The sequence below is a fragment of the Heterodontus francisci genome, chromosome 26, assembly GCF_036365525.1.
Source record: "Heterodontus francisci isolate sHetFra1 chromosome 26, sHetFra1.hap1, whole genome shotgun sequence".
NCBI lineage: Eukaryota > Metazoa > Chordata > Chondrichthyes > Heterodontiformes > Heterodontidae > Heterodontus > Heterodontus francisci.
Window position 1 is genome coordinate 47604875 of NC_090396.1, and position 243793 is coordinate 47848667.

Below are 243793 nucleotides of genomic sequence, written 5' to 3' on the forward strand. Positions count from 1 at the left end.
TTGCATTTTTGATGAGGAGCAAATAATATGGGGCATATTGGGTCACTTAAGTAAATGTTTAATGGGTCTGGCAGAAAATTGGGCATTCAGCTGGAATATCTTACCCAGATGGTCACAGGCACATTCATGAGTGATACTGCTTCTGATTCATGTATGGTCTACTGTCGTGCGTGAGCGCATGTAGGGCTACCAAGATTGCAATCAATCATCTGTACTTTGAGAAATACTACAGCTCTCCCCTACTGTGGGATCTTGCCTGTAGGAGTATGATGTAAATGCCTGCATTACATTTCCAGTGTTCCATTTATGTCGGAAGTCCAGTATTTACAGTTTTTTTTTACCAGTATATCTGCTTAAGCGATCTTTAAAAATACATCAAGTTGCATACGGCATGCTTGCCTTCATTGGTCGGGGCATAGAGTATAAAAATTGGCAAGTCATGCTGCAGCTGTACAGAACTTTAGTTAGGCCACACTTAGAATATTGCGTGCAATTCTGGTCGCCACACTACCAGAAGGACGTGGAGGCTTTGGAGAGGGTACAGAAGAGGTTTACCAGGATGTTGCCTGGTCTGGAGAGCATTAGCTATGAGGAGAGGTTGGATAAACTCGGATTGTTTTCACTGGAATGACGGAGGTGGAGGGGCGACATGATAGAGGTTTACAAAGTTATGAGCGGCATGGACAGATTGGATTGTCAGAAGCTTTTTCCTAGGGTGGAAGAGTCAGTTACTAAGGGACATAGGTTTAAGGTGCGAGGGGCAAAGTTTAGAGGGGGTGTACGATACAAGTTCTTTACACAGAGGGTGGTGAGTGCCTGGAACTTGCTGCCGGGGGAGGTGGTGGAAGCAGGTACGATAGCGACGTTTAAGAGGCATCTTGACAAATACACGAATAGGATGGGAATAGAGGGATACGGTCCCCGGAAGTGCAGAAGGTTTTAGTTTAGGCAGGCATCAAGAACGGCGCAGGCTTGGCGGGCCGAATGGCCTGTTCCTGTGCTGTACTGTTCTTTGTTCTTTTGTTTTGCTTTTCATCTATGCAAGATACAAATTTCAAACTATTCTAGGATAAGCTGATGACAAATATAAAATTAATACTTGCAATTTTAAAAAAATTATATTTTTCTTTTGTTTCAATTTTATGGCCGAATGAATCAGTAAATTACTTGAAGCAATAAGGAGGTTTTAATCCAATCTGTGGAATTTCTGATCAAGGTTGAATGTGAGCAGGTTGGGGAGTATGTGTATTATATTCTGCATTACTGCTAACAGGAAATGAGATTTTAACACTTTATTTATGGTTGTGTTCAGTATTTGGCTGTGGAGATTTCAAACTTTAGATATTTGCAAATAGAAAGGATTGGTTTTAAGGTCTGGCTGGTAATGCAGCCTAGCAAGCGGCTCATCAATGAGTGGCAGTGGGGAGGCCGAGCCCGTTTTAATGTCTGGGCTCCACTAGCGTGCCGCTGACAGTTCAATTTACTGACCAAAACAGCGCTGAAGTCAGCTGACAAAAGGCTGACGCTAGGGAGCAGATGGAATGGTCCCTAGCACTAAGCTTAGTCTACAGGAGGGGAATCTAACAAGGATCTCAGTCAGGGGAGGGGAGGGGAAGCCTGTGCATAGAAGGCCCAAGGTTTCCTAGTGGCGTCCACAAAGGAAAATGAATGTAGGCTATTAGATTCTGACCAAATGTATCATCTCACCAACTGATATACGCTCATCTACCACCCATCAAACTGACTAGTACATACAAACCTCAGATTAGAGATCCAGAATACTCTGTTGCGAATAATGCAGTCTGGAGTTTGGAAAGTGACCTGTGTTGTTCTCCCACATTTATTCGTGGAAAGCGCAACTGGTCTTCCTGTAAACTGGCTGCACTGTGAGGTTCATTATTTCACCGATGCACAGACTGGTCATGATGGTTTTAGACCAGAGGTTCTCAACCTTCTTCTTCTGAGCCCCCCATCCCAACCCAGATTATAAAATTTCCACAGACCCCTTGCAACACAAGTATTTTTTCTGTATAAAAATGAATTATACAATTAAACTCTATTTATTATAAATCTTGTTTTACTTAATAGTGAAATTTGTTGGTGCTAGGCAACAAATTGATTCGCGGCTGAGGGGTGCAGTGACATGTTGCAACTCTGAACCTTCTTGCACCTGAGTGTGTGGCAAAGCTCATTTACTGGTCATTTGCTGAATCAAAGTCATGGCACTTGGGTATAGGTTTAAAATTCATTAGCGAGAGAGAGAGGCGTAGGCAGATTGCACAAGGCCTGCATTCTGCACATAACTTGTTTATTTTTGATGGACCTCTTGATACCATCTTGTGGACTCCCCCAGTTAAGAACCCTTACTTTGGACAATGCACGTGTGGCAAGTGCTGAGTTCATGACGTCACTTTCAGTAACTGTGCTACAGCTGGCAATATAATGCATTTACAGGAGGATCGGTGACCAGTAAAAATTGTGTATTCTAACCCTTAAAAAATCCAGTTAGTTTATCTTCATTTTGCTACTGGCTATATATGAGACCAGTCTCGATGGGAGTCAGCAGTTGGACAAGTTAAAAGCAGCCAGAGATTCGATGAGCCCTTCTTGCCTTCCCTCTATCCCTAGAGGGAAGAACTTTCTCTGCTTGCTGCCTTATCCTGACAACCATGGAAAATGATTGTATGTGGAATTGTGCAGTAATTACTGATGAAATCAGTAATGACAGTATTAATCATTTGTAATTGCACAGTGTTTCATGATAATCAAATATGTTAGCTTGTTATTATTTCATATAGAAAACAATCAGGTTAATGAAGTGTAATAAAATGTAGTATTGCAGATGTGTTGTTAAGAGGAGGAGCCAAATGGGCTTCCCTACAGAGGGTAGGTAAAATAGAGTGAGAACCAATTGGAGGTTGTCGGTATGTGCCTTGTGGCAGCTGGTTTGGAGAGGTACTGGAACAGGGCTGGGTGCAGGTCATCCATCTAACTTCTTGTTCAATGGTAGTACGTACGTTGTTTAGGGATACTAGGAAAGGTGCAGAAGGGGGAAATTGAATAACTTGATAGAGTCATAGAGTCATTTCCAGCACAGAAGGAGGCCATTCGACCCATCGAGTTCATGCTAGCTTATGATATCATCATAAGTTTTCTTTTGGGGACAACATTTATTGGTGCTATGTATTTGTACCACACAAAAAATGTGAACTGTAAGTAATTTATGAAATTATGGCCTCAGTAAAATTGAATGTCTTATCAAACTTCATTTCTAATATAAAAGCTGACAACTCACACACACCTTCAATGCATACTTTTCAATGATCAAATTACAGCTGATGAACTCATTAGCATTAAAATGAGTAATATCTCAAGTATTAGGAGAATGAGTGTCTATATATTGTAAACAGTATTCTAAACAAACTGTTGGATATCACAATCATTCCATGAGTAAAGAAGATGCATCACACCTGACAGTGGGACTGTTGATTTCTGTGGAATAAATATTACACTCAAGGGCCTTATATCCAATATTAGCTCCAACTAAATATTGGGAAGACCGAAGCCATATCGCTTGACTCTGCCTCGCCTCAGCTCATCGCCTGCTGAAACTCTCATTCATGTCTTTGTTAACTCCAGACTTGACTACTTCAACGCACCCTTAGCTGGTCTCCCACATTCTACCCTCTGTAAACTCAGGGTTGTCAAAACCCTGCTGCTGTGTCCTTATTTGTGCTAATCCCATTCACCCATCACCCCTGGGCTCGCTGACCTACACTGGCTCCCAGTTAAGCAATGCCACAATTTAAAAATTCTCATTATTATTTTCAAGTCATTTCATGGCCTCTCCCCTTCCCGTCTCTGTAACCTCCTTTCACCCCACAACCCTCCGAGATATCAGCACTCATCTAATTCTGGCCTCTGGAGCATCCCAGATTTTAATTGCTCCACCATTGATCATCATGCCTTCAGCTGCCTGGGCCCTAAGCTCTGGAATTCCCTAAACCTCTATGTCTCTCTACTTCTCTTTCCTCCTTTAAGATGGTCCTTTAAACCTAACTCTTTGACCAAGAGTTTGGCCAACTGCTGTATGATTGCCTCAGGTGGCTTGATATCAAATTTTGCTTTATAATGCTCCTATGAAGTGCCTTGGGATTTTAAAAAATTATATTAAAGGCACTTTATCAATACAAGTTGTTATTGTTGAAGTGGATTCATTTTATTTTATATTAATAAATATTCAATGTTAATAAACTGCAATAATAGTACTACATTAATGAGTTAAATTACAGGACTTTCCAAGGAATACCAAAGCAGGAGAAAATATAATACTGATATAGCTGTAATGGATGTTAATAAAACTTGACTTTTTTAATTGGATGCCTTTGCAGAGAACATCCATCCTGACAGCCATAATCCAAATGCTGACAAGAGCTTCGATTTCTCCAATTATTGCCATTTTTTAATGGAAGACAACATTAATGTAAAATTTATTGAGTAGAATGGAGCTGGTATATATCAATGGTAGTCTATAAGTACTATATTACTACAATGGTAGTCTATAAGTACAAATTTCCCACCAACAGGTTTCACCGCTGTGTTCCGCGTAGAGTCTTCTTTAGATGGAAGGGTAGGTGAGACAGAGACTTCTCCCAGTATCACTCTCTAATTAGTTATGAGGAGGAGGTATGATTGTGGCCAGCTAAGTCTTTTCCCTGAAGATGGTGTACTTTACTGATACCACTGCTTCTCCTACCCACATGGCTGAGAATTAATTAAACTTCATTTTGCCTGTGCCCAAAATTAAGAACACTTGGAGAATGAAATATGTGTTGTGGTGAACATTTTGCTACTTTAGAATCCAAAAATATGATTTCTAGGCAACCCTGATGGGCTCAGATCAGCGTATGCTCCCTTTCCTGTACTATACAGAATTGTTTTTGCGATAGGTTTAGGCTTAGATAAGTTAGACGAGGAAAAATTGTTCCCATTAACTAATGGTGCAAGGACTAGGGGACATAGATTGAAGGTTTTAGGCAAGAGATGCAGGAGGATATGAGGAAGATCTTTTTTATGCAATGGGTGGTAATGATTTGGAACTTACTGTCCACAAGGGTGGTGGAAGCAGAGAGAATCAATGACTTCAAAAGGAAGTTGTATGGCCACTCTAAGGAAATAGACTTGCAGGGCTATGGGGATTGAGTGGGGGAGTAAGACTGACTGGAAAGCTCCCTGGAGAGTGGGTGGATTCGATGGGCTGAATGGCCTCCTTCTGTGCCGTAAATTACTCTATGACTCAAAGTTTTACGCTGCAGTAAAATTTGGAGTATTGCAACTGATTAGCATCTGGTACTTGCAGGTCATTACCATTCGCTACATGAAAAAGTTCTTCCTCACACCCTCATGCATCGCTTGCCCAAAACTTTAAATCTGTGTCCCCTAATCATTGTACCATCAGATAATGAGAACAGCTTTTCTTTATCTACCTTATCTAAACCTATCATAATCTTGTCCACCTCTATCAAATCTCCTCCAATCTCCTTTGCTCCAAGAAGAACAATCCCAATTTAGCCAACCTAACCTTGTAGCTAAAATCCCTCATTCCTGGAACCATTCTGGTAAATCTTCTCTGCATCACCTAAAGGGCCCTCACATCCTTCCTAAAGCGTGGTGACCAGAACTGGATGTATTACTCTAGTGGTTGCTTAACCAGAGCTTTATACAGGTTCAGCATAACTTCCCTGCTTTTGTATTCAATACCTCTCTTTATGAAGCCCAAGATCCCATACACTTTGCTAACTACTCTCTCAATATGTCCTGCTACCTTTATAGATCTATGCACATGAACCCCAGGTCCCTCTGTCCCTGTACATCTTTAAAACTGTGCCATTTAATCTGTATTGCCCCTCCCTATCCCTTCTATCAAAATGCATCACCTCACACTTCTCTGTATTAAATTCTGTCTAAGTTTGAGGAGGTGGAGGCAATACGACAGCAGTCTGAGCATTCATGAGAGAGACAAAGATTGGCATTAGAGTTTCTATTATGAGGGAACTCCAATGTAGACGTCCCTAGAAATGATCTGCATTGCAAGGTGGACCACACAGTTTCGATCCCAATGCATCAGAATATCACACATGTGAATTGCGGAAACCTCCACACAATCTGCCATGTTATAAAAGCTGTAGGCATGTTCTCCAATGATTCCAAGAATTATGCTAAAAAAAACATACTTCTTTAAAAAACCAGACACCAGAAATCAGGCTCTGCTTCCTGTTCCTCCCAGGTTACCTTTATCTACTGCTGCTTACCTGTGCTCTGTGTCACCTTCTGTTCTCTAATCAAACACACTCCACTGTGCAGTTGCTTGCCAAGGTGAGTTTGAATGGCACAATGTACTGTAATGTACATTACTGCTCCTGGTCATCGGCCCTGCCTCATTTTCCTCTGTAATATCAATAGGAGAAAAAGTGTTGCCAATGTGTCCTGATTTGATAGCATGCAGCCTTTGTGTACAATGAATATGTGAGTGAAAAAGATTGTGACTAAGGAATAAGTGTGGTATTAAGCTGGAGCTGGGGCCAAAATACCAACTACCCCATCTCTGCTTCCATTTCAAAGTCCAGTCGATTTGTTTGGACAGTTGTCTCCGCAAGAGTGGACAGGGGATACAGTTTAGTCGCTTCTCCTGTTCTCATCCACTTCCTCTCAAAATCAGAGGCATACATGGAGTACTTGACATCAGCGGCACATGTTAAATGGTCCAGAAGCAATGAACTCCTGCCTCCTAAAAGGAGAGTGCCAAACAGGAAGCAGTCATCACACATGCCGTTCATCACGTCATGGCAACAACCTGAACTTGGAAAATGACCTGAAGTCAGGGATAGGCAAACTGCATATTTTCTAAGTTACACTGGGCCACAAGGAAAACAAGTCCAGGGTCTGGAAATTTTAAGACAAATGGCTTTGTGTAAGGCCTCACATAGAAGCTAAGACTGTAAGCAGTTTTTCATCTCATGTAGAATTCTAAATAACAAAACTTTTTTTCATGTTCTGTGGATTATAAATTCTCTCTGCAGGGAACAAATGAGGAGTGATTTGATTCCGACAAATGTTTGATTCCTGTATAATGGGCAGAAATGGAATGTAATTTGGAATTATACATAAATGGAACAAATGAAAGGTAAATTGCTTCACTTGATTTTGATACAAAGTGATAATATGATGTGATTTGCTCGACTGGAATTAGTATTCGAGAATAGGAAATTTCTCAATAATGAAATAAATTGGAATAATTCATTTCTCAAGATCACAAGGTATTAATGGATGAGGAAGACCATTCAGATCATCTTAATTCATTCACCCAAACCTTCCCTCCAACCCATTGTTACATCTTCCTTCTAGAATGGAAAATCTAATTCTCTCCATTCTTTCCTTAGAACCAGGAGGTCAGACTCACACAGAAACAGTTTTACACAGAGATATAAAGAGTTTCCAGTCTCTGATGTTTAAACTCCTGCTTTCTGTACACACTTTCCCTCTCTAAAACCTTATTCAGGGGCCATAGAAACTTTTTCTTGGCTTGTATTGACGCACCTATTTTATTGCCTTATTTACTAAGTCAGGGAGGCAGGTTTGTGTCTCTGCACAGTTTGTAGCATGCTACCCTGGTTGTTGTGATGCACTTGGTGAATCATGGGCACAATTAGTGGGGGCGTGCTCTCCTGTGATGTAATCAGTGTCATGGGGTCATAGATCACCCAAAATAGGCAGGGTGAAGATCCAGATAACATCCTTTAATTTTTATGTCTCTTCCTTTATTCTTTCTCTACACTCAGCACAGTGGCGCAGTGGTTAGCACCGCAGCCTCACAGCTCCAGCGACCCGGGTTCAATTCTGGGTACTGCCTGTGTGGAGTTTGCAAGTTCTCCCTGTGTCTGCGTGGGTTTCCTCCGGGTGCTCCGGTTTCCTCCCACATGCCAAAGACTTGCAGGTTGATAGGTTAATTGGCCATTATAAATTGCCCCTAGTATAGGTAGGTGATAGGGAAATATAGGGACAGGTGGGGATGTGGTAGGAATATGGAATTAGTGTAGGGTTAGTATAAATGGGTGGTTGATGGTCAGCACAGACTCGGTGGGCCGAAGGGCCTGTTTCAGTGCTGTATCTCTAAACTAATTGAGGGTGCTTTTTGTAACTTCCATCACAGCCTTTTTCTTTGCTAAGGGCTGGTATTAACTCCTGATTTTCCTCCTGTACAGTTTCCTTTGATTTATTACATTCTGCAATGGAATGCTACGCTCTTGGGTGCCAACTGTTTGAACATGCAATCACAAATAAATATATTCTCTATTTATTCCTTAATATCTGTAAGATTCTTGAAATGTTGAGGTCAAGCATTCATAGACTTGTTAAATACTGTTGCATGTACTATATACTTAAGAATATTGTTAAAATGGTATCTACAACCACATACCTGGCAACGTAAGTTGGGGGTACTTACAGTTCTGAATTCAGTATTCAAGATAATTGAACCCTTTGAATTCAAATTTGCGTTATAATTCCCCACTTTCATAGCTTTTTGAGCTACAAATTCCTTATCAAAATATCCATGTATGGCAGGCTATACATGACCTGATTATATCTTGTTCAGCATTCCCAGGAGCAAAACAGGCAAACTGCTTCTTCTAACTATATCAAATTCCCATTTTTTGGGCTGGACATTTGTTCTGAAAAAATAAATTTGCCATTTTGTAAGGTTTTCTTTGTTATTCAACTGGGATATATTAGGAGAAGGCTCCCTAAAACACTTTGTGAGCTTTTTCCTGTAGCACTGAGGTTTCTTTGAAACATTTTAAGCCAACATGTAATTATGAAAGTTTAAAGAAAGAAATATTTTCCTTCCATTTCAACAAGTATCTTAGTAGTAATCAGTTATACAGCCCACTATGTTTAATAGCTATATATAAAAGTTATGTCAGTTTTGACAACTCTTCCCTCATTAGTGCAAGCTAAATAAAGTAATCTGATAATCAAAGTTGGTAATATATTTCTACTGTATTTACAAAGCAAAAAACTACTAAAGATAATTATTCTACCCTTCCCCAGAGTTGGCAAAGCCAACTGAATGTCTGTTCATTCTTAGAAGAAATTTTGTGCACACAAAGCTAAAAGCTAATTCAGAACACAATCACTTTGAAGCATAATGAACTTATCACTGTTAAATTAGAAGAAAAGTCATTATCTGCGAAGAAAAGCAATTTACTGGTGATGAGAAAATGATATTTCTGCTGATGTTTAGAACAAACTCAGCAGGAGAAAGAGACATAAAAATCCCACATGTACACAGCCCCTATAAAGATTGAATTTATGTCAAATCCATACAATCCAAATTGAATATCATCTCCCAGAGTTTCCACTTATGACAGATTGAAATTTTAACTGAAGCTTGATGGAGGAAGCCATTGTAGTTTTCCTGCCTGGTGAAGATGGTGGAAAGAGGAACTAGGGCCTAAAGAGGTCCAAATGGATAAGTTTTGAAAAAATCCTTGTGGGTCCAGGAGGAACAGGAGTGCTCCTCTGGACCCCACAAGAAATTGTCATGCAGGCCCCCATCTGCCAAGAATGAGGCACATTAATTTCACCACAGACATTAAATTTCAAATTGTTGCTGGGAAGAAGAGAAGGCCTGCAACAAGGGGTTGCCAGACCCCTGGCTGGAAAGACATTTTTGCATATTAACAGACAGTGTTTGTAGACACAGTAAGACCAGGTGAAGGCTGAAAGGGAACCCTAGACCTCTTTCTCACCTGGTTGTGATGGAAATTTGAGCGCTGGTGTCCAGAATTGACCCACAGACAAATGAGAGAAATTGGAGGTGAGAAGCCAAATTGCTTCCAAGCAAAAAAGAGCAAAATTTCAATACAGATTTTCTTCTGGTTGTGTGTGCTTGAATACTAACATGTCTGCAACTGAAGCTTTTAGCTCCCCAAGCCAGGGTGAAGTAACTTGGGATAAGGTAAAAGCGCTGTCTATGGAGGAGTTGTGGAAAATGGCTGAGCAGTATGGGATCACTGTACGTGGCAAGGCTAGGAAGTCTGAACTCGTAAGGCTAGTGGCCAACCATTTTTCCCTTTAATCTGAAGAAGCCGAAACAGGGTTAGAAGCAGACTCCGACAGGTATTGTTAGCAAAGATACATTTGGAACAGAGGAAACTTGAATTTGAGGAAAGGGAGAGGGAGAGCGCCTTCCAGAAGGAACGTAAAGTTGAAGAAAGAGCCTTCCAGAAGGAACATGAAGAAAATAAGGGCAGGAGAGAGAGATGAGAGAGAGAGAGAGAGAGAGAGAGAGATGAGAGAGAGAGAGAGAGAGAGAGAGAGAGAGAGAGAGAGAGAGAGAGAGAGAGAGATGAGAGAGAGAGAGAGAGAGAGAGAGAGAGAGAGAGAGAGAGAGAGAGAGAGAGAGAGAGAGAGAGAGAGAGAGAGAGAGAGAGAGAATATTCCAGAAAGAATGAGAAGAAAGAAATTTGAAGCGGCTTGAGTTAACTCGGGGGTGACAGAGTAACCCCAGTGAAAGCATGACCAATATGGAGGAGCATAATTCAGGGCTGAATACAAAATTGCTAAAACTCGTTCAACTAATTCCAAAATTCAATGAGGAAGATGTGGAGGCATTTTTGTGTCCTTTGAGAAACTGGCAAGGCAGCTAAAATGGCCAGCTGAAACCTGGTCTCTTTTACTACAAAGCAAGCTAACTGGAAAAGCCCATGAGGTTTATTCCCTGTTGCCAGATGAGAGTTCATCAAATTATGAACTGACCAAAAATGCTATCCTTGGGCATATGAATTAGATCCCGAAGCCTATTGCCAAAAGTTTAGAACTCTCAAGAAGCAAGCTAATCAAACTTGTCTGGAGTCTGAGAGAAGTAAGCAGCTGGCTTTTGACCAGTGGTTGAGGACTCTTAAAGTCCAGCTCAGCTATGAGAATCTCATAGAAGTAATTCTGTTAGAAGAATTTAAACACTCTCTCCCACTCTCTATAAAGACCCAGGTAGAGGAGCAGCGGGCTCAGAGAGCCCGGCAAGCAGCCGTTCTGGCCGATGAGTTGGCTTTAATTTATAAGTTGGTTTCCCAGGGGAGAACCATTCCAGATCACCACCACAAATCTGAAAAGGACAAAGGGTAGGAAGGTGATCGAAGTCCAAGCAGTTTTGGGAGAGAAAGGAAAACAGGAGACACAGGGGCCACCTCCAGCCAAAAAGGAAGGTGCGCTGAGCAAGAGTGAGACCCGGACAAACTAAAGGGAAAACCGATGTGGTTAATCAGGACACGCCCACTCAGTGAAGAAAGAAACCGGATGGAAAGCAGAGCAGAACAAGCTGTGGCTTTGACTACAGTAAGAGTGAGAACCGACTGCAAGTGCAGGAAAATTTAATAGGATTACTGAAAGTTATTGGGGTTTTGTATCTGAAGAGAAAGTAACCCCATACCCCTTGAGTGGAGCAAGCAAGGCCATAGTAATTCTCAGGGACACAGGGGCCACTAGATCCCTTTTACTGGGAAAAGGCCTGAACTTTCCCCCAGAGAGTAGTGAACACCAGAATGGTGATGAATGGTATTGGAGGACAGTGTATGCCTGTACCTGTACATTGGGTGCACCTGGAGTGCACCCTAGCTTCGGGAGCAGTGACCGTAGGGATTGTCCCTAGTTTGCCTATGGACGGGGTTGACCTGCTCCTAGGTAATGATCTGGCGGGGGTGAAGGTGGTAGCCTCCCCCCAGTAGTGAAAGAAAGACCACAGGAGGTCAGAGAGACAAGGGAGTGGCAGGAGACGGTCCCCTGCAGTTTCCCTGAATGTGTAGTGGATCAGGCCATGATCAAACCAGCTGCCCCAGAGGAGACTGAATTGGCACTGCAGGCAGATGACTCTGTCCGAGACTTTCTTTGGAAAGTTAGGAGACCCAGGGAATGAATTAAATGGATTTTCCCTAGCTGAGGCTCAGTGAGCTGACCCAGTATTGTGAGAGTTAGCACAGGCTGCCCAGTCTGAAATTGAAGCAGGGGGAGTCCCTGATTGCTACTATTTAAAGAATAAGGTACTGATGAGGAAATGGAGTTCTCTTCACAGACCTGAGAACAAGGAGTGGACAGTAGTTCACCAGTTAGTGGTGCCACAGAGGTACCAGAGAGAAATATTAAGAAGGGCCCACGAGACTATAGTGGCTGTATATGCCGGTATACGGCAGTTTGACTGGCCAAAACTCCACAAAGATGTGATGGAGTACTGCAGGAGTTGCCACATGTTCCAGGTTGAGGGGAAACCCCAACCTACAGTAAAACCTGCACCCCAAGGTCCTGTGCTGGTGTTAGGAGGACCCTACAGCAGAGGGCTGGTGAACTGTAAGGGACCCCTGCCAACAACAAAAGGGGACAGGCAGGCACACACCTGGCAAAAGGTTAGACAGGGAAGGGGAAAAAGTGACCAACAGGGTAGGTTAAAGGAAGTCCGGGGGGAATCCCGGATGAAAACCCCCCTACTGTCCAGTCAGCCAACCCTGAAAAATTTGAAAAGTTAGACCCCACAGCCTCCAAAGTAAATGCAGACTCTAGAAGCACCCAACCAGAGTTGCTAATAGCATTTAGGGACTTGCATAGACAAAGGTAGACCTCTAGGGGGCAGTAAAACCATGAGGGTGATGCCTTACCTAGTCGAAGTGCTGCAGGGGAGTGCAGTAGAGTCTGCACACATACCTGCAGGCAGGAGTGTCCCAGAGAACAAAGGGGAGATTAACAAAGAATCCTCCCCCACAGTCAGAGGAAAAGGGTACCGCCCATCCCCTGAAGTCAAACGCCTTTGCATGACTCAGCAAAGCACTGAAAGAGAGTTCAGGATAGACCTGCCCACGACTGACTCTCTTCGACAAAACTCCAACTTAGGGCTAATTAAATGTAACACCCCCCCCCTCCCATCGCCCCTGCCCCACATTAATTTCACCACATGCACATCAAATTTCAAATTGTTTTTGGGAAGAAGAGAATGCCTGCGACAAGGGGTTGCCAGGCCCCTGGCTGGAAAGACATTTTTGCATATTAACAGACAGTGTTTGTAGACAAAGCAGCTATCCCCTGCTCCAATACAATCCACAAACAGACGTAGTCAAACCAGTTAGTCACATGACTAACCTGCTTGGCAGTCTGCTGAATTGTCGAGTTTGAATAAAGAGCCTAGCAGAAAGCTCTTGGCTCCTGGATTGAAAAGACCTGCTCTCCTGTGCTGTCTGCTCCCATCTCTTTCTCACAGAACTCTAAAAAATGACTGAAGACACATGAACCCCAAGAGAGAAAAGTCTTCTACAGTGAACAAAGTTTAAGAAGAATACTGGGCTCCAACGAAAAGCAAGATCTACCTACAAATCAAGGATTCTACAGTGAGCTTGAAGAAGCTTAACAACAACTCTTCAGATATTGCCTCAAATCTTTCCACTTTATTTTTTGTCTGCTCTTTTCTGTCTTTATTTGCATGTGTGTATCACACGTGCATGCTAGCGTGGGCGTGTCGTGTACCCGTAGGCATCAACCGAATTAGAGTTTAAGTTTAGTAAAAATTTCACCTATCTTCTTTAAATCTAAGAAAGCCTGTTTATGCTCGTTTCTTTACCTTAAAGTTGGAAAGCGGTGAACAAGGATTCACCAAGGGGGAAGTTAAAAACACAGTGTGTTTAAAAAAATAAAACCTTATTACAGTAAGACCAGGTGAAGCCTGAAAGGGAACCCTAGACCTCTTTCTGACCTGATCGTAACAGAATACTTAGGCCTTCCATACTGTAGACTCCAGCCACCTGCTTGCTGTCATAGAGTGTCCTTCGGGAGTTCTAATAGCCCAAGACTATGTTTCCAACACACACCTGGATTAGAAGTCCAGTAAATGAGCATCTCTGGTAACAACTGATAGAGGGGGAAGTTCACCAAATTATCTCTGGCTCTCTGTTAGGAATGATTCTGAGGTATACGATAATGTATAAAATTCTCTTTTGTTGGTATGCAATTGATCTTGTGTTTCTCATGACAATGGAAATTCTGTACAAGCCTTGTCCTCTGCCTGATGGGCTGGCACTGCCACATTGTGAGAGTACAAGGTGGTGGTGCCCATGGCTAGCTTGTACAGAGAGACCTTTGATCTACAAGTAATCCTTGGTGCAACAGATAATTTGAAATATCCTCAGACTCTTGCCAGGTACAGTATGCAATACCTCTATTCTGTGAGCAAGTATAACCACATTAGGTGTCTTGCTTCCTCTCAAACTCAAAGAAAGGTCTACAAATATTGATACTTTTTAATAATTCCCTCTCCCATTCAAATCTGCCATTATTACCCTCTCTTCAAAATTCACCCTTGACCTCTCTGCTGGCAACTACCACATCATCTCCAAACTCCCTTTCCTCTCCAAAGCTTTTGAATGTATTGTCACCTCCCAAAACTGTGCTCAACTTTCCCTCAACTCCATGTTTAAACCCTTGCAATAGCATTTAAATAACCCTTATCAACATCACAAATTACATCTTATGTGACTGCGACTGTAATAAACTATCCCTTTTCATTGTTCTCGATCTGTCTGCAGCCTTTGACACAGTTGACCACACCATCTTCCTCCAACACTTCTTTTCCATTGTTTGGTCCCATTCCAACAATACAATCATAGTCAGAGAATCACTTACAATGGTTTCTCTTCCTGCTTCTGCACTGTTACCTCCGTAGTTTTAAAAAAATTATTTCATGGGACGTAGGTATCGTTGGCAAGGCCAGCATTTGTTGCCCATCCTTAATTGCCCTTGACAACTGAGTGGCTTGCTAGGCCATTTCAGAGGGCAGGTATGAGTCAACTGCATTGCTGTGTGTGGGTCTAGATTTACATGTAGGCCAGACCAGGTAAGGATGGCAGATTTCCTTCCCTAAAGGACATTAGTGAACCAGATGGGATTTTACAACAATGGCACCATTACTAAGACTAGCTTTCATTTCCAGATTTTTATTAATGAGTTGAATTTAAATTCCACCAGCTGCCATGTATCGCACGGATCCATCCTTTGTCCCCTCCATGTTGTCATCCACATGCTGCTTCTTGTAACAACATCCTAAAACATATCAGGTTGCACATGTAAGCTGACAATGCCCAGCTCTACCTCACCATCACCTCTCTTGACCCTTCCACTACCTCGGATTTGTCCCGCTGCTTGACTGACATTCAGTCGTGGATGAGCAGGAATATCCTTCAATTAAACATCGGAAAATGGAAGTAATTTCTCCAGCTCCTGCCACAAATCCAATTTCCTAGCCACTGATTCCATCCCTCTCCCTAGCCACCATCTGAGGTTGAACCAGACAGTTTGCCTTGGTGTCCTATTTGAGCTGTGCTTCCAACTGCATAACACCATTACCAAGAATGCCTAATTCCACTTCCATAATATTGCCTGTCTCTGCCCCTGCCTCAGCTCATCTGCTGCCGAAACCCTCATCCATGCCTTTGTTCCCTCTAGATGCAACTATTCCAATGGTCATCTTGCATCCTCCATAAACTTAAGCTCATCCAATACTCTGTTGCCTGCATCCTAACTCACACCAAGTGCTGTTCATTCATCACACCTGTGCCCAATTACCTACATTGGCTCATGGTCAGACAATGCCTACATTTTAAAATTCTTATCTTTGTTGGTAAATCACTCTATGGTCCTGCCCCCTCCTTATCTCTGTAACCTTCTCCAGCCCAACAACTCTGAGAATTCTGCACTTCTCCAATTATGGCCTCTTTCATCGCTTCGCCATTGGCGGCTGTGCCTTCAGCTGCCTGGGCTTAAGCTCTGGAATTTCCTCCCTCAATTTCTCCACCTCTATGCCCTCCTTTAAGATTATTTTCCAAACTTAACCTTCTTACCCAAGCTTTTTGTCACCTCATCAAATTTTGCTAATGCTCCTGTGAAGTGCCTTGGGACATTTTACTACAATAAAGGTGCTATATAAATGCAAATTGTTGATGTTGATATTCAGCATACTTGAAGCTTCATTACTCCCTTAGATCTGGCTCTCATATTATCAGTTTGGACTGAAAGCTGTGTATCTAGACCACAAAACTCTTGCAGTTCAGGTCAAAGGGCACTGGGGAGGGGGGTGGTGGTGGAGGGGGGCAGTCCTATCCAGTGCAAAGTCCATCTTAACTCTGGATGAAAGGGACAAGTCTAATTTTTCTCAAGGCTTTCAGACATTCCGACGTCATGGATATTGACGTCACCTCTTTTGTATAGGTCATCTATTTTTGTAGGCATTTCCTAATCCTGCTTATGCATGTGTAGTGTCCTAGGTCCAACCACCTTGAACTGCTTCATCAATGACCTTCTCTCCAATATAAGGTCAGAAGTGGGGAATGTTCGCTGATGATTGCACAGCATTCAGTACCATTCACAACTCCTCAGATACTGCAGCAGTTTGTGCCCGCATGCAGCAAGACCTGGACAATGTTTTAGTTTGGACTGATAAGTAGCAAGTAGCATTCATGCTATACAAGTGCTAGGCAATAACCATCACTGAACCCCAACCATCAACTTCCTGGGGGTTATCATTGACCAGAAACTGAACTGGACCAGCCATATCAATACTGTGGCTACAAGAAAAGGTCAGGGGTTGGGAATTCTGCAGCAAGCAACTCGCCTCCTGACTCGCCAAAAATCAGTCCACTAGGTACAAGACACAATTCAGGAGTGTGTTGGAATCCTCTTCACTTGCAGCTCCAATAACAGTCAAGAAACTCAACAGCATCCAACACAAAGCAGCCTGCTTGATCAGCACCCCACCTTAAACATTCACTCCCTCCACCACTGGCACACAGTAGCAGCAGTAGGTACCATCTACAAGATGCACTGCAGCAACTCACCAAGGTTCCTTCAAAAGCACCTTCCAAACCCGCAACCTCTACCATTTAGAAGAACAAGGGCAGCAGACACATGGGAACGCCACCACCTGCAAGTTCCCCAAGTCACACACAATCCTGACTTGAAATTATATCACTGTTCCTTCACTGTCACTGGGTCAAAATCCTGGCACTCCCTCCCTCACAGCACTGTGGGTGTACCTACACTACTTGGACTGCAACAGCTCACCCCTACCTTCTCAAGGCCAGTTAGGGATGGGCAATAAATGCTGGCCTTGCCAGCAATGCTTGCATCCAAGAATGAATAAAAAAGTGGTGTTCGTATCACAAAGTCAGATTTACATTTATATGTTTCTGACTGTGGGTGTTAAGTTCTTATGCAGTGTTCAGAATTCTATTACTAGGGCATCAGAGTCATTTGGGGTTGTTTTCTGTTTATAGTTTGTTTCTTTCATTGTTTTGTGTGGCTGCATGGGCTGTTTGGAGATTGGAAAGTGCCACATGTATGGGTTACTTCCAAATCTGAAGAATGAAAGTTCTGAAGCTTGATATTGCAGTTAAATTTGTTTGTTACTAATTTCCCCTCAGACAAACTGGCTGTTACCCTTATCTTTTGCTTTCTGCCCTCCCATCATCCTCTATGCCCCTTTAATTCCATCAGGCATGACCTTTGCTGTAAGTTTCTTATGCAGTACTTTATCCAATGTGTTTTTAAAGATCCATATCCATTGTTCACACATCCATTGTTGTTCTTCTATTTATCCCCTCTGCTATTCCTTCAAAGAATTCAGTAAAGCTTGTTACAGCATCATAAGGCAGGAGTTGAAAATTTAAGAATTAGTTAGTCTAGGAATTCCTCTGGAACTGCTAGCAATCTAAAAGTTACACAGAAACTATTGCTAGCATACATTTTCCTACTTTACTCAATCTTATGTATGTTATTCAAAACGAGTTACTCCAAAAAATATGCTTTAATTTCCTGCAGTACAATTACTCTAAAGGACCATGACAGGATATGCCCCAAAAAAGCCAATAATAAATATAAAATTTGTTTTTGAGGTGTTGGCCATAGTTAAGGTTGAATTAAATCAAGAAATGGTAGATTATTTCTCCTTTATAGATCTATATAGGTCAGAAATATTTAAATTGCCTCACAGTCTTCCCCACCAAATAGGGATGAAATCATTACTGCTCCTCGGCCAACTTTGAGATTTCATGTGCTGATTTTATTCCATTCATTCACCCTAAGCCCAGCAGGTTGGAAGGAGAATATAAAGCTTACAGAATGAAAATAGGAAGGGAAATAAGAGTGCAACTGATTGAATGCCACAAAATTAACCTGGAAGATAAAATCAAATTCAAGCTACTTGCTTGGGTTGTACAATTCAATTCAATTCCAATTTCAGGCTTCAGAGATGCCAAAAGTTGGTATTTGTAAAAATAAGCCCTAAATAGAGAATGCAACAAATGAACTATCTGAGCCTGGCAGGAAAAGTGGCGCCTCCCACTATATTGTTAGAGTTGGGTATATGCCCGCTAGACCTGAAAAGGTAGGAATATTACATGATCACAACACCCAAAGAATTGCTTGGAAATTTTTATTTTGGGAATTCTTTTACAAAATATAAACTTTTTATTAATAAAAACTTAATTTATTGGACAGCTGTCAACTTTTGAGCAGATAGAAAGTTAATTTAGCTCAGCTATCAAAAACACCAAAGGAAAAACATATACAATAAAATAAAAACAAAACATTGCTGGAAACAGTCAGCAGGTCTGGCAGCATCTGTGGAGAGAGAAGCAGAATTAATGTTTCAGGTCAGTGACCCTTCATCAGAACTGATGAAAGGTCACTGACCTGAAACATTAATTCTGTTTCTCTCTCCATAGATGCTGCCAGACCTGCTGAGTATTTCCAGCAATTTTTGTTTTTATTTCAAATTTCCAGCATCTGCAGCATTTTGCTTTTATTTGAAAAGAAAAACATATATTGAAGCAGGTGGCTTAAAGTTATAACAACAAGAAGAAAAACAGATGAACCACCCTTTTCCTTTTCAGTTATCATCAGTCACAGAATTAGATTATAAAATTCAATCTCAGGCAAAAACACTAGCAGAGTCTCTGATATCTTTCTGGAAAACTAAGTGGCTGCTAGTTAATTTGTGCTTAACCTCATAGCAAGCAGGGTATCTTTGGAGCTGGCACTATTAAAATCAAAAATGTTACATACTGGACACAGAAATATCACCCCTAATTTAGCCAAGATACCAGCAGCCTATATAATAGGAATGGAAATCATCTCGGACAGTATTGGGAAACAGCATATTTTCATCTTTTCTTAATTGAAAATCTCTGAATTTAGAATTCATGAATGTTTTAAAATGTGAAGAATATGCAAATTTCTGAACTAACAAGCTTGATAGTCCTCCTTTCAACACATTCATTATGTGCAGGTATTGTTATTCGTACAGTGGCAGACAGACGAACATTTACATTTGACATTGTTCAATGTCAGTTGCATGAAGATATATTATTAATCCACAAAATGTTTAATAGGTACTTCCAGCCAATAGAGTGCCCAAATGAAACAAGCTCATGTGAAATTGTGGAACATTTTGTGATGTGGAATTATGCCCACAGAGGAGTGACAGTATTTAACATAATCCTCAATCAACCTTTAAAGAGAAGAGACCGTCTCTCCCATCTGTCTGTACTGGATTGAACCTTGGTCCCAAAGGCAAAAGATGACTTCCAGCTAAATGTAAACCATTGGATCTACAAAGATGATAAATTGAAACCATCTGGCACATAAACTATATGTTTTCATGGGGTGAGTGTTTGCACGGGGTATGTCTAATTACTTCATAATTGAAATTGAAGGATACACAAAAACGTTGCTACACAATCCCAAGTGTTGTAACAGGATTCGAGGAGGCAACAATGAAGTTTCAGCACTTCTGAATCGCCTCTTGTTACTTTCAAACTGCTAAATAGAAGCAGCTTGCAAGCAATCATTTTGTCAACAGTTCCCTCACTAACTGCATTATGAAATTCTTGGCACATTAATTGCGCTATTTAAAGGCTCCTATCCCCACTCTCAGTGTCTCCAGGGAACAGCTTTGTAGTCTTATCGAACAGAGGTATATATGATATAGTACACGTAATATATATATATATATATATATATATATATATATAATTATCCATTATAGATAATTTTTTCAATTAAGTCAGTATGTTCATTAATTTATCAAATCAAATTCTGAGGAAATGTTGTACTTTGGACACCCGGCATCACCATCAAGTATATCAGCTTAACAAAACCAGATGCAAAGTAAAGTTCTCCCTACTGCACCAGACCAGGATGCCTCAATTCAGCCTCAAAAAAACTCTCTTATAGCTAGTGAGATTTTGTTTTCCCATCTGCAATCCAGCCATCCTCGCAGATTTTTCAATTCAGATTGTTGATCTTTGTGTTGTAGCCTCACGTTTATCAAAAACTGGACTGACACTGTGCAACTCAATGAATAACAAACCCTTGCCACCAACGGAGAGGGAACCCTTCAATCTGGGATGGATTTAAGGCTAGGCTCTGTGCCAATTATGCCATTTGAAGCCAGGATACAAAGACATCTTAAAACATGAGTGATACAAGCTTTGATGTCTCCTTTACCAGCACTATGCTACTATGTTTTCCCAAATGTAATTGTTTTTTGCAGCAGCATGTCAGTCAATAGCCTGGCACTATTTCTATAGGGACTATTTATAAGCAAGAGGAAAAGTTCAGCAAAATGCTTTTGAAAAGAAATCTCACATTGTATTGGCTAAATTGCTTAGCATCCGCAAACCAAAGACTATGCATTTTAGAATCAAGCATAAAACATCTTTCAGGAAACACATTCTGAATTCTCTTCTAACAGATGATAATATGAACATATGAATTAGGAGCAGGAGTAGGCCACTTAGCCCTGCGAGCCTGCTCCGCCATTCAATAAGTTCATGGCTGAACTGATTACTACACATTTCCACCTACCCTTCCACCCCTTTGCTCATCAAGAATCTGTTTACCTCTGCCTTAAAAACATTCAAAGACTCTGCTTCCACCCACCTTTTGAAGAAGAGAATTCCAAAGACTCGCGACCCTCAAAGAAAAAATTTCTCCTCATCTCGGTCTTAAATGGGTAACCCCTTATTTTTAAGCAGTGACCCCCTAGTTCTATATTTTCTCAATTTTTGGTGGTACATTTTTCACCACAGTCGGTAATTAGCACACTAGTGCATTCAAGTGACCAAGCCAGAAATATAATCAGCATCAATGAATAGGGCAGCATTGCAAATTTCTTTGTTGTATCTTCTCTGCCTACCATATGAATACATGGCCAGCGTTCTGCCTTACTGTTGTTACAAGTGTATTGTTTTTGACTTGAAAGCTTAGAGTTCTGTGTGTTTTTATAAACTGAGGAAAGGATTTTTCTCTGTGGACATTGCTGAAACTTGGTGGGTTTGAACTGAGTGAATTACACAGACTGCAAGGCATCTGTTTCCAAACAGCTTAGCAGGGAATGACAGGTCAAAACTTATGATTGTCATGGGACTTGATTGTTGAAGTTAGCTTCACTTTAGGATTGTGAAAAAGACCAGTGAGTTAGACAAGGAGCAGGCAGGTTGAAATCTGGCTGTGACCTGCCTGGAGACTGGAGAAACAGACCTCTCTCTGTAAACGAAGACTTGTATCGCTTGAAAAGAAATCCTGCATTTGAAATGCGACTGTGTTGTGCCTGGAGAGAGAAAAAAGACCCAGGGGGGAAAAAAAGTTACTTCGCACTGTAGAGGAAGACTGCTTTTCGGAGAAGAAACCCCTGTATGTCAGAGATAGCAGATTCCTATTGCCTCCAGTCTTTGAAGAACTCCTGCCTCAAGAGTAGTTCCTGTTGCCTCCTGTGTTTTGGGAGATCCTGAAATCTTAAGAAAGCTTCTACTGCTCGACTGCTGCTTTTTAAAACCCAAGCTGACCTGTTACTACACCCTTTGCTGAAAGACCTGCATGACACCTGCTGCAGACAAATTGCCTTGTATGCCTACCATCACAGACTGTTCAGCAACCTTGCCTGGAGAAACTTAGAGTGGCATCCAACTATTCGACTCTGGGACACCTCACTGTACTGAAAACATCCTACCAGAATGTGATAAACTCAATCATTTTATTTTTTCCTTTTTATTCCTAAGAAACAGCTGTAAACCAAAAAAATCCTTTTCCCCAGTTAACTTTTTTTTTAATGTATGTGTTTGTGCATGAGGGCTAAGGAACTAAGGAGCTTTTTGTATATATAGATTTATCTCATTAGTAGTTAAGACCTATTATTTCTTGTCTAATATATAGTCAATGCTGTTGTAGTTTAAAGAAACCTGGTTTGGCATGCTTTATTCTGGGGGACAAATAGTGTCTAATTTGGCTATGCTTTGGTAGGTGGAAAACGTTCTTGATATGCTGTGACCTGTGGAGTAGTGGGACTGAATTAACAGTGCAATACTCCTGCCTTGGTCCTAACACTGTGGACAATATTCCAGCTGTGAAAAGATGAGGTAGCCATTTTAAAAGGTGAGTAATAGTTTTTATCATCAGTGAAAAGGTAAGACCAATCTCTAATTGTTTCATTTGTGTTACCATTTAAAAATAGAAAATTGAAAAATGGCTAGTAATGGTGCCAACTAACTCCCAGTTGCACTATACAATAGCAACTAAACTATCTGTGGTACTCTTAGCAGTGAACAAAGTAGCTGCACTTAAGGGGAAAAAAACTCAAAAATTGAATAGCAAACCTAGGACAGTATCACAAATGAATAAAAATCAAAAATGGCAACAAATCACCTTCTTGAAATCAAATCAGATTCCAGTTTTCAGAGAAAAAATTCTCAATAACTGAGTCAAGAATGAACTTTGATTACTAACGTAATGCAGAAATGCCAGCCCTCAGACAGCCAGGCAACCTGCATAAACATTAACCTATATGGCTTTCATCGTGAGCATTAACAAGCCACTCATTCTACTGTTACATCTGCAATAGATATGTAAATATTTTAAACTTCTGCAAAGCAAATATTTTTCCACTATGACTCCTCACCCAAGCGCACATTCTTCTTGTGCGAGTCAAGAGAGTGTGATGGCAGGCTATTTGGCTGTGGAGGGCATCACACTGCAGCATACTTTTCAGCAGAAGGAAATGGAACAGCAGCCAGGTCCAGGAGCAGGAACACTGACTGATTTTTCTTTTCCATTTTCTAGATGCAATTCCCAATTCCTACGTCAGGTAAGATTAGCTAACATAGCATATATGAGGAATTGAACCTGGGATCTTATGGGTTGTTTGGTATTAGTACCAAACCAGCCACAGCAGGGGTGCTACATATAATATTTATATGATCCTCTATTTTGACAAAGGCTTGAGAAAACAGTTTTGCAAGGCTACCAGTTTATATTGTAAGGTTCCGTTATTTGAAAGCTGTATTTCATGACTATTATCCAGTGAATGGGAAGATACATACACGCCATTGAACAAGAAGCTGGTTTTATTGATCTGTGCATGGGTTGACCAATGATTGCACCTGTGAACAGAAAAAGACATGTTCTTGCCTTCCAGTAGCAGCATTTATATTTTCTGCCAAGGATGCTGCTACTGCCACAAGCCATCTCTTTACGACCGTCTCAGATAGGGTTGCCAACTCTAGTTGTATATATTCCTGGAGGTTTCATCACATGATCTGCCTCCAACCATCCCATCCCCACACTCTCGCCATTGGTCACCCAACATGTCCATACTTATGGTGCACCACCTTCCCATCCCAATCCAAAAATGAATAGATTCTTAACTTCCTGATTATTGACAGTCAGCCAATCATCCAAATAGTCTTTTCTCCCCAAATCTAATATTTTTACAAATCACAAAAAAAGAATTACAAAAAATTATTGCCCCTATGATTTTTTTTCTTGGGTTTGCTCACAGTCGTATTGTGGAGATTAGTCTTTAATTCCTGGAGTGTTGGCAACCCTAGTTTCAGAGCCTCTGTGGCCAACTCATTACAACAGTTCTTCCTGAAGTATGAAAGGCTCTCAACTTGCCAGTTTAAGAATACCTACAAATCATAATTTATGATGAGATAGTTAATATGTTCCATGGTTACATCACACATTAATTCTAGCCATAATTTGGTGCCTTGGGCACCTGTGCTCTCTGATGCAGAAAGGACACATTCATTTCCACAGCCATCAAATGATCAGATCCTCAAGTGTGACAGCAGGGAGAGAGAGACATACTTGCGAAGAATGCATAGAGAATGATAAACATACAGGAGAGAGAGAGAAGGTGTTACGAGCAAGGCTGGAAAAATGCACTGTTAATTCAGTCCCACTACTCCACAGGTCACAGCATATCAATAAATATTCCCAACCTACTGAAGGATAGCCAAATTAGGCACTCTTATTTGTCCCCCAGAATAAAGCACACCCAACCAGGTTTTTTTAAACATTAACTATTTATTAGAAAAGAAATAATAATTCTTAGCTACTGAGATAGATCTATATATATGAAAAGTTCCTTAACCCTCATGCACACATACACATGTTCAAAAAACAAGTTAACTGGGAGAAAAGGATTTTTTGGTTTACAGCTGTTTCTTAGGAATAGAAGGAATAATAAAAATAAATCAGTTCATCACGTTCTGGTAGGATGCTTTCGGTATGGTGAGGTGTCCCAGAGTCGAATAGTCGGATACCACTCGAAGTCTCTCCAGGCAAGGTTGATCAACAGTCTTTGATGGGTAGATGTTCAAGGAAATTTGACTACGGCAGGCATTACACAGGTCTTTAAGCAGGGATGCAACATCCGGTCTGTTCAGGACTCACAGCAGCAACACAGCAGCAGCTTTGTTCAGGTCCCAGGATTTTTCAAAACACAGGAGATAACAGGAACCACACTGGATACAAGAATTCTTCAGAAACAGGAGGCAATAGGAATGCAGGATTTCTTTGCAAGAGATGCAAATCTCCTTTACAGAGCGAGGTCTTTTCTCTAGTCTCCAGGCAGGTCAGATCTGAGTTTGAAATGCCTCCTCTTTGTCCAACTCACTGATTTTTAAAAGTCCAAAGTGAAATCAAAAAGCCTTCCTGAACTCGTCACGTGACCAGACACAGTGTCTCCTCTGTCATTCAAAGTGTTGCTTTGAGGAGGTCAAACACCTGTCTGGCTTCCTTGAATCTATTATTGTATACAAAGTCAACATCCAAAAATTCCAACTATTTGTAGGTGACCAAGTCCACTGAAAATCCTTTTTTTCCCCCAGTTTTTAAAACACACAGAATTCTAAGATTTTAGTACAAAAATAAAACATTCTGTAACAAAAGAAAAACATATTGAAAGAGGGAGAGGGAAAACTTGAGACAGAGACAAGAATAATTGAGAACCATAATACAGAGAGAGGAAGACAAATAGAAAGACACAGAAGGGAAAACAGAAACAATGAGAGTGGAAGAGAGGCAGAGGAAGAGAATTCTTTTTATCCATGAATTACACCACAAAAGATCAATTAATATATAGGATTCTGAATTTCTAAATTCAGTCCCGTTCTAGATTTATCCTCTCAGCTATCACTTATTTGGTATAGACTCTGTTCCAGCTTTGTACTCAATTCATAGTGCACCGCTCTTTCTTCCTTATTAGTATAAAACCTGAAGACATGATGGGTCGGCAAGTCTTCTAAAAGCAACCTGCTCATACAATAAATCCTGCAATGGTTGAGCATCTCTGTTACCATGGAAATGTGTTGCAGCATTTGTGAAATGAAATTCTTTCATAGATAGCAATCTGAAAAGCATATTTCTCTAATGCAAAGATGAATGAGAGAAGCGGGTCAAGGAGAACAAACACATATTGAAACCCAGGACTGACGGTCACTCAAACTCATTTGGGTCAGCTAGAAAAACATAGTTTTCTGCTAAATTGCAAATGGAACAAAGCATGGAAGTGAAAAATTACATTTCAGGTTGGTGGTCAGACAAAAAGGAAAAACTGTTAGGCCCACCCTGCTGTGTGTATTTCTCTCCCAAAACTCCATTTGCTTTCTGGTCTACTCACAGCATCAATGCCACCATGGCTGAAATCACAAATGATATGCTCTATGACTGAAATTGCAATGCACTCTCTCTCTTCATCCTCAACTTCACTACAGTGTATGATAATGATGCCATTCTCCTCCATCACTTCTCAGTTGGCCAGCTCTGTGTCACTGGCCTTGCATGGATCCACTCCTACCTGAGCCAGTACAGTTTCATCTCCCCAAATAACCTCCAGAATTCAGCAAGGATCCATATTTAGCCTCAGCCTCTTCCTCATATGCATAATACTACTCAGTGACAACATATTTATGCTCACAATACATTTCCCTTGACTACTTCTGTAACATCAGATTGTGTGGCCAATACTAAGTCACAGAAGAGTCAACATTGGCTTCAAATGAAGATCGGGAAGAACAAAACTGTTATTTTTAGCCCCTTCTACAAACTCTGCTCCTCATACCATTCCCCTCCTCAACCACTTGCGTAGGTTGAATTGGCCATGCAAATCCTAAGTAACCTGCTCTACCTGGAGTTAGGTTTTAAATCCCACATCCTATCCATCACCAAGACTGCTTACTTCCACCTTTGCCAGTATCTTACCCTAACTGTCACTAACTTTTTACCCACACTTTAGTTAGCTCAAGGAGAGCCTCCCATGCTTCTCAATATAGCAACACTGAAGCACATTCTTCCATGTTGGAGGATTTCATTGGGGTAAGTATCGAGATCTAATCTAGGAATTTCCCAGAGTTAATTCTAGCTTCAGGTTATCTAAGAGTATCCTAGCTGAAAGACTTCACGGAATTCAAGTTTTCAGAATCACTCATAACCTTTATTATTTCTGGTCATAACATAGGCATCTACAAATACCTCAAGGAACTTTTAGCAAAATGAAAGCCAATGGGAGAACCATAGATCTGCAGAACTTGCATCAGCAATCGTGACCGACCCAGGTACTAGTTGGAAGAACTTTGGAAGTATTGCTCTCCTGGATGACTCACAGGCAGCTGTGTCAACAGCACATTGCAATTTTGGCACTGCCAACCTTTTAGGGCACCTGACAGAGAAACACTGCCATATTGTGGAAGGGCCTAATAGCGTCACCCCAGTCATAAGATGATACTGTGCTCGTGTCTAATAAAATGGATTGGTCCTACCATAGTGCACATCTTCTTGCGCTAAACAATTTTCTCTTTCAACTGAAGTAACTGCTTTCTTTTTTAATTCGGATTGCAAGCCCAAAATTGATGACTGTCAAAATCATCTGACCAAAGCATTACCAAGAAAGAATTGGAAAAAATATAAATAGGTGGATGTCAGCTGTGCTACAGTGTTTTCAGTAGTAACAATAAACCATTCCAGTAAGAAAATAATGACACTAATGCCAAAACTTTGATGGGAGTCCAACTGAGGATGATATTACACTTCACCTTTTCTAGAACGCTTACTGGGAGATCACAGCTACAACGAAGAGGTTTAAAAAACCCTAAAGATTGAAATGTGGCACGCTAGCAGGAAGGAATCAGATGATCATGTGGCATCCTACTTTATAAAATCCTGAAGAATGCTATTCTGGCTATTTTCTCATCTGGAGGCATGCGGAGAATTAATGAGGAACAATGATAATTTCATTCAACTCCTAAAAACAGCATAAACAGTAACCACTATGAAGCCTGCTTTGAAACTTCCAATCTCCCTCCACCACTGATAAAAAATTTTTATTTCTGTCTCTCCCCTACCCCACATCTCCCAAAACAGACACACAAACTGATAAAAATCCATTTTAAAGGCAGAAAGATAAGACAGAACAAAAAAAGGTTTCACACTTTAAAAACACAAAGCTAAGTGGGTAGCAGTGTACTTCATCGCACAAAGGTATGTTTATGATTTCACCCTAATGAGACACAGCTGCATCAAATCCAACTATGGGCGGCACAGTGGCGCAGCGGTTAGCACCGCAGCCTCACAGCACCAGGGACCCGGGTTCAATTCTGGGTACTGCCTGTGCGGAGTTTGCAAATTCTCCCTGTGACCGCGTGGGTTTTCGCCGGGTGTTCCGGTTTCCTCCCACCGCCACAAAGACTTGCAGGTGATAGGTAAATTGGCCATTGTAAATTGCCCCTAGTGTAGGTAGGTGGTAGGGAATATGGGATTACTGTTAGTAATGGGGTTAGTATAAATGGGTGGTTCTTGGTCGGCACAGATTTGGTGGGCCGAAGGGCCTGTTTCAGTGCTGTGTCTATAAATAAATATTCAGTCTTATTTGACTTGTAAACATTTAGAATTACCAAATCGAGAAATGTATTCCTTTTGAAGGATTGGTTGTTAGTGAGATGAGAACACTTTTCGAAAAAAGCTGGACCAATTAGTTCCCAGCCATATTTATTTGGTCAGTCTGTTAAATATCCATTTGCCACATTTTTATTCACATATCCATATCGATCAGGAAATTCAGTCAAATATTAGGAAGATTTTCCATGCACAATTTTTTGCACACTAAAATTTAATTAAAGATAAACCTCAACTTTCTGCAATAGTCATGGAACACAAAGACTCCCAATATCTAAAAGTTGAGTTGGTAAGTTGAACTTACAGGTTTAAACTAATAAATTAACAGGAATATAATTACTAGAAAGAAAATGATTTTGGATTTACTAATTGTGTATTTATTCAATCATAGCCAATTGTCCTATAGAAGGAAATCTATTCTTGTGAGTCCTGTTTTTTCTATGCGAATGGTTCACTGAAATTTACACTGTGTTCACATGTACAATGTGTGCCCCAGCAGATTCCATGCAGGGAAGACCAAGTCTGAGACTGGAAAACCTTTACACTGTAGCACAGGGTGAAAAACTGGGACAAAGGATGAACACGTGATAATGAGGTAAATTTGGCATTATATTTGATCCTTTTTAAAACAAAATTGAAACACTCATACTTTTTAAATATTATGCACTAATGTATAAGAAAATATAACCAAAACCGTACCAAATACTGGAGGATCTCAAGTTTCAATAAGAGAAAGGCCAATTTTAGTAGCTATGAAAGAAGCCTCAAGTAACATCGTTTTTATCTCCAGATTAGTTGCCAATTAGCAGATGTTTCTGTGCTGGCAACAGAAACTAACATTTGTCAAATGCAAAGCTTTGAAAAGAAACAATCCTATTTTAGCAATGCAATTCTGCTCATCTTTTCAAACCATTTTCTGGCTTTTCAACACAACATCTGAAAGTATACGAAATATTTATCCAAGATTCTACATAGCAACTAATTTGATCTCTGTGCAGTGAAGAGCCCATCAAATCAAGGCAGACCTTAAAATTTGAGCTGCATGGGTCAGATTTCTATCTTTGCTGATTTATTCCATGCTATTTACATTACACAGCGCCATACACCTGGACATACCTGCAATTTTGGCTGGAAGAAAAAAAGAGACTATTATTTCTGTCTGAGATGGGGCCAAAGTCAGGTCCAAGAAGTAGAATAGCACTGTTGCATCTAAAACTACTTATCCCTCCCATGCAATTGATAAGGATTTCATCATCTATGTCCCAGCACTGATGGAGGAAAGCAAAACAGTACACAGACTGCCACTCAGTCCCTTTAATTGTAAATGCAACTGGATAGCTGGATAGACATCAAGATAATACTTAAAGGGTGGTCATTAACTGTGCTTTTTCCAGTTTTAAAGGGCACATTTCAGACAACTGCCTCAGTCGCTTAAAATGGTAGCTCGGCCTCCATAACTATTTAATGTTTTTCATATAATTACAAAATTTGACTCTAAATTGGTGTGGAAAACATTGTATTGTTGATGTGTAATGTATTACAGCTATAACAAGAAATACCATTTCTTTTATTCTGACATGACAAATAAGTCAGTCCTTATCACACAGTTTGTACAATTAAAAAGGAACATACAGGAACAAAAAAAAGTGAAACTAGTTACTGTATTGCCCATAAACAGAACAGTTAAAAGATCAAGGGACAAAGCTTTCCTCTTTGCTGGTGATGTGTTTATTCTGTGGGTGTGTTCCAAAGGTAATTTACAGAGGTCAAAACTGAAAACAATAATCTGCAAATGTAGTGCTTCAGGAGCAGTTTGAAAGTTTGAAATTCCACAAGGCAATGAACACCCAAAGAAGAAACCAAATCTCACCAATAACAGTGAGTTCCAAGGGTTCACTTGTGTTAAAGAAGTAACTCAAGTCCTACCAGCACTCCAATGTTACTACCTGTAACACTTGTAAAAAAACAACCTGCAAGTCACTGATAATAGTAAGACATTCTCTCTATATATTCTCTATATTTTTACTTTTGTATTTTACTACTACTGCAAATTTGTAATTAAATTTCCTTTTATTAAATAAAATAAACCATACTTTCATTTTGAATGTTGCTTGGGAGTGATGCCAGAATTGAAGAACTTGTATTATACATAGAGTATTAAAGTATAAACTGAGAATTCATACTCATCTTGTAATTTTTTTTTTTAATACTCATGAGATTCAACCAGCAATTACTGTAGCAATCGAACAACCAATTACTGATCATCAACTATGACATCATACATTTTCATGGGAAAATTAGAGACACCAGTCAATAACATTTAGAATAATGATGAAAGGGAATATTTCTTTCCATGGGCATTGTTGAAAAGTATTGTAAACTGATAACTAGTAAAATTCAAATGGATAGTTCAGGATGGCCCTGATGTTTTAGCAGTTGATTACTGCAATACCAGATGGTTGTCTATTTGAATTCCAACCTTGACTGACATTTAAACTTTGTATCCTTTATTAAAGAGTTATGTCAATTCTAACTGGGTTACGATACACTACCAGGCAACGAATAAAAGAGGAAACATGCTTCCAGGTTGATCCATAGAAGTGCATTTCAATTACAAAGCAGCACTGAAAGCAGCCATGCAGGAACTTATGACACAGCCATCCCACCCTCTTGGCTGAAGGAAAATATGTGGCAGTGGAAAAGAAGAATTTTAAAATAGTGAAAAAAAAACTTAATAAAATTCAGCATAATGATTACTTTACACCATGGTGACAAGTCTTTAAAAGTACTTTTCAACAATGCCTCTGGAATGAATAGAATATCGCACCAATGATAGTCACTGTTTTTACTTTACTTGTGCGAGACTCCCCATAACCCATTCATATTCGCTCCATTCCATAGTCATGGGCCTTTACCACTCATGAACTAACAGTAAAGCATTCACTGGTACAATATCCTCCATTTATTATTCCAACACACTTTTCACAGTTTTGTAGAAACTAAAACCTTGCCACTCGATTGCTCAGAGCTCTCTCCCTCAGATCAAAATTAGGATCCGGCAAATAATTAAAAAAATGTTTTTTAAGTAAAGAATTGGATCCTGTGGCACACAGTTCATCTTCCTCTTTAATCCAAAGGATTTTTGTTCAACTTAAACAACAAAACTTTCTTCGTGCCCCCAAAAACAGCAGGATAGAGGTTCACTTCTACAATTGTTTGAATTTCTTTAAAGCCAAAAAGCAGTTTTTTGTTGACAGAACTGTGGAAGGCGAAGCACACAGCGCTGGTTCTTCTTTAACAGGGTCTTTATTACTTTACATATTGGTGCTCATTCGAGTTTGACTGTTTGCAGAATTAAGTTCACCTTGGCTTCCTTCTCGTGGAGGGGACTGTAGAGAAATAAAAATCATCAATTAACACTGGACAGCCATGGTTTTAGTACCAGGGACACTTGCTTATCCTGTATCCAAAACAAGTTGGAACACACCTATAATAAATAACAGTAAATAAATTACAAGGCCATAATTCAATGTATGGGATCACATGATCAGATACGATAGTAAAATTGTGCTTTAACAAAATAAGTTAATCGTACAACCTTTCAAACTTATACGCATCAGGTCAGAAACTGCCAGACCAAAACAATAGTGCTTTCTGAGCATTATCTGAGCTTAGAATCTTGATTTATAACCTTTACCTCCAGAAAATTTATATTAACTGAATTCATTTTGTGAATATTAGTTTTGTTAACATTAAGTTTTGGTTACAAAGTAAATGTGGCATGAGATAGGAGAATAAGGTATTATAGCTGATTGTGAAGTTCAATTTCAAGGACAACAGCATCACATAATAACTACAGTGGTGTCACAAGATCCCCTCCTACAAAGATGGATTATTTACTACTAGAACACAAAATACAGTGCATCAACCCAGGTGCGTTCATACATAGTATTTTAAACATGAATGCAAATATATACTTTCATCTACCACTTAAAGGCATTCCAGCTGAAAGCATCGTATTTCAGGGTGTTAGTCAGGCATGGGACAAAATTGATTGCCTGAAATTAGGCCTTACCTATTAAGACACCAAATATTTGATTGATTAAATGCAAACACATCAAAAGAAATTTGATTCAATGACTAACAAAAAGAAAGCAGTAGATAACTGTGCAAATCAAAAATCACCCAAATTTGTTTTCATATTTTAATCTACAACTGTAAAGCAGCAGAAATCCATCAGCCCAATGTCTCTGAACGTTGATTTAAATAGCCAAAGTATCTTTGCCAAGCTGAAAGTCTGCTAAAGTAACATTTATAACATAAAACCCTAAAAATGAAGCAATTCTGAATAAAATGCTCATTCCCAGAGTTTTCTGTATGACTTGTAAATAGGAGTACTGCAGACTACTACTGATGAGAGGTGAACACACTGATTATGGGCATTGCTGGGTTATAGTGAAAGGAGATCACTTTTGGCCACCAGGCTAAAATAGAAAAGGGAGTACTGTGGGAAGACTGGACAGTCACACAGTCTGAAGAGAAGATTCACTGGATCTTAGGTGGTGGAGTCAGAAAATTGCATTGGTAGGCTGGGTGCAATTCGGGTAACCCTGTCGATCAAGCGAGCAGGTGAGGGAATTTTTTTTTGGTCATTGTTGGAAAGCAGAAAAGTCATGAGGCAGGGTTTGGGTGTCAGGAGAGTTGTAGAGGGTTAATGGATTTTAAAAAAAACACCTTTATCAACATGGCTGCCAGCTGAGAGGATGGGACTTGAGAAATAGGCTCCACCACAGTGATACTTGGTGGTCAGACCCTGCAACATATTTTCATATTAACTGTCAGCTATTGTTTTGGCAGTTAACTATGTGTGATACTTGGACACTTGACGTTGAAAACCTTGAGTACTGTGCCACCTACAGGCACAACTGGCATTGCATCCAAATGTTGACTATTATATTTGACACAGCAGTTTGCCACACATTTTGAAATGGAATGTTGTGACTCACTCAGCGCTTTTAATATACAATAGATGCTAAAAACCTTATTACCTCCTCAGCTTAGCAAGGTGGAAGCTGAAAGGATTACCAAAACATATTTGGAACAATTTGATTGGATTTGTTTTCTCGTTTTTGTTTTAAAATCAGTTGATGTTGTTGACTGCCCATTTTTGAACTTCATATTTTAGTTTCTTTCCTCTTTATTACTTGCTGATTGGCATAGCCACTAGCTGTTCTTTTGTGATGTCACTCTTAAGAATACAAATTCTGAGTCAACAAAGTTCAGAAATTTGCATAGATACATGTAACTACCTCCTCCTTACGGCATGTGCTCTGCTGATTGATTAAATTGTCAAAGCTTTAATTTTAAAAAGTTCTGGTGAGCTGCATGCTAGCCAGCCGTAACAATAGACAGCTGGAAACCTATTTCAATGCTCGGTGGGCTGAAATATTTGCATCTTAAGATATGCCGATTAAAATTTGATTTATCCAAGACTCCTCATGCAGATGCTGTTTCCCCTTGATTCTGTCTTCCCTCTTCTGTACAACAACTTGCATTGATATAATGTCTTTAATATGGTACAATGGCCCAAGTCACTTCACAGAAGTATAATCAGACAAAATAACTGACCCCGGATCAAAGAAGGTATTTTCAATATTACAACAGTGTCTACACATCTAAATTATTTCAACGGCTGTAATGCACTTTGGGACATCTTAAGATAGTGAAAAGATGCTATAGAAATGCAAGTTCGTTCTTTCCTTCTATTGGGGCAGGTGACCAAAAGCTTGATCAAAGAGGTAGATTTTATGTATCGTCTTAAATGAGGTGGAGAGGCAAGAGGTTTAGGTAGGGAGCTCCGAAGCTTAGGTCTGAGACAGCTGAAGGTAGGGTGAGGCAAAAGGAAGCGGGATGCACAACAGGTCAGAATTGGAAGTACAAAGAGGGTTGTATGGCTGGAGGAGGTTACAGAGATAGGGAGGGGTGAAGCAATGGAGGGATTCGAACAGGGGGATCAGAATTTTAAAGTTTAATATTGATGAACTGGGAGCCAATGTAGGTCAATAAGCACAGGTGTGACAGGTGAACGGGACTTGGGTTCGAGTTAGGATACAGCCAGCAGAGATTTGGATCAGCTGAAGCTTTTGGAGAATGCAGAACATGACGCCAGCCAGGAGAGTATTGGAATAGTCGTTTGGAGTAACAAAAGCATGGGTGAGGATTTCAGCATCGGATGGGCTGGGGCAGGGGTGGAGACAGGCCTTAATGCAGATGTGGAAGTAGTTGGTCTTGGTGAAGAGGATGCGGTGTTGGAAGCTCAGTTCAGTGTCAAACTGACAGAGGTTGCAAACATTCTGGTTCAGCCACAGACAGTGACTAAGCAGGGGAAAGGAAATGGTGGCTAGGGTTTTTGGTGAGGCCAAAAACCATGGCTTTGGTCTTAAAATATTTAAATCAGAGGAAATTTTGCATCATCCAGTACTTGATGTCGAACAAGCAGTGTGACAACACAGAGGCAGTGGAGGGGTCGAGGGAGGTGGAAGTGAGATAGATCTGGGAATAGTCAGCATATATGTGGAACCTGATGTGTTTTGGATAATGCCACCATGGGGCAGCATGTAAATGAGAAATATGAGGGGGAAAAGGATAGATCCTTGGGGGAATTCAAGAGGCAAGGGTGGAGGACTGGGAGGAGAATCCATAGCCGGAGTTTCACTGGTTACGGCCGGCAGAGAAAAATGGTACTAGCCAAGGGCAGTCCCACTCAACTGGGCAATGGAGGAGGGGTGCTGGAGAAGAATGGTGTGATTAACCGTGTCAAAGGCTACAGACAGGTGGAGAAGGATGGCATTATTTTTGGTTTGATTAGGGCCGTTTCAGTGCTGTGATGGGGCAGATTGGAATGGTTCAAACATGGAGTTGCGGGGAAGTGCTGCAAGGTGACTACAGGTTCAGAAACTTTACAGAGAAAGGCGAGGTTGGTAACGGGGCGCTAGTTAGCAAGGACAGGCAGATCTAGGGTGGGACTTCTGAGGAGGGGGTGGTGATGGCTCATTTGAAAGGGGTGGGGGGGGGGGGGGGGGGAGAAATAGTACCAGACAGTACACAATATCAGCTAACATGGGGGCCAGGAAAAGAAGTTGGGTCGTCAGCAGTTTAGTGGGAAAAGGGTCGAGTAAACAGTAAGTAGATTTCATCGACAAGATGAGCTCAGAGGTGGTTTGAGGGGAGCTAGTAGAGAAACCAGAGCAAAATGAGAGTTCAATTCTCGGGCAAGGGGAAACCCAATGGGAAGTTTGGTTTTGCACTTCTCAAGATTTATATTTCTTTCTGTATTCCTGTCCTTTCCCACAACGACCCCCCCCCCCCACCATTGTGTCTGGAGCTCTGCATGCCTATTTTCTCTGTATATACGAACATACGAATTAGGAGCAGGAATAGGCCACTCGGCCTTTTGAGCCTGCTCGGCCATTCAATAATTTCATGGCTGAACTGATTACTGCACATTTCCACCTACCCCCAATAACCTTCCACCCCCGGCTCATCAAGAATCTATCTACTCTGCCTTAAAACTATTCAAAGACTCTGCTTACATCGCCTTTTGAGGAAGAGAAGACTCACAACCCTCAGAGAAAAAATTTCTCATCTCTGTCTTAAATGGGCAACCCCTTATTTTTAAACTGTAACCCCCTAGTTCTAGATTCTTGCACAAGGAGAAACATCCTTTCCACATCCACCCTGTCAAGACCCCTCAGGATCTTATATGTTTCAATCAAGTCGCCTCTTACTCTTCTAAATTCCAGCGGATACAAGCCTACCCTGTCCAATCTTTCTTCGTAAGACAGCCCGCCCATTCCTCGTATTAGTCCGGTAAGCCTCCTCTGTACTGCCTCCAATGCATTTACATCCTTCCTTAAATAAGGAGACTAGTACTGTACACACTACTCCAGATGTGGTCTCACCAATGCCCTGTATAGCTGAAGCATAACCTCCCTACTTTTTTATTCAATTCCCCTCGCAATAAACGATAATATTGTATTAGCTTTCCTAATTAAGTGCTGTACCTGCATACTAACCTTTTGCGATTCGTGCACTAGGACACCCAGATCCCGCTATCTCAGAGCTCTGCAATCTCTCACCATTTAGATAATATGCTTCTTTTTTATTCTTCCTGCCAAAATGGACAATTAACACTTTCCCACATTATACTCCTTTTGCCAGATCTTTGCCCACTCACAACCTGTAGGCGAGACTGGCATAGGGAACTATGGGATACTTGGCCTAACTTAGGTCCCTGTAACTTGAGAAAGCCTGCCTGCTGGACACATGAATTATGTGAATACCTAATCAGAAGATAACGAGCTTAGGAGGGAGACACCCGAATCCTATGAATAGCCTAAGAATCCTATTAATAGGGTAATCAAGAGGTTGACAAGGTGAATAATATAACCAAGGCAGGATGAGATCAGGGAGGCAATAGATGGGAGATGACGTAATTAAGAAACAGTTTACCAAGTAAACCTCCTGTAAAAATGTATAAAATGACTACTGGAACAATGTATTAGCAGAACCCCTACCATCATTCATGAGAGTAGGGCTTCTCCTTGCATGCGCGTAAATAAAGATCGCTCGTTTGTACTCTCGAGGCGTTTTTGGGTACTGGGGCAAGCCCTCACCCTTACAAACCTATCTATATCCCTTTGTAGCCCCCTTATGTCCTCTTCACAAGTTATTTTCCTACCTATCTTTGTGTCATCAGCAAATTTAGCACCCATACCATCGGTCCCTTCATCGAAGTCATTTATATAAATTGTAAAAAGTTGAGGCCCCAGTACTGATCCCTGTGGCACACCACTCGTTACACCTTGCCAACCAGAAAATGACACAGTTATGCCTACTCTCAGCTTCCTGTTAGCTAGACAATCTTCTATCCATGTCAATGTTACCCCCTACACCATGAGATTTTATTTTCTGCAATAACCTTTGATGTGGCACCTTATCAAAAGCCTTCTGGAAATCTAAGCACAATACATCCACTGGTTCCCTTTTATCCACAGCACATGTAATTCCTTCAAAGAACTCCAATAAATTGGTTAAACATGATTTCCCTTTCACAAAACTATGTTGACTCTGCCTGATTACCTTGAATTTTTCTAAATGCCCTGCTATAATGTATTTAATAGCTTCTAACATTTTCCCTAAGACAGATGCTAAGCTAACTGACCCCTATCTGTCTCCCTAACTTACACACCATCTCTCTCGAATCGTTCACACACTATGGGTGAAATTTTGCGCTGATGGTGGGGTTTCAATGTCATGAGAAACAGCGACGAGATCTCCATGTCGGCTCTTGTACAGAAGGCCCGCTACATTTAATGTCAGTTAGGCACTTACCTGGACAGCGGCGGGCCTTCCGTGCAATTTAGGATCCTGCTGCTAGTATCCTGGCCTTGTACAGCTGCCGGCCAATCAAAGGTCAGCAGCTGCAGCGCGACTGTGGAGACGGTGGAACAGCGCTAGAACCAGGTTCAAGGTAGGTGAGGGTGGGAGGGGGTCTCGCAGGGGAGGGGGTTGGCAGCAAGAGCAGGGGCGTGGCCCTCAGCGGACCCCCCTTCCTGATGCTAGATCCCTTGTTCAAGCACTAAGTGCATGTGAACGAGGGGATCGCCCCTTCCCCAACCCCAGAAGCAGCCCGCATGGATTTTCGTGCCGTGCTTCCCGTGCAGCGACGGGGCCACCTACTGCACAGGTAATTGCGGCTGCTGTGGGAAGAGGCCCTTAATTAGGGGTTAATTACCCAGTTAAGGGCCTCAATTGGTGGCAGGCGGGAACAGGCCTTCCCACCCTGGACTAAATTTTGGCAGAGGCGGGATGGTGGGCGGGGTCATCCCCCCACCACTATCCCACCCGGTTTTATGTTCTCCCCGCCTCCAAACCCGCCGCTGGGGACGGCATAAAATTCCACCCTATGTGTTTCTTACACAGTCATGCACTATGTCTGCCTCCCTCTCTCCCACCTTCCCTTGCACACTATCTGATTTTCTCAATCCCCCTCTCCGTTGCACAGCCTATAAAAACAACCAGTTGAAAATAGTGTTTGCATCAAAACGTACCTTCAAAAAGTTCTAAAGTTCACAAGAAGGTTTTCAACTTTTGAATCTTCAGAAAAAACTAAAAACTCAATTATTGTCATAGCTTGAAGAATGCCAGGCTTTGAATAGATGTGCAAAATGATTGCAGAGAATCATACTGATGCATGTAAGGAATTTTCTCCACAGTGTTTGCAAATTCAGATTGCAGCATGCAGGGAGTTGTTGCTACCCCTTCAGTTGACAAAGTATTCGCTCCGGGAACTAAGAACTCCAGGTTCTTTAGAGGTGCAGAGTCCTCCAATAGTATCCTTTGACAGACACAATTCAAGCACAAATCACTATTGTGCTGTTAAGTTTAGCCATTTCCTTTAATTTTTTTTGTCTTTATTACGTTGCTCATCTTATTTCCAGTATTAGGTTTCTGAATTTAAGATTTTCAAAAACAATTGAGTAATTTGATCAACTCATTTAAAAAACATGACACCTTTTGTTTCTTGAACTTCATGATACGTGTTTTTTAATTTCTGCATACTACTTGCTTATTGGTATGTTGCTTACCCATTCAGTTGAGTGTTAATCCTATTACAAAATTTAAATTGAGGCAAATTATGCATGACAGTAATTTCCATATACAGTGACCTCGTCATTGCGAAAGACAAGATGCCAGAAGATGTACAAGTTTAATATAAACACTATCAAATCTCCTGTGGCAGGTTCACAATAAGTCATGGGCATACCGTTTTATAAGGAAAAAAGAGTCGCATCATGTAAAACATGCTAAGTGCTGCTATGAGTTCATTGAGGCTACAAAATTTAATTGATGCTAAGTAAACACTAAGTGAATTAATCAAAAGGCCAATCGCTATTCAGGTAGGTGGTTAGAATCCTGGAATAAAAACAGAAAATACTGGAAATACTCAGCAGGTCAGGCAGCATCTGTAGAGAGAGAAAGAGAATTAACATTTCAGGCCAGTGACCTTTCATCAGAACTGGGAAAAGCAGAAATGTAATAGATTTTAAGTAAGTGAAGTGTGGGGAAAACAAAAGGGAAGGTCTGTGATAGGGTGGAAGATAGAAGAAATTAAATGACAAAAGAGTTGGTGTAAGGCCAAAGGGAGTGGTAATGGGACAAGCAAAGAAACAAAGGTTGTATCTACAGGAGATATAAACGGCAGAATAATGAACAGCTGCTGTCCAAAAGCAAAAATAAGAGAATACAAGAGTAAAACCAAAATCTGCAAATAAAAAGGAAATAAAATGGGGGCAGAGGTTACAGTCTGAAATTGTTGAACTCTTGAGTGTGGAAGTGCCTAATCGAAAGATACGGTGCTGTTCTTCAAGCTGAAGTCGAGCTTCATTGGAACACTGCAGAAGGGCAAGGCCAGAGAGGTCAGTGTGAGAGTATGGCAGAGAATTAAAATGGCAAGTGAGCAGAAGCTTGGGTCATGCTTGACACCGAACAGAGATGTAGATTCCTGAAGGTGTGGAATAGGTGCAGGTTAGAATCCTGGCTTTGTTTGTGGGAGGGTTAAACGAAAGCCTGCAAACATTGTGGCTCTTCTGTTTTAGATTTCTTAGCATTTTTCCTGTACATTGCAATGATTGCTTTTGTTTCTTTATACTTTTTAAAAACAAAATTGTGGCACAGAAATTTTAATAGAATAGTGTGTAAAGTCTTAAATGTGAAAGGATGCTCATGCATATATGAAGTTTTTATATTATGACTGTTTTCCAGGGTATTGCTCATAGCAAGTCTTTCTCAGTTTGTAAAGTGTTATTTTGTGCATGCCAAATGGTTAACTATATAGTAAGCAATACTTGCTTCTTGTCACATCAGACTCAGTGAACAAGGTGTTGCAAAAGATATCACAATTGCACACCGGTTTTGAACAAAGGCTTAAAAAGCAGTTTTTCCCCACTGAATATTAAGACAGGGAGTCTGAGAGTTATTCAAAATTATGGCAGGTTTCAAGAGGGCAAATAGTGAAATAGTGTTACCTTTAGTTGGCGAATAAGTAAAAAGGAGGCTCAGCTAGATCACAGGAAGAACGAAGCGGAAAGATAGAACAACATAGAATGCTTTACCATAAATGCTTACTGAGGCAGAGTCAACTTCATTAAAAGAGAATTGGATAAACCCTTGGACAAACAAAAATAAAAAACCGGCAAGTCAAAATGAGAGAAATGGTACCAGAAGTTCAGCTGAAAAGGTAGAACTAGAACAGGCACAGTGAGTCAGATGGTCATCTCCTGTGCTATAAAGGATGAACGTTTTGATTGTTTTTCTGAAGTATGGTTTTTGAAGTTTGCTACTCTGGAGGCTGGCATTTTAAAAACTAATTCACATTGGAATGAGCTGCCTGAGGAGGTGGTGGAGGCAGGAACAGTAGCGACATTTAAGAGGCATCTGGACAGGTACTTGAATGAGCAAGGCACAGAGGGATATGGAATTAATGCAGGCAGGTGGGATTGGTATAGTTAGGCATTATGGTCGGCATGGACACAGCGGGCCGAAGGGCCTCTTTCTATGCTGTACGACTCTACGACTCTATTGTGATAATGGAAGAAGTTTCATTCAGTGAGATGTTAATTTTCACTTATCTAGAAATATTTTGTAAAATGTTACAGAACATACGCCCATTAATAGTTGGAAAAATATGCAGTACTAAGTAACCGCCAAACATTATAGGGTATAAAAAGCAAATTATTTAAAAGTTTTAGGTACTGGGCCTTACAGTCTTTGAAACCGGAGCATGGAACATATTTTGGCGGGCATAAAAAAAAAATCAGTGTATTCTTTCAGCAAGGTTTATTGAAATGGCATAAAAAACAAATATACTTGGAAATGTTTGTTCTCTTTTTATTTGCTTATTCCACAATACTTTAAGAATATTACTAGCAGTCATTAAAAGTGAATATTGTTTAATTCTAGCAAAAGATGAGTAAATTTAATTCCAACATTTAAAATGGACTAGACTGCATCATAATATCAAGTTGTAACTTCCATGGGAAAAAATTGTATACTTTTCTTTTTAAATGCAACAATTTTTTTTTACAAAAGTTAAATATTGACTGTTTCAGAAGTACTCATTGAATAAATGTTACAAGCTTTAAATTATTGGAAACACAGAATGGACAATGTGACTACCTGTACTTTTATCAGGCAATTAATATTTACAGCTAATGTCTGCATTTAGTTTGCATTATAGCACGAATAATTAGGCCAACACTGAAAACTGTATAGTACCTCGATATAGTTATCACTTAATGCCCAAGTACCTTAACGTGGATTTGATTGCGCAGAATAGCAGCTCGGAGTATCATGGCTTTTGCTCTTCTTTGGAATTCTTTGCCCATCTGCAAGGACTTTTCAAATGTTGTGCTACGTTGATCTACATCTCTGGCATAGAGAATCTGTGACCAACAAAAAATAAATCAGTTTAAATATCCTCTTGCCTCCAATTTTGCTTCTGAACTAAGACTACTATTCCAAATGACCTGTCATCATCTTTGGCCTCCTTGTCTCGAGGGACAATGGGTAAGCGCCTGGAGGTGGTCAGTGGACCACCACTGGACCTGTGCACAGTGGACCTGTACATCATCAATATTGTACGGGTTGACAAAGTTTGTAGATTAACTAACATCAGTATTGCACCGTGGTTAATTGCTCAACTCCCAGGCAGGATAGGTTACATCCTTGGTCATTTTGCATTTAAAAAAAAAATACAACTTTGTTGCTTGAAATGACATCACTCGGCATAAGACGACCAATCACTATTCATTTCTTCTTCAGGAGATGTCTGAAACCAGTAAGTAATCTCATTGAGCACATTATTTAAAAACAATAAAATGTAGGAATAAAAAAAATGACATTCAACCCATACAGCTCACATGAAGGTTAAATCTAAATCAATAATTTTTTGGTGTTAGACTTGTATTAGTAGTTTAATGCCAAAATAATTATTTTAAGATTCACCTGGCAGAGGCAATTCTAATTGTTTTTCCTAAAGTTGTAAAATTTAATGCTATCCGTCTATGCCAATTTAGCAAATGAGTCGACTATGTTACATCATCAAACTGTTTTAGAAAGCATTGATTCTAAAAAGATGAATGCTGATATTTGTAATCACAGCTTGGGAAACACTTCTCCAGGTCGCAGAAGAATATCAAATATTTGGATGTTCTTATTCATGACAATGTGTGTTACCAAAAAAAAAGTTTAGGCTTCTAGGACCTTTCAGCAGCTGCTTTTGGAAAAAAGCTGTAATTTGCATTCCAGCTCTCCCAAGTAAAATGAGATATATTCACTAATCTACTTGAAACTGAAATGCTGCAGCAAGCCTCTAAAAATCTGCACATCTTTTCACAAAATTTGGCAAATGTTAGAGTGTATGATTAACTTAGGCAAGCTGAGTGCAATACCCATGAACATGATCATAACAGCAGAGAACTGCCCTATACCTAGCTCCCACCCTTCATCTAGAATGGCCTCTGAATTACCAGCAATTATTGAAGAGGTTTGGGTGTGAAGGAAATTCATTAACACCTAGCACAAATAATAGAATCCTTTCAGAATCAGCCAGAGTAGTTTTAAAGTAAGGGACTATCCGGAGATTCACCGGAGTAGAGTGTTGATGTATAAAAGTACAGCTCCATGGAACCTATAACCTTATGTGGCAAGAACTCTATCTGGCCATTTGTGGAACTTCTGGCAGTTGGTTCAGAATGATACTGGCAGAGGCTCACTAATATTTGCAAGTATTTGGTGAGGAAAAGTGAATAAGGAGTTGACGTAGGACCACTTCAGAGGATAATTACAGATTAGAAAGGTCATGTGGGCAATTGGAACACATTCACCCAGAAGTACAATAAATTGCTCTCTTTGCAGCAGCTAATTGTTTTTTGAACAATTATGAGTTTTTGCTTCCATTACTTTATTCAGGAGTTCATTTCATATATTGATCACTCTGAAAAGTTGTCTGATATCAGCCCAAAATGTACATTTTGAACCCATGCCACTTTGTCCAACACTTGTAATTTAATTTAAAGTAATATTTGGATTTATCTTTTCCATACCATTAACTATCTTATTTAGCCCTCTAAGGTCACCTCTCAACTTCTTTAGGTAGAAAACGGAGTGTGGAGATACCTGTTTGGTGAGTGCGGAGTTCGGTGAAGGGGGGAGGAGGTGCTCCTTTTTTACCCTCCGGTATTCGGTTCTTACGTTGGTGCAGTGGAAGGAGCTGGTTGCTGAGTAACTGGTAAGCTATTCTACATATAATAAATAGTCTGTAAAGTTAAGGTATGGCAGGGCAGCTTGGCCCAGTGGAATGTACAGCCTGTGGTATGTGGAAGTCGTGGACGCACCACATGTCCTAGACAAACACATCTGTAGGAAGTGTCACCGGCTGCACAAGCTTGAGATCCGGGTTTTGGAACTCGAGCGGTGGCTGGAGTCACTGTGGTGCATCGCGAGGCAGAGAACTACGAGGATAGTACATTTAGGGAGGTGGTCACACCATAGGTTAGGAGCATTGAGGCAGGTAGGGAATGTGTGACCTCCAGGCAGTCTACGAGAACCAGTCAGGTAGTGCAGAAATCCCCTGAGACAATCTCGCTCATTAATCAGTTTTCTATTTTCAATACTGGTGAGAGTGTTGGTTCCTCAGAGGAGTGCAGTCAGAGCCAAGTTTGTGGCACCACAGGTGGCTCAGCTGCACAGGAAGGAAGGAAGGGTGGAAAAGCAGTAGCAATAGGTGATTCATTAGTTAGAGGAACAGATAGGTGTTTCTGCGGCCACAGATGTGACTCCAGGATGGTGTGTTGCCTCCCTGGTGCCAGGGTCAAGGACATAACGGAGTGACTACAGGACATTCTTCTGGGGGAGGGTGACCAGCCAAAGGTCGTGGTCCATTTGGCACCAATGACATTGGTAAGAAGGGGGAATGAGGGCCTGAAAGCAGATTTTAGGGAGCTAGGAAGATGATTAAAAATCAGCACCTCAAAAGCAGTAATCTCAGGATTACTCCCAGTCCCACATGCAAGTGAGCAGAGGAATAGGAGAATTAAGCGATTGAACACGTTGCTGGAGGACTGGTGTAGGAGGGAGGGCATCAGATTGCTGATGCATTGGGACCAGTTCTGGGGCAGGTGGGACCTGTACAAGATGGACGGGTTGCCTCTTAGCAGGACTGGGACGAATATCCTTGCAGGGAGATTTGCTAATGCTGTTGAGGAGGGTTTAAACTAGATTGGCAGGGAGATGGAACCTGTAAGGGAGCTCAGGTTGGAGGGAAGCAAAACTGGTATTTTGTCAGGAGTGTGGAAATCAGGAGCAAATATCAAAGAGGAATACCAAGGTGCAAAGAGTAGGGACAAAGTACTAAAGTCTAAATCAGGGTTACTGTGCATGTATGTGAATGCATGAAGTACAGTTAATAAGATACAGTCACAGATTGCCATATGGAAATATGATGCTGTGGCTATAACAGAGACCTGGTTCAAAGAAGGGCAGGACTGGATGTTAAACATTCCTGCATACAAGGTGCTCAGGAAAGACGGAAAAGGGGAAAAAGGGGGAGGAGTGGCAGTACTGATTAAGGAGAGCACTGCAGTGATGGAGAAAAAGAGGGGTCGAGGACAGAAATAAATTGGCAAGAGCTAAGGAACAAAAAAGGTGCAGTTACATTGCTCGGTGCTGTCTATAGGCCACCAGCTAGTGGGAACGACATGGAGGAACAAACTTGCAAGGAAATTACAGAGAGGTGCAAAAATTATAGGGTAGTTATAATGGGGGACTTTAATTATCCAAACATAAACTGGGATAGTGGTAGTGTAAAGGGCAGTGAGGGGCAAGAGTTCCTAGAGTGTGTTCAGGAAAATTTTCTACAACAGTATGTTGCTAGTCCAATAAGAAAGGAGGCACTGCTAGACCTGGTTCTTGGGAATGAGGTGGGCCAAGTCGATCAAGTATCAGTAGGAGAGCATTTAGGGTATGGTGATCATTGTATCATAAGGTTTTATCTGACTGTGGTAAAGGACAAAGAGCAATCCAGAGTAAAAATATTTAACTCGGGGAAAGCCAACTTCAATGGGGTAAGAATGGAGCTAGGGTGAATAAATTGGGGTCAAAGATTGACAGGAAAAACAGTAGCTGAACAATGGGCGACCTTCAAAGAGGAGATAGTTCGGGCACAGTCAAGGTATGTTCTCTTGAAGGGGAAAGGTAGGGCAAACAAATCCAGAGTTTCCTGGATGACAAAAGAGGTAGAGATTAAGAAGAAAAAGTGTGCTTACGACAGATGCCAGGTAGAAAATACTATTGAGAACCAGACTGAACATAGAAAGTCCAGAGGGGAAGTGAAAAAGCAAATAAGAGAAGCAAAGAAAGAGACTGGTAGCTAACATTAAAGGGAATCCCAAAGTTTTTTTTTTGTAGACATACAAATAGTAAAAGGGTGGTAAAAGGAGGAGTGGGGCTGATTAGGGACCAGAAAGGGGATTTACACATGGAGGCAGAGGGCATAGCAGAGGTATTAAATGAATACTTTGCATCTGTCTTTACCAAGGAAGAAGATGCAATCCACAATGGTGAAAGAGGAGGTTATTCAGACACTAGAAGGGTTTAAAATTGATAAAGAGGACGTATCAGATAGGCTGTCTGTACTTAAAGTGGATAAAGCACCAAGACCAGATGAGGTGCATCCAAGGATACGGAGGGGAGGGTGGAAATCACAGAGGTACTGGCCATAATTTTTCAGACTTCCTTAGACTCGTGAGTGGTGCCAGAGGACTGGAGAATTGCAAACATTACCCCCTTGTTTAAAAAAAGGGTGTAAAGATAAGCCCGGCAACTACAGGCCAGTCAGTTTAACTTCAGTGGCAGGGAAACTTCTAGAAAAAATAATTCGGGACAAAATTAATAATCACATGGACAAATGCAGGTTAATTAAGGAAAGCCAGCATGGATTTCTTAAGGGAAAATCATGTTTAACTAACTTGCTGGAGTTTATTGACGAGGTGACAGAGAAAGTTGATGAGGGCAATGCTGTTGATGTGGTGTAAATGGACTTTCACAAGGCGTCTGATACAGTGCCACACAACAGATTTGTGAGCAAGGTTATAGCTCATGGAATAAAAGGGACGGTAGCAACATAGATACGAAATTGGCTGAGTGACAGAAAACAAGGTAGTGGTTAATAGATGTTTCTCGGGCTGGAGGAAGGTTTGTGGAGGAGTTCCCCGGAGGTCAGTGTTGGGACCCTTGCTTTTCCTGATATATATTAATAACCTAGGCCTTGGTGTACAGGGCATAATTTCAAAGTTTGCAGATGATATGAAACTTGGAAGCATTGTGAACTGTGAGGAGGATAGTATAGAATTCCAAAAATGTGTGAAAAGACCAACCGTTGTCAGTTATTCCTCATGACTCAGACTATTAACATATCTTAATTACCCTAAATGACATTTCTTTGCTCTGCTTCCAGCTTGAGTATCTCCCTTATTTGAGGACCAGAACTAGTCACATGACTCAAGGCACAGCTTGATCAGAGTACTGGACAGTTTGATCATAATTTCATCTTTTGATGTTATTTTTAGTCTTCTAGTTAAATATTTTATTGGCTTTGCACTGCTTGGACATGTACAGCATTGAGTATACCAAGACCTCCAAGTCTCCTTCAACTTCATCTGTAACAACGTCAACACCATTATGACTTGCTGAGAAAGTGTGTCACCTACTTTTCCTTCCTAGAACCATAGAAAAAGTACAGCACAGAAGGAGACTATTCAGCCCATCACGTCTGCGCCGGCCGAATAAACTATGCACCCGAACTAATCCCACCTTCCAGGACCTGGTCCACAGCCCCACAGGTTACAGCACCTCAGGTACGTGTCCAGATACCTTTTCAAAGAATTGAGGGTCTCTGCCTCGACCACCATTCCTGGTAGTGAAATCCAGACACCCATCACCCTCTGGGTGAAAATGTTTTTCCTCATTTCCGCTCTAATCCTTCGACCAATCACCTTAAATCGGTGCCCCCTGGTAACTGACCTCCCCGCCAGGGGAAACAGGTCCTTCCTGTCCACTCCATCTAGGCCCCTCATAATTTTGTACACCTCAATCAAGTCACCCCTCAGCCTCCTCAGTTCCAGGCAAAACAACCCTAGCCTATCCGATCTTTCCTCATAGCTACAACCTTCAAGCCCTGGCAACATTGTTGTAACTCTCCTCTGTACTCTCTCCAGAGCAATTATGTCCTTTCTGTAATGTGACGACCAGATCTGCACACAATATTCCAGCTGTGGCCTAACCAACGTTCTATACAGTTCCAGCATCACATCCCTGCTTTTGTACTCTATACCTCGGCCAATAAAGGAAGGCAATCCATATGCCTTCTTCACCATTCTATCCACCTCTCCTGCCACCTTCAGGAACCTGTGGACATGCACTCCAAGGTATCTCATTTCTTCTACCCCTCTCAATATCCTCCTGTTTACTGTATATTCCCTCACTTTATTTACCCTCCCCAAATGCAATACCTCATTCTTCTCTGGATTGAATTCCATTTGCCAATTTTCCGCTCACTCAACCAAAACATTGATATCATTCTGGAGTCCATGGCTTTCCTCCTCACTATTAACTACACGGCCAATTTTGTGTCATCAGCAAATTTCCCAACCATGCCACCCTCATGTAAGTCCACATCATTAATATATACCACAAACAGCAAGGGACCCAACACTGGACCCTGTGGAACACCACTGGGAACCGCTTTCCATTCACAAAAACATCCATCGACTACTACCCTTTGTTTCCTGTCACTGAGCCAAATCCGGAAACAACCTGCCACCTTCCCCTGTATCCCATGGGCTTTCATTTTACTGACCAGTCTGCTATGAAGGATCTTGTCAAATGCCTTACTAAAATCCATATAAACCACATCGACTGCACTAACCTCATCAATCCTCCTTGTCACTTCCTCAAAAAACTCAATCAAGTTAGTAAGACATAACTTTCCCCCAATAAATCCATGCTGACTATCCCTGATTAATCCATGTCTTTCTAAGTGACAGTTTATCCTGTCCCTCAGAATTGATTCTAACAATTTACCCACCACCAAGGTCAGACTGACTGGCCTGTAATTACCTGGATTATCCCTCGCACCCTTTTTGAACAATGGAACAATGTTTGCACACCTCCAATCATCTGGTACCTTGCCTGTATCTAGTCAGGGTTTGAAGATGATCCTCAGCGCATCTGCTATTTCCTCCCTGGCTTCCTTCAACAACCTGGGATGAAATCCATCCGGTCCTGGTGATTTATCCACTTTCAGGGATGTCAGACCTTTAAGCACTTCCTCTTTCAATATGCTTATTGTTTCTAATATTTCACACTCCTCCTCTTTAACAACAATGTTTGCATCAACCCTCCCTTTGCTTTTCTAATTTCCTTTTTTACTTCACCCCTGCACTTTCTATACTCCTCTTGGCTTTCTAAAGTATTAAGATATTTGTGATAGTCATAAGCTTTCTTTTTTTGCTTTAACTTACCCTGCAATCTTTTAGATAACCAGGGGGCTCTAGATTTGACAGTACCACCCTTAATCTTTGTGGGGACATGCCTACACTGTGCCTGTAGTATCTCACTCTTCAATGCCTCCCACTGGTTTGCCACTGATTTTCCTTCAAGTAGCTGTATCCAGTCGACTTTCGCCAAGTCACCTCTCAGTTTCATAAAATTTGCCTTCCCCCAATTTAGAACCTTTGCTACTGTTTTATCTTTGTCCTTTTCCATGATTATGCTAAAACTAACTGTATTATGGTCACTATCTCCAAAATGGTCACCCACTGTTACTTCATCCACTTGCCCAGCTCCATTACCGAAGACTAAATCTAGAATTGCGCCCCCTCTCATTAGGCTTGTTATGTGCTGGCTAAAAAAGTTCTCTAACACAGTTCAAGAATTTTGTCCCCTCTGTGCCCTTCACACTGTTTGTATCCCAGTTGATATTGAGGTAGTTGAAATCCAACTATTATTGCCCTAAAGTTTTTGCACTCAGAAATCTACCTACATATTTGTTCTTCAATCTCCCTCTCACTATTTCCTATGTGCAGATCTTCACACTTGCCTGCATTCAATTTCACCAAACATTTCTTTGCACACCTACACTTTATGTACAAAATGTTCTGCAATTTCAGAGTCCACTTCCTTTGATGCCAGTGCCCCAGCTAATTTGGCAACATCAACATTTTTTACTCCTTTGAATCTAAGTCACCGATTCAATTAGGAATCGTAGTGGTCTCAACACTAATCTACAGGATACCACAGTCAATGCTACTCCCCCCTACCCCGACACTCTGGCACCAAGAAAAACCTGATGCTTTCCATCCTTCAGCCAATTTCTTACTCATTTGCAAGATTTATTCTGGAAGGCCACAGCCTTGAGTCCAATTTGTGTGGAACTTTATCAAATGCCTTTTGAAAATTGAGATATACCAACTTGAGAAGATGCGAAGGGTATAAAAAGAAAATACTTCCTCACAGCTCAAGCAGCAACAGTTAATTTCTAGAAAACTACTAACACTACAGATAGTCAAGAAAATACCCTCACAAAAAACAGAACTTTATTTTTTTATTCGTTCCTGGAATATGGGTACCACTGGCTATGCCAGCATTTATTGCCCATCCCTAACTGCCCTTGAGAAGGTGATGGTGAGCTGCCTTCTTGAACAGCTGCAGTCCATGTGAGGTAGGTACACCCACAATACAGTCAGGAAAGGAGTTCCAGGATTTGCAGCCAGCGACAGTCAGGATAATGTGTGACTTGGAGGGGAATTTGCAGATGGTGGTGTTCCCATGCATCTGCTGCCCTTGTCCTTCTAGATGGTAGTGGTCGTGGGTTTGGAAGGTGCTGTCTGAGGTGCCTTGGTGCATTGCTAAAGTGCATCTTGTAGATGGTACACACTGTTGCCACTGTGCGTCGGTGGTGGAGGGAGTGAATGTTTGTGGGTGGGGTGCCAATCAAGCAGGCTGCTTTGTCCTGGGTGGTGTTGAACTTCTTGAGTGTTGTTGGAGTTGCACCAATCCAGGCAAGTGGAGCCTATTCCATCACACTCCTGACTTGTGCCTTGTAGATGGTGGACAGGCTTTGGGGAGTCAGGAGATGAGTTACTTACCACAGGATTCCTCGCCTCTGACCTGCTCTTGTAGCCACGGTATTTACGTGGCTACTCCAGTTCAGGTTCAGGTCAATGGTAACCCCCAGGATGTTGATAGTGGGGGATTCAGTGATGGTAATGCCATTGAATGTCAAAGGGAAATGGTTGGATTCTCTCTTGTTGCAGATGGTCCTTGCCTGGCACTTGAGTGGCGCGAAGGTTAATTGCCATTTTTCAGCCCAAGCCTGGATATTGTCCAGGTCTTGCCGCATTTCTACATAGACTGCTTCAGTATCTGAGGAGTCGCGAATGGTGCTGAACAGGGTGCAATCATCAGCGAACATCCCCACTTCTGACCTTTTGAGGAGGGAAGGTCATTGATGAAGCAGCTGAAGGTGGTTGTACCTAGGATACTACCTTGAGTAACTCCTGCAGTGATGTCTTGGAGATGAGATGATTTGCCTCCAACAACCACAACCATCTTCCTTTGCACTAGGTATGACTTCAACCAGTGGAGAATTTTCCCCAATTCCCATTGACTCCAGTTTTGCTAGGGCTCCTTGATGCCATACCTCAGTCAAATGCTGCCTTGCTGTCAAGGGCAGTAACTCTCACCTCACCTCTTGAGTTCAGCTCTTTTGTCCATGTTTGAACCAAGGCTGTAATGAGGCCTGGAGCTGACTGGCCCTGGCAGAACCCAAACCGAGTGTCAGTAGCAGGTTATTGCTAAGCAAGTGCGACTTGATAGCACTGTCGATGACACCTTCCATCACTTTACTGATGATTGAGCGTAGACTGAAGGGGCAGCAATTGGCCAGGTTGGATTTGTCCTGCTTTTTGTGTGCAGGACCTACCTGGGCAATTTTCCACATTGCCGGGTAGATGCCAGTGTTGTAACTGTACTGGAACAGCTTGGCTAGGGGTGTGGCTAGTTCTGGAGCACAGGTCTTCAGTACTATTGCCGGAATGTTGTCAGGGCCAACAGCCTTTGCAGTATCCAGTGCCTTCAGTCATTTCTTGATATCATGCAGAGTGAATCGAACTGGTTGAAGACTGGCATCTATGATGCTGGGGAATTCAGGAGGAGGCAGAGATGGATCATCAACTCAGCACTTCTGGCTGAAGTTGTTGCAAATGCTTCAAGCCTTATCTTTTGCACTGATGTGCTGGGCTCCCCCATCATTGAGGATGGGATATTTGTGGAGTTACCTCCTCCAGTTAGTTGTTTGATTGTCCACGACTGGATGTGGCAGGACTACAGAGCTTAGATCTGATCGGTAGGTTGTGGGATTGCTTAGCTCTCTATTGCATGCTGCTTACGCTGTTTGGCATGTAAGTTGTCCTGGGTTGTAGCTTCACCAGGTTGACACCTCATTTTGAGATATGCCTGGTGCTGCTCCTGGCATGCCCTCCTGCACTCTTCATTGAACTAGGGTTGGTCCCCTGGTTTCATGGTAATGGTAGAGTGGGGGATATGCCGGGGCATGAGGTTATAGATTGTGGTTGAGTACAATTCTGCTGCTGCTGATGGCCCACAGCGCCTCACGGATGCCCAGTTTTACATTGCTAGATCTGTTTGAAATCTATCCCATTTAGCAAGGTGGTACTGCCAAACACGATGGAGGGTAGCCTCAGTGTGAAGACGGGACTGTGTCTCCACAAGGACTGTGCAGTGGTCACTCCTACCAACACAGTCGTGGATGGATGCATCTGCGGCAGGCAGATTGATGAGGACGAGGTCAAGTATATTTTCCCCTCTTTTTGGTTCCCTCACTGCCTGCCGCAGACCCAGTCTAGCAGCTATGTCCTTTAGGACTCTGGCAGCTTGGTCAGTAGTAGTGCTAACGAGCCACTCTTGGTGATGAACATTGAAGTCCCCCACTCAGAGTACATTCTACGCCCTTGCCACCCTCAGTGCTTCCTCCAAGTGCTGTTCAACATGGAGAAGTATTGATTCATCTGCTTTGGGCGGGGAGGAGGGGGGGGGGCAGGGGGTGGTTGGCGGGGGCGGTAGGTGGTAATCAGCAGGAGGTTTCCTCGCCTATGTTTGACCTGATGCTATGAGACCTCAAGGGGTCTGGAGCCAATGTTGAGGACCCCCAGGGCAATTCCCTCCTAACTGTATACTGCTGTGCTGCCGTCTCTGCTGGGTCTGTCCTGCCGGTGTGATGGTGATGGCAGTGTCTGGGAATTTTCTGTAAGGTATGATTCTGTGAGTATGACTATATCAGGCTGTTGCTTGACTAGTCTGTGGGACAGCTCTCCCAACTTTGGCACAAGCCTGGAGATGTTAGTAAAGAGGACTTTGCAGGGTCGACAGGGCTGGGTTTGCCATTGTCGTTTCTGGTGCCTTGTTTGATGCCGGGTGGTCCGTCTGGTTTCATTTTTTATTGACTTTGTAGTGGTTAGGTACAACTGAGTGGCTTGCTAGGCCATTTCAGATGGCATTTAAGAATCAACCACATTGCTGTGTGTCTGGAGTCACATGTAGGCCAAACCAGGTAAGGACAACGGATTTCCTTCCCTGTAGGACATTAGGAACTAGATGGGGTTTTTACAACAATCAACAATGGTTTCATGGCCATCATTAGACTAGCTTTATAATTCCAGATTTTTATTAATTGAATTCCAATTCCACCTTCTGCCATGGTGGGATTCGAATCCATGTCCCCAGAGCAATACCCTGGGTCTCTGGGTTACTAGTCCAGTTACAATACCACTACATCACCAGCCTCTTTGGAACATAAAAATGGAAAAGTAAATTATAATGCTCATTCATAGAGTTAATCATAATTTAGCCTGTAATTATTCCAATTATCTAGCACTTTAGGATCCTCTAAAGATTTATTGAACAGTAAACAATTATTTCTAGCTTTGCTTATTAAGTTTTTGACACTCTGCAGCAAAGTTCAATTGTTCTCGGGTACTTTACTGTGCTTAGGTAGTCAGCCAGAATAGACATGAGAAATAGGAATAGATAAAAAGGTAGAGAAGTCTTGCCTTGTGTCATTTTGAATCCCCACAAAGCTAGTGACAGGGAACAAAAAGGTGATAAAAAGAAACTATTCATGATAATTCTTCCAAAGTAAAAGGTCAAGCAGCTGCTCTTCCACATTCTCAAAACAAATCAACAGAGAACAGGTGATATGGAAGGACGATCTATCTTAATTATTGCACGAATTATTACCATAGAGATCTCACATTGCTGTTAATGTACAAAATGAGTATTCAGCTTAGGAAGCCAGTTTTACAAGGATGTGATCTCTGAATACCACAGTATTTCCTGTGAATTTGTACCATTTAAGATTTAGATGCCAGCAAAGACTCACCTTACTATGTGAATCAATTCTACCATTGATTAATCCCTCCAGAATAAGGTGCGTCAACTCATCCTCCAGCGCACCCACTGTGGTGTTGAAAGAAATGGCCATCTTGTTCATGTCAGCAGAAACATAAGGGCTGAAATACTAAAAATACACAATGCCTTTTAGACATTTTGGCAAGACTGGCAAAACCAACATTCCAAGATCATAGATTTACTAAAAAGGTAATATTTGGACATTTTGGCATAATTTTGTGGTCAACAGCAAAGTGGCAGTATTCATTGCTGACCTCAAAGAAAGCAGTCTACAAAGATCTGGCAAGCTCTATGGCATGGACTTCCCCTTTCTCAAAGTCAGTTTGAACCTGGCACCAAGTCATGGGGATCTCCAGGCATCCAGCAATAGTGATGACATCAAGCAGGGTAAGCAGCCAATCACAACGAAGTATTCTCATGGACAACAAAACAGGAAGTAAAATGCACTGAATTTTTATTACTTTAAATTTTATAGACAGCAAAATAAGTGACTGTAACATATCCATGGGTTAAGGTAGAAGTCAAAATATCCGTTAAAAACTTGTAACGGAGAAATGTAGTATTCCACAAATATAAAATTAGTTTTTCAGGGCCAGTGAGGGTGTTCAGCACTAATTATGAACAAAGCATGCTGTTGAAAAACCCAATTATACCTCATTCAATAAGGTGTAACTTTTTCAAGGGTTTTTACAGTGAGACTAACAGCATAAAAGAGCAAGTTCTCACCATTCAGTGATTTCTACCTGATTGAAGTCTGGGAGGACTTCAACAGCGTACCCTATAGGGGAGCGTAGAATCACTGACAGGAACTTCTGATTTCTGCATTCAACTGCACATATGCCGACTCCGGAAGTTGTTGTCAGTTTCAAAGTAGTAATGATCGTGTGCCAGCAATTTTGTTTAAATCTCCATTGTCTAAATCTACCTATTACTTCTTCAGATTCAGCATGCCCCACAATTATTGAAAATGTAAACTGTGATTTCAGAATTATATTTTGAGCAATTTGGTAGCTTTGCAATTCACTCTTTAGTAGCACAAGAGGCTGCTCTGTCCTAGATGTTTCACCAATGCTATGATCTGCTCAATGAAAACAAACAGAATGGTGGCATCCTGGACTGCTCCCCATGCTGTTTGCTTCTCAGTTCACATTATTAGCAATGGGAGGGCTTTCATTCCATTTGTGAAACCTAGATGAAGATCCATGGTCTGTGATACAGGATGCCACCAAGGTTTAAAAGAAGAGAATGAGATAAACCAAGAAGTCATCAGAAGATGAGTATTTGAAAAGCCTGAACATTGCAGAAGGAAGGAAATTCTGCATTCAACGATCTAATTTGTGTTGCCTATACATTATAACTTAATGAAAGCAAACACAAGAATTTATTGCAATAAAATTTTGTAGAGATATTTTAAATTACATTTCACAATTAAACGTTTCCCAAAATTCTAATCAGGCTGGTGTGACCAAGAAGAAGTGGTACAATCAGAATACAAATAAATAGGACTCATTGAAAATAATTCGACAATTACAAAAAGTGATAATAAAAAGCAAAATATTTTATAACTGAGAAATAATTAAGAGATTTAATTACTAAGCGGCACGGTGGTATCTTCTCCACTTACCTGAATGAGGGCTCTGTTCCTGATTTGTGTGTAGAGTGTTTTGACATGGGGAGCTAGGTACATGTCCAATAGAAGGTTATCCTGTGAAGGGAGAGGGAGAGAAGGAGGGCACGAAAAAGAAAAGAAAAAACATGTGCAATGAATGAGCAAGTAAGCCACTATTAATGCATGAAACAATTAAAACCTTTTCCTGATCACATGGAAACCAGAGGAATCACTGGGAAAATCTGTTCCTTCAAGACATTTTCATTTCGACCCACGACTGTCATTTCCTGGCCCCTTCATACAACAACTTGCATTTATATAACACCTTTAACGTTATAAAATATCCCAAGGCGCTTCACAAGAGCATATAAAGCAAAATCTGATACAGAGCCACACAAGGCGATATTAGGGCAGAAGACCAAAAGCTTGGTCGAAGAGATAGGTTTTAAGGAGTACTTTAAAAGGAGATAGAATTAGAGAGGTGGAGAGGTTTAGGGAGGGAATTCCAGAGCTTAGGGATTTGGCAGCTGAAGGCATGGCCACCAACGGTGAAGCAATTAAAATCAAGAATGCTCAAGAGGCCAGAATAAGATGAGCACAGATTGAAGGGTTGTGGGGCTGGAGGAAATTACAGAGATAGGAAGGGGCAGGAAACACACAAGGTGGACTGTAAAAGCTTCTTTAGGTATGTAACAAGGAAAAGATTAGCAAGGACAAATGTGGGTCCATTACAGGCAGAGACAGGAGAATTTATATTGGAGAATAGGGAAATAACAGAGAAACTAAACAATTACTTTGTGTCTATCTTTACGGAGGAAGATACAGAAAATCTCCCAGAAATACTAGGGAACCAAGCAACTTGAGAAAATGAGGAACTGAAAGAAATTAGTATTAAGAGGTAGAACTCAAAAAATTAACTGGATTGAAGGTTGATAAAAACCTTGGACCAGATGAGCAAATGTAACCCTATTATTTAAGAAAGAAGGGAGAGAGAAAAAGAGGGGAACTACAGACCTGTTAGTTTGACGTCAGTAGTAGGGAAAATGTTAGAACCTGTTATAAAGGATGCGACACTTAGAAAATAATGATGTGATTGGGCAGAGTCAACATGGATTTATGAAAGGGAAATCATGTTTGACAAACCTGTTGGGAGTCTTTTTTGAGGATGTTACTTGTAGCGTAGATAAAGGCGTGGATGTGGTGTATTTGGATTTTCAGAAGGCTTTTGATAAGGACCCACACAGGAGGTTAGTAAACAAAATTAGAGCACATGGGATTGGGGGCAATTGGTTACGGATTGAGAATTGGTTAACAGACTGAAAACAGAACGTAGGAATAAACAGGTCATTCGTAGGATGGCAAGCTGTTATTAGTGGGGTACCGCAAGGGTCATTGCTGGGGCCACAGCTGTTCACAATCTACATAAATGATTTGGATGTGGGGACCAAATAAAATATTTCCAAATTTTCTGATGATATAAAATTAGGTGGGAATATAAGTTGTGAGGAGGATGCAAGGAGGCTTCAAGGGGACTTGGACAGGCTAAGTGAATGGGCAAGATCATAGCAGATGGAATATAATGTGAATAAGTGTGAAATTATCTAAACACTTTGGTAGAAAAAACAGAAAGGCAGAGCATTTTTAAATTGAGAGCGGTGGGAAGTGTTGATGTCCAAAGGTACCTGGGTGTCCTTGTTCATGTGTCACTAAAAGCTAGCACGCAGGTGCATCAAGCAATTAGGAAGGCAAATCCTATGTTACCCTTTATCACAAGGGGATTTGAGTACAGGAGTAAAAATGTCTTGCTGCAATTCCATAGAGCCTGGGTAGACCGCACCTGGAGTATTGTGTACAGTTTTGGTCTTATCTAAGGAAGGATATACTTGCCATAGAGGGAATGCAACGGAGGTTCACCAGACTAATCCCTGGGATAGCGGGATTGTCTTATGAGCAGAGATTGAGGAAACTGGGCCTATATTCTCTAGAATTTCGAAGAGAGGTGATTTCATTGAAGCATACAAAATTCTTAGGGCAGGACAGAGTGGATGTAGATGGGATGTTTCCCCTGGCTAGTGAGTCTAGAACCAGGGGACATTGTCTCAGAATAAGAGGTAAGCCATTTAAAATGGAGATGAGGAGGAATTCTTTACTCAGAGGGTGGTGAATCTTTGGAATTCTCTACCTTAGAGGGCTGTGGAAGCTCAATCATTCAGCATGTTCAAGACAGAAATCAATAGATTATCTGGATACTAATGACATCAAGGAATATGGGGGTAGCACAGGAAAGTGGCCTTGAGGTAGATGATCAGCCATGATCTAATTGAATCCTACTCCTGCTCCTATGTTCCTATAATGGGACTGTATGAGTATTTAGTATGGACTTTCCTGATGGAAATGGACTCAAGAAGTCAAGTGCTACATCCTCCCATGGTCTGACTGGTAATAGTGTACTGTGTACTGGTTCTGGTGGATTGGGTCTACTGACTAGTTGACATGCATGACATATTTTGACAAACTGCTCCACATCCTTCTCCATCCCTGGCCACCATACTTTGGTTCGTAAGTTTTGCTCATGTCAGGCAAGCTCCCCCACCTGCCAAGACTGAGGCACACATTATTTCACTATATGAACAGTAAAACTTAAAATTGCAAGCCCCTGACTGGAAAAACATTTGCATAGTAACCGACAGTGTTGGAACAATGGCGACCCAGTCGTTGCTTTCCCAATACACAGAACAAGTGCTCATACCAGTTTTAGTCACATGAGGGGCCTGGACAGAGTAGATAGAGAGAAACTGTTCCCAGTCGTGAAAGGATCGCAAATGAGAGGGCACAGATTTCAAGTATTTGGTAAGAGAAGCAAAAGTGACATGAAAAACCTTTTCACACAGTGAGTGGCTAAGGTCTGGAATGCGCTGCCTGAGAATGTGGTGGAGGCAGGTTCAAATGAAGCATTCAAAAGGGAATTAGAGAGTTATATGAGAAGGAAGAATGTGCAGGGTTACGAGGAGAAGGCAGGGGAATGGAACTGAGGGAACTGCTCTTTCAGAGAGCCAGTGTAGGCGGCACAGCGGTGCAGTGGTCAGCACCACAGCCTCACAACTCCAGCGACCCGGGTTCGGTTCTGGGTACTGCCTGTGCGTATTTTCCAAGTTCTCCCTGTGACCGCGTGGGTTTCCGCCGGGTGCTCCGGTTTCCTCCCACAGCCAAAGACTTGCAGGTTGATAGGTAAATTGGCCATTGTAAATTGCCCCTAGTGTAGGTAGGTGGTATGAGAATGGTGGGGATGTGGTAGGGAATATGGGATTAATGTAGGATTAGTATAAATGGGTTGGCACAGACTCGGTGGGCCGAATGGCCTGTTTCAGTGCTGTATCTCTTTATGACTCTATGATGGGCCTAATGGCCTCCTTCTGCACGAACGATTGTGATTCTGTATATAACATGTACATTAATGTGTACACATGCATCTATAAGAAAATATGCAAACTATTCATATGTGCATACATGGGCCTGTTGATTCATGGATAAGAAAGAAACTTTGTGCATGTATTCACGTGTGAATGGGGAGAACTTGCATGATCGAACAACATAACGCACCCAGTCTTGGATCATCCTGTTTTTGCAAAAGAATAAAATTTTCTGATTTACTCAAGAGATTCCTACTTACCTTCATTTCATCTAACATTTTCAAACAGGACGCATATTTTGACTCATAAAACTTGAAGATGATGTCTCGAACTTGCGGCTCCAATTCAAGGAATAATTTAAAAGAGCTTGCAGTGGAGAAAAATAAATGTTAAAATCAGAGGTTGCTCTAAAGATTCATCAGTTTACTAACAACTCAATATCCGATGCAAAATTTAATTTTTCATTTACAATAACAATGATACAGAATAGTGGTCTTTCCCTGAAGATGTCCATTTCATTTATTTACTCCAGTTGGGTACAGATAAATTAGATCAGCTGCATCACAATTTACCCTCTTCCATCCCCCCCCCCCCTTTTCGGCTGCTTTGCGTATACACCATTTGAGATACAGGGGACTGATACCACTCCTGAGCCAACAGCAAGGAGATGTGCAAATGCCAGACTGACTTTATTGCACACATAAATTTAACCCCTATGTTATAATAAATAAGGAGACGCAGAAGTTCAGGAGTTTGCTACTCTTGAATTACATTTTGGAATGTTTTAGAATTTTTCAGCAGAAATGATGTAAACGTACTTTGCTTTAAAAACCTAATATTTAAATATTATATTTTTCTTTTTACAAAAGTACATTTACACATCAAGAAAAGTACCTTCATGAAAAAGTGGTTAAAAGGCATTGAAATTGTTTCCCCAAAAACTATATGAAGGAAAGTTTTGCTAATTGAATCAAGTCAGATCATAACTGTTGCTCTAGATCTTCATTTGCAATCTGAAATAATGGAATTTAATGATAACTTCTGGGCTTGTCTTCCCAAGTGTTATTGCAGGGATATGAGAACGGTTTGTGCAGGCACATGAAAAAAATAGGAATAGCTGACGTGTGTCAAGGGGTATGCATGGTTATACTCCCTGGGTTAGACTACTGTATAAGTAGGTATCAGGTAGCCCAGGCACACCTTTAATGCAGGGCCCTCAGACTGCTTAGAGGAGTAACCAGCACTAACTGTACTGAGAGAATATCTAACGCAAGACCCAGAACAAATAATACTCTGATGTCGTAGTGCAGGAGCCAGTTCCAGTGAGAATGCAGGTGACGACAGTTGGCATATCATTTGCAATGGGACATATGAATTTAAGGAAATATAGCATACATTAGGCGTCAAATTGTCTAGCAAAATTGAGAGAAAATACCAACTTTTGCTCATTAAAGCTTTGTTAAAGGCCATTAATGATGAGCTTGTGCTGTGCTCCACACTGCACAAAGTAAAAGTAAGTATTTTATTTCAGGTCACAACTCACAACCCTCTAACTAATTGGTGGTACCACTAAATGGTATGAAAAGTGCATGAGGTGGCTCAGACTCAGCAAAGAAACCATGATGAAGTTGTGGCAACTCACACCACTAAGACCTGGAGGGACAGTCAACCATTGCTGTGCTCAACTTTAGTCAGGCATCTGACAAGTCAGCCATTTTGCTTGCCTTTGGGCAAGGGACATTTTCTGTGCTGAAAGAATCAGTCTGCAGGATGTAGTACAAGTGAATTAATTTTATTCAGTTGTACAATGGTAGTGGTGCAAGTGTTTAATGTGTTTTGCTGGTGTACTTGCTTCCTGTGTTTTGTGATGGAAGTTTGTGTGCCTCCACGTTTGTCTACAAAACACAATTTCAATATGTCATGATGCGTGAAGCATTTAGGAACGTTTCGGAGAGACGATAAGGCTCTATATAAAACTATCCTTGCATACTCCCCTAGTTAAAAGGAACTTTAGCAAGGAACATGCACAAAAAGCCCTGATGTTGAGGGAAATCCACAACCAGTCCCTACAATTAACCCTACATGTTGGCAGAAGTACTAGAGATTTCCGTTGCTGCTATCACTTTCAGAAGTGGCAGTAACCATCATTTCTGCTGGTTTGCATAGTGGCACAGAGCTCCCACTAACATGAATGCCAACTGGCTGTTCACGTTCTACTCCAAGCATGCCAACGCCGAAGCGTTCAGTCTGAGAGTACAGAATAGTGAGCATCAATAAAGGTTCAAAAATCATTTCGGTCACGGTATCCTGTAACAGCTTTCTAAGCGAGTTAAGTCAGCCATAACTCCATCTTGGAGTTTGGTTTCTAAAGCCTCCATATCAGAAACGGAGGCTCTCATGAGAGGTGCTTATAAGGCTCCTGTAACTGAGGTCACCACTGCAGAAGCCACTGGTGTTCTGCGTTCAATATCAGATGGCAGTGCAGATAACCACAACTTCATCACATTACTTCTGTAGGAAATGCTGAGTACTAAACACCCTACAGAGGCTCCCTTTCATTGTTATGTGCAAGGTTCCACATATATAAAAAAAAACTTAGGAGAGACTCAAAGCTCGCTTGACCTCTACACCATACCAAGAGGCCCCATATCTAACATTGCCATTGTTGCCTCTTTCCCACCAATGCATGGTCACTCACTTGGTAAGTCTTCCTAAACATCATTAACTATTTCTCCTGCAGCATGTTTATTTGTGTTGCTGACTAATGCAAATGGAGTGATACATGTTGGTGTTTTATTGAGCTGTGCTCTTTAGGTTTAGCTGGACATCAAGGGATTCTCCTTGTTCTGTCAAGATAGAAGATGGTACAATATCAGTAAATAAGCAGATGTCTATCCATTTGGCTGTTCATGTTCTATTTCAAGCATGCCAATGCCAAGGTTGTTCAGTCTGACAGAACACAGAGTAGTGAACATCAATATGGTCTAAAAATCATTTGGTTATGGTGTCCTGTAACAGCTTTCTAAGTGAGTTAAGTCAGCCATGACTCCAGCTTGGAGTTTGGTTCCTAAAGCCTCCACATCAAAATGGAAACTCTCATGAAACGGTGCTTTTAAGGCTCCTGATGATGCAACCTTCCACAGCAGCACTTCTGATATGTCTTCCTTTTTCATCAACCAAGGATTTCCCCCCACTGTGTTTGATAGTAAAAGCCTCCAACCCGACCCAAACCCGATGACATATGTCGGGTTCGCGTTGGGTCGAGTTGCACTTCTGGGTTGGGCCGGGTCGGACACGCTCTGCCACAGGTAAGTGGCCGCACTGTTAATTTAATTTTTGGACAAGAAAGGTGGTTTTGTTACAGTAATTTTAAGCTTGTGCAGATCAGCAAGAAAGTGAAAAACGGAAGGTAAGTTAACTGATGGTCGGGTCGGGCATGGGAAAAAATGGAAGGACTCGGGCTGAGTCGGATGTGGTTCTGTCGGGCTCGGGTCAGGTTTTTTGTTGCAGACCCGAGCAGGCCTTTACTTGATTGAGGGCCCTCAACAGTGTCCAACCCATTTCCCACACTTCTGCCCTCACCCCTTCCCCTCCCTCCCAGAACTGCAACAGGGTTCCCCTTGTCCTCACTTTCCACCCCACCAGCCTTCACACCCAAAGGATCATCCTCCGCCATTTCTGCCCTCTCCAGCATGATACCACCGCGATATGCATCTTCCCCTCCCATCAGAATTCTGAAGGGATCATTCCCTCCGCTACACCCTGGTCCACTCCTCCATTAACCCCGACACCTCATCCCCTTCCCATGGCACCTTCCCATGCAATCACAGCAGCTTTAATACCTGCCCTTTTACCTCCTCTCTCTTCACCATCCAAGGGCCCAAACACTCCTTTCAGGTGAAGCAGTGATTTACTTGTACTTCTTTCAATTTAGTATACTGTATTCGCTGCTCACAATGCAGTTGCCCCTACACTGGGGAGACCAAACGCAGATTGGATGACCGCTTTGTGGAACACCTGCGCTCAGTCCGCAAGCATGACTCTGAGCTTCCGGTTGCTTGCCATTTCAATTCACCACCCTGCTCTGATGCCCACATTTCTGTCCTTGGCCTGCTGCAATGTTTCAGTGAACATCAACGCAAGCTCGAGGAATAGCACCTCATTTTCCAAATAGGCACTCTACAGCCTTCCGGACTGAACATTGAGTTCAATAACTTCAGAGCATGACTAGCCCTTTTTTTATTTTATCATTTTTTTTTTTAACCAAGTTCCTGCCTTAAACTTGGTTTTTCATGTTTGTACTTTGGGACAGAGCTGTTCATTATTCTGTCATTATCATTCTCTCTGCACTAATGCTTTGTCTTTCACCACACCATTAGCACACTCCCTTTGCCCCATGAACTCCTTGTCAGTTAATCTCTCTGCCCTCTGCCCCATCGCACATCTTCCCTTTTGTTCTCTTTCTCCCCCCCCCCACCCCACCACCACCACTGCTTCACTTGCTTAAAACCTATTACATTTCTAACCTTTGCCAGTTCTGATGAAAGGTCACAGACCTGAAATGTTAACTCTGCTTCTCTCTCCACAGATGCTGCCAGACTTGCTGAGTATTTCCAGCACTTTGTTTTTATTTCTATCCATTTGGGCTCTCTAATATCTTTGCATGCACAATTATGTATGACAATACATTTGCAAATAAGATGCTAGGGTGACGTCATGCAAAGCACTGATCTCAAAGCAATGACACATACCAAAAGTGCTGCCCTCTCTCTTCCAGTCTCTGGAGATTTCACACATTCAAGCTCTTTCTCACAAGAAATTCAAATATTCTTTTCACATATGCTGTATATGTGATCAATATCTATTCCATGTTATGCCCTCCAGTTATGGGTCAGTTTTGCCTTTAAATGTACGAGCAATGATGACTGGGAAAGATACATGTGGTACATTCATGCAGTAGATTCACTTAATTATGGCATATAGTGTAATTTACATATATTGTATATAGGCTCCACGAACATTCCCATCCTCAACGCACAACACATCAGTGCAAATGACAAGGCTGAAGTGTTTCCAATCAGCTTTAGTCAGAGGTGCTGGGTGGATTACAGAATCACTGATATATCTTTGCCTCCTCATGAGGTCTCCACCATCACAGAAGCCAGCTTTCAACCAATTTCACTCCACGTGATATCAAGAAACGGCTGACATCACTGGATACAGAAAGGTTGTGGGCCCTGACAACATCACGGTTGTAGTGTTAAAGACTTGTGCTCTTAAACTAGCCAAGCTGTTCCAGTACAACTACAACAATGGCATCTACCCAACAAAGTGGAAAACTGTCCAGATATGGCCATTCCACAAAAAGCAGGACAAATCCAATCCTGCCAATTGCCACCCCATCAGCCAACTCTCAATCATCAAAGTGATGGAAGGTGTCGTCGACAGTGCTATCAAGTGGCACGTACTCAGCAATAACTTGCTCACCGATGCTCAGTTTGGGCTCAACCAGGACCACTCGGCTCCAGACCTTGTTACAGTTTTTATCTAAACATGAACAAGAGCTGAATTCCAGAGGTGAGGTGAGAATGACTGCCCTTGACATCAAGGCAGCATCTGACCAGGTGCAGCATCAAGGAGACTAGATAAATTGAAGTCAATGGGAATCCAGGGGAAAACTCTCCACTGGCTGGAGTCATCCCCAAAGGAATACAGCTGTGGTTGTTAGAAGCCAATCATCTCAGCCGAGAATTTGCTGCAGGAGCTTCTAAGGGCAGTGCCCTAAGCCCAACCATCTTCAGGTGCTTCATCAATGATATTCCCTCTCTCATAAGGTTAAAAGAGGGGATGTTCGCTGATGATTGTACAGCATTCAGTTCAATTTGCAACTCCTCAGATAATTAAGCAGTCCATGCCTGCACGCAGCAAGCCGTGGTCAACAGTCAGCCTTGAGTTGATATGTGATCCGAATGTTACTTGCCAATTAAGTGCCAGCCAACGACCATCTCCAACAAGAGTGTCTAACCACCTCCTCTTGACATTGAATGGCATTGCCATCGCCGAATTCCCCCACCATCAACATTCTGGAAGTTTCCATTGACCATAAACTTAACTAGATCAGCCACATAAATAATGTAGCTACAAAAGCAGGTCAAAGGTTGGGTATTCTGCAGCCCTTCCACCATCTACAAGGCACAAGTCAGGAATGTGATGGAATATTTTTGACTTGCCTGGATGAATGCAGCTCCAACAACACTCAAGAAGCTTGACACCATCCAGGACAAAGCAGCCGGCTTTATTGGGACACTGCCCACCACCTTAAACGTGCACTCCCTCCACCACTGTTGCACCGTGGCTGCAGTGTGTACCATCTACAGCATACGCTACAGGATTCTCCAACAGCACCTCCCAAACCCAATCTCTACCACCTAGGACAGGTGGTTCAGAAGAGGTTTACTAGATTGATAGCTGGTATGAGCGGGTTGTCTTATGAGGAAAGGTTGGACAGACTCGGCTTGTTTCACTGGAGTTTAGAAGAGTGAGGGGAGATTTGACTGAAGTAAATAAGATCCTGAATGGTCTTGACAAGGTGGATGTGGAAAGAATGTTTCCTCTTGTGGGTGAGTTCATAACTAGGGGGCATTGTTTAAAATTAGGGGTCACCCTTTTAGGACAGAGATGAGAAGAAATTTTTTTCTCTGAGGGCTGTGCAACTTTGGAACTCTCTGCCTCAGAAGGTGGTGGAGATGCGGTCATTGAATATTTTTAAGGCGGAGGTAGTGTTACGACTGACCGCTTAAGTCAAAGTCCCCAATCAAAATATACGATTCTGATTGTGGTGGGAGAAACGCACTGTTGATTCAGTCCCGTCCCTCCACAGATTGCATAACGTATCATTTTTAAACTTTCCAAATTAAAGAAAGACCCAGCCAAACTGTACCATCTATTAACCCCCGAATGAGGCTAACCAAACCAGGTGTCTTTAGATCAACAAATCAACTGTTTAATTCGAAAAACTAAATTCTTAAACACTAAGATATAAACAACATTTAAAATAGAAAAAAGTGTCCTTGCATATTTATGCTCCTGCCGAAGTGAAATCTTCCAATGTGGAACAGTCCAAGGTTGCGTGAAGTCCTCACAGCCGTCCATTTGGAGGGGGGGGGGGGGGGGGGGGGGGGGGGTGAAGGTTCAACAGTAGAACAGTCCATAGTCTAGTTCAGCAGTTGAACTAATGCTCTTCTTTTCCAGCGATGAATTTCAGCAATAATAGTTTAGCAGTTAAAGGAATTTGGTTATTTTCTTTTAAGAAATTAATCTGACTTGACATCAGAATTCTGAGAGTATAATAAATATGGTTTAAATAAACCGAGAGAGCGCTCTCATTTCCTTCAGTATATGCGGGTCCAGCTGTCTGCGTCTCTCTGTTTACTATGTCTCAAAAGCCAGTTTTTCAGCTAGTTTCAAACATCAATCAACAACAATGTATCTCGTGTCCTTGGTTCTGCATGGCTGTATCCTATGGCAACGAGAATGCATATTTGAAGTTGGCTGTATCCTATGGCAACGAGAATGCATCTGTTGATTCAGTCTCTGGAGCTCGTTGTCTTAAAGCAGTACTGCTCCTTTTACAGCCTTAAAAGCACACCGCACACCTCCCAGAAAAAAAAATTAACAGTACACAGATTCTTGCTGGGCAAGGGAATCAAAGGTTATCAGGGATAGATGGGAGTGTGGAATTCGAGACACAAACAGATCAGCCATAATCTTATTGAATGGTGGAGCAGGCTTGAGGGGCCGAATGGCCTACCTCTGCTCCTAATTCGAATGTTCGTATGACAAGGGCAGCAGGTTCCCCTCCAGTCACACACCATCCTGCCTTTGAAATATAATCGCTGTTACATCATTGTCATTGGGTCAAAATTCTAGAACTCCCTACCCAACAGCATTTTGAGGGTACATTTCAAGGTGGTGGCTTCTCAATGGCAATTAGGAATGGGCAAAAAATGTTGGCCTTCCCAACAACGTCCACATCCTGGAAATGAATTTTAAAAATGCCTATTTTAGCTAACACCACCTTTCTTGCTACATACTTACATTTCTCTGCATTAACCCAATGGCATAAATCACCTGATACTTCCCTTTGTGTACATATATATTTTGTGCTGCGACTTTACAATAGTATTTATTTTTTATACTTTAATGCTCTTTTTAAAGCCATCCCAGCTTAATCTGGACCTCCTGCCAGGTTGTCCAATTTGTCAAGACCATATTTACTTGTTATCTATGGAGATAAACTGCCAGACTTGTTGCCTCTTTTGCCCAGTTGGGGGCTGTCCATCCCCACCAAGATGTTCTCATGTTTCTCCATTACAACAGTTACCAATGCCTCGAGGGCCTGTTTTGAAAGACCAGACTTTTCAAACCAGCATCAAGTCATTCTACACAAAAACTGTTGCCCACTCCACAACTAAGCAAATAAATTTTGATATTTATACCAGTTAAATGGCTCATTAGCTACCTGAGACATATTGAGCATTATTACAGGCACATAGCGATTGGCTGCTTTCTCTATTTTCTTAAACCATCAGCCATTACATCATTCCAAACTGCTTGCTCCAATAACCTTTTTTTTTTAAAAAAGCGGCTCATAAATTACAAAGAAATCCAGGCAGCTGTCCCATTTTTCCAGACAGGGAAAAATATAATCAAAGGTGATCAAGCCACTTCTCTTAAATAAATGTATCTCCCTAATAATTTCCTTCTTATAAAATGAAGTGGGGCCCACACCCTTGGAGCATTTGCCAAAACAAACCAATATTATCTTCACCTGCTGGAGATGACATTCCTTTGCAGTTCCTGTCTATCAAAAGTGGCCAGTGCACAAAGTCCTCCATAAACTGCTACATTGCTGGGAGACAGCAGCTGAAAGAAAACAAAAACGCAGGTCAGGTTGAACTTATGTCCAGGTGGATGTATTTCAAACCTGAATACAGTTTTGTTTCACTATTTTAAAGTTATCAATTCAACTAATTCTAAATCTTGGAAAACTAAAAATTTAAAGAGTAATTTAAATTTAAAATTTTGATAGAAGCAATTAAAGCACAAAGTACATTTCTCCTCCTACCCTTAAAAAAATTGAAACTCTTCTGACAGTTAAGAGAAATATTACTCACAAGGATGTCTTTGATTCACCCTATTTCAGCATCAAGCTTGCATGGTGGGCAAATGGCTCGGGCCCTGTTTACGAGGTTGGTGACAGGGCGAATCAAAGACATCCTGCGTGACAATGGCGCCCATGATCAGATCATTTCTCACTGTATATCGTGCAAACTTATGAATGGGCCTAAGGCCGTCATTTTTGGCCATGAAAAGTGCCCAGTCTACCTCAAATTACCCTGGAAGGGTAATGTATCCCAAAAATTTGAGCAACAGGTAAAGCTAGCTGATTCACGCTGCTACTATGCAGTAGCAACAAGTGCGGTGTTCACCACTAACAGGATGTTGCCGTCAAGCCAAAAAGATGCCCATCACAAAAATGAGTAATGTGATATATGAATTTCAATGCCAGTGTGATGCCAGGTATATAGGCCGTACATCCCAAAGACTGGCGGATTGTATCAAACAACATGTCCCTTCCAACGGACAAGGTATAGGCCGTACCCAACCAGCCCGTGCTCGCAAAACTCAAAACAGTGTTCAACATTAGATGTGATTCCGCAATTGGACACCATTTGCTAAATAATCCTCAGTGTGCTAAGAATTACGCTGACAACCAATTTAAGATAGTCAGTAGGGCTTGCAGTGTGGCGCATTTGCGCGTACTGGAAGCTACAGATATTAATACACAGGACCCTGTTCTTTGCAGACAGAAAGAACATGTACAAACATTGCGCCTGTTTCAGCTAAACAAAGCAAGTGACAGCCATTTTCTGGGTCATTCCTCAGGGAAATGCCTTGACCAGAGTCAAGCTGCCTGGTTTAAATTTCAAACAAAGCGTGGCAATTATTTGTCAGTCACTGTAAACTGCTGCACTCTCCATGACAACGCCTCTAACCAATTCGAGTTCACTTGCCAACCAATCAGCACTCTTCTCATACAGTATAAAACTGTAGTTTTCCCTCACATTGGTATTCTTGTGGATTGTCCTGATGAGTGCAAGACGAAAAGCTTCGAAAACATGCCTTTATTTTCAGCAATGCTAATATTGGACACTTACTGCAAGCAGACATAGGAGTGTGCGATCCCATTAGTCTAGGCTTCAGAGGCAAACGATCAGTGCTATACCACTGCACCACCCAATTACCTCTTTTACCATTTATACTATACTTATGACACCAATTTCCCCACCCCACCAACCCTTGTGCTGTATTTGTAAATGTCTATTCTGAGTTTCATCCACCGCTGATTTGCAGATTTTACAGAATTCCTTGGAGGCTTTCACCAACCCAACTGTTTTTCCCATCCCTCAATTCCTAATTTAGTATCATCTACATATTTTATATTCAGCTTCTGAATTGAAGTGAATAATGAAGATTTTTAAAAATTCATTCATGGGATGTGGGCATCATGGGCAAGAGCATTTTTATTGCCTATCCCGAATTGCCCTCGAGGTGGCGATGGTGAGCAGCCTTCTTGAACCACTGCAGTGCTCATGATAAAGGTACACCCACAATGTTGACAGTTAGGGAGTTCCAGAACTTTAACCCAGCGAAGGAGGAACAGCGATTTATTTCCAAGTCAGGACAGTGCGCGACTTGGAGGGGAACTTGCAGATAGTGGTGTTCCCACACACCTGCTGGCCTTGCCCTTCTGGGTTTGGGAAGTGGTGTCAAAGAAGTCTTGGCGAGTTGTTACTGTGCATCTTAAAGATGGTACACACTGCAGGCATGGTGCGCTGGTGGTGGATAGAGTGCCAGTCAAGCAACCTGCTTTGTCCTGGATGGTGTGAAGCTTCCTGAGTTTTTTGGAGCTGCACTCATACAGGCAAGTGGAGAGTATTCCATCACACTCCTGACTTGTGCCTTGTACATGGTGGAAAGGCTTTGGGGGGTAAAGTGGTGAGTCACTCGCCATGGATTACCTACCCTCTAACCTCTCCTTGTAGCCACAGTATTTATGTGCCTGGTCCAGTTACATTTCTGGTCAATGGTGATCCCTAAGATGTTATTCGGGGATTTGATGATGCCATTGAATGTCATGGGGAAGTGGTTAGGTACTCTTTTGTTGGAGATAGTCATTGCTTGGCATGTGCGTGGTGCAAACGTTACCTGCCATATATCAGCCCAAGGCTGAAAGTTATTCAGGTATTACAGAGTACGGAATTGTGAATGGAACGGAACACTGTGCAATCATCAACAAACATCCTTACTTCTGACCTTATGATGGAGGGAAGGTCATTAATGAAGCAGCTGAAGATGGTTGGGCCTGGGACACTGTCCTGATGAACTCCTGCAGTGATGTCCTAGAGCTGAGATGATTGACTTCCAACAATCACAACAATCTTCTCCTGTGCTAGGGATATGACTCCAGCCAATGGAGAGCTTTCCTCCAAATTCCCAGTGACTCCAATTTTACTCAGGCTTCTTGATGTCACACTCAGTCAAATACTCCCTTGATGTCAAGGGTAGTCACTCTCAGCTCACCTCTGGAATTCAGCTCTTTTGTCCAAGTTTGGACCAAGGCTGTATTAAGATCCGGAACCAAGTAGACCTTGCGGAACCAAACTGAGCAGTGAGCATGTTATTGGTGAGTAATTGTCACTTGAAATCACTGTCAACGATATCTTCCATCACTTTTCAGATGGCTAATAGGCCGATGGCGTGGTAATTGGCCAGATTGGATTTATCCTGCTTTTGTGGACAGGGCATACCTGAGCAATTTTTCACTTGTCATGTAGATGTCAGTGTTGTAGCTGTACTTGAACAGCTTGGCTAGAGGTGCAGCTGGCTCAAGAGAACAAATCTTCAACATCACAGCCAGGATGTTGTCAGGGCTCATAGCCTTTGCTTTATCCAGCCATTTCTTGTTATCACATGGTTTTCACTGTCTGTTTAGAATATCATTTACCCTTATAAAGCTGTATCAGTTGCAATGTAATAAAGTCTCTCAAGATAGTCCTCAAGTTTGGTCCTGGTAACCAACTGTTATACCAGATATCGCTACAAGAGTTGCCTGGCGTAAACTTGTCCCCTTTCTTAAATATACTGTGTTAGATTTCTGTTCCATTAGGACTCCCACAGCATACAGTAACTCCCTCCTGATGACAATCAGCACTTCACAAATTTCCTCCCTAGTCTCTCTTAACATTCTTGGACAGATTTGCAGGTTGGTAGGTAAACTGGCCATTATAAATTGCCACTAGGTGGTAGGGAAATATAGGGATAGGTGGAGATGTGGTACGAATATGGGATTAGTGTAGGATTAGTATAAAAAAAATGGGTGGTTGATGGTCAGCACAGACTCGGTGGGCCGAAGGGCCTGTTTCAGTGCTGTATCTCTAAAAAAAAAAGATACCATCTGTTGCTAAAGGTATGTTTGTTTTAAGCACTTGAAGCCTGCCCAGAACCTCCATTTTGTGGATGCTAAGTTTCACAGGTCGGAATGGATTATCGCATTTAATGGAAGGCATGTTACTACAACCTACTTTAATGAATACTTTAAGTAATATGTTATTGAGTATATTAATACTCTACCTAGTCTTAGTTTTATCCCCATTGGCAACTCTTCAGGTACCCACCTCTTTGCTGGCAGTCCTCTATACCAACATGCGGATAGTCAGCGAAGAATCATGTCTTTAACAACTTCAGTTATACTCACTTCTAGTTCCCTCTTTGTCTCTGATTACTCTTAACAGGTTTCCCCAAGTTTACAGTATTCTTCTAGTTGGACCCTCCACCAAACCCTTTTCTCTGCAGTCTTTTATGAGGAATCTTTTTTTCTCATTTCAATTTGGATTATCTCAATACATTTAGATCATATTTTGGAGTAACTCCCATACTAGTAACCAGCTGTAGAGGAAAATGAACAGTGAAAGACTCTCAGCTGGGAAATAGTGGTCTTAGAAAGGAAAGGATACAAAAGAGTAATCTCATTCAGTGGAATGAGGGGCAAGATATGTTCAAAAGAAAATCACCGATTATTCATTAAGGTTTCTATTAAAAAATGTGCATCCAGGTGGTGAATTTGAGGGAGATAAAACCTTCAAAAATATATTATGTGGATGTCCTAAAGCATGGAGTGGATTTTAATGCAAAAATAATGATTTTTTTTTTAGGGAATACATGTTGTAACAGGCAACAAAAACACACACAATGAAACGTTCCTTTATATGGGCTGATGAAGCATAAACCCAGTCATTTAAATATACGTCAACAGGTTACAGGCTAAAAGTTCAGGGAGAAGTTGACCTACCCAAGTTACCAAAACAAATAAAAACAATAAATTTAAACAGTAAGTTTGGGTAAATCAAACTTCCTTAATTTTTATTTTACAAATTCCCACAATGTCAAAATGTTTTTGCCTATTAATTGATCACTTAAAATTGAGGCTTCATAGTCAGCTGATTTGTGTATTTCAACCAGTCTATGCAATAGCCAAGTTAAAATTATAACTGCATTCAGTGAATTGGACCTTACCTCAGGAAAGTCACAGTGATCAAAAGAAGCCAACAAGAAACATTTGGCTGCTTGTTTGTATTTTCGAGTTGCTAATTCTGCGAGACCTATGGATATAGCATAATACACAATTCAAAACAAAGCATGAAGCATTGGTTACATATCTCAGCAGATTGCTATTGTGACAGTATATTCACTAACTTCCTTTTGAAAGACTCAATCAAAACCAAGACTGCCAACTAAGTTCAGTGGTAGTACTCTTGTCTTTTGAATCGGAGGGTATGAATTCAAGTCCCACTCAGATTTGAGCATGTAATCTAGTCTGACACTTCATTGTAACACTGAAGGAATGCTGCATTGTCAGAGGTTTCATCTTTCAGATGAGATATTAAAACTTCCTATTCAGATGTATATAAAAATCACATGCACTTGTTCAAAGAATAGAAAATTCTACTGGTCTCCTGGCTAACATTCATCCCTCAATCACCACAATAGTTTATCTGTTCATTTATCTCACTGATGTTTAGCAAAGTGACTACTATGATTGCCTACCAAACAACAGTGACTGCATTTCAAAAGTGCTTCATTGTCTGTGGGACTTCCTATGGAATAAATAAAAGTTTGTCTTTCTTTCCTTCCCTTCCTTATTTTGTTGAATTCAGCTCATGAATCATCCTAGAGCTGGTGGCTTGTGAGAGGAGCCCCAAGCCATAGGGAACAACACCCCCTCCAGGCTGTATTGAGAGTACCAATGACAGACTTTCTGGAATGAATAGTGAAAAACTGAGGTTTAAGGTCCATGCAAAACTCTATTGGAAACTGAAAGGTTGAACAAGAAATGTAATGCAATTCAGAGAAAACTTCCATACATTGATCATAAATTACATATAGAAAGAATGAACTTGCTTTTATATAGCACCTTCACAACCCCAGGATCACTTACAACACCATAACTTTAAAAAACAAAAGATCTAATGGGCACAGTACATTTGGGGGTATGGCAAAAAGTTAATTTGTATCCTAAGAGGGCGACATTTAAAAAATATATATTATACTGAAAGCTGCCTTCGCCCCCTCCATGGCTTTGCAGATTTATCCAATGATTAGCGAAGCCATATGGACTAAAGAGCGAAGTCCAAAGTACGGAAAGTCCTCATCAGGGAACTCCTCTTTGCTGACGATGCTGCTTTAACATCTCACACTGAAGAGTGCCTGCAGAGTTTCATCGACAGGTGTGCGGCTGCCTGCAATGAATTTGGCCTAACCATCAGCCTCAAGAAAACGAACATCATGGGACAGGACGTCAGAAATGCTCCATCCATCAATATTGGCGACCACGCTCTGGAAGTGGTTCAAGAGTTCACCTACCTAGGCTCAACTATCACCAGTAACCTGTCTCGAGATGCAGAAATCAACAAGCGCATGGGAAAGGCTTCCACTGCTATGTCCAGACTGGCCAAGAGAGTGTGGAAAAATGGCGCACTGACACGGAACACAAAAGTCTGAGTGTATCAAGCCTGTGTCCTCAGTACCTTGCTCTATGGCAGCGAGGCCTGGACAACGTATGTCAGCCAAGAGCGACGTCTCAATTCATTCCATCTTCGCTCCCTCCGGAAAATACTTGGCATCAGGTGGCAGGACCGTATCTCCAACACAGAAGTCCTCGAGGCGGCCAACATCCCCAGCTTATACACACTACTGAGTCAGCGGCGCTTGACATGTCTTGGCCATGTGAGCCGCATGGAAGATGGCAGGATCCCCAAAGACACATTGTACAGCGAGCTCGCCACTGGTATCAGACCCACCGGCCGTCCATGTCTCCGCTTTAAAGACATCTGAAAACGCGACATGAAGTCCTGTGACATTGATCACAAGTCGTGGGAGTCAGTTGCCAGCGTTTGCCAGAGCTGGCGGGCAGCCATAAAGACGGGGCTAAAGTGTGGCGAGTCGAAGAGACTTAGCAGTTGGCAGGAAAAAAGAGAGAGGCGCAAGGGGAGAGCCAACTGTATAACAGCCCCGACAAACAAATTTTTCTGCAACACCTGTGGAAGAGCCTGTCACTCTAGAATTGGCCTTTATAGCCACTCCCGGCGCTGCTCCACACACCACTGACCACCTCCAGGCGCTTACCCATTGTCTCTCGAGATAAGGAGGCCAAAGAATGGACTAAAGAAAAATCCCAGGTTTGATTCAAAGTCTGTACTGAGTTAGTTGGTCTAAGCCAAGTTATTGGCAGTGTTGCTACAATTGATCTCAGCACCCAAGCTTAAGGATGCATAAATTGATCAAAATCGCTATGTAGAAATCTCTCCTAGAAATGCACATGTGTGGATGTTGGGTAAAGAAAGGACTGTTTGTGGGTTTTCTGCCCCCTCACTCATTTTTGATCTGCATATATTATTAATGATCATTTGAGTGAGGCAGTGGACAGTAACTGCTGTCCACAAAGCTATATCTCAGCAAGGTCAATGCCTTCAAGATAGAAGTGGCAATGAAACTGGCGAAGAAAATATGTGGGGGGGAGGGGGGGGAACTGGGAGCAGCCACCAAACAAGAATACATCAGAAAAAATGTTGGTGCTGAAGAGACAAGAAATGAACGTGTAATATTTCAAGAAAAAGTGATGGGAAAAGCAGACTGTTTTGTCCTGGATAGTATCAAGCTTCTCGAGTGTTGATGGAGCTGGAGACATCCAGGGGAGTATTACAGCATGCTATTGACTTATGCCTCGTGGTGGTAGAGACACTTGCTGCAGAATACTTAGCCTCTGACCTGCTCCAGTAACCACGGCATTTATGTGGCTAGTCCAATGGTCATCTCCAGGATATTCATGGTGGGGGACACGATGATGGTAATGCTATTGATTGTCAAGAGGACATCAGTGGCAACACCCTTGAACCTCAGTTTTTAAAAAAAATCTACCAACTCCTCAGCCTGTACTGCAGAGAAACCTCTCTGCTCCAACCAACTATACTTTCTGTTTCCCAAATTCCACCAAGTTTTATGACTTGACTATAAATAATAATGTAGAATTGAAGTACCATGTACAAATAAGGACAGCTTTAAAACAGGGACTAAATTATTCCTTCATACCTTGGATCAATTATACCCACCAAACATTCTGTTTCACCTGAAGACCACAGTTGGTCTTGATTTTCCATGTGCAAAGGCACAGGAGAGCAACTGGTAAATTTATAGTTATATAATACAGACATTCAGATATGATCTTTTAACATACTTAATATAAACAGATGAAGGACAAAACTGATGCCTATTCCAAGTTTAACTACTGACCTCATCAAGCATACATTTTCCATAAATCACCATCCATTCATTATCGTGTAGAATAAATTAATCTATCCATAACCCTTATACATATCATCCTACCTAGTCTGACCATCTTTTACTTATTGTAAAACCATAACTGCTGGAAAAAATGTTTTGTTTACATGATTCAGTTGAATTCTATTGTAATATGAGTAGGCTGAAGTACAATTATAAAATGTAATTTGGTTTTACGAGAAATCTACAGTTAACCTGACACATTGACTTGTTGAGCAATTAGAATGTTTCTATTTTAGTAAATTCCAATATAGTGACTCCTATCCCCCAGTTCATACATGCATAAATACATACCAACAATTATTTAAAGGAGACCACACCCAAGTGAAAAGATACTTCATCGCTAAAGATGTTTACTTCTGAATAAAGTCAATGGCTACTGCTATCATGACCCTCAGGGTATGTCTGGGCACAAGCAGCAATCTAATTTGCTGAAGGAAATGAATTCCAAAACACCTATTTAGAGATTCAGATATCGATCAGGGGGACTGCTGGGTAAGTACAAACTATATATTTGGGTGGTTTAAAATCTCTTTCTTTTAGTTTTGGTGACTGCAGCTTTGACAGTAGCGGAGGTGCGGGAGCGAACTTACAGCTGGGAAGTCAATTTCAGTGTAAGTTTAAAAGTTAATTCCCTTTTGTTTTTGGAGGACCAGGGGACTGCTGGGTAAGTATAAACTATATATTTGGGTTCCTGTACCCGAGACACTACACGTGTAGTGTCTCCCACCCACTCTCCTCCTCTAACCAAAAAAAAGGACTCTGTTGTGTTGATAAGGTTACCTTTTTATTTATGAAGTTCTGTCCGTTGGATTGCTAACCTAACAAGTTTTGAATTTTTTTGGGGGTTTTTCAGTAGATTTGTTGGGAATTTAGAATAGAGGGAATGGAAGTTAAGGCAGTTGTACGTTCCTCCTGCAGAATGTGGGAGGTAGGGGTCGCCAAGAGTGTCCCTGCTGACTGCATCTGCGGGAAGTGCACCCAACTCCAGCTCCTCGAGAACCGCGTTAGGGAACTGGAGCTGGATGAACTTCGGATCATTCGGGAGGCGGAGGAGGTTATTGAGAGGAGTTATGGGGAGGTAGTCACACCTCAGGTAAAAGAAGTAGGTAGATGGGTTACCGTCAGGGGAAGGAGAGGGAACCAGCAGGCAGTGCAGGGATCCCCTGTGGCCGTTTCCCTCAACAACAGGTATACCATTTTGGATACTGTTGGGGGGGACAACTTACCAGGGGTAAGCAATGGGGTACAGGTCTCTGGCACAGAGTCTGTCCCTGATGCTCAGAAGGGAAGGGGGAAGAGGAGCAGAGCATTAGTCATTGGGGACTCCATAGTTAGGGGAACAGATAGGAGGTTCTGTGGGAACGAGAGAGACTCACGGTTGGTACGTTGCCTCCCAGGTGCCAGGGTTCGTGATGTCTCGGATCGTGTTTTTGGGATCCTTAAGGGGGAGGGGGAGCAGCCCCAAGTCGTGGTCCACATAGGCACCAACGACATAGGTAGGAAGAGAGATGGGGATTTAAGGCAGAAATTCAGGGAGCTAGGGTGGAAGCTTAGAGCGAGAACAAACAGAGTTGTTATCTCTGGGTTGTTGCCCGTGCCACGTGATAGCGAAGCGAGGAATAGGGAGAGACAGGAGTTGAACACGTGGCTGCAGAAATGGTGCAGGAGGGAGGGTTTTGGTTTCCTGGATAATTGGGGCTCTTTCTGGGGTAGGTGGGACTTCTGCAAACAGGATGGTCTTCACCTGAACCAGAGGGGTACCAATATCCTGGGGGGGGGGGGGGGGGGGAAAAGAGATTTGCTAGCGCTTTTCGGGGGGGGGGGGGGTTTAAACTAATTCAGCAGGGGAATGGGAACCTAAATTGTAGTGCCAGTGTACAGGATGTTGAGAGTAGTGAGGTCAGGGATAAGGTTACAAGGACGCAAGAGGGCACTGGCAAGCAAGAACCTGGTTTAAAGTGTGTCTATTTCAACGCCAGGAGCATCCGGAATAAGGTGGGTGAGCTTGCAGCATGGGTTGGTACCTGGGATCTCGATGTAGTGGCCATTTCGGAGACATGGGTAGAGCAGGGGCAGGAATGGATGTTGCAGGTTCTGGGATTTAGATGCTTCAGTAAGAACAGAGAAGATGGTAAAAGAGGGGGGGGGTGTGGCATTGTTAATCAAGGAGAGTATTACAGCGACAGAAAGGACGTTTGAGGACTCGTCTACTGAGGTAGTATGGGCCGAGGTTAGAAACAGGAGAGGTGAGGTCACCCTGTTGGGAGTCTTTTATAGACCTCCAAATAGTTCCAGAGATGTAGAGGAAAGGATAGCGAAGATGATTCTCGACAGGGGCGAGAGTAACAGGGTAGTTGTTATGGGGGACTTTAACTTTCCAAATATCGACTGGAAATACTATAGTTCGAGTACTTTAGATGGGTCAGTTTTTGCCCAGTGTGTGCAGGAGGGTTTTCTGACACAGTATGTAGACAGGCCAACCAGGGGTGATGCCACATTGGATTTGGTACTGGGTAATGAACCCAGCCAGGTGCTAGATTTAGATGTAGGTGAGCACTTTGGTGATAGTGATCACAATTCGGTTAGGTTTACCTTAGCGATGGGCAGGGACAGGTATATACCGCAGGGCAAAAATTATAGCTGGGGGAAAGGAAATTATGATGCAATTAGGCAAGATTTAGGATACGTAGGATGGGGAAGGAAACTGCAGGGGATGGGAACAATCGAAATGTGGAGCTTATTCAAGGAGCAGCTACTGCGTGTCCTTGATAAGTATGTACCTGTCAGGCAGGGAGGAAGTTGTCGAGCGAGGGAGCCGTGGTTTACTAAAGAAGTTGAAGCGCTTGTCAAGAGGAAGAAGAAGGCTTATGTTAGGATGAGACGTGAAGGCTCAGTTAGGGCACTTGAGAGTTACAAGCTAGCCAAGAAGGATCTAAAGGGAGAGCTAAGAAGAGCAAGGAGAGGACACGAGAGGTCATTGGCGGATAGGATCAGGGAAAACCCTAAGGCTTTCTATAGGTATATCAGGAATAAAAGAATGACTAGAGTTAGATTAGGGCCAATCAAGGATAGTAGTGGGAAGTTGTGTGTGGAATCAGGGGAGATAGGGGAAGTGTTAAATGAATATTTTGCGTCAGTATTTACAGTAGAGAAAGAAAATGTTGTCGAGGAGAATACCGAGATTCAGGCTACTAGGCTAGATGGGATTGAGGTTCGCAAGGAGGAGGTGTTATCTATTTTCACACTTTCCAAAATTGATAAGTCCCCTGGGCCAGATGGGATTTATCCTAGGATTCTCTGGGAAGCTAGGGAGGAGATTGCAGAGCCTTTGTCCTTGATCTTTATGTCGTCATTGTCGACAGGAATAGTGCCGGAAGACTGGAGGATAGCAAATGTTGTACCCTTGTTCAAGAAGGGGAGTAGAGTCAGCCCTGGTAATTATAGACCTGTGAGCCTTACTTCGGTTGTGGGTAAAATGTTGGAAAAGATTATGAGAGACAGGATTTATAATCATCTTGAAAAGAATAAGTTCATTAGCGATAGTCAACATGGTTTGGTGACGGGTAGGTCGTGCCTCACAAACCTTATTGAGTTTTTCGAGAAGGTGACCAAACAGGTGGATGAGGGTAAAGCTGTGGATGTGGTGTATATGGATTTCAGTAAGGCGTTTGATAAGGTTCCCCACGGTAGGCTATTGCAGAAAATACGGAAGTATGGGGTTGAAGGTGATTTAGAGCTTTGGATCAGAAATTGGCTAGCTGAAAGAAGACAGAGGGTGGTGGTTGATGGCAAATGTTCATCCTGGAGTTTACTTACTAGTGGTGTACCGCAAGGATCTGTTTTGGGGCCACTGCTGTTTGTCATTTTTATAAGTGACCTGGAAGAGGGTGTAGAAGGGTGGGTTAGTAAATTTGCGGATGACACTAAGGTCGGTGGAGTTGTGGATAGTGCCGAAGGATGTTGTAGGATACAGAGGGACATAGATAGGCTGCAGAGCTGGGCTGAGAGATGGCAAATGGAGTTTAATGCGGAAAAGTGCGAGGTGATTCACTTTGGAAGGAGTAACAGGAATGCAGAGTACTGGGCTAATGGGAAGATTCTTGGTAGTGTAGATGAACAGAGAGATCTTGGTGTCCAGGTGCATAAATTCCTGAAGGTTGCTACCCAGGTTAATAGGGCTGTTAAGAAGGCATATGGTGTGTTAGCTTTTATTAGTAGGGGGATCGAGTTTTGGAGCCAAGAGGTCATGCTGCAGCTGTACAAAACTCTGGTGAGACCGCACCTGGAGTATTGCGTGCAGTTCTGGTCACCGCATTATAGGAAGGATGTGGAAGCTATGGAAAGGGTGCAGAGGAGATTTACTAGGATGTTGCCTGGTATGGAGGGAAGGTTTTACGAGGAAAGGCTGAGGGACTTGAGGTTGTTTTCGTTGGAGAGAAGGAGGAGGAGAGGTGACTTAATAGAGACATATAAGATAATCAGAGGGTTAGATAGGGTGGATAGTGAGAGTCTTTTTCCTCGGATGGTGATGGCAAACACGAGGGGACATAGCTTTAAGTTGAGGGGTGATAGATATAGGACAGATGTCAGAGGTAGTTTCTTTACGTGGAACGCCCTGCCTGCAGCAGTAGTAGACTCGCCAACTTTAAGGGCATTTAAGTGGTCATTGGATAGACATATGGATGAAAATGGAATAGTGTAGGTCAGACGGTTTCACAGGTCGGCGCAACATCGAGGGCCGAAGGGCATGTACTGCGCTGTAATGTTCTAATAACATTTATCTATTTATAGCCATCATCTATTCCTCAAGGGAAAGGAGGATGGAAAATACCAAAATTTTCACTAACCTGCTGCACATTTCAGCTTAGTCAGCACGGCCTGGTTCTGACTGTCCCTCTCACCTCTTTGCTGTAAAGAGAATAGATTGTTTGAGCAAACAGAAAAATAAATAAGCACCATCACATCACATTAGTGCTAAAAAGGTTATATTGCCCAGACAATACAGGAAATGGCTACATCAAAGGACAAAATATGCCTAGACTTGTTGAGCTTATATAGAGTCCAAGTTTCTCAAACTGTAGTGTCCTAGCTATACACTGAGCTGTGATCAATGAGTCATAAATGGCAAATTATAGCCTTGAGGCTGCCTTCCATCAAAGAGCTGAGGTATGAGGAAAAATTGGAAAATCTTGGCTTTTCAGCCTTGAAAGAAGGTATACAAGATAGAAACAGGTATAGAAAAGGTAGATCTAGAACACTATTTCAAACTAAATAACGAGAGTAGGCCAGGGAAACAAAAGCCAAAGTTGAAATTAGGTAAAGGCAAACTTAGATGTCAGAAAGTTCTTCACACAAAGTAATCAACACAGTAACCGACTTCTGGGTAGAGAAGTGTTGATAAAAACCTGAACTCATTTTAGAAAATGTTGGATGCCATGATGGAGGTGCAGTTGGGGGGGTGCGTGATTGTAAGGACTCGCTGGACAAATGAGCTAGGATGGGTCAAATGATTACCTCACCTGTATCTAGCAAGAGAGGGGTAAAAAAAATCATGCTATAAAAACACATTAGTGGCTTCTAATTGTATAAATTGATTGAAATACAATATAGAAATTTATATTGATCTATATTGTATTAAAAATACTGCATCGGACACACATTTCCTGTCTAAATATTTTAGTGCTAGTCGTTAGAGTTTTTGGTTGCCCTTTTCAGCCAACATTTACCATTATAAATTGCTACATCAACATTTCTTTCAATTTTGCCACGTCATGAGTGACAATGTAGCTGAAGGCACAAGCAACCAGGTGGTTTTGTGGTGTACGTTTCTGAAGTCTTTATCCCAACACTACTGCTTTATTTATAAAAAAAAAAGCTTGTACTCATCAATCGATTCTGGACAGCAGCACAGGCAATTCACTAATAAATATCTATTATACCTTAAATTATGTACTCGGGATATGCGTTTTACCAAAAGCCTTTATAGCTGCAAACTGATTGTACTGCCTGTAGTCCCCTCTATTGTTGATGGCATGGTGATGAGCGTTTTCAATGCCAAGAATGCCACATCTTTCATGTAACATACACATGTAGTCTGGCATTCCGCACAGGATGTCAGTTTCTAAGTCTTATTTCTGCCTCTAATCAGCAAAGATTAACTCAAAAAGTGAACACCTAAGAGGCTTAGTGAAGTGCTCTCCACCTCCAGACAGTGGAATGCCTCTGAAAGCCCTTTTTCATCAAATAGTAAAATAAGCAACCTTTATAACCCAACTTAAGTTACAGTACCCAAGCCATCTGATCTCCAGAACTCAAAGTCATCCTAAAAGCAAATCCCTTTCTTTTTTAAAAATGATTTTCCAGCATATAAATCAAAGCTTGCTGCAGCCATTTAACGATCAACACATCACTGTGTCTATGATCACATCACATACGATTATGCTGACTCGTCCTTGTATCCCCTACTAAAATAATCACATGTCCCATGAGCTATTTTTGCTGACTGCGTTGGCTCATGGTCAGGTGATGGTCTGCCTCCTTTCTTCTCATCTTCAACTCAATGTAGACCAGCTACAATTTCCCAGCATGCCTCAAGGTAGATGCAATAAATCGAAGGAGAAAATGACTTTCATGAATCTAAAGACTCCCAAATGCTTTGTAGAAAGCATGAAGTAGAATGGATGTTTCCTGACTTCTTTGAGGAAGTGCCACCCCAAGGGAACTGTGGTAAGCCTCATAATATGTTGCACCTATACGTTTCAGATGGCATTTGAGAATCTTCCGCACAAAAGCTTAGCTTAAATCTGTTCTCATTCAGATAAACTTGGGATGCGGATAAGAAATTGGCTGAAGGGTAGAAAACAATAGATACTTTCCAGAGGAGTTGTCAGGTAGGGGGAAGCAGTACTGAGTGAAATGCCTCAGGGATCATGTTAGGCTTACTACATTTTCTAAATTACATCACTGTCTTCTAAACTACATTACTTCAAACCCAATGCAAAATTGCACATCACATCAAGACAAGGAGGGTCAGTGGAATTAAAGAATACAGTTCAGAAATTGCACAATGAGCTAATCAAAATGTGAGAACACTACACTGGCAAAAGCATTTTTAGGACAAACAGAATTTTAACTGTTCTTTGCAAATGTTGTGATGCATATTTTAATTTACAAAAGAGTAAGTCATCACTACGTTTTCATTTGTTTAGTGGGTTTCTAAAAATAACACTAACAATGACACTGATCATGCCAACATGTAATAAAAGTCTGAATCCAATTAAATAAAACATAGGAACAACACAATTTCTCGTAATTTTTTTTTTAAAGTGCTTTCTTGTAATCAAACAAATCTACAGGTTGGAAAGCCAAAAAGCTATGTATAGCAAAGTACAACTTTTACATATTTCTATTTTATTTTATCCTAGACCAACTTTAATACTATAATATCTGAAAACTCCAGAATAGTCCAAGAATTTCTATTTTTTTAATGACTCCAACAAATACCATGTACAGATTCCAACAAGTGGGAGCTGGTAAAGTTATGTACTCTGCTATCATAAGCTTTGCCAACATTTCATTGCAGAATCCAATTCTAGAACAGGTAAATATGAACATGGGCCTGGACACATTTACTGACCTCTGCAATCTCTGGCGTAGACTCTGCTTTGCTTACATAACTGAGGACATGGGACCAATTTTGGAGGTAGATACTGACCTGCCAACAAAGAATTATATGCAATTTAAAAATTCAACAGACTTCACTCTTCAGCTCAACAGCACTATCTACTGATCTTCCAAATTGGCAATGAACATTTGATAGAGAGCAATTTACTTATTGCTTTCATTGGAAACTCAGGCAGATGAAATCTCCCATAACCAAATTTTTTTTCAAACTACTGATATACCTGCTACAGCATTCCTTGTGAAAAAAGGATGAAACTCCAATTTTTTTCCAATGGTGCTGGCTTTAGTGATTTAGGTGGAGGATGCATGTCAGGGTTGAGGTTCAGACTGACATTACAGCCTAGATTAGAGTCTGTGTCTTTCTGCATGTAGGGAAGTGGTGGACCCAGGGTTGCTGGCTTTGTATCTGGGAGGCTCAGGATATGGATTCACATGGAGGCTCCAAGCTGAGGCTATGGCTCAGCGTGAGATTAAGCAACAGGTTGGCATGGGGGTGGAAAGCTAGGCAACATTTTGAGACCAAATGCTGTTTGGCGTGCAGAGGCAGCTTGAACTGTTCTAATGCTGGCTGTTTTGTGTTTGGAGGCACAGGGAGATTTGCTGCAGAGTGCAATGGAAGTTTTAAGCTGGCAAAGGCACAGGCTTACGCAGCAGCAGGATCAGCACATCAACTGATTTCTCACATGCTGATCCTGCTGCTACAAAAATCAAGATTCCTGTAATTGTTTATACAGAAAAGTGTAGATATATTAAATGCATTCTTGCTAATGAAATATAACAGGATAGTACATCTATTTAAAATGAATGTTAAACATGGCATACTAATCTTTAAATATTGTACTTAACATAGTTATACACAGCATCGTACTTACTATAAATAACTGTAACTGCCTTAAATTTAAGAACATGAGGACAAGGAGTAGATGGAGTTGTAGGTCTGCACATGCGGATTGCAGTCCTCTGCTGGAAATCCAACCCCCGAACCCCCAAGAGCACATTTCGGTTATTTCAATCATTGCTTTCTGTTCCCAGGAGGTCAAGAGGAAAATATTGTCAGGAAGCAGAGCGAGCTGGAAATGTTTTGAATTAATTTTAAAATGTATTAGTTTTATTTTATGTTTGGTAAGATGCTCGCTCTGAGACTGGGGAGAAAGGAATTGTACAAAAGAAAAGCAGGCGCAGGTTCATACTGTATCATGATAAAAATGAAAAAAATCTACATGACTGATCACATGGCTTGTGGAGCAATTAGATCACTAGAAAGGGACATGAACTAATCTGGTTTCTAGAAACAGACACTCATGAAGCAGACTAACTGCATTTGGAATAAAGTGCCAACAATTGTAATCCTACTCTCTGCAGTTAATGACATACCATAGTCCTATGATTTATCTATTTTCACCACAGTTGATTTTGAAACTGTACCCCAAACATGCTCCATCATTTAAGTTCAGTTATCTTCAGAATAATTTATTACCAGTGGATACACCAGTCACAGCAAGGTCAGAATTGTAATTTCAATAGTTTCATGGCACAGAGATGTAATAAGAGCTTTTATATTTATTGAAATTGTGATCAGAAAGTTTATTAAACAAAACTGACATCACCAAAAGCATTTAAAACGAAGGTAAGAAATATCAATGTAAGGACATTAAACAAACAGCAATATACCAAAAACAAAGTCATCCACTTCAGCTATCCAGGGATTAAATGTTTGCCTCCCAACCAGTTCCCATCTTTGAGTGTGATTGAGTGGTGGTTTCCACCACTGAGTGTGAAGGGAGTTTGGTAAGTGACGGCATTTTAAGGATTAATCTCGCTAGTCGTTTTTTGTTTAAGTTTTAAACAGGGATATACAGGCTATAGCTAGCTAATTAGGTAGCTAGCTTAAACTGGTTTTTGAGCTGTAGCAAAGCGGATTCATCATTGTTTCAAAAAATATATATAAATTCGGGGGTGCTGGGTGTGTGGTCTCAGTGCTACTTGAGTGCACAGTGTGAAGAATGGAGTTTGGTAAGGAGAGGAACTATAAATTAAGAAAAATCAATTTAAATTTAACTGAGAGCGAGCGAGCGAGAGAGAGAGAGAGAGAGAGAGAGAGAGAGAGAGAGAGATCACCAGGAAACAGAAAGAGAGGAGCAGGGTTAGTTGCCGCCATTCAGAAAGAAAAATCAAGGTGTGACATCACAGGGAAGTAGATGAATGACTGACTGCGTGAGACTTTGGTGCTACAAACAGAGCAAGAGGGGAGAGAGCGCAGCGAGGCACAGGGAACTAGTTGGTGCGTATCTGGTAGGTATTTTCTTACTTTCCTTTTTCTGCTGATTTTTAATTTTTTTCTCTAACGTTTAGGTCTATCTACTAAGTAGAAGCTAAATTACCAGTAGTCGGTAGGTGGTCACTCGTTTGTTCGTTCTATTTATAACCATTTTGTTTATTTCACTTTCAATTTTAGCACAGTAAATAAATAATTCGAGGCACGGCAGGGCTGCTCACACCCATCGAATGAACATCCTGTGCCATGTGGGGACTCCAGGATCCTACCCATGTCCTGGACAACTACATGTGCAGAAAGTGCCACCAAATGCAAAAACTCGAGCACCGAATCTTGGGCCTCGAGGAGCAGCTGGTGTCACTGAGGTGCATTCACGAGGATGAGAGATACGTGGATAGCACATTTCAGGAGGTGGTCACCCCGGAGCTGAAGAGAGCACAGGCAGAGAGGGACTGGGTGGCTGCCAGACAGATAAGAAGGACAAGGCAGGTAGTGCAGGAGCCCCCAGAGGGCAGCCCATTTTCTAACCAGTATTCAGTTCTGAGTACTGATGGGAGAGGGGATTCCTCTGGAGAGTGCAGAGAGAGTCATGACCAGAGCACCATGGGTGGCTCAGCTGTGCAGGGAGGGAGGAAAAAGGACAGCAGAGAAATAGTGGTAGGGGATTCTATAGTTAGGGGAACAGACAGGCGTTTTTGTGGTCGCAGATGTGATTCCAGGATGGTATGTTGCCTCCCTGCTGCAAGGGTCATGGATATTACCGAGCAGCTACAGAGCATTCTGGAGGGCAAAGGTGCACAGCCAGAGGTCGTGGTCCACATTGATACCAATGATAGAAGTAGAAAAATGGATGAGGTCTTGCAGGCTGAGCTTAGGGCGTTAGGAAAGAGATTAGCAAGCAGGACCTCAAATGGTAGTAATCTCCGGATCACTCCCAAGACCACATGCTACTAAGTATAGAAATAGGAAAATACACCAGATGAATGCATGGCTGGAGAGGTGGTGCAGGAGGGAGGGCTTCAGATTTCTGGGGCACTGGGACCAGTTCTGGGGAAGGTGGGGCCTTTACAAGCCAGATGGTCTACACCTGAATAGGAAGGGACGAATATCCTTGCAGGAAGATTTAAACTAGATTGGCAGGGGATGGGAACATGAGGGCAGTTTCAGATAGGACAAATTCAGAGCAGGGAATGGGAGGCAGAAAATTAGTGACTGATTCTAAAAAACAGAAGCAAAGGTTAAAAAAGTGTACAGCACAAGAATTTAGCAGAGTTAAAAAGGTATTTATTTAAATGCAAGGAGTAGAGCAAATAAAGTCAATAAGCTGAGGGCACAGACACATGGCAGCATAATATCATTGCAATAATGGAAACTTGGCTCAAAGAGGGGCAGCTCAGCATCCCTGGATATAGAGTTATCAGGCAGGATAGAGAGGGAATAAAAAAGGAGGCGGTGTAGCATTATTGGTTAAAGAATCAATAACAGCTGTGAGGAGGGATGATACACTAAATGAATCATCAAATGAGGCCATATGGGTTGAGCTCAGAAATAAAAAAGGGGCATGAAAGAGGGGACATGAAAAATATTAGCAGGTAAAATCAAGGAAACCCCAAAGCTATTTTATCAGTACATTAAGAGCAAGAGGATAACTAAGGAAACGGTAGGGCGCATCGAGATGTACAAGGTGACTTATGTGTGGATACAGAAGATGCGGGTAGGGTTCTTAATGAGTACTTTGTCTCTGTCTTCACAAAGGAGAGGGATGAGGCAGACTGTAGTTAAAAAGTAGTGCAAAATATTAGATATGATAAGCATAATAAAAGAGGAAGTACTAGAGGGTCTGACGTCCTTGAAAGTGGATAAATCACCAGGGCCAGATGGATTATATCCCAGGCTGCTAAAGGAAATCAAGGAGGAAATAGCGGATGCTCTGAGGATCATTTTCAAATCCTCACTAGATATAGGCGAGGTACCAGAGGATTGAAGGTCTGTGAATGTTGTACCATTATTTAAAAAGGGCGCGAGGGATAGGCCAAATAATTATAGGCCAGTCAGTCTGAGCTCGGTGGTGGGCAAATTATTAGAATCACTTCTGAGATAAAACAATCACTTAGAAAGGCACGCATCAGGGGCAGTCAGCATGGATTTGTTAAGGGAAGGTCATGTCATACTAACAAGTGAATTTTTTGAGCAAGTAACAAAGAGGATTGACGAGGGTAGTGCAGTGGATAAAAGCAAAATACTGCAGATGCTGGAAATCTGAAATAAAAAGAAGAAATGCTGGAAATGCTCAGCAGGTCTGGCAGCATCTGTAGAGAGAGAAGCAGAGTTAGGGTTTCAGGTCAGTGACCCTTCTTCAGATAAAGTTCTGATGAAGGGTCACTGACCTGAAACGTTAACTCTGCTTCTCTCTCCACAGATGTTGCCAGACCTGTAGTGCAGTGAATGTTGTCTACATGGATTTTAGTAAGGCATGTGACAAGGTTCCACATGGCAGACTGATCAGAAAAGTAAAAGCCCATGGGATACAGGGGAATGTGGCGAGTTGGATCCAAAATTGGCTCAGGGACAGTAAACAAAGGGTAATCGTCGACGGATGTTTTTGCGAATGGAAAGTGGTTTCCAGTGGCATTCCACAGGGCTCAGCGTTGGGTCCCTTGCTGTGTATATTAATGATTTGGACTTAAATGTGGGAGGCATGATTAGGAAATTTGCAGATGACACAAAAATTGGCCGTGTAGTTGATAGTGAAAAGGATAGCTGTAGACTCCAGAATGAGATCAATGGTTTGGTTGAGTGGGTTGAAAAGTGGCAAATGGAATTCTATCCAGAGAAGTGTGAGGTAATGCAATTGGGGAGGGCAAACAAAGCAAGGGAATACACAATAAACGGGAGGATATTGAGAGGGGTAGAGGAAGTGAGAGATCTTGGAGTGCATGTCCACAGGTACCTGAAGGTGGCAGGACAGGTAAAGTGGTGAAGAAGGCATATGGAATGTTTTCCTTTATTGGCTGAGGTATAGAATGCAAAAGCAGGGATGTAAAGCTGGAACTGTATAAAATGCTGGTTAGGCCACAGCTGGAGTACTGCATACAATTCTGGTCACATTACAGGAAAGACATAATTGCTCTGAAGAGAGTACAGAGGAGATTTACAAGAATGTTGCCAGGGCTTGAAAACTGCAGCTATGAGGAAAGATAGGATAGGCTAGGGTTGTTTTCCTTAGAACAGAGGAGGCTGAGAGGTGGTGACTTGATTGAGGTGTACAAAATTATGAGATCTAGATAGAGTTATTTTTTTAATTCATTCATGGGATGTGGGCTGGCTAGGCCAGCATTTATTGCCCATCCTTAAGAGGGCATTTAAGAGTCAACCACATTTCTGTGGGTCCAGAGTAACATGTAGGCCAGACCAGGTAAGGACAGCAGATTTCCTTTCCTAAAGGATATTAGTGAACCAGATGGGTTTTTACAACAATTGACAATGGTTTCATGGCCAACATTAGACTAGCTTTTAAGTCCAGATTTATTAATTGAATTCAGATTCCACCTTCTGCTGTGGTGGGATTCGAACCCATGCCCCCAGAGCAATACCCTGGATCTCTGGGTTACTAGTCCAGTGACAATACCACTACGCCACTGCCACCTACAGGAAGAACCTGTTTCCCCTGGTGGAGAAGTCAATTACCAGGGGTACAGTTTTCATGCGATTGGTAGAAGGATTAGAGGGGACATGAGGAAAAACTTTTTCACCCATAGGGTGGTGTGTATCTGGAATTTGCAGCCCAGATCAATGGTGGAGGCAGAAACCTTCAACTCATTTAAAAAGGTACCTAGACCTGCATCTGAAGTGCTGTAACCTGCAAGGCTATGGACCAGGTGCAGGAAGTTGGGATTTGAATGGGCAGCTAGTTTTTTCAGATGGCGCAGACACAATAGGCTGAAAGGCCTCTTTCTGTGCCGTAACTTTTCTATGGCTCAAATTACATAACCACCTGATGCTTGAAACGGACTTCAATTCAGGCATGAGGTTCTCAGTTCTTATCTTGCCCATTAGATGGAATGTCTTGCAGAAACAAGAACATTTCATACCAGTGCGGGGGTGGGGGAGGGGGGAAAGCAAATTGAGCTCAAGTTGCTTTGTTGAATGGTACACTGAGCAACAGTGAGTTTCTAAGTGAAGGTGTATTGCCTGAAATCTAACATATTGCCATTATTCTCAGTTCAAAATCAACCTTAATATCATTTGGAAATTTTAGCTAATCAAATCTATAGTATGATATAGCTAAAATTCAATATGATACTTGTTCTTTATTTTGTTGCAATTTAAAAATGATTAGTGGTCCGATATTTCCAGCTTTATTTACTATGGAGTGCCAACTACAGTCATAATACAACAACTATCATATAATTGGCCTTTGTTCACATACCTTGATGACATTTAGACACATGTTGATGACATGCTTTGCACTTGTGCAATAGTCTCTGGCTCGTGAGTAACATTTCAGTGCATTACTAAGATCCCCGCAGTCTAGGTAGTGATCGCCAAGGTCATCATGCCCTCTCCTAAGGACAAAATTTGAAAGACAAATGGTGCAATCACTTCATTGCTTTAACAGATAAAGCAATAAAACATTCGAACCACACCAAAAAGGAAATTTGTTTGCCACTGACCAACTACCTGTTAACTATATTGGTACATTTGACAAAAAGGTCAAAAACAGAGATGAAGAGTGAAGAAGATTGTCCAAAACATTTAATTCATGTGGCAAACCCTATTATTTTGTTCTTAACACACTATTACAATTTTAGTCTTCTAAAATCCAGAATTCTTAAATTCAACTACATCTTTTCATGTAATGCACAATACAACACACAGATGATGGTCGATGTAGAAACCTATAAGCTTAATTTTTGAGAACAAAAATCCTAGAAATTGCTCTTAGTGTATTATTCAGGGATTATTGTGGGTCACTGAAATACTACTCTTCATTGACTCCCATTAGCTGTGCCTGGGACAATAGAGCCAATGGCGAACATAGTCAGGGGTACGAACAATACAACTTCCATTGCACCTTACTGCTCTGTCAGCCTGTCCCTGCTCATCTACCTCAGTCAATTTGAGAGTTAGAAGAGAACTGAATGTAAACTCCATTGTGCTCTGCAAACAGAATGTTGTCACAAATCAGCAGTTTTCTGGGAAATCTCAGGAGTAAAATTAGTCTACAGCGGTACCGCGGGACAGGCTGTAACGAAAAGTCAGCCTGATTTACAACTACCTGAATTTCTTTTCCATGGACTTCAATGGCACACATGGTCATTTAACTCATCGCTGTATACCAGTTAATCTGTTTTGGTCAGGACACAGAACTCGCAGCTCTTTCCTGTATAATTCCATAGAACAAGTGATGAGGACCTCTCTTCTCTATTTAATGTCTGACCCAAAAAAACGTAGCTCTGGCAATGCAGAATCAACCTAGACTTTGTGTTCAAGTCCTGAAGTGCAGCTGAACTCGTGACCTTCTAACTCAAAAGGAGCTATCATGAACCAAGCCAGCACTTCTTGTTTTACTGCCACCATTACATCTAGTATAAGTCTTTAAGCCAATAGTAACTGCTAAGCTGAAATTCTGTACAAATATAGTGGAACCACCAAATACAAATCAAATCCTGATATTAGCACAGCAATAATTAATCATAAATGCATTTAAATGCCAAGTATTGAAAATGTATTCTCTTTAAACATATGGTAGCATTTGTCCTTTTAATTAGAATACAACACTAGCAACATAATTTGATACCACAACAGTGTCCCAAGTACCACTTTAATTTTTTTTAATGTTTTCAATTTTTGGGCAGCAGCAACACTGATTGCAGGGGAAAATTGATTCAGCTTGCAGTTCTAATCATGTTAGATTGTCACAATACCAATAATACATTTGACAGACAGTTGAAGAAACCTGAACCAAGTTGGGCTGATTACACAGAATTTCCAGCACAGAAAAAGGCCATTTGGTCCAACCAGCAATGAAATGTGCCACATACTGTGGGTTGGCAGCCTGGCCTGTTTCAGACATTGCTGATCTATATTCAAATTGATTTTCAAAATTTAGCATGCAAGATAAAATTCCATATCTTTTTTGAAGGTTTGTTACCTGATGCTCTCTTTAATAGAATTGCCCTTGTAGTTCTTTAGATCTGTATCTAATTTCTCCAGTTTCAGCAAAGCTTTCTTCCTTGTAGACTCTGCCCAAGCTGTGTCCAGTGTTGGGGGCTCCAGACCGGTCTCTGGCACTGCATCTGGTACACCCTGAGATTCCCTGCAGGAAGACATTTTTAAACTTTCAACAGTTAAATTTATAAAGTATATTAATCATGACTGGATTCTGAGTTGCAGAGCTTGAACTAAGCTTTAGATGATCAGTAAAATACTGTACTTTGAGTGTCAGTCATCGTAGCTTCACCGTATGAAAAGTAGGAAATAGAAAGATGTAAAGACAAAGAATTGCAATGTTGTGCATGATCTAATTTTTAATCTGTTAAGCTTCTGGAGGAAATTTCTGAAGGTAGAGGCCTGCTACCCAACCCGAACCAGACGGGACACGACGACAAGTGTCGGATTCGGGTTGGGCCTGGCCCATCTTCCAGGTACGTCTGTCGGGGTCGGGTCAGGTCAAGTCCAGATTGAGGAGAGGCGGGTCGGGCCGGGCCGGGCCGGACACACACGGTGAGTGCTCTGCCAGTAAGTATTGAAATTTTTTTTAAAAACCTATCGGAGCAGGGAGTCCAGGACGAAACTGAGTCTGCGCAGTGAGCGAGTGACGTCACTATGACGTCATCACGCATGCGCTGCAGCTTCTTGTAGGTTCGGTGTCAGGAAGGTAAGTAAACGGATGGTCGGGTCGGGCTCAGGGCAAAATCGGAGAGACTCGGGCCGGGCTCACTGTGGTTCAGTCGGGTTTATTTTTCCTGACCTAAGCAGGCCTCTATCTGGAGGGACCCATCAAAATTTCTCCATCCCAATCCCCTCCCTGATTGCATGCATCTGCCACTCATTCCCCATCATCTTTACTAGTAATCTATTCCTACCCTGTATTACCCAACCGAATTTGCTGCAATTATGGAGATTCAATGCTGTAGCTGCTCTATCTCCAGTGAAAAAAGGGGAATATTAAAAAAGCAATTTCTCAACTTTACACATTTGGCAAGGAAGCCTGTCTGTTGGCAAAGCATTTTGGAAATTTAGGTACATGCTACACATGATTTTAAATCATTTAGATTAACAGTGCACAGTGCACACCTGAATTTCCGCTTTATACTTCCGACAGATGAGGCTCCCTACCAAGAGCATGGGATCAGAAAACTATATTTTTAGGTGGACATTAGCTAGCCTCAGAGCATGATAAAAGGCCTCTAATAATGTAATAATGTTCACAGTCCACTGCAGTCAACAATAGCATTAACCTGCTTTTCTCTCTATAAAGGGAGGAGCACTGAACCCCAGCATCAGCAGCTGACAGCAGCCACCATGTTTCGATAAATATAGAAGCACAGAGGGCAAGCAAAAGAATGGAAGACACATGGTTAGAAGATGTGAAGCCTGCATGGGTCTGCAGAAACTGAAAAAAAAAGTAGATTCTTGTAAAGAATGGGAATACTTAATGGTTTAAACTTCTGTATCACAAGATAATCCATCCAACAACCCAACTAAGAATAAACACAAATCATAAATGACACTGGAGTACTAAAGCAATACAGAGTCAGAAACAAATCTTCAAGTGGTTTTAGTAAGACTAGACTGCTAGATAGCATCTCTCATTTATAGCTAACACCTTGTGGCCTCTGTCAGCTTGCGATGAATTTCCTCATACATATCTACATTAAATGTTCTCTGAACGAAGGACAGTGCCATCTTCAGGGCTTCGATGCGTAGTTGTGGACAGTGCTCTGCAATAAACAGAAGCCTCTCAATTCGCATTAAACCACTGTAACTGGCTGCATATTGTTCCAGATCCTGTAAAAGGCACAAAATAAACACATGACTAATGTATGTGCATGAAAGATATATTTAAAATTAAGTACAATGGTGTCAGCCTTAACATATTCTCATGTGCATTTAAAAAAATCATTAACACATTTATCATTCAACTTTAATCCAATAGGGGAACCTTACAGTCTCATAGTTAACACGATTCTTTAATATAAAGCACATCGAGTCCTAAAACCACAACTTAAAATGTTATCAAATGCTCCTGTTCTTTTCAAATCGTCATGTGCAGCACAAGGAACATAATGCGATGCAACCAAAAACACTATCATAGAATTCAGTGTCACACATACTATAAATGTTAAATTAAAATTGAATTAAACGTTTTGTGACCAGCAAGATGGGAACATGGGTCAGAGAAAAAAATAAATCACACTGTATCTGATTCACAAACTCTATGCCAGAAGTGCAGTCCTCATTGAATTTACCCTAGTACATTTAGCAAGGCAAAACACCCCAAAATATCCCTGCAGATGAGTGGGGGGCGGGGGAAGAGACAATCACCAAGCTTGAGCTAGACAAGCACAGTGCTGAAGATAAGATTGAAGCATGTAGACAAGAAATAGGGAGAGGGCCAAGCTGCAATCTTGGGGTACATTGAGGCAAACGTGCAGAAAGAGGAAAAGCGAAGGAGAAATTAAGAGGATTACTTTGCAGGACATATAAATGTAGCTTTGGAGGTTTATTTTTAAGCATAGCTACACCCTATTTTATAACTTATCAGAATTGCAGCCCCCTCAACATGTGAAAAATGTCTACGGGATACATACTGTGGCACTGAACAAGTCATTCTATATCTCTTAATCAAAAATTTTAGTACACAGAAGTACAAACTTAGTGACTCTCACTTGCTCCATCATAAATAAATAATTGTTTTTATACAGCCCCTTTTATTGCAAATTGTCTCAAAACACTTTTACACAATGAATTTTTTTTGAAATGCAATAATTGTTGTTATAGTGGCAAACACGACAACCATGCTTCAGTATCATTCCACAGACATGTGAAAAATGGCTAATATTTGTTTTTAAGATGGTATTGATCAAGATTGTAGTTTTAGCTGAGACACCATAAAAACACCTGCTCTTCTTTAGTGCCCTGGCAGTCAACATTCATAAGAATCACCAAAACTGGCAAAATCAACTTGGTTCAATATCGCCTTTGAAGGGTGGCACCTCCAATACCCAACAATCACTCAGTATTACAATGGAATGACACTCTAGATTATGGTCTCAAGCCCTTGTGTGGGGTTCGCAGCCACAATGATTCAGAAACAAGAGTGCTTCCAATTGAGCAAAAGCTGACAAAAAATGTTTTAAATGGACAACTGTGCATGTCTGTGTTTCTGTGCAAAGTGAAAAGGTCTTCAAACTCCAAAATCAATGATACATAATCACTGGTCTTCCAACCAGGATCCCAGCTTCACTGTTCTTAAAAAGCAAGTTATGCCAGTGTTGGTCATTATGTCGAGAAACTTGGGATGAGACAGCACTTTATCCAGAGTATAAACTAACAAGATCCCTCCCGCCTGGCAGAAATGTACCACATGATAACTACACCGATAGCAGCAATAGGTAGAGTCATGGAAATAGTTTAACTTAAATTATTCTGTATTGCTGACTGAAAGTGAAAGAATAAATAGAGGAGACTAGCCTGAAAGAAGGTGGAGGTGGTGGAAGGGAGGCACAAAGCGAAAAGATAACACTGCTTTTAAAAAAGGTAAAAATCATCTTTGAGATTCACTGATTTTTGTAAGAAAATATAAAGAGCGGGGATTTTGGTTTTTATAATATCTCACACTTGGGAGTGTCATAGGGAAAATGCTGGAATCTATTATTAATGAGGTTATAGCAGGTCATTTAGAAAATCTCAATGCAATCAGGCAGAGTCAGCACGGTTTTGTGAAAGGGAAAGCGTGTTTGACTAATTTATTAGCATTCTTTGAGGAAGTAACAAGTAATGTGGATAAAGGGGAACATGTGGATGTGGTGTCTTGGATTCCCAGAAGGCAAGATGCCACATCAAAGGTTACTAAACAAAATAAGAGCCCATGGTATAGGGGGAAACATATTAGTATGGATAGTGGATTGGTTAGCAAACAGGAAACAGAGAGTAGGCATAAATGGGTCATTTTCAGGTTGGCAAGCTGTAACTAGTGGAGTGCCACAAGGATCAGTGCTGGGGCTTCACCTATTTGTAATCTATATCAATAACTTGGATGAAGTGACAGAACACACGGTTGCTAAATTTGCTGATGATACAAAGATAGGTAGGAGAGTAAGTTGTGAAGAGAACATAAGGAGTCTGCGAAAGGAAATAGATAGGTTTAGTGAGTGGGCAAAGATTTGCAGTATAATATGGGAATGTGTGAACTTGTCCTACAAAATGGAAACATATTAATTTTGTCATATGTGACACTACTTGAACCTTTTTTACTGGACATTGCACATAATTTGTTCAAAAGAACAACAGAGCTGATCAGCTGAAAACATGGTTGCACATTTGCATTCTGAGAGACAGTTGAATAGAGAGACAATGGGAGTGCTCACTGATTCAATTAACAAGATTGGTTTGGGCAATAGTGATGATCCACATCCTGTCTGAGTAAGAGCCAGAACTGCACCCCCCCACCCCCCCACCGAGTGTGTGTGGAAGGCTTTGAAGTCCAGCAACCGCACCGCCACCACCCCCCCAAAGAAGCAAGCTGGAAATTGTGCACTGAGGCCCAGTGAGGACTCCCAAGATCTTAACTTCAACTAAGGACTTTACATCAAAGACACAAAAGACAGTACCGGTGTTCCATTTATTGCCAACTCTACAACACCCCCCCACCCCTCCCCCCCAATTCTTTCTCCCCCTTTGTAACTAGTTGTGTGTGTTTCTCTCGCATGTACACAAGCGTGGTTGCGTCGTGTATTTTAATAGTTTTAACAGAGTTAGAGTGATAAGGCTAATAAAGTTACATCTTTCTTGTTTAAACCTAAGAAAACCTGTCTGATTGGTTCATTTGCAATTACAATTAGAGAACAGTGAGCTCAGGGCTCACTGAGGGGCTAAGCTAAAATCACTGTTTTAAAAGATAAACACTGTTATGGCCAACTAGGAAAGGGGCAAGAGGGGAGCCTGAGATCCCTTCCTCACCTGTTCGTAACAAAAGCAACATATTATTTAAATGGAGAGAGATTGCAGAATTCTACAATGCAGAAGGATCTGGGTGTCCAAGCACACGAAACACAAAAAGTTAGTATGCAGGTACAGCTAATGATTAAGACGACAAATGCTACGTTGTCGTTTATTGCAAGAGGAATGGAATATAAAAGTAGAGATGTTTTGCTACAGTTGTACAAGGCATTGGTGAGACCACATCTAGAGTATAGTGCACAGTTTTGGCCTCCTTACATAAGAAAGGATATAAGTGCATTGGAAGCAATTCAGAGAAGGTACACGTGACTGATTCCTGGGATGAGAGGATTATCTTATGAGGTAAGCTTGGACAGGTTGGCTCTGTATTCATTGGAGTTTAGAAGGTGAGGGGCAATCTTATTGAAACATATAAGATCCTGAGGGGACTCGATAGGGTGGATGGTGAAAGGATGTTTCCTCTTGTGGGAAACACTAAAACTAGGAGGCACTGTTTAAAAATAAGGGGTCTTCCATTTAAGACAGAGATGAGAAGAAATGTTTTCTCTCAGAAGGTCATCACAGCCTGTGGAACAGAGAGCAGTGCAGACAGGGTCACTGAATATTAAGGCAGAGGTAGACAGATTCTTGACAGACAAGGGAGTCAAAGAATATTGGGGTAGGCACGAAATTGGAGATGAGTCTACAAACAGATCAGCTATGATCTTACAGAATGGCAAAGCAGGCTTTATTTATTTAGAGATACAGCACTGAAGCAGGCCCTTCGGCCCACCGAATCTGTGCCGACCAACAACAACCCATTTATACTAATCCTACATTAATCCCATATTCCCTACCACATCCCAACATTCTCCTACCACCTACCTACACTAGGGGCAATTTACAATGGCCAATTTACCTATCAACCTGCAAGGCTTTGGCCGTGGGAGAAAACCGGAGCACCAGGCGGAAACTCACGCGGTCACAGGGAGAACTTGCAAACTCCGCACAGGCAGTACCCAGAACTGAGCCCGGGTCGCTGGAGCTGTGAGGCTGCGGTGCTAACCACTGCGCCACTGTGCCGCCCACTTGAGGGGCCGAATAGCCTACTCCTGCTCCAAGCTCGTATGTATATTTAAGAAAATTACAAAGAATTTCTGTAGGTGATATCATGGCATCATACAGCAACAGAGGAAAGCAATTCGGCAAATCTTGCCTGTGCCAGCTTTTCAAAAGAGCTATTCAATTAGTTCCACTCTCCCGCTCTTTCCCCACTGCCCTGCAAATTTTTCCTTTTAAAGGATATGTCCAATTCTCTTTCGAAATCTATTAAATCTGCTTCCACCATCTTTACATTCCAGATCGTAACACTTGTCAGGTAAAAAAATTCTCATCTCTTCTCTAGTTCTTTTGCCAATTATCTTAAAAGCACAGACATACCAGTGTAGGATTCTCCACCACATAGTTTGTGTCAGGTGCATTCTGCTGATCATCCTGAGGGTCAGCATCTATTTGCATTGGTTCCACCGCTCCCTTGGAAAGAAGAGAAAAAGATAGAAAGAGATAACAAAGTTAGTTCAAAAGCTGATCTGGCAGGTTTTATAAAATCAGTTCTTGACTCCAATTGATACATTAAAGCAAATGACAAAATAGAAAATATAAACATAAAGCTACATTTTAATTATAAAATTAGTTGCCATGTGCATAGAAAATAGAAATTTAGACAACCATATTTTATCTTAATTAACAGTAATGCAAATCAACTTATTAAAATATTTTGGTAGAAATTGGGAATGCTTTCTTTTAATAAAAGCATGCTGAATTTCTCATTAACCTGGAGAATTGCACATTGGTAGTGAAATGTCTTCAGGACACACAAAATGCAGCATAACTGCTGAACCTGTTTTTCCAGTGCAGTACAATATTGACAGCTCAAAGGACAGTAACATTCAACTGGGAAGAAAATTCACTCTTTGGCATTTCAGTGAATGCACACTGAACAGAAAATGCAATTAGGTGCCTACCATCACTCACCAGATTCACCAAAAAATAAAAGAGAATAGCCTAAAGAGCTACTTTACTCAATCTTCATAGTCACCACCGATTGCTCAGTTCAATGTCCCAATGAAAACCTGCTTTAGCTCTGGAAGAGCAAATAAAGTGAGCTGGTTAAATGTAGCAACAGACTTTCAGTATTGCAACTCCACCCAAGTGGCTGGTTGCCAACAAAAGGATTAGGAATATTGCCAATTCAGATGCAACCTCAACACTCACCAGGTTTCTACTCTTCCCAAGACCAGTAAGCCAAAACTTGGATATGGTCTTCAAGATTTTATGTAGTCATATTATTGATGATGGTTCATGTTAAAGATGGAGGTCAAGCTGTTTCGGTACTAACAGCAGTGAGCTCCAAATCTGAGTAATGATGCGGTTTGCAGCCACTACGGTTGAGGGCAAAGACATCATAGAATCATAGAGAGATACAGCACTGAAACAGGCCCTTTGGCCCACCGAGTCTGTGCCGACCAATAACCACCCATTTATACTAATCCTACATTAATCCCATATTACCTACCACATCCCCACCATTCTCCTACCACCTACCTACACTAGGGGCAATTTATAATGGCCAATTTACCCATCAGCCTGCAAGCCTTTGGCTGTGGAAGGAAACCGGAGCACCCGGCGGAAACCCACGCGGTCACAGGGAGAACTTGCAAACTCCGCACAGGCAGTACCCAGAACTGAACCTGGCTCGCTGGAGCTGTGAGGCTGCGGTGCTAACCACTGTGCCACTGTGCCGTCCCATCAATGACAGTTTCAGCAGCAAGAACTGACCAAGGCCAAAAGCAAGTGATGTTACAGAAGTGGAAGTAGGCAATTTTTGTGATAGAGAGCATATGGGTCAGAAGCTCAGCTTGGGGTTAAGTAGGATTCAAAGGCTACTAAAAGTCTTAATCAACCTGAAAAGGCGGCTGGGCAGGTGAATGGAAGTGGCAAGGGTAAGGAGTCTGTGATGGTGGTGGGTGGAAAGGGGGAATGGGGCGGGGGGGGGGGGGAGAAAGGGTGACGACAATGGATTCAGTCTTCCTAATTTTCATTTGGAGGAAATTGCAGCTCATCCTAGGATACACACACTGGGAAGCAATCTGACTATACAGAGGCAGTGGAAGAGGGGGGGAAAGAGGAGTGATGGAGAGCTGGATGTTGTGGAAGCTAACTCTGTCTTCAGATGATGTTGCCATGGGGCAACATGTAGATGAGAATGAAGAGGGACAAAGGATATATCATTAGGAGTATAATGATAACGGTATGGGGAGGCGTAGTGGTAATGTCACTGCACTAGTAATCCAGAGGCCCAGGCTAATGTTCTGGGGCCATGGGTTTGAATTCTATTAATAAATCTGGAATTATAAGCTAGTCTAATAGTGACCATGAAACCACTGTCGTTTGTTGTTAAAAATAAACCCATCTGTTTAACTAATGTCCTTCAGGGAAGGAAATCTGCCGTCCCTACCTGTCTGGCCTACGTGCGATTCCAAACCCACAGCAAAGCGGTTGAATCTGAAAATGCCCTCTGAAATGGCCAAGCAAGCCACTCAGTTGTATCAAACCACTACGAAGTCTAAGAAAAGGAATGAAACCGGACAGACCACCTGGCATCAACCTAGGCACTGGAAACGACAACGGCAAACCCAGCCCTGTCAACCCTGCAAAGTCCTCCTTACCAATATTGTGCCAAAATTGGGAGAGCTGCCCCACTGACTAGTCAAGCAACAGCCTGACAGAGTCATACTCATGGAATCATACCTTACAGACAATGTCCCAGATGCCACCATTACCATCCCTGGGTATGTCCTGTCCCACCAGCAGGACAGAACCACCAGAGGTGGCAGCACAGTGGTATACAGTCAGGAGGGAGTTGCCCTGGGAGTCCTCAACATTGACACCTGACCCCACGAAGTCTCATGGCATCAGGTCAAACATGGACAAGGAAACCTCCCGATTACCAGCTATTATGCCCCCTTGGCTGATGAATCATTGTTTCTCCATGTTGAACAACAATTGGAAGAAGCACAGAGGTTAGCAAGGGCATAGAATGTGGGGGAACTTCAATGTCCATCACCAAGAGTGGCTCAGTAGCACCACTACTGACCAAGTCCTAAATGACATAGCTGCTAGACTGGGTCTGCAGCAGGTGATGAGGGAACCAACAAGAGGGAAAAACATACTTGGTCTCATCCTCACCAATCTACCTATCGCAGATGCATCTGTCCATGACAGTATTGGTAGGAGTGACCACCGCACTGTCCTTGTAGAGACGAAGTCCCATCTTCACATTGACGATACCCACCATCGTGTTGTGTGGCAGTACCACGGTGCTAAATGGGGTAGATTTCAAACAAACAGATTTGGTACCTCAAAATTGGACATCCATGATGTGCTGTGGGCCATCAGCAGCAACAGCATTGTATTCAACCACAACCTGTAACTTGTGGTCTGACATATCCCCCACTCTACCAATACCAGGAGATCAACCATGGTTCAATGAAGAGTGCAAGAGGGCATACCAGGAGCAGCACCAGGCATACCTAAAAATGAGGGGTCAGCCTGGTGAAGCTACAACACAGGACTGCCTGCGTGCCAAACAGAAGCAGCATGCGATAGACAGGGATAAGCAATCCCACAACCAAACGGATGAGATCTAGGCTCTGCAGTCCTGCCACATCCAGTCGTGAATGGTGATGGACAATTAAACAGCTAACAGCAGGGGGAGGTTCCACAAATATCCCCATCCTCAACGATGGGGGAGCACAGCACATCAGTTCAAAAGATAAGGCTGAAGCATTTGCATCCATCTTCAGCCAGTGCCAAGTGGCTGATGCATCTTGGCCTCCGTCTAAGGTCCCCAGCATCACAGATGACAATCTGATTCACTCACACGGTATCGAGAAACGGCTGAAGGCACTGGATACTGCAAAGGCTATGGGCCATGACAACATTCCGACAATAGTACTGAAGACCTGTGCTCCAGAATTAGCCCACCCCTAGCCAAGCTATTCCAGTACAGCTACAACACTGGCATCTACCCAGCAATGTGGAAAATTGCCCAAGTATGTCCTGTAGACAAAAAGCAGGATAAATTCAACTCGGTCAATTACCACCCTATCAGTCTACTCTCAACCATAGGCAAAATGACGGAAGGGGTCGCCACCAATGCTATCAAGCTGCACTTGTCCACCAATAATCTGCCCACTGACGCTCAGTTTGGGTTCCGCCAGGGCCACTCAGCTCCTGACCTCATTACATCCTTGGTCCAAACATGGACAAAACAGCTGAACTCCAGAGGTGAGAGCGACTGCCCTTGACATCAAGGAGCCTTAGCAAAACTGGAGTCAATGGGAATCAGGGGGAAAACTCTCTGCTGGTTGGAGTCATACTTAGTACAAAGGAAGATGGTTGTGGTTGTTGGAGGTCTATTATCTCAGTCCCAGGACATCGCTGCAGGAGTTCCTTCGGGTAGTGTCCTAGGCCCAACCATCTTAGCTGCTTCAATGACCTTCCCTCCACCATTAGGTCAGAAGTGAGGATGTTCACTGATGATTACATAATGTTCTGCATTATTCGCAACTCCTCAGATACCGAAGCAGAAAGACCTGGACAACATCCAGGCATGGGCTGAGAAGTGCCAGGCAGTATTCATGCCACACAAGTACCAGGCAAGGACCATCTCAAACATGAGAGAATTTAACCATCTGCCCTTGATGTTTAATGGCATTACTATTGCTGAATCCCCCCCACTATCAACATCCTGGGGTTTGCCATTGACCAGAAACTTAACTGGACCAGCCACATAAATGCTGTGGTTACAAGAGCAGGTCAGAGGATAGGAATTCTGTGGCAAGTAATTCACCTCCTGTCTCCCCACTGCCTGTTCACCATCGACAAGGCACAAGTCAGGTGTGTGATGGAATACGCTCCACTTGCCTGGATGAGTGCAGCTCCAACAACACAAGAAGCTCGACACCATCCAGGACAAACCAGCCCACTTGAATGGCACCCCATCCATCACCTTCAACATTCACTTCCTCCACTACTGACGCATTGTGACAGCAGTGTGTACCATCTACAGGTTGCGCTGTAGCAACTCACCAAGGCTCCATCGATAGCAACTTCCAAACTCACGACCTCTACCACCTAGAAGGACAAGAGCAGTAGATGTATGGGAACACCACCACCTACAAGATCCCCCCCAAGTCACACACCATCTTGACTTGGAACTATATCGCCGTTCCTTCACTGCCGCTGGGTCAAAATCCTGGAATTCCCTTCCCAACAGCACTGTTGGTGTACCTACATCCCAAGGACTGCAGCAGTTCAAGAAGGCAGCTCACCACCACCTTCTCAAGGACAATTAGGGATGGGCAATAAATGCTGGCCTAGCCAGTAACAACCACACCCCATGAACAAATAAAGAAAAGGTCAAAGCTATTTATGGAAATGATCTGGCTGTGATTAGGTAACTAAGAGTGAAAACAAATGAGGGCAGTCTCACTGAGCTGGACAACGAAAGAGAGACATTGGAGGAAGATGTATCAAAGGCTGCAGAGGTCAAGGATGGAAATGCATCATGGTCGGTCACAGAATATATTTTGCAACTTTGGTTAGGGCCGTTTCAGAGTTGTGGCAGAGGACATGGAGTTGCAGGGAAGATGGATTCATGAGGTGACAACATGTTAAAGGATTTGGAGAGGAAAGGGAGATTGACGATAGGGTGGCAATTTTCAAGGACAGAGTCGCGAGAATTTTTTTTAAAAAAGAAGACGGGGTATTAATAACAATTTTGGGAGAGGGGGGAACAGTACCTGAAGAGACAGAATACTAAAGAGAAAATATGTCATTGATAGCCTTTCATTAAAAAAATGAAATTTTAGAGTAAGTGATCAATAAAGTGCTGACAATTTAAATACACGAATAATAACTGCAGTTCAGAATCGCATCACTAAGCTGCTGATCTAAGCAGTGTTGCCAAAAGGCATGATTTTAACGATTTAATGATTTTACATTGTTTTAATGTACACTGTAAACAAAATTCCAAGAATTGTGCTCCATAAGCAACAGTGCAATGAATCATTAATAAAATTACAAATTATTTGCAGTGCTGTTTGAGGATTGCAGAATTCACAGCATATTACAGCTGTTCAATAATTTAAGCAACCAAAGTTTACCTACATACTCAAGGATGCAAACAATGTTTGCTTTATTCTACCCTTGGATGAAAAGCTTACATTTAAAAAAAGGAAAAAATATTTTCCACCCAATTTCGCAGACAACATCCTGCTCCTTGTGGTGTCAGCAAACAATATTCTATTTTGACATGATACCCCTCACTGAAGAACGTTGGTGCAATGCTGGCAATTAGCAAACAAGTACAGCTCTAAAGTCAATCACATTCAGCATTTTTGCAGGTCTGTGGCTTAGGCATCAAAACATTGATTATTAAATTTACCTGAGAAACTGGACTTAGTTGGATCAAAACCATCTGCTTTATCAAAAAAGCAACTGTTAAAGGAAAATGCTTTGATCTTTCTGTTAGCCTTGAATGTTTAATTACCTTTTTTTTTGAAAAAACTGGGTGATAGTGTGATCAGTCATTTTTGAAAGCTATATAGCACAATAGTTACTGTAGTGAGGTAACTCATGGCCTCAATTCTATCATTTTTCCAGTAAACTATGCGTGCCTGTGATATCAACACTCACAAAAGCAAACAATAACAGCAACAAAAATATATCCTACAAATGCACGTCACAGCGCAATGCTGCCTTCGCCACTTAGGTGGCTTTACAGCTTCTTCAGCCATTATGATAGCATTCATAATACAATCAAAATTCAAAAGCAGTATCGATGAGAATCAAATGTAATTTGGTATCTTGATGTAAAGACACCAAAACGGTTTAGCAACCCGAGTGGGAAAAGTATAAGCTGCTCAGAAAACGTTACTGGAAAAACAGGAAAATACTGTAACTGGCTCAACTATAGTATTGTAAAGACCTTTGTGATTTATTAACCCTCCTGGAACAGATCTACAGGAGGCACATCAATGGGTCATTGGTATGTATGTCAAGGGTGCACTCCAGTAAATGATCACTTCTTCAAGGCTCCTTCACATAGTCCATGTTCTATAGCGATTAAAGAATAAACCTATAAGCTGCACTGTATGATTCCAAGGTTTCCTCCAGGATACATATTTATCAGCATTGCTCCAAAAGCATTTTTATTTTTCTGGTTTTTAGGCAGTTCTCTGAATTTCTGCTTCCTCTGGCGAACAAATGTACTCTATCATATAAATTATAGGCATCTTTCATAATTTGATTCTTTCAATAAAATGCTGTTACCCAATTGGATAATTAAATGATTAAAAATAGATGTATAGTTGTGTTGCAGCTGCTACATAAAGCTTCTTCCCAGACATAAACAACCCCTTCGCTCAGGACATTCTCAGCTCCATTCCAATTAAATCACTAATTAAAGTCTAACAGTGTCACAGCAAACCCATCAGCACTTTGTTAATGCTTTACTAATAAATGGCAACGTCAAGAACAATTAATTGGATGGTGACATTTTAACCAGCATTCAATGGGTAAAATATTTAACAACCAGGGAAGCTCTAGGATATTCCACCTCTTATATCACTCGTGCTAGACTGAGATGAGGGATATCATTAGTATTTCTAATGTAATATTTAATCTTTCTGTCAGAGTTCATTTGGATCTCGAGTCCCAAGGTTTACAGCTTTTATTTGGCTCAACTTCAGTACTAGAACCTCGAGCTTCTTCTATGACTTTGTCTCACTTCCATAGCTCATGCTGAAAGGCAAACTGGTGGTAAAGTTCAGGAACTGCTGCCGTGTGAAAGGTCTTAGAAGGAGCTCAAAGCTTTATCAATCACCAAAGAGAAGTGTATGAATTGCTTCTGTGGCATTAACACAAGAATGATATAAACAACATTGACTCAAACATTTTCATATAAACAGTATGCTCTCCTATCTCAAACCAAAATGAAATCACGCTTGAGTTGTGTGTTTCCTTCATCAGCTTTTCTGGTGATCGAGGTACCTCATAGAGCAGAGTGCAGGCTGACAAGCTGGCGCTAAGGCTGAAATCTCCTGCCGTGCTATGTAGAAACAAGTCTGATCTACTGCTGTGAGGTGTCAGGTAAAGGTCTGAGAGCGAAGAGGTGGCTGAGCTGGGAGTGGAGCTATCTCGACACCCTTCCTGACTATCTGCATTCCCTGCCCCTGAAACCGTGCTTGCCTGGGAAAGAGGAATGAAATTCTCAGTTATTATAGTTCTACACTTTGCTTAGAATTAAAATATAATCCAGCTATACTAATTCAAATCATCGAACATTTTAGAAGCTACAATGTCCACAATTGTCACTATATTATTTACAACATATAGAAACCATTCTCTATTAATATTAACAATCTTGTATATAGCATGCACTTCATGCAAACATCATACTTCATTATTGTAACACTTTTCCCATCACATTTCTACGGTTACAAAATAGCAAATCCTCCAATTCACCATGAAATCTACTATTTGTTAAAAAATAAACCTTCCATCGTCTTCTAGATAATGTACAGCATCAGCAGAGAAGGTTATGATCAGAAGGGGGTGCTTGGTATATTAACATAACTAACCCCCAGTCAACATATTCAAGTTGTTGTCAATCATACTACCAGACTCAGGAAAAAGAAGAGGTCAGCAGCATGAATATGCAAATTGAAAGACTGCCTTCTGCTGCAGATATGTGCATTACTTGATTACAAAACATACTGTCAAAAGAAAATCAAGAAGTCTTTTGATTCTGTAAGTTTTGAAAACTAATTTTGCAAAACTTCTAAAGACTGTAGCTTTAAGTAGAAAAATATACAGCTATTAACTAAGTAATACAGGCACAGTATAGCATGTCACTCAGAAGTCAGGAGTGTGCCAGCGTCACCACAATAAATATAACACCAATATTGATAATTAGTATTTAATTTATTAGCTAATGTATTGTGGCTGAAAAAACTCAGACGTTTGTCCTTTACTTATATAGCAATACTGATTAAAATTGCATAAATCTATACTGTAACTGTTTGGAATAAAGCTAGCACAATTATTCGTCACTACATGAAAATATGCCCCAAAGCATGAAACCTTAATTTCTCAACCTGAAACGGGTAGGAATTAAAAAGAAGCCTGAAGAACCACTAGAAAACAAACAGATAGTTTGTGTAAATCACTATAACTGTTCGCTCTGCTAACATAATAAAACACCAGAAAAGTACTTGTTGTACCTTTTATACTAGGCAGCTCATTGGCGAGCATGGAGCTTTCAGTGGCACTCAAAGTTCACAGGTCTGCTGCTGAACAAATTTTTGATCTTGGTCGAATTGACTGGTGTTAATTTCAAACTCTGAACATTTACCAAATGTGTTGGTTATTGCTGGTTTCTGAAATTTATGCACTAACTACTGGACTTGTGTTCAAAGTGAACAACTCAAATCTGGCCACCACTAATCCAGACTCCTGTTAATTATGAGCATAGCCCTTGATCTGAATACTTGGCAGTAATCAAAATATTTAACCATAAAGATCAAGGCACAATCTCAAGGCACAGTGATAAGGAGGAATTATTTAAGAAAAGCATAAATTAATAGCCCTTTACTATATGGCTGTGCTATACAGAGATCAGCCAGCAAACAACCATGGAAACACAATATATTCCATAATTAAGTTAGAAGTGGGTTACATCTTCATTTATATCAAATATGTTATCTGTTTTGTTGTTTTGATGATCACTCTTTCCATGTCATATGAAGGTGTGAGAATTGTAATTTTTTTTTAAATTAACATTTTCTCCATTTAGTATCTGATAGCACTAGCTAGAGGGGCACACAATCAAAAAAATAATGAATTTTTGTCACTCTCACACAATATGCTGTGCTATTAAGTGTTTAGCAGCCAGACTGTGGAGATATTCACCGAAGTTGTTCAAGACCCACTTATGTATTACAAACCAAAAGAAAATCCAACATATTTACCAACGGTTTCCTCATTGATAGAAAGATACAATAAATTTCCTCTACAATGTCATTTTAATTATGAGGCATCTCAACAACCACAATATCAATTTAACATGAAAAAAAATCCCACGCTCTTCATAAATAGGTAAAATGAAAAAAGATACTGAGAGCGGAAAGAACAGATAGTATGGATGACCAAGGTTTGTCGAGAAGATGTTTTTTAAAAATGGAGAGAAGTGCAGAAACCAAGGTTTAGGGAAGGAGTTCCAAAGAGTAGAATCAAGATGGCTAACAGCTCTGTACTGATGGAGTTGAAGGTAGGGAAGATGTGAAGACTTAAATAAGAGGAAGCAACATTTGGGAAGAAATATAGTGTTGGAGGAGATACAGTGGGCCAAGGTCATGGGGGATTTAAGATGAAATCAATCATTTGAACTGTGATCTGTTGGGTTTCAGGAACCACTGTTTCACAGGGAAAATATAGTAGAGTTTCGGCGATGTTGGAAGTTATGGAGGGTGGAGGCCGGGAGACCAGTATTAAGAGTAGTCGAGTCTGGAAGTGCCAAAGGTATGTATGGAGTTTCAGCCGCATGAAGGCTGGTCTGTGATGGATGAAGGCAATGTTGCGGAGGAGAAAGTAAGGCGCCTTGGCGATAGATAAGACTTTGGTTTTAAAGCAAAGGTCAGGGTCAACCAAAGCGGCAGGTCTACTTCAGCCTGAGACAGTGGCCTTGGTAGGGGATGGAATCAAGGGAAAAGCAAGTAGAATTTGTGGTGGGGATCAAAGACGATGGCTTCAGTCTTCTCCAAGTTGAGGTAAAGGAAGTAATGACTCATCCGGGATGTCAAACAGCATGAAGGTAGTCGAGAGAAGTAATGTAGGAGTAGAGCTTGCTATCATCAACTTTTATGTGAAAGCTGGTGCTGTGCTACGGATGATGTTACCAAGGCCCAGCATTTAGATGAGGGAGAGGGAAGCAAGGGTGGATCCTTGGGATCCTCAGAGGTGATAATATGAGGGAGGGAAAGCAATTGCTAGAGATGCACTGACTGCAGTTGGATTGGTAGGAATGGAACCACACAAAGCCAGTTCTATGGTGCTGGATGATGGAAGGAATACATTAATGCTTGGCCCTAACCATACTAAATGCTGGAGAATAAGGTATCTCAGTCTCAGGGGATCTCATTCGTGACTTTGGCAAGAGCCAAGCTGAAAGGATTTGAATGGGGAGTTTTGGCAGAGATGGGCACAGAGCTGGGAGACAAAGACACATTGAAGCAGCAGACCTATTAGAAATGATGGGCAATAAAATAACTACCTATTGCTGCAAAAATACTTTAACACTGTCTTTTTTTTGACATATCACGATAGAGTTCTATTTAACAATACAACAAAGAATTACTTCCTTCAACGTTCAACCTGTGCAACAAAACAGTCAGGAGAAATAGTTACTTATCCAAAGAAAACTATATAGGCCAAGCAGTTTTCTCTTCACCAGCAGTACCTGATATTACCATCAAATTCCAAGCATAAAACCTGACTGAATATTTATATTCAAACTCCAGATAGACTTTAAGGGTGCTCCATTCTGAGTAGCAGGTCCCCCCCAATTATCTACTTGCTCTTTCATAAATTCAACACCAATGAAGTGCTGACACTTCTTGAAGCAAGAGAAGTTTGGTAAATAGATTATTTTAACACAAAAACATAGACATAAAAATGTTCACAGTTCAAACTGCAAAGACAAAAATAAAATTTTTGCATTCCACTTTGACCGCCATGTACATTGTTTACTTTACGAAAATGGATTTTTCCAAACTGCATTAAAACAACTCTCAGCATGGGCAAGGGCACCAAGCAAAGTGATACAAGTGGGCATATTCAGTTGCTGTTGTCTCAGGTAACTTTTTCAGAAAAATGTAATCACATTTAGCACATTCCTCAGTCCAATTATCCCCCATTCCAAAATATTTCATGGCAATTATACATTTTGCAGGGGACTTTCATAGTCTAAAATACCTTAAAATGAGTCATATTTAGTGTCATTCAAACAGAGAAAACAAAAAAAAAGCGTGATTAGAGCATTAAATTGAACACTAGCCATATAAAGCAGTGGACAAGAAATACTGTAGCTTTAAGATTCTATTCCAGAAGGCAGAAGCCCAGTCAGGAAGCCTGTACTTACAGGCCCATTCTCAGGCATCACTTTCTCCAGGCTCTATCCGATGAAGCAGGTTAACACAAACCAAAGCTTAATTCTGGGGTCTCAAACAGTCAATGTTCGGGACTCAGAGCAAAACCATGCGTATCCACAGCACGGAAACAGTAAAAGGTCCCTTAGTAACAGGTTCATTCTGGCTCTATCAGCCAGCAACCAACTGTCATGTTCCCCTCACTTCAGCATCATTCGCCACGGCTCAATCCCTCCAAATTACTCCACATGGAGACTCTCCTTTCTTTCCCCCGCCACCGCACGATAATCTATCCTTTGATCGGACAGCAACGAGTTTTTTTTACCTGAAAATTTAATACTTGAACGGGAAGTGGCATCTTCTCCCTCATTCAGCAACTCTCAGCAGCCACAGAGTAGCTCCACATCCGGGAACTCTCATCACTGGGGTGAAAGGTCAGAAGTGCGTCGTGACGTCATTCGTACCCGCAACGTGTACGTGGTTTTGGAAAGTTGAGGCATTCCCTGCCCCGCATAAATATGGGGGCACAGCCCATTTATCTTTGTATAGTCTTCCAGGTTGGTAAACCTATACTATTAATTTTGTGGTATCAGCGTTTTATACGTAAGATAGTTGTGATGAAATAAAAGAGGATTTAAAATGATTTTAGTAAAAAAAAAATCAGGTTGCGAATTGTCAAGGTCATATAACTGGTTTTTGTTCTCAGAATTATTACAGCGCAGGAGGCCATTCGGCCCATCGTGTCCGCATTGGCTCTCTGAAAGGGCAATTCCCTGCGTTCCAATCCCCTGCCTTCTCACCATAATCCTGCATATTCTTCCTTTTCATATAACTGTCTAATTCCCTTTTGAATGCTTCAATTGAACCTGCTTCCACAATGTTCTCAAGCAGCGCATTCCAGACCCTAACCACGCTCAGCGTGAAAAAGTTTATGCTGATGTCACTTTTGCTTCTCTTACCAAATAAGTTAACTCTATGCCCTCTCGTTCTTGATCCTTTCACAAGTGGGAACAGTTTCTCTCTATCAATTTGGCTAGAGCTAAGGAACAAAATAGGTGCTCGGTGTTCTCTATAGGCCACCAGCTAGTGGGAAGGACGTAGTGGAAAAATTTGCAAGGAAATTACAGAGAGGTGCAAAAATTATAGGGACTTTAATTATCCAAACATAGACTGAGATAGTAGTAGTGTAAAGGGCAAAAGTTCCTAGAGTGTGTTCAGAAAATTTTCTACAACAGTAGGTTGCTAGTCCAATGAGAAAGGAAGCACTGCCAGACCTGGTTCTGGGGAATGAGGTGGGCCAAGTGGATCAAGTATCAGTAGGAGAGCATTTAGGGGATAGTGATCATTGTACATAAGGTTTAGGCTGACTGTGGAAAAGGACAAAGAACAAACCAGGGTAAGAATAATTAACTGGGGGAAGGCCAACTTCAATGGAGTAAGAATGGAGCTGGGGTGAATAAATTGGAGTCAAAAGTTGGCAGGAAAACCGAAGTTAAACTGACTGGCCTGTGGTTGCTGGGCTTATTTTTACACCCTCTTTTGGACAAGGATGTACGGTTTGCAATTCTCCAGTCCTCTTGTGCCACCCCGAGTCTAAGGAAGTCTGAAAAATTATGGCCAGTGCCTCCGCAATTTCCACACTCACTTCCCTCAGTATCCTTGGAAGCATCACATCCAGTCCTGGTGCTTTATCCACTTTAAGTACAGACAGTCTATTTAATACATCCTCTTTAACAATTTTAAACCCTTCTGGTGTCTGAATTACCTCTTTCACCATTGCCTGGGTTGCATCTTCTTGGTAAAACAGATGCAAAGTATTCATTTAATATCTCAGCTATGCCCTCTGCCTCGATGCATAAATCCTTTTTATGGTCCTAATTCCCCCCACTCCTCCTTTTATCACCCTTTTACTATTTAAATATCTATAGAAAGCTTTGGGATTTCCTTTAATGCTAGCTGCCAGTCTCTTTTCAAGCTCTCTCTTTGTTTCTCTTATTTGCTTTTTTACTTCCCCTCTGGACCTTCAGCCTGGTTCTCAATAGTATTTTCTACCTGGCATCTGTCATAAGCACACTTTTTCTTCTTTATCTTAATCTTTACCCCTTGTCATCCAAGGAGCTCTGGACTTGTTTGCCCTATCTTTCCCCTTCGAGGGAACATAATTTGACCGTGCCCGAACTATCTCCTCTTTGAAGGTAGCCCATTGTTCAGCTGTCGGTTTTCACTCATTGTTCACTAATAGCTGTACATGAGCAGCATAGGTCCTCAAAATAGTAATTCATAATTCAATGGGCATGTGAGGCGATCTTAGGAGGAAGTCAGTGGAATAATCAGATTTCTGTCCCTTTGTTGTTAGGTTTATTTTTGGACTTGTTGACCCATATTGTTGAAAACATTTTCAACAATGATACATACTGTTGTCTTCCTTCGGTTAGCTGACAACTTTCAGAAATTGGGTCAAGGGCTCTAAGAGTGTATCAGGATATCCAAAACACTTTGCAGCTAATGAATTACTTTTGAAGTGTAATCACTTTAAACATGTCAATTTTAAAATAGCTGTGTTGTAAGCCACCATTGATCCAGGAACAGAAATATAAACAGCACATATAAAGTTTGTTTCACCCCCAGGGAAAAAGTGAAAGAACCAACATGAGGGAAAAACTTACTTGACCTTGTCATCACCAGTCTACCTGTTGAAGATGCCTCTATCCATGATAATTTTTTTAAGGAGTGACTGTGCACCGTCCTTGTGGAGACGAAGGCCTATCTTCACACTGAGGACACCCTTCATCGTGCTGTGTGGCACTACCACCATGCTAAATGGGATAACAACTTATATTTTTAGATAGTGCCTTTAACGTAATGAAATGTCCCAAAAAAACTTTACAGGAGCATTATAAAACAAAGTATGACACTGAGCCACAAATGGAGATATTAGATCGAATGACCAAAGCTTGGTAAAGAGGTAGGTTTTAAGGAGTGTCTTAAAGGAGGAAAGTGAGGTAGAGAGGGTATTCCAAAGCTTGGCACCTAAGCAACTGAAGGCATGGTCACTAATGATGAAGCAATTAAAGTCAGGAATGCACAAGAGGCTAGAATTAGAGGAACGCAGATATTTTGGAGAGGGGCAAGGTCATGGAGGGATTTGAAAACAAAGATGAGAATTTTAAAATTAAGACGCTGTTTGGCTCAGAGCATGTGTAGGTCAGCGAGCACAGGGGTGATTGAGGAACAGGAACAGGCGAGCTAAGGCACAGGTAGCAACGTTTTGGATGACCTCAAGTTTACGGAGAGTAGAATGTGGGAGACCAGCCAGGGGTATATTGGAATAAGCAAGTCTAGAGGTAAAGAAGGCATGAATGAGGGTTTCAGCAGTAGATGAGCTGAGACAGAGGCGAAGTTGAGCGATTTTAGAGGTGGAAATAGGTGGTCTTAGTGGCACGAATATGAGGTCGGAAGCTCATCTTGAGGTCAAATGTGACACTAAGGTTGCAAAAGGAGTGGCTTAGTCTCAGGCTGTTGTCAGGGAGAAGAATGGAGTTGGTATCTAGGGAACGGAGTTTGGAGCAGGGACTGAAAACAATGGCCAATCTTCCTAAGATTGGAGGAAATTTTTGCTCACCCAGTACTGATGTCAGATAAGCCGTCTCATAATTTAGCAATAGTGGAGGAATCGAGAGAAGTGGTGGTGAGGTAAAGCTGAGTGTCATCAGAATCCATGTGCTAATGCCGTGCTTTCGGGTGAAGTTGCCAAAGGGCAGCATGTAAAGAGGGGGCCAAGTGTAGATCCTTGGGGGATGCCAGAGGTAAAGGTGGGGGAACATGATGAGAAACCATTGAAAATGGTTCTTTGGCTATGATTAAATAGATAAGAATGGAACCAGGTGAGAGCAGTCTCACCCAGCTGGATGACAGTGGAGAGCTGTTGGAGGAGGAGGATGTGGCCAACCATGTCAAAGGCTGCAGACAGGTCTAGAAGGACGAGGGAAAGTTTACCTTTGTCACAGTCACATAGGATGTCATTTGTGACTTTGATAAGTTTTGGTACTATGGCAGGGACGGAAACCTGATTGGAAGGATTCAAACGTGGAGTTCTGAGAAAGATAGGAATGGATTTGGGAGGCAGCAACACGTTCAAGAACTCTGGAGAGGAAAGGGAGGTTGGAGATGAGACAGTAGTTTGCAAGGGCAGTGGGGTCAAGGGTTGGTTTTTTGAGGAGAGGGCTGATGGCGGCGGATTTAAAGGAGAGAGGGACAACATCTGAAGAGAGAGAACCGTTTACAATATCGGCTAACATTAGGACCAGGAGGGGAAGTTGGGTGATCAGGTTTGTGGGAATAGGATTGAGGGAATTGGAGGTGGGTCTCATGGACAAGATGAGCTCGGAGAGGGCATGAGGGGAAACAGGAGAGAAACTAGAGACAGATGCAAGTTCAGGGTTAGGGCAGGGGGGTGCATTACAGGAAGTGTGAGCAGGTGGGGTAGTGGAAGGGAGGGACTCGGCAGATGCAGCTGATTGGATGGTCTTGATCTTAGTTGCAAAGAAATCCATGAGCTCCTTACATTTGTTGTTGAAGATGAGGATAGAGGGGAAAGGGATTTAAGAAGATGGTTTGCAGTAGAGAAAAGACATCAGGGGTTACCTTTGCATTGCTCGATGATCCTGAAATAGTGAGCAGTTTTAGCAGACAACAGCAGGAGTCAATAGTGTTTTAAGTGGTCCAGCCAGATCTGGCGGTGGATGGCGAAATCATTTCTCTGCCATATACTTTCAAGTCTGCGTCTCTTGGACTTAAGGGAGTGGAGATTAGGACCATACCAGGGGAATGGCCAGGGTAGCTTCAGAACAGATCTAGCAGCTCAGAATTGGGCATCCGTGAGACGCTGTGGGTCCTCAGCAGGAGCAGAATTGTATTCAGCCACAACCTGTAACTTAATGGCCCAACATATTCCTCATTCTATCATTACCATCAAACCAGGGGACCAACCCTGATTCAGAGCAGTGTAGGAAAGCATGCCTGAAGCAGCACCAGGCATACCTAAAAAAAGAGGTAGCAATCTGGTGAAGCTACAACACAGGACTACGTGCATGCTATAGCCAGAGCTGAGTGATCCCACAACCAATGGATCAGATCAAAACCCTGCAGTCCTGCCACATCCAGTTGTGAATAATGATGGACAACTAACCAGAGGAGAAGGCTCCACGAACATCCCCATCCTCAATGATGGGAAGCCCAGCACATCAGTGCAAAAGATAAGGCTGAAGCGTTTGCAACCATCTTTAACCAGAAGTGGATGACCCATCTTGACCTCCTCATGAGGTCCCCAGCATCACAGCTGCCAGTCTTCATCCAATTTGATTCACTCCACGTGATCTCAAGAAACAGCTGAAGGCATTGGATACTGTAAAGGCTATGGGCCCTGACAACATCCCTGTTGTATTACTTAAGACTTGTGCTCCAGAATTAGCTGCGTCCCTAGCCAAGCTGCTCCAGTACAGGTACAACATTGGCATCTATCCGACAATGTAGAAAATTACCCAGGTATGTCCTGTCTTCAAAAAGCAGGACGAATCCAATCCGGCCGATTACCGCCCGGTCAGCCTACTCTCGATCATCAGCAAAATGATGGAACGTGTCGTCGACAATGCTATCAAGCAGCTGTTGCTCAGCAATAACCTGCTCAGTGACGCTCAGTTTGAGTTCTGCCAGGACCACTCAACTCCAAACCTCATTACAGCCTTGGTCCAAACATGGACAAAAGAGCTGAATTCCAGAGGTGAGGTGAGAGTGACTACCCTTGACATAAAGGCGGCTTTTGACTGAATATGGCATCAAGGAGCCTTGTCAAAATTGAAGTCAATGGAAATTGGGGGAAAACTCTCCACTGGTTGGTGTCAAATCTAGCACAAAGGAAGGTGGTTGTGGTTGTTAGAGGAAAATCATCTCAGCCCCAGGATATCACTGCAGGTGTTCCTCAGGGTAGTGTCCTTGGCCCAACCATCAACATCCTGGGCGGGGGTTGCGGGTGGGGGGCGGGCAGGCAGGCAGGTGGTGGCGGCGGGGTGAGTCACCATTAGTCAGAAACTTAACTGGACCAGCCATATAAATGCTGTGGCTACAAAAGCAAGTCAGAGGCTGAGAATTCACCGGCAAATCACTCATCTCCTGACTCCCTAAATCCTGTTCATCATTTACAAGGCACAAGTCAGGAGTGTGATGGAATACTCTCCACTTGCCCGGATGGGTGCAGCTTCAACAACATTCAAGAAGCTCGACAGGACAAAGCAGCCCACTTGATTGGCACCCCATCCACCTCCTTAAACATTCACTCCTTCCATCACCGGTGCACAGTAGCAGCAGTGTGTACCATCTACAAGATGCACTGCAAAATCTCGCCTTCGCTCCTTCCGCAGCACCTTCCAAATCCACGACCTCCAAGGATCTAGAAGAACGAGGGCAGCAGATGCATGGGAACCCCACCACCTCCAATTTCCCCTCCAAGTCACACACCATCCTGACCTGGAAGTATATCGCCATTCCTTCACTGTTGCTGGGTCAAAATAGTGGGACTCCCTCCCTAACAGCACTGTGGATAGACCTACCCCACATGGACCGCAGTGGTTCAAGCAGGTCGCTCAGCACCATCTTTTCAAGGGCAATTAGGGATGGGCAATAAATGCTGGGCTTTCAAGCGACGCCCACATCCCACAAATGAATAAAAAAAAATCCATCATCATTATTCTTGTCCTGAAGTACAGATGCAGATGATTTAATACTCTGGAACACAATGATTCCTGTACTTCTGGTGACATAGAAAATGGCATTTGTAGAGTTCTGTTGGCCAGGGCTGAATGGTGTATGTTGTGAGGTTAGATTGATATTTTGGAGTTTGCTAGATATGTTGAAGTCAGTGAGAAATTTCACAAAGCCTTCTTGAAAGCTTCATTCCATCTTTCAGAGTAAATAAATAGATCAGAGTCCATGATAGGGAAAACTCCAAGCTTTCACGAGTTCAATGGACATTCCATATTTCAATTTCTTTTTTGTTCTTACTGTATAAACATTAAAGATAAATTTGAGTTTTGTCCAGTTCTGAGGTAGTACACTAGATGGGGTGCTTCTCAGAAGCAAGGTCTTCCACCAAATGGAAGAATAACAGATTAAAGCCTCGCTCAGGCATATAATTAAAACCCGACCCAGGCCCAACCTGACAACAACCAACCCGAAGCTGACCCAGGTCCGAGTCCTTCAATTTTTTTTCATGCCCGACCCGACCCGAAAATATCAAACATGTTACTAGTACAGAAAAAAAATTGCGTCAAAACACAGATTACAAAGAAAACAATACAAAACAAAACCCGACCACAGCCAACCCGACTGAGCCGAGCCCGAATGCTGGACACAGAATATAGACCCGACCCGACCTAAACCCAATACATGTACTCGGGTTGGGGTTGGGTAACCAGGCTTTATAACAGATGGCCACCTCACTACAAGTCTAGTTTCTGTTGGCTAATGAATATTGACAACAATTGTGGAGGTGCTGGGATGTCTCAATCTCTGAACTGAATACCCTGCATGAGAATCGAAGCAAGGAAACATAATGTGAAAAACTAAAGTAAGAAGAAATTATTGTGAAGACTAATGAGACGGGGGTGAAAATAGAGATGTAAAACCAATACAGTTTGGTCATTTTCATTTGACTTTACACAGAGAAGTGGTAAATTCTGAAGTAGAGTATGTCTGAATAAATGTTTATATTTGCAAACTAACCCCAGTATATTAGTGGTGCAAAATGGAATATAAACCAGGATGAAAAATGTATTTTAATTAGTGAATAGTGAAATCCAGATCTGGCTTCTCCACCTTGTAAGAGTTTGCATTACAGTTTTAACAAATAATTTAATCGCAGGGTCTGTCAGGACCACGTCAAGCCCTTCTCTCCTCTGCCAAAATGGCTCATTTTTCCAAGATCATCCTAGAATACAATGCTAACTCCTGGCTTTTTTCCACTACATCATGGCTTAAACCCCCTCTATGCATCCCCCACTAATCCTCACCTCCCATATGTGTGAGGAACTCATGGACTTCTTTGTCACTAAAATTGAGACCATTCATTCAACTACCTCTACTGCATCCCTCTTCACTTTGCCGATCAAACCAAATTTCCCCCAAGGTTGCCCCCTTCCTTAGCCCTGAAACCACATCCTTATCTAGTTTATCTCCTATCTCTCCTCACCTGAGCTCACCTTGTCCATAAGGCCGACCTACTGCTCTCTTGACCCTGTTCTCACTAAATTGCTGACCACCTAACATCCTTCCTGACCCACAAGCTAGCTAACACTGTAAACAGTTCACTCTTCTCAGGTACTGTCCCCTCCCTTTGAAAGCTACCATCACCCAACTTCACAAAAATTCCCACTCTCAGGCCCTCTGTCCTTACAAACTACCATCCCAAATCCAAATTTCCAGCACTTGCAGTATTCTGATTTTGTCGCAAATCCAAACTCCCTTTCTTCTCCAAAGTTCTTGAATTTGTGGCCTCCCAAATCTGCACCTTATTCAAAGTCACAAATTACATGCTCTGAGATTGTGACCATGGTGTACGATCCCTCCTCATCCTTGACCTATCTGCAATCTTTAACACCGTTAACTACACCATCTACTTCCAATGACTCTCCTCTGTTGTCCAACAGAGAGGGTTCCACTCTTACCTATCCAATCATAGCTAGATGATTTATAGCAATGGCGTCTTCCTGCACCTGCATTGTTACATCTGCAGTCCACCAAGCATCTATCCTTCGCACCCTCCTATTCGTCATCTCTATGCTGCCCCTCAGCGACATCATCCAAAGATATGATTTCAAATTCCACATATACGCTGATGCCACTCAACTCCATCACCTCTCTCAAACCCTTCACTGCCTCTGTGTGATCAGCCTGCTTGTCCAACAGTTTCGTTCAATGAAACACTGGGGAATACCTTATCTTCGCCCCCCACCCTCTCCCATTACAAACTCCATTCCCTTTCCACTGCTTCCCTTCCCCTTACCCAGCCAGTCTCAGGCTGAACCAGACTCTACAATCTTGCCATCCTAATTGACCACAAGCTAAGATACCGATCCTATTTCCTCTCCATCACAAAGACCGCCTACTTCCTCCTCCATGACATCGCCCGTCTCTGCCCTGCCTCAGCCCATCTGCTGCTGAAATCCATTTCCTTTCTTTTGTAACTACCAGACTTGACTGTTCTAATGCTCTCCTGGTCAGCTTCCTATCCTCCACCCTGGATAAACTTGAGATCATCCAAAACTCGAGTATCCACATCCTAACCCATACTAAGTCCCATTCACCCATCACTCCTGTCTTTGTAGACCTATATTGGCTCCCGGTCGACCAACAGATCCCTTTTTAAATTCTCAACCCTGTGTCCAAATCCTTTCATGGCCTTGCCCCTCCCTATCTCTGTAACCTCCTCTAGGCCTGCAACCCTCTGAGAATTCTGCATTCCTCCAACTTTGACCTCTTACATTTCTCCCACTCTCTTCATTCTGCCATTACCAGTCCTGTTGCAGCTTGTAGCCCTAAGTTCTGGAATTTCTCCATAAACCTGCTGGCCTCTCCACCTCTCTCTCCTCCTTTAAGACCCTGCCTAAAACCTACCTCATTGACCAAGCTTCTACTCACATTCTATCTCATGCTTTGGCTCAATGTCAATTTTTGTCTGATTACACTTCTGTGAAACACCTTGGGACATTTTCCTACATTAAATGGTGCTATATATTTGCAAATTGATGTTTAAAAAAACTGCACTATTTTAAAGCTGCAGAGGACATTCATTAATCAATGCTTTGCTTTGTATGGAGATACCTATCTTTTTGCAAGGAAAACAGTCAGTGGAAGTGTTTAATTACAGCATGTCAAATTTTCAGAGCTATTTTCCGATCTAAATGTGGATATAGAAATGGAAAATGGAAAATAAACTGACAAAGTATGCACAGACTTACGATTTGTAATTTATTATAGCAGATCTCCAGTGGCATTGCTCACAGTGAACCAGAGGCTTTGCTATTTTATAACTGAAAGAGAAACATTATATTCAAGTGAGAATGCATAAGGAGAGGAAGGGTAGAAGAGGAAGATTATATGATGTAATGGATAATTTATAATTTGAATATATTAGGAAGATTATGTGTATATGGAGAATATATTAATGTTTACACATAATGAGATTGATATACCGTTTGCCCTTTCAGATGAACATAAAATATCCTGTGATACTACTTGAAGAGTAGGGGAGTTCTCTCTGGTGTCCTGGCCAAGATTTATTCTCAAGCAACATCACTAAAATAGATTATCTGGTCATTAAGTCATTCCTGTTTGTAAGATTGTGTGCACATTGGGTGCTACATTTGCTACATTACATCAGTAACTACACTTAAAAAGTACTTCATTGGTGTTGTCACCAAACTTCTGTTTAGGCAAGGTCACGGGAGGTCGACTAGTGTAGATAGTAAATAGAATTACATACAATGTACAGCACAAAAAGAGGCCCAACTGGTCCATGCTGGTGTTTATGCTCCATACAAGCCTCCTCCCATCCCATGTCACCCAACCTTATCAGCATAATCTTCTATTCCTTTCTCCCTCATGTGCTTATCCAGTTTTTCCTTAAATGCCTGTTATTCACCTCAACTACTCATTGTGATACATTTAGAACAACATATGGTATATGTTTGCTTAAATTTGTTGTTACGACCAGGTGAGAAGGGGTCTAGGGGTTCCCTCTCAGCCTTTTCCTGGTTTAACCGTAACAGGGTTTAATTTTAAAACACCCTGTTTTTAGCTCCCCCTCAGTGAATCCTTGTTCACTGCTTCAATTGTAAGGCAAAGAAATCAGACAGGTTTCCTTAGATTCAAACAAGAAAGGTAGAAGTTTATTAATCTTAAACTCAAATCCGGTTAACGGCTACAAATATGCAACGCGACCACGCTAACGTGCATATGCGATACACACGCAGACAGAGACAGAAAGAGTAGAAAGAATAAAGGGGGAAAGTTTTGAGGCAATATCTGTTAGTTACTTACTGTCCTTTGAGTTCAATGTGGAGTCTTTGGTTGCCAGTAAATCCTGCTGCTCATTGGGGTCCAGTTCACACTTCAACTTGTTTCGATATAGGAGTCTTCTCTCTCTTGAAGGTTACGTGTCTTCCGTGGGTCCAGTGGCTTGGGAGAAGGCAACAGATAGACAACCAGGAGAGAGGCTTCCTTGTTCCAGCTTCACTTGCAAAACCTTCTGTCCCTTTCTCTGTGGCACAATTCAAAAAACCCCAGGTTGCCTAGCAAGTTAGTCATGTGACTAGCTCCTTATTTGGAACAGTCTCTCCTGCAAGGTTTGTGGATTGTATTACCTTAGCAGTCTCAGGAATGCGTTTCCTTACACCTTCAATGTCTGGTGATCAAAATCCATTTGGGTTAATTGGAGCAGGGAATAGTCCTTTGTCTCCACAAGCAGCGTCTCTTAGTATGCAAATGTCCTTCCAACCCAGTGTCTGGTGATCTTCAAACATCTCATTTCTTCACTCCAGCAACAGTTTAAAATCAATGCTCAGATGACAAAATTAATATGCCTCATTCTTGGCAGGTGGGGGTCTGCTTGACATTGTAAACTAAATAAATTTATCGAATTTTGTGTTTGTGTGGTGGTCAGAAAGTTGTTTATTTTGGTGGGTGTGTAAAAGTGGATTGTATTGGGATTTGTTATGTGTGTGATGATAGATATGTGACAGGCAGAGGGGTAGTATTAAAACATGGGGAGGAAAACAATAGGGTGTGGAGAGCTGATGGTTCAGTGACAGGGAATGGTGAAGGGATTTCCAAGGAAAGTAGGTGTAGCATTTTAAGATGGTGAGCGGTGAGCAGTAAGGATGTTGTAAGAATCAGATTTGAGTGGAAAGCACAGAGGTAGAGTAATTGAATGAAAAAAACAGTGAAGGAAAATGTATGGAGAGAATTTTTAAAACATTTTTATAAGAAATGGGAGAGGAATCTTGAGATTTGAGAGGGGGTTTACAGGAGTGAAAGAAATAGGCAAGTTATTTCTGAGTATATTACAGGATATGGCAATGATATGTGAGTCTGTGATATTTGGAGGGGAGCTGGTACTGGAACATTGGGGAAGTGTAGGGGGTATGGAATCTGAAATTAATGGAGACAATTTGGGGCAGGGGGGAGTATTGGTGAGGGAATTGTGGGATGTTGCAGTACTGGGGTAGAATGGGGAGGTAGCATATGTTGTTTGAGCACTGGAGAGGGAAAGGAGATTAGGGTATGAAGGTAGTGGGGGCAAGTGGAACAGGAGAATGGGATTGGGAAGCAATGGAGCAGGATTTAAGAAGCACCAGAGTGAGATTTACATACGCAAACAACAGAGTGAAATTAAACAAAAACAGCATGACATCATTTCCAACCACCAGCCCATTAAACTCGAGGCAATGAACCAATGCTTTTCATAGTTACAAAATCAGAAAGATAAAAATTTGCTTTACAAACGTCTACTAACAGCGCTCCGGGGAGGCATTCACAAATTTTAAACACTGCCAGGAACCTGCAGCATAGCCTGCCTTGTGGCCACGACTGAACTTTAAAGACAGTGCCAGACTCCACTTGCACATAACTAGGGACCTGGAGGAGAGGACAGATCATAGACAAAAAATAAATAAATTCTGTTTGCAGACAGCAACTTGTGTTAAGACCATCAAATGGTTAATGATAAAAATATTTTAAGACATACTTCTGGGGCCAAGGCTAAAAGAAAAATGAGTGTGCATTTGCACTACAACTATAGTATTGATTTTCTGCAATTGCAGTGTATATGTAAGCTGAATCTGCTGTCAGGTTACTTGACACTGGAATTGAATGGAGTGAGATTCCCTAGAGGAGGTCGTCTCAGTCCACTTTGGAGTCTGTTAAGACTTTCAGATCTGATTTACACTCTATGTTTAGTATTGGTGCAAGACAGTAGTTGCTTTGCACCAATGCTAAACTTGTGACATGCACCACAAAAACACTGTTACAAAAGCAAAATACTGCAGAATATAGAAATACGAAACAAAAACAATGCTGGAAGTACTCAGCAGGTCAAGCAGCATCTGTGGACAGAAAAACAGAGTTAATGTTTCAGGTCTGTGTGACCTTTCAAATGAACTGGCAAAAGTTAGAAATGCAACAGGTTTTGAGCAAGTGAAAGGGGAATGGGGGGGAAAGAAGAACAAAAGGGAAGGTCTGTGATAGGGTGGTCTGTCCACAGATGCTGCCAGACCTGCTGAATATTTCCAGCATTTTCTGTTTTTACTTTTGATTTCCAGCATCAGTACTATTTTGATTTTGTACTTTTTCATGCCACTGGGTTCACCTGTTTGAACTTATTGGGACTGGCAATTTGGAAGTGTTCTCAGCACTGCTCCCTCATCAGCAGAGTTAAGATGTAAAATCCATTCATGAGGACATAGCACTGACAACAGAATTTTTCAATCAGAACTTGCTCAAGACTGGTGGGTATAGCATATCTCGACTGCTTTATTGGGCCAAACCTCCAAATTCAACATAAATTGCATTCATTACATTTTGTTTCAATTTGGATAAATTATATTTTAACAGACCCTTTTCTAAAGGGGTACTTGGGAATCATAGAAAGTTTTAGGCACAGAAAGAGACCACTTGGCCCATCGTGTCTGTGCCGGCCGAAAAACGATCCACTCATTCTAATCCCACCTTCCAGCATTTGGTCCATAGCCCTGCAGATTGCGGCACTTGAGGTACATATCCAGACTCCTTTTGAATGAGTTGAGGGTTTCTGCCTCAACTACCCTTTCAGGCAGTGAGTTCCAGACCCCCACCATCATCTCCTCTAATTTTTCTACCAATCACTTTAAATCTATGCCCCCTAGTCACTGGCCTCTCTGCTAAGGTGAATAGGCCCTTCACCTCCACTCTATCCAGGCCCCTCAAAATTTTGTACATTTCAATCAGATCTCCCCTATCCCAGCCTATCCAATCTTTCCTCATTTTTCTGTATTTTTCCAGTCCTGGCAACATCCTAATAAATCTCCTCTGTACCCTCTTTAGTGCAATTACATCTTTTCTGTAATGAGGTGACCAGAACTACACACAGTACTCAAGTTGTGGCTTAACCAATGAGTTATACAGTTCCTGCATAACCTCCCTGCTCTTATATTCTCTACCTCGGTAAAAAAGGAAAGGATTTCATATGCCTCTTAACCACCTTATCAACCTGTTCTGCTACCTTCAGGGATCTGTGGTCATTCACTCCAAGGTCCCTCACTTCCTCTACACTTCTCAGTATTTTCCCATTAATCGTGTATTCCTTTGCCTTGTTTGACCTTCCCAAATGCATCACCTGGTGCTGTGGGCTGACTGTAATATTCCCATTAGTGTGGACGAAGAGGATTCTCATGGGTTAATAGAATGCATTGGTCTCAACCAGATAAAACTGCTATCTCTCCATAATTAGCAAAAATACTTTAATTTTTTCATACTTTTCTTGACTTTTTCACTTTACGAAGGAAAATATGAACAAGGGGGACAAACGTGAAAAACTGGATAGTTTGGAGCGAAGTTCTGACCTGAAACCAATAAGTGTAACAAAGGGAAAATAACTTTGCCCTGTGTAAATTATGTTTGGAAACAGCCTAGTCCTCCACGTGAGGTGGCGATCCAATTCAAAGGAAGGGCAGGACTTAGCCAGCGGTTGTGAACTCTTGCAATGCTCACTGTCTGCTTGTTGATCCTCGGAATTGGAAACAAACGCTGGTGCCAGCGAACTATTCTGAGTGAGAGTTGGAGACTGTGACAGTAGGACTGTGGGAGAGTGGAAGAAAGTGCTCAGGGGTCCCATCAGACATGGGAACGGTTCTGGACCTGCTCCAGCACAGTTCCTGTGCCCCCGGGGGCTGATGCTGAGCACAGACGATGCATTTACGTGGGACTGCAAACAGTAAACTCTGTTTCCTGCTCTCCCTGACTCTCTGCGCTTCTCTTCTGCTCCTGATGGGACTGCAGCAGTGGGGACCCTCGGATCTGCAGCTCTCACGACCTCTGCAGCCCTTCAGACTGTTCCCCAAAACTCTTGGAAATGCAACGCAGGACAGAAGCATCTTAAAGCAGGAGAAACGAACAGGAGCCGCCAGCCGTCCATCAGCTGGGAGGTCCACGACTGACTCAAGCAATGCAATAGAAAGGGAATATAGCTGGCACCATGTTGCAAAACCAGCAAAACTTCATCGGACTCGTGTGAAAGAGAAAGGGTTTCAGGGTTTTGTGAAGAACCCAACAGTGAGAGATCAGGCTGGTCCTGGATCCGAGGAGAAAGCTGCAGCGCTGCTGTGGGACGCCCCCCTGCACAGCAAGCATAAAATGCAACTCAGTGACATTTTTATTGCGGTAAAAACTACTCGGAAGTATCACAAAGCCAGACTGGACCTACTTTTTCAGACCTGGATCTCACTAGTACAGGAACAGGTGAGTGCTCTGCTTGGGAGTCATTCAGATATAGCCCTGGCAGTTCAGATTTTGTTTTGCTTCTCCAGATTTATTTTCTCCAGAAGGTGCTCGGGGTTGCTAGTTTTCCATTCCACAGCCACAATTGATCTACTGTACCTGGTCTCATTGAACCATTCTTTATGTGAGTCCCAACTGTGAATCCTGGCAGGCTACTTGATTGTGGAGGGTATCACACTGACCCTGATAATCATCACCTAACATACATACATATTCCAGATTGGGATCATTGAATAGTGATCAGGAATGAATATACTAGTAGATTTCACTCACCCTAGCTCAGAGCACTGAGGTCTTGAAATCTCTCTGCTAACATCTTAGCCCGCATCCGCTAAGTCAGTATCGACCAAGAACCAAGCCTGGACCTATAAGGCTGAACTCCAACGAAGCCATCTGGAAAGCAGAGTTAAAGAACGTTATTCAGTATACAGTTTGTAGAAGCTTCCCATTTAATTTAGTCAAGACAAGTTGAACATTCCTTCAGAATCAAGTTGGAAGAAAATTGCCAATGTATGTGATGCATTGGTTAAAGTACAAACACCTCTTTACTTCTGGCCCCATCCAAATGTTTATATGGTAGTGTTTCCCAGTCACTACTCCTGGTCAAACAAAAACACTTGTCCCAGATTGTACGAAACACTCTCAATGAGGGGAGAGGTGTTTGGAACTTATCCACAGAGGATCTGTTTTCACTCTGCCTCTCCTAATCCCTGAAATGATTTCGAACATTTATATAATAGCAATGACAGGCACTCTCCATTGACAGTGTCTCATTGAGTTCCCTCTTGGATGTCAGAATAACTGAGTCAAATCTAAGTGGTATTGTGGAATATAATAATGCTGTTGTTTATTTCCTAGGGGTAGCACTTTTCCTCCAGGAAGCAATAACTTGTTTTACGACCTGGTGAGAAAGAGGTCTAGGGTTCCCTTTCAGCCTTCACCTGGTCTTACTGTAACAGGGTTTAATTTTAAACACACCGTGTTTTTAGCTCCCCCTTGGTGAATCGTTGTTCACCGCTTTCCAATTATAAGGCAAAAAAACCAGCACAAACAGGCTTTCTTATGTTTAAAGAAGAAAAGTTTAAATTTATTAAACTTAAACTCTAATTCGGTTAACGCCTACGGATACATGCCACGCCCGACACTAGCATGCATACGCGATACACACATGCAAATAGAGTCAGAAAAGAGCAGAAGAAAGATAAAGTGGAAAAGTTTGAGGCAATCTCTGAAGAGTTGTTGTTACAGTTCTTTGAGCTCACCTGTAAAGTCCTTGATTGTAGGTAGATCTTGCTTTTCGTTGGGGCCCAGTATTCTTCTTAAATCTTGTTCGTTGTAGGAGACCTTTCTGTCTTGGGGTTCATGTGTCTTCAGCGGATTCAGAGGCTTGTGAGAAAGAGATGGAAGCAGACAGGAGAGAGATCTTCTCAGTCCAGGAGCAAACAGCTTTCTGCTCAAACAGTTTGTACAAATTCAAAAAACTCAGGTTGCCCAGCAGGTTAGTCATGGGACTAGCTGGTTTGACCATGTCCATTTGTGTATTTGTCCAACTTAGCAGTCAACCTGGAATGCGAGCTCCCTACCTTCAATGTCTGGTGATCAAAAGTCCATTGTGGGTTGAACGTCAGGGAATGTCTACTTTGTCCTTCCAAACACTGTCTGTTAAAATGCAAATGTCTTTTCCAGCCACGGCTGATCTGTTTTCATCCAGTAACATTTAAAATCAATGTTCATGCCAAAATTGATGTGCCTCATTCTTGGCAGGTGGGGGCCTAGCATGACAACTTGTTAGGATCATTTTAAAAGTACATTGTAATGATAAAACTGAGCCATTGACCGTTTTAGTGCTTTTAATATGTTGAGACGGCCAAAATCCTTGTGACAGACCCTCTTGGATCTACTTCCTATTGTTTGCTTGCAATTCCTAGTTAAAATTGTTTCATGGAGTTTACATTTTGTGATTAGCCAAAGATTTTTCATTTTATTGCGAGTCTTTTTTGGCACATAGCAGCTAGCAGGCTTTTACAATGCACTAACTGCGTTAATGAATGAACTTACTGTCTGAATTTGTTTTACTAAAGGTGAAATAGTAACTATTTGTTCCAAAATAAAAACAGATAGTGCTGGAAATACTCAGCAGATCTGGCATCATCTGTGGAGAGAGCAACAGAGTTAACATCTGAGGTTGATGACCTTTCATCAGAACTCTTCATTCCACCCATAGGCGAAGGTCATTATTAATGAGTATAGTCATTGGCATGCCTGGTTTGCAGATGCTGCGAAGTTTCTGCAACCTTTTCATTAACTGCTTTTTGAACCGTTTTAACAGCAGTAGTTCTTGACAACACATGCTGCATATGGCTCTTGTTGTACCTGACAAGGGAGTCCAAGAAGCTGTAACTGTTTGCAGACTGGTAAAATATTTTCAAAAGAGTGAGGGAGCACTTCTTTCCTTAATGATCAATGATTTAACCTTCAAAGGGATAACTTGCAAATAGAAAGTATGCAAAAGCTGATGTGGGAAAAACACAATTTAACCCCTTAAAGCATTCAGCAGCAGAACCGATCGATTTTACCATGTTTAGGCTTGAACGAGGTTGAAGAAATGCTTGTATTTATGTCGTGCCCATTTAGATTCTGGTTACTTCATGCGAGCTCCATCCTTTTGCAGGTAAGTAGACATCTGTAAAGGAGATATGGAGAAATCCAATATCATTTAATCCAAATCTACTATTAAACATTCTAAAACAGAATTAAGGTATAATTTAAATACAACAGTTAAAAGCTGGATGCATGGGATTGTCTCCGTTTGCCACAACTTGGAGAAGTTGTCAGTTCAGCACTGGCCTACTAGGCTGGGCAACCCCTCAGAATTCTCCGTTCTCACTTGAAGTTAATTACACAAAAGCTAGATCCACCACATCTTGAGCAAAGATGGGCTGCAGATTTAATACAAACTGTAGTTTGAATATTTCAGTTGATTTTGAGGGTTGTTTTAACTTCTGGAGATTTTATGTTGGTCATATACAAGATTTCTGGAGTGAACTGTAGTAAATGTGAGATTGAGTCACTAACAGCACTTCTCTCCCATAGACTGTTGACTCTCAAGTTTTATTTTATTTGTTTTCTGTAAATGTAGCCTCCAAATCAAACAATTTATGGCTTTAAATTTTTAGATTGTGTGTGGTGTTGTAGTCCATTGGAGCACCAGCATGTAGTATCAGATCGTTGTAAAGGATGGGGAATAAAATAAGAAATTCAGAGTGCTACACTGTCAGAAAATAAATGAGAGTAAAGCAGACCCAGAATCAAAGCTGTAGCTTCACAGGAGGTTCTCTGCTGTTTTTAATGTGGAGCCTTCTAAGCCCCCTTTGAGTGTTATCAATCACTCACTGTTTTTGAACTGAATCTAAAGCCTTAGTCTGTCTGACATAAATTGTCTGTGCAAGAAGTGATTTTTAAAATGTCTCATTGTTTTAAATTTGCTTTTCTTTGTTCATTTTTATACCTTCCTCTCTTTCCCCTCCCCCATCCCCCACTGGTTTCTTTTTTAAATGAATGCCAGATGTTAGTTAACACTGAGCACTGTCAGATTACATAAGTCCTGTATAAAGAGGCTTATTAAACTTTTATGTTATTTCTGTGAGCAGATCTCCCTCCATAACCACAGTCAGGCAGGTACATGGCCACAAACTGTTGATTTATTGTTGCAAGATAATGAACACAACCCTAATTTAATCAAATGCTTTTAAATCTGTAGGATGGATAGATTTGTGACATGGTTGAATGTTTAAATAACATTTGACTAAGAAGAAACAATAGTGATTTCTTGATTTGTCTTCTTTGTTAGTTTGCAAATCTGAAAAGAGAACATATTTAGCATCTAAAATAAAAGGGTTTCATCTGAATTTGACAATCTGTACAGAATGGAGTTTAGTTCTGAGAAACCTTCTAGATCAGGGTTATCCAACATACGGCCTGTGGGTCAGGATCCTTCCTGCCAAAGGTTTCCATCCAGCCCGCGGGTGTAAATTCTACTGGGGCCGTTCCTCATCCTCGCCAGGGCTCTGTGATTGGGGATGAGAAATTTCCCATTGTCGTCTTCTTGCAGAGCGGCCTTTTTAAAACATCGCCAAGTCAATTTCACAGCTGACAGTGAGAACAGCGTTCCCCAACTTTGGACAGACTTGGGGTTTTTTAAAAGCCAGCCGGAAAACCCTGAATCTGTCCGAAGTTGGGGAACATTCATTCCCGCTGTTAGCAATTGTCAGCTGTGAAACTGACTTGCAATTTTTTTCTTTAAAAGATCAACACTCTGCTGAGCATTCCCACTCTCTGCAACTGTCAGAAAGAGAGAGAGAGAGAAAAGGGAGGCAGAGAGAGAGAGGAGGGGAGGGGGAGACGGGGTCAGAGAGAGAGAGGGAGGGATCAGTGAGAGGTGGATACAGAGAGAGTAATCAAGAAAGTAAGTCAATAAATTAGTCTTCTCATTTAAAACTTCACAAAAATGTACATATTGTTGCTGTTTTCATTAATAGTAAGATAAATTTTAATGCCTTTATCTTTCCAAAATTGTCTCGCTGGCCTCCCATGTAAGACAAAAATTATAATGTGGCCCCCACACGAAAAGGTTGGACAGCCCTGCTCTAGATACACCTTCCAGTATTGGGTGTAATGTAAAAATCGGATCAACTGGTAAATAGTCACTAATTTGTGGCAGAGTGGTGCATTCTGATCACATGCAGTGGAACTTCCAAACATTATAAAGCAGAAGGGGAAAAAATGAGTCACCATGACCCAGTGCAAAATTCTTAAAACATTGACTGAAAATAGAAATTTTAAAAAGACTTGCTGCACATAAGCCCTCGGATGACTTACAGTTTGTAGCTGCAGTGTCAATGAGTGAAACAGCATTCCAGAACAGTTAGTGTGAATTAGATTAAGTTATATGAGATAAAAAGAAAAACTGTGAATGTTGGAAATCTGAAGGGAAAATCCTGGAATTGCATAGCAGATAAATCGCCATCTGACGGAAAAACAGAGAAATTGACATTTTGGGTTCACCTATTCAGAGTCCATTAAATTATATTCCCATATTGCAATCAGCCCTTCAATTTCAGTGTAGTGCCATTTCAGGTTTATGCAGCAATCTTAATGTAAAAGCTCTTGTGCAATTTAGTAATTTGTTTACTTTCCTGTGCCCATTATATTAACTTGAAACGTTTTTGACTGATTCAAGGGAGCAAAGTCATAAGTAAAGTAACACCACCATGTAGCAAGTAATTACCTGGGGGGGGGGATGTGATGGCGTCAAAGAAAAACCCCACTGATAGAATTCCCCAGAATTAGAAGGATAGAGAGAGCCTTTACTGCAACATTGACAAGGAGTCCTGAACAGTCTGTTTCCTCTCAAGTTCTAGGGTAAGGTGTGGATAGAGAAAATTCTGCAAAGGAAAGGTGAGTGGCCAAAGTAATTTTTCACTTTGAAAACAATGATATAGGAAAGAACAAGATGACAGTCTTGCGAAGGGAGTTTTAAGAGTAGGGTATTAGATTAAAAAGCAGGGCCTCCCACTGCCACTTCCTAGCCAGTTGGCAACAAGCAGATTATATATTATATCTATACATGCCTTGATAGATGGTGTAGAAGGGATTGTTCCAGATTTCAAGGGCATTGGACAAATTTTGGGGTGCGGGAATCTCTGAGACAGGATGAATTTCACCCAAACAGAACCAGTACTAATGCCCTTGCAGAGATGGTAAATGAAGTAACAGGAAATGACTTAAACTGATAAGGCAAAGAGAAGAGGCAAATCACAGGGTGTATGAAGGAGGAACTAAGTTTTTAGATATAGTGAAGGTACAGAGCAGTCCAAAATAATCTCAAGAGGTGAAGGATGTAGAAAGATGTGGCTTGGAGCAGGCAGGAGAGAGATCATGAAGGAAAGAATAAGTAGGGTACAGAGGAGTATGAATGTGTCACCGTTGCAGTGTTTATTTCTAAAGCTTTGCACATTCTTTCATTATAGTCAGGGATTTGAAGGCACTAATTAGAATGGAGAAGTATCAAATTGTAACCTTGACAGAAACTTAGTTTCAACTAGGGTGAGACGGTGAACAAGATATTCCCGGATATAAATTTTTTTTTTTAAAGACAAAGGAAGAGGAGTGGCCTTATTAATTAAATTATGATTGTAGCTTAGAATGAAAAGTTTTTTTTATGTGCTTTGACAGAGTTTGCTTGGATTGAGTTTAATGAATAGTAAGTAATCTGTTGCCTATTTGTTGAATCTATTGAGAGGACACAATAGTGGGAAAGAGATGAAGGATCAGATTTCTCCGCAATTTAGAGGGGCTTTCAGTGGTAATAATCATAATCATGAGGAACCTCTTGCTACCCTAAAGTAGGCTGAAGTAAGATAAAAATTTATGATTGAAATGGAGGAGGTTATTAGGATGCATCAAGCACCTTTTCCTTAATCAGTCTATTGCATATCTAACAATGAAGGATGCGCTACTGGAACTAGCTCTTAAGAAGCAGAATAATTGACCTGAAAATAGGAGCATATTTAGAAAGTCGTGGTGTTAAGACCAAGGCGGGAGGAGTGCACTGTCTTTTCTAGTTCCACTTCTCCACAGGTCACAACATATATTTAAATGTTTACCCGGTTACTGGTACAGCCAATCATACACTCTATTCTTTATCCCAGAATAAAATACACCAACCAGGTTTCTTTAATAAACAACAAAATTATCAGTTTATTATGAAACAAGATTTAACCAGTAATGAAGCAAAGCATTAACACACGTACTGAAATATGAAAATTCCCTTTTTTAATTCCCCAATTACACTCACACACACTGGAAAAAATACAGAAATTCTCTCTGCACAGGTCTGTTACAAAAAAAGACAAAAAAGACTACTTTGGCCAAATACTTGCTAATATTTGATGAAAAAAAAGAGAAGATATGGAAGGATGTCAGATGTCCCTTTTTTGGTCTGGAGTCCGGGTATATGGAGACGGGTCACTGGGATCGTTTCAGAAGCAGTCCATTCTGGAGATGTCGAGAATTATTCTAGTAGGCTTTCCAGGAGAAATGTGGCATCAGTGTTTTCCGGCAGCACACACTTGAATTGCAGGATTTTTTTCAACTTCTCAGGAGCTATGCAGCACCAGGGATTTTTTTAGCTCTCCCACACTGGATCTTTGCAGGATTTCTTCAAAGAGGTAGAGAAGGAGGTGAACTGGGTGGTTTCTTTTTTCCTTAGCAGGAAAACACCAACTGTCTTCAAACAGTTCACATCCCAACTCAACTGAAAACAATATCCAAACCTCAGACAGAGAGTTGGCCTCCTGACCGCCATAAACCTTGACATGTGGCTTCTCTAATTATTTTTCCCCAGGTCACCAAGGGGTCTGTTGTTTACTGAGCCCAAAGCACATGACCTCCAGCACAGGTGGCTCAAACAACATCTCAAGTGTCCTTTTGATGAACTTGGTTGAAAAAAAAACATATCTATGGAATCTTTTCAGATTTGACTCAAGTCCTCAAAAAATAAAATATTAAAAAAATGGAAGCACTTTCGTAACAGTGGCCATAACCTACACAAAAGCAAAATACTGCGGATGCTAGAAATTTGAAATAAAAACAGAAAATGTTGGAAATATTCAGTAGGTCTGGCCGTATCTGTGGAGAGAGAAGCAGAGTTAACGTTTCAGGTCAGTGACCTTTCATCAGAAATGGATGAAAGCTAACCTAGCCCAGATTAACTGGTTGGTAAAGGCAGTAGATCAAACAATGCACCAGCAGTGGGAGATATTTAAATACAAAATAGATAGCTATAGGTTAAATACCTTCTAAAAGGCAGGGGTTTTGTGGATAAATAGAGAGGTTAGAGCAAAGAATAAAGTTTAAAAAGCTTACAGTAAATAGAGAAGAAAATTGTAAGAATTACAAAAGATGTAAAAGAAGAGCATAAAAGAGAATCGGAAGGGAGAGTGAAAGAAATCTCCATCAACATTGGGAGCTCAAATTCCATCATGACAAATCGTGAGAATAAATTCAACAAATCAATAACTTGGGCTAGCACCAGAAAATTGACTGAGAGCTGCCGGATTGTTGTAAAAATTCACTTGTGAAGAACATCGAATTCTTCTCACAAGCGGCTATTGAGACAATGACTATAACCTAGTTTAAAAGAGAATTGAGAAAAATATCTGAAAAGGAAAAATTTAAAAGGTTATGGAGAAAGAAGACTGAAATGGGACTAGAGAAGACAACTGCAGTTGAAGAGTTAGCACTAGCCCTTTCATGCCATGCACTGGAGGTAGGCCAGCGATCAAGTAATTTGGTGCAAATGGCCCCCTTCTGTGCTGTGAATTAAATGTTTTTTTTGAAAGGAGCTGCTTCCTCTCCTAGCACGGTTTTTACATGTGACTTTTTGTACAGCAGGGAGGTGAGAGCCTGACACTGAGAAAACTCTTTTCAACATATGAAATATGCCAGATAATTTTAGAGTAGGTTTACGATACAGATGCCGTTTAAAAAAAAACCTACTAATTTTTCTCTTCCTGGGTTTACCTCGCCACCAAAACCCCACAACCCTGAGCTGATGATGACTGCAGCAAAAAATGATTTCCTGCCAATTATATTGTTTTTAATTGTTCGCTTAGTGCATTTATTGCCTTTTGGTACAAGGTTTGGAGTATGGAGGTTATCCAACTTCAAACAGGGAAAGAATATTTAACAACTCTAGTTTAGAAAGATCTGTCCATAGCTTTTTTTTAAATAGAGAAGACTAGGCGAAGAACCAAGTTCCATAATCCAAGACACTACCAAGGTTGAAAAACCTAGCAGACTTGTAGCGTAGACTATAGACCAACATTTCTTCTGTAATTTATCACAGAAACAGGAGAGGCCATGCAGCTCCTGGAGCCTGTTCTTCCAGTCAGTTAGATCATGACTGATCTATGCCTTTGCTCCATATCTCTTAATACCTTTGTCTTACATAAATCTATCAATCTCAGCTCTGAATTCTTTAACTGACCTAGGCTCCAGTTGTTTTTGAAGATGAGTGTTCCAGATTTCCACTCACCTTTTGTATGAAGAATTGCTTCCAGGCATCACCCCTAGAACGGCCTAGCTCTAATTTTAGGGTTATGCCTCCTTGTTGTGGTTGGTCCAACCAGGGGAAACAGTTTCTCTCCTAACAACCCCTTTAATTGTCTGAAACTCTTCAATTAGATTAACTCTTGATTTTCTATACAAGGGAATACAAGCCTAGTCAATTCAACCCTTTTCGCCTTGGTATCATTTTGTGAGTCTGAGCTGCACTCCCTCCAAGACCAGTATATCCCTTCTGAAGTGAAGTGCGAAGACCAGTACTGCAGATGTGGGGGTCTAAACGGACCTTTCAGAACTGTAGTATAACTTGCACCTCTTTGTATTCCAGCCCTCTGGAGATGAAGGCCAACGTTCCATTTGCCTTTAAAAATTTTTTTTGTACCTGCCTGCTAGCTTTTAGAACAGGTGTTAGAAAAAAGTGTACTTACATCTAATACACATTGTGGTCGTGACAAGTCCTTTTTTAAAGATACTGTTCTCTTTAAGTCTCTCTGAGCTACGTACCATTCCTTTCCAATGGTGAGCAGGTTTCTGGCATCTTACAACTAGGTTCCATTGTATATGTTGCATCATTGTGTTCAGTCACCAGACCAGATTGTGGCACCCTCTGCTTGTCACCAAGTAACAAGGCTGACAGTGATGTAACTTCACAATGATGCTGTTCTGCCTAAGATTCTATGTACTGAGATTGTGTGCTCTGCATTTTAATGTATTGCACACCTTGCAGTTGGACTGAGTGAGCTTGACTGCAGTTTCTCTGCAAAGACCTGCAATAAACAACCTGCGAAGGTTCTGAAGCAGAAACTAGACAGATTATTAAACTATTCAAGTAGTAATATAAAAGCTTGTATTGATTAGCTGAAAGGAAATGATCCCATAAAAGAATCCCTGCATTTTCCACCCAGTTTCAAAACCACCCCACTTAGCCGTTTCTTGTGCTTCTGGCTTATGAATTGCCCTGGCTGAATGCAGCAGCTCTGCCTATCTTTCAGTAGCTTATGAGTGCTTCTTTGTCCGGTAGAAATCTACTTGAGGGAGAGGAAAAAATAAACTTTTATTGTACTAAGCTATAGAGATGTTTAGACTGGCTCAACAATCAACTTGGACATTTTCCTTAAAGCGCCGAGTTTCCTTTTGAATATTCTTCTCACTTGTTCAGCTAAAAACATCAGGACTTTTAAAAGCTACTTTTAATGAGGCCTTTGAAGAACCCAGTACCATGTGTGTGTGGATCTCTGAGTGCATTAACAGCATGACAAGTGGTCAGTGTATTTTGCTTACATGGACAAAATTTTAAATTCGAAATAAAACTAAAAAACATGCCAAAAATCTCAGCATTCTCACTGGGAAAATACTTCAAATAACATACCTGTCTGACAACATAGGTACAATATACGCTATTCAAGGAGACTTCTTTCTGACCCAGGGAATGACTTTGGAATGGCCAATCCATTCAGAATCCAGGCTGCATGCCAGACTCTTTTATGAACGGCTCCTGGGAGAAGCTTTTCTTTTCTGTCAATTTTCTCCTGTCCTTGGAGCAACCGCAGGAGTCTGCAGTCCTTCCTCTGTGGTACCTCACCACATCAGCAATTATTAGTGAGGAAAACATCATGAAAGAGCTATATGGAGAGTTATGACTGCCACATTGCCCACTGCTGGAAAGTAATAACTAAATACATTTATGCTTACCAACCCACCAGTGTTTTTTTTATATAGTGGATATACAGGGCTGACATCCAAGCCGTAATCTCATCTATATGGGTGTGGATGGGTTTGAGGAAATTAGTTGAATTATACTTCATAGTTCATGACATCACTTGAACCACTTAATGAGATTACTGCCTAGTAATCACTTCTTTAAAAACAAATGTTTCTCAATATTTCCTCCTTTTTCTTAGTTCTCCAGTTCATCCTGTATTCTCCAGTCCATGGGAATTAGACAGCCCACCCTTTGGAGCTCCAAGGGAGTAGTTTGGTTTAGCACGTTGGGAGACAGATTTTAGTTAAATAGCAAGAGATGTTTTCCCTGAACTGAGTAACAATTTGTTTGAGATTCTAATATGGAAAGTAGAGATTAGTAAACCGTTTGATACATTGAAGGGCATGTGTCTGTCAAGACTAGAATTTGAATTTCGGCCTCTGTCAGGCTGTCCATTAATTTTTTTTCAGAGCTAAGAGCTCAACTTTTTCTGTTACATATGCTGCAGGAATGAAATATCTTTGGGCTAGTATGTTTCTGTCTTGAAAGTTGGCCTCAAGATCCACTAAAGGTGTCCGAACTCGGGGCCATCTAGAAGTGGACAACAATGCACATTTAAGCACATCCCCTGTATTCACCAATACAACTACATCTGTATTAAAATGAATCTTGCTGAGTTATTAAATGGCCCATTTCATTTTTTAAAAATTAAGAGGTAATATTCACCTTCACTTTAGCTAAATAATTCATCACAAGCTGTATATCACAGTCACTCACTATGTTACGACTGCAGCTGTATTACTTGAATCAGTGATCCAGTGTTCATAATTGGCAGTACTCTTAGTTTATTAAAATTTCAATTCAATGACTATAAGTTTAATTAAAAATTATTGCTCTGGCTTCTAGGCTTCAGATTCCTAATTCCATATCAATTTGGAAAGAAAGTGCTGTTTGGAAAGGAAGTGTTCATTATTGTCATCCATTGTTGGTTCTTTCAATGTCCACTGACAGAAAGTGATTGCAAACTAACAAATCAAGCTGCACTGTGAAAGCTGGAGGCTTGGAAATCTAGGGTGAGCTAACTGTGGGGCTCTGGCAAATTCAGAGTGGAATTCAAGATTGAATCTAGTGTAAACATACAAGATGCCTTTTTTAATGTAGATGGATAAGTTGCCATGGTATTGGATTTGAGGCATGAATGGGGATATTCAGATTAAAAATAAAATGTGAGTACAACAGGCTATGAATACTGATGAACATGGATTACCTGTTTAAGATGATTTTTATAGATGAAAGAATAATTGTTTCTGATAACTTTAATGAACAACATTTCTAAAAGCTTTATATATCCAGACAAAGTATTTTTTATCATCCTTGCAGTCCATTTTCTGTCTCAATTTTTGTGGTTCATGATTGTGAAATCATCTGTCTTTACTTCTGACATCTCCAAAGACTTTACAGAGGCTGGTATTATGCACTTCTAAATAAGTTACTGTTAAGTGGCTTTACACTAAAATTACATTCACGGACTATTTGTTTTCCTCTCTGATCACTATCTTATCTATCTGTCTTATTCAACTATCTATCCTGAAGTTGATTGCTTATTTACTGATTCTCCATCGACTCTGGGATTCCATAGGTTTCTGCCCTCTTTCCCACTGTGTTCCATCACACCAATGACCTCCTTTCAATCCTATCCAGTCTTGCTAATAATTCAGCCCTAAATTCAATAATGCCTTCGGATTGCTCATCCTGTCCTTTTTGCAGTGCCATGGCTGAACCTCTACACCTTGCCTCCTCCATGCTCTTCAAAGGGCAGTGAAAAAAGCTTAATTTCTTTAAGCATTTCAAAGACGCATCTGTCACAAGTCTAACAAATGCTGATAGGTCACAGACCAGAAATGTTAACTCAGTTTCTCCCTCCTCAGATACTGCCAGACCTGCTGTGTATTTTCAGCATTTTCTATTTTTTTATGACAAACTGCTAGCTCCTTTTCGCAGGATAGCTACAGCCTTAGTCCTGCTTCATCTATTGACATTCTAAACTTCAGTACCTCCTCTGGCCTCAAGTGTAACTCCCAGATTGGCACAGCCAATGTTGTCTTCAAGAAGCACAGTATCAGCTTTTTTTGTGCCAAATTATGCTTCTTCTTTCAGAAACTCTGGATGAAGCTAAAATCAAAAAAATTGAATACTGCCCCCATATCTGGGGAAACTCTCCTCTCAATATCCCCACCTTGTTGAAATCCAGACTTATCATACAGTGTCCTACTTGAACTCTAATGGTAGCATTTCTTTCTTTCTTCCTACAATCTTTGTGCTTTTAAAACCCAAACCTGTTGTTACCTTCTCTCTACTTTCTGATTGCACTTCTCTGCGCTTTTACTTTTTCGATTTTTGGTAATATCCTGCACCGTGGCTCTTGGCCCTTCACCTTAGTTACTCGGTGTAAGTTCTTTTTAAGGTTGATTTATTTTTCTTCAATAATAAAAAAATTAAATAATTCCCTGGTGTCAAATGCAATTTGCTGGTGGGCCTCAATCAGTGCAACTTGCTAACTGTGCAAGGGGTATGAGGGAAGAGAGACCCTCAGCATTAGTCTTACTATACAAAAAAGGAAGGGTTGAACTACAAATGAAGATATGAATCCAGCCTGGACTGTATTTTTATAAAACAAAATTTGTGCGTCATGAAGGGATTAAAGGATTCTGCAGTCATTTGTGTATTCATAGATATTGCCCGGGACATTGGGGATAACTCCCCTGCTGTTCTTCGAAATCGTGCCATGGAGTCTTTACATCCACTCAAGCAGGTAGTTCACTCATGCCAAAGTTTTATGTTTTTTAAAAATGGCCTGGAAATGCTTAGGGATGGCTGCATGTTAGATTATACAGTATTCAAGAGGCTCTTTTCTGACCCAGGGAATGTTTATGGAATGACCAACCCAGTCAGAATCCAGCTGCACACCACACTGCTTTATGAACAACTCCTGGGATTGGATTTTTGTTCCTTCCAATTTTCTCCTGTCCTCAAGACAAGTGGTTCATGCTGGGGTATAATTCCACAGGAGTCTGCAGTCCTCTGTGTTAGCAATTATTAATGAAGAAAGCATAATTTAAGAGCTGTATGGAGAGTCATGACTGCCACAATGCCCACTGATGGGAAATAAACATTGAATACGTTTTTGCTTACCAACCCAACAGCATTGTGTGTATGTGTGATTGATTTTTTTTTACTGGATATACAGAAATGATTTCCAGGCACAGGATCTTCAGGAAAGCTCGGTTTTACTTGCTAAATAGTCAAACCTTTGTGTAGTATTAAAATCCTTTCTAATATCATCTTCTTTGGCCTCCTTGTCTCGAGAGACAATGGGTAAGCGCCTGGAGGTGGTCAGTGGTTTGTGAAGCAGCACCTGGAGTGGCTATAAAGGCCAATTCTAGAGTGACAGACTCTTCCACAGGCTCTGCGGATAAAATTGGTTGTCGGAGCTGTTACACAGTTGGCTCTCTCCTTGCGCTTCTGTCTTTTTTCCTGCCAACTGGTAAGTTTCTTCAATTTGCCACTCTTCAGCCCCGCCTTTATGGCTGTCCACCAGCTCTGGCGATCACTGGCAACTGACTCCCATGACTTGTGGTCAATGTCACAGGACTTCATGTCGGGTTTTCAGACGTCTTTAAAGCGGAGACATGGACGGCCGGTGGGTCTGATACCAGTGACGAGCTCGCTGTACAATGTGTCCTTGGGGATCCTGCCATCTTCCATGCGGCTCACGTGGCCAAGCCATCTCGAGCACCGCTGGCTCAGTAGGGTGTATATGCTGGGGATGTTGGCCGTCTCGAGGACTTCTGCGTTGGGGATATGGTCCTGCCACCTGATGCCAAGGATTCTCCGGAGGCAGTGAAGATGGAATGAATTGAGACGTCGCTCTTGACTGACATGTTGTCCAGGCCTTGCTGCCGTAGAGCAAGGTACTGAGGACACAGGCTTGATACACTCGGACTTTTGTGTTCCGTGTCAGTGCACCATTTTCCCACACTCTCTTGGCCAATCTGGACATAGCAGCGGATGCCTTTCCCATGCGCTTGTTGATTTCTGCATCGAGAGACAGGTTACTGGTGATAGTTGAGCCTAGGTAGGTGAACCCTTGAACCACCTCCAGAGTGTGGTCGCCAATATTGAAGGATGGAGCATTTGTGACGTCCTGTCCCATGATGTTCGATTTCTTGAGGCTGATGGTTAGGCCAAATTCGTTGCAGGCAGCCACAAACCTGTCAGAGTCTCTGCAGACACTCTTCTGTGTGGGATGTTAATACAGCATCGTCAGCAAAGAGGAGTTCCCTGATGAGGACCTTCCGTACTTTGGTCTTCGCTCTTAGACGGGCAAGGTTGAACAACCTGCCATCTGATCTTGTGTGGAGGAAAATTCCTTCTTCTGAAGACTTGAACGCATGTGAGAGCAGCAGGGCGAAGGAGATCCCAAACAGTGTAGGTGCGAGAACACTGCCCTGTTTCAAGCCACTCAGGACAGGAAAGGGGTCTGATGAGGCACCGCTATACTGAATTGTGCCTTTCATATTGTCATGGGATGAGGTGTGTGTGGATAAGCTATCTCTTGTTTCTGGATTCACAGTTCAGTGTCTTGCAGATGAGGTTAGCATACTCATGTCAGTATCCATTCTCAGCAGCATCAAAAAGATCTCAGTTGACAATGAGATCATGACTAATATTCAGAGGAAAATTCACACGTAACTTCTCAATGTTTTTCATTTTAGTCGTTGGTTTTGTGAAAAAACGATGAAAACCACTTGTACTGTAGTTCCTTCCAAATGTCTCAAGTTTTCCTTTATCGTTATCCAGTTGCCTGTACTGAATTTATCTTCGAGGGGAGCATCTCCCACGAAGCATGTTCATTCCAATGGGTTCCTTTGAACAAACAAAAGGAAAGGCTGAAAAAAAAGACTTGCATGTATATAGCGCTTTTCATGACCACCGGTAGTCTCAAAGCACTTTACAGCCAATGAAGCACTTTTGAAGTGTAGTCACTGCTGTAATGTAACCAATGGCAGCCAATTTGCACACAGCAAACTCCCACAAACAGCAACGTGATAATTAATGACCAGATAATATGTTGTGATTTTTGAGGGATAAATATTGCCCAGGACATTGGGGATAACTCCCCTGCTGTTCTTCGAAATCGTGCCATGGAGTCTTTACATCCACTCAAGCAGGTAGTTGGGTCGCAGTTTAACGTCTCATCCAAAAGACAGCACCTCCAACAGTGCAGCACTCCCTCAATACTGTACTGGAGTGTCAGCCTTGATTTTTGTCTTTCAGCCCTGGAGTGAGACTTGAACCTGGAACCTTGTGACACAGAGGCAAGAGTGCTACCAGCTGAGCCATGACTGACCCGCCAGTGTCAGCACAAGAGAAATGGCCCTAAAGAAAAATAATGAACAGAAAAGATAATTAAAATTACGGTGAAACTAAGTCGAGAGAGGAAATAAGTTGGGATTCCTTACATTGAATTTTAGACAACAAGTTGTAAGTCCCAATATGCTTCACAGAGCCTAATTGGGGAAAAAATGGATGTTGAGCTTCTAAAAAGCTCTGAAACTTTTAGGTCCAATAATTTTAAATGTGTTTTTTTTTAAACTTTAATGGAAACTTTTTATTTAAAAGAAAACAGCTTTTGAGCTTTCCTGTACCTACCTCAGATCTTCTTCCGTTATATTAGTCCCTCTTGGGCAACCAACCTCCAAGTTAAGGCAGGTTGACCACTTCTTCCCAGGCCGCTGCCATTGACACTATGGACCAGCTGCTAGGATTTGTGCAAAGGTGGTCTGATGAAAGCTTTACTTTTTTTTTCTTTTCTCTCTGACTGTTGTCTACTTAGCACCGTCCTGCAGCAGCTAGAATCAGGAGATAAAACCCCACATCCTACCATTCTGTGGCATTGTAAATTGGTGCGTTAATCATCCACCGTGCCATCCAGCAAACGTGCATCTTTTAGAGCGGCAATGGAAGTCAGCAGTCCTTGGGTTAACAAACATTTGCTCAGTACTCCACGTGGAAGCCTTGCAGATGAACAGATTTACATCTGCTAAGACTCTGCAAGTGAAAATATGGCAGGGATATGCTCCAACAAAAGCACGATGCAGATGTTTGCTTTCTGCTTCCAAGTGCAATATTTATCCTAGCAAGGAATTATGGGAGTGTGACTGTTACAGATACTAATAGAGCAGAAATGTGTAAAAGATAAATATATAGCACAGTACTAAGGAAATGCGCAGTGGAGCATAATTGTTAGTGTCTGTATTTGATCACAATGAATTATGTTTCTTTAAGGCTTGTAGATCGAATTGGGTTCCTTCAAGTGTGTGGTGTTGAAGAGACATAACATGACCATGCATCTAACCTTGAACTTTAGTTGTATGATTTAGGGCCAAAGCTGGGAGGAGGGGGGGTGGAGGAGCAGCCTGGTATTAAAGAACCTATATGATATACAACCAAGTATTAATATCTCTAAATTTTAATTCCTGTTCAGGGTTTGTTTGAGCAAACTTTTTTTTTTAAAAGTGCAGTAGTTTATGTTTCACAGTTAAATCCTTTAGCTCCCTTAAGATTAGGGATTAGGTTGGCTCAGTCTAAACAATTGCAAGCCACTTACTGTAACCACAGTTGAATTTCTGGTGATCTATTTTTAAAAAACATTTGTATAATTGCATAGATTTTCAAGGGTATTCATCCTTAAGAAGGCTTTTGCTTAGAACTTTGGTGCTTTAGTTTTATATTTCCCAGTCCTACTATTTTGTTTTGGCTATGTGAACCTTGACATTACTTCATGCAAAGAAACTATCTGGAAAAATGGCAAGAAGCTGCATTACAGAGAAATGTTATTCCTCCAAGTGTAAATGAGTTAGTTATTGTCGTTTATATCTACCTCCCCCGCCCCCCCCCCCCCCACAAAGAAGTTCCCAGAGTGATGCTTAAAGTGTGCATTGTGTAGGATTGTACATTATCCTCTAATTACAATTGGCCACAGCTTCTACCCAGAATGTTGGTAATAGTGGAATCAAAGAAAAGAGAAATAATTCTGTTGCTGGCAGAAGAAATAAAACAACAAGCGGTCAAAATTCACAAGTGGCAGCCTCTCAATTGTTTCTTTTATTACTCATAATTAAATGGAGGGAAGAGAAGTTGTTGTAAAAAAAACTTTTTTTTAATAAATTGGACTGTCATCTTGTTTCCACTGAACATTAAATACACTGATCAGACCTGAATTCAGTCTCCATATTAACTGTATCACCAAATCATGGGTACCACAGGCTGAAAAGATTACAATATATATTGGCCTGGATTTCGTGGTCAGCAGCGGAGCCAGGGTGCTCGCCACCGACATTCAAGAAAGCCTCGCTTGAGAGAGCGAGCAATCTCTGTGGTGAGAACTTTACCTCCTCTCACTGTGCAGTGGATTGCAGCATCCTGCGTGGAGCTGCAGAGATGTCATCAAGCTGCCCAAGCAGCTAATCACATTAAAGAATTCTCACAGACAGCTAACCAAGAAATGAAAAGTAATAATAATTAAATTGCTTTTTAAAAATTTTGCAAAATAAAGATTGATACATATACATTGGGGGGGGGAAGCTCGAAACGGAAATGTCATGAAAAATCTTTTAAATACGTTTTTAAAATCTAGTAATTAATCTTGTTGGTGACATTTAACACCATTCCACAAATATAATTTTTTTTTCAGGGCCAGATTTGTTGTTCAGCAATAGTTATTACCCAGATTGCCATTTAAAAGCCCAGTTACACCTGATTGAACAAGATGTAACCTTTTATGGGGGCTTCTAACAGCAGCATGAGAACATAAAAGGATAAGTTCTTGCCACATCAACTGATTTCCTGGCTCTGGTGGGCGGTTGCGAGAGGGAGGCGAGGGAAAGGGGGGGGGGGGTGGGAGGCCACAGCAAAGCCTGTGGTGGAACCGTGAGTGATAGACTGCAACTTCAGGATTTCAGCGTTAATCTACGTTTGCAGTCACTTTCAGAGGGGTAATAATGGTGAACATTGACAGTTCGTTGTCAAAATTCCCTGTAAAATCCAGGCCTTCGTATTTCAGTGGAAAAGGATATCCTTAAATTGCAGTTTGCTTGAGATGGGCATATATTGAGTTTAACTTTAAATATCAAAAATACAGCTGTCCGTATCATTAAGTAGCTGGCTTTGGTAATGCTAAGTAATTCAACAGGACTGAGAAGTTAGTCCCTTAATATTTCTTTTTCTTTGTTGTAGACATTCATTTTCACAGATGGGGAGGACAAAGAATTGCGAGAAAAGGCTGGTGAGTATAGAAGCAGGAATTTAGCCTGGAACTTTACCAAGTGGTGAAGGAGCCTGCTGTCCCTACTCCATTGGGAAGTGGATTGGCTGCCGTTCAGCTAAATAACCCAGTTTCTCTGAGTATTTCAGTAGCCCCATTCATTGACTTTTTTCATAGATTAGTTGGAATTCTCCAGAAACTCTCAACAGACCACTTACAGTTTGTATCTACAACTGCCACTGACAAGAATTGATGTAGAAAATGATAAAATATTCTCCATTACATCTGTTCTGAGTGCATTTCATTTGTGCAGTGCCTTGCAATGTGAAAGTCTGATTAACCCTTGCATAAAAATAAGAGCAACTGCTCAAATTTATATACATAAACAAATTATTTGAACATTTTGAAATAATATTGAGAAAATTCTTTAACCTCACTAGACAGCTTGTTGAATAATTATCTCATAAATAATTTGGAGAGATGTTGGGCTGAATTTTTAAACTGCCTTGGTGACAGGACTGGAAATGGATGGTGACAAGTGGTACCAGGACAATTATATCATTCCTCAGCATAGACTCTCTCCCTTGGTGAGCACAATGGAGTGGTGTGATAACCCGTGACTTCATTGCTGTCTAATAGGATTTCTAAGGAATTAAGATGCACTCTAACATCGATATCTTTACGCATTACATATTGGAGAGTCATAAATTTTAAGCTGAAGACCACTGGTGCCCAAGTTCTGAAGTGATGAATTTTATCATTTCTGCAGATGGGGGAAGTACGCATCTCATCTGGTGCTAACACTTCCCATCTTATCATTGATCTATAGAACTCCACACTTAGTTTATTCAATAATTGCAATGCTGCATCCTTTTCCTGTCCGTCCTGAAGTCATCAAGTGAAATCCATGCACACAATGCTGCACAGGAAGAACAGAAAGGAATTCTTACAAAGCAAATGCAATGAAATGACTGTGGTTCTGCTTCCTATTGCCAAGGAGTGAGCAAGATCGCAGGTCTGTTAAGGGCAATTAAATGCACTGGTTGAATATATATTACACAACAAACAATGACACGGAGACGATCTTTCTGAATTTTTTTTTAACTCATTGAGTAATCATCATAGAAGGGCAGTTTTTGTTTCAGCATATCTCATCCTTTGAACAGTCTGTAAAGGATCCAAAGGTGAAGACTTTGGGTCCATAGCTAGTAGTTATTTGTGACACAAGTGGCAGTTATAGAGAAACTGATTGTTTATACCACCCTACCTGCTTGTGTCCTACTGCATATGGCTACATGCAGGCAGCATCATGTGAGGAAAAGGTAAATTAAGTTACCATGACAAAAGCAGCCAAAGAGCTTCCTGAGGTGTTGTGCTCAACAAAATAGTGATTATTCTATAAAATAATGTACCAGCTGGACTTTTTTAAGTATTGCAGTATCAGTTTGGTTTCACCATAAACCAGACAATTGACCCCGCTATTTGTCTACATAACAACAGTGAATTCACTTCAAATGTGATTTCATGGCTGTAAAGCACTTTGAGTGTCCCGAGGATGCGAAAGTGTTATATTAATGCAAGTTCTTTCTTTCTTGCAAAGCTATCTTGGGAGTTCTTTTAAAAGGTAGCATAATTAATAAATTCTGTATTGTTGAAGATGCCTTAAAGAGCATGCGTTTTGAATTGAAGGTCATAGTATGCTGGAGAGGCTTATCATAGGGAGCCTGTTGTATTCAGGCAGTCTTATAAATGAAGAAGGAAAGACCTATGGATTTGTGAGTCATAATCACCACTAGTCTTCAAAAAAGCAAGTATTGTACTTGTTTTCAAAAGAAACATGGTTGTGGTGCCTGACTAAATATTAAGTATGTATTTTAGAAATAAGAAAAGAAATATTTTTAGTCCAAATAGTTAAACTGAAAACAGATTAAACCAGATTGCAGTAATTGAATGTTTTGGATGTTGTTCAAATAATGAACTAACTTATTTATCTTTCTGTTTTCTCTTTGTTTAGGAGATCGCATGATTAATACAAACTGCTCTGCTGCACATACGCGCCAAGCACTTTGTTGTAAGATGTCTGTGGAGTATGACAAGTTCATTGAATCCAAAAAAAAGTAAGCATGTTTACAAAGTTACATTGTATGCTTGTGCACATCGAATAGGATACACTACTGGTTTTCACACTGGCGTCCCTAGATTCCAGGAGTCCTAATGTTACCATTGTTTGAATTTTTTTCTGTAATTTTTGGCATATTTTGTTTGTTATATGATTTTTTAAAAAAAATTTCTGCAATCTTTTGGGTTGCTGATGCTTATGTGAAATGAAGTTCGGGGTCCCCAGATGTGTGCCAATGGTTTCTCCTTCCCCTGCCTCACCCCCTCCCAACACAGGAAAGTTTGAAAACCACTGAGATAAACAGCAAGACTAAAGTTCGTAGAGTGAGTTGGGCATGCGTGTCTCATGCTATTCAACCAGCTAAAGACACGCATTGACAGATCGTACAAGTTAAATTAGCTTTAAAAGATTAAAACAGCCTTAATATTTTTATTACAGGGGGTCTTATCAACTATCATGGCAGAATGCAGTATTTTCTATTATACAGAAGCACTGCACTGTGATAAAGTCTTCATGACAACAATAATATTGAAGAAATCAATGTCATATTAAATGTTTAACAATTCTAACCGGTACAAAACTCTGTTGAGGAAGAGAATAGTTGAAAAGGCTCTTTCAGTATGAACAGGCATTGTGCAATTTTTAGGAATCGAATAATGCCAGTTTCAGCAATAGTCTGTTGCAAATAAATATGTTCTCTTTTGTTTATATTAGTTCAGGCAGATTACTTTGGAAAAATTGTAGTACGGTTGACTACAATCAGTCTTTTTTGAAAGATTCTAATGGGCAGCATCCTCAAAGCTCATCCAGCATGCTTCCTGCTGACTCAATAAGGAAAGCAAGTCTCTTCCTTTTCTTTTTAACCATTCTTCACAAAGACATATGGGTGTAACATGCTTGAAGTTACAATGCAGTTCCACAAGGGCTGGAATGTTGACTGCTACAAAGGGTACATTAGTGTAGTGGTTATGTTGCTGGAATAGTCTTGGATTAATAACCCAGAGAACATGAATTTAAATCACACTATGGCAGTTTGAGAATTTGAAAAAGATCTGTAAATTGAAAGAAAAAGCTGGTATCAGTAAAAGTAATAATGAAGCTATTAAATTCTTATAAAAACCTAACTGTTCACTTAATATAATTTAGCAAAGGAATCTTGCTGTTCTTACCTGGTGTGGCCTATGTGTGGACTCCAATTCACACTAATGTGGTTGGCTCTTACTGCCCTCTGAAGTGGCACAGCAAGCCACTCAATTGTGTCAAACCTCTACAAAGAATTACGAACTGCAGCAATTAAGGAGCAAGTCTCATCATCACCTCCTTGGGGCCACTAGGGATGACAATAAATGCCGGCCTTGACGGTGATTCCCACATCCTGAGAATGAATTAAAAACAAAGTTCTTTCATTGATGATTTACTAATCTCTGCTCTGCCACTGGAAAGCTGAAAGTAGTAATTTCCCTCGGGAAACGAGGCAGAATAAGATAGCAAGTCTCAACAGGCTACTTACATATTCCTGTCAGCAATGGCTAACAGAAAGCCACTGACAAGTTATTCACTCTCATTCTCAGTCAGGACGTTGTTCCTCAGGGTAGTGTCCTAAGCCCAACCATCTTCACCTGCTTCATTAATGACCTTCCTTCAATCATAAGGTCAGTAGTGAGGATGTTCGCTAATGATTGCACAATGTTCAGCACCATTCACAACTCCCCAGATGCTGAAGCAGTCATGTAGAAATGCAGCAAGACCTGGACAAATCCAGGCGTGGGCTGATAAGTGGCAAGTAACATTTGTGCCACACAAGTGCCAGGCAATGACCATCTCCAACAAGAGAGAATCTAACCATCTCCCCTTGACATTACGATCACCGAATACCCCATTATCAACATTCTGGGGGTTACCATTGACCAGAACCTGAACTGGAGTAGACATATAAATACAGTGCCTACAAGAGCAGGTCAGAGGCCAGGAATCCTGCAGCGAGTAACTCGCCTTCTGATTCCCCAAAGCCTGTCCACCATCTACAAGGCACAAGTCAGGAGTGTGATGAAATACTCTCCAGTTGCCTGGATGGGTGCAGCTCCAACAACACTCAAGAAACTCGACACCATCCAGGACAGAGCAGCCCGCTTGATTGGCACCCCATCCACAAACATTCACTCCCTTCACCACCAACGCACAGTGGCAGCAGTGTGTACCATCTACAAGATGCACTGCAGCAACGCATCAAGACTCCTTCAACAGCACCTTCCAAACCCACGACCTCTACCACCTAGAAGGACAATGGCAACAGTTGCATGGAAACACCACCACCTGCAAGTTCCCCTCCAAGTCACACACCATCCTAACTTAGAACTATATCACCGTTCCTTCACTGTTGCTGGGTCAAGATCCTGGAACTCCCTTCTTAACAGCATTGTGGGTGTGCCTAGCCCACATGGACTGCTGCAGTTCAAGAAGGCAGCTCACTACCACCTTCTCAAGAGCAATTTGGGATGGGCAATAAATGCTGGCTTTGTCAGTGATGCCCATATACCATAACCGAATAAAAAAACACAGGAAAAGCTGAAAATGAGAGGAAGAAAAAATATAATTTTTATATAAAAATACCTTTTTTTTCCCTGTGAAACATGTTAAAGCTTGATTGCCATATATGAATCTACCACAAGTATAATCTACAGTGCTATTACAACTTGCTTAACACCCTTGGCTTATTCTAGGGAAAATGCAGCAAACTGCTAATTGGACGCATTCCACCACAAAGTTATGCTGGAATCCTGACTATCTTCTGGTGCTAGGCCTCCATTTTTTAATTTTATAGATACATTAATTTATTTTGTAATCCATTCAACAGAAATTATTTTTATTCTAATTTCATAAAATTCATCCCCATCACTGTGTATTGTCTGAAATTTTAAGTCCTTTCAATTTTCACATTGTTTTCTAGATGGTTTTGCCACGTTGACGATGATAATTATGTAAATATTCGCAGTCTGGTCTATCTGTTATCTACATACTCGCACACACAAGATGTATATATTGGCAGACCGAGTCTTGATCATCCGGTGGAGGCTGCCGAGAGGGTGAAGAGCGATGGGTCGGTAAGTGTAGCACATGAGTTTTAAGGATTCAATAGAACAATCCATATGCCAATGTGAAGAATACTGTTTCTTTGGTGGCAGGACATTGAGCCACATATTGATGTGTCCAAGCTGTACTCTTTGTACTTGACATTTTTATCTCACAAATTCACAAATTTTCACAAATTCTGAAAATCAGCTCACTGGGCAGATCCAGTCATAATTCCACCTGAAATTCTGGCCCTGCAGAGAGCCAGACTCGATGCTTGAAATTTTCAAAAGAAAATGTAACTTACAGCTGACTGACCAGACAAATTATACCAGTTTAGCTCTGTCTTTGATACAAATAGTGTAGTATAAACATGGTCTTGTTTGTGTCTTTCAGACCTCTGTGAAATTCTGGTTTGCTACAGGAGGAGCTGGGTTCTGTATCAGCCGTGGGCTGGCGCTAAAGATGAGTCCATGGGCCAGGTACCTTTTTGTTTTTATATATGTTAACTATCGAGTTAACTGCATTAATCAGCTTTTCTACTTTTGCTGGATGTGCTTCCCCTCAATTCCAGGTGGCTATTTATTTTACTTGTGTTTGAAGATCTTCTTTACAGAATCCAGAATATGTCTGCATAGTTGATAAAGCAATGAAGTAGACACAATCTGACAACACCAGCAAGGAATTCTCACTCATGACTCTGAGTCCAAAATCTATGAATTCGGGCCTACTCCAGAACTTGAGCACCCATTTCGGATCATACTCCTGCACAGTACTGAGGGAGTGCTGCATTTTTGGTTATCCTGTCCTTCGGATGGGATGTTAAACCAACGCCCTGTCTGCTTACTCCAGCTCTTCAGAATAGAGCTAGCTTAATGGGCTGTAAGGCCTTCAGAACTCTGGGATTTTCATATGCTCTGTACAAAACACTGGCATTGATATATTTAGTTTGCATGTTTTATGTTAACTCCTCCCTTGCTATCAAAATTGTGGGAAGCAGCATTACACTTATGCCAGTGCTGGGTAGAAGCTGCACTTTGCAGGAATCCTCTTGATAATTATCACTACCGCATTTCTGTGTGTTCTGTACACATGCTTCAAGATTTTTTAATACGTTTGTGGGATGTGAGTGTCCTTGGAAAGACCAGCATTTATTGTCCATCTCTAATTGCCCTTGAGAAGGTGGTGGTGAGCCGCCGCCTTGAACTGCTGCTGTCCACAATGTTGTTCGGGAGGGCGTCCCAGGATTTTGACTCACTGAGAGTGAAGGAATGGCACTATAGTCCCAAGTCAGGATGGTGTGTGACTTGGAGGGGAACTTGCAGGTGGTGGTGTTCCCATGCACCTACTGTCCTTGTCCTTCGAGGTGGTAGAGGCCACAGATTTGGAATGTGCTGTCAAAGGAGCTTTGGCGAGTTGCTGCAGTGCATCTTGTAGGTGATACACACTGCTGCCACTGTGCATCGGTGGTGGAAAGAGTGAACGTTGTGGAAGAAGGTACAAAAAACCTCCCAGAAATACTAAAGAACCACGGAACTAGCAAGAATGAGGAATCAAAAGAAATTCGTGTTAGTAAAAAAAAAAGTAGTACTGAATAAATTAATGCAACTGAAAGTTGACAAATCCCCTGGACCTGATGATCTACATCCCAGAGTGCTGAAAGAGGTCGCTGTAGAGATAGTGGATGTATCGGTGATCATCTTCCAAAATTCTGTAAATTCTAGAAGTTTGGAAGGTAGCAAATGTAACCCCACTATTTAAGAAAGGAGGGAGAGAGAAATCGGAGAACTACAGACCTGTTAGCCTGACGTCAGTAGTAGGGAAAATGCTAGAATCTCTTATAAAGGATGTGATAACTGGACAGTAAGAAAATAATGGCAGGATTGGGCAGAATCAACATGGATTTATGAAAGGGAAATCATGTTTGACAAACCTATTGGAGGTTTTTTGAGGATGTAACTAGCAGAATAGATAAGGGGGGAACCCTTATGGTGTATGTGGTGTATTTGGATTTTCAGAAGGCTTTCGATAAGGTCTCACACAGGAGGTTAGTAAACAAAATTAGAGCACATGGGATTGGGGGTAACATGCTGGCATAGATTGAGAATTGAATAACAGACAGAAAACAGAGAGTAGGAATAAACAGGTCATTCTCAGGTTGGCAGTCTATGACTAGTGGGGTACTGCAAGGATCAGTGCTTGGGCCCCAGCTCTTTGCAATATAGATCAATGATTTGAATGTGGGGATCAAATGTAATATTTCCAAGTTTGCTGATGACCCAAAACTAGGTGGGAATCTGAAATAAAAACAAGAAATGCTGGAAATACTCAGCAGGTCTGGCAGCATCTGTGCAGAAAGAAACAGAGTTAACGTTTCAGGTCAGAGACCCTTCTTCAGAACTGACAAATATTAGAAATGTAAAAGGTTTTAAGCAAGTAAAGCGGGGGTGGGGCAAGAGATAACAAAGGTGAAGGTGTTGCTAGGACAGGGTCACAGAGAATAACTGACCAGAAGGTCATGGAACAAAGGCGAACGGTATGTTAACTGTGTGCTGAAAGACAAAGCGTTAGTAAAGAGAGGGTGTGAATGACTGTAAAGCACAGAGCACTCCAAGCACAAACATAAAAAAACACATTAAAAAAACCAAAACACTGGGTAAGCACAGTGGAAACAAACTGAAAAGCCTAAAATAAAATAACCAAATTAAAAAGGAAAAAGAAAAAATAACTAAGCATAAAAAGGGGGACCCGTCATGCTCTGAAATTATTGAACTCAATGTTCAGTCCAGTGGGCTGCAGTGTGCCTAATCGGTAAATGAGATGCTGTTCCTTGAACTTGCGCTGATGTTCACTGGAACACTGCAGCAAGCCCAGGACAGAGATGTGAGCATGAGAGCAGGGGGGAGTGTTGAAATGGCAAGCAACCGGAAGCTCGGGGTCATGCTTACGGACTGAGTGGAGGTGTTTCGCAAAGTGGTTACCCAATCTGCGTTTGGTCTCCCCAATGTAGAGGAGACCACATTGTGAGCAACGAATACAGTATACTAAATTGAAAGAAGTACAAGTAAATTACTGCTTCATTTGAAAGGAGTGTTTGGGGCCTGGGATAGTGAGGAGAGAGGAGGTAAATGAGCAGGTATTACACCTCCTGCGATTGCAGGGGAAGGTGCTATGGGAAGGGGACGAGTTGGTGGGGGTAATGGAGGAGTGGACCAGGGTGTCGCAGAGGGAACGATCCCTTCGGAATGCTGATGGAAGGAAGGGGAAGATGCGTTTGGTAGTGGCATCACGCTGGATGTGGCGGAAGTGGCGGAGGATGATCCTTTGGATCTGGAGGCTGATGGGATGGAAAGTGAGGACAAGGGGAACCCTGTCGCGGTTCTGGGAGGGAGGGGAAGGGGTGAGGGTAGAGGTGTGGGAAATGGGCCGGACACAGTTGAGGGCCCTGTCAACCACAGTGGGGGGGAATCCTCGGTTGAGGAAAAAGGAAGACATATCGGAAGCACTGTCGTGGAAGGTAGCATCATCAGAGTAGATGCGTCGGAGATGGAGAAACTGGGAGAATGGAATGGAGTCCTTACAGGAGGCAGGGTGTGAAGAAGTGTAGTTGAGGTATCTGTGGGAGTCGGTGGGCTTATAATGGATATTAGTAGACAGCCTATCCCCAGAGATGGAGACACAGAAGTTGGGGAAGGGAAGTGTTGGAGATGGACCATGTGAAGGTGAGAGAAGGGTGGAAATTAGAAGCAAAATTGATAAAGTTTTCTAGTTCCGGACAGAAGCAGGAAACTGCACCGATACAGTCATCAACGTACCGGAAAAAGAGTTGGGGGAGGGGGCCTGAGTAGGACTGGAACAAGGAATGTTCGACATATCCTATAAAAGGTCAGGCATAACTGAGACCCATGCGGGTACCCATAGCAACACTTGGAGGAAGTGAGTAGAGTTGAAGGAGAAGTTGTTCAATGTGAGAGCAAGTTCAGCCAGGTGGAGGAGGGTGGTGGTGGATGGGGACTGGTTGGGCCTCTGTTCAAGGAAGAAGCAGAGAGCCCTCAAACCGTCCTGGTGGGGGATGGAGGTGTCGAGAGATTGGACATCCATAGTGAAGAGGAGGCGGTTAGGGCCAGGAAACTGGAAATTGTCAAAATGACGTAGGGCGTCAGAAGAGTCACGGATGTAGGTGGGAAAAGACTGGACCGGGGAGAAAAGCTAGAGTCAAGGTAGGAAGAAATAAGTTCAGTGGGGCAGGAACAGGCTGAAACAATGGGTCTGCTGGGACAGTCCTGTTTGTGGATTTTGGGAAGGAGGTAGAAGCGGGCTGTCCAGGGTTGCGGGACTATGAGGTTGGCAGCTGTAGAGGGAAGATCTCCAGAGGAGATGAGATCGGTGACCGTTCTGTGGACAGTAGCTTGATGTTCGGTGGTGGGGTCATGGTCCAGGGGGAGGTAGGAAGAAGTGTCCGAGAGTTGGCACTGAGCCTCTGCAAGGTGGAGGTCGGTACGCCAGACAACAACAGCATCACCCTTATCTCCTGGTTTGATGACAATGTCAGGGTTAGACCTGAGAGAACGGAGTCCAGCAAGTTCAGAGGGGGGCAGGTTAGAGTGAGTGAGGGGAGCAGAGAAATTGAGACAGCTGATGTCTCGCCGACCGTTTTCAATGAAAAGATCAAGAGCGGGTAAGAGGCCAGAGGGAGGTTTCCAGGTAGAGGGAGAATGCTGGAGGAAGGTGAATAAATGAGCCCGGAGGCAGAGGCAACGGAAGAAGAGCTCAACGTCATGCCGAGCATGGAATTCATTGAGATGGGGGCGTAAGGGGATAAAACTGAGTCCTTTGCTGAGTACAGAACGTTCAGTGTCAGAGAGGGGAAGGTCAGAGGATATAGTGAATACATGGCAAGGGGTCAGATCAGAAGGGGTGGGGTCAGAGGGAAGTGAAGGAGAAGAAGGATCTGGAGGGGCATTGGTCCCCATCAGCTGCTGGAGCTTGCATTCCTTGACACCTGAAAGGAAGAAAAAAAGTTTTTTGTTAATGCGTCGGATAAGACGAAGGATGAAATGAAACTGCGGAGTAGAACAGCTTTGAGATAAGGTGAGGCGGTGCTTCTGGAGAGAGAGGTCCAGTGTGTACATGTGGCGGCGCATAGCGCTGAGTGTGGATCTCAGGATGCGGCCAGAATAGCAGTCTGAGGAATGTTGTATTTCTCGGAGATACCTGTAATCCTGAGTGGATTCAAAGCACGAAGGATGAAACTTCAGTTGGAATCCATGTGGAATTAGTCGGAGCCGGAGACCGTCACTGAGGAAGGAGATGTGGCTGTGAAAACGAGTTTTGGTGGACACTTTTTATCAAACACCAGGAGGGAAATAGAAAGCAATGAAGGTGAACAAAGTAAAACAGACAAACGAAAATCCCGTCGGAGAGAAGGGCAGAACTTTTTCAAGGTAGGCTTTCCTGGAAGAGAAGTGACAGTGAATTAAACACTAAAATAAAAGCAAAATACTGCAGATGCTGGAAATCTGAAATAAAAACAAGAAGTGCTGGAAATACTCAGCAGGTCTGGCAGCATCTGTGCAGAGAGAAGCAGGTCAGTGACCCTTCTTCAGAACTGACAAATATTAGAAATGCAAAATGTTTTAATGAAGTAAAGCGGGGGTGGGGCAAGAGATAACAAAGGTGAATGTGAGTTGTGAGGAGGGTGCATAGAGGCTTCAGGGGGATTTAGATAGGCTAAGTGAGTGGGCAAGAACATGGTAGATGGAATATAATGTGGAAAAATGTGAAGTTATCCACTTTGGTAGGAAAAGCAGAAATGCTGAGTATTTCTTAAATGGTGAGAGATTGGGAAGTGTTGATGTCCAAAGGGACCTGGATGTCCTTGTTCATAGGTCACTGAAAGCGATCATGCAAGTGCAGCAAGCAATTAGGGAGGCAAATGGTATATTACCTTTTATTGCAAGAGGATTTGAGTACAGGAGTAAAGAGGTCTTGCTGGACTTGTATAGAGCTTTGGTGTGACTGCACCTGGAGTATTGTGTACAGTTTTAGTCTCCTTGCCTAATGAAGGATATACTTGCAATAGAGGGAGTGCAACGAACGTTGACCAGACTGATTGCTGGGATGGCGGGATTGTCCTATGAAGAGAGAGTGAGGAGACTGGGCCTATATTCTCTAGAGTTTAGAAGAATGAGAGGTGATCTCATTGATGCATACAAAATTCTTACAGGGCTCGACAAGGTTGATACAGGAAGGATGTTTCCCCTGGTGGGAGCGGGGGGTGGGGTGCAGGGTGTCTAGAACCAGGGAACACAATCTCAGAATAAGAGGTAGGCCATTTAAGACTGAGATGAGGAGGAATTTCTTCACTCAGATGGTGGTGAATCTGTGGAATTCTCTACCCCAGAGGGCTGTGGAGGCTCAGTCATTGTGTATGTTTAAGATAGAGATCAATAGATTTCTAGATATTAAAGATATCAAGGGATATGCGGATACTGCAGGAAAATGATGTTGAGGTAGAAGATCAGCCAAGAACCTGTTGAATAGCAGGAGCAGGCCATTTGGCCCCTTGAGCCTGCTCCTATTTCCTGTTTCAGTATCTGAGGAGTTGCGAACGGTACTGAACACCATGTGATCATCAGCAAACATCACCATTTCTAAACTTACGATGGAAGGAAGGTCATTGAAGCAGCTGAAGATGGTTGGGCCTAGCACACAAGTTTCTCAGCAAATAAAGACAAAAATTAAACAAAATAACGTCAAATTACAATTGTTATATTGTTTGAAAGGTTACTGTTTACTTTAGCTCAACTACTGTATGATCATTTTCTCTACATTGCATATAAATGACATTTTTAACATTTACAGATCTTTACCACAGCAAAACATTTCTGTAAACAGTCCATGTTAACTCTTGACAATTAAAATTTTCTACGTCTGATTGACATAAAATAAAACCCACCACTTGCTACTTGCAATCAGCAAAAACTCAAATGTACGATCACTACTTACTATTTGTCTTTATGTGTACAACATGAATGTATTAAACACCCTGCCTCTATTACTCCACAGAGAATTAAAGTAGGTGTTGGTAAAATAGAGTGCAGATTCATTAACTGCATGAAAACATGTTGAACAAGGCCAAATCTACTGAAAACTGAACGACATATGAGTGCCATCCACACAGTGGCGCAGTGGTTAGCACCGCAGCCTCACAGCTCCAGGGACCCGGGTTCGATTCTGGGTACTGCCTGTGCGGAGTTTGCAAGTTCTCCCTGTGTCTGCGTGGGCTTTCGCCGGGTGCTCCAGTTTCCTCCCACATCCAAAAGATTTGCAGGTGATAGGTAAATTGGCTGTTGTAAATTGCCCCTAGTGTTGGGAGGTAATAGGGAATATGGGATTACTGTAGGGTTAGTATAAATGGGTGGTTGTTGGTCGGCACAGACTCGGTGGGCCGAAGGGCCTGTTTCAGTGCTGTATCTCTAAATAAAAAATAAATAAATAAAATAAAATACACAGCTTGTTTGAATTAACAGCTGCCTACACTAGACTGTGTGTACTATAAAAGCAAACTGTCGTAGGCCTTTTATCCTGCAGGCTGCAGCTACTTCCTTCCAGGTTATTCTGCAGTCTGGCTACCATGTCCAAGAATTTCTCTTGGGCTCTACTGAATTTTGCTGCCCCACTCTGTGTCTAGACCTTTACTGCCAACTGGTTCACATCCCATTCAAGTGGGTCAGTTACAGTTAAACTCTTTTTTTTTTCCCCCCCAAAACCTTTATGTTCACAACTATATTAGTATCCACAAGCAAACTGAATCTTTTGCTAACCAAAACTGTTTTTTAAAAAACAATTATCATTGTGCACTGACTGATGTGGCCACGTTTAACAGTTAACCCCAAAGCACAGTAAACCACTTTTTGTGGAGCATGTACTAGTTAAATGCCTAGGTCTAATTTATTTACAGATGGAATAATGTATCAAAAATATCAATACAGTACAGAACTAACTTTAAAAAATATACGTATTGGTCTCCCTGCCTAAAGACAAGTCTGAAATCCTTGCTGCTTCTCTCTGTAAACACTTAATGGCCTGGATTTTGCAGTAGTTATGACAACAAAACTGGCATCATTGTTTCACTGAAGCTGACAGCAACTTCTGGAGTCCGCACATGTGCAGGATTACGCAGAAATCCAGAAGTTGCTATCAGTGATTCTGCACTTCCCCAGAGGGTGCACTGTTCAGGCACACCCACCCCCCACCCCAGATTGCAATCAATGGAAAATCAATTGAATTGATGAGAAATTCTGCTCTTGAGATGTTAGTCTCACATATAAAAACCCCTGAAAAAGTTACACCTTGTTGAATGAGGTGTAACTAGGTTTTTAATGGTGTACTAACTTCATAATTACTGCTAAACCCCCTCACCGGCTCTCAGCAGCTAATTTTATATTGTGGAATGTCACATTTCTCCATTATGATATAGAACTCCACATCTTGTTTAAAAATATAGATTTTTAAAAGTTTGTATATTTTAGCTACTATCTTTAATCAATTATTACCCTATCTGAAAATGTAAATTAAAAGTGAAGAATTTTAATTGCATTTAACTTCCTTGTTTGCTGTGGGTGAATATTTCAATGTAATTGGCTGCTTATCTGCTTGCTAACATCACTGTTGCAGCACACTAAGACATTCCCTTGATTTGGCGCCAGAGATTGCTAGATCTTTGTGGGCAGCTTTCTTCAAGGTCAGCAGCAAAGTGCCTTTGGTTTGCCGCTGACTGCAAAATTGGGGCCAGTAACACAATCACTGATAACCACTCAGTTTCTATCCATAATCATTGTAATAGATAGGCAAAGAGGGAGGCCAAAGATCATGAGATACATAAGAGTCTCTTTTTCCTTGAAGATAAAACAATTTATTCTCAATATTAAAAATGTTACGCCTTTTTAACACTTTGGTGGACAAAGTGGAATCAGCTTGTACGAAGACATCCCGGAGCCCGAATAGTCTGCTTTTGACATCTAACATTGATTGAAAAGCACAATTCTGTCTGTGAGATTGAAACAGATGAAATATCTCTTGTCCTTCAAAAAACCTGCAGTTTGATTAGTTTCTGAACCAAAGCTTCAGTGGAGCCCTGAGCAAGATGGCTAGTCTAGATTTTCCGACTGGCATTATTTTAATTGCTGATTATAAATATATTGCCTCGAGACAACTATTACAGCTTTCCAAGGAAACACTTGGACACCATCTTACGTGGACAGGGTTTGCTCTTCAATTTCACATTCCTAACCCTAAATTCATTACAGCATTCGAGTGATCATGATGCAGTAAGAAGACTTACAGTCACTCCTTTCACATTATCTGTTCAGCATTAAGTCTTATTGTGACAAAAATCATACCTGCCAAAATGAGACACATTAATTTTGTCATATGGAACATTATTTTTGAACTGTTACTGGACTTGAAATAACTTGTTTAAAAAGACCACAACAGTGGCTGAAAACATGGCTGCACATTTGCATTCTAAAAGACAGTTGCCTGAACAAGACAATGGGAGTGCCTCCCTGATTCAATTAGCCAGATGGATTTTTGTTAATAGTGATGATCAAGAAACAATGAATATGTAAGAGCCAACATTCCCCCCCACCCCCAACTGAGAATGTCTGCAAAGCTTGAAGGAATCCACAAACCTCGCAGGAGAGACTGTTCCAAATACGGAGCTAGTCACATGACTAACCTGTTGGCCAACCTGGGGGTTGTTTGAATTGTGCCGCACGACTTGAAGTTCTGAAGAAGGGTCACTGACCTGAAACGTTAACTCTGCTTCTCTCTCTTCACAGATGCTGCCAGACCTGCTGAGTATTTCCAGCATTTCTTGTTTTTATTTTAATGAATCAATTTGGCTATAGAATGTTTGAGGGATAAAAGATTGTCACAGTCTAACTTCCTTCAGTTTAAATTATCAGAGATCTCTGTTCCGTTCATGCTGGTCCAGCTATCTGTCTATGTCTGTGAGTTAGAACAGTCTGTTTCCACTATAAGCCGGTTCAAAATTAAATTGTAACATTGTATCTCTCGATCTTTGGTCCTGAGTGGCAGTATCCCAGGCAATGAGAATGCACTCTTTGAATCAGTTTATGGGGCTTGTTGCCTTAAAGAAGTACAGCTCCTTTTCCAGCCTTAAAGGCACACCGCATTCTTCCTGGGAAAACAAAAACTACAGGATCATAACACCCTTAATAACTGTCTCATTTCTCTCCTTGAAGTGATGGAACATTAGATGGGAGCTAAGGTTACATCAGGTTCCCTCGGTTTTAAAAATCAAATGTGTTCTCCTTGTAAGAATGATACAAAACTCCCATTATATAGAAATGTAACCTTTTGATTTTTGTTAACAGTTTTGGAAACTTTATAAGTACAGCAGAGAAGATCCGTCTCCCTGACGACTGCACGATTGGCTATATCATCGAAGGTCTACTAGAGGTGAAGATGATTCACAGCGATCTGTTCCACTCACACCTAGAGAACCTGCAGCAGATCCCACCACCTATTATCCCCAGACAGGTCAGGCTCTCCAGGCTTTTTAGAATTGCCTGTATTTTTTTTTCTCCATTTCCCCTTAAAGCAATCACTGATGTTATGATGCAGTTCCCTGTGTATCAGCAGCACTCCAGTACCTCACCCATATGGCCAGTCATCATGTGAGCCTTGACTGTCAATATCATGTCCTTACTTTACCCAACCTCCACATTTTCCAGCAAAGGGTGGGGGGGGGGGGGGGGGGGGTTGGTCACAGGTTACAGATCACACGTTTCTGCACCCCACCCCCAACCAAGAGGTGTTACTACTAATAGTAGTGACCTCCCACTATTTCCCCAATTGCTACCAGAAAACTTGGTATAATCCAGGAGTAAAGCCTGGGACCCTCTGGTTTGTATGGCCCAATACTACATGCATGGTGCATATAACCATTGGGATATTGAAGCATTACCTCTCGTCCACTCCCATGGATGAGTGGAGGCCTAAGTTTCTGGACACATGCAGTGCACGTTTACCAGAGATGCACCCAAAGAGGTTATTGTGCCCACCAGCCTTATTGCTGCAACGGACTGGGTCGTGAAGAAATTTGGCCTTGAGGACCAGCGGCGCAGTCTTGGCATAGATCAAATCAATCTGACCTATAGCGAAGGGACCAGATGATTGGCCAGGACCAGTTACAATGAGTTCATACACAGGCTGTTAATTTGTGCAAGGACCTGTTTAGGCAGAACTTCTGTCCTTCTCAAATGTGGCACATGGCTGACTTCTGAGGCTACAAGACCAGAAGTAGGAATGCTTGAAATTTCCTCACGCTCTTATCACTGAGCACCCGGAAGAAACCAGCATACATACTTAGCAGCTGAAGTTGGATCTGGTTGGTTATACCAGGAATGCACCCACTGATGCCCTCCTGGGCTGACCCTGCTGGAGTCGGTGGTGTTTTGCCTTGGAACCCCAGTCACATTGCTGGCTCTTGCTGTAAAATAGTCACCATTCTAAGTGGGGAGGGGGAGGCAGTTGGACGCTATTAAGTAAAATTCCCTGGTCAGCGACATCTGCACATGAGTGAGTAAATTGCCGGAACTGCTCTTCCTGCTCTGGTAGACACCTAAAGTGCAGCTATAGTGTCGTAGGTAACTGTCACATTTATGCAAGTTAGATGATGCCTTCCCCCTGCCCCAACCCCAGATACACAGGAGTGGAGCTAAATGGTGCCCAATTTGTGGAATTGCCTCCATTGAAGCAGCCACATGTATTTCAAGCCGATGAAGTATTTAGCATTACGTCCTTCTGTGCTCTGTTCATAATGAAACACTATGTTCTGCGATTTCTGAATACAGGCTGAATGCAATATCTAAACTATTAATTGCAATTGTTTTAGGTCACCTTAAGTTATGGAAGTTCAGAAATCAAGCGGAATATACTGAGGATCCAAGGGCCTTTCAGCCTGGCGGAGGATCCTTCACGGTACAGTGACTTGTTTATCATTTTCACCTACTGAAGGCTAATTGATCACACTATTTGCCAGTAGCTCAAATGATTTATAGAGAACCCATGGATATACATAGGAACTGCTATTCGTAAAATAGTATTTCAAAGCTTGCAGCAAGTGTACTTTAAGTTAAAATGTCATGAATCGATACGGCATCATGACCAGACATTTTAAAAACAATACATTTCAGAAGTAGTTTTCAAGAATGAGTCTTTGACAAAAATGAGTGTTTTTGTCCAACTTTGGTTGATGGCTCTTTCTTTAAATCTAATCACAGTAAATAAGATATTTAAAAATCAACTGCAAATAAAATTCTCAAGCTAATTTAGATTCAGTATTACAGGCTTAGTTATAGGCTTGAGAAAGGAATAACTCAAACTTAAACAAGTCTGTATGATTGGTTATATTTGTATTTGACTGACAGTCCCTTTTTAAATCTGAGTAATCAATCATTCAAAATCTAGAAAATCCCGCTAACTCTTTCCTGTTTAGAATGCCGGTTTAGAAAAGAAAAAGAAGAAAAGGGTCAGTTTGAAAGTCTTTGACAGAAGGAGCCAGTTGATCAGTTTGAATCTTCCAAAAGATAGGTTAGGGGAGAACAAATGCTCACAGTAGTAAGAAATGTAAGAAAATAGATGCTGTGTAATATAAATATTATTTACAAAGGATTAGCTTATTACTTAGAGATGTAATACTTTTCCTGTTTTCCACTAGAGGAGTTGGATGAAAGCATTTCTAATGTAAATATGTCATTCAATTATACCCTATGTGCAGGTGTTCTTTGTTAACTGAATTTTCAGTGACTTTAAACTTAAAATGGAATTTGCAGGGAGTAATGCTATGTTTACTGAGCCAAGGTGAGAGAGGGTTTATAGTCTTTCAGCAGCATATTCGGGTAAGCTTGGTACTGAATTTGAACTGGTCTTATCTTATCCCATTCTGAAGGCAAATGAACACAATCTTTCCACCCATCCAAAACTTTTAATTTACCTTGGCTCTGTAATTGCTTAAAAACTTTTAATTTCTAACATCTTCCATTTCTGATGAAAGGTCATCAACCTGAAATGTTAACTACTTCTCTCTCTATAGATGCTGCCTGACCTGCTGAGTGTTTTCCAGCATTTTCTGTTTTTACGGCACAATTTTAATCCAGGTTCTAAAGGTGAAAGATGGGTTCTAAACTACTGGAGCTCTCATGAAGCTAATTCTGAACAGAATACAAGAATGGTCAACTGGAATTAATCTTTTTATCTTCTCAAATCAATATACTAGCCCTCAGACATTGTCTCTAACTATTTATAAACTAATGCTTGTCTAGTTCAGATTCCAAGGGAGTACATTCTGTGAATCAGCTTCCTGAGTTTACTTTCTTACATTCACCTCTACTTTCCTAGCAATAGAGTGAAAACCTAAGTGATAATGACTCTGGTCCATTCTCTACATTCTGCTGTATGCAGATAATGCTGAGACAGGATAAAGGGAGAACAAGGGAAGAGGACATGTTGCATTGGGATTTTTGTTGATTGACAGGGAAAAAAGGTTATGTTAGAAAATGTGATGATGTCTGGAGTGAGTGTTTCTAGTGGTATACAAATTGCACCACTTGATGGCACTGGTGATGGTTAGGAGGAGACTGATAAGACAGTAATTAGCTGGCTTAGAGTTGTTGCTAGGAGATCTATCACTACCATCCAGCATAAGGCTTTCTCAGCTCTTGAATGTAGCTTTCAGCTGCAATCTGAAATCTACATCCAGCTCCTTACAGGCATGCTGCCATTGTGTGGCGAGATGGGCCACCCTTCTGGAAACCGTCAAATGCAGCACTAGCTTCACTTCTGTAGACATCAAAACAGGGAGTCAACTGTTGGGTTCCAGTATCATTTGCTTGTAGACTTGTGCCTGGATCTTGGGTTTCCTTTCCCTTCAATTTTTCCATTATTTCCGCACTCCCTTTTCAGTCTCAGCAAACACTGCCAATGAGTTGAAATGACTTCTGAGTCTTTCCCAGGACTGTAAGAATGATTACCCCTCTATTTTGACATTTCCCTATAATATTATGTTCAGAGGTTTCCACTTTCACAATAGTGCACTCCCTCCATATGTCTAAATCAGAACCTGGAGCAACACATTGTTATGATGATCAGCTGACCATGGAAATTTGAATGCAAAAGGAACCTTCGGCCAGCATTTCAAACCATTTGGACATATACTGTACCCATACCTGCTCATAGTATAAATGAATAAAATAGCCTAAATTAGATTTTATTTCAAAATCATCTTGTTTTCCTGCAGGTTCAAGTCTATACATTGTCTTCTCTACCATGATGCCTGGTGTCCTACCAAAGACAGACACTGATCAATGGAAACCGTTCTGCCTCCTTTCTCCATCAGCTGCAGTCCTTTTGAAGAACTCCCAGTGAGTGGAAAAGGACCTTTTATAATAATAAGGAAGAGTAAGACTCTGAAGGTCCAAAATAAAATGAAGAACTACATACATATTGTACATTGGAATGCATTGCAACCATATGTCACATTTTTTGATGGGTCTATAACAATTATACATATTCTGAAAAAGAAAGCAGAAACCACTTCTTGAACTACCCTAGTGAAATTCCAAGTCTTAATTGAGCTAACATTTTTATCTCTGACCCTTTGTCTTGCATGTACCTATTATAATCGGATTCAGTGGAGTGGTTCTGCTTAATTTGTGTCAAAGCTGTGTGCCAAAGTGCTAATGTTACCTCTTCTAAATTCACCTTCTCTTCTGCTTTACAGTTTGGGGTGGGAAATTAAATCATGAGTTGGCTTCATGCAAACAGAGACTTGGACTCACTCAAAATTGCTATTTCTCATACTTCCATTTCCTGGGTATACAAAGATCTTTGGCAAAATACTGATGGATGATGCCATCTTGGTAACTTGGAGTCCTCTCTATATATTTGGTGTAAATGAGTTTAGTGTGTGCAATTCAGTTCTAGGAATAACAAGTTGGCAGTTTGTCGATTTTTGTTATGCAGTTCTGGACAGTCAACAGTGAAACTCTGTGCTTTCTTACAGAGATGCCTCATTCCTTAATGTAGCAGTTGACACTTACATCTCTGTGAGATGGTGATTTCCTATAGATGTATATCATTGTGGCTTCATAGTGCCATATAATGTCATGATTTTGGGACATTTGCCACTGAGTCACTGAAATGTGCACTGACAGACTATGTAGAGTCACATTCTTGATTTTCTGCATTTGAACCTGATTGAAATAAGTACTGTGGCTACCAATTATATTAGTAATTGAATGTCTGTTGGTTATTGAAATGATTTGATTGCATATTCAGACGAACAAAATCGTCATAAAATGGCCTGACTTCCGAATTAAATGTGTTCACATTACCTGCATAGTATTATGCTAACATTCCCATCCTGAATAACTCACCTAGCTCTATCTGATTGTTTCATCAAAAATATATCTGGTGAGTCAAAGACTAAAACACGTTTTGATATTTACTGCAGCAATGTTCTCAATCTCTGTTGAACAATATTTGAAGAACCAAGTTGTCTGCAGTACTCAACGAACTCCATGTAGGCTGATAAGTCATTTAAATTCATTTTTATTTTTGAGATAGATTACAACTACTGGAACTGTAAGTGAAATAACTGCATGTCTTCTAGTTTGAAATGGTCAATAAGCTGGCCCGACGAGATGTGGAATCATGTCCGGAAGGGACATATAGTCTGAATTTTACAACAGGATCTCTGATATTGAACTCTCATCTCCAGTGCAAGAGTTACTTTGTATACCAGTTTCCTCCTTGACTTACCTCGTATGGATCTGTCATCTGTTTATCTTTTTGTAGTAGTTATCATTTGCTGCTATTCTACACAGGATCTTGTGGTATTTATTTTAATAGTATTATTCTGCAAAGTGCTAACTCAAAAGCAAAATAAATGTGGGCCTGTTTGGTGGATCTTCTGGCATATTTAGAATGATTCTGGAGTAAAAGGTTTACTTAGATACTTCAGAGTGACAGCTGTGTCTGAAAAAAGCTACATATCACAACTGTTGATTTGGTCTTCTGACCATCCTTGTTTCTTCAGTCTGGGCTAATGTCACCAATCTACTTCCTCCCCATTAATGCCGGTTTTGATTACACCAGAAACAACTCCCATTGTTGGTCTACGGAAGGTCATATAGCTGGGGTAGAAGAGATTCACATCGTCCAGGATTTAGTCAAAAGTCAGTTTGTTTCAGTTCTTCTTGTATCCCATACTCAAAATTACGGACTCCTGTAATTTTGGCAAGCATATATCTTGCCTGGTTTGTAGCACACACATATACAGATCTCAAGGAATGTATATTGAGTTTAAGCCTAGATTATGTGCACAAGTCTTGGAGTGGGGCTCAGGTCCACAGGCCGTATTTTTATTCTGGGGTCGGAACCCTGACATCGGGAAAACTTCCAGGTTCCGATTCTGCACTGTGTGGGCTTGACACGCCCACAATTGCTTTCAAACCATTATGCCAATTAATGGCCAGGGAGTGGCCTCGCCGTCCAATTAAGGACAATGGGCAGGCTACCGAGGCGGGAGGGCCAATGAGAGGTGCTCCAGCCATGACACACTGGCAGCCCCACCGACTGAGGTGGGAGCTCCTGCTGCAGGTGAACAGAGAGAAAGGGCACCTCAACAAGGAGGCACACTCTGAAGGCAAAGTAAACTTTTTTTAAAATTAAAAAATCTTGCAACTACCTGGCCATGATTGTGGAGGGGCAACCCCTCCAGGGGACAGTCAGCGGCTAAAGCTGTAGCCCGGCGGCCATGGCGAAGGGCGGGGATGTCCCTTGCAGGATTAAGTACCCCCCCACTGTGATTCAGCTACTGTGCATAATCTGCGTGCCGACAAATCCGACGCAGTATGGAAAAGGGACCTTAATAGGCTGCTTAATTGACGTCAATTGGCTACCCACCACTTGCAGGCTTGTAGCCATTCTGAACCTGATCTGGTCATTTAAAAAATGGCTTGGGCTCAGTATAGTGATGCCAAACGGCACAGTGGTGCAGTGGTTAGCACCGCAGCCTCACAGCTCCAGCGAGCCAGGTTCAGTTCTGGGTACTGCCTGTGCGGAGTTTGCAAGTTCTCCCTGTGACCGCGTGGGTTTCCACCGGGTGCTCCGGTTTCCTCCCACAGCCAAAGACTTGCAGGCTGATAGGTAAATTGGCCATTATAAATTGCCCCTAGTGTAGGTAGGTGGTAGGAGAATGGTGGGGATGTGGTAGGGAATATGGGATTAATGTAGGATTAGTATAAATGGGTGGTTGTTGGTCGGCACAGACTCGGTGGGCCGAAGGGCCTGTTTCAGTGCTGTATCTCTAAATAAAATAAATAAACCAGCGCAATGGCCAGCGGCGTGACATTCTGGGCCCACCCAGCTCCGATCCCAACCCCATAGGGATTTACATATTCAGCCCCATAACTGAAAGGCAAGAGTGCTACCATTGAGCCAAGCTGATTTAGTTCGAATAAAGAGAAAATTCCACTTCTGGTAGCATGTGCGTCCATTACAAAGCACCATAAATTTGGTTATATTGGAATTGTTTGCACATAATACTCAATTGGGAGTGCATATACAAATGAAGGCTTTTGCAGAGACTGATCAGGGTGCGTTATATTACACCACGTGGATTTGAATCTGTAACTTTTGCTTATGCATGCAATGGTTATTCCAGTATACAGTTAGACTACCTGCTTTATTTAAATTAGTAACTATTAATGATAAATTCATAATTGTATGGTTTGGCCTCTCTATTTACTTTTTTCCCCCAGAATTGTTCATATTACAAGGCCTTAGCTTTTCCACTGCAAGCTAAGAAATTTATGTGATGGACGTGTCAGTAATTGAAGACTAATATTAGTGTGTAGGTCGTGAGACAATGTTTAATTCTCAGTAGTGTGTTTTGTTAAAAGTCTGATTAACACATGCAATTCAAATGTTCAACAAAAGTTTTGTGGGGAATTGTAAAGTGTGAAAGAGGATGTAATGAATGTGCACTGTGTAAGCTTAATAGAGTGGCAAGTGGTAAAAGGGAAGTTAAAAATGGGGGCCCCAATATTCCTCAGTCTCCTGCCGGAGCTGGTGGAACTTCCATGAAAATTATGGAGATCTGGTTGCACTAGTTCTCTGCCATTTCCAAGAATTTCCTGGTTGAGTTATGAGGAGCAGAACCTCCAAACGCCCTAACGAGGAAAGCAACAACAAGGGGACAGAGCCGGGGGTGGGGACTTTCTATTTCTGGAGTTCCGTATCAATGGAAACTGGTAACACTGAGTGAAGTGAAGCTCTGCGGGAGCTGCACTGGAAGGTACCAATGGGTCCAATTCCGATGTAGTTACCAGGATTGGTTCCCCAGGAATTTCAACTGTTTTTAGATGCTTAATAATTAGTACAAGTAAATTTTCACAGTCTGAAAATGACTAAAGAATTGGATGCTTTCAGAAATTAAAACAATTTTTTTATATTTTAGTACATAAATATTTGTACACATTAGTCGATTGTGCCTTATAGAGAATGCTTCACAGCCAAGAAGATTGCAAATGTGAAATGTTTGATCTGTTGGTGCAGCTTTTCAAGAGGCATCTTAATGTGATTTGAAAAACAATCTTCTATGTCAGTTCTGAAATTTTGTACAATACTATGACGACAAAGTTGATTTTTTTTTTAGAAAAACAAACGTAACCACTTTTTTGGCTGTAATTCATGTGTAACTTAATTGGTCAACAGTTGCAGTAGAACTGAAAGATCCTTCTGAGGATCAACAGCCCATTGCAATGGATTCTACAGCAGAAGTAATCACTTTCGTATGCAGACAGTGGAGTTGAAGTATTCACTGTTAATGATGAACTATATGGTACAATCACTACCGGAAGAACTGAATGTAGGGTTGAATTGAGTAACTGCTCTCCAGGATGGCGAGCATAGTAAAACAGTAAATTCTGGAAAAAAAGGTGAATTGGTCATGGATGGACTTCAGCGACAGTTCAACTGAGCATGTGCAATCCCATTACAAAGACTGAAAAATGCTCAGTGAGGTTGTAGAAAAACTCACTAATAAACAGTGTTATTATCTATATGTGAAAATACTATGTTATAAATATGTATGTTTACATTCAGCTGGAAAGGCCAAAGTTATTTTTAAATGCCAAGAATATAACAACTCCAATTCTTAAAAACTGGAATATCCTTTTGCAGACCTATTTTGTTTAAATTTATAAATTCAAAATAAAGCAAACTGTAATAAGCATGTATGGACTGGTTTGGAACCAGAACTGCCAGCAGTTTGCTGCACTAAAGTGTAGACAGTTGTTAAAAGGAGAAAAATTGAATTAAATGATATTTAAACTGTTTTCAGTATTTTTGTCATATTTAGTTAAACTTCAAAGTTATCTCTGATTGGAACTTTCAAGTGACCTCTGTTACACACTTTAGTCTGAATCCTAACGCCATTGTTAGGAATGGATCGTACAGCTGACAATACCAACTTTTTCACTTAATACAGAATGAAGATTACTGCAACTTTAAAATCCATTAACCTACTCACTAAGATGTCTGTCAACAGTTTGCATTGCTTCTGTGGTAGCACTCTTGCCTCTGTGTCAGAAGGTTATTGATTCAAGTCCACTCCAGGGACTTGAATACATAATCTCGGCTGACACTCCAGTGCAGTACTGAGGGAATGCTGCACTGATGGGGTACCGCCTTTAGTGTAAGATGTTAAACGGGGACTGTGTCTGCCCTCTCACATGGACATACAAGATTCCACAGCACTATTTGAAGAAAAGCGAAGAGGTTCTCCTTGGGGACAACATTTATCCCTCAACCAAATCACTAAAACAGATTATCTAGTCTATATCCCATTGTTATTTGTAGGACCTTGCTGTGGTGAAATCAGCTGCTGTTTCCTACATAACAATAGTAATTCCACTTCAGAAGTACTTGATTGGCTATGTAAAGCACTTTGGGACATAAAAATGCAAGTTTGTTCTTGAACCTTCCTGATACTAGTTAATAAAATGTGCCATTCTGACGATAGTATTCCTGTCGATGTTTTCTGGTGAAACTAGCAGTCAATTTGTAGCAATGCCTACTTCTACCAGATAGCTTCTTCTTGTTGGCCTTACAACACATTAATATTAGATTGACTTTTAAGTAAAATGACATACCCAGCCTAAGCAAATATATGAATTATGTGATTTCATATAGCTCTAACTGTATTACTTCTGTTTTCATTCCCACTGCAAATTTAAAAAAAGGCATCTATTCAAGCTGAACTGGCCCCAAGTCAAAAGGATGTCTAGCACCAAGCTGTTCTTCAATTGGAAGTGGTCGGATCCAACATAAACTTGAGTTTTATATTTTCCCAAAACAAAATGTATGTGGATTAGTCTGTATCATGCATTCATCTCTGCTGTAAGTAGCATATAGAACTGTACAAAGATTCTTGTCTTATTAATTCCCAGAATTTGTTCTTTCCCTTGCTGCTACCTTTACATAGCCATAACAAGAAGTCAGCTGCACAGAATGCTAGTGACTTGGGTAAGATCAGTGAATGGAAAACCCTGTTAAGGTGGCAGCTCTCGTCTGATTCTGGGTTGATAGTTTTCACATTGGGAGTGCATCAAGCACTACAGCAATGCTTCTGTACATTTACTTTTCTTTTGTGTTTACCAAATGCTTTCTGTTCCAGGTTAGATGACTGTTGGCGGTGATAGCACCGTGTCAGTTTATATGAAGTAGATTACTAGAGACACTAACTGTTTAGTATAGTGTTGTGCAGATTTAAGAGTTGAGCTTGTCATCAAGAACGTTTCTCCTACAGGACACAAACAAATTCTCAAAGCATGGTTTGATGCTACTAGCTTTGTTCAGTTAGGAGAGTGGGATATTGGGCCTTCTGTATGCCTCAGTGGACTTGCACTAGAATTGTTAAGACTAATACATTGTACTTCGGAATCTTGTTTCTTTTGTAATTGCATTCACATTTTTCCCTCGCGGGTTGCACACTGGATTCTGTGTTTTTGCACCTGGAGAAAGCAGGCAAGTCTGGAATTTATTATTCCACAGGAAAGCAACATAGTGGTAAGTGCATTGGAGTTCTAATGTTCTGAGCTCTGAAATAAAAGGAAGTGGGTGCACACCTGAGATTACACCCCTCATTAAAAATGTGTTCTCTATTTCAGCCATGTCATCATGGAAAGAGGCTCACTTCTACATGCATGTCTTCTCCCCCACCCCCTCCCCCACAGCCAGTTGTGATGTGGGTGAAGCACAGTGCATAGAGTAAGTTGTGCTGTCATCCTACATTGACCAAAGCCTCTGAACAACCATAGGTCTACAGCATAGGAGGAAACTATTTACCCATCGTGTCTGTGCCAGCTGTTTGCTGGTACAATCCAAACCAGATCTCACTGCCTTGCTCTCTTCCCATTTCTTCGTTTCTTCTTATGCTTCAAATATTTATATTTAATTTTCCATTTTAGAAGATGCTATGATCTTCAACCACACCCTGTGACAAAGCCTTCTATGCTTCAATAACCCTCTGTGTAAAGAAATTTCTCCTAATCGCCTTACTCTTTTATTGATAACTTTAAATTGATGACCCTTCAACACTGCCTCCCCAATCAGAGCAGTCTTTCCCAAGTCACTGATCAAAAACCTTAATAATTCTTAAAACTTATGTTAACTCTCCTCTCGGTCTTCTCACCTTCAATGAAAATAGTCCCAGTATTTCAAATTTCCCTTCATAGCTTTGGTTTCCCAATGCTGGCATCATCTGCAGAATCAATGCTGTACGCTGTCTTTGGCTTTAATACCATTTCTATAATGGGACACCCAAAACTGCACATAGTACACTAACTGTGGCCTAAGCAATATTTTTGCATATGTTCATCATTGCTTCTTTACTCCTGTATTCTGTGCTTGTACTTATAAAACCCAGAATTCTATTGACTTTTTTGATGACTTGTACTTTATAGGAATTATGTATTATTTTGAACCACATCCTCCACGTTTTTCTGTTAAGTGTATACTCATTCTTTTTTTTTCTTCCAAAATTTATTAGTACAAAAGCTTTGGTCACCATGTTACAATTGGATATATATGTGTTAAAATAGGTACAGAGAGGAGCAAAAGATTGATCCCAAATGCAAAGGGATATCTCAGTAAGGTATGATGTGATTTGCCTCCTTTCAAGGCTGACAATTTGCCTAACCTCTCCTTATTGTGTTTACAGGTACTGTGAGAAATAGGGAGTAGGCTTAAAAAGGTGCTAATCATAACCTTTTGAGGAATATTTTGTTGTTTATAATTAATGATGGAATTGATTAACCAGAATTATGTGGGTGAATCCCTACACAGTGAGTTCCCAATTGCCACTATACTTCAGAAGGTAAAAATAAAAAAATCAGTCAACAAAAGCAGATCACTCATCACACAAAGAATGACTCCAAGATTTAGGAGTTAGGGTTTCCAACCCACCCTCTTTGGCTGGGAGTCTACCAGAATGGGTGATTGGTCTCCCAAGCACTGCTGCTGGCGATTTGGGAGAAATTGCCCTTGTCACACAGTTTGCGCATGTGCAGTACCCTGGCTGTTGTGGCTTGCAACTAAACCATGTTGTCTGAGGCCTGTTTGTACCACCATTATTCAGAGTACACTGCTTCATGATCGCATCTGGGCCAAACAATGGAAACTCCATGTGTTCTGAGAAAGAAACACAAACTGGGGGAGGGAGAGAGAAAGAAATGCAAACTGGGGGAGGGAGCAAGAAAGAGAAATAAAAACTGAGGGAGAGAGAAAAAAACAAAAAGGGAGAGAGAGAAAGACAAACTGGAAAGGAAAGTTCATATTGGTCCGGGAATCGGGCAGTTTTGATGCTTCTCTCTGAGGACTGAATCTCACCTCCCTGAAGCTGGGCTTCAGCTGTGGTGTGTGGGAGTCAGCAAATTGAAATAGGTTTAGTTTTTGTTTTGTTTTTATAACTTTCTGTATATTGTAAAAAAGTCATAAAATTGTATGAAAACTTTAGTTAGAAGTTACTTATATCTATGATTTTGTTGAATCAATGCTGTTTACTTGGTGTTTCTCATTATGGTCAATACATAGAAACATCAAAGTAGTTTTTATTTAGACATTACTTAAATCTTATTATTTTGAATTCTTTCTTTGATTTATACATTGTTGTTCATCTCACTGAAGTAAAATGTCATTTTATTCAGGGCTTGGTGATACTAGGCACTCAACTAAGGTAAATGCAATAACATTTGCAAACAGTGGGCAAATGTTATGTGATCATATAGCATGTAATCAAGCATCACATGAACACAGTGACATGATCAAATGTCCTGGTTCAATGTCCATTGTCAAACCAGAGTTAGCATATTTCCAGTATGGTTGCTATCTTTTTATTATCAACTCTGAAAATGAAGGGAGAAGGAGAAAAAGTGGTAAATAAAACACAAAATTACTCACTTTTGTTTTTAAGAAGTAGATTGAACATTGATTTCAAATATCAATGCTGTATTTTTGCAATAGAGGCAAAAAAACATAAACAGTGTTCCAAAATATGTGGTACCTGACATTTCTAATCTTACTGAGTTACCAACCTCCACTGTGGCCATGGGTAAGCAACTATCAGACACCTAATACTTCCTCACAGAGCCATAAATTCAGAGGGTCATTCCCACCCTTCTCTTGACCTATTTCAAGTGGCCTATTTCACACAAGAATTAGCGAATGCGCAGGAGCAGACTGATCACTGATGAAGGTTAATGTCCAAGCCACCACTGCAAGCAACCCAGGAGAAAAATCAGAGGTGTATTAAAACATTGTGCACTTTTAAAATTTTCTTTTAACATTTTTGTTAATTATCAAGATATTGGTGACAAAAAGTGTCTGCTTGACAGTCAAGAATCAGGCAATGGGTTCATGATGAGTCTAATCTATTTCTAATTACTATGCAGAACTCTGTAAGTGGACCTGTTGGGTCTCCAGTGGCAGAAGCATTGGGGGATGGGGAATTCCTCCAACCAGAGTTGGCAACCGTAGATAATATAGTGATAGCAAGAAAAAAGTAAGTTTATAATATAAATATGAGGGAGAAAGGAATATTGTTGGTGTTAACTGAGGAAGGTTGGGAGGAGGCTAGTGTGGAACATAAACACCAGCATGGACCTTGACCAACAGGTCAAGATGGGCCAAATAGTCTATTTATGTAAAAAAAAGACTTGCAATTATACAACACACTCAATGTCCCAAAGTACTTTTCAGCACATGAAGTACTTTTTGAAGTGTAGTCACTGTTGTAATATAGGAAACGTAGCAGTTAATATGCACACAACAAGCTCACACAAACAACAGTGTGATGATGTGCAGGTAAATCTGATTTGTGATGTTGATTTGAGGGATGGATACCAGGGATAACTTCCCAGCTGCTTCTTCAAAGTAGCAGCACGGGATCTTTTGCATCCATCTGAGACAGGGCCCCAGTTTAACATGTCATAGTGGTTGGCACCTCCGACTGTGCTGCACTCCTTCAGCACAGCAACTGGAAGTGTTGGTTTAGTTTTTTGTGTTCGTGCCCCTGCACTGGAACTTGAACCCACAACCTTTTAACTCAGAGGTCAGAGTGCTACCAACTGAGTCACAGCAGTGACCCTATAACCATGACATGTAATAAAGAGGGGCTTTCCCTCAGGAGAGAGAGAAATTATTTTACAGACTGCGTTAAAGATATGTTCTAACTTTCAGTGAGCGAGTGGCACATTAGCTTTCCACAAGCAGTGGGTGGCAGCTTTAAAAAGGGGCGGTGCTGCTGCTGGAAAGAATGTTAGCATGAGAATGTTAGTCAGTTGCTGTGGTGATGACCCCCGTGAGAGGGCGACAGGGTTGAGCTGTTGTTGTTTGTGTCGGTGACTTGGCCGGGGGAGAGAGGCGGTTGTTCCCTGGCCTCCTATTCCAGGCGCCGCTGTACAGGCATCGCCGCTCTCATTTTGACCGGGCGGATGGAGGGGACTTTGGCCCGTAAACGGGCCCTGGTGACGGGCGCTGGGAAAGGTAAGGAGCTAGGGGAAGGCGGTGGGATCCAGGCCTCAATCGTCAGAAGTCAAGTTCAGGCCCTTCTGGTCTCAGGGCCCCTACATCATCTCCATCGCTGCTATCATATTCTAAATCTTTTATCCTCACCAGGGCTGACAGGTTATCCATTATAATAAGCGCCCCCTCCCTCAAAGGAGCATCCACTAATAAACTTAAAAATTGAAAGGAAACTTAGCAAATCAGATTAAAATCCTGTTCCTTATCTCTGTAATCTCCTCCAGCCCCACAAACCTCCCAGATATCTGCACTCCTCTAATTCTGGCCACTTGAGCATCCCCGATTTTGATCACTCCAACGTCGGAGGCTGCGTCTTCAGCAGCCTTGGCACGAAGCACTGGAGTTCTCCCCCAAAACCTCTCTGCTTCTCTACCTCTCTTTCTTCCTTCAAGACACTCCTTAAAACCTACCTCTGACCAAGCTTTTGGTCATCTGCCCTAATATCTCATTATGTAGTTCAGTGTCAATTTTTGTTTTGTAATGCTGCTGTGAAGTGCCTTGGGATGTTTTATTACAAAGGTGTTACACAAGTATAAGTTGTTAGTGTTGTTTATTGATGAATGATTCCAGGCACACCCTCCCCTCCCCACCAGTGGCCACCAGTCAAGGAAGTCCTCAAGTGTCCTCCATCTCCTAGGACGTCCAAGCGAAGATGTAACCGTGGAAGAGAGAGACGGGCAGTTGACCCCACTCAACTGCCAGCTGCCTGGCCCTGTTGATGGCCACTTTGGCCAGGCTCAGAGGTTTCTAGCAACACTACTTTTCTTGAAGGGTAGGCAGGGAATGGATAAACTGTCTTGTTTGCCTAATACCCGACCGATGTCTTGATATTACATGACTTTGTACAGTGTTACTGAGGCCAATGGGATTGTGCCTCCTAGTAATATATTACCATAAATAAACATTCTGGTTAAACTTGGGACTTTGGATTCACATAGTTCAAAATTGAATTTCTAACACCAATGTATGTGTCGTTGTTAGACTAGTGAGAGATATATGTATCTGACCCTTCTTAAATCATCCATCCAGATTCTACTGTACCTTTCCCCATGCACACACTGTAGAGTCCAGTTGTGAAATAATTCGAATATTTTTTGCCTCAATTACTCGATCCAGAAGTTAATGCCAGATGGTGATTGCTCTTTGTGTGAAGAATTTCTCTATTAGTCCTAAAACTACTTTTTTACTGTTGGATACCTGTTTTCTCTAGTTTTTTTGCCTACAGTTTAGTTGAAAGTAATATTGTTTTTTAATCTGTACTGTACTTTTTAAAATAATTTAACACACTGCTGGAATATTATCTCTGAGATGCCTTTTCTAGGCTGAAAATCAAGTTTCTCCAGTCTGGGAAGGGTTTGGGTCTAATTTCACCAGCCTGATTTGAGGGAGGGGGAGAAAAGAGAGAGGTTGAGTGGCTATATATTGTGTAGGGGCATTTGTCAAATTTCTGTCATCCATTGAAATGCTTAAAAAGTTAGTTGAGAGCATACCTCTCAACCAGTCAATCAGGAACCAACTCCATAAGTCCAAACTCATTTCTGGTGATAAGATAAAAAGCATCAGATTGACATTGTCTGCAGATGTAAACGCTGTCTTTTGGTCAGCTATGTGGCCTTGTCCAATCTGCACCTTCTCCTTTGTTATCTCTTGCCCCACCCCCACCTCACTTGCTTATAAACTGTGACATTTTTAATATTTGTCAGTTCCGAAGAAGAGTCACTGACCCGAAACGTTAACTCTGCTTCTCTTTCCACAGATGCTGCCAGACCTGCTGAGTGGTTCCAGCATTTCTTGTTTTTATTTCAGATTTCCAGCATCCGCAGTATTTTGCTTTTATGTAAAAGCTGCCTTTTTATTTCTGCTGCTGGAAAATTCAAGTTAAGGAATGTCCATCGGATCTTTTGCCACCTAATCCTGAGGTCGGTGGGGGAGGCCGGGTTACGTGAACCAAATATTTATTTTCATTTCACAGCACAATGTTTGTGTTTCAGGCATTGGTAGAGCCACTGCTAAGGCCCTACTAGAATGTGGTGCAGAAGTTATTGCGTTAACCAGGACACAGTCTGACTTGGACAGCCTAGTTCAGGAGGTATGTAGAAATCAGCTGCACAGAGTTTGCACAGTCCTTCCAATGTGAACAGGTTTTGAGTCCTCATGAACAAAATAATGCTTCAAGTTAGTTTATAAAATGTCTTAAACTTTTAGTGTTCTGAGTAGTTTTGAAGTTAACCAGAAGCAAGATACTGCAGATGCTGCAAATCACATAAAACAGAATTTGCTGGAAGTATTCAGCAGCTCGGGCAGAATCTGTGGAGAGAGAAACAAAGTTAACATTTCATTTCGATTTACCTTTTTGTCAAACTGATACATAATCTCTCCACAGCTGCTGCCTGACCTGAGTATTTCTAGAATTTTCTGTTTGGTTAACATCAATAATCAGTTTTGCACCAGTATTTTAGCCACCTGGGATTTGTTTTTCAGTAACACGTGGCCATAATGAGCTTACCCATACTCAGTGAGGATTATTGTTTCTTGTCTTCTAGTGCCCTAAAATGCTGACTGTTTGTGTGGACATCTGTAACTGGGAAGCCACAGAAAATGCTCTGAAGGATGTAGGTCGTATCGACCTTTTGGTGAACAATGCTGCCGTTGCCATTTTGCAGCCATTCCTAGATGTCACGGAAGAGGCATTCGATAAGTAAGTAAAGATATCACAAAAAGCTGACCCACCATTAAATTGCTTTGTATAGAAGCAAGACCATTTTACCATTGCAGCTAAATAGTTAAATAAGATTTTTAAATTGTTTTGGGAATAAATATTCAATTTCTCCATAATGATAGCTCATTACGTGTTCAGATAAATTATCTAGAAATATTATCCTGTATTACCATATCTGCTTTCTTGAATAAAATCTGATGGTTTACAGCAGCCCTAGTGTGAGAGCATTCTATCTGAGATATGTTCTTGCCAGCGGTGAGTTTGAACCTAATTAAGAGAATAAAAGCAATGTGTTTTTTCATGAGCAAAGCTGTAAATTATCTACAGTTGCTTAGGTTTTAACTGTAAAAGAAATAATGTTAAAGGTGTAGAGTTGTTTCTAAGGCTTTACTAACTGGTAGCACAATACCCACAGTTTCTCTAACTTTGTTTCTATCTGGGAAGGTTGAAGAGGGTTATGGAAATAGGAGGGGAAAGGTAGAGTTTTGGGCCAAAGGTAACCACTGGAGGATATGAGGCCAGGACTGGAGTGTATACTAAGCAACTATTGATGCAACAAGTGGAACCAATACAATCAGTTTGACGAGGAGATGGGAGGAATATGGGCAAGGGTACAGAAAAAGAGGAATTTTTCCTTGAGCATTTAGTGCTTTTTTAATTGCTGTTTTGAGTGGGAAGGAAGGGGAACTAGCAAAGGCAGTAGTGGGGGTGGGGAGGGTGTTGGGGGAGGGGGTCAAATAAGCACATCTCAAAATGAGAGATTCAAGGAGAGCGGTGGGTGGTGCATATGGCACATTCAACAAGGCGACAAGAAATGCGGAACACTTTCCAGGAGCTTCTTTGCATTACCATCCCATTGACCAGCTCGGTGGGGTAGGTGTGGTGGTGGTGGTGGGTTAGCAAGAGGGGGCCAATTCTGTGGATGGATGTCAAATACAAGGGCCAACAAGGCATCAGAGATTCTTCTAGAGATGACGGGAGTGTGGACAGGGATTGGTCCAGAGGCTGCAATAGAAGTTTGCATCCTGAAAAGGTTATTGGTTTGTTTGAGTGCCCATGCTGCCTACCAGTTACTGACTGGATGCTCAGTTTGAATAAGGCTTCCCACCATCTAAGTACAGAGGATACTGATCCAGCCCTAGAGATAGCTGAACTAGGGAATCTGCACTGCTGAATAGACTGTAGGGGGAGTATAAAATGATTGGACAATTCACTTTATAACTTTATTAATGAAATGTTTGATTTATCTTTGTCCTTTTGTATCTGATTTTCAGACTGTTTGACGTTAATGTGAAAGCTATGTTGCATGTTTCACAGGTAAGGACACTGCTATATCCCGACCGGATTCATGTTTGTTATTGGATGTCATATTTATTCGCAAGAAAATTTTTAAATTTTCATAGGCTTACCCATTTTAAAGAAAATGAGCTTGGGTAGGGCTGGGGGGTATGGGGGCAAGGAAGGAGGGGTTCTAATTTGTGGTAGGTTGGGATGATGCAAGAGATTTAGAGGGACTATGAGGTACCGTTGCAGAAAATGTGCTTTGAGTTCAAATAGGATCTACATATAACACTTCCATTGAAATTTCCAACCGAGAACCAGCAAAACTTGCACAGTAGATAAGCAAAATTTTGAATCTTTGTTGAAGCAATTTACTGGTGAAGCTGTCCATTGAGGCTCTACCACTACAGCTAATGGTTCACCTGCACCACTGCTATTGTGCGAACCATGGAAAGTTGGGGCAACACAAAATGTCCGTCTGTATATTTGTGATGGTTTAGATGTAGGGACCTGTAACTAGTGAAGTTGAATCTAGTAGTAGTGTGCAGCTCGTAGGTTGACCCACCCAGAATGGGGATGTCCAAATAAGGAATGTATGACATACATAGAAAATGTCATAGATTACTAAAGAAAACTTCCCGGTATTTGCAACAAATTAGGACTGATTTTTACAGAGGTGCCCTGCCATTGGAGAGGGATTCATCTGCCAGCAGTGCACATTGGGAAATTAAAGACCATAATATTCTGTCTTTGTAATGGATGAAAAACTCTAGGCAGTTCACCTGCAATTTCTTGATCTGCACAACTGGCTGGCAAGGTCCCCCATCAGTGACAGGACATCAGTCAGCCCTCTTAAATAGTGAATGCTGAGTTATTATATTGTAACACCATCCTCGTCCTTACAAGGTGCTAAGAATTTGAGATTGATTTCTTATCACCATTTGGTTGACTTTTCTGGTCTGTGATGTCACAGGCACTGATAAATGTCTGGTATCCAGGATTAGTGACCATTCCTTGTGTGTGTACCCAGATAGTGAGTGTCAGAAGGGCATTTCTCTGCAGGGCCTCAGCCTAGCCTCATCCTGTCCTATCTGATGCACTTTCCACAGGAGTTACTAGATACCAGCCAGGAGTGAGAAGCCTAACTGATTTCTTGATCCTTCTATTCACTGAGGTCACTTGTTGCTGCAGCTGAGATAAACTACCATGGCATGGACTAAGATTGTCTTGTCTTTATGAGCTTGTGCTATACCAAATTCTGCAATTTCTGGTAGGGCATTTTGGATCTTTTCCACCACAAGCTAAATTCATCAATCAGAATTTTCAATTCAGAAAAGAAAAGTGAACCTTCTCTAACCAGGCTGAAGATCTGCTCCAAGACCTCACTGTGGCTTGAAATCCAGTGTTTTGAGGTGTGCATGCTGGCTGGGTGGGCAGGAGGAACCTGTTTTTCCTGGTTCATCTCTTTATAACCCATAGTTGAGATCAGGAGGTTCGCCATTAGAAAATCATAAGTACAAATCTGTAGGCTACATCAGCACTGTACAGCATATTTATGCAGTGCTACCATACATCTAAACCATACAACTCTTAATGCTGCCGAAGGTATTTCTGCAGCACTTTAGCAGATCACCACTTATAATAGTAAGCAGCTATTTCAAAGAAGTAACTGAAGTAATCCCAAATATGCAGATTTATTGAAAATGGATATGCCTGTACAGTGGATAAGACTGTATTTTGTACTGCCTTGTTAGTAATTAAGTTCAGTAATTAGGTTTTTGTTCCCTACTTTCTTAAGATAATTGCAAGGGGGATGATGTGTCGTGGAGAAGGTGGTGCTATCGTGAACATCTCCAGCCAGGCGTCCCAATGTGCTCTAAGAGACCATGCTGTATACTGTGAGTTCCATAGCTCAAACTTTCACCGTATACAAGAACAGAGTCCCCTGTTGTGTTATGTTGGAATTGGTAGCACAATGAGAGAGACCAACTTGAAAGTACCTCAGTCTGTAATTTGTTCTTCCCAATGAGCAAAACACACTTGCCGCAATTTCGATTTTGTTTTTGTTAAAGTAGGAATGTCTCATTGTAGTCACAGAGGATTAGCATAGAAAGCTGTGGGAGACAGCATTCTAGGAAAACACTTTAAACTCAATTAAATGCAATAAACAATAAGTCAGTATTGTAATGCTGTGCTACCTTGACAGTTATTAATCTGTTGGTGTGCAATAATTTACAATGAATAAAGAAAGAAAGGGCCAATGGGAAGGAAAACATTGGCACTGAGATCCAAACCCTGGTTCGGCAATACACTTGATAAACTTGCATTGATTAGGCAAACCTGGAGTGGAAATTGTTCAGTTGGTTTAAAATTAACACACATCTTAATTTGGCTTCATTGTACAGCATTACTGCTCATGGCTTTTTTAAAAAATGGTGAGTTTTGTGCTCTATTCCGATATTGTTAACCCCCAGGAATTCCTTTTTGTCCCAGAATGGCATCTCCATCACATAAAAACAATCTGTAGCATCTGTGGAAAGTTTTATGCTATGGGCTAGCCCTACTAAGAGGTAAATTGACTCTCCAAACACTACATAGGATGCTTAAAGTGGTTATTTTTGTATTCTTCGTTTGGGAAATGTAGGCATCGTTGACTAGGCCAGCATTTATTGCCCATCCCTAATTGTCCTTAAGAAGGTGGTGGTGAGCTGCCTTCTTGAACCACTGCAGTCCATGTGGGGTAGGTACACCGACAGTGCTGTTAGGAAAGGAGTTCCAGGATCTTGCCCCAGCGACAGTGAAGAAATGGCGATTATAGTTCCAAGTCAGGATGGTGTGTGGCTTGGAGGGGAATTTGTAGATGTGGTGTTCCCATGCATCTGCTGCCCTTGTCCTTCGAGGTTGTAGAGGTCACGGGTTTGGAAGGTGCTGTCAAAGGAGCCTTGGTGAGTTGCTGCAGTGCATCTTGTAGATGGTGCACACTGCTGCAACTGTGTGTCTGTGGTGGATGCGATGCCAATCAAGTGGGCTACTTTGTCTTGGATGGTGTCGAGCTTCTTGAGTGTTCTTGGAGCTGCACCAATCCAGGCAAGTGGAGAATATTCCATCACACACCTGACTTGTGCCATGTGGATGGTGGACAGGCATTGCGGAATCAGGAGATGAGTTCCTTTCTGCAGAATTCCTAGCCTCGGACCTGCTGTTGTAGCCACAGCATTTATGTGGTTTAATTCAGTTTCTGGTCAATGGTGACCACCCCCTCCCCCCCCCCCCTCTCCAGGATGTTAATAGTGGGGGATTCAGCAATGGTAATGCCATTGAACGTCAAGGGGAGATGGTTAGATTCTCTCTTGTTTGCGATAGACATTGCCTGGCGCTTGTGTGACGTGTATGTTACGTCACTTATCAGCCCAAGTCTTGCTGCGTATGGACATGGTCTGCTTCAACATCTGAGTCGCTAATGATGCTGAACATTGTGCAATCATCAGAGAACATCCCCACTTCTTACCTTATGATGGAGAGAAGGTCATTGATGAAGCAGCTGAAGCTGGTTGGGCCTTGGACACGACTCTGAGGAACTCCTGCAGTGATGTCCTGGGACTGAGATGATTGACCTCCAACAACCACAACCATCTTCCTTTGCGCTAGGTATGATTCCAACCAGCGGAGAGTTTTCCCCCAGATTCCCATTGACTCCAATTTTGCTAGGGCTCCTTGAGGCCATACTTGGTCAAATGCTGCCTTGATGTCAAGGGCAGTCACTCTCATCTCACCTCTGGAGTTCAGCTCTTTTGTCCATGTTTGGATCAAGGCTGTAATGAGGTCAGGAGCTGGTGGCCCTGGCGGAACCCAAACTGAGCATCAGTGAGTAGGTTATTGCTGAGCAAGTGCCACTTGATAGCACAATTGACAACTTCTTCCATCAATTTGCTGATGATCAGGAGTGGACTACTGGGACAGTAATTGGCCGGGTTGGATTTGTCCTGCTTTTTGTGCACAAGACATACCTGGGCAATTTTCCATATTGCTGGGTAGATGCCAGTGTTTTAGCTTATTTGGAACAGCTTGGCTAGGGGCATGACTAGTCCTGGAGCACAAATCTTCAGTACTATTGCTGGAATGTTGTCAGGGCCCATAGCCTTTGTAGTATCCAGGCCTTCAGCCGTCTCTTGATATCATGATACTAGTGACCAGTGATGCTGGTGATAGTGATCTGACTTTCGTCCCATGAGTAAATAATGGATTCAATATCTTGTTATAAGAGGTGAAAATTCACTAAAACCTAGTCCTGGTTTTATATATCTTGTAGTTGGGACCATGAAGTTGTCAGATTGTCGTAAAAAGCCAACTGCTTCACTATTGTTCTTTTTAGGGGAAGGAAGTATGTCATCCTTACCCAATCTGGCCTATAAGTAACTTGGGTACTGTCAATGTGTTTGATTCTTAACAGCCCTTTGAGGGCCCATCACTAGATCTGGGGCAACTAGGGATAGGCAATAAAGGCCATCTCTGCCAGCGCCATCTGCATCCCGTAAATAAATTTGTAGTTTTGGTTACAAAATTTGTCAAGTTTTTCTTTCCATGTAGTTTTGCTTTCATTCATAAAGGCATAGTGAACCGGAAGTAAGATGCTGGCAGACTGTGGTTCAGTCTGCGTTTCAAATTATTTTTATAATTTCTTTTGATGGCTCATTCAGCATTAGCGCTTAAACCTAATCATTTTATGTCTAGTGGGTGTTGAAGATTAGGGACTTCTCCTAGTGTCTTGCCAAATATTCTCCTTGAACTATATACAATGATTGCATTACAAAGTAGTTCATTGTATGTGAAGAGCTTTGGGATATCCTGAGATGTGATGTGGTGCTATATAAAGACAAGGAATTTCCATCAATTGTGACTGAACATGCTTTTGAAAAAAAAAAAATCATTTTATATAACACCCTGTTGTTTTGGAAATATTGCATTGGAGTACTTATGATCTTATCTGTTAGAATAGGTAGATGTGATCTAGATTTATTCTCTCATCAGCATGGTAGCAGTACTTCTTGTGTTGCATCATCAGCCTAGATATTGTGCATATGTGTTAGAATGGGACTTGATTGCAGAACTTCCCTACTGAAGTGAGAATGCTACCAACTGAGGCAAGCTGACACTTGAAATGATGGATCAATTAATCATGGCATATGCGACTGAGTTAATGAACTGGCAGCTGCTGTCCCAATACCTAATTGAAAACGTTGCTTTAAAATCAATAAATGTAGCTTGATAAACTTTAGTGTTGATGCTGGTTTCATGAGGCAAATCCTGGCGTCTATTCTTCCTTTTCTTTGCTTTGCCACAGCAGATGTCAGTGCTACAAAGGAGTGTGATCTGTTGGATAAAACAAGTAAGACTATCGGCTTGTAGAAATCCTCTAAGTGTACCTTTGTCACCTAATCACCTGGTTCTATGTGGCAATTGCTGTGTCTTCAGCCCAGAAGTCCAAAGTTTTAATATTTAATTCTCGGTTCCTCTCCTGACTTCTGCTGAAGTGCCGTTCAACAGGAATGACAACTTTCAGGCACCTCATCTTAGTGGCCATTCCTTTTGTGAATCTATTATCTATGTAGATATCACTTTAAGAGTCTATGGCATGTGATTAACAGTTCCCTACATTGCAACAGGGTATGTATTTAGTGGAGCACTGTTCTTGCTCCAGGGAATCTTTGTATGTGTGTCCAGTTGGAGCTGGCTATGGTTTTAGTTTTAAGGTTCTCACAGTAAACTGTCCTGGAAGCCACCTATAACCAGTGTCCTGTGTCATTCTTGATGAGATACAAGCCTGTAGCAGTCTCTGGATTCCCTTTCACCTGGTCTTACTGTAACAGGGTTTTAATTTTAAACACATCGTGTTTTGAGCTCCCCCGGTGAATCTTTGTTCGCCGCTTTCCAATTATAAGGCAAATAAATGAGCACCAACAGGTTTTCTTAGGCTTAAAGAAGAAAAGTGAAATTTATTAAAACTTAAACTTTAATTCGGTTAACGCCTATGGATACACGCTGCAACCCACGCTAGCATGCATACGTGATACGCATATGCAAATAGAGACAGAAAAGAACAGGAAAAAAATAAAGTGGAGAGATTTGAGGCAATTAGTTTAGTTTTTAGTTTAGAGATACAGCACTGAAACAGGCCCTTCGGCCCACCGAGTCTGTGCCGACCATCAACCACCCATTTATACTAATCCTACACTAATTCCATATTCCTACCACATCCCCACCTGTCCTAATATTTCCCTACCACTTACCTATACTAGGGCCAATTGCTAATGGCCAATTTACCTATCAACCTGCAAGTCTTTGGCATGTGGGAGGAAACCGGAGCACCCGGAGGAAACCCACGCAGACACAGGGAGAACTTGCAAACTCCACACAGGCAGTACCCAGAATTGAACCCGGGTCGCTGGAGCTGTGAGGCTGCGGTGCTAACCACTGCGCCGCCCCAATATCTGAAGAGTTTCTTGTTACTGTGCTTCGAGCTCACTGTAGAGTCCTTTCGTAGGTAATTCTTGCTTTTTGTTGGGGCCCAGTATTCTTAAACCTCGTTCACTGTAGGAGACTTTTCTCTCTTGAGGTTCCTGTGTCTTCAGCAGTTTTCAGTTCCGTGAGAAAGAGATGGAAGCAGACCGGAGAGGCTGCGGCGAGCCAGCCATGAGAGGTCTTTTCAGTCCAGGAGCCAACAGCTTTCTGCCAGTTCAAAACTCTGGCAAGTTCAAATTCCTGCAACAGCCAGTTAGTTATGTGACTAAACTGGTCTGACCACGTCTGTTCTGTGTATTGGGAGCGGGGGTAGCTCCTTTGTTCCAACACTGTCTGCTAGTATGGAAAAAAATGTCTTTCCAGCCAGGGACTTGGCAACCTCCCGTAATATCCCTTTTCTTCTTCCGAGCAACAATTTGAAGTTTAATGGCCATGTGGTGAAATTAATATGCCTCATTCTTGGCAGGTGGGGGCCTGCAGGTCAAACCCAACAAATAGGCGCCAAATTGGGATTCAAAATAGACATATAATGAATTGGACAAAATGCAGGGAACAGCAGGTTCAAATTCGGGGCAAATCTGTCAGTTTTTATCACCATTTTCAGCAAATTACAATGATGGTGAAGACTGGGACCAATATATTGAACGATTCGAGTCGCAAATGGCTTGAAGGGACCTAGCACAGACGATACTGCAAACACCGCGCAAGTAGTGGCTATTCTGTTGAATTCGATGCGAGCCTTGATTTTGCCAGACAAACCCAGCAGCAAATTCTATAACTATTTGAGTACAGTGCCGCGGAAACACCTGAAGAAAATGTCAGTGACAGTGGCAGAGACATGAAAATTCATTTGTCGAGATCAAGGGCCATCAGAGTCTCCCAGCAATTATGTTCAGTTAAAATACTTATCGCTAAATGAAACTACAGGGCCAAATTGGACAAAAACTTGCAGGATTGTTTCATTAGTGGTCTACGAAGTGAATCCACATCACTCAAGCTTATGGAAAAAGTGAGTGAGGATCTGAGGCTAATTGTTTGAGTGGCAATGGACCTTGCACTTGCACGTGAAGTAACAGCAGGGGAGACATGGGCAATGCAGACTGAACCACCGCAGACGGGGGTTGCGTTCGTATAGGGAGGATCAGGCGTCACAGTAAACGGCATGTATCAAAAGCCACAAAGGAATTCGCAGAACAAGGCGAAGAGCAATGATGAGCAAAAGTTATGCTTTCAATGTGGAAAGAATAACCACCCTGATGTGTGTTGGTTTAAATCAGCTACTTGCAGGCGGTGCTCAAAAACTGGACACATTGAGAGGAAATGCTGAAGCCCAAGTAAAGTTCATGGACACAATAGAACCATGCAATCAGAGGCAAAGACAGAGTAAATAATGATACAGTTCAAATAAAGACATTCACAAACTAGATGAAGGTACATGTGGTAGTGAGAATGAGAATAATAGTATAGGCATATTGATCTGTTGTATTTGTATTGTATTTTATTGCGTTTAACAGAGGGGAAATAGTAGCTTCAATAGAAATAGAGGGTAGGGTTGTTACCATAGAAGTTGATACGGGGTCCAGTGTAATAATGGCCTTCTATGAAGGTTATTTACCTATGTTGGAGGCAGATAATCCATTTCTCAGCTTCACAGGGAAAGTATCAAGCCCACTGGAAAGGTGAGGGTTAGATATGCTGACTTCAAAGGTGAGGCTGAGTTTGTATGTTGTAGAGCATACAAAGTGCATATTACTGGCTAGAGATTGGTTGGAAGTAATTCCTTTAAAGTGGGAGTCTGTAGTCAAGTCAGTAGATCAGAAGTCTACGATGAAGAAAGAAGTGCATAGGCTTAGTGAGTATGTATTGGAAAAACACTCAAAGTTGTTTGATTGGAAGTTAGGTAAGCTCTCTCCGATCAAGGCAAAGGTGATTGTGAAAGACGATGCCCTTCCAGTCAAAACTCAGCCATACAAAGTTCCTTATGCAATGAAAGGGCAAATGGAACAGGAGTTGGATGGTTTTCAAAAATGTGGTATCTTGACACCAGTCCCACACAGTGAGTGGCGCTCCAAAAAAAGGATGGTACGGTTCGACTATGTGGCAACTACAAGAATACTGTTAACCCGCTATTGAGCCCTGTGGCAGCCCCGAAAATAAATGTTGAAGACCTACTGTCAAGTTTGAGTGGAGGAGTAACATTTTCCAAGTTAGACCTAGCGCATGTTTACAATCAGTTAGAGCTAGATGAAGAGTCAAACAAGTACTTGGTCCTTTCCACCAATTAAAGGTCTGTTCCATCAGAATAGATTGGTATTTGGCAATACTACTGCACCAGCTATGTAATAGAACAGGTTCGTCAAGGATTACCTGGGGTACAAGTATACCTGGATGATATTTTGGTCACAGGTCAGTTGCAAGAGGAGCACATGGCAAACCTGGATGTAGTGCTAACACACTTAAGAGGAGTGAGGTCTGAAGATCAAGAAAGAGAAGTGCGAATTTATGCGCGACTCGGTACAGTTCTTAGGACACACTATATCAAGGGGTACACAAGTCAGAAGGGAAGGTACAGCAAATTGAAAACATACCTAAACCTACGGATTTGTCACAGTTGAGGTCTTACCTGGGTATGGACTGAATCTAGCACACTAAATTGCACCATTGACTGGACTGCTAGAAAAGACTTGGAAATATCAGTGGTCACAAGAAGCAAAAATTGAAACAGTTAATTAGAGAGTTGGGATTTTTGATACATTTTGACCCAGAGCTGCTGATAACGATTGCTACTGATGCAAGTCCTGTTGGGGTAGGAGCGGTTCTTTCACATGACTTTCCCGACGGGGACGAAAGGTCGAGAAGGTTTGTGTCAAGAACGTTATCAAAGACTGAGTGAAATACCCTCAGAACACAGTGTTTTAGCCATTGTGTTTGTGCTGAAAAAGTTTTACATGCATGTATACAGACTCAAGTTCACGTTCATTACAGGTAATAAACCATTAACTGGCCCACACAACTGCTAGGCTCACAAATGGTTACCAGTACTTGCAGCAGAGAGAATGCAAAGATGGACAATATACCTAGCAGGATTTGTTTATGGCATTATATACTGTAGCTTAAATGAAAATGCCAATGTGGATTGCTTGTCAAGGGTTGCCTGATACTAGCACAGATCAGTTGGCACATGAATGAGGTGTGTCAGCATGTCATGTTGGTGTTGCCATGCACTAGGGAAGAAATTCACCATCAAACGTGCAGGACACTGTTCTTTCTAAAGTCATGAGGTATACCTTAGATGGATGGCCGAGCAAGCTCTTGGAAGAAGAAGGGAATTTGAAACCCTTTCACAATCGTAAGCAAGAGCTCATGACTGAACATAGTTCTCATTCCCCACATGAGAATTCCATCATTCCACCCAAGCTGCACAGTACTGTTCTAACTGAACTACATGAAGGTCACCTGGCAGTCGTGATGATGAAATCCATCACACAAAGTTATGTATGGTGGCCCCAGATTGATGACCAGATTGAACTGTGTATCAAAGCATGTGGATCATGTCCAGTCGTACAGAACAATGCTGCACAGGAATCCTTACACCCTTGGATCCCTGCTTCCAAACCTTGGGAACATCTCCATGTTGATTTTGCAAGTCCATTTGAAGGTGTCACATACATGGTACTAGTGGATGCTTTTCAAAGTGGCCAGAAGGGTTTATCATGCAGAGTTTGACATCAGAACGTACCATTGCTACGCTGCATAATCTGTTCTGTAGATATGAATTACCTCACATTTTAGAGCCTGACAATCATGGTCAGTTCACATCGGAAGAATTTCAACAGTTCATGCACATGATTGGTATAAAGGACATGCTGAGTGCGCCATACTATCCAAGCACAAATCAACAAGCAGAGTTTTTGTTCAAACATTGAAGCAGGCGATGCGAGCAGCTAGTCAGGACAGAGGTCCAATCCAGACTGGGCTAGACAAGTTCTAGTTAGCATAAAGAAATGTCACTCCTGTCACGGGAATCTCCATCCACCTTGTTCATGGGCAGATCCCTATGCGTTCGCCTAGACAACATCCGCAGAAACACTGATGTTTGAGAGAAAGAGCAATTGTACAAACAAACATGCAATCGAGATAAGCATAGCAGGGTTGGCAAACTAAGAGAGTTCTCAGAAGGAGAGCAAAATACTGTGGATGCTGGAACTCTGAAATGAGAATGGAAAGTGCTGGAAATACTCAGCAGGTCTGGATGCTGCCTGAGCTACTTCGTATTTCTGGCACTTTCCCGTCTCAAGGAGAGTTGGTTCTTGTTAGAAGTTACATAGGCAAGCAGAAGTGGATCCCAGGAACCATGGTAGGCAGGGAAGATCCATTCAATTGTAAGGTTCAAATGCAAACAGGAATCTGGCAATGCCATGCAGAGCAACTCTTGTGTAGGATATCTGAAATGTCAGAGCTAATACCAACAAGTGAACCTGAAATTTAATTTCCCCAGACTAATGATGCACTCAACAATAGTGAGAGGTTTGATAGCTTAGGAGATACCCTGATTGTTCCTTCACCCACTTCCGTTCTTAAGAGTCTAGATGCTGATACTAGCAATTCAACCCAAGCCGGTCAAGGTCGAGTTGTCAGGAAATCCAGTGGGAGAGGATAGGTCAGAAATGAGATAGAGTTCACCCATCACTGGGTCTCCAAGGAGGGTAAGAAGATCTAACCGGAAAAGAAAATCTCCTGATACACTTTCTTTGTAAACTCGGTGTGAGATGCATAAATACTTTTGTTTTATAATTATGTGGACCGCTTCAACTCCTTTTGATGGAAATTGGTAGAATTGTATTTGTCTGGATTTATTTTTATGGCTCTCATAGTAAACTGCCCTGGAAGCCACCTACAACTGGTGTCTTGAATCATTTCTTGGTAAGATATGAACCCAACAGAATCTAAATGGAGATTTTGGTAAAACCTTATCTACCATGGTCAAATGACCTCTCAGCACCTCTGGGTCTGACCTTGTCCACACACTAAAAAGCAAACATGGATGGGCACCTTGGCTGATGTTGCGTTCTCTTCTTAAGTCAATTGTGGCACCCCAATTGCTGCCCCATTCATCTAACATACGTTCAAGAATTGAATGTTGGTCCTTCTGGGTGCTGCCTTTATCCACTAGACCCATCGGGAGAGTAAGTTCCCCAATTAAATACACTTTTTGCCTTTGCTATTTTAAAGGTGCCTCAAAAGGAGCTGTGGATATGCTGACAAAAGTGATGGCACTCGAGCTGGGACCACACCAGGTAAGCACTGAAATATGCAAACAGCCGACTGACCATTAGATTCTAAAATAACTGTTCCTCCTAAAGATATATTCATATCCACCCAACTAGAATGGCTTAATAGGATTTAGCTCTAGTATGATCTTTATTGACCAGCTTGATTTGGAGCTGATCTCACTATAGTGCAGCAATATGTTTGTTTCACACAATAATGTTTGTTTCACATACGGAGGTGTCAGCTTTCCAGTGCATTAACCGTATTGGAAAAAATATGAGGGAATGAGCCACACTTGATCAGTATTTGTGGGCAGCAGACAAGTTGTACTCCAGAGACAGTGCTGTACCCAACACAAAGGAAGATGGTTGTGGTTGTTGGAGGTCAATCATCTCAGCTCCAGGACATCACTGCAGGAGTTCCTCAGGGTAATATCCTAGGCCCAACCACCTTCAGCTGTTTCATCAATTCCCTTCTTCCAATCATAAGGTCAGAAGTGGTAATGTTCAGCACCATTCGCGACTCCTCAGATACTGAAGCAGTCCATGTAGAAATGCAGCAAGACCTGAACAATATCCAGGCTTGGGTTGATAAGTGCCAAGTCACATTCGCGCCACACACGTGCCAGGCAATGACAGTCTCAAACAAGAGAGAATCTAATCATCTCGCCTTGACATTCAGTGGCATTATGATCACTGAATTCCCCACTATCAACTTCCTGGGGGTTACCATTGACCAGAAACTGAACTGGAGTAGACATTATAAATGCTGTGGCTACAAGAGCAGGTCAGAGGCTAGGAACCCTGCGGCGAGTAACTGACCTCCTGACTCCCCAAAGCCTGTCCACCATCTACAAGGCACAAGTCAGCAGTGTGATGGAATACTCTCCATTTGCCTAGATGGGTGCAGCTCCAACAACACTCAAGAAGCTCGACATCATCCAGAACAAAGTAGCCCGCTTGATTGGCATCCCATCCCCAAACATTCACTCCCTCCACCACCAATGCACATTGCCAGCATTGTGTACCATCTACAAGATGCACTGCAGCAACACCCCAAGGCTCCTTAGATAGCACCTTCCAAATCCATGACCTCTAGCATCTAGAAGGACAAGGGCAGAAGATGCATGGGAACACCACCACCTGCAAGTTCCCCTCTAAGCCACACACCATCCTGACTTGGAACTATATCACTGTTCCTTCACTTTCGCTGGGTCAAAATCCTGGAACTCTCTTCTTAACAGCACTGTAGGTGTACCTACCCACATGGACTGCAGCAGTTCAAGAAGGCAGCTTGCCACCACCTTCTTGAGGGCAATTGGGCATTGACAATAAATGCTGGACTAGCCAGCAACACTCTCTTCCCAGGAACGAATTTTTAAAAAGCCTCCTTACTGCAAATTTGCTTGGTGCCCTCCTGTACCAGCTGGTATTCAAAGAATATTTGTAGAACTTTTCATCTAGTTATGGGGAAAGGAAAAAATATATAGTATGAAAAGAAAGACTGATTTAGAAATCCTATACATTTTCTTCTAAACATAGTGTATTTTTTCTCTCCACTTGCTAAACCACCACAGAATATAAGTGGTCAGTTTAATTAATAGAGAAAAAACTTTTAATACTTGGCACTGGTTTATATTGTCTCTGCCAAATAGCAAATGTTCAATGTCCTGAAAATAAGTCGAGTTCCAGTCTGCTGCGTTATAAAACATGGAATACTTAATAATTTGTCAATGAGTAGCATTCTGTAACAGCAGGTTCACTATGTACAATCAGCATGTAAAATATCTCTGGTATTAAAATGTCTGCAGGGGTGATGTACTCCAATACATGGCAAGTGTCAGCAAAGCAGAGTATGGCAACAGATATTTAATGAAAGCAAAACCTTGTTTAATTTTTAAAACACCTATTTCTTGACAAAAGTGCCACTTAAAATAGTTCTTTAAAACAGCAAAAAATGTATTTTTATTATAAACTTAATTGTACTCACAACTAAAATGCTTCGTAAATAAGTGTTGCTCTTTGGTTTTAAGGAAGTGGAGAGAGCTGGATTTCCAGCAACTCTGTTGACATGGAAAGAATTCCAAGAAACCAGCATTCTCTATTCTTCATTGAAAATGATGACAAGAGGACATGTTTTTTTCCCCTTTATGCTGATTGATTCCTCTTAAGGATCCATTTCTAGCTAATATTGAGATTGAGCATTTGATGTATCCTTATACCCTTTAAACACAATGGTTCATGTGCCTTTTGATCATGAAAATGGTAACTGTAGAATTCAGCTGGCCAAGACTGAGTATTGTAGGTTGTTAAGTTACTCTGATATTCTGGAGTATGAATGTATTAAGTTAAATCTCCATTTTTGGGATTTTAATTTGAAACTTAATGTCTCTTGCTATTTAATTAGGGTAAAGCCCATGTTAGGGCAAATTTTAAATGTCAGTGACCACAATGAGATTAGGAACTGAGTCTTCCACTCCTCCTGTTAATGCTTCTAGACTGCTTGATGCTTTCTATTAAAATAGCCCTATTCAAATACAACATCTGCTTTTGGGATGTAATTCACTATTGCATTTCTCCACTAGAGGGTACTCAATAGCATTTCCTAGAATTAGGAAACACAATTGTTGATTTTTGTTTTTTAGAACTGATTTAAAAAAAAAATACTAAGTGTATAATTATACAAGTTGTTACAACAACTTTCCATTTGTCTTTTTTAAAATAACTTGCTGAACTGATTTGTGTAAAATGTGTCAGACTTCTCTTGCTTCACTCAGGCCAATCCAGCTCCTTTCACTTTCACTGACTTTCAGTACAAACAGATTTCTGGAATTCTAAGATTTAAGACCCAGAAGTATTTTGACTGCCTTTTGAAATGTTAACAAGTTATAATAGCAACATCCAAGTAAATTGGATTTTTTTTGTTTTGCTTTGGCACAGATCAGAGTGAATGCAGTGAACCCCACAGTAGTGATGACTGCAATGGGTCGAATTGGGTGGAGTGATCCAACAAAAGCTGCAGGAATGTTGTCACGCATCCCACTGCGCAGGTTTGCAGGTGAGTGTTAAGTACAGATGAGTTTGTGGCTTCTCCCAATATTGGAGAAAGCCCACTTTTTTAATTGGCTGTGTTCGCTGTTTGTCCATAATTGTTATGGAGAAAAGTGTGGTTTTTAATGTTTTAATATCCTTTAGGTGTTCATTGATTCTCATGTTGCCACCTGGCCCCTCTTAGTTCTTCATTTAATATTTTAGTAGTTCTTAGTTCTCTAATTAAATATTGGAAAGACTGAAGCCATCGTTTTCTGTCCCCACTCTAAACTCTGTTCCCACTCTAAACTCTGTTCCCTAGCTACTGACTCTATCCCTCTCCCTGACAACAGTCTGAGATTAAGACAACCTTTTTGCAAACTTGGTGTCACATAGGGCGGCACAGTGGCGCAGTGATTAGCACCACAGCCTCACAGCTCCAGCGACCCGGGTTCAATTCTGGGTACTGCCTGTGTGGAGTTTGCAAGTTCTCCCTTTGTCTGCGTGGGTTCCCTCCGGGTGCTCCGGTTTCCTCCCACAAGCCAAAGACTTGCAGGTTGATAGGTAAATTGGCCATTAGCAATTGCCCCTAGTATAGGTAGGTGGTAGGGAAATATAGGGACAGGTGGGGATGTGGTAGGAATATGGAATTCGTGTAGGATTAGTATAAATGGGTGGTTGATGGTCGGCACAGACTCGGTGGGCTGAAGGGCCTGTTTCAGTGCTGTATTTCTAAACTAAACTAAACTAAACATTTGATCCAGAGATGAGCTTCTGACCTCATAGTTGCACCATTGCTAACACCGCCTATTTCCACTTCCGTAACATCGCCTGGCTGCACCCTGTTTCAGCTCATCTACTGCTGAAACCCTCATTCATACCTCCGTTCCTCTAGACTTGACTATTCCAACGTACTTATGGCTTTCACATTCTACTCTCCATAAACCTGAGGTCATCCAGAACTCTGCTGTCCATGTCTTAACTTGCACCAAGTCCCATTCCCCGTCACCTCTGTGCTCACTGAACTACATTTGGCACCCGGTCAAGCATCATCTTGATTTTAAAACTCTCATCCTTGTTTTCAAATCCCCCCCATGGCCTCACCCCTCCCTATCTCTGTAATCCCCTCCAGCCCCACAACCCTCCAATATATCTGTGCTTCTCTAATTCTGGCCTCTTGTGCATCCCTGATTTTAATCACTCCACCATCAGTGGTCACGCCTTCAGTTGCCTAGGCCCTAAGCTCTGGAATACCCTCCCTAGACCTCTCCGCCTCACTTTCCTCCTTCAAGACGCTCCTTAAACCTACCTCTTTGACCAAGCTTTTGGTCATCTGACCTAATGTCTCCTTATGTAACTCGGTGTCATATTTTGTTTTATAATGCTCCTGTGAAGTGCCTTTGGATGTTTTAAGATAAGGTGTCATATAAATATAAGTAGTTTGTTGTTTATACGACCACCTCCAGGCGCGTATCCATTGTCTCTCGAGATAAGGAGGCCCAAAAGAAAGAAAAAGAATACCATACAAAAACCCACAGGGCTGTATTTACAAAGGACTGAAATTAGAATTTGTTGCTGAAGTGCAAGCAACCTATACAGGAGCCTAATGCCAGATAAACAGATTTAATTGCTAATAAACACTGCAGAAAACAGACAGGTGCCATTTTAAATTGCCCTCTCTCAAAGAATGCCCAACTATTTGCGTCAAAATAAAAATAATCTTGTATTCTGCCACCATTCAATCATAAGAGGGATGTTGCTTTTGTAAAGATCCTTTCACCTTGCTGATAGTATCAGTAGAGCCTCAGTGGATCTGGTCTAACAGTTTGAATACTAGGAGAAGCAATTACAATTCCTTAAGGCGTAAAATTGAGGGAATTATCCAGGTACTAAATGAAGTTTTAATTTAGTGTAGTATGACCGATACACATTTTTTTTTTAAATAGGGAGAAACTTTGTAAAATATCAGCACTTGATACAGTTTATGCTTTGAAATTAAACAGCTTAATTTTTTTTCTTTTTCCTGTTGGCAAGGGGGAGAGTTACCTTTTTCCCTGGGTTTTTGCCATTTGTGCATTGCCACTCTAATGTACAATTGCATAGATTGAGTTGCCTTTTTTTCTTTCAAACGTATGCCAGATCGCAGCCCAGCACCTGTTCCTTCTGCCCCCATCTTTAATTTTATGGGGATATCGGGCACCTTTTTTTTGTATTTTGCCATCCCACTGTACACTGCTGACTGAATTAATTTGGATACTAACGACAATTGTTCTAAATTAACTAGCTTGTCAGGTCCAAGTGTGGCCTAACTAAGGTTTTGTACAGCTGCAGCGTGACTTGCTAATTTTTATACTCTGGGCATGTCGTATGCCTTCTTGACTACCTTATCCACCTGCGTTGCCACTTTCAGTGACCAGTGGACCTGTGCGCCCAGATCGCTCTGCCTGTCAATACTGCTAAGGGTTCTGCCATTTACTGTATACTTCCCACCTGTATTAGATCTTCCAAAATGCATTACCTCACATTTGTCCGGATTAAACTCCATCTGCAATTTCTCTGCCCAAGTCTCCAACCGATCTATATCCTGCTGTATCCTCTGACAATCCTCATCATTATCCGCAACTCCACCAACCTTTGTGTCATCCGCAAACTTACTAATCAGACCAGCTACATTTTCCTCCAAATCATTTATATATACTACAAACAGCAAAGGTCCCAGCACTGATCCCTGCACAACACCACTATTCACAGCCCTCCATTCAGAAAAGCACCTTTCCACTGCTACCCTCTGTCTTCTATGACCAAGCCAGCTCTGTATCCATCTTGCCAGCTCACCTCTGATCCCGTGTGACCTCACCTTTTGTACCAGTCTGCCATGAGGGACCTTGTCAAAGGCTTTACTGAAGTCCATATAGACAACATCCATTGCCCTTCTTTCATCAATCATCTTCGTCACTTCCTCAAAAATCTCAATCAAGTTAGTGAGACACGACCTCCCCTTCATGAAACCATGCTGCCTCTCGCTAATTGTTTCCAAATGGGAATAAATCCTACAGATTAATCCTATCCCTCCTCCTGCTCCTATGTTCCTATTATTGGGTACATGGCTAATGTTTCCATTTTTCATTTTCTTTGTAGAAGTAGAAGATGTGGTGAATACGATAATCTTCCTCCTCAGTGACAAAAGTTCAATGATAAATGGAGTGACTCTGCCTGTGGATGGAGGATTCCTTTCTTCATGAACTACTCATAAATGGGAATTCTATTCAGGCCTTTGTTTTAATTCATTTTAATGTTATCCTGAATGAGTAAAGCATACAGACTGTGGATATTCTGTCCAGGATTTGCTGTTTGTGTTCCTGGGAAGTTTTTGTGAAAATGTGGCAGGTTTGTGGAATTTCCTAATGTATATGCTGCTAACCTGTGGCAGGATTGCTGAAGTGGGAAGTCCCAGTCTCTGTCTTCTGCAACATGACAAGCTCTAGGTCTAATTCTGATCGTGGGACCCATTCCATTAGTCCCTATTCTGCTAAAACAATGTTCTTAATGACTTGTCCTGTAATAGTTGATTCATTCAAAATCTTAGTTCAATAAGCTCATCAGTATAGTGTTATTATTAGCCGCCGTATTACATAATTCACAGAGTCCAAAGCACTCGTCAATTTTGCTTTTGTCTTAAATGCAATCCAATATTTCTTGTGAATTGACTTTTCAGCAGGGGACAACTGTTCCCTCCCTTCACTGGAAGCATGATTGCAGGTGGCAAGTGAGAGAAGGCTGAGCAGTGACACCTCTGCTAATACTGACACATAATGGTCAATCACAAAATACACTTGCTGCAGTGTGGTTCTGTCAGCATTAAGTCTTTTGAGGAGGAAATTGCCAAAGGTGTTTTAAAACCTCAATTTCTCAGTAGCGCTTTCCCTATGTTGAGTGCTGGCTCTTCTATTAAACATCACAACCAACAATTTTTGACATCTTTGATAAAAATAAGAAATATTACATTTTCTGGATTCGACTAGAATACATCTCCTTCTACAGTAGGACTGTGTACCTTCCAAAACCAGCCTTTGTTTAAACTAAAATATTGGACAAATAAAAATAAAACCATTCGCAAAATCTAGGTTGAAAATCGCAACTCTGTGCAGGGTTTTCTAAAGCTGCAGTAACAACTTGTACACCATGTGATTTGTAAGGTTCCTAATGTGTCAACGATATAATAGTAAATGACTTCGGAATAAATATGACTGGCACACTGAATTTACAGCAAGCAGGACAAACAGAGGCCGGTTAATCTTTCAGTTTTTTGAAGTCCAAATGCTAAGATTGGAACAGTTTTACACAAAATCTGCTGTAACCTATAAATAGGAAAGACTTGCATTTATATAGCACCTTTCACAACTACCAGACATCCCAAAGTGCTTTACAACCAATGAAATACTTTTTGAAGTGTAGTCACTGTTGTAATGTAGGAAACGTGGCAGCTGATTTGTGCACAGCAAGCTCCACAAACAGCATTGTGATAATGGCCATATAATCTGTTTTTGTGATGTTGATTGAAGGATAATGATTGGCTAGAACACCAAAGGTAATACCCCTGCTCCACTTCAAAATAGTGCCATAAGGTCTTTTACATCCATCTGAGAGGGCAGACAGGGCCTTGGTTTAATGTCTCATTCGAAAGGCAGTACTGCCTCAGTACTGCACTGGACTGTCAGCCTAGATTGTTGTGCTTAAGCCCCAGAAGTGGGACTTAGTGCTGCATGGTTGTACTTGCTATCTGCTGTAGATATTCTAATTGTGACAGCAGGAGTGAGAGACTGACCTATTTGGAATTTTAAGTAGTCTTTATCAGTGGCTCTATTTAGGGAGGCACCAGGTGGCAGTGTAAACTTTAGAGAACTCCACTGGAAGTTTGAAATGGACCTGTTTTCCAGAAACCACCAATACCGAAATATTCAACACTCTTTACATTTAGAGTTAATAGAATTAGTTGATTTGGAATACATGTTGCTGTGCATCTTCCTGTATAATTATGCAAAATGATGCCAACCGGAAAGAATTAAAAGGATATAACGGCACATGAAGAAGCCAGACCTGAGGTTTTGCTCATACATATCATTATTAAATGAATTACTAAATTAGACTTTCTGGAATTGGTTAAATGTGTTTTGAGATTTCAGTGCTGACATCGAGTTGCACAAACTATATCCAGCCTGCAGTCATGTCAGTGTAAATAAAGAAACCAAAACATCAACTAATACCAATCTACATACTTAAAGCAGTCTGCCTTAACCAGTAAGTGCCATAGGTGACTAAAGAACGCTGATTTTTCAGTTTTGTTTATGGCTATGAATTAAATTTACATTAGGTTAGTATAAAAAAAAACTAATAAACATCTTGAACTTCTTGATACTGAAAAATCAGTATTTGGGAACAGGAGTAGGTTATTCAGCTCCTTGAGCCTGTTTTGTCATTGTTAGATTATGCCTGATTGGTACCTAATCTCCATTTACCCGCCTTTGTTCTGCATCCCTTGCTGTCCTGACTAATAACTTATTGATCTTAGCCTTAACTGTCAATTGTCCTAGCATCCACAGCCCTTTGGGGGAAAGAGTTCCAAATTTCCATTGTAATTTGTGTGGAAAAAGTGGTCCTGAATTCACTCTCAAAAGGCCTAGCTCTAATTTTAAGATCATGCCCCTTTGTTCTGGATTCCCCTACCAGATGAAGTAGTTTCTCTATCTGAACCTTATTCAATCCCTTTCATTTTAACAGCTTTATTTAAATCATCTTTCGATCTTCTAACCTGAAGGGATACAAACAAATTTTATGCAACTTGGCCTCATAATTTAACTTGAAGTACTGCGGATCTTTGCTGTATCTCCTCCAAGGCCGATCAATCTTTCCAGAAGTTTTGTGCCCAAAACTGAACACAGTACTGCAGATGGGGCTTGACCTAGGTTCTGTACAATTGAAGCATCACTTCCTCACTTTCATATTCCAATACCCTCGGGGTAAAGGCTAACATTCCATTAGCCTTTTTGATTACTTTTTTGTAGATGTGCAGCAGCTTTTAGTCCATTAGGAGCGCTCATTCCACATGAATGCAGGGATGGGCACGTCTAATTTTTGTCGTAACAGAACCCTGACCCTGTGGCAGAAAATAATATTTTGTAAAGTTATCCTAATATCTTGCAAAATCAAAAAAGCAATAATTACAAGTATTAGAAATAAATATGCAGACTGTTGGAATGCTGTTGCCTTGCAAATTATGTGCTATTCATTAGGACACTTTTTACATTAGGAACATATTAAATGGGTCATACCTTTGGGAAGCAGTTCCTATTTCCAGCTGACCTAGGCAGACGGTCAGGTACAAATTTGTCAAGGAGTTGGATATCGGGGCAATTACTCCAATCCATGAGAACTTTCACCAACAAATCACATTATTACGGGAAAACATCCTGAGGTGCTTTCTGGTGGTGGGGAAAGAGAAAGAATGGAAGCTGAGCCTTCAGTGAATGTTGGGGAAAAAATTACTAAAAGCTTGGTTTAAAAAAAAACCTTTTTGAGGCAGGTTTAAAAAGGGAGAGATGGTGAAATTTTGGGTGAGAGTTTGAGAGTAGGGCTGAACAAGCTGAAAGCTCTGCTGCCACTGGTGGGGAAAAGAGATGAGGCATGATGGCGATAAGGACATGGTCACAATGAAGGAGTAGAGGCTGCAACAATAAGGTGGGGAGTAGCACAGTTGGTCTCCAACTTAGGTGAAGCTATCCATGAGCTGTTTTCATTTAGTATTGAAGCAATAGAGAAAGGGGTTTGAGGAGCCAGTTTGTGATTATTTGAAATAACTCTTTAAAAGAATGAAGATGCATCATGTCATCGGAAGAAAATCTTAGGCTCGAATTTTGATGGAATTTTGACTGCCAAGCATGAAACTTTTTTTTAAATCAACTTATGTATTTTAAAATTCTATTCTTAAAGCCTTAAAATATGAGACCAGAAATGACTGTTGCGCACAAGAGTGAATGCTCAGCATATTTCTATCACATTCATCTGCCTGCAATTTTAATAGACACATTAACCCATTTTAAGTAAATGGGTGAACCAATCAAATCCAATTGCCCTCCATTCCGGCCCTCTAACTGGTTGGTTGACTGGTTGCATTTTCTTATGAAATGTAGACCTGGTTTGAAAAGCTGTTAGTTGGCATGGATGGCTGCTGTTCGGACATTCTATTTATTGTGTATTTGCCAATAGTAGTTTGAAGTTCAGCACTATTTTAAAGAGAAATTTCGAGAGCAGGCAAAGAATCCTGATACATTAGCAGCAAATAAAACATTACTACTAGAACCTTAACAGTCACAATAAGAGGATGCATAGAGTAAAACTTGATTTCTGAGAAAGGGAATTGTCATCTATTGTGGTTATTATGAGAAGAGATTCTAAGACAACCATCATGGATGCATTCTGAATCAGTATGTTATGTATCTACCAAGGAAAGATGAAGTAGACTATGTGCTGCTGGGTAATGAAGCAGGGAACACATGTAATGTGAAGGTAGGCAAACAACTGTGAGGGGCGGGGGGGCAGCACTAACTCCAATCAGTTTACATTTAAAACAAATAGCAAGACAGAGGAACCCAAGATAGAAACGTTGATCTAAAATTTCAGTGAGATGAAAGAGGATTTATTCTTTATCTGAAGGTGGGAGACGAATTAAGGTAGTGGTGACAAAAGTAGATTGTGTAATCAAAGCAGAAGACTTAAATGACCAACTGTGCTTTGATGCCCCTTATAGCAGTCATCCTGCTGTACATCTGCCTCCAAAGCAGCTAGGCTCACCATCTCAGAAATATGCACATTTATTCCTTTTTGGATGAGTTGTGCAGAGCATGGAGGATCCATTGGCTAGAGAATACTGTGGAACCCTTCATACCTGGATAGTCCTAACACCGACCATGTTAGAAACATCGTGCTCCTCTGCTGCTGTTTGAGCCTCTTCCAGTGGAGCAAGGCTGAATGCTAAAGAATTAATGCATCATGACAACTTCCAACAAATCTCACATTGCTTTGCAGGACAAATTTGTTGACTATCACATATGATTTGCAGAGAGTGTGGATGCACTTCTCAAAGTTGAATGTAGGAGCTTGCAAAGCAGAGTAAGTGCCATGTGTTGCATGCTGAACCTTGGGGGGGCGGGGGGAAACAAACCTGACAAATTGGATAGTCTTTTCTTGCTACAATGCCAAAAGGCGGTGGCGTAGTCATATTATTACTGGACTAGTAACCCAGAGACCCAGGGTATTTCTCTGGGGACATGGGTTCGAATCCCATCACAGCAGAAGGTGGAATTTGAACTTAATTAATAAATCTTGAATTAAAAGCTAGTCTAATGGTGGCCATGAAACCATAGTCGATTGTTGTATAATATTTAATAAGTATTTATTTTATATTAATTAACTAATTAGTGCTAGGAATGAGAGTTAGCGGGGGTGAAGTGCTTCACGTGTGAGATGTGGGAGGTCCGTGACGCTTCCAGCGTTCCGGATGACTACATCTGCAGGAAGTGTACCCAGTTGCAGCTCCTCACAGACCGCATGGATCGGCAACTGGTTGCACTTAGGAGCATGCAAGTGGCAGAAAGTGTCATAGACAGGAGTTTTAGAGAAGTGGTTACACCCAAGGTGCAGGCAGATAGTTGGGTGACCGCGAGAAGGGGCAGGCAGTCAGTGCAGGAATCCCCTGTGGCTATCCCCCTCTCTAACAAGTATACCGTTTTGGATACTGCTGGGGGGATGGCCTATCAGGGGAAAACAGCAGCAACCAGAGCAGTGGCACCACGGCTGGCACTGTTGTTCAGCAGGGAGGGACAAAGCGCAGAAGAGCAATAGTTATAGGGGACTCTATAGGCGCTTCTGTGGACGTGAAAGAGACTCCAGGATGGTATGTTGCCTCCCTGGTGCCAGGGTCAAGGATGTCTCTGAACGGACAGGGGGCATTCTAAAGGGGGAGGGTGAACAGCCAGAGGTTGTGCTATACAATCGGTCCCAACGACATAGGCAGGAAGAGTGATGAGGTCCTGCAGGGGGAGTTTAGGGAGTTAGGTAGAAAGTTAAAAAAACAGGACCTCGAGGGTTGTAATCTTGGGATTACTCCCTGTGCCAGTGAGGCTAGAAATAGGAAGATAGTGCAGCTAAACACGTGGCTGAACAGCTGGTGTAGAAGGGAGGGTTTCAGATATCTGGACCATTGGGATCTCTTCAGGGACAGATGGGACCTGTACAGGAAGGACGGGTTGCATCTAAACTGGAGGGGCACAAACATCCTGGCTGCGAGGTTTGCTAGCGTCACTCGGGAGGGTTTAAACTAGTGTGGCAGAGGGGTGGGAACCAGAGCAGTAGGGCAGCAAGTGAAATAAATGAAGGGGAACTAGTAAATAAGGCCAGTAACACTAAGAGGAAGAGCAGGCAGGGAGATGTTGCGGAGCACAGCGGGTCTGGTGGTCTGAAGTGCATTTGTTTCAATGCAAGAAGTATAACAGGTAAGGTAGATGAAAGAGCTTGGATTAGTACTTGGAACTATGATGTTGTTGCTATAACAGAGACTTGGTTGAGGGAAGGACAGGATTGGCAGCTAAATGTTCCAGGATTTAGAAGCTTCAAGCAGGATAGAGGGGGATGTAAAAGGGGTGGAGGAGTTGCATTACTGGTTAAGGAGAATATCACAGATGTACTGCGGGAGGTCACCTCGGAGGGGTCATGCAGCGAGGCAATATGGGTGGAGCTCAGGAATAGGAAGGGTGCAGTCACGATGTTGGGGGTTTACTACAGGCCTCCCAACAGCCAGCGGGAGGTAGAGGAGCAGATATGTAGACAGATTTTGGAAAGATGTAAAGGTAACAGGGTTGTAAGTGGTGGGTGATTTTAACTTCCCCTATATTGACTGGGACTCACTTAGTGCTAGGGGCTTGGATGAGGCAGAATTTGTAAGGAGCATCCAGGAGAGCTTCTTGAAACAATACGTAGATAGTCTAACTAGGGAAGGGGCCGTACTGGACCTGGTATTGGGGAATGAGCCCGGCCAAGTGGTCGAAGTCTCAGTAGGGGAGCATTTCGGGAACAGTGACCATAATTCCCCAAGTTTTAAGGTACTTGTGGATAAGGATGAGTAGTCCTTGGGTGAAGGCGCTAAATTGGGGGAAGGCTAATTATAACAATATTAGGCAGGAACTGAAGAATTTAGATTGGGGGCGGCTGTTTGAGGGTAAATCAACATCTGACATGTGGGAGTCTTTCAAACGTCAGTTGATTAGAATCCAGGACCAGCATGTTCCTGTGAGGAAGGAGGATAAGTTTGGCAAGTTTCTGGAACCTTGGATAACGCGGGATATTGTGAGCCTCGTCAAAAAGAAAAAGGAAGCATTCGTAAGGGCTGGAAGGCTAGGAACAGACAAATCCCTTGAGGAATATAAACACAGTAGGAAGGAACTTAAGCAAGGAGTCAGGAGGGCTAAAAGGGGTTATGAGGAGTCATTGGCAAACAGGATTAAGGAAAATCCCAAGGCTTTTTATACGTATATAAAGAGCAAGAGGGTAACCAGGGAAAGGGTTGGCCCACTCAAGGACAGAGAAGGGAATCTATGTGTGGAGCCAGAGGAAATGGGCGAGGTACTAAATGAGTACTTTGCATCAGTATTCACCAAAGAGAAGGACTTGGTGGATGATGAGCCTAGGAAAGGGAGTGTAGATAGTCTCAGTCATCTCATTATCAAAAAGGAGGAGGTGTTGGGTGTCTTGCAAAGCATTAAGGTAGATAAGTCCCCAGGGCCTGATGGGATCTACCCCAGAATACTGAGGGAGGCAAGGGAAGAAATTGCTGGGGCCTTGACAGAAATCTTTGCATCCTCATTGGCTACAGGTGAGGTCCCAGATGACTGGAGAATAGCCAATGTTGTTCCTTTGTTTAAGAGGGGTAGCAAGGATAATCCAGGAAAGTATAGGCCGGTGAGCCTTACGTCAGTGGTAGGGAAATTATTAGAGAGGATTCTTCGGGACAGGATTTACTCCCATTTGGAAACAAATGGACTTATTAGTGAGAGGCAGCATGGTTTTGTGAAGGGGAGGTCGTGTCTCACTAACTTGATTGAGTTTTTTGAGGAAGTGACAAAAGATGATTGATGAAGGAAGGGCAGTGGATGTTATCTATATGGACTTCAGTAAAGCCTTTGACAAGGTCCCTCATGGCAGACTGATACAAAAGGTGAAGTCACATGGGATCAGAGGGGAGCTGGCAAGATGGATACAGAACTGGCTTGGTCATAGAAGACAGAGGGTAGCAGTGGAAGGGTGCTTTTCTGAATGGAGGGATGTGACTAGTGGTGTTCCGCAGGGATCAGTGCTGGGACCTTTGCTGTTTGTAGTATATATAAATGATTTGGAGGAAAATGTAGCTGGTCTGATTAGTAAGTTTGCGGACGACGCAAAGATTGGTGGAGTTGCGGACAGTGATGAGGATTGTCAGAGGATACGGCAGGATATAGATCGGTTGGAGACTTGGGCGGAGAAATGGCAGATGGGAGTTTAATTCGGACAAATGTGAGGTAATGCATTTTGGAAGGTCTAATGCAGGTGGGAAGTATACAGTAAATGGCAGAACCCTTAGGATTATTGACAGGCAGAGAGATCTGGGCGTACAGTCCACAGGTCACTGAAAGTGGCAACGCAGGTGGATAAGGTAGTCAAGAAGGCATACGGCATGCTTGCCTTAATTGGTCGGGGCATAGAGTATAAAAATAGGCAAGTCATGCTGCAGCTGTACAGAACTTTAGTTAGGCCACACTTAGAATATTGCGTGCAATTCTGGTCGCCACACTACCAGAAGGACGTGGAGGCTTTGGAGAGGGTACAGAAGAGGTTTACCAGGATGTTGCCTGGTCTGGAGGGCATTAGCTATGAGGAGAGGTTGGATAAACTCGGATTGTTTTCACTGGAACCATGGAGATGGAGGGGCGACATGATAGAGGTTTACAAAGTTATAAGCGGCATGGACAGAGTGGATAGTCAGAAGCTTTTTCCCAGGGTGGAAGAGTCAGTTACTAGGGGACATAGGTTTAAGGTGAGAGGGGTAAAGTTTAGAGGGGATGTGCGAGGCAAAATCTTCACACAGAGGGTGGTGAGTGCCTGGAACTTGTTGCCAGGGGAGGTGGTGGAAGCAGGTACCAAAGAGACGTTTAAGAGGCATCTTGACAAATACATGAATAGGATGGGAATAGAGGGATATGGACCCCGGAAGTGCAGAAGGTTTTAGTTTAGGCAGGCATCAAGATCGGCGCAGGCTTGGAGGGCCGAATGGCCTGTGCCTGTGCTGTACTGTTCTTTGTTGTAAAAACCCATCTGGTTCACGAATGTCCTTTAGGGAAGGAAATCTGCTGTCCTTACCTAGTCTGACCTACATGTGACTCCAGACCCACAGCAATGTGGTTAACTCTTACATGCCCTCTGAAATGGCCTAGCAAGCCACTCAGTTGTACCTAACCGCTACGAAGTCAATAAAAAGGAATGAAACCAGACGGACCACCCGGCATCGATCTAGGGACCGGAAACGACAACGGCAAACCCAGCCCTGTCGACCCTGCAAAGTCCTCCTTACTAACATCTGGGGGCTTGTGCCAAAGTTGGGAGAGCTGTCCCACAGACTAGTCAAGCAACAGCCTGACATCGTCATACTCACAGAATCATACTTTCCAGATAATGTCCCAGACACTGCCATCACCATCCCCGGGTATGTCATGTCCCACCGGCAGGACAGACCCACCAGAGGTGGCGGGACAGTGGTATACAGTAGGGACGGAGTTGCCCTGGGAGTCCTCAATATCGACTCCAGACCCCATGAAGTCTCATGGCATCAGGTCAAACATGGGCAAGGTAACCTCCTACTGATTACCACCTACCACCCTCCCTCAGCTGATGACTCAGTACCCCACCATGTTGAACACCACTTGGAGGAAGCACTGAGGGTGGCAAGGGCACAAAATGTACTCTGGGTGGGGGACTTCAATGTCCATCACCAAGAGTGGCTCGGTAGCACCACTACTGACCAAGCTGGCCGAGTACGAAAGGACATAGCTGCTAGACTGGGTCTGCGGCAGGTGGTGAGGGAACCAACAAGAGGGAAAAGCATACTTGACCTCGTCCTCACCAATCTGCCTGCCGCAGATGCTTCTGTCCATGACTATTGGTCGGAGTGACCACCACACAGTCCTTGTGGAGACGAAGTCCCGCCTTCACATTGAGGATTCCGTCCGTCATGTTGTGTGGCACTATCGCCGTGCTAAATGGGATAGATTCCGAACAGATCTAGCAATGCAAAACTGGGCATCCATGAGGCACTGTGTGCCATCAGCAGCAGCAGAATTGTACTCAACCACAAACTGTAACCTCATGGCCCGGCATATCCCCCACTCTACCATTATCATCAAGCCAAGAGACCAACCGTGGTTCAATGAAAAGTGCAGAAGGGCATGCCAGGAGCAGCACCAGGCATACCTCAAAATGAGGTGTCAACCTGCTGAAACTATCTGCGTGCCAAACTGCGTAAGCAGTATGCGATAGACAGAGCTAAGCGATCCCATAACCAACGAATCAGATCGAAGCTCTGCAGTCCTGCCACATCCAGCTGTGAATGGTGGTGGACAATTAAACAACTAACTGGAGGTGGTGGCTCCACAAATATCCCCATCATCAATGATGGGGGAGCCCAGCACATCAGTGCGAAATATCAGGCTGAAGCATTTGCAACAATCTTCAGCCAGAAGTGCCGAGTTGATGATCCATCTCGGCCTCCTCCTGAAGTCCCCAGCATCACAGATGCCAGACTTCAGCTAATTCGATTCACACCGCGTGATATCAAGAAACGACTGAAGGCACTGGATACTGCAAAAGCTATGGGCCCTGACAATATTCCGGCAATAGTACTGAAGACCTGTGCTCCAGAACTTGCCATCCCTAGCCAAGTTGTTCCAGTACAACTACAACACTGGCATCTACCCTGCAATGTGGAAAATTGCCCAGGAATGTCCTGTACACAAAAAGCAGGACAAGTCCAACCCGGCCAATTACCACCCCATCAGCCTACTCTCAATCATCAGTAAAGTGATGGAAGGTGTCATCAACAGTGCCATCAAGCGGCACTTGCTGAGCAATAACCTGCTCAGTGACGCTCAGTTTGGGTTCTGCCAGGACCACTCAGCTCCTGACCTCATTACAGCCTTGGTTCAAACATGGACAAAAGAGCTGAACTCAAGGTGAGGTGAGAGTGACTGCCCTTGACATCAAGGCAGCATTTGACCGAGTATGGCATCAAGGAGCCCTAGCAAAAATGAGGTCAATGGGAATCAGGGGGAAAACCCTCCGCTGGCTGGAGTCATACCTAGCTGGTTGTGGTTGTTGGAGGTCAATCATCTGAGCTCCAGGACATCACTGCAGGAGTTCCTCAGGGTAGTGTCCTTGCCCCAACCATCTTCAGCTGCTTCATCACTGACCTTCCTTCAATCATAAGGTCAGAAGTGGGGTTGCTCGCTGATGATTGCACAATGTTCAGCATCATTCGTGACGCCTCAGATACTGAAGCAGTCCGTGTAGAAATGCAGCAAGACCTGGACAATATCCAGGCTTGGGCTGATAAGTGGCAAGTAACATTTGTGCCACACAAGTGCCAGGCAATGACCATCTCCCCTTGACATTCAACAGCATTACCATCGCTGAATCCCCCACTATCAACATCCTAGGGGCTACCATTGACCAGAAACTGAACTGGAGTAGCCATATAAACACCGTGGCTACAAGAGCAGGTCAGAGGCTAGGAATCCTGAGGCGAGTAACTCACTTCCTGACTCCCCAAAGCCTGTCCACCATCCACAAGGCACAAGTCAGGAGTGTGATGGAATACTCTCCACTTGCCTGGATGGGTGCAGCTCCAACAACACTCAAGAAGCTCGACACCATCCAGGACAAAGCAGCCCGCTTGATTGGCACCCCATCTACAAACAAACATTCACTCCCTCCACCACCGACGCACAGTGGCAGCAGTGCGTACCATCTACAAGATGCACTGCAGCAAGGCTCCTCAGACAGCACCTTCCAAACCCGCGACCTCTACCAACTAGAAGGACAAGGGCAGCAAATACATGGGAACACCACCACCTGCACTTGGAACTATATCGCCGTTCCTTCACTGTCGCTGGGTCAAATTCCTGGAACTCCCTTCCTAACAGCACTATGGGTATACCTACCCCAAATGGACTGCAGCGGTTCAAGAAGGCAGCTCACCACCACCTTCTCAAGGGCAATAAATGCTGGCCTGGCCAGTGACGCCCACATCCCATGAATGAATAAATAAAAGTGATCACCGCCCCAGCTCTAAAAGTACATTAGTCATCTGCCGACTACTTGTACGTACTGCAGCCGGCTGATAAAGAAATCCACCATAATTGTCTGCAATGACTCAGTAGTTTAAAAGTTGGAGTCCACATTGTCCCCTTCATCGTGACAGACCGAGCAGTGCAGCAGATAAGTGCGGTTGCAGGACTTCCCATGCAGCATGATTTCTTCCTCTTCCCTTTGCCTGATAGTACAGATACTTCCAAATATGTCAACATCTTGGGCTCCTGGTCAAGCAATGCCTCGATTTTTAAAAATTCTCATCCTGGTTTTCAAATCCCCACGGCCTCACCCGTCCCCATCTCTGTAACCTCCTCCAGCCCAACCCTCCGAGATACCTATGCTCATCTAATTCTGGCCTCTTGAGCAGCTCCACTTTAAATTGCTCAACCATTGGTGGCCAGGTCTTCAACTCGGCCCTAAGCTCCGAAATTCCCCCCATAAACCTCCATCTTACTTTCCTCTAAGATGCTCCTTAAAACTTGCCTCTTTGACCAAGCTTTTGGCCACCTGCCTTAATATCGCCATACATTAGTCAGTGTCCAATTTTGCATTATAATGCTGTGAAGCAGCTTGGGATGTTTCATTACGTTACAGGTGCTATACAAGTTGTTGGTGTTTATTGTTCAGCTGCATATTTGAGTGAACAAGAAACTCGAACTGATTGAAGGCACAGATTTAAGAACCAGCATTCTTGAATATTTCAATGACTGTTCAGAACTCATCACATCACAGCAAGTAAATAAACAAAAAGTCAGTTTGTTGGAAGTTGCTCAAAAATTAGACAGTCCAAATGTATTTTAAACAGTCTTCCAAAATCAGGGGAGAAATACTGGGCTAGATTTTAAGAGCCCGCCGCCAATCTCAGTGGTGAGCTCAAAAAATGGCGGCCCGCAAAGAGCTGCCACAATCTCCCACGCTCAGCTTATTTAAATAGGTGGTGCGGCCCCCCACAATCACGTGGAGGGGTCAGGCTGGCCGTCCCCGGCAATGGCATCATGCGCCTATGTGCAGCCACTGGCACCTTTTTTTTTTTTAAAAGAGGGCAGTCAGCCCTGCCGGACAATTTGAATTTTTAAAGCAGTATCCCTCCCAAAGTTTATCTAATAAATTTTTTACGCCCCTTTGCCACCCCCTATTTGCCCTTCCTCCCCCAAAACACTTACCTTTTAAATCTGACCTCCCCCTCAAACTGCATAAAGTTTTAAGTTTACCCCTTCACACCATCCCCTACACCCATTACATTTATTTGACCCCCATCCCCCACCCACAGCACTGAAAATCTTAGCTCCTCCCCCCTCCCCACCAGTGTCACGCGGCTTTCCCCAGACGAGGAATTGAAGGCGTGGGAATGAAGGCCGCACTGAGGACCACGGTGGACCCGGAAGATGGAAGGGATGTTTATTATGTATTCATTTTATTGATTTAAATATTGAAATGCAGGTCCTGCCACTCAGCGGCGCGGCCGGGGCCCCAGAGCTTCGCCACCGTGGGGAGGATCGGGCCAGGTACTCCTGGCGTCGGCCTCCGTGGCGGACTGCTGCTGGACCCATATTCCTGCCCCCCTGCCCCTCTATGGAGTCCGAAGTCATGGCCTTGGTGAAATCCAGCCCATTATTTGATGAAACTAACGAAAGGTAGCAAAAAATTATGAATGTTAAGGGAAGAATAAAACTCAATAAAGCTACTTTGATGCATTCAACGACTGTGCGTGTGCCTTCAGCATTTCAATATTGTTCTCTCAATTTAATGCTTTTTCAAGCTTAATCTGACCCTGTATTATGCTTATTGACATCACTGTTTCCCAAATGCTCCCCGTCTTTTAGGTCACCTACTTGTTTCGATTACATATAACCAGATCAAATAGTGCTAACACCTTCATAGTTGCAATTATTAACTGAGAATAGAGTCATGCACACACTGCAAAGCAAAACACCCCAATTTATTTATTTTTATTTATTTATTTAGAGATACAGCACTGAAACAGGCCCTTCGGCCCACCGAGTCTGTGCCGACCAACAACCACCCATTTATACTAACCCTACAGTAATCCCATATTCCCTACCACCTATCTACACTAGGGGCAATTTACAACGGCCAATTTACCTATCACCTGCAAGTCTTTGGCTGTGGGAGGAAACCGGAGCACCCGGCGAAAACCCACGCGGCCACAGGGAGAACTTGCAAACTCCGCACAGGCAGTACCCAGAGTCGAACCCGGGTCTCTGGAGCTGTGAGGCTGCGGTGCTAACCACTGCACAGCATCACAAACATCCAAAATCTACTGTTGGCTAATTTAAAGCCATATGCATCTAGTAAATTGAGCAGCCCAACAAAAGCCCTGTGGCACATTCCTTTACCCCATTCTTTCCTTTAGCCCATGTGGTCACATTCACCTTAATTCTATATCATCTTTGACATCTAATGCAGTACCTTATCAAAACATTTTTTTAAAAATCCATAGAAGCCACATTCACATTTTGGTTCCCAATTCCCTTTTATTCAAAAGAATCATATATAAATTGATGCTGACTAATCCTCATTGCTCTTGGCAAAGCATGAGCTAAGCAATGTAATTTCACCCCGTGTCATCAGCTCCAATAATTTACTAAAGATTGAAGACGACCTGTCCTATAATTTCCTGTCTTATCAGTCTCCTTTCCCCATGTTCAAACCCTTTACTGCAATTTTCCTATACAAAGAAATTTGGAAAATTATAGTTAGAGCAATTGCTATTTACTCCCTCAGGACACTTATATCTATTCAGTCCATTCACGTTAAGTTTGAATGATTTCTTTGGTGCCATTTAGCTTTAAATGATAACCTCTAACAGTTCGTGACCCACTTGTGATTCCGCAATTCTGAAAACTGTCCTTTCAATCACAACAAGCTTGCTTGCTTTATCCCTTAGCAGCTTTATCTCCATCTTGACTAACCCTTACTATTATCATGTCTACACAAAGCCTTTTTATTGCCCATGGCTTTACTCATTTTCTCTTGGTCCCTTTCTGCTTTTCCAATTTTTTTTTTGTAGCTTTCCTATACATTAGTTATATTTGGCCCAGCATTCATTTTCTAGTCCGTAAGCACCGAATGTTTTATTCAGTATCAAAATTTCCCTATTCAACTTGTGGAATCCAAAGTTGTGACACGTTTCCTCCTTGGCATGTACTTGATTTCTACTCTCATTTAAATATTTCCTACTGCCGATCAACAATTCTATTTGCCACTTTTTTCTTCCATTTAATTCCTACTTGTCATAACTTGTTTTTTTCCCCTTTTTGATGCTTAATCTGACCTTGTATTATGCTTATGGATAGCACTGTTTCCCAAAGGTTCCCTGTCTTTTAAGTCACCTACTTGTTTTGCTTTGTTAGATAAAATCAGGTCAAGTAGTGCTACCTTTTTGAAAATTATTAATTAAAAACACAGTAATGAACACACTGCCAAACAAAACACTAATTTCATCACAACATCCTAATCTACTGTTGCCTAATTCAAATCTTCCACAATAACTATTAGTACTTGCTTAATTTGTTTACAAATTTCATCCTTAATTTCCTTTCCACTGTTCATTGGACTACAATATGTTCCCAGGTAAGCCTGATACTTTGTTATTCCTCAATTTAATTCAAAGGGAAGTGGTCCAAACAGAATACCTATGCTCTAGAGCAGTCTTTAATATTGATATTCCTCCTTCTTTCCCTATCCCTTTTGATAGTTTATACCCACAAATATTTAACTGTCAATTCTGGCCCAGATAGAGTCATTGAAAATGTTCTGTTTTCAATAAAACTAGCTCTACTTTTTTTCATATATAATCAGTGCACTTTATTTTAGTAGGAATTCCCTCGGACAATTTTCTGGCTCTCATTGATTCCTATACTGCCTTGTCCTTTCTATCTCTTTACTCTCTATACTTACTTTTCCTTCCAAGTTCTCACTTCCACCACCCCCCACCCCCCCCCCACCCCCCCCCCCACCCCCCACCCACCCCCAACTTGTGTTTTTTTTTAAATTGATTTGCAGGATGTTGGCAGCAGTGGTAAGGCCCAATTGCCCTTGAGATAACCAAGTAACATGCTAGGCCATTTCAGAGTCAACCGCATTGCTCTGGGTCTGAAGTCACATGCAGGCCAGACCAGATAAGGTTGGCAGATTTCATTAGTGAATCAGGTGGGTTTTTATTACAATCTGATAGTTTCATGGTCACCAATACTGAGACTAGCTGTTTATTGCAGATTTATTTAATTAAGGAATTTAAATTCCCCAGCTGCTAGAGTGAGATTTGAACTCATGTCTCTGAAGCATTAGTTCAAGCATCTGGATTACTCGCCAAATAACATAACCACTATGCCAGTATACCTGTAATGTAATTTTACAGAATCCTGCATGAATTCTACTTAAATTCAAACACTTCAAGACAATTTCTCTACCCTCAAAAGTCTTGACAGAAAATGTCACAGGACATTGATGTGCAATTTGTTCCAAATTGCACTGAAGGCATAAGGAGATTTCCACCACTCCAACAACTTCTGTTTTATTCAGAGGACGTGGGTAACCCGAACAAGGCTGCATTTATATCCCAATCCTACTTGCCCTAAGAAAGTGATGGTTGGCTTTCTCCTTGAGCCGCTCCAGTCTTTGTGGTGACAGTGCACTCATAATGGTGTTAGGCAGAAAATTCCACAAGGAGTGATGATATACTTCCCCATGAGAATGGTAGATGATTTAGAGGGGTTGGTGTTCCTACAACATCACTGCTTTTGTCCTTTTTAGCAGTAGAGATCAGGCAGCTGAAGAGTTCCTGCTGAGATATAAACTTGGAGAATTGCTGCAGTGCAGCCAGTGGCTACTACATACTACAACCACTGAAATGTGAGTGAAAATTAAATTGTAGAAAACAGCAGGCGTTTTAATTCAGACTGTAAAGCAGAATCTTCCCCTTCATGAATCATTTAGCAGCTTTAAGCACTGTTGTGACAACACACCTGTAAAGTTCACAGTCACCAGTGCTTTACAAAGATTTATCAACCAGCTATGTCACCCACAGTGGATTCTCTCTCATGCTCCCATTGAAAACAAGCAAAAAGCATGTTCTAGTGAGGGTTTTTACTTTGATTCCATTGCTATGAAGGATCACAGAATAGAATTATAGAATGGTTATAAGTACAGGGAGAGGCCATTTGGCCCATCGTGTTTGTGCAGGCTCTCTGCAAGAGCAACTCACCTAGTCCCACTCCCCTGCCTTTCCCTTAGCCCTGCAAATTTCCTTTCTTCAGATAATTATCCAGTTTTCTGTTGGAGGCCTGGATTGAATCTGCTTCCAACACACTCTCAGGCATAAAAAAGTTTTTCCTTGTGTCGCTGTTGCTTCTTTTGGCCAATCACCTTAAATCAGTATCCTCTGGTTCTGGATCCTTTGGCCAATGGGAACATTTTCTCCCCATCTACTCTGTCCATATCGCTCAGATTTTGGGCGGAGATGCTCAAGCAAAGAGATGGATAGACAGCCAGCAAAAGATCGAGGAAATTAGGGCATTTTGTACCAAAGCGCGTTAACTCACTCACCCAAAATTCTTTAAAGGATGCTTGTTTGCTTTGCACCCTGAATACCCATGTCTCTGGGGGAAATTGCAGGTCCCTGGGAGCTTATCTCCAGCACCAGTCTGTATGCTTGTAATGTAAAATAAAAACTGATTTATTAAGGTTGCTTCTGTATTCTTATCTATTCACCCTGCAAGAGGTACACAAGCAATTACGATGCTTAAACGTTGACACTCCATTGCTTTCAAACAAAGAAGTTGACATTTGAATTCAGTCGGCTATGAAAGGCTTGGTGATGGGACGGGGTCTGGGGGTTGGTGGTTACCTGGCAATTGAGGTGTAATATGAAAGTTGTGGAACTTTTATAACCTAGTCATTTCTTTTATAGTGACAGATTGGCAGGCAACAGTGCTCAATTCCTCACTTTCTCCAGAAGCTCCCTATAGCTTGTTATGTCAAAACACAAGTAAGTGACTACTGTACACATTTCATAAGAAAGAAAACAACATTAAGGTAATGAGGATACTACAATATTTAATGAAATTCATTTCTTAAAACATAATTTGGTTCAAGAAGTTGCACCTCGAGATGTGCCAAGTTAGAAATCCTCTCAAAAACTTGTACGAATGCATTTTTAAGAAATCACAAACAGAACAAAAATAAACAGTGACATTTCCAGAAGAGTCAGCTCTCCCAGAGTTAAGGCTAGGATGTCAATTGGAATAAAATACTGGGACTTAAATCATGCAGGCCAGTGCTATAAATGAAGATGCCAAGTTGGCAAAACTGTTTTTTGTTAGTACCAGCTAGAATAAGCAAATGCTGCATCGCTGGTTGGACACTGCATCTGGCAATTTCTACAATTTACTCGTAATATTTAGAATGAAGGAGAAACCCTGATCAATTATTTGTCAAAACACAAGTCTGCTAGTGTTGTAATAAAGTTAATGAACACAACAGTTAAACACTGACTTTACATAACCAGCAGAAAGCCTTTTACACAAGTCTTTCACATACACAAGCCCTCCCCCCTTTTAATTTTGCACTTTTGCCCATGCTGCATTCAGTGATCCCATATTATCTAGCTGCTTACAGGAAAGTCAAAAAAGTATCTCTACAATAATTAACACTGCAGTACCCCTCATTTTGATTTCCCCCAATGAGAACGTGGTTATAAAAAGGCCAAAAAATCATGTCGATTCAAAAAAGTCCATTCCAGACAAAAATCTTGTAACGAACCTCGATGTACTTGAGTTAGAGGGGAAAAAAAAAGTCTTTTAAATGTATATTTATTCAAAATAACCAGTGTAAGAAAATACAAATGGCTGCATGTCTTGACTTCAATAATTGTTAATATGGACTGATAAGCACTAAAAACTACTGATAGTCTCAACTAACCAATGATACCAGACAGTGACAGAGCGAACTTAAAAAAAAAATCAGTTAAACAGTATAGGGCACGAACAGCTATTGTTCAGTGCAACAGTCCTCTGGGTTCACACTTTCAGTAAGTGAAATGGTAAATAAAGAACAGGGACTGCAAATAGCAGAATTAATGTTGCTCAAATAGTGAATGAGTTATGTAATAAATTAGAATTAAAGAATTAAGTTCACAAAGATGAGAAGACCCATTAATACTGTTTCCACAATGCAAGTGTCACTTTGGATATCACTGGACTCACGTTGGATAGAAACTACCAAAAGAGGGGATACTGCAGCTTAAAAAAAAATGATGGAGTCCACTCATGAAGACAGCCACATTGCCTCACATAAAATCCAACACAGCGCTAACAGAATAATTACTGACTTCAGGACTTAACTCTCAAGGCTAACTGTTCCAACTCAAGAGAGGCAACCGAAGAACACTCTCTTCTGCAGTCTCATTCCACACAGGGCCACGATTTGGATAAAATACCAGCAGATTGCGTTGTTATGAAGGTATGGTTCCTGCACGGTCTCTTCCTAGAAAACAGTGCACTTCTTTCTACGCTTTTTCACAGGTGGTGGGCACAGCACGGCTCGAATTGCTTCATCAAAGACTGTTTTCAAACCTCGCTGAGTAAGAGCAGAGCACTCCAGGTACTTCACAGCACCTGTGTGGGAAAAAAAAACAGCTTTGAAAATGCAAATCATATCAAATGCTCAAGTTCACCATATCATTTTGAGCTTTAATGATGAGCCTTTCTATTTGGCCAGTTTCCAAATCGTCATTAAATGTACTGTCATGAATGCTCATAATCTTCTGCAGCTGCTTCACCTGTAGTAACAGAATATCACTGCAGAGGTTTCTGAAGTTTTGTTTCCTATTTGCTGTGCCATGACTCACATTCGGGAGGACACCAGAACCTTGACAATTTGACTGAGACGAGCAAACTTACTCCCAGTAATATACCAAGTGATCACGTGGATTGATTTTTTTTTAAAGTTTAGTTGCATCAATTTTATTTCAATTATGCAATCTTGAATTAAGGGGAGGCTGGCGGATAAAAAAAAAATCTCAGCTACGGTTCCCATCACTGGCCATTATTCAGTGATCCCAGCAAGAAGGTGCATAAGCATCGATATTAGACAAGCCAGTAAAATAGCCAGCCAACACTCAAAGTCACAAAGAAACAAAAAGGTGAAATATTGGAATAAAAGCAAAATATTGCAGATGCTGGAAATCTGAAATAAAAACAAGAAATGCTGGAAATACTCAGCAGGTCTGGCAGCATCTGTGCAGAGAGAAGCAGAGTTAACGTTTCAGGTCAGTGACCCTTCTTCAGAACTGGCAAATATTAGAAATGTGAAAGGTTATAAGCAAGTAAATTGGGGGTGGGGCAAGAGATAACAAAAGGAGAAGGTGTAGATAGGACAAGGTCACAGAATAGCAGACCAGAAGGTCGTGGAGCAAAGGCAAACAATATGTTAATGGTGTGTTGAAAGACAAAGCATTAGTACAGATAGGGTGTTAACGGACTGAAAATTGAACAGCCGCAAGTACAAACATGAAAAAAAGTGGGTAAGCAAACTGAACGAACTATGAAATAAAATAAACACAAAAAATATATTAAAAAAAGGAGAAAAAATAACTAAAAATAAAAGTAAAATGGGGGGGCTCCATCATGCTCTGAAATTATTGAACTCAATGTTCAGTCCAGCAGGCTGTAGTGTGCCTAATCGGTAAATGAGATGCTGTTTCTCGAGCTTGCGTTGATGTTCACTGGAACACTGCAGCAATCCCAGGACACAGATGTGAGCATGAGAGCAGGGGGGAGTGTTGAAATGGCAAGCAACCGGAAGCTCAGGGTCCTGCTTGCAGACTGAGCGGAGGTGTTCCGCAAAGCGGTCACCCAGTCTGCGTTTGGTCTCCCCAATGTAGAGGAGACCACATTGTGAGCAACGAATACAGTATACTACATTGAAAGAAGTACAAGTAAATCGCTGCTTCACCTGAAAGGAGTGTTTGGGGCCTGGGATAGTGAGGAGAGAGGAGGTAAAAGGGCAGGTATTACACCTCCTGTGATTGCAGGGGAAGGTGCCAGGGAAGGGGACGAGGTGATGGGGGTAATGGAGGAGTGGACCAGGGTGTCACGGAGGGAACGATCCCTTTGGAATGCTGACAGGGGAAGGGAGGGGAAGATGTATTTGGAAGTGGCATCATGCTGGAGGTGGCAGAAATGGCGTAGGATGATCCTTTGGATATGGAGGCTGATGGGATGGAAAGTGAGGACAAGGGGAACCCTGTCGCGGTTCTGGGAGGGAGGGGAAGGGGTGAGAGTAGAGGTGCGGGAAATGGGCTGGACACGGTTGAGGGCCCTGTCAACCACAGTGGGGGGGGGGGGGGGGGGGGGGGGGAATCCTCGGTTGAGGAAAAAGGAAGACATATCGGAAGCACTGTCGTGGAAGGTAGCATCATCAGAGCAGATGCGTCGGAGACAGAGAAATTGGGAGAATGAAATGGAGTCCTTACAGGAGGCAGGGTGTGAAGAAGTGTAGTTGAGGTATCTGTGGGAGTCGGTGGGCTTATAATGGATATTAGTAGACAGCCTATCCGCAGAGATGGAGATAGAGAAGTTGAGGAAGGGAAGTGTCAGAGATGGACCATGTAAAGGTGAGAGAAGGGTGGGAATTAGAAGCAAAGTTGATAACATTTTCCAGTTTGGGGCGGGAGCAGGAAACGACACCGATACAGTCATCAATGTACCGGAAAAAGAGTTGGGGGAGGGGGCCTGAGTAGGAATGGAACAAGGAATGTTCAACATATCCCACAAAAAGACAGGCATAACTAGGACCCATGCGGGTACCCATAGCAACACCTTTTACTTGAAGGAAGTGAGTGGAGTTGAAGGAGAAGTTGTTCAATGTGAGAACAAGTTCAGCCAGGCGGAGGAGGGTGATGGTGGATGGGGACTGGTTGAGCCTCTGTTCAAGGAAGAAGCGGAGAGCCCTCAAACCGTCCTGGTGGGGGATGGAGGTGTAGCGAGATTGGATGTCCATAGTAAAGAGGCGGCAATTGGGGCCAGGAAACTGGAAATTGTCAAAATGACGTAGGGCGTCAGAAGAGTCACGGATGTAGGTGGGAAAAGACTGGACCAGCGGAGAAAAGCTAGAGTCAAGATAGGAAGAAATAAGTTCAGCGGGGCAGGAACAGTGAATGGGTCTGCCCTGTTTGTGGATTTTGGGAAGGAGGTAGAAGCCGGCTGTCCGGGGTTGCGGGACTATGAGGTTGGAAGCTGTAGAGGGAAGATCTCTGGAGATGAGGTCAGTGACAGTTCTGTGGACTGTAGCTTGATGTTCGGTGGTGGGGTCATGGTCCAGAGGGATGTAGGAAGAAGTGTCTGAGAGTTGGTGCTGAGCCTCTACAAGGTAGAGGTCGGTACGCCATACAACAACAGCACCATCCTTGTCTGCAGGTTTGATGACCATGTTGGGGTTAGACCTGAGAGAAAAGAGTGCCTCAAGTTCAGAGGTGAGTGAATGAGGGAGGGCAGAAAAATTGAGATGACCAATGTCGCGCCGACAGTTTTCAATGAAAAGATCAAAAGTGGGTAAGAGGCCAGAGGGAGGGGTCCAGGCGGAGGGAGAATTCTGGAGGCGGATGAATGGGTCTACTGATTGGGGGGAGGAGTCCTGGTCAAAGAAATGACCCCAGAGATGGAGGCGGCGAAAGAAGAGCTCAACGTCATGCCGAGCGCGAAATTCATTGAGGTGGGGGCATAACGGGATAAAACTGAGTCCTTTGCTGAGTACAGAACGTTCAGCGTCAGAGAGGGGAAGGTCAGAGGGTACAGTAAATACACGGCAAGGGGTCAGATCAGGAGGGGTGGGGTCAGAAGGAAGTGAAGGGGAAGAAGGATCTGGAGGGACATTAGTCCCCATCAGCTGCTGGAGCTTGCGTTCCTTGACATCTGAAAGGAAGAAAAAAAGTTTTTTGTTAATGCATCGGATGAGACGAAGGATGAAGTGAAACTGCGGAGTAGAACAGCTTCGAGATAAGGTGAGGCGGTGCTGCTGGAGAGAGAGGTCCAGTGTGTACATGTGGCAGCGCATAGCAATGAGTGTGGATCTCAGGATGCGGTGAGAATAGCAGTCCGAGGAACGTTGTTTTTCTCAGAGATACCTGTAATCCTGGGTGGATTCAAAACATGATGGGTGAAACTTCAGTTGGAATCCACGTGGAATAAGTCGGAGCCGGAGATATGGCTGTGAAAACGAGTTTTGGTAAACACTTTATCAAACACCAGGAGGGAAACAGAAAGCAATGAAGGTGAACAAGGTAAAAGAGGCAAACGAAAATCCCAGAGAGAACAGCAGAGCTTCTTCAAGGTAGGCATTCCAGGAAGAGAAGTGGCAGTGAATTAAACACTAAAATAAAAGCAAAATACTGCGGATGCTGGAAATCGAAAATAAAAACAAGAAATGCTGGAAATACTCAGCAGGTCTGGCAGCATCTGTAGAGATTGGAAGACTGTCAGGAGGGCATTTTGCAGCAGTCTGCAGGAGAGAAAACTGGAAAAAAAAATTAAGAGCTCCCAAAAGGTTTCTGCTGACCTTTGACAATATACAGGCTGATGGCAAACTGATCCAATTTTATTCAAATTATTACACAGGCTGATGTTAAGGGTGCTAAAAATGTGCTACAAAACGGCTACAGTATTATTTGAGCTTCATTTTAGATGGGGCTGGGGGAGCTTGATGAGGTTAATAGCCCACGTAAACAAGGAAACACAAAGTAGCTCAACACAAGCAGACTTTCCCAGGGGACTGCAAGTGGAGGATTTCTTCACTTTCTCACGAGCTGACAATAAAAGTCAACAGTGCCCTCAGTGCAGAATGGAGGATGGACTGTAATTCTCCCAGCTGCTAAAACAAAGGCTCCTTTCATTTCCTGCAGGGCCCTCTCCAGCATCACGCAGAGCCTTTATTTTCACAACAGAAACCCAATACGAATAATTATAGGCATTCATGAATTACAAAACTACTCGATATCTGTTTCTCCACCCACATTACTGTGTTGTTAAATGAATTTATTACAAAAGATTATTCACTTTAAAAGGTATGTAGAGTTAACTTTAAAACATATTTTATAGTTACCTAGTAAGTCAAAATATTACTCCTGTAACACAACTAAGACAGCACAGAATATAACTTGCCCAAAATGCTACTGCCCATACTCTGTCCCACAATAAGTTCCACTTGCCCTTCACCCTAGTCCTTGCTAACCTGCTTCCCTGTGTGGTAGGTTTTAGGTTTGGATATCTGAGCCACACAGCTCTGCAGTAATTCAGAGAAATGTTGGATCGTTGACCAGACAGACTGGATCACTAATGAAACCTGTTGGGGAAAGATCAGTCACTGGATGCTGGGATTATTCTCATCTGACACCAGGTAATCCTGCAAGTTGTTGCCCTAATGGTTAGGTAAACTCTGGCTGGTCAAAAAGTGAATGGCTTATCTGTGGGGCATTTATCCCTGCTGGAAGAGAATGCACTCCATATTGGGCAAACAGAAACTGTACTTGCAGTGATTTCTCAGTAATCTTGTTTGGAAATTCAAACATGGTAGTGGATTTCTGCATGCGACAGCTGATCATCACCATCCTCCGGAAGAAAAACTGCCAACTATCATTTTTTAAGTTTTAAAGTTAATTAATGTTGTCCTTTCAAAAGAAAATTTGAAGTTTAGCGCTGAGTCATCATGCTCCTGCTGTGAAAGTAATCAAACAGTGGCAGATACCAGATCAGCAAGTGCTACGTTACATTCCTCTTCATCAAGGTGTTCTGCTTAGAAATAAGCCCTCTGTTCGTAGGATCGAGTCTGGAATTTGTGTACAAGTGTTATTTCAAAGCCAAATTTACCTGTTAATTACCATTACACAGGTCTGGTTAGAAAAATCCAAAGTACAGCAAAATCAACTACAAAGTAAGATTTAGAAAAAGCCTGCAGCCCGTTATTAAATGGATGAAATTTGTGGGACAAGGTTTCAATGAGTGGTTTATAGTCGTTTCAAACCACATATGGAACTTTTTACTCTAAATTGTACCAAGTATTTTATTTTAACCAATTGTACAGTGAGAAAAGGGATATAACCTTTTTTGGCTGCTTCTTTTTCACCAGTTTTTCTCTCCCTCTCCTGAAACTGTTTGATTGCCCATGTGCGGTTTTGCAGGCACCTGTCACCCTCTGGATTCCTTGTAAACAGGATTTTTTTTATGTGCTAGCCAAAACAGAGGGGGACAAATGCCTGCCCCTGGGGAAATCAACATAAATCTGTGTAGAGTGTGTCAACAGGCTATTCGAACAGATGATGGGGGTTGGTAATGTATAGCTTATAAGCGATAGCAAGACCCCCACTCAGCTGCTGTTGACTGCACCCTAAAAGTGTCATTAGTGGCTTGAAAATACAAATAAGTCTTTTTTAGTGGATGGAGGGGAGGCTTCAGAGAATCCTTAAAACTAATTATTGATAAGAGGGGAATGGGCTAAAAATCCCTAGATGGAATTCAGTGTCAGTAAGTATGTGGTAATAAAACTTAGTTAAAAAAAAGTTACACTCTAGAGGGCATTGAAAGCAGCATATCAGCTTCATAAGGCTGTAAAATAAGTTAATAGAATCCTAGGTGTGAGTACAAGAGACAAAGAATACAACAGCCAAGAGGTAATGATAAGCCTATATAAAAACTCAATAAGACCTCAGTTAGTACTGGGTGCAGAGGACGGGAGAAACTTCTTCATGGAGTATTGAGGGGGGTTGGAATTCACTTCCAGAGTTAGTAGCTGAAGTAGAAACTATATCAACAATGAAGATTAGATTGGCTAAGTAAAAGAAAGAAAAAAGTGATAAATAATACTAGCTCACCATTTGCTCACATAAAAGGGTAAGTGGGACATGAAGTGGCTTGGGAAATGGCCTGTTTTGATGTTCTAACTTTTATGTTAATCATTTACAGTGAAGTTATAACACAATAGGCTGCTTCACAGTGACTGCCAATTTCTGCTTTTGATTATAGTCCTTGTTTGGAGGAAGCAATGAATATTGTATCCGATTGGTTAAGCTGTAGGATAGTTGAGAAACAAAAGACCTGCAGACTTGCAGCTAAATACATTACACAAAAACAAAGACCCGAGAAAATAGCAAATTACGTAACAGCTCGCTGGAATGACCCTCATTTACGTTGTGTACACAGAAGCACTTCTGTCGTAAAAGATTTCTTCATAAGCCTCAATAATAAAATTAAAATACTTGTAAGATAATTAACAACCTTTCAAATTGTTCAACGATCTATTTATGTGCACTTAGCCTCTTGGTAACTGAGTTCAGGAGAAAGAAAAGTTTTTATTTGGAAAAAATTGATAAGAAGGAATAGTGACTATTTTGGTATTAAATGCGAAATCTTGGCACTGGATAGTAAAGCTCACTTTAAAGTTCTCAAATTTTAAATCCAGGGGTACATCTCTCTGCACTAGATGGACTCCTCAATGGGTTAATACACATTGCGGGGGAGAGCAGAGGGAACTTCAGATCTAATCGTGGTGTAAGATACCCAATAGGTCTTGACATTGGGTGCCCAGTATCTGCAAAGTGAAGTCTGATCACCGACATCCTTCACCTTTATCAGTACCTTTTAAAATAAAAGTCATCCATTTTAGCAGAAAATTCTAAAAAATAAAGCAATGTCATGTTTAAATATTCAAGCACACTGTGGGACAAATTCAAAGATGAAAGGAATGCCAAATATCTGAAGTAAAAATAGAAAGTGCTGAAACAGCAGAGCAGGCCAATGCATACCTGAAAGAGAAAGTTAGATCAATGTTAAGAAGTGACTCAGTCATTTACACCTGAAATATTAACATCTAAGCATATCTTTTTTATTCAGATCCAGATAAAAAACACGCAGATCAATCATATTCTACTTTTATTTCCGATTCTAGTTCATTGGATCTCATTTCACACCAATGTCCTCCAGCAACCATCAAACTAAATTGCCTAAAAGTTAACAGCAGAAATTTACCATCCCTGAACTGATGCTACCCTTTTCACACATCTAACAAGGATCTCTTAAAAGCCTTTTAACAGGTTGGTGCTACAAGTAATACAATAATACTGGACCATCTTTGCAGAGGCCAGAAAAAAGCGACAGCAGTGGAGACTGCAGTCATTGAAAGTTTACTGATTTTTGTCCTCCTCCCAGATGAAAACAATGTAAACTGAAATTATATCAACATGACTAATCTATTTGAATTTTTGATGAAGTAAAAGAGAAGGTTTATGAAGGGAATGTGGTGGATGTTGTTAATATGCATTTTAAGACAGTGTTTGATAAGGTACCACATAAAAGGCTGGTTAACAAAATTGAGGCTCATGGAATAGGATAAAATATCCAATTGGATAAAAAACTTGGCTTAAGGACAGAACATAGTGAGTCATAGTAAATGATTGTTTTTCAGACTGGAGGATGGTAGGCAGTGGTATCCCCCAAGGGTCAGTGCTGGGACCACTGTGTTTTATTGCTATATATAAAAATGACTTCCATCTTGGAATACAAAATAGAATCTCAAAATTTGCCGATGAGGCAAACAGTGAGGATGATATGAAATGCCAGCAACAGGACATAGATAGGCTAGCAAAATGGGCAGACAGGTGGCAGATGGAATTTAATACTGACAGGTGCAAGGTGATGCATTTTGGCAGAAGAACTAGGGAGAGGCAGTATATGCTGAATGGCACAGCTCTGAAGAGAGTGTGCAGGAACAGAGAGACCTGGAGGTGCATGTGTATAGATCTTTGAAGGTGGCAGAACATACTGAGAGAGTGATGAGTAAAGCATATGGGATCTTGGGCTTCATAAGTAGAGGCACCGAGTACAAAGGCAGGGAAGTTATGCTGAACCTTTATAAAGCTCTGGTTGGGCCCCAAATGAAGTATTGCGTCCAGTTCTGGTATTCACACCAGGAAGGATGCGAGGGTCCTTGAGAGGGTGCAGAGGAGATTTACCAGAATGGTTCCAAGGATGGGTGATTTTAGTTACAAGGTTAGGTTGGAAAAGCTGGGGTTATTCTTAGAACAAAGAAAATTGAGGGGAGATTAAATAGAAGTGTACAGAGTATGACAGGCTTAGATAAGTCAGACGAGGAAAATCTGTTCCCATTAACTAATGGTACAAGGACTAGGGGACACAGATTGAAGGTCTTGGGCAAGAGGTGCAGGGGGAATATGAGGAAGAACTTTTTTTTTTATACACAGTGGGGGTAATGACCTGGAACTCGCTGCCCACAAGGGTGGTGGAAGCAGAAACAATTAGTGACTTCAAAAAGAAATTGGATGGCCACTTGAAGGGCTACAGGGATCAAGTGGGGAAGAGGGACAGACTGGACAGCTCCGTGGAGACCCGGCATGGACTCGATGGGCCGAATGGCCTCCTCCTGTGCCATAAATGACGACGAAAGGTAAGCCAAATTCAAAAGAGACATCCAGTGATGATTTGTAAGCAAACAAATTCATTGCAATGTCCTCAGAGATCCTAGGAATTCCTTGATGAACTAATAGCAAAACAGGTTTCATTGGGCGGCACAGTGGCGCAGAGGTTAGCACTGCCACCTCACAGCTCCAGCGACCCGGGTTCGGTTCTGGGTACTGCCTGTGCGGAGTTTCCAAGTTCTCCCTGTGGGTTTCCACCGGGTGCTCCGGTTTCCTCCCACAGCCAAAGACTTGCAGGTTGATAGGTAAATTGGCCATTGTAAATTACCCCTAGTGTAGGTAGGTGGGAGGAGAATTGAGGGAAGGTGGGGATGTAGTAGGGAATATGGGATTAATGTAGGATTAGTATAAATGGGTGGTTGATGGTTGGCACAGACTCGATGGGCTGAAGGGCCTGTTTCAGTGCTGTATCACTCTATGACTCTATTGCTGCCTGGGCATATTGAGGACAAACATTGATAGAACAAAATAACTAAATCAGACAGTACATCCAGTGCAACCAGATTTTGGTATTGTCCTAAGACTGCGTCAATATTAAGGCAAGGTTACAGCTTCGGGTCTCTGAGGTTTTATGATTATTTAGCATCAATCCTCTTACCCAGTTCTGCAGAATTGCCTCAATGCTCGTTGTTCAGGGCACAATTGGAAGGCTAGCCCTCATTTACAATAAGACTGACAGACAGGCTTAGTTCTTCCTCTAGCTAATTATCAAGTCTGCGTGTTGCAGCAATCCAGACACATCAATCCAAAATATTCAGTCAAAAGATGATGGCCTGGGTCTCTTGACCATGGCCTGGATGGAACTGTCTTTTTGTATTATATTTTGATGGCAAATTTTCATTTTAATGTGGCCACTAGATTCGCCCATGGTGTGTTCAAAATATTAAAGTATCTCCTCACGTCCCACAATTCCTCCCAGAGCTGAGCATCACTCACCTATCTCTCTAGCCATAGCCAACCCTTGCGGGTAGGTAATGGGAGCCAGCTTTTTATCTCTTAGTCTTTCAATGGTGTCCTTATCATCCCGCAAATCCAGCTTTGTTCCTACCAGGATTATTGGCGTGTTTGGACAATGATGCCGCACCTCTGGATACCACTGCATGGAATAAAAAAAATACACAGCATCAAATAAAGTTAAATACTGCCCTTCTGTAACTGACCTCTCATACAATCAACTCACTTACAATTATATTTTAAATTAGTTATTTTATTGCAAATATCAGCAGCATGCTTTGGATTCAGTCCATTTGAGACTACATGGAGATATTTCAAATCTATTTAGGATCCTTAACAAACCAAGACATGGGACATAGTTCTCATTTACCTGGAAGTAAAAGGAAACACTGAACTTTGTGGGGGGTCTGGGCGGGTTGGTGTTTCAAACTCAAGATTTGACCAACTTTGCAGGAAGGGATCCAAGCTTGAACTGGGGAATGCCAAATTACCTAAATCAAAGACCAAGCTAGGACCTGCAGAGCCTTGCAGACCAAACCTAGAACAGGAGCGGGACAATTGAGAGGTTCCTGGGAACGAAATGGATGCAGTCCAAGGATGCCTCCGAAAGACTGGGTGGGGAAAAAAAAAATCATGTCACTCCCAACTCTCAAAAAAAAACCTGAAAATGGTGGAAATCTGCAGCATAAACTGTACAACAGGCCAGCTAACATCTATAAAGAGAAAATTTGGGCAAAATCCAGCTTTTCTCTCTACAGATGACTGACTTGCATATTTTCAGCATTTTAGTTTTGTTTCTGAAAACACTAAATGTTTCATCATCTTAACGGAATGGATGTAACAGGATGTACACTCAAGTGTAGCACCTGCAAAAGACTTAACTGCCCCTGAAAACTGCAGTTAATGCCGCAGGTCAAGATGTACCAATGCAGCAAACCATTATGCCCATAATTTCCCAGAAACTAGTTCCAGATCATAACTGGTAGAGCGGGGCAGCAAAAAAAAAAAGGGCACTTCCCTTCCATCAAGAGGAGGAAATCTGCACACCAATGCATCTGGGAGAAGATTGCCTGCATACCCTATGGGCAAGAAATGGTGGATAGGGATTTATAAAGGACACAAATTATGAATGGTTTCCACATGTATAGGCATAAAAATAAATAAAAACACTAATCCTTCATCATTAGGAATGAACCACTGCAAAAGTGGGAGACAGTGGGGATTAAAGCATCTATTTAGTTATCTTGAACTGGACCTTTGACCCCCCCCCCCCACCCACACAGTGAACTGGGAATCCTGGTTAGCATTATACATTAGTCCTGCACCTTTGAGACTGCTTAAGGTTCCATACTGACAAACGTATTGCATGATGCCAACTTTATTTTGACCCCTCACTTTAAAAAGCAAACGTTACCTTTGCTCTGACGTTTTCAAAGGATGCTGGGCTCACAAGTGAAAAGCAGATCAAAAACACATCCTATTAAAAAAGGGAAGGAAACAAAAAAAAGTGAATTTGATCCATATAAATAAGGATGCACCACCATTACCTGGATCCTTGTGGAATGCCATAAATTAAATCAGCATGGAGAGTAACATGGTAGACATGAAATTACAGGAGATAAAAGAGAACATTTCAGATAGCAAGAGGGGATATAATTGATAAGCTAATCAAACTTGAAGATAAATCCCCTGATCTGGATGGACTGCATCCATGCATATTTAAAGAAGTTGGGGAAGAGATAGCAGATGCACAATTCATTAGGAAAGGGAATAGTGCTAGAGGACTAGCAGACAGCTAATGTGATTCCTATATATATAACAACTTGATGTTTTCTGGAGGGAGCGAAAACGAGAAGGGAAGCACGCAGCCTTCTGCTGCTGCTGCTCACATTAAAAGTTTAATGTCAGTTTCCAACCGATGAAATTAATATTTCTCATTTGGATATATATCTTTGGCTCTTTGAACTTTCTGTTCCTCTATGTGGGTTTAAACAGAAAGGGGAAGTGCATTTTTAAATTCCTCGAGAAGGATCACCTGAGGTTTTCATATGTGGGCTGTACCTTAAGTGCCCTTAGCCACTGGTCAAAAGCAAGCTACTTAACTCTTTCAAAAACTCAAGGTACGTTTGCTCAGGATGCTTCCGGAGGGTTCGGAATTTCTGGCAGTATGCTTCTGGTACTGGCTCATATGCCCCCAGGATAGCATTTTTAGTCACCTCATAATCTCTCAAACTTTCATCGGACAACAGTGAATAAATTTCATGGGCTTTTCCTGTTAGCTTGCTTTGTAAGAGTGTTCAGCTCTCACCCAGCCATTTCAGCTATCTTGCAAGCTTTTGAAAAGCAACGAAAAATGCTTCCACATCCCCCTCATTAAACTTTGGAATTAACTGGGAGAACTTTAGGAGCTCAGCACACGCTGCTGAGCTAGGGGTAGCTTCCTCACTCGCCATGCCTTCACTGGGTATACTGAGCCCCTAAGCTCTCTTTCCTCCTTCTGGAAACCTCTCTCTTTTCCCCTTTCTGCTCTTTTTCTCTCTGGAATTCTAATTCGAGTGTCCTCTGTTCTAACCGTATTTTTGCTAACATTACCCTGATTCTGATTCAGTCTGAAAGACAATACCAGGGTTCAATCAAGGAGGCGTAGGGGATATGCACAGGAGCTGCAACCATCATTGACTGACGACAATAATAATTCCTCAAATCTTATTCTACATTGTTGTGCAACTTTACTGGAAATCTGTATGATCATCAGGCAAGGACACTTTGGAATTTACCTGTGTGACACTCCTCGCTGCCCCATGCCCTTCAAATAGACTCTAACATTCACCGTTGAGGCTCATATACATAACTACTACTAAGATAAAATATGGGAGGATTTGCAGTGCCCAAACTGAGCTCCAGCCGTTACGACCAAGGTGGGAAGGGTGCACTGTCTTTTCTAGTCCCACTTCTTTGCAGGTCACAACACATATTTTAAAAATGTTTACCTTTTTAGCGATTTGGTCAATCGTATAATCTTTATTCCAGAATAAAAGACACCAACCAGGTTTCTTTAATAAACAAAACTATCAGTTTATCAAACAAGACTTATCCAGTAACGCAGCAAAGTATTAACACACAGATTGAAATATGAAAGTTCCCTTTTAAAGTTCCACACACACTGAAAAAAATACAGAAATTCTCTCTGCAGAGGAATGTTGCAAAAAGACAGACAAAAAAATACTCTGGCCAAATACTTGCTAATTCTTGAAAAAAAAAGATATGGAAGGATGTCAGCCATCCCTTTTGATCTGGCATCCAGGTATATGGCAATGGGTCACTGGGAGTTTTTCTAAAGCAGTTCTTTTCAGGTGGCGTTGAGAATTAATCTGGCTGGTTTTTCCAGCTTCGCAGGAGAGATGTAGCACCAGGGATTTTAGCTCTCCCACACTGGATCTTTGCAGGGTTTCTTCAAAGAGGTAGATAAAGAGGTGAGCTGGGTGGTTTTTCCTTGGCAAGTTGATCTCCAACTGTCTTCAAAACAGTTCACACCCCAACTGAATTGAAAACAATATCCAAACCCCTAACAAAAAATCAACCTCCTGACCTCCATAAACCTTGACATGTGTCTTTGCTGTAAACATCTTCCCCAGGTCACCAAGGTTTCTGTTGTTTATCGAGCTTAAAGCACATGATTTCCAGCACAGGTTGTTTTCAAACAACATCTCGTGTCCTTTCAGTGAACTTGGTTTTAAAAAAAAACACATCCAAGGAACCTTTTCAGTTTTAACACAAGTCTTCAAAAAGAAATTTCAAAAATGGAAGCATTCTCGTAACACAGCAAAAGAAATCAAGCCTTTACAACAGGAAGGAGGATAACTGCCAAGGATAACAATAAAGAGGGTAACATACCGTCTGTGGGTAAGAGAGGGGTCGGAGTCGGTCATAATCTTCCTGACCTGCTGTGTCCCAGAGTCCAAGATTCACTGGTTTCCCATCTACCATAACATTAGCTGAATAGTTGTCAAATCTGCAAAATGTAAAACAGTAGAATTAGGAATCAATATAAACAGTTTAAGAGCTTTTTGATAAAGCATTACACATTCAATACTTACACCGTTGGGATGTACTCCCCCGGGAATGCATTGGTGGTATAGCTGATGAGTAGGCATGTCTTACCAACAGCACTGTAAAGCAAACAAATTAGCATTAGTAACAAAGTTGAAAGAAAGTAAAAATAATCCACAGGAAGAGCCTAAATGTGCACTAAATCAGATACACCTCAAGTACAAACTGAATACAACCAACCACCTTCCGCATTTAGTAACCCATAAAATCCATAACTTGCATTGAATTATATTATTCATTTTTAAATATAGAGCTCGGACATATACTCCACTGCTCTTAATTCAAAGTTGCAACACTAAATTTCCATAGCTTAATTTAAAGCACTGAACAATTGAAAAAAAGCACCAAAATAATGACTGAATTATTAAGAGTAGTCAGGTCTTCAGTTTGGTTGATCACCACCTCCCTACAACCAGACCCAACCTCCAAATCTACACAAAGCTTTTGGTGCTCTGATGCTACGCTATATTTTACAGATTTCCAAAATCCTGTTAATTCTACATGATTATTAGATGATTATCATTCTAAAAGTATTTCCACTTAGTATCTGAAATATAAATATTAACAAGTTGTAAGAGCATTTTGACAAAAGTATTACCCATAAAAAGTCATTGTTTCTGTATGAAACAGGTGTTCAGGCACAGTTATTTCTACACTACACAAGACTCATGCTATTGTCACTGGATCCCAAAGGTGTTTGCTGGGACTCAAAGCCAGAAGATCTATTGATTACATTAAATCCTTTGGGTAAGAAATGGTCATTTAAAAAAAAAATCATTGTCCTTGAGATTTAGAACTCATACCAAATGAGGAGAAAGACTGACTATAGAAAATGCTTAGCTTCATTACCCAGAACCTTATTTTCACAGTTCACAGATACACAGAAATTCTGGAGGTCGTTTGTGCAATATTTAAAGGGGTTCAAATGGAGTCAATAGTGCAGCACTGGAGGTTTGACAGGCTTCTATTTCAGTTCTCACATCCTGATAAGCTGTTTGATTTGGCGCAAAAACATTTTGGCTTTATGTGGTGCCCTGTTCTTGCGGCTGTCCAGTTGCTCTCTTTACAATGCTGTGAATGCAGGCCTGCAATCTCAGCCCATGACTGACACCTAACCCCTTCTCTAAACAGAATTAATTATGTACAAGCTCAGTGAAGTTCTGCACCCATTACAAATTTTCTTTGAATGCAGCTGCTTTTAAAATCAGAAATCATCAGTTAACTGACCTCACAAAACATTGCACAACATGCGAGAGCACCCTGATTCTTCCAAATTTTTGATGACATCAAAAAAAATGAATGACATCTTCACATACAAGTGTCTACCAGATGTGATCCATGTCAAAAGAAATTGCATTTATATGTTGCTATCCTAACCTCTGTATAACCCAAAGCCCTTCACAGCCAACAAAATACTTCTCAAATATTTTAATTGAAAACAAACTATCTTCACACCTCATGCGTGCTGCCATGGGAGATCAACTGTTATTGGTATGCACTTTCGGCCCCTATGTTAACTCTTGAAAGCATTGAGTTTAAAATGAATGTTTAAATACTCTATTAAAATAGCAAGTTAATCACATACAGACATACAAATCTGCTTGGTACTTATTTTGCATGGCACAATTACAACCTCCAGGTAAGAAAAAGCTCTCATGCCTGCTCCTGCTGCAGTCCACGTACAATCTACCCCGAGGTTTTCCAAATTGTGGGCCTAGGTCACATGCAGTCCAAACTTGAACACTGGCATTCTTCCAATGTTACAAACATTCCAATATTTTCTTTGACAGACAATGACACCACCCTGTAATTATACAGCATGGTTTAGAATGTTGTTACAACTGCATTTTCCCAATTATTTTCTCTCCATTTTGCATCCCTAGAACCAATCCTTGGAGAATGGAGGGAATCTGAAACTTCCCCCAAAGTTGCACAGGCCAATCACAAAGGTTAGCATGAACCCAGACCTCTAGCTGTTGTTGGTCATTTAGCCTATTAGAAGACACACAAGGGAGACACAATCCAGTTCCAGATCCCTACCATTATTGTTCTTGGGCTGGTTATTGAAGCCACTTTAATGGACCTTTTATCTTGGTGCCAGTGGGCATGGGCACTTAAATGCTGGTCTTGGTGAGCCATTGGCATTCCCAATGTAAAATTGCTGAATTCAAATTTAACAGCTTGATATCTGGCTCTTGAATTCCAAATTAAGAGACCAGTATGAAAGACACAAAAGAAATGTGGAAGGCGCTTGGATCACCTAACCCCTGTGTGGGCGGCACAGTGGTTAGCACCGCAGCCTCACAGCTCCAGCGACCCGGGTTCAATTCTGGGTACTGCCTGTGTGGAGTTTGCAAGTTCTCCCTGTGTCTGCGTGGGTTTCCTCCGGGTGCTCCGGTTTCCTCCCACATGCCAAAGACTTGCAGGTTGATAGGTTAATTGGCCATTATAAATTGCCCCTAGTATAGGTAGGTGGTAGGGAAATATAGGGACAGGTGGGGATGTGGTAGGAATGTGGGATTAGTGTAGGATTAGTATAAATGGGTGGTTGATGGTTGGCACAGACTCGGTGGGCCGAAGGGCCTGTTTCAGTGCTGTATCTCTAAACTAAACCTTGTTCTTAGCTTTTCCTTCCTCCCTGTGAAAACCAGTCACGACTGTTGAGGATTTCTCATTCTTCTTTAAATTAGTGTCAGTGGAATGCTCCCAAATCTCAATTTGTGCAGCCGACTGCAAATCAAATGAAACACTGAGTGGGAGTTGCTAAAACCAGGTTGGGATAGGGTTGGGTGGTGAGGGGTGGTCTAGGCTGCCTGTCTTAACAAACCAATGTAATTTTGCACTCAAAATATGGCAGATTGAGCAGAATCAGCACTTTGGGAACAGATGACACCAACACGCCAGTGATGCCGATGTGAAAGGGCGTATTATTGGTAAAATGGCAGACGTATACATGAGAGAGAGAGAGAGCGAGCGAGCGAGAGCGCCTTTATTTTAAAAAATTTACTGTGGCTGCCACTGTGGTTAAGTGCACTGAGTCGATCAAACCAGGAAGGTCCTACACTTGATCGCTCCGTCTATGCCAAGTCAGGGATATATAAATATACATACACCATTTCTAACTGCTATCCAGCTAGCAACTATACAGCTTTGCAGATGTTGGCGGGAAGACAGATCAAGCTTAGCTTTGATGCCCCAAAAGTTGAATAACCTGCCATTAGCTGGCAGCAGTAACGTCTACTTAGGTGACGTACATTATCAGTGCAGTTATACTCCAATATCAGTTGCACCTTTAGGACATAAGTAAAATTCAAGGGAAAAGAAATTAAAAAAAAAAGTCAGTGTCTAGGAAATACAGATGAATGTTTTCTGAGGGGGAGGGGAGAAAAGCACTCTCTCTAAATCTATTGCCTGCATCACTGTAACCAGTCAACAGACCATGAACAAAAAAGCAGAGAATATTTGGATCAGATGCAACATCTGCGAAAGAAGTGGCAAATTAAAATTTAAAAAGGCATAACCCTTCATCAGAACTTGAATAGCTCATGATATCCTTGGTACTGAAACATTAGATTGAGGGATTCAATTTCAAATGATGATTGAAACCTAGGAGCTGGCTAGCTATTTGTTCATACAGAATTGACAGTGATTTTTCAATCCAATTTCACTCGCTATTGAAACAGATTTTTTCCACCTTACAAATTAGAACTATTGGGTGTTTTTGTTTAATTTAAACACAAGAAAATGGTCACTAGCTATAGCAGCGAAGCTGTAGAGGGTGGAATACTGACCTAACTTACTCTACAACCATGTCAGGTAGGCTAGATTACAGATGAATGGCCTGTCAATGACCAGACATTAAAAATCGAGCTAACCGAGTGGAAAACATTCTATTTGTATGTATGAGTGAGATTCTCTTGATCAGTACATTCACGTTCATCAAGGCTACAGAAAGCATCAACCATCGCTGCTGAGGGACAATACTCAAACATGCAAGGCCTTTGCATTCACTGAAGAGCACAGTATAAATGCAACATCAAGTTCTTCCACAGTCGTCTGATACACTAGTCTTAGAGGGCTCAATCTTCCCTTCCCCCCACTATCACATTGCTGGTTCTCACTTCTCATCCTTTAAATTCAGAGTGAGACTGTCAAATTAATAGCAATTAGTGCTCATTTTTTGGACAGTGTTATGCTTTAAATTAATATAAAGTGGGAACTGGATTGAGTCAGTCCAAACTCATGTCATTTAAAAAACAACAGAGGCAGAAGATTTTCATCTCGTCCGCTTGGGCTGGTTTCAGTCCTGGGTTACAGAGGTTTAAAAAAAGGACAATACTCTAACCTACTGCTTTGCTCAGTACTAAAGTCTCAGTTGGACAGAAAATTGCCCACACTATAATGATTTGCCTTCCTTGTTGATGATGTAGGTTCTGCAAAATTACAATCTCTGTTCCAGATAGCATTGGCAATATTGAAACACGCACATGTGATTATACACCTGCGCACAGTCACTATGACAGCTTATTTGTGATTGACCATGCGGGCTATATTATTGCCAGAAAAAAATGGTGGACCCAATGGCAAATAGTGCCGGTTGCAGACACTTACTTCTGCCATCCAACCAGCACCTTGCCATAGACAGGGTTACCACCTCATCCAGTGCCCAGGTCCAAGGATTGATGACAGTCAGGCCAGTTCTAAACACAAATTTCAGACATGTTGGATAGTGGAATTACTATGTAGCAAAGGAGAAAATTACTCACAACCAAGGCCTACTATTTGTGGTTTCCATGAGGGAAATGGACAGGATTCTCAAATACAATCCTTCACCCAACCCTCCAGAGCACCAGCTAAAATCTCCTTATAACCAACAATGGAATTGCATTTATTCAGTCACTATAAAACAATTGCCCCATATGTAAACAGATCGAATCACAGAATACAATTCACAAAACACTAGATTTTTTTAAAAACAGAATCCTACTGCCTAAATATAAAATGTGATTATCAGAGACTAGATCTGCTTATAACCTTTGAAAGACAAAGCAACCAGCAGCTATTTCTAGACAGAATGTACTTTCTGACAGAGATGTCATATTTGAGATAGTGTTTTGAAGCTATTAAAATCGTTCAGCTATCTTCATAAAATACATATGCAAATAGAGCTCAAAACAGACCTATTTTCAAAAAGGGAGTGGTACTTATAATATTCAAATGTTTCGAGTTATAACTTAATTGCTCACATCACATCTCTATTCCATTTTTGTAGCACAAAATTTATTGGAGTGGAAGAGGCAGCAGAGATTACAGAAAGAAATTTTGTTGTTGAAAGCAGTCTTTATAAAGAAATACTCGGTAAACCTTTTTGTTTGTCAAATACTCAGTACAAAATACAGTTCACATCAATTTCCTATTAAAACTGACCGAAATGATCCTGTTATTTTCATATCTCCAGTTACCAAGACAATGCTTCTTTGATCAAATATCGTAAATTAATTCTGCATTGGTAATTGTTTTAATGTTGAATATATATTGTGTAGCAAAGAACTGAACTGCAGCATTTTAAATAACCTGCCCATCACATTGGAATTAAACCCCCACATGCTCTCAAAGTGCAAACCATCAAACACTTAATGTTGCTAAGTAACCAAAAGCCCTAATTCTTTGTCAGAAAGCTGCATCATCTGTTGGTTGAGATAGCACATTCCAAGCAGAGCTCACTATATCTCACACTTCTCTCAAGACACTCCTCATTGGTTAGTGATGATGTAATGATTAACAGGAGGAAACATACGGACACACAGAAATCCAAAATGCAATTCACCAGCTAAGACAGCTCAGCTGAATGCAGCAGTTGATAACAAAGCTTTGCTTGGACACCCAATTTGTAGTCTTTGTAGCTCATATACCATGAGACCACCCCCCCCCCCACAAATCACTTTACTAAGAAACACAAGAAAACAGACAAGAAAGCATGCTGAATATTTCCTCTCCCAACAAAGCAACTTCAAAGAATGCAAGCCAAGATTTAGACATAAAATCGCAAATTAAAATTTCAAGATTTTATGCTAACATTTTTCTCTTTTCGTCTCCTGAAGGTACGGACTTTTGCTGAAATATGGTTTTACAGGTATTGACAGTCTCCAGTGCTTCATCCAAGTGACCATTCTTCACACACAAGCCGAGACATGCAATGTTGGCAAGGCAGTCAATGAGGTTGGATATCAATATTGATGAGCCCAATCTTTTCTCACCTGACAAATGTGCATGGGGTCAGTGGTTAGGTGATCAGTAGTGCAAATCCTGGCTGATTTTCTTCCTCTCTAACCGGAAATACTGAGGCCATTAGTAGAATCCTTACTGCCACCCCACCCAAGATCAACTACCAAAGTACAAACAAAGACTTCATCTTTTTCTTCCAATGCAAATGAAAGATCAACACAGTAATTAGCAATTAAAAAGTTTATTTACCCCATTAGTTCAAAAAAATTGATATACATGTCACACTGTCTTCCAATAAAAGTCTCCCCCTCCCTTCACACGTTATAAGACAGCACATCTTCCAACTCACTACAGCCAACCCCACAAAGATCTTTCACAGGTAGACAAACCGTGCCAATGTAGCTCAAGTGGACTTAAAGACTGCTAACACTATTAAAGAGGAACAGCAGTTTTCCCTGCATTCTGGCCAACATTCCTCCTTCAACCAACACAAACTTGCAATAGATTAACTAGTCACACAATTTATTGATGCTTGGGTGCAGAATGGCTGCATTTACCTAAATATCAGTCACTGCACTTCAGAAAGTAATCAATCATTCTCTAAAGCACTTCCAGACATCAATGTAAGGCGGTACAGCAATGCAAGTTTTGTTATGGTAAAATGATGAAATATGATCCCACAAAGATGTGCAAAGTAGAAACATCTTACAGGCCATGAACAGTTCTTATTCCACACACATGGCCAGTACTACATTGCCCTGTCTCACAAGCATATCTGACCGATCATTAAGTAACTCGACAGCACCCTAGGTGTCCCTGTTCTTGGCTGAAGCAGGAAATGTAGCAACAGTGCAATGCTCTTAAAACAGGGCAGATGATTTTGCGAAGAATAAAACAGGCAAGCAATGATTAGAGGATGGAAAATATATGTAGACTGAGGTTAAGACATCATTCATGAAGGATGGCAATGTAATGAGAAGAATGCAAAAGACAGTTATGAAATAGCCTTGCTTTTCTTCTAGTCCAGAAACTACTCCTGATCAGTTTTCAACATCACCTTGTGGCTCAGGATAAAGACAGAGTAAGCAAAATGGAAAATAAAATTCAATATCGCACAGAATTGGCTGTGGTATTATATATAACATGAAATGCTGACACAAATCTGAGATTACAGAGATGGTAGTGCAAGGTTCATGGGCCAGTGAACTGAATAAGATGAGACAGCCACTAATCAAATCTGATGGAAATTCAGTTTTTGACTAAGATGACAAGTTGCAGGAGACAGCCTCCATCAGGTCCCTGCAACCATCAACAAAAGCAAAAAAGGAGGGGGTTCAACAGCTGCTATTCTTTCCTGTGGTTCCAAATTCATTCCATTCCACCAGTTCAAGACCTGCCTGATATATAGTAGGACTTGGGACATTTCAGCCAGAAATTCCTACTGTCCTTGCTGAAGATACAATAGCACATATAGCAATTCTCCAGCAGAAGTGGTGGTGATACACATCTGACATTTTACAATACCACCTCGAATTACTTAAGTAGAATTCATAACTAACACAGTTATGAAGTATTACTAATGCCTATGTCAATTATAAAACCATGGTTGATGCCATCTGCCCGCCACTACCTTTACTCTTAATGCCTTTAACTGTCGTCAATAGGGTGCTTGCATTGGTTTCCAAAACACAGGACTCACTGAGCCAACATCAACATCTTCATAAACCAGCCCAATTCACTAAATCCAGCTATTGGGAAGATCCAGTTAAAAGCTGGAATTCCAGTTCCCAGTTCTAAGAAAGCCAGCAGGTGTCCATTGAGGTTGCTGCTGCCTGAAGAAGACATCCGTTTTGGGAACCATCTACATAGAAACACTACCAACACCAACAGAAAAATGTCTTTAAGTAACATGTATTTATTTAGTTACCTTATGCCAAAATGTATGAAGCAATTCAGATGCTGAATTCTAATGAAGGTTCTACACCCAAAACAATACTCCATCTTTGTCTTTTCAAATACTGACAAACCTGTACAGATTTTCTGCCTTTATTTCAGAATTCCAGAATTTGCAGTTATCCCTTTTAGCTCATTAAAGCTGGTAGTTAGTGCTGCAGCATCACGAGGCATTTTCCAAAAATCTGTTAATTGCGAGGGCACAGAGCACTTAAATTTGTAAATCTACGACGGGCAGTAGAACAGATCATGTTTGTACTTAACCTTGTGCACATTGATAACAAGCCAAAGAGTTGTTTTTTCCTCTCGTAAAATTTAAATATTACTAGTCAGTTTTGAAAATAGATATGTAGTGCAACATACTGCTACTGTGGCAGGCTGCAAGAGACATGAAATGTCACATCATATCAGAGGAATCATTCCCTGCAATGACATGGGTACAACATAAAAGAGCGTGCCAACTCAGCATCTCAGCTCATAGATTGATGGTATATATTGTATGGAACAAATAGAGACTACATTTTATACACTATACAATATATGCATTTCACAGATACAGTACTCGGGAAATAAAGAGACCTGGAATGGACTACAAACCTCTATCACATTCCAAGACTGCATATAATGCTTTTTGGGTCACAAATGAAGTTTAGCACGTAGTCTACTGACAAATCTTTTTATTTAAATGTATTTGGATATTAAAAATCAGATTATCCAATACCCTTGACACCATTTATGAAATTAAGTGGCATTAATAAAGTAATGAATGATGAAAACACTTCAGGTTGAGGCCCTTGTAAATCATTCTTATTTCCAACCTAGAGGCAAGAAATGAGAGTACACACCTGGATAATATTTCTTGTTAACTTCTTTATCATTGTCCAGAATGGCACAAGTGTGACCTGTTCTATTGATGCAGTTTCGGATCCTGGTGGTAGCAGCTCTGAACATGACCAAGTGACTCACCCATCCAGTCTTCTCTTTGCTGAATGTGGCCAACTTGTGTGGGGATCATGGGTAAAATCCTGCACCTGTGCCAATGTGCAGTGGCATCTCACTAATTGTGACTTAATAAGCAGCACTATAGCTGAAATAAGATTATTTTGCAATAGAATTTTGAGTTCCAATGTTGCACCACAGACTGCAGCCAATTTGATAAAACCTGCTGTAGGACCGGTTATAACAGCTGCTGCTGAGCATCATGTGACTGGATGGTGCCAGCTACCACTTCAAGTTTACATAGGAAGGCACCCATAAAATGTTATTTATACAACTTTTGAAAACGCTGATGTACTGACATTTTTCAGCACTTTCATAACATAAATAACCTGGCTTAAGTTTGTCATTTCCTTCTCCCCACAATTTGGTTAACATAAATGACTCATGACTGCTCAATTAGGTAAATATTAACTCAGTTGCAAACCAGTTACCCCGATGTAAATCAGTGATCTTAACCTCAGAATAGTTTTAATACTACTGTTCTTTGGAGCTAGGCTTTATTGCTGCTGCACACCAGTGTCCCAAACCCTGGCTATCATATAATTTGAATTTTGATTGATAAGCGCTCAAACAAGAAATATGTCCCATTCCATAACACAAATTTAATTTTCCAGGTTATCCAAAAGCATCAAATAACTTCCCTTCCTATTATCATGCAGAAAACAGAAAGAAAATGACCTGTTTTCTGAAACACAAGATATCGCCCACAATTTAGGCATTCTCCTTTAAAGCAAAGATCCAACTCAACAGCATACATTTAAAATTCACCACCTTTGGATTACAAAAACCCTTCACTATAACTCAGACCTCCAGCTGCAAAGATTCAGCACCCTGCAATTACACCCTCAATTTCATTGCCAAAATACTGCATCAGCTGGCAAAGACACATCCACGAGAGAGAGCTGGGGAGGTAAGAATGAAGGAGACTTGTCACTTACAACCATTGGTTAAGTTATCCCTCTCTCTAAAAGCTGGAATTGCCATTGATCTCATTCCCATTCAACTCCCCGCCCACCTTCCCCAATTCTTTACATGGGCTTTTACCTCTCCAACCTGAGTTGGTTGGCAGCACATTCTGTCTCCCTGGTTGGATGTCAAGATCCCATAACACTATTCATAAGTGAGCAGTGTCATCTCTCAACCAATAGCATAATAATTTAACTGGTCATTTATCTCACTGCTGATAGTAACTTGTGCACAAAATGACTGTTGCATTTACCTACGTAACAATGATTGCTGTAAAACAGTTTAATTAATTGCATACTAAGGACTTTGAGACTTGATAAGGCATGAAATAAATTCTTGTTCCCTTCCCCACACATGAACTGTTCCACTTGATAGCTTGGTGAGTTGACGAGATCAGCGTGGCAGTTATCCAACCCATGAAATGAATAGTCCAAGGAAGTGAAAATTAAATGAGACAATAAATCTGAAGATACGCAGTAAGAATTTTAAACCTTTTAGCAGTAAAACATTAACAAGGGATCCATTACTTTGCAAATGCATACTATAAGCTGGAGATTTACTTAGAATTCTGAGTTATTTACATAGTACACACCCAGGTTTTGCAGAGTTCACCATCATCTCCTAAGCTGCCATCTTATAAAATATCTGCTGTGTTTAAAGTACCAACAGTATCCCAACTGTCATCCAGATAGATAGCAGTATGCACCAAGGCTGTGCATAATGGCACACATTCAGAACAACCAATCTCTAAGAATATACAAGACAATTCCACTAATGTGTTATCATAGCCCTATCAGCCAACCCATCCTCTAGACCAGACAAGCTGTTTTTCAATAGAGCGCATACTCAGAGTTGAGCCACTGTCCACTTCACCAGCCATCGTGTAACACTACTATAGCTAGTTATCTACTCTCAATGGTTATGTGGATCATTCCACACAAACCAGCAGATACCAGCCATTGTGCTTCCATCATACCCAACAAAGTAGTCATTTACACACATTTCAGTTGTTGATTGTGAGGGTAAAAAGGGTGAATATTTTTCCCCCAATGACAATGAAAACTTTGTACTAATCCCTTTCACACTCTTCCTCCCCATCCCCCCCCCCTTCCTCAGTTTTATATCAACTCTCACAAATTACCATTCCCCTCTACTCCAGTTAAGTGGAGAGAGAAATAAATAGCGAGTCATTTACGAGCAATGCTGGGGCTGTGGGGGTGGGAGGAAGCCTGGAACTGTCGCTATGAAAGCAAATGCTTCACGCCTGGCTGGGGCTGCTGCAAGTGTCTGATTCACTCGATTGTTCCTCCACTAACATAACCAGGGAGGAATCTCGGAAACACACTGGTATGTGTGGGGGGGGGGGACCTATTTAAAATAAAATACATCGAAATGGGGTTGAAAAAAAAAATCAAAGCATCGCCTATTCAATCTAACGGACGCGGGAAAAAAAAACAAATGCAACAAAAGCTTTCAGCTGCAACATAATTTAGATTTTTTTTAAAAAACAAAATCATTGACTATTCTTATTCCTAGACACAGCCCAGGGCTTGCAGACATTTCAATTTCCGACACCTTTTGTCATTTTTTTCGCCCCTCTCTCGCTGCCCATTGAGATGAACGGACTTACCCGTCTCCAACGACCACACACTTGATGGCCTGCATCGGGAGAGATTCCAGCAAATGTCCCTCTCACTGGAGCAGCCGAGCAACTTTCAGATGTTTAAAACACACGGAGGGGGTGTGTGGGGGAGGAGGAAGGAAAAAAAAAAAACCCGATTATTTTTTTCCTTCAGGCTCCGTGGCGGCAGAATATCCGCAAAGACCAGCCGGTGCTGCAGCGAGCGAGCCCGAGACAGACTTCGGCAATTTCCGTCAGCGGCGGAAAGAGCCGAGTGCGAGCGGGGGGGGCGGGGCCAGGCTATTAACCCTGTAAATATAAACAAAAAGTGCTGGAAATGCTCAGCAGGTCTGGCAGCAACTGTGGAGAGAGAGGGAGAGAGAGAGAAAAAAAAGCAGAGAAACAGTTTCAGGTCGGTGACCATCAGAAATGGCAAAGGTTAGAAAGGAATTAGGTTTTAAGCAAGTGAAGGGGATGGGGGAGAGAACAGAGGAGGTGGTGTTTGATAAGGCAGGAGAGATTAAATAACAAAGCTGTCCTGGGACGAAGGCAAAGAGTGTGTTAATGCTTGTGGTGAAAGACAAAGCATTAGTCCAGGGAGAATGTTAATAGCAGAATAATGAGCAGCTCTGACTGCATGGAAAGCAGGCACCTTCCCATGCAATTGCAGGAGGTGTAATACCTGCCCTTTTACCTCCTCTCTCCTCACTATCCCAGGCCCCAAACACTCCTTTCAGGTGAAGCAGTAAATACTTGTACTTCTTTCAATTTAGTATACTGTATTTGCTGCT

General features: G+C 41.7%; 4 protein-coding genes across 5 annotated transcripts; 2 read left to right on the forward strand and 2 right to left on the reverse strand.

The window, feature by feature from the left end:
* Window positions 1-30505: 30505 nt before the first annotated feature.
* gps1 (G protein pathway suppressor 1) lies at window positions 30506-110715 on the reverse strand. 2 transcript variants are annotated; one of them, XM_068058171.1, is made up of 14 exons: window positions 110627-110715; window positions 98471-98563; window positions 93696-93877; window positions 92019-92183; window positions 90294-90429; window positions 83543-83620; window positions 80754-80814; window positions 72583-72668; window positions 67775-67869; window positions 59205-59310; window positions 55550-55630; window positions 53897-54034; window positions 41688-41822; window positions 30506-31706 (listed from the first exon to the last, which is right to left on the reverse strand). In XM_068058171.1, the coding sequence occupies exons 1-14, from the start codon at window positions 110669-110671 to the stop codon at window positions 31632-31634; spliced, it is 1476 nt and encodes a 491-aa protein (XP_067914272.1). In that variant the 5' UTR covers window positions 110672-110715; the 3' UTR covers window positions 30506-31631. The 2 variants fall into 2 exon arrangements, with proteins under 2 accessions (XP_067914272.1, XP_067914273.1); XM_068058172.1 differs by lacking the exon at window positions 110627-110715 and adding an exon at window positions 106148-106167.
* A 14404-nt stretch (window positions 110716-125119) lies between these two features.
* rfng (RFNG O-fucosylpeptide 3-beta-N-acetylglucosaminyltransferase) lies at window positions 125120-169657 on the forward strand. The gene is made up of 8 exons (XM_068058173.1): window positions 125120-125844; window positions 145010-145058; window positions 147052-147154; window positions 150104-150257; window positions 150622-150707; window positions 160629-160794; window positions 162152-162237; window positions 164555-169657. The coding sequence occupies exons 1-8, from the start codon at window positions 125296-125298 to the stop codon at window positions 164616-164618; spliced, it is 1257 nt and encodes a 418-aa protein (XP_067914274.1). The 5' UTR covers window positions 125120-125295; the 3' UTR covers window positions 164619-169657.
* A 5490-nt stretch (window positions 169658-175147) lies between these two features.
* dcxr (dicarbonyl/L-xylulose reductase) lies at window positions 175148-199369 on the forward strand. Its single transcript, XM_068058174.1, has 8 exons — window positions 175148-175365; window positions 177396-177493; window positions 177948-178102; window positions 179398-179440; window positions 181203-181302; window positions 191156-191220; window positions 194134-194251; window positions 197362-199369. The coding sequence occupies exons 1-8, from the start codon at window positions 175314-175316 to the stop codon at window positions 197463-197465; spliced, it is 735 nt and encodes a 244-aa protein (XP_067914275.1). The 5' UTR covers window positions 175148-175313; the 3' UTR covers window positions 197466-199369.
* Window positions 199370-215728: 16359 nt separating this feature from the next.
* On the reverse strand, window positions 215729-243251 carry rac3a (Rac family small GTPase 3a). Its single transcript, XM_068058175.1, has 6 exons — window positions 243012-243251; window positions 231226-231297; window positions 231023-231140; window positions 228543-228605; window positions 227111-227270; window positions 215729-217307 (listed from the first exon to the last, which is right to left on the reverse strand). Exons 1-6 carry the CDS (start codon window positions 243044-243046, stop codon window positions 217177-217179), a joined length of 579 nt encoding a protein of 192 aa, XP_067914276.1. The 5' UTR covers window positions 243047-243251; the 3' UTR covers window positions 215729-217176.
* Window positions 243252-243793: the final 542 nt, after the last annotated feature.

What these genes read in the sequence shown, in the direction of transcription:
- rfng (XM_068058173.1), top strand. Translation starts at nt 125,296, where the DNA reads ATGCATTTACGTGGGACTGCAAACAGTAAACTCTGTTTCCTGCTCTCC. An exon ending in AGAATTGCGAGAAAAGGCTG is followed by an intron (nt 145,059 to 147,051) that starts GTGAGTATAGAA and finishes CTCTTTGTTTAG; the next exon opens with GAGATCGCATGATTAATACA. An exon ending in CACCTATTATCCCCAGACAG is followed by an intron (nt 160,795 to 162,151) that starts GTCAGGCTCTCC and finishes CAATTGTTTTAG; the next exon opens with GTCACCTTAAGTTATGGAAG.
- dcxr (XM_068058174.1), top strand. Translation starts at nt 175,314, where the DNA reads ATGGAGGGGACTTTGGCCCGTAAACGGGCCCTGGTGACGGGCGCTGGG. An exon ending in GGTGACGGGCGCTGGGAAAG is followed by an intron (nt 175,366 to 177,395) that starts GTAAGGAGCTAG and finishes TTTGTGTTTCAG; the next exon opens with GCATTGGTAGAGCCACTGCT. An exon ending in CTATGTTGCATGTTTCACAG is followed by an intron (nt 179,441 to 181,202) that starts GTAAGGACACTG and finishes TACTTTCTTAAG; the next exon opens with ATAATTGCAAGGGGGATGAT.
- rac3a (XM_068058175.1), bottom strand. Translation starts at nt 243,046, where the DNA reads ATGCAGGCCATCAAGTGTGTGGTCGTTGGAGACGG. An exon ending in CCCTCTCTTACCCACAGACG is followed by an intron (nt 228,606 to 231,022) that starts GTATGTTACCCT and finishes CTTTTTTAATAG; the next exon opens with GATGTGTTTTTGATCTGCTT. An exon ending in GGCTATGGCTAGAGAGATAG is followed by an intron (nt 217,308 to 227,110) that starts GTGAGTGATGCT and finishes TTTCCCACACAG; the next exon opens with GTGCTGTGAAGTACCTGGAG.
- gps1 (XM_068058171.1), bottom strand. Translation starts at nt 110,671, where the DNA reads ATGAGGGAGAAGATGCCACTTCCCGTTCAAGTATTAAATTTTCAG. An exon ending in TAAGCTGAAATGTGCAGCAG is followed by an intron (nt 72,669 to 80,753) that starts GTTAGTGAAAAT and finishes CTATATCCATAG; the next exon opens with GTCTCGCAGAATTAGCAACT. An exon ending in GCAATCAAATCCACGTTAAG is followed by an intron (nt 31,707 to 41,687) that starts GTACTTGGGCAT and finishes ATTTCTCTACAG; the next exon opens with TCCCCTCCACGAGAAGGAAG.